Source organism: Podarcis vaucheri, assembly GCF_965113315.1.
Source record: "Podarcis vaucheri genome assembly, chromosome: 3".
Lineage (NCBI taxonomy): Eukaryota > Metazoa > Chordata > Lepidosauria > Squamata > Lacertidae > Podarcis > Podarcis vaucheri.
This window is the reverse complement of record NC_138761.1, coordinates 64,959,374-65,170,573: the sequence shown is the minus strand read 5'-3', so window position 1 is coordinate 65,170,573 and position 211,200 is coordinate 64,959,374. Positions and strand designations below refer to the sequence as shown.

Here is a 211,200-nt window from a genome sequence, read left to right as displayed (position 1 = left end):
CAGGATGAGCTGCCAGCACCCCCCTTTTTTTGCAGTGAGGGGGGAGAGAAACCTTTGTGGCCAAAACGTAGTTTCTCAGTGGACTCTGGACTTAAAAATCACAATTTTGGCAAGGACATACCTATTGCAGTTTACATTACCATGGCTATTTATTTATTTCCCCTCGGCAACAATGACAGTGGCTGAGATAAACTGTTTAATTCCAAATAGAAAACACATCTGCTTTCTTTGCATTGTTTGTGGTTGCTGGAGGGGTGACAGTTTCAACCAAGTAGCGTGCAGGACATTTTAAGTGAGATGTTATACGACAGTTTGCAGCTGCCGAGCTCTTCATTGTTAACCTTCGCAGCAGCTCCTGGTGGCTCTGTAGCATTTGAAGGCAGTGTTGGGGCCCACGGGCCCTTCAGAAGGATGTTTATTGAAGTAGCGTAAGGTTGGAGCTTTGCAACTTCTATGCAGCTGTTCAAGTCTACATGAACAGCTCTGAATGACTGCATGGGCTGCCCCTGCTACTTCCACAGCAAGGAATGCTCTGCGCAGTCAACAGGACAATGCCAGGGTCAAAGGCCAGGGGAAAGAGGTGCACCTTTAGGCTAGAGTCGAAGCTATACAACGATAGCTAGGTGCAGCTCTGTGGAGAGGGAATGTCACAGTTTAGGAGTTGCCACAGATGATGCTCCAGTGCTGGCTGACCCATGAGGCAAGGTGAGACGAGCACCTCAGGCAGCAGGACACACAGAGGCAGCAGATCTGGCCTCCAAGCAACGCATCGCTTGCTGCTGCCATGGTGGCAGCAATGGCTGCAGTCCATTTCTTGGCAGTCCCTTCATGCTGCCTCTACAACAGCTTCTCAGCAAATACAAGGCGCTGCTGGTCTCCCATCACTAGGAAGGAAATATCAAGGGCTGTCCACAATACCTCAAGACCGCCTCTTTCCATATGAACCTCCCCGGACCCAGAGATCATCTTCTGAGGCCCTCCTTCGTGTGCCTCCTCCTCGAGAACGGGCCTTCTCTGCAGTGGCTCTTTGTCTATGGAATGCTCTCCCCAGGGAAGTTCTCCTGGCACCTTCATTATACACCTTTAGGTGCCAGGCAAAAACGTTCCTTTTTAACCAGGCCTTTGGTTGATCCAATTTATATCCTACGCCCTTTTAAAATGTGTTTTTTTGTGGGGAGGGGCTACTAGGTTGTTTTTATTTTTATTATGTATTTTGTGGTTTTATATCTTGATTTTATTCTGTGAACCACCCTGAGACCCCCAGGTATAGGGCGGTATATAAATTCAATAAAAAGAGGGGGGTTTCTCCTGGACTATGCAACCACCCAGTATGATTCAGAGCTGACCTCTTCACCCTCACCCCCCCACCCACCCACCACAGCCTGTTACTCCCACTTCAAATGTTTATTTGGATTCCTGCTCTTGTTCCCAATGTAGATCTTCACTCCCTCCTTGTTCCCTGGTGGGGGAATACCATTTTATAGTTTGCCTCAGGTGCCAAAATGTCTTGGGCCAGCCCTGTGAAGCCCTCGCCTGGGCAATTCTCTGCTCTTCTCTGCCATACACATATCAATCGGTACAGATACAGCACTAAAAATGACACTGGTTTGAGGTCTTTTTAAAAAGATATTTTCATTTTATCTTATTCATCTTATTCTGAAGTATTTTCTGTCGCAAAATATATATTTTTTAAATTCCACTAATAAGGAAGTTTAAAAGAAAATGCCCAATTTTAATCCAATATGTGTGTCATCACTGAAGAGAATATAAACCAGACTTACCAGTGATTAGCAAGCCAGTTGAAAATAGTTTTGGGTGGGGATAACTTTCGTATACACTTTCTAGTCACTGAAAATGACTTTATGCTGCTGATAAATCCACATCGCAATTGAGATGAAGTACATTCAGAAGAAATGTGCACTATGCAAAAAGGAGTGGGTTCTTAGACCTCCATTTAACAGTTTGGCTGAGAAATCTATGCCAATTACATCACCTCATTCCCAACTAGAGCTGGGGATGGCAAACACATATCATCACTTGATCACGTAGCACTTGATGACTCAGTGCCTGATAACTCTCAACCAAATGTCTTAACTGGTCCCCAGTGAAAAGGGAGAAAGAAATGTTAATATGCATACAGTGGTTAATGTGAAAATTCCGTCTCTGGTGCTTCATTCATGAATGCAAGTCATCACTTTCATTTTTTATGTATTATATTTTCAAGGCAGTCCACGTTTGGTTCCTAAGTGGCCACCCATCCAGGCATGGACTAGGCCCAGGTGCTCTTAGCTTCAGCAAAGTGGTGGTGGTTTCATGTGCCTCCAGACCTAACAAGTGTTTAATTTATCCATGCATTAAATAGTCCTTGGGTTTTCTTCCTTGAGCTCCAGAAATTCATACCTGCCTTCTTGGGTACCAAAGACATCAAATTGCATGAAAACCATTTTCTCCCTCCACAGCTGGTATACCATTTGAAGCTATTGTTAATCTTGGTTTTTCAATGCTCCATAGATTTATGAATTGGTTGTTCTATAGGAAAGTCTGTTTCTGGTAGAACATATTGGTGCAGTTTGCCCTCTCTATGTTATCACATCTCTGCCAGATCATTCTTGATCTGAGGGGACCTGGAGTTCATATTAAATACCATTTATTTCCCTTGAGATGCACCCAATTGTAGCAAATATTTTAGCAAGCATTCCCAGGGAGGACACTCTGAGCTAACCCCAGGGTCTCCCTCCGTCCCACACAACCCTCTTCACATTGAAGAGTCTGAACTTTGTGCTACACTATTGAAGTGCTCAGTATATTTTCAGAAACAAAGTATAAACATTTCCATCCAAGTGGAGCTGTAAATGCAATTTTTAGCCTACTTGCCTTCTTATAGTCATGGGAGAACATTTTTATTTCACAGGAAGAAGAGAGGGGTGGGACTCTTCTTGATATTTTGAATCAAGCATTTTTAGTGTTGCCAACAGACTAGATTGCATGTTTGTCTGGTTGTACGGTGGTGTGGAGCCCACAACAGTATCTCAGGCTTGCAAATGTGCCACCAGGTCATAAACCTTAGTGGCCCATGCCATTTGTGATGGAGCCTGATGCATCTCCCTTGGCAAGGCATCCCGCCACGAGAATGTCCTACTCACAGTTGCCATCAGCAGGGCCTTTGAACTGGGCTTCAGATGATGATCAGACCATACAGAGAGCAGCATATGGAAGAATCCTAAAGTACCCAAGCCCTGGGCTTCAAAGGTTAACACCAGCACTTTGAATTGAGCCTGGAGACAAAAGTGACAGTACAGGCCATGCAGAATGAGTTCAATGAAGTAAAAGCACCATCCATCCATCAATAAATTGGCAGCATCTTTTTGTACTACTTGCTGTTTCTGGGCACTTTTCAAGGACAGGTCCAGATATGGTGCATGACGGTAGTCCAATCTGTAAATGGCCACTAGGGTCAAAGTCAATCTTGTATGGAAGGGTTGTGATTGGCATCTCCAAGGTATGATATCCCTTTTTGATACTGAGATATCAAAGCATTATGACACTGGCCATATTATTTTACATACCTTTCCCAATAACCAATATCTCTGAATTTGACTTTTCCATCACCTTCACACACTGACTAGATGGTATAATTTGATCTCTCTTCCACAATGCCAAGATCTCCTTCCTGGTCCATCTCTCCCCTTTCAGGCCCTACTACTGCATATATGTGTTGTGGGAAGGAACCTCCAAAGAGCATCCCTTTAGACTTGCTTGCACTGGACCACATTTACATTTTGTTTCCCATTCTATTCATCCTTTTTGGAGAGGCCCCTTTGGAGCTCTTCCCAGTCTGCTTGTATGTTTACCATCCTCAGTAACTTGGTGTCATCTATGAACTTGGCTGCTTCACTGTTCACCCTTGACTCCGGGTCATTTATAAATGTTAAATAGCATCGGTCCTCCCAGTACAGATCGAGGAAGCCCATTGCTTACTTTCTTCCTCTTTCTCATTTCTTCCTAGCTCCTTCCTCCTGTTCTTTAACCATTTAGGAATCCTAACCAAGACCCTCTTTCCTGTGACTTGATAAATTTGTGCAGAAACCTACAGTGAGGTTCTTCACAAATAGCTTTCTGAATGTCCAAGTATATCACATCTATCTTCTTTTTAAGGAGCACAGTCCATGTAGTTCAGGATTGTTTGCACCAAGGCTGGAAAATCTGTGGCCCTCCAAAGACTGAGACTGATGGACTCCAACAGTAGCCATCCTCATCCCTGCCCCACATTGGCTATTCGTGGCTCTCTGGGGTTTCTTTCCCAATCCTAGCACAAGTAGCCATAGGTTGGACCTGGGGCTGTGCATGTGCTTTAACATTGAACTATGTCCCTTCTTTCTTCATTGCATTCTAAAAATATTCTAACATTTTCATGAAAACATTTGCTAGAGTTGGAAAGGCAAAACTTTACTTAATCATTGCAGCTTAATGTTTTCCACACCTGGTATTAGACATTAAAGTGAAAGATCTATTAAGTCCTAGCTCTGCTGAATCAGGGTCAAGCAGGCAGACATTCCACAGAATCAATGCCCAATCTTAGCAGCTATAAGAAAGTCAGGAAGATGTTGCCTTCTTCGGTTTTGTGTTGAATCAGGTTTTAATTCTGATATCCATATTTGCTGAGAAGCTTTACGAATTCCACCCACATGTGGCTTTGTTGCAGGAGGTTAGAACATTTCCTTCTCTGGGGAAAAACATCAAACATTGCACAGGCTCCTCATAAAGTTTCTATAAGGCATCCATGTGTAGCTTGGTAGAGTTTCTTCCCCCTCCTTATTTTTATTGATCTGGTTCCAAAAGATTAGACCCCGATTACAAAAAATAAATAAGTAAATGTTGAATTATTGGATGCCTACAGAATGAGCTGTTAAGCACATCACACAATTCTGCTGCAAACATTGTTGTGCAATAAAATGAAAATGCCATAAACAGGACATAGGTCCTTGCTATCTTTTTGGAAGAAGCTGCAGCCTACATATTTCAAGTGATTGTTGGTATGTGTGCTACTTTATCTTCATTATAAAAACAACATGGATATGAGCTCTGGAAGAAATTTATAGTTGCTCCATGACACAATTAAATTATAAATGTCCCATTAGAGATTGCCAGTTTACCTCTGATAAAGGCTCTTTAGTCTTTCATTTCAATTTTTGTTTCCAGGCCCTAAAAAAAATCCTGTACTCCTTTAAAATGTATGTTATTTTAGAGGCAAACCATAAATATAAATGGAGGGCATTTTAAAGTAGATAAAATAACTGTAATTAAAACTTGAGGAGCCAGTAATACCTACCAAAATTTAGTTAACAAGGAATACCTTTTCTTAATTCTTGTTGCTGATAGCTTGATAATTGCTGCCCCCACCCCCCTTTCAGTCACCTTCTGTGTTTCAGTCATTGAGATTGTTGGTATCATAGAATCGTAGAGCTGGAAGGGACCCCAAGGGTCATCTAATCCAACCCCCTCCAATGCAGGAATCTCAGCTAAAGCATCCATGACAGGTGGACATCCAACCTCTGCTTCAGAACCTCCAAGGAAGGAGAGTCCACCACCTCCCAAGGGAGATTCTTCCACTGCTGAACAGCTCTTACTGCCAGAAAGTTTTTCTGAATGTTTATTTGGAATCTCCTTTTTTGCATCTTGAAACCATTGGTTCAAATCCTATCCTCCAGAGTAGGAGAAAACAAGCATGCTCTCTCCTCCATGTGACAGCCCTTAAGATATTTGAAGATGTCTCTCGTATGCCCTCTCAGATGCCTCTTTTCCAGGCTAAACATACCCAGTTCCTTCAAGCACTCCTCATAAGACTTAGTTTCCACTTTGATCATCTTGGTTGCCTTCCTCTGCACACGTTCCAGTAGTTTCTTGCCCTTTAGCAGGTTTCTGGAGCACCACCTTGGTTTCCTGAGCATCAATGAAGCTATTATCTCCAGTGCCAGGTGCTCTTTTGTCATTCGTATCATAGTATTTTAATATTCTTTTGGAAGCCGCCCAGAGTGGCTGGGGAAAATTATTATTATTATTATTATTATTATTATTATTATTATTATTATTATTCGTATTGTTTTCTCCCTCCCCCTCAAGATCCAGGTTAAAGCTCTCCTGAACAGATTCTCAAGACTCTTGGCAAACACATTCTTGCCAACTGCTGTGAGGTGCAGCCCATCTCTTGCCAGAAGTCCTAGCTCAAGGAAGTGAAGGCCATCTTCAAAGAAGCCAAATCCTTCCAGACAACGCCACCTGCACAGCCAGTGGTTTACCTCAAATATTTTCCTCTCTTCTTGGGCCACGGCTTTTAAGAGGAAGGAGTGGTGAAAAGGCTACCTGTGCCCCAAGCCTCTTCAGCTCCTTGCCCGGTGTCTCATAGTCCCTTGCTATGTGTTACAGGCTATGTGTGGCAGTATTAATTGTACCCATGTGAATCAGAAAAAGGGGGTAGTGGTCAGTGAGCTTTATAAGACTTGGCAACTTCTCCATCACATCAAGAATCTTTGCACCCAGAAGACACCCTCCCATGACATCCTGTTTCCTCCACACACTACTGCCTCTGTTCCCCTCAGTAGAGCGCCACCTATCACCCACCACTTGTCTCCTCCTCCTCTGGGGAGTAGCAGGACTCATTTTGTGGGGTGTGCCTTCCAAAGGCTGCTTGGAGTGTTCTGAAGTCTGCTTCTGTTGTTCTCAAATCTTCCCCCTCTTGTTTATTGAAGCTTATATTGATATTGTTGGGATAAGTTACAAAGGCCGGAAACATGGCTTGAGTACTTCCTACTCCTTTCTCCCAGCTTTTCATCTCTAGGCTGCAATTCCCTTTCTCTAATGTCATCTCTACTGAAGGTAGCAAGTACCTTCATGTCTTCTGGAGTTGGCAACTGCTGTCCTAGCTCTTCTGGTCCAAGGTGAGAGCATGGAAGTGATTTTGCAACTCTAATGACAATGCAGTAATTCATGTGCAGATGGGCTCATATTTCCTTTTTCATTGGATGGATGCCCTTATTCGTCTATGTGTAGGCTAAAACAAAGTATACATTTGTATGCTGCCATTTCAAAGAGCATACAGTAAGATTTCTACATGTGTCTACTCAGAAGAAAGAGTGTATAGGATTACAGCACTGGGGAATCTTAAGAGAATGTGTGGGGTGGGTGGTTATTCCATTTTATGTTATCCACCATGACAACCATGAAGTAAGTTAAGAAGAGAGATCAGGACTTGCCCAGGTCACACAGCTAGTTGAATGGCTTTGCACCTTGGTAGTCAAGTCTATATACACTTGGTATTCAAGTCTATTGTGTTTATTTATTTACCACCCTTCTAATGATCTGAGTGAACAGGTAAGGCTATATAGGAAATTATGTTCTCTTAAGTAACCTGATTCCAAGTTACTTATGCTACCCACGTTTATAGACTGCCACTCAGCCACACAAAGGCAGTGGGTGACAGATGATGATCCACATAATTCAACTCTTAATGGTTCAAACAAACAAATCCAAGCACCAATAAGGAATAGCTGCAGTCAAAATACAGTGGTACCTCGGGTTAATTACTTAATTCGTTCCGGAGGTCCATACTTAACCTGAAACTGTTCTTAACCTGAAGCACCACTTTAGCTAATTGGGCCTCCTGCTGCCACTGCACCGCCGGAGTACAATTTCTGTTCTCATCCTGAAGCAAAGTTCTTAACCTGAGGTACTATTTCTGGGTTAGCAGAGTTTGTAGCCTGATGCGTATGTAACCTGAAGCATATGTAACCCGAGGTACCACTGTAAAAGCAAAAGCTGGACAATGACAGTACAACATCAGGATAAAGAAACTGATAGGGAGGAATTAAACATCACACTATGGCAGTTGTTCCATCAGGGCAAATATTTATGGCTTGAAATGGAATAATCCTATCTGCTCCCCCTGTGTGCTGTTCTAGAAGTTCTCCCAACACCCCCAGAGCAAATTTTGGGGTGGTGCAGAGGGAAGAGAGGGGTTAAAAGCCCCAATAGGCAAGTGGAAGATCTTGCTCAGGACTTAAACTGATGGGATTTGTTAGTTGACTCCTGCCTATGGATTGGGCTCATTTACCGTATTTTTCGCCCTATAGGATCCACTTTTCCCCCTCCAAAAATGAAGGGGAAATGTGTATGCGTCCTATGGGGCGAATACAGGCTTTCGCTGAAGCCTGGAGAGAGAGGGGGGTCGGTGCGCACCGACCCCTCTCGCTCTCCAGGCTTCAGGAAGCTCTGCGCAACCCTCGGGAGCCCGGCACAGAGCTGCCTGCATTCCCGGGCTTGGCGCAGCTCTGCGCAACCCTCCGGAGCCCTGCGTGAAGCCATGCCGGGCTCCAGAGGGTTGCGCAGAGCTGCCTGCACTCCTGGGCTCCGCGCAGCTCCACGCAACCCTCCGGATCCTGGCACGAAGTCGCGCCGGGCTCCCAAAGGTTGCGCAGAGCTGCCTGCATTCCGAAGCCTGGGGCGTGCTGAAGAGCGCACCCGGGCTTCGCGCAGCTCTCCGCAAGCCTGGGGTGACCGGCGCGGCTCCCTAGGCTTGCGGATAGCAGGCTGTTCTGGGGGCTGGGGTCGAGGGAAGCTCGGGCTTCCCCCGTGCCAGCCCCGTGCCTGGGGGGAAATAGTTTTTTTTTCTTTATTCCCCCCCCAAAAAAAAAGTAGGTGCGTCCTATGGGGCTGTGTGTCCTATGAGGCGAAAAATACAGTATATGCTAACTGTCACCCCCCCCAAATGTAGATGACTCCTTTCTTTCATCCTCTCCTCCTGCCCACTTGCTTTTTGCCCCTGCACCCTCAGAGATCTGCAGAAGTTATCCTCTCTATTCTTAGTTTGGTTGGTGTTTGATTAGCTGCCTGGTAAAGAAAGTTACATTTATGGCCATTTGCTGTTATTGCTGGATATTGTGGCATGACCACACTCTCATCCCTATTTTGACTAGACTTTTTTAAAAGAACCTGATCCCAGAGCAAAATAAATATGTATTTGCTTCATACTTCTTCAAATACCATCCCCATCCCATAAATGATTAAGAACTGATAACCTGCCAGAGCAGCATGAAGTTATTGATTCTGCACATTTTAGTAACTGAGGAGGAATTAATGGTTGAGAGGATATTTGACTGTAAACATAGCTTTTGTTGTTTTCTGTTTTGGACTCCTTTAGGAGGAATGATGGGATAGAAATGTAATTAATAAAATAAAATAAATAATCTCTCTTGAGTTTCTTTAGTCTATGTTAAGGACACCCACAGCAGGCCAAGTGAATATTTTGACACTGCAAGGCATTCAGATCCTACAGCATAGAAAAAGAAAACATTTCCTGCACTTTCTACCTAGATTGATTCAATTGGGATTAGTTAATGGGGAGTATATGAGAATCAGAAATTCCAGACAGTGAAATGCAATAACCTGCAAATTCCTGATGAGCTTTCTAATAAGCCAGATTTTAAGAAAGTCAAGAATTAGGTGCTTATAAGTGGAACCATTTCTCTGGAAAGAGTTAGATCTTCAAGTTTAGAAATCCTTGGCCTGTTCTCTAAACAAAGATGTGGGAAACTATTAATGTTTATATTAAAGATCTCCTTGAGGATTTATTGGTCACTGTGGAATATGAGCAGCAATGTCTTGTAAAACTCTTACAGTCATCTTCAACATTTTTATACGAGGCACCCCAGATATATGGAACGCTGGAACAGGAATATGATCTGATGCGATGCAACTGTTAAAACACCTCACCTAGGTTTTACTAGTTTTAATTCAGGATGGGTCAGGCTGGAGGAGTGGGGAGGGGGACTGAAAAGTTGAGGCTGGGAGCTAAGCCTTCATCTTTTAAGCTTTCAAAGATTGGCAGGTATGCAAGTGGTACCACAGCCAACCATTACTAGGTAAAACACTTATCAAGTTTTGTTTATGGTTATGACTCTTAATCAGAATCAAAGATCCATTTTAAAATGTTATGGTCTCTCTTCCTCTCTCTTTCTGTCGCTGTTTATCATATTTGGAAAGAAAGGAAGATAAAAAGCAGGCCCCTCATTATCTAAACCCAAATAATCTAAAGTCCTTAGGGCTGTTCACACAGGGAAAATAATGGCTTGCCTCCTCATGTAATCCTATTAGGGGAAAACATTTGCTCTGAAATCCACGTGCAGAAGATACTGCTGTATACAAAACCAATGGACTAGAATCAGCAGCGTACACATTCAGCCTAGGGCAATTTCTATGACTCTGAGCCAAGAGGCACCGGGAAATCATAGGAATCATAGAACTGTAGAGTTGGATGGGATCTTAAGGATCATCTAGTCCAACCCCCTGCAATACAGGTAAATACGCAGCTGTCCTACAGGGGGATCGAACTTGCAACCTTGGCATTATCAGCACCACGCTCTAACCAACTGAGCTAGCCAGGCATGAGTGTTCATCTTTGTAGCCATTTTAGATACAGTTGTTGTTTGCATCATCTCAGCCAATACCTTCCATTCATAGCCAGAATGGTAAATGTTCAAAGCCCTGTTCAGGTATGCAATCCCTTCTGTAAAGGGGAGAGTAGGAAAGTGTTCATTGGTCCCCCCCTCCATTACATCCCAGTTGACTGGCCCCACTGCACTTTCTGTGTTTGAAGTGAAGGTCTGAAGAGGGCAGCTTGTTCTGTATGATTTAAGATCCTGATAACACACCCTTAGCACATGTGTTGCTTATGAGTGTGGAACAGGCTCCCAGCTTTTACAATACTCCAGTCTGCAATCCTAGGCACACTTACATGGGAGTAAGCTCCACTGAACACAGCACAACTTACTTCTGATTTCTTAGGGACATACAGGGCTGTGTTGTAAATCCTATCAGGATTAGAAGTTACCACGTTTTGATGCTGTTCACCTGCCTGAGCACAATGGCAGCTGTCAGAGATGAGCCAGGGAGCCACAGCCAGAAAGATCTTGTTCAATTAAGATACCACAAACAAGAAACATTTTAGCACAAGACCAATGGGAAGCTTGGAGAGATGTAATCACTGTAACCAGAGAGTATGGCCACATCTACACTGTACATTTAAGGCTCTATTATACCACTTTAACAGCCATGGTGTCCCTCCTCCTCAAGAATCCTGGGAACTGTAGTTCATTATGAGGAGTTCTCTGTGAGGAGTGTCTCAGCACCCTTAAGAAATTAGAGTTCCCAGGATTCTTTACAGGGGAGGGGCATGGCTATTCAGGTGGTTGAAAACGGCATTGAGTGTATTATGTGGATGCGACATGCTTCGCCGGCAAGATGTCCCAAACTGCAATTCTGATAGCTTGCCACATGGGGCAGCTGCATGCAGAAAGGAAGCTTACTGGTTCGAGCCTTGTCAGCTCCTGACACCTGGTCAACAGAGAAATACCTTCTATGTTCCTGACCACAACTTTAGCATAAAACTCTAATGTCTAATCTAGGTGGAATCTACACACATGTAATAAATGCTGTGAAAATGGTTTGAAAAATACATTGAAATTTGCATAGCTCATCTAGTGTCAGATTTGTATATTGCACCTTACAACACATTTACAATGTTTTATTTGCATCTGTGTAGCTGAGTCCCTAGCCACAGGTAAGGCCACCCATGTCCTCAGTTTGTGATGCTGAAAGACAGCACATCAATTTAACTGTCAAGCCAGACAGCAATTGGGCATGTTTCAAGTTAAAAATCGTTAACATTTAAAATGTGGGATAACCAGCCTCATATAACTAACATTCTCAAGTCTCATAAATGCATGAAGGGGTTAATGCTACAGAATAAACTGTCCTTCCAGGCTTAGCTAGGTCACTCTGCTTCACTTTGGAAGGAAGGTAATCAAGCCAAGCCTTTTGCTCACCTCAGTCTACCCGAGAAGCTCAGTGTGTAAAGAGGTCTGAACCTAAATTATACCAACAATTTAGGAACTAAGCCAAGTTTTACTGTGTGTTTTCTGACTGCTGTATGGAAAAGCACATTAATCTGACCTTTGGAGAGTTGTAAACCATTTTTAACTTGAAAAAATGTGTGGTCTTTTTCTATGCAAGGGGAAGAGGGGAACTTTGGAAGCAACTTAGGGCTTATTTTAAGGCTTAACAGTCTATTATCATGCTTTATTTTGCCGTATATTTTGTGATTTTAAATCTCTGCTGGGGTTCCTTTACCAAAGCATACTTGCCCCAAACCTGGATCTTGTCATCCAGAAAATTCTCCTTTTATACTTATTTTTTACTTTGCCAGCAACAAAAAAATGAATTGTGTTAGACAAAACTGCTTTGCAAAACTGTTCATATTAGGCAAAATTGCAAAGAAACATCTGTCTATTAGAAGAAATTCACTGATTAATTTTCATGACAACTTTAAAAAATAAAATAAAACCAGAAACTTGTGCAGGGAGCTGACCTTAATATTGGGGGGAAATGAGAAACCGAGAAACCAGATTTAATAGATTTGTCCATCACTGTGAAGACTCAACTTTTGCTTCGCCCCCACCATTCTTCCAATGGAAACATATGTGCTGGAATTTAAATTATGCCTGTACAACTTAGAGCCATTGCACACCATCCTTTCCACTGACTTCTCAACTATGTGGTGGAAGCTCATGTGAAAAAGGTTCTATGTTAGTTTCACTTTCACCTTGAGTCGGAATGGTAGAACATTCCTCCTAGGTGGGCCTCCTTATATCTTATCAAAAATATTTGATTGCATTATGTTTGAAATAACATGTAACCTTAGAGACTCCCTTAGCTTTTAGGCTGTCATGATGATTAAGGTCTCATTAAATTTCAGAACTACCTAGAGGCAAAACTTGTTATCTAATGTTAAAGATTTTGGAGAGTCTTTATCAGCATTATGTTACATAATGAATGTGGAAGAACCCTTTTACACACTAATTCTTTCTGACATAGCTTACAAGAATTGTTTGGTGATTTACACACATTTCAGACTCTGCCTACTCAAGCATACCCTAGATGGATAAATCTGTATTTTCCTGTGTCTTGGATTTCTTTGCGCTGTGTTATCTAAAGTTACTTCCAAATTAAATACCCTCTGAATAATATGTATCTTCCCCACCCCTACCGCCTCACTCCAGAAGCATTAGGAAAAGGGGGTTGTGAGATTATGCCATACATTAAAGCGCATGGCTTTCTTCAAAGAATCATGAGAACTGTAGTTTGTTGTGGGTGCTGGGAATTGTAGTTCAGCGAGAGATCACCTACAGTTCTCAGAATTCTTTGGAGAAACTCATGTGCTCCAAATAGGCACTTTTAATTCAAAAGGTCTAACTGGAGAACCCAGCAACTCACTCAAAGAACTTCCCGGTGTCACCTCTTCTGTAAACGCTGACATGGTCTTCCTGTGTCTGTAAAACATCTCAGTTCATTAGGCAGATGTGAGATAGCAAAAGGGCCATGATGCATTGTGTTTGGGAACCCCCAAAGCCTGGTGTGTGTGTGTGTGTGTGTGTGTGTGTGTGTGTGTGTGTGTTGGGGGGGGCACATGCCTTCCTGTAGCAAGCCTGAAGCCTTTAACCCAACAGCAACTTTCGTCTAACGGGGGAGGAACCTATTTATGACTAGTCATGCAAATTAACAAATGAAAAGTATGCTGTAAAGTATGACAAAACGCTTTAAATAATGTTGTCTTCATTAAACTTTCAACTGCATTTCTGTGTTTTATGGCCACGGTCTATGCTCTTTCTCGGATGTTTACTTCAGCAAGAAATCCATCATGTGAGGACCTTGAAAAGAATTAATCCCCCTACCCCTGGCACAGAACTCAGCTCCAACAATTCAGATCTAAATATTTAGTGATGGATGATACATGTTTATAGAACAGAGGGCAGCATGACATTTTAAATGGGATCTGGAGCTGCTATGGTGAACCAACGTTGTTGAAAAGAAATTGGAAGCCGAAGCGACGTAGCTATCGGAAGCTGATAATGCCGACCCCTATTTTCTGTGCATGTTCTCCCTCCTATTGACTCCTCCTGGGTTTTCAAAGCCTTTGCGGAGAAGGTTACAAGCCACTCTCTGAAAAGGAGAGGGGTTCTGCTGACTGTTGAACATTTACTGGTGCATCCCATGCTTAAACTAATAGCCTCCTTGGGTGTCAGCCAAAGGTTACAGGCCTCTCAAAATATTCTTGAAGGGGGAAAAAAAGTTTATCACTGAAACACAGTTTCTCATTAGTAACCCTATGTTGTCTAATCTGTGAAATTACATGATTTAACTCTTTGGCAGAGACAGCTCCGGATGGCATTTGCATTCCCACAGGAAGTTATTAAAAGTATCGCTGCGATAATTTCCCTACTTTGTACTCAGTCCTTGGGGTAAAAAGAAATTCATCACTAGGTGAGCCCTCTGTAATAAAGCTATAGTTCATTCACAATTATTAAATGACTGTCAGGGCTGGTGGTTATTTTTAAAGGACTGCAGTTGGTGGGGGGCAGGATGTCTAGAGGAAGATGGAAGAAATTCGTCTTTGCTTTTGTTTTTCTATTGAAATTGGGAGCATGTTTTCTTTCTTGTTCATCAGGATGTGATGAAATGAATGTAGGTTTTCTCTGCTGACCTGTTGGACTCCATCTCCCATCAGTCTTAGCAAGCATGACCAATGGTCAGGGATGATGGGAGCTGTAGTTCCCCATCCCCATGGTCATTATTCCCCTTTCTAGTTCACAATGGTCTGGAAAGTGAAAATGCCCCCAGTTCTAATATTCAGGAAGAGGGTGTTTTGGCACCAGGGAAAACTTGGCCAGATAATGAAAGATAATGGAATGTAGATTTTCATAGAAAGTCTTTTTGGTCAGTAGAGGTTGAACTCAGAATAGTAGAAAATAGAATTTGCAGCAGAGATTCTCTTTGGATTCTCGCATCTTTTGTAGGCTTAATGTGCAGCCCCCTGAATTGAAATTGTTCTGTCCTAAATATTAAATACCTCCTGTCCTAAATATTAAATATCTCCTGGTGTTGTTGTCGTTTTTAAGATGTCACCAGCAGTAATGGCACTGAAACAAGGGTTGGGGAGAAGAAACTAGCTCCCCCAGTTTAAGAAGTAACAAGTCATTATGATCCCTCTCAAAATTCAGGCCTGCTTTGCAATGGCTTAGCCTGATGCTAAGCCATTACAAACTGGGCTAAGCCAGGGTACACTTCCAGAAAGCCCTTTTTCATGTTTTCCAAATTTAACCTTGAAAGGAAGGGCACAGTGCTGGAGAGGACTATCGTGGCTATTAGTCATGGTGGCTATGCTCTGCCTTCACAGCTGGAAGTCAAAACGCTTCCAAATACCAGTTGCTGGAAGGCACAGGAGGGGAGAGAGCTCTTATGCTTGAATCATGCTTGTGGGTCTAGTTGGCCACTGTGAAAAAAGGATGCTGGACTAGATATGTCATTGACCTGAACCATCATACTTGTCTTGTTTTCCTTGCATTGTCCTCTCTGAGGAGCAGCAGCAGATCTCAAACTCTCAGGTTGGGAGGTGATGCTCATCACCTGCTACTATTCTTTTTTTAAAGTCAAAGTGCCTGAGATTAAATCTGGGACCTTCTGCATGCCAAGCATGCTCTCTCCCACTGAGCTATGCTCCTTTGCCAGTGAGGGGAGGGGAGCCATGTAAGTAAATCACTGTATCCACAATTGGAGAAAGCAAGCGAATCAAGAATTTACCCTGCGAATCATTGCTGGCTTCTACACACAGCAGTAGATGTTCTGGAACAGTAGGAGTATGCAGAACCCACATGCTATACTCATAATGTAAAGTGTGATACGGGCCTTGTGCCTTGAAAGATTCTACAAATCAGCTGTAAGTACTGGGAGGACACATGTCAGGGTAGGTGAGGAAGCTGCACCTATGCAGGTATTTGTTTAGACGCTACAACTTTTGAATAAAACTTGGACCAAACAATCCTGCACAGTTATCTCATCATGCCACTTACTTAACCTGTTGGTGCAACCTTGCAGGATTCCTAGGCAAGGAGTCTACTTTTGCAATGCATGGTATAGCTCACATTTGAATTACAGTGGTGCCTCGCAAGACGAAAAGAATCCGTTCTGTGATTCTCTTCGTCTAGCGGTTTTTTCGTCTTGCGAAGCAAGCCCATTGAAGGATTAGCGGATTAGCGCTATTAGCAGCTATTAGCGCTATTAGCAGCTTTTAGCGGCTTTTAGCAGCTTATCTGCTGATCGGATCAGCTGATAAGCTGCTTAGCGGCTTAGAAAAAGGGGGGGAAGGAAAAAAACCAGCACGAACTCGCAAGACATTGTCGTCTTGCGAAGCAAGCCCATAGGAATTTCGTTTTGCGAAGCACCTCCAAAACGGAAAACTCTTTCGTCAAGCGAGTTTTCTGTCTTGCGAGGCATTCGTCTTGCGGGGCACCACTGTAATATATTTAGACTGGTTGCCTGCACAACATCTACTCCACCACTACCCTGTGCACATCCCCTAGTATGCCTGGCCATTCCCATGCTCTTTCTCCGAAACCTTCTTCTTCTCGCTTTTTAAAACCTCTGCTCAGTGAATGTGTGGGTGTATATAGGCTTGGTGAGCCAGGGAGGGGCCCTTAATTTTCCTCCTGGGAAATCTAGCTTGACCCTCTTCCTGCTTCTACCTTACTTCAAAGGGAAGAAAATGTTTCCTTGTGATCCACTTACCTCTTAATTTGTGTCAGCAAATACAAGATCTGTAGCAAATTCAACTGAGCTCTGAATGGAATTAATTAAGCATCACAAACTCCTGTGTGGATTGTAGCTAAATGTGTTTCTGAATCTGCAGATCTTACTGTAGTTTAAGTACTGTTCCCTTTATTTTATTTTTTTAAAAGTTAAAGTTCAAACATGGTTAATACACGCTGTTGCTATTTCAGACGCTAGCCCCCTATAACACATTACCTTACTTTTCTTTCAGTCTTTTAATCCATATTTCACTTCAAATGTGGAGGATTCCATTATTCATCATGTTATGTTTTCGTTGGTAGAACACCAGACTCGCAGATGATTAGTGATAACTGATGCAGTGAACCTTCGGAGAAAGTTCAGGGGGTCCTGCGTTATATAAAATCCAATTTCTAAAATCACTGCCTTTGATGTCTTACCAGGATAAACATTTTACTCTATTAAGGCACTCATGTTAAGAAGGGCAACTATGCAAGTAAAGGCAAATCTCATTAGCATAGCTTAAAAAACATGTTAATAGCTCCAATCTATTTCCAGCTTATGTGAAATGGTCAGATTCACTGTCAGTTGGGGCAAACCTAACTCTCTTTATGGGGCAGTCCTCTGGGGTCCAGCAGCAGCCACTAAAATGGGTTTGGGTAAACTAGTTGAGATCCTATGCATCCTCAGCAACAAACTATACCATGCAGTATATTCACAGCTGTACAACTCTCATGATCGTGGGTTCAAAACCCAGGTTGAGCAAGAGATTCCTGCATTGCAGGAGGGGTTGGACTAGATGACCCTTCGAGTCCCTTCCAACTCTACAATTCTATGAGTATTAGTTCCATAAAGAAGGAATGTAGCAACTGTCAATGGCATATGGTGCCCAGTCGGCCTGTTGAAGTGGAACGTGCAGCAGATCACTGTAAAACAGAGCCATGGTGTTTGCTAGTGTAACAAATCAGTTTCCACAACCCATTTCACAGAAAAGAAAGTGGTGGCGCACAGAGGTAAACAACTTGCCTATGAAACTGAGTGAAGGCTGAAATTCTATGCATAATTACACAGGAGAAAGTCCCAATTAACTCAGCAGAACTTTCCTCTGAGTTGACATACATAGGATTGTTCAGCATATCCTTTTAATAGCTCTCTTTCTCAGTTTGCCAGATGCCAAAAAGCAAAAAAAAGGGGGGGCAGTGGATGATAATGCACATATGATTCCTTGTGCAGACAATAAATCGCCTGTCTTATCCCACCACCCCACATATAGAAAGTAAATGTTGCAAAGTAAATTTTTATGAATACAAACCCAGAGGCAGAATGCACTGGCAAAGCATTCTAACAAACTGGTGCAATCACACAAAAAATGCTCCTTTCATAGAAGCTGCCAGATGAATTGCATGAATTGCACAGTGAAAAGCACCACTCCAGCCACACTCAATGGGTAGGAACAAATGTATGGAGAAAGGCAACCCTCATGTCTGGCTCAAACATATTTAGTGCTTACTATACTAACAATAGCACTTTACATAAAACAATTTTATAAAACAATGCCTGTACTCACATATGCACACACCAAAGTTTGTGAGGGGAATTTGGAAGCATAACAGATTTCTGTTCCAGTTATATACATCTTATTTTTGGGGCGGGGTAGATAAAATAAAGGAAAGACCCCTTCAGGGTGGTGGTTTCTTTGTTGGTGTATTCTGCAATGTCATTGGCACAATAATAATTCATTGGTGATTGACTTAGATTGGAGCATCCACACACCATTCGTCCCTCTAAGTTGTTCTGTGCTGCTTCCCCGATATTACTAGGCCAGACACAGGAGTCAAGAAGGGTCAGGCAAAAGAAGCAGATTAGAATGGAGCTCAGTTAGCTGCAAGTCCATATGCAACACAGCAGTTTCACAGCATCCATAGCAACGCTGCCATGATCACCAGTCGTGCCATTGTGCACAGGCGATTTCCCCTCATTAGCCACTCAGAACCAAGTCATGCATGACAATGGCAAAGTGACCCCATGTTGCCAGCCTACACATTACACAAATCGCCTTACAGCAGAGGTCGGCAACCTAAGGCCCATGGGCTGAAAGCAGCCCATGAGGGTCGCTTAACCAGCCCATGAGCCACCCCCGAACCAAACCGAGCTACCCGCTTGGTGAGTCCCCGCGTGCTGCGCTAAACCAACACAGCATGGCACGAGGACTCTTCCGCGGCTCCGGAAATCACGTCTGTGCATGACCGCCGTGCCGGAAATTGCTTCTGCACATGCCCAGACGCCAAAAGTCGTTTCTGTGCAGGCATGGTTTTCAGTGTCTGGGCATGTGCAGAAGCAATTTCCGGTATCGCGCTGCGACGGCCCAGCCCACAGAGGATCTCCGCGGGAGTGATCTGACCCATGCCTGGTAAGCCTTGCTGACCCCTGCCTTACAGCATGAATACAAACATCATTTTTGATAAGGGTGTGGGCCAAGTACACAAGAAACAGTGAGACCCACGACAGGAAGCTAAGAAAGGCCAGCACCCCTCTGGTTATCTCCAGAAGGGAGAGCACTCGGACGAGGAACCACAAAGGGGGTTTCAAGTTCTATTCATAGCTTGGTGAGCAACGTTTATGACAGAGTGCAAAGTGGGTGGAAGAAAAAGGGCTAGACTCCGTAACACCCATTCTGCAGCACAACTTGCTAACCACAAACCACAGCAAGAAGAAAGTCTGGAGATATGAGGCCTGGAAAAATAGGAAAACCACCCTCCCAGTTCTCTTTTCTTCAGTTACTTTTAAAAAAAAATCAAGAAAACTAATCACGTCCTCCAAACTTTTCTCAGGCCTTCACGTCTCTAAGAAAGATGCAACTGGGTGCTTGTAATGCCATTGGGACCCAAGCAGGACTGGGGGAGTGTGGAGAGGAGTCCTAGTCCACCGGGACAGCACAGTTTTAGAACACATAAGGTCCCAGGTTCAAACGCTAGATACAACCTCCTGACAGAAAATGCTGGAAGGAGCTACGCAGGCAAACCCACAATACAGTGGTACCTCTGGTTACAAACTTAATTCGTTCCGGAGGTCAGTTCTAATCCTGAAACAGTTCTTAACCTGAGGCACCACTTTAGCTAATGGGGCCTCCTGCTGCTGCCGTGTTGCTGCTGCGCAATTTCTGTTCTCATCCCGAGGTAAAGTTCTTAACCTGAGGTACTACTTCCGGGTTAGCGGGGTCTGTAACCTGAAGTGTTTGTAACCTGAGGTGTTTGTAACCTGAGGTACGACTGTAATGCAGTGCCATAGCCTGTCCAAAAGAGCATTGCACGGACCAGCAGCCCCACAGAGGTACCTGTCTGCTTCTTATATCCCTGCAGCTGCCTGCGATTTTCTAGCTCTTTATCCCATCCACCCATGTCCCATGGTCAATTGTTTCATGGTTTCCCACTGCCTGTTGGTTTCATTTTGAAGTTGTTCCTGTTGATATTAGGAAAAGAAAACGTCCGCCAACCCGGCAATGACTGGGAGGCAGCAAGGCACTTTCAAGAACAGCGGGGAAGACACTTCCCCCAAAACCTGTTCTTCAGCAGCCCTGGAGAAAGTTGGTCACACAGGGATTGGAAAGGTAGAGAGCAGTGCCTTCTGCCAAATGGCTCTGCTTAGAAGCAGTGGCCCTTTTCCAAGCAGAGAGAGCCTCGGCTCTGCTTTATCAGGATCCCTCGTAAGCCGCTATTAAGAAGTATTTCTCAACAATCTCATTTTTATTAGCTGTTTGTGCCCATTATAATTTTCTAGTTGCGAGTTTGTTATGGCTGTAATATAAATAAGGTTTTTAAAATGTCTTATTTGAAGAGTTGCAGGGCTGGCTGTGCCATTTAAACACAGATAAAAACAGGCAAAAAGGGTTTTCTCTGTAATAGGTCTATTTTATATTAAATAGAACTGTCATATAAACCTGCACTCACATTTAAGATGCAGTTTCTAGGCTATAAAATAAACACCATTTCTAATATTACTTATAGAACTCAGTTTGCTAAACTGTCCATAAGGCACTTAATGTTGGAGTGTCGTCTGCACCATATAGAAGTGGACAGCAAGTGTCTAGGGCTAATGGGACCAAGTGGCGCTTTGGATCTTTCTGGCTATTTCCCTGCTTCTTTCCTCTCTCCAATGAGGTCAGCATTTCACCTGTGATCCCCACTGCTATTAACACTGTGCTTGGATAAAAACATAAGGAACAGCCCTGATGGATCATACCAACTGCATACAAAAATGTGTTTACTCGGAGAAATGTGCAGTAAAATGCTGGTGAATTCTCATGAAGATTTTTTTAAAAAAAGAAATACTATTTTTTTGTAGGAACTGAAATTGACATTCATCCCTAGGGGGTGTACCATACATCTGCCCTGAGACTGTGCAGGTGCACTAGCAGGAGTTCCTGCCTGGCTCCGCTCAACCTCTCTCCTCCCAGCAAAGGAGCCAACTCCTAGGGGCCAAGGGGCCTTCGCCCCCCCCCCAGTGCCAGAGGAAGAGGGTGCGGGGGATGCAGTCAACCCCGGGTGTCATCATGGGGGGGGGGGTGAAAAATGATTTTTTAAAAAAATGGGCTCACAAAACTTTTTAGGAGTGACGTGGTGGCTTGGTGCCTGCAGGTTCCGTGCTGCCTGAAATGGCAGCGTGGGACTTGTGTCTGCCTACTGCCTCTCCCTCAGCCGCCTTAAAGCTGAGGGGGAAGCAGCAAAGAGGCTCCAAGCGGCAGTGAGGATTGCCCCACCCCATGGGTGGATCGCCCAACCCCGATGGGCCAATCGCCCCACCCCCAGCGGCAGGACACCCCCCACACCAGGCACCCGAGTAGCTATTTGAGCCCCCCCCCCAAGTTGCCATTCAAATGGCATATGTGCGCTATGTCTTGTGATTGATTATGTGGGGTGGGGCTTACCTGCCACCCCCACCCTCTAAATTTTATTCAAGTTAGCACCCCTGGCTCCCTGCAATCGAATAGGCTATTTTCCCTCCCAGTAAGCAGGACTCTATTGGGGACGCGGGTGGCGCTGTGGGCTAAAGCCTCAACGCCTAGGGCTTGCCGATCGAAAGGTCGGCGGTTCGAATCCCCGCGGCGGGGTGCGCTCCCGCTGCTTGGTCCCAGCGCCTGCCCACCTAGCAGTTCGAAAGCACCCCCGGGGGCAAGTAGATAAATAGGTACCGCTTACCAGCGGGAAGGTAAACGGCGTTCCGTGTGCGGCTCTGGCTCGCCAGAGCAGCGATGTCACGCTGGCCACGTGACCCGGAAGTGTCCCCGGACAGCGCTGGCCCCCGGCCAATAGATGTGAGATGGGCGCACAAACCCCACAGTCTGTCAAGACTGGCCCGTTCGGGCAGGGGTACCTTTACCTTTACCTTTTTAAGCAGGACTCTTGCTGCGACTCTGCCTCCTAATGTTGCTCCTAAGCGACATTCAGTCCTGCAATGCTCCACCAGTAGCTCAAAAGACTGGCTTGAAAGTAGGGGTGCTATATGTACTTCTTGTTTATTTGTTTGTTTTGTAACAAAAGAAAATCTTTAATAAAAACTGATTTTAAAGAAAGCAGATCAGGTACTATTTTCCCATTGGATCAGCTGCTTTTCTAGAAAAGTGCCAAAAATAATCTTACACTGTCCTTGTGCTCAGTTAGAAAGCTGGGGAAGCAAGGAGGTGGTAGAAAGGCTCTTGGTAGGATATGCAGAAAGGTGCCCATGTTAATCCATTGCAGCAGAAGCAACACTCTTTATTGCCTTAGAGGGATAGTTGATCAGGCAGCTGACCAGTTCAAAAAGTTGGTTCTATTCACTCCATGCTAAACTGCTACTCTTAAATAATTGCCTACATTCGTCCAAAGTGAAGGCAAAAGAATGCACATTTGCTTTGAAGCAAATTTCCAACCAACCTTTACAGAGAATGGTTCAAGTGTCTCCTTATAATAAAAGGAAGAATGATTTTGACGCCAAAAAGATTGTAAGGTCAAAACTGGTTTTGTCAGTTTTAATAACTTCTTTGAAAGCGGAGTCTTTCATTTTGGCTGATTTAGACGCACACTCTTGACTTAGCTGCGTAGCTGGTTTTAAATACTTTTGGTAGCAGTCGTCCGCAATATAAATAGCTTCATCTTTCTTGCTCCTTATCAAAGTCTGACATGGGGAAGATAATAAAAAGGATTTTAGGACTATTGATGGAAAACAGTTGCCTCATTTAATCATCTTAAGTCAATAGTCCTTATGAGTTAATATTTCAAAACCAGATGTACTTGGAGGTAGGGGTGAGGAGATGGATCAGTGAGAAGGAGGGGGTCAGTTTCCCTCTGTCCAAACGCGATTCATTGCTCTGCAAAGGTAACACGTTCAAATGCTATTTTTGCAGTCATATATTTCTCTTCGCTTTCTAGCAGCATGAAGTTTTGTGACGAAATGCGCCATGCCCTTTTAAGAGGGCCTTCAGGGTTAAATGCATTCTGCAGGCAGAACGCTGTCAGCACCCTAGCAAGTTAGCAGGAAGATAGGATGGCATTGCAAGGCATATGTCTGTGCAGCTATAAGCTGTGTTTGAAAAGATAATAGTGTTTTAATTTCTTAAGGAGAGGGTTTCCTCTCCCCTCCCCCCAACAAAGTTGAATTTTTGCTTTGTTAGCCTGAGGATATTATGGGCTCCTATGTTTATTCCTCATTGCTCATTTATAAATCTTTTTATTTATTTAATCACTAACGTAAAGTTCAATAGCATGCAAAAAAATAAATGAACAGGAATCAATACCATTGCATGAAAATTGAAATTAAACATGCACACTAAAACAAATTTTGGTTGTTGCATTCACAAACCCTAGGAAAAACTATTATTATTGATATTACTATGTTGATAAATATCAAGTTGTCCCTAAGATCCTTATGACATTTTCACTTGAAACTGAAAAGTTTCTAATAATTCCAAATAGTAGCATATTTCACAGGAGGCATTTGAACATGGTTCTCAACATTTATATATAAAATACTTTTTGCCACATAATTGAAAACGTATCTTGTAAGACCTGTCAGGAGTAAGCATGGACCAATGGTATCAAATAGTATGGGAAACAGCCTTATTAGAAAAACTAACCAATAAACTGAAACTGACATGGGGACAAATGGAGGAAGACGTCTTTACCCTGGTATGGGCTCCCCTTTATCAAACACCCAACCCAACAAGACAACGACAAAAAGCCACCAACAGCATACAAATCAATATGGCTAACCTGATTCAAAAACACCCACCCACCCCACTCACACATGAAAACAAAGTTCAGCACAGCCAATCACAAACAACCACACCCTAGGCCAACCCCAACCTCTCCCACCACCAAAGGAACACAAGCGAAGCTGACACAAAACCCCACACATACATTAAATAAAACAGAATCATTGCCACCCGTCTCTACCCCCACCCACCATGCCCCCTCCACCTCTTTCTCCCTTTTCTTCCTAATGTAACACTGTCTCAACAAATGAAACTGATCTGTAGAAAATGTAACTTGAAAAAAGAGACATTGCACATACTTTTGTAAACCAAAAAATCTTTAATTAAAAATGCTGTTTCTTTAAAAAAAATCCTCTATGATTTGTATTGTACTCGTGACGTTCCATTTCATTATTGCTATTTATTGTTTGCAAGCCGCTTTGCAATTCACGTGAATGAAAAGCAGCATAGAAATATAATAAATCAATAAATGGATTATATTTTTTTAAAAAATGTATCTTGTTATATTTGTCCTCTGGTTTAACAATACCACAAAAACTTATTTAACTTTTCAGGAAAGTTCAATTTTCTTACAACAACCATCCTGGCATCTAACAAAAATTATAAAGTAAATTCTTTACTCAAACAGCCTCCATTTGGCCATCTCCTAAGTAATCCTAACAAAGGGATTGGTATCAGTCCTTGTTTCGTTATTAAATTATGTCTAGGAACACCATCTCCCCAAAAGCTGCCAAATGTATGACACTCCTGCCTTATCAGAAGCTCTCAAAAAATATAGCTGTTACAAATACTTTACTACAAACTTAATTGCTACAAATAGAAAGTTCCTAGTTTTATTTATTTTTACTTGGAGTGCCTCTCTATTAAAGGCCTTTTTTGTTTAGAAAAAAGGGAAGTGGTTGTGGTGGTGGGACACAATTGAGGATTGCAGTGAGAAGAAAGGGGACAGAGATGGTTTTATTTTCTCTGTCCTAGTACTAGATATGCAGGATCATGCTACCACAGTCCACATAGCACTTGTCGTAATTCAGGAGCTACCTGGCGAGAATCTTTCCATATATTTTGGAAAATGGTTTTCCTAGACATGATTTAATAATGAAACAAGGACTGATACCAATCCCACTGATTGGCATACTAAACCCAAAATGCCAACTTTGTTCTCCTCCTCCTCCCTCTCATCCTTTTTTCATTTTGCGTCATGTCTTTTTTTATTGTAATCCTAGGGGCGGGGAAGGTCTTAGTTTTTATTGATCTGTTCCTGCTCTGAGACCCAATTTGGGTGAGGGCAGGATGAAAATGCTTTACAAAAAAAAGTTGAGCCAAACTCACTCTCTGAGCTGCCCAGACATTACATATGACTTGAGCTGCAACCTGCATATGACTATAAATCCTTAGGGAAAGAAAGGGCTTTGCAATAAAAAGTCTGCTTTGACATTCCTGGTAGCAAGAACGAGCAAGGGAGAAGGCACGCCACAGCCTTTTCTTTTCTACCAAGGAGGACACATCACTTGGATTCATATGGTGTAGGATTTTCCCCGTTCCGTGACATTTTTATGAAGGTTACGTATATGACCGTTCATCTTCATTCGGCTGGTGCTAATTGCTGTCTATTGGACTCCTGCTACTGTGTACAGAGAACATATGCTCTCTCCTGACCCTGCCATGCCTGCGGGTGCTCTGGATCGTTCTGCTGTCTACGGACAGGAGCCTGCTGCTGCTGCTGCTCTTCAGTAAGGCCCGGTCGCAACAGCTGGGAAGATTCTGCTTCCAAGACCTTATCTTCCTGATAGCAATTACACATTGGAAGACAAAACGAACAAAGAGAGGACCCTCGGCAAGAAACCCATGGCAAGAGAAGAGAGGGGAGAGGGAGAGGAGCTTTCTTGTAATGCTTGAATGTTTCTTTCATCTTGGAATCGACAGAGATGTGTTTAACATAGGTACTTCCTGTTAAGGAGCTGTGGTGAGTGGACAAAACCAGAAACCAGCAAAAAACAAAATATATAGACAAGTCTGCAACCTCTTAGAGTGTCTACTGGGCTCCTGGGTTCAAATTTACATGCAAGAGTCTAGCAAATCCAGGCAATTTTGTAGCTGGCATCACCTCACAATGTGAAGAGCTTGGCAAACCGCCCTTTGCAACTAGGGAGAAATGTGGAATGAGTATTATGTGGCACCGGTAGTAGTTTTTGGAGTGCCTTATATTGCTTTCTTGGCTCATCGTTTTATTATTATTGGATGTCTCTGAACCTCTGAGAAGACATCAAGTAAACCAGGGATCCAGGAGGGGGCCTTACACAATTCTGTGGGTAGTACAACAAATTAAACTGTGCAAAATAAACTAATATTTTGCACAGTTTTTTCAGCTAGAAAATTTGATTGCCTTTGATGCAACATTTGATTTGGGTGACCTTTTTATTATTAGTAGTATGTATACTTTCCCCAAAACTTTCCCAGCCTTATGAGAATGTACATATTCAAGAATGCCATCCTTACATGACTGAGGGAAGTAGGGCAGTGGAGCATCATTGCCAGCTTTAAAATGCACATTACACTTTTATGTTAAGGGTTTTCCTGTCGTACATGAGCCCTGCCTCCAGTGTCTTTTCAACAGCATTATTACAGACAGGACAGTCATTTATCAGGTGTACTACACTGCATGGCAGAGTGATGTTTAGAAATTCCATTTGCCATGTGTTATTCATGATCCTTGCACATTTCCTTCATTTGTCATGGGATTTAGATCTCAGCTGTGTTTAGCTTTAAGGGCTTGAGAACAAGTCAGCCCATAGGCAGACACCTAATGATATAATTTTGAGTGGTGCAAAAGGTTTGACTGCCCTCTACCAACCTTTATGCAGGCAGCTCCTTTGAATACAGTAATGGATGACAGTATCAGAACCATAAATCTCAGCCAGACTTCAAGGTTTCTTGAAAAACGCTGCTCTTAAGCTTCATGCACATAGATACTTGGCACAAAGTCAGAAACATTTGGGGCTATTCATTTATTCAACACTAGCCAAAAATAATCCGGGTCTCTCATGTGTCTGTTGATTTGTTTTGAAATTCATTCAGAGCAGCAAGGAACTTCAAGAATTAGCAACTGGCAATTGAGAAATGAAACTCCTTGAAAACAATCTTTTTCTTTTCATCTTGCACTATGTGGTGCTAAGCAAGCTGTACTATGTTCCTCCTGTAAAGTATTGCCTTGGCATTCATAAACAATATTTGAGCAGCATAGAAGTAATGGCACAGACTCATTTTTTAAAAAAACAAAAATCCATAGAGTTGAAGGTACATACACCCACAGTTCCCCCATTACTCTTGGACAAATATATATTGCAATTTTTTCAGTTGGCGTTCCTTAAACCAATATGTTTGGCCAGAGACAATGGGACAGAAGCAATCAGTGTGTCAACACCACAGCTAATGATGCATCTTTTGTCTTGATCCAGGTTGGGACGATATATGTGCTGAATTAGGCTTCCATTTCCCAACCTTATCCATCAGCCATGGATATCACTGTATATCATATAATTGGTGGCATGCTCTTTCATCTCAGGGAGGGGGGAGCTGTTGGTGGGGAGCACTGATTCAGGGCCACTGAGAACAATCTCCCATTGCACCAAATTATTTGGCATCACTGTTGTTGCAGGAATTGAAGGTTATATTTCTTTGTGGGGTGTTTTGTTTGTTACGTCATATTTTTAATGAAGGGGTTTATTGTGCAGCAGTACTTTGCTGATTGATAGAAGTCATCTTGATTTAACAACAGAATGGTAAGATCCTAAACAGTAAGAAAGCCTGAATGCTTTATTTAGTTCATAGAATTGCAGACTCTTAGAGTTGGAAAGGACCTCAAGGGTCAACTTCTCCAACCCTCTGCAATGCAGGAATCTAAACTAGAGCATCCAAGATAGATGACCATTCAACTTCTGCTTCAGAACCTCCAAGGAAGGAGAGTCCACCACCTCCCAAGGGAGACTGTTCCACTGTCAAACAGCTCTTACTGCCAGAAAGCTTTTTCGTATGTTTAGTTGGAATCTCCTTTCTTGTAACTTGAAGCCATTGGTTCGAGCCCTACCTTCCAGAGCAGGAGAAAACAAGCTTGCTCCATCTTCCATTTGACAGACCTTTATATATTTGAAGATGGCTATCTTATCCTCTCTCAGTCTCCTCTTTTCCAGGCTAAACATACCTAGCTCCTTCGACCGTTCCTCATAAGGCTTGGCTTGATTCCAATGGGACTTCCAGGTAAATGTGTATAGGATTGCAGCCTTGTTACACTTTATATATCACCTTTCCTCCAAGAAGGTCAAGGTGGAGTATGTAGCTCTCCTTTTCTCCGTTTTATTGCCACAACAATACTGTGTGGTAGATTAGGTAGAGAGAGTCACTGACCAAAGATTACCCAGTTTGCCATATGGGGATTAGATGGATATGTGTAAAATACAATTGAGACAGGAGATTTCTTTTTAAAAAATGAATACAAAATATAACTGTCATGGGACTTCCAGACTTACTATTTTCAACTCCCATTTGCTCCACACCCAGTAGGCTCCCGCCACTGGTTTGGGAAGTGGTGTACACATGATGTTAACCCCAGCCTATATCTACCATGTACAGTGGTACCTCGGGTAAGAACCTAATTCGTTCTGGAGGTCAGTTCTTAACCTGAAACTGTTCTTAACCTGAGGTACCACTTTAGCTAATGGGGCCTCCCGCTGCCAGCGCACTGCCACCGCGTGATTTCTGTTCTCATCCTGAAGCAAAGTTCTTAAACTGAGGTACTATTTCTGGGTTAGCAGAGTCTGTAACCTGAAGCATCTGTAACCCGAGGTACCACCTGTTATTTCGGATGAAATAGAGCATCTTGCTATGTTTTTGCCCCAAGCGACTTTGATCCAAGTTGAGAAAAATAATGACTTAGCCAAATTTTAAGCTGGCAATGTGGACACAGCCCGAATCTAACCTCCCTGTAAACAAATCAAGATGGATGCTCATAAACTGGTCAGCTGGAAGTGCCGTGTATGCATCCTTGTATCAAAAAGCTCATGTGGGAACCTGCAAAGCAAAATGCAGACTCTGAGTTCATGTATCTGACCATCCCATGGGGTAAAGGAATGTTTTGCAGGAAGAGGCTACAAAAGAAGAAAGCAACTGCAAGTCTAGGAGGGGGGTTTCCATTATATCTAGGAAATGCCAGGAAATTTGATAAAACAACACTAAACAAAAAGAAAGGAGAAATATTTTGTCTTTTATAAAGTCCCTCAGAGGAAATAAATCTTTAGAAAAGATGCATAAGGGGAGTATGTCAAAGCTCTAACTTAGAAGTTGGCCATTTGTTGTTGAAGGGTTGGAGGTTAGAAGTGCAACCCGCCCAGCCACAACATTTTTCTTTTGGTCAGTAATCTTGGAGCAGTCAGGTATTTTTAAAAATTTCAGATAGACCTTCTTGTGTGTTCTACCATAAACATAGTTGTGCATGTGTGTTAAGGAAGATGTGTCATTCAAGTATGATATGGGCCTGCTTAGATTATTGTGCCTTTGTTTTGTATTTGCCTTTTAATGGTTTGTTTTTATTTTAAATGAAGAATTTTTGTAAAACCTATAATGTGAAGTTTCCTAACTGTCCAGCAAACCTCCCACAGTTGAAAAAAGAACCACTTCTGAGAACCAGATGTTTAATCTAGGGCTGCCATACGTCCAGATTTTCCCGGACATTGCCTGGATTTCAAAGGCGGAATTGACATCTGGGGGGAATTTACAAAAGGTGGCGCTTTGTCCTGGATCTTAGGCAAGTCAATCGAAAAATCACTCGACAACTTCTGGTGGTTTTCTTTTAAAAAGCTCAACAACTTTCAGGGTGTCTAATCTCTGAAAGTTGTCCTTCTCTTCCAGCTCATCTCCCCTGGACTCTTGCTTCTGTCTCTTCACTGTTGAAACAGACCGTAAGTTTAATAGGGCATATTTGCCTATGTTATTCTGAACAGTTTCTTCAACACTAAGAGTACAGTAATAGGGATGATTAAGAAGAACATTTTCAGATTCCAGGCTTGGCCTACCAGTGGCAGAGTGAAGCGGTTGCCTCAACCAGCTGATTTTGAGGGTTGCCTCCAGGTAGCCTTTTTATTGCATATTCATTATGATTTGTGTTCATGATGGTATTGGAGCATGATGGTATTGTTCTCATGATGGCACTGGAACCATCCTGTTTTCATCACTGTGCCTGCTTAATGTCCAATTACCAGTAGTCCCATAGCTTCCTGCTGTTAACTTTTTGTTAAGAGAGCCATCAAACTGAAGCTCAACTGAAGCTCAATCCAGATTAGAATGAGAACAGATGGATGGGTGGTGGCCTACTCATGATGAGATTAAACTCTCTCTGAAGAAGCAGGTATGTAGCTTGGGGGTACTTCTGGACCCATTGCTATCACGTGAGACTCAAGTGGCCTCAGTGGCACAGAGTCCCTTCCATCAGTTTTGGTGGTGGCCCAGCTGCACCCCTATATGAACAGGGATAACCTAATTCCTGTTGTCTATGCTCTGGTAACCTCTAGGTTAAAGGTAAAGGGACCCCTGACCATTAGGTCCAGTCGTGGCCGACTCTGGGGTTGCGGCGCTCATCTCACTTTATTGGCCGAGGGAGCCAGCATACAGCTTCCAGGTCATGTGGCCAGCATGACTAAGCCACTTCTGGTGAACCAGAGCAGCGTACGGAAACGCCGTTTACCTTCCCGCCAGAGCGGTACCTATTTATCTACTTGCATTTTGACGTGCTTTCGAACTGCTAGGTGGGCAGGAGCAGGGACCGAGCAACGGGAACTCACCCCATTGCGGGGATTCGAACCGCTGACCTTCTGATCAGCAAGTCCTAGGCTCTGTGGTTTAACCCACAGTGCCACCCGTGCCCCTAACCTCTAGGTTGGATCACTGCATATACAAGGGGCTGCCTCTGAAGACGGTTCAGAAACTTCAGCTGGTACAGAATTCAGCGGCCAGGTTGCTCACCGGGGCAAGATGGTTTGAGCATATAACTCCAATCCTGGCCCAGCTACACTAGTCCAGACTCATCACAGGTCCACTGAAAACAACAGAGAGAGAGAATGGCCTGGCGGTTGCTCCGTGCTGTTGACTATGATCTGGCCGTGTTCCACCCTTAAGTGAAGAATGACCTTTTTTAATTCTTGGCGCAGGAGTATGTGAGTGCAGGAAGAAGAGAAGCTGGAAAGGAGGAGCAGCAACTGAGTTCTTTGGAACGTAGAAACGAAGGATCATGAACTGTGAATCATGCACTAACAATACAGCCAAATTTTTGGATCGCCTGAGCTCTTAATAATTAATTAATAGCTGAGTTTTATTGCCTGTGCTGCAGATGGGCCCTTAAAGGCAGTACTATTATACTTCCAGGAAGAATTTCTCCTGCGCATAAAGCATGAATATAAAACCACTGTGCAAATTATAATTTAGGCTTCCTACTGCAGGCACTAGCAGTCTTTTGAGCTGCAGGTTCTACTTTGTTTTCCACTAGGACCCAGAGGTCCACCCACCGGAGCCAGGTACAAAATAGGGTCTTGGGAAAGCAGACATAGAAGAAAGGAAGCTGCCTTGTACTGAACTGGCCTATCTAGTTTGGTATTGTCTACACTGACTGGCAGTGACTCTCCAAGGTTTCAGGCATGGGTCTATCCTAGCCTTACCTGGAGAAGGCAGGGATTGAACCTGGGACATGCTGCGTGCAAGGCCGATGTTCTGCCCCTGAGCTGAAGCCCACAAAAGGAGGTGGTTTGAGCATATGTTGAGCCTAGGAATTTGTTTTCAGTACCAGAACTGGACTTCCCACACATCTCCTTTAAAAGGAAAATCTACTCTTGCTTTTTCAAGCACCCTTGATATCAGTGTCTTAATTTGTAAGGAAAAGGGGGGCTTTTGGTCATTGTTGTTAAGCCATTAAGAGCAAGAACTTCTTGCTAGTCTACAATCAATCAGTCTTCTGCTGCCCCTGCCCTACAGTTTTGAAACCGTGTAAGATTTCCATCAGAAAGAATCTGATATGTCATTTTCATGCTGTCTGGAATCCAGCAATTCCTCTTCCAGTTCCTGCGTACATGTCATTTCCACAAGTTGGATTTAACTCTGTCATTTGTAAATATTTATATCTCTTTTGAAAGAATACATGGGCAGAGTTGCATTTTTCCCTGATTACTTAATGTGCCTTTTACATGTATATATTTGTGCTAGGTTTCACATCTTGTATTTTTTACATGAAGAACTTGAACTTACATAGTTCTATGAACAAAGCTATGTGACAACTCAACAGCTAATGCAGGAAGAAGAAGAAAAATTAAGGGCACAAGGTTTAAAGGGGCTTTTCAATTTACTTAAAGAAGACATGTCCAAGATCATAATCTCACACGTCTTTGAACATGTGTTCAAGTGTGCAGTTCTTTTGTCTAATGGCACATAACTCTATATGTTGAACAGTTGTGTTGAATCCTGGTCATGTCTGTGCTCTGAAGCGGGTTTGAATTCCTCTGCAGGAAAGCAGCCAGGTGCAGTTGGGCTAAAGGAGACAACACTCAGAAGATCTATGCTAAAAATTCCGGGTGTTTTCTTTTAAAAAATAAAACAAAAACCAGCTGCAGGGCCATGGTGCTCGGGGCAGGAAAGTATGGTCAGTGCCATTTTGTTGCAAAGGAATCCCTCCCTCACCCCGCAATGCAAATTGTAAGCATGAGCAATTGCAGGCATTGGTAGCTTTATGCAGATGGTGATTGCAGATGAGGACAAAAGACCTGAATTTAAGAAACCTGACTGGTCAGAAGGTGCATGGCTGAGGGACTATAGGAGACCGAGTCGGAACTTGGGAACATTAAATGTGGTGGACTTGTAAAAGGGTGAAAGAGTATTGGGAAATGATCCATAATGAATTGGAAAAAAATGTTTAAATGTACTTTCCCCCCAAAACCAGAGTTCTTTCTGTTGGGGATAATTCAGACTGAAATTCCCAGGTGTCAAAAAAAAAGTGGGGGTGGGGGTTGTATGCTACTACTGCAGCCCATGTTTTGTTAGCCCAAAAATGGAAAGCGAGCGAGGTCCCAACCAAAGAAGAATGGCAACTTAAGTTGACAGAATATGCACAACTTGCAGAATAAGAGAACAAGAAGAACGTACGTTTAAAGAAGATTGGAAAATGTTTATTGAATATATGGGAAATAATTGTGTACAGCTGAAAACGCTGGCAGCATTAAGATAAATTCAACAGTGTACAGTGGTACCTCGGGTTACAGATGCTTCAGGTTACAGACGCTTCAGGTTACAGACTCTGCTAACCCAGAAATAATACCTTGGGTTAAGAACTTTACCTCAGGATGATAACAGAGATCACGTGGTGGTGGCGTGGCGGCCACAGGGGGCCCCATTAGCTAAAGTGGTACCTCAGGTTAAGAACAGTTTCAGGTTAAGAAGGGACCTCCAAAACGAATTAAGTTCTTAACCCAAGGTAAATAAGTTTTGATGGATGCAGTAATGGACTACTGAATGGTATAGTTTTTGTAAAGTATGCAGGGATTTATGATATGTAAAATGAGCCATGGAAAGAGAAGAAGGGAAGTCATTGATATCCTAAGGATGTACAATGAGTATTTGAAATTGTAAAACAGAAAAATTAATAAAAAATTAAATATATATAAACAGAACTTGGGAAACTTTTTGAGGGAGCACTTGAGGGTTCAGGAGCCAAGCCTTGAGGTCATCAGCTGTGGCATTTCTCTGAGTGTTTCCATCCATTGAGATATGAGATTTCTGTTGTGATCTGCCCTGGCATCTTTGGATGAAAGGCAGTAGACAAATTTAATAAATAATAATAATATCGTCAGTTGATTATTGCCACAATTTTTAAAGTGCTCTGAAATTAAAGTGATCTGTTTTGATTTTGCAGTTATTTTGGACAACCATATTATGTTTTTAAATGAATTGGAATCAGACAGTTTATTGAAATGATGAATTGACATGTATTCTTGCTGTTGTATTGCAAGTCCGCTCACCTCTTTTGGTGCTGTGGCGTTGCAGGATGGTGGAGACCCCTCTAAGATCCCGACTTGGGAATCCCGGGTTCAGCTTCCTCTACGGATAGGTGGTGTGGGCATAATCCCGTGCCACCTACCAGGAGCCGGATGCTAGCCTGCACCCAGAATTGGCAAATGGGGCTGCAGGCTTGGACATGGGCTGGGTTAGGGGCTGGGGCCAGTGGAGCAGGAAGGCTTCCCTTGGGTCCACACACTGGCCATTTAAATGGCCCGCTCCTGGAGCACATTTATGCAAAAAAGCTGTGTGCACACTGAAATCATCACCATCTGCCTTGACATAATACCTCATTAATCCTCCCCACGCCCCAAATGGCTCCTTGTACACGGGAATATATTTATATTCATTGCCTCCTATCTTCACCTCTGTTTCAGATTGTTCATTTGTGAGGACAGTTTTAACATCTAGTAAGGATCTGAATGCTAACGTTAATGATGAAGCAGCAGCAACAACGTGGTACCAAAGTCTAAAAGGCTATAGGTACTGTACAAAAGTCTAGGAACCAAAGTCTTGCCCAAACACAGGCATTCTAATGGTTGGTTTGCTATCACTATAAATGCATATAAAATAACACATTGTTCTACCAATTATCACTGGCTTCTAAACGGTTGAAACTCTCTAATGCTTGTAGGATGTTTGTGATTGTGAAACTCCCCAGGGACTTGCTCTTGGTAAACGAATTGCAGCCTATCTAATCTAGCCGGGCTCTTTGACTATCTGTCCAATCTTTCTGAATTCTTAACCTCATGCTTCCTCCTTCCTCCTACTAGATGTCCATTGGGACAGATATTGGATACTTGGGATGAAACATTTTCACCCCAGTGCCTAGCCTCTTGTCAGCATGTACAACATAGGACCCTGTTTAGTTGTTTGCTTTAGCTGCATTCTCCTGCCTCTTTGCTTGTTCACAAGAAGGCGGGTGGGGACTTCCTCCCTCAAAGAAATTGGAGCCTCTCCCTCATTTCCTCTACCACCTCAGCACTTTCCACACCATCATTTTAGCACAATAAATGTCCAATAGTTGCTTATTTGTTATATCCAAAGAAGAATTCAGGTATCTTTCTTCCAGGTTGCATTTCCATTATAACATTGTATTTTCCTGGAATTCAAAGCATGATGTGCTGCTACTGGGGAAATTTAAATTAAAAAAAAAAATAGAAAAATGTTATTTTACCATCCCCAACTAGCCTGTCTATTGTGGTTTTGCAAATGTCACCCCTGTCTCATCAGTAAGTAACATATCTCTATACAGCCACAGCAGGCGCTGTAACCTTCCAACAGTTTGACTTCACCTCCAAAGGCAAAGCCCTTTTTCCATGGAGAATTTCATGGAGAATTCAGGCAAGGTGCTTGTCACATCATTGTGCACATACCCTGTGCATTTAATTAAATGTTTCCTGTTTAAGAATCCCGTCCATTTTAGTGCTTCCTATGTGACATTAGTGATAAATGCCCCTTGACTGTTGCATTTGTGTAGCAGTGAGAAAATCAATATGTAATTAACTTAGTAAGTAAAGCCTTCCCCTTTGCCCTCTACAAAAGCTGAAATTATGTGAAACTTGTTTGTGAAAGCCATGCACTTTCCCTTTGCAACTCAAATACATATATTCTTCATTAAAAGAAAGAGTAGACAAGAAAGCAACCAGCAGAAGCAGAGCTATTCCCCTGGAGCAAGACTATGGCCACTTCCATTGCATGAATGGGGCAGAATAATGCTGAAGCAGGGTTTGTGCACAGGATGAAGGAAAGTGTTTAGCACGTGAATGGGAAGCATGGCCAGAAGGGCTACACATAGGCTTGAAAACATACGTAGGCTTGAGGGACGCGGGTAGAGCTGTGGTCTAAACCACTGAGCCTCTTGGGCTTGCCGCTCAGAAGGTCAGCAGTTCAAATCCACACGGCAGAGTGAGCTCTGTCCCAGCTTCTGCCAACCTAGCAGTTCCAAAGCTTACCAGTGCAAGTAAATAAATAGGTACCACTGTGGTGGGTAGGTAAATGGGGTTTCCATGCACTCTGGCTTCTGTCACAGTGTCCTGTTGCACCAGGATCTGTTTAGTCATGCTGGCCACATGACACGGAAATGAAAGCTGTCTGTGGACAAACACCAGCTCCCTCAGCCTGAAAGTGAGATGAGTACTGCAACCCCATAGTCACCTTTGACTGGACTTAACTGCCATGGGGTCTTTTACCTTAACTTTATATAGGCTTGATCATACCCACTTAGGGTTTCTTTTAGTCTCTCAGCTTTCAGATGTGGGGGGCACACCTCTTTTTACAGTGCAACCAAAATGGAAGTGCCCTTTCACATTGTGACCACTCTGTGACGTACTTGGTGCTACGAGGACACACTTCCCAGGGGAGCTATGGTTCTGCTTTTTCCGTATCAGTTTCTTAATGTTACTTCTTTTGCTTCCTGCTATGATTCTGAACGTAAGGCTGCAAACATTTCCCTGAAGATGCGTTGTGTACAAGGCATTCATAGAAGGAATAGGAATGACTGAGAAAATGGAAGGGAAAACTCCCCTGCAAACTGCCCCCCCCCGAAAAAACCCCCACACCCTGACATTGCTAGGACACAAATTAGGAAATGATGGAACGCTTCCTTGGATAAACTGCAGATTGCGAGGGGGAAGTAATTCAGCAAGGTTTGCATTTTTGAAATATACTCGGAGTCGAGTGTGGATTTCATGCTCTTTATTCAGCTCAGAGTAGTGAGGAATGGAAGTTCCCCTGAAATGTCTGCTTTATATACATTATTTTACACAATGGCCCCCATGTCATTGGCTAATTCTGGGATTCTCCTGTAGGCCAATCAGGTTGCGGATTCACTTCCACCTGGAGTTGGATTGGGTGGCTCCTGCGGACCAATCAGAATGCGGCATTCTGAATCCTATTGTTCTAGGACCAATCAGACTGCTGCATTTTGGATCCTATTCAACTCAGTACATAACAATTTTCATTGCACAAGTTGAAATGCAGCTGTCCTTCAAATTCCACACTTCTTCAACTTGTGTGATGCAGAAATGAAGCCCTGCAGTTTCTTTCTCAGTGAGGATTCTAGCGAGTCACAGAGCACTCTCAGGAGACAAATGGCTTTAGAAAGCAGTGTGAGTGGGTGGATGCACCAGCAGAGAAAGTGTTCTGCTCTTTCTTCTGCTAGTCCTACTGGGTTTGAATTCTCTCCAGCCCATGCTCACTTGGTAGGGATCTGGAGATGCAGGGGTGTGGGGTGGGCAGGAGGGCCATGGATGCCTGATGGTACATAGGCCTGGATTCTCCAACTGGTTGTCTTCTTCAAAAGAAGACAGTGAAGACATAAGCATGTTTTATTTGATATTTATTTTCCAATATCTAAATCCTATCTGTACATATTATAAAAGTTGGGTTTCCATAAGTAAGACTGGAGTAGGTTGTCGACGAATCCTTCCCTTTTAATCAACTCTCACATGAGCACCAATAGGAACAGAAGCTTACTCTTAGGAAGCACTTTTTTTCTACTACGAAAATAATGGATTAGCAAAGTGACCTCTGGGGCAAAGTTGTTGGAACAAGGTGGAGGGTCAGTTGAGAAGCAATTAGATGGTGCCCCCAAGGGAAATGGCTAAATGTGACCTGAATAAGGTTATAGTACTGCAAAAGTTATTTTTTTAAATAAAAGAAGAGCAAGAACAGGAATCTTCAAGTTTTTCACAAGAAGCTGAGAAGGTAACTCAGAGGTTCATCTCCAGTACATTTCCCTTGCAATTTTGCACATACACTTGGCATTAAAAACATTATGATAGGAGTGTGGTTGTAAGAAACAACCACCCAGGCAGACCTTAAAGGAGGAACAAATCCCAGTAGCTGCTTGTGTGTACTGTAGTATACTTTCTGAACTTTGGATCAAGGTCATTCCTTTCAATGGGAATCATGCTACTGGAAAATATTCTTGCTCAAGTTCATGTATGTTTGCTCTTTTTTTCCTAAGGAAAAGGACACATCCCTTTTTGATTATCACAGATTGCAAGAATAGAGAAATCAGAGTATATTTTCATTAGAACATGCACACAGCTGTCTTAGTCCATGTCTTCTTCTCTTATGAATAGACCTTGCCTAATTCATTCTTAAAAATCAGAAAGTACAACTTTATGTATTCAAATGGCCTGAATGATGATGATGATGAAGAAGAAGAGGAACTCTGTTTTGCTCTGCACATCCCATTTCAAATCCGTTGTACCCTCCAAAAACGTTTTGATCAGGCTATGTTATATTTTTACTCATATTCTTTAGTACTTCAAAACCAAATAAGACAATGGGGACACAACAGCAAATACTCCCAACTTGCCTCTATTTGTCGGGCATTTTCAAAGTCTCTGTGTACATGGGACTTCCAGATTGCATAATAGTTAAAATATTTAACAAATTATACTCCTTGCTTTAGATATCTATCTGAGCCTTTGAGTCTTTAATGTAATTTAAACACAATTGTCCCCGTGGGAAGGCCTGACACTCTGACCAGTTGCCGTGAAGAATGTTTGAACTCCCAAAGAAAACCTCTGGAGGATATATGAACCGAAGGGTAAAACTTCCTTGCACAGTCATTTCTGGAGGCGATAATGGTCCAGAATTTATATTTATTAATATGGCTTTATTTGGGTCAGACTCCCACAGGAAATGCTGAGGCGTGAATGTCTCTCTCTGGCATGTTTTATCTGAGATAGTTCCGTCCTTTTGGTATTGTGGGCTGATAGTGAGACGGATGAATACCTCTGAAAATCTCTGGCCTTTATAGGAGCTGAGGATGACAACAAGCAGGGCCTTCAACACTCTGCACAGACAATCCATCTACTTTCCCTTGTTATCATTAAAATGTCTTTTAGACGTAGGTCATACTGGGAACCTATAAATGATGTCTGTGTATTGGGCACCTCCCACAAAGCTGGATCCTGCTGTGATTACAATTTATCACAGTGTTCTTCTGGTTACAAATTCTCTTGAAATGTGTCATTCCTTGAGAGTATTGCCTGGAATCTTCTTGACGCTGATCCAAACTGCTTTGTATTCTCAGTTTCCCATACAAGTCCCAAGACTTGGTGTTTTGTGCGTTTGTGCATTTAAAATGCTGTTATTTGACAAATCGGCTTTTTATTTGTTTTCGTTTCATACAGGTCAGTTATTTTATCCTCTGGTTAGCCATTTCCTTGCACTGAAGCATTTTGTGATGGGAAGCTTTTCATTTCCCACTTTGCTCAAGGAACAATAAACGGTGCATAAACTTGTATGGCCTGCTAGCTTTACCGTTAGTTTAGCTTCTGGAAAGTCAGGGAGAAGGTTAAGTAGCACACAGAGAGAAATATTAGCAAAGGATATAACATAGGATGGAGGAAGTGAACTTATTCTGTGTGCATCTTATCCTGCGGCATCTCTCCAAGGTCTTTAGGAATCGGTCTTTCACATTTCCTTCTGCCTAATCCTTTTTTGTTGGTTTAATTGGATTTAGCAGGGATTAAACCTGGAATTTTCCCCATTCATGTGTCCTTCCACTGAGATACAGTCCTTTCCTATCTGTGCACAACTGGGATGTGCTGCTGCATCTACATCAAATTTGGGCTTCGTTAAATGTGCAAGATGGAACTCAAATGAAAATGTAGAGATGCATTTCAACATAGGCAATGTACTACAGGTAACAAGTATCTGAAAATGGCTATGGTCTCTTCTAGAAACCAGTGAAGCTCAACAATGTACAGAACGTTGGCTGGATCTTCTTCTGCTGCCTCTTCAACAGTTTATTAAGTCTTTCCATGTCAGAGAAAAAGAAGCAAAGAAGCAATAAAAACTCGGAGCACATACACCTCTTGGTTACAGCAAACACAAGAGCAAAACAAGTAGACAACAGAAAATCTCCCACAAATATACAATCCATAACACACAAACAAACAAACAAACACTTAAATGAAACAATCAGACAAGCATCATGGAAGTAATCAACTAGCCAAGCGTAAAGAGAAGAAGAAATCAACGCAATCAGCCTGTAATATCACTCCATGAGCCGATGTAAGAAACCAGTCATGCTTTTTGACCAAAAAATACTTAATAAAACAAAACCACTTCACATAAAACATACATTTCTCTTTGTGGTGTTCCTTTCCCACAATTGGCAAGTAAGTTTTTCCATAAGGCCCACCAACCAAATCTGAGAATGCCACTTTTCCATCAGATTGGTTGCTACTAATTTCCAGTTGAGGCTACCACCATAGGGTAGTCACAACAGAAAAGGAAACCAATAAGTTTGTAAAGTATTTTTTGCCTCCATAATTAAAACTAGACAATAGTGCATAAATGGATCTGGGGTCACCGGCTGCCATGTAATCAGTTGGAGCTCATGAAAAGCCTTCTTCCAAAAGCCCTCAATCACTAATGCTTGTCAAGGAAAGTGGTGAGCAGGACATTGTGGCAGGACACAACATATGCCTCAGTTCTCAACCCAATGAAGCTAAGAAACCTGATTCAAACATGTTCAGAACTCTGATGTGCTGAACTGACACTTAGATCCCCAAGCAAACTACCATAAATCAGTCTTGTTTCTGATAAAGGTACTGGGAGGGGGGGCGGGATATATAGCAAGGCAAGTCATCCAAGACGGTGCTCAAGTGCTGAGAAGTGGAGAGGAGGGAGGGGATGGGGTGAAGCAGTGCATGAATAAAGTGTTTCACTTGCGTTGTGATGTTTTTAAGTAAACTATATAAGAACGGCCACAGACTTCAAAGTGGTTCCCAGTTTTTGAAATTGTCTGATGTAAAAGGTGCTAGTGCAGGGGGAGGTGAATGGAATAGCTGTTTCTCAAAGGCAGCTCTGTAAGAGGTCAAATGCTGGGCTGGCTTGCAGGGCTGTTTCCTCCAGTTGTGTAGCATATTGTGTAAACTAAATATAATGTAAAGATGCAAATGCTTCCAGAAATGTCATCTTATAGACATTGGCTTGGATTCAATCCACAGCTATGTGAAAACATTTACTTTGGGATCTGAAAAGATTATGTGAGTGTTCTATACATTTTGCTTTAGGAATATATTACTACCCAGACAGAAGCCATGGGAAAGACTTAGGGGGCAACCCTAAGCATCCAGACATGGAAGCTCCTTTGAGATGAATGGCACTTCCTTTGGAGTAAATAAATTTAGGACTGTGTGTTCCAGTTGTGTTCCAAAGTGCAAGAACAGAAGAGTATTTAGAGATGAGGTTTGCCAGGTTGAACCTATGCAGGATAAATTGGCTAGACTCATGGGTTCATTTGAGCCTGAAACATCACACATTTGGAGTTCCAGTAATTCCTTGGACATCAATACTTTAGAAGAAAACAAAGGATTCTGAGGTAGAGTCTGAGCTCCTGTGCAAAGACCTTATCCACTCCTTTCCCCAAACAGAACATCTCAGTACTCTTGAACCAACTCTAAGGGGGTGCAACTTTTTGTGTGAAATAACTAGCAAGCCAGATAAGAATAGACACCCTCATTTAAAGATGCATTGACACAGTAGCCAATTCAGCATCATGATGCAATTGCACACCTCTGTGCATTGCATCTGCTGCTTGAGCAAGAAACTTGATTCCACATGTGGACTTCCTTCTCTGGGTTGCGGCAACAACATCAATCCCTTCCTGCATGTGAAGTTGCGCTCTAGATTGATTGCCTTGTGGACATACGAGCTCCATTATTCTTTTTCACATATCCAAAAGCCAGCTGCACAATGCTGACAAATAAATTGCATCTCCCAAGCCCATCATGGCAATGCTGTAATAGAATACCAATACCAGGTTCTTGCTAGGTGAATCAATAGCACTTGGCTGGTCCACAAGGAGAGCACTGCGGTTGCATTGGAAGTCTGAAAAATTGCCAAAAGCCAAGTCGAGGAGCTCAGCAGGAAAAATACTGGGCTGCAATGGTGCCTCGGTCATATCTTCTGGATTTTTATAATGATGTGAATTTCAGAGAAAACATGACTAATGTAGAAGGGGCCTGAGTTTCTTTGTTTCCCAAGAGAATATCAGTACGGTGATTCTGAGAAATACAAATACAGAAGTAGAACACAAGGATTTATTTATTCGACCTCCAATATTAGAGACAGTTTACCTCTGAATACTAGTTGGGAAGAGTGCTATTGCATACAGATATTTCTTGCAGGCTTCTTAAGGGAATTGTGAACCACTGTGAGAACAAAATGGTGGACTTCATGGGCCTTTTGCCTGCTCCAAGAATGTTCTTCAGCCTCCCTGCTGAAATTAGGTGTGAAGAAGCATTGTGCTGCAGCCAATAGAATAGGTTGCTGTGTGTGATGCCCATGACGGTTTTCTGGCTCTCTGGATCAAAAAGGCTGGTGACCTCTGGCATAGCCTCAGAGCACACAGGATCTGAGCAGTGTTTCTCAAACTTTGGTTCCCCAGCTGTTGTTGGACTACAGCTCCCATCGTCCCTAACCACTGGTTCTGCTAGCTAGGGATGATGGGAGTTGTAGTCCAACAAAAGCTGGGGAACCAAAGTTTGAGAAACACTGCTAGGTTGCCTCTCATCCATTGTAGTGCTGTGGCCTGGCTCAGTCATGTGCAAACAGACACAACTTCAGTGTGTGTTATGCATAATACTGGGTCATGTTCAAATCAGATCTTTCTGACAGGGCAAATCAGACACGTAAGTGGGAGAGCATTACTTAACTTTCAGCATGTTGAACATTACAGCCGGTGTTATCTCTGCGATGTTTTTCTTGGAGCTCAACCGAGAGCAGCTTTCTAAAGTCCAAGGAACTGAAGCACAGGAAGGCTGCGACTGCAGTTTTGGCAGGATCCTTGCTGGCTGCTTTTAAAAAGCAAGAGCAGTTTGCTCTTCAGTTTGTTCTAGTGAGACCTCTAGCTGCCTTTGCAGGTCAGTAACTTCTGGGAATGGAAATAAAATTGCCTTCAGAAGCTGGAAGCTTCAAGGGCTTAAAGAGGGGGCATCGGTAGGCAGGAGCGGATATCAAATAAATAGTACGGTTTTTGTAACCCAAACAAACAGATGTAATCAAGGGGAAGGGAGTAGTACCTTAAATATGATGCCATATAGTGGCTACAACTGTGATCCAATGCACATGTAGCTAGGAATATACGCCCACTGAACACGGTAGGAGTTACTGAAGCCCAACTCTGTCATACTGGTGAACAGTAGACATCACACTGCAGCCACATGAAAAAAAGCCCTAATGCAGAGGGGAGGAACCTTTTCCAGTCAAAAGGCTGCATTCTCTTTTAGACAACCTTGCGCCACTGGTGGGCGAGACCAGAAATAGTTTTTGTCTTTTATGGTACGCTACTTTCTACACCTACACACACCTCTATCCATGTTGTCACGGGAGCTGATATGCACAAGCGTCTTTTGGTTTCATGCTCTCGCACATGTGTGAAGCTCAGGAACAAAAATGGAGTGTCCTGGTTTCAGTGGAAAAAAATGTTGGACGGTATGCTGTAGTGTCAAAATATACTTTCCTAAGAATATAGAGTTCCCTGGGAAGAGGGACTGGCTGTTAATCCACTCTGAGAATTATAGCACTGTGAGGGGAACAGAGGTCTCATAAGAACTCTCACACCCCTAACAAACCACAGTTCCCATAATTCTTTGGAGGAAGCCATACTGCATTAAAGCCTTGGAAGTGACTGTTAGTCCTCTCTTGCAGTATTTGTATGGACATATGAAGATTGTTAAAGCCAGATAGAAATGTAAAGGGAGACATTTTTAAGTTTTAACCATGTCAGAGCAAACAGTTGTTATGTTTGTTTGACACATAAGAGGGTGAAAGAAAGAAAGAAAGAAAGAAAGAAAGAAAGAAAGAAAGAAAGACAGGAAAATATCTCAAATCTCACAGTATATGGTAAAGCTTTGATGACTTCCCCAAAAGATATAAAAAGTGCACTGAATTTGCATTGGTTTTGCATGCATAAACTTCACCTCCCAAAGGACATGTAAAAACATTGTCCTAAATCTTCATTAATAAGATGAATTAAATGTAGGAAGTTGCATGCAATTGAGGCTTGTTATACTCACATGGTTTTGGCAGTTCTGAAATAAACCAGCAAACCTTGATGAATTGTGCCATATTTGCTAATAAGCAGACAGACAGCTCCTGATTAGAAAGCATTAAAAATGGTTGTAAATGGGTGGGGTGGGTGGAAGTCCAGCGAGCAAAAGAAGATGCTGAATCTTTTAAAACTATTTTTGCATCTTAACATTTTATGGGAAGGAATGACAAATAAATATGAATGGCAGTTGTTTACAGACTCTCTCTGCTCCTCCTCAGAAAACATGATAAACTTGTTTATGCTGTTGGCCACATTTGTATTTCTGAACTTCATCAAGTCTGTTATCTTTCTTTCAGTAAGCAAGTCTGGCTCAAGAATAGGTCACATACCCTGAAAAGCAGGACAGGGAATGGCCTTTCTCTAGTTCAAAACCCTGGAAATAAAATACAGTATCAGTAACGTGCTATTCCAGAGCTAAAAATAAGTTTACACAAATGGTTCCATTTGAACAAAACTTTGTCAAAAGAAAGGAAGGCTGTCAATGGCTACTAGTTTGTAATGGCTATATATTACGTCCAGCATCGCAAGCAGTATATGATACTGAATGCTACTTGCCAGGGAGTACAAGTGGGGAGAGTTGCAGTTGGGTCCTGCTTTTGGGCTGCCCATAGGCATCTGGTTGGTCACTGTGGGAATGATATACGTCTTTGGCCCCCAGCAGAGCTCTTCTTATGTTCTTAAAACCCTGACATAACTGTTTCAAGCTATTATGGGTATGTAATCAATCCCCTTTCCCCAGTTTTGCAGTGATGAATTGGGATAGCACAGTCAGTCAACCAGAGGGTTGCAGGAGCTTGAAGCAGGGTCGGATTTAGGTTTGATGAGGCCCTAAGCCAGTGTTTCCCAAACGTTTTTGGGCAACGGCACACCTGTTTACTGAAAAAAAATCTCGCGGCACACCACCATTAAAGCCCCACCCCGTGACGTCAGCGTGCAGCGTCACGCCGGGAGGGACGCACAAAAGTGAAAGTTTTTTCCCTCCCCCTTGCCGGGGAACCTCCAAGCTTTGGGCAGGCAGGCAGGCAGAGCTGGGAAGGGGGTTTCCAGGGGACACGGCAGCTCCTCGAAAGGCTTCTCTCAGCTGCGCTCAATCCTCCTCGGAGAGGATTTCCCCTCCGGTCCCATGCCTTCGTTTGGGGCATCGCTCCGGCTGCTCCCTCTCCCGCCGCGCAGGAGCGATGCCTCTCTCTGGCTCTCCCTCCGCGCAGGCTGAGGGAGGGAGGGAGGGGCGCGTGTGACCCGTCTCTGCTGGGAGACCAAACCCAGCGAGGCAGAGTCGCGCGGAGGCGCCCAGGCAGCGCTGCCGGCTGCGAGGAGAAGCGCCAGGCAGCAGCAGGAGGCGCGGCCTCTCCTCGCCGCCGCCGCCCCGCCTCTCGCCGCCCGACTCGCCCGCCTCCCTCCAGGCATCTCGCGGCACACGAGGCAACGTCTCACGGCACACTCGTGTGCCGCGGAACACCGGTTGGGAAACACTGCCCTAAGCTACTGAAGGTAATGGGACCCTTTATATTCCAGCTGTCCTTTGTCAGCAACAAATTGCCGCTGATTTTTGTGTTGAATATATGCTATATGGTAATTTATGGACCTAATAGGTATCTAAAGCATAGCGGTCAACTTTTCCCTTTTCTTGCGAGCAATCCAGTTTGGAATAAGGGAATTTCCCTTTAAAAAAGGAAAACATTGACAGCTATGATCTAAAGTCATTTGCACATGCATAATGTAGGCACCCTATATATAGAAATGAGCAAACCAGTGGTATCTTAGGGAGCAGGCTAGCAGGCAGGGCCCATTACTTACATCACAGGAACCTACACAACACAAACCACTGTTGCTGTATGTAGGTCTTATTTTTATTTGTTTTTTATCTTATATTTTGGAAATGTACATCCAGGGTTTTTTTTCCTTTAATTTTTTTGGGGGCCCCCAAGATAGTGGGGCCCTAAGCTATAGCTTATTTAGCTTATATGTAAATCCAGCACTGGCTTGAAGAACCATTACTATTTCTGCAGCAGTTTCCTAGCAGGGACCCTGTCTGCAGTGTCTTAGAGCTGTCCAATCAGCATGGAAGGGGAACTTTTTAGCCACTAGTAAGGCATCTTCTTTCCCTTAAAGAATTAAAGAACCTTTTAATGAGGGTGAAAGAGGAGAGTGCAAAATATGGTCTGAAACTCAGCATCAAAAAAACTAATATCATGGCCACTGGTCCCATCACCTCCTGGCAAATAGAAGGGGAAGAAATGGAGGCAGTGAGAGATTTAACTTTCTTGGGCTCCATGATCACTGCAGATGGTTACAGCAGCCACGAAATTAAAAGACGCCTGCTTCTTGAGAGAAAAGCAATGACAAACTTAGACAGCATCTTAAAAAGCAGAGACATCACCTTGTTGACAAAGGTCCGTATAGTAAAAGCTATGGTTTTCCCAGTAGTGATGCATGGAAGTGAGAGCTGGACCATAAAGAAGGCTGATTGCCGAAGAATTGATGCTTTTGAATTATGGTGCTGGAGGAGACTCTTGAGAGTCCCATGGACTGCAAGAAGATCAAACCTCTCCATTCTTAAGGAAGTCAGCCCTGAGTGCTCACTGGAAGGACAGATCATGAAGCTGAGGCTCCAATACTTTGGCCACCTCATGAGAAGAGAAGACTCCCTGAAAAAGACCCTGCTGTTGGGAAAGATTGAGGGCACAAGGAGAAGGGGACGACAGAGGAAGAGATGGTTGGACAGTGTTTTCGAAGCTAAGAACAGGAGTTTGACCAAATTGCGGGAGGCAGTGGAAGACAGAAGTGCCTGGCATGATCTGGTCCATGGGGTCACGAAGAGTCGGGCACGACTAAATGATTAAACAACAATAAGGCATCTTCTCACCCTTTGTGATGATTGGAGCCAATCAGAGTGAAAGAAGGCAGCTCAGCCACTGAGGACTGGCTACTAGGGTCACTCTGGGGAAGGTGTGCAGCAAAAACTTCAAGAAATTGTGGTTCTGTATGCTCCAGTGTACGTATTTTGAAACACTGAAAGCAGAAGTGTGCAATAGAAATGGACCTTCAAGAAAAACACAACTTAAGTCACTCTGAAAGAAGATATTGGACACACATACACCCCAAATCCTTTGCCCATGTATGTATACAGAAAGTAGTAGATCTAGCTGTAAGGCAACACATGAAGATCAGCATTGATCATTACAATGCATCTATTATCATTAATATATCTTAGAAGGGACAGTGACTGTGAGAGGGCATGGGAAGCTGCACTTTGAATTTGCCAATATAGTGCTGCAATCAGCATATTATCGGGCACTTCCAGACTATCACAATTTGTGGGATTTAATATCATACTAGTCAATTCAGGTTGCACAAGTAGAGTTGATTGGGAGGTCTTGTGCAACAAAGCCACCTCCTCAAAAGATCAGACTTTTTGCAATAAGAAAAGTGACCGGAAAATACACTGGAAAGTGTGAGATATTTGACACAACATCATCTAACCCCCACCCCCACCCCCCACAAATAAATCAGAATAAATGCTTATTAGGAAGCCAATGTTGCCTAATCTCCCTGCAAACTAAATCTGAACAAATGTTTAATAAACAGGTCCTAAGTCTTACTAAGGATCTAAATACCCTAAATCTTACTAGAATTGCTGCTTCATAATGTTGAATGGTTTCTTTAAATGTAAAGGTTCATCATTGTTCCACTCCATGTGTATGTCTTTAAGGGGCCGGAGCAAGGGCCAGAGCAAGATAACGAGACCCAGCTTTACAGCTGTGAAACATAGCAGGTGCTGCTGAGTTGTATTTGATTAAGGCGTGTCAGCATTTGGGTAGAGTATATAAGGAGCAGCACCTAGCTCTCCCATTACCCTGGGGGATGGGTCATGTTTGTTTGTTTATGTATTTAGTGTAAATGGAGTTTTTGTTTTTCTTATTAAAACCTTTAAGTACTTTTTGAGTCCTTTCTTTTTAATGCATGATCTCCCCAGCAAGCTCTCTGCAGCGTTACTATACTGCAAAAAGCCAACATCTTTGGTTATGGGCCCAGCTGCTGAGTGGATGACTGCATATTTTTGGACTCTGAGAAAGGTTTGAAAACTCCTTCTCCTGTTAGCGTAGTTTTTGTGGGTCTGGAAGAGTTCCAGAATGGTTGACCGGGTTCCAGAAGTTGAGAAGGCTCTGGTCTTCCCACAGCTAACAGATGAGAACTATAGTTTATGGTCTTTTCGTGTGGAGGCGCTTTTGACCTCTAGAGAAGTATGGACCTATGTAACTGATGACCCTCCTGACCCTGTAACTAATGCTTGGTCGAAAGGAGATGCAAAAGCCAGGGCGATAATTAATTTGGCAGTCAGCGACCAGCAAGTAGTCTATATAAGAAATAAGAAAACTGCCAAAGAAATGTGGGACAGTCTTGCAGCAGTGCATGTTAGAAAAGAGTCAGCGTCTGCATTGACGTTTTTCAAGCAGTTGTACCAGACGAAGTTGCAGCCTGGTGGTGATTTGGCAGCACACTTGAGACGTCTGGAGGCAATACGCGGCGAATTAATTCGAAGGGACATGGAGGTACCTGATATTCAGTATGTTTTTATCATCCTTTGTTCCCTTAATGAGGACTTTGATGGTATAGCTAGCCAGATATCTGCCGTTCCACCAGCACAATTAACTGTGGAAGGGGTAACGGCAAGATTAATGGGCGAGCTGGATAGAAGGGAGGCTTGTGCCATAAGCACTTCTGTTTCCAGAAAGAATGAGGAACGCCATATGCAAACCTGTGGTGATACAACTGCATTTAAAGCTGCAAAGCGTTGTTGGTTCTGCAATAAGCAAGGACATTTTGCAAAGGACTGCAGAGCCAAAAGAAAGCAAAGTACTCCCAAGCCTGTTTCTGTTCGTCAGTCACGGTCGTCAGCCCAGCAGCCGACATCGTATAGTAGAGACAGAAACGAGCCGCGAGCTTTTCACGCTCGAACTAAAGATCGTAAAAGAACTAAAGGTGCCAAGTGGAAGTCTTTTGTTATCGACTCAGGAGCATCGCAGCACGTTTGCAATGATCGAAGCTTGTTTATTTCTTTCGAAGAGGAAATTGGTAATGTACATTTAGCCAATTCACAAGTCTTGCAGTCGCTTGGCAGGGGTACTGTTAAACTTGACTCTTTAAACATTACAATAGCGAACTGCATTTACTGCCCCTCAATGGACAATTTATTATCAGTAAGGTGTTTTGCTCGTCAAGGCATAACTGTGCGTTTCTTAAAGTCAATGTGTGAGTTCTTCGAGGGGAACAAACGTCTATTGTATGCCCGGGAATCTGATGGTTTATATAGACTGTATTTTCACACCTACTCCCAATCGCCTATAAGTTGCAGAGCAGCACAGTCAAGCCAGGGGTTGAGGAATGTAAGACCACATTCTGGGTGTGTCCACATGGCGCACAGAATTCTGGGACACCTGAATTTTGCTGATGTAATTAAGACACAGAATATTGTCAATGGCCTCAACTTAAAACCATGCAAATTCTTTATGCAATGTCTGTCCTGTTGCAAGAATAAGATTAAGGTTGCACGCAAGGGTAGGTGCTCAGATAGGAAAGTAACTGAGCCATTTGAGCGTGTACATTGTGATTTAGTTGGGCCACTCCCACCATCATTAGGAGGTTCTAAGTACTGGCTTACCCTGATAGACCAGTATAGTAGATATTGTTGGACTTATGCAATAGCTGAGAAGTCCCAAGCATTTGAGAAGTACAAGGTTTTTTGCAACTGGGTAAAAACGCACTTTAACAAACCAATTAAGAACCTGTTTTCTGACCGGGGCGGGGAATTTGTTTCTGAGGATTTTGAGAAATTCCTGGAAGCGCAGGGGACTACTCATGAGTTATCTTGCCCCCGAAGTCCCTGGCAAAATGGGCTTGTTGAAGTTGTGCAGCGTGACCTGCAGGCAGGGGTTAAAACTTATCTGCACGATGCTAATCTGCCCAAAGCGTTTTGGGCTGAAGCACTCCATGCCTTTTGTTATGTTAGAAATCGCAGTTATCATTCTGGTTTAGATGTCACCCCCTATGAGAAGTTGTTTAAAAAACGCCCTAATCTGAAATACCTACGTATTTGGGGTTCAGATGTAGTTATGCATTATCCTGCTAAGCAGAAATTGGGTGAACGTAGTGTACAGGGGAAATTAATGGGCTACCAGCAGGGGGCGTACAGAATTTACATACCAGCAACTGGCAAATTTCATATTACCAGAAGCATGATACAAACTGTAAATTGGAATGGAGTTGCTGTTTTCCAAGATACTGATGGTATAAATGATACTGAGGAAGAAGAGGAAGCAGCAGCAGCAGCAGCAGGAGAAAATGGTGATTCTGAATTAATGGGGAAAGACAAAAAGCCTGTTGAATCTGATAATTTGTTTGAGGATTTAAAGTCACAGGCACCCGAGGGGAGGTTAGATTCTCTTGAGTTTTCTGACCGTGAGCTTAGCCTACAGGCACCTCTTCAGTCTGACAGTGATGATTTACAACCTGAAACTAGTCGTCCACTTAGTCCCATTAAGTCTGAGGAGTCTGATTCTCCTTCCGGACTGAGACGTTCAGATAGAAAGAGGCAGAAGCCACAACGTTATGCAGATGAACATTTTAATACTGTGTTTGCCAATAAGGCGGTTTTTGAGCCAAAAAGCTACAATGATGTTCAGAATTTACCTAAGCACCAAGCTGCAAATTGGTATAAAGCTATGAACTCTGAGATAGCTTCTTTAAAAGAGCATAACACTTGGTCTCTTGTACCACAAACCCCAGATATGAGACTTATTGATTCAAAATGGGTTTATAGAGTTAAAATGAATGACAAAAATGAAGTTGTAAGGTACAAGGCAAGACTAGTTGCTAGGGGCTTTCAACAAATTCCAGGAGAAGATTATGATTTGTGTTATTCACCAAGTGTAAAATATGAAACAGTTAAGATTTTGTTAAAAGATGCTTCACAGTGTGGAAAAGCCCACTATGCAATGTTTCTCTGCTCTTAAGAGAGTGGTAATGTACCTTAAACATACCAAACATTATAGGTTGCAGTTTACATTACACATGAAAAACATGTACAAAGTATGCTTTATGTTTTTGTTCCACAATGATGAACCGCAGGGGATATGTTGAATGGTTTCTTTAAATGTAAAGGTTCATCATTGTTCCACTCCATGTGTATGTCTTTAAGGGGCCGGAGCAAGGGCCAGAGCAAGATAACGAGACCCAGCTTTACAGCTGTGAAACATAGCAGGTGCTGCTGAGTTGTATTTGATTAAGGCGTGTCAGCATTTGGGTAGAGTATATAAGGAGCAGCACCTAGCTCTCCCATTACCCTGGGGGATGGGTTGGTGGTTGGGTCATGTTTGTTTGTTTATGTATTTAGTGTAAATGGAGTTTTTGTTTTTCTTATTAAAACCTTTAAGTACTTTTTGAGTCCTTTCTTTTTAATGCATGATCTCCCCAGCAAGCTCTCTGCAGCGTTACTATACTGCAAAAAGCCAACACATAACAGAGCAGCCAAGTATCAATTGCAAAGGATGGAGCACTACAGTCAGCAGAATTAGGAGGATGAAAACCCTTTAAAAGAACGAGAGTTACAGAGATATTTTTGACAAATACTATAAAATTCCTAGGAAATCCAAGGAAGACCAGAACTTCTCTGAGCTTTCTTCTGATATGATGGCTGTAATTATTACCTTTTGGGTCATTCCTGGCTTTCTTCTCCTTTTACCCTATCTAACCTTCCAGGAAGAAAAGGCAGGAAGCTACAGGAAATAGTGCAAGATTTTAATGAGTAAGAACATCCTGAGTGTGCTGCTTGTACAACTCCCTTAAAATATTTCAAGAGAATAATTTTCCCCCATTTCCCAAACGTTTGGAATTTGAACTCGGGGCGGCAGGGTGGTGGCATGTGTACTGAATTTCACTCATTCTGTGGGACACAGCAGCTGTTTTTGTTTGCAGTGTGGAGGATCTTCTGGCTTGGTTGGTGTGTAGCCAAGGTGCAGCTGAACTATACCAATTTGCCACAGTACAGATTGCTTGCTTGCTTGCTTGCTTGCTTGCTTGCTTGCTTGCTTGCATCAGCAGGTGTGGATTGAAGAAATTTCAGACTCGGGACTAAATAGTCTTACATGGGCAGGCCCTCTTTAGATGGTGAGGTGTATTAATCCACTGACTTCAAAGTGTACCGACACTGTTGCATTTGAGAAGCCTACTTTTTCTGCTGGTGTAGGGCTTCTCTTCTGCCCCAACGTTCTGTCCTGGTGGCACAATTGTGCCTCAGACTTTGCACTCAACATTGAGCATATTCTATCTCAGTATTGCCTTCTGACAGTAGCTCCCCAGGGCTTCCGTTTGGAGGCACTTCCAGCCCTACCTGCAGATACCAGGGATTGAATCTGACACCTCCTGCATGCAAAGCCAAGGATCTAACTCTGAGCTACAGTCCTTCCCTCAACCAGCCAAGGAGTCCCACTTGCCCGGCTCAAATACATCCCCTTGGTGCCCACCAGTGGTTATGCCATGACGTAATTTGTACATACCGTATGTGAAATTTCACCTAGGAAGTATTAGAATGGTAAGTGCAGGCTCAAAAGGGAAGCACTCTTGCACACAGCAGCTGGAGCCTGTTTTCACTAATATTTGACATTGCTCCTTTGGATCACAGCCAATTTAAGCAGTGCCCAACACTTCCATGCTTCCTGCCACTCCAGAATCCTTTGTAGCTGCTCCTCAAGATTTAGATTCAGGGCAATCCAAGCCCCTTTCCTCCTCTTAATGTGCAGGCATCCCACCCTAATTAATTAACCCAACAGAGATTTCATCTTGATGCTCTGCAGCTTCCCACACTTTGCCCCCTCGCTTCAGCTCAAGGACATCAGCACATTCCTGACTTCATCACTTGTCAACTCCCTTCTGTCAAAGGCCAGTGTTCCCTTGCTGTGACCTGCGCCTTGGCTTGATCTTAATCAAAACTATCCTATTATTGCAAAATGACAGGGCTCTGCAGAGCTGCACGGTTGTTCCCACCTCCCTAGAGACTCTTGAAAAACATTTACCTGTGTGTTTATATCAACTTATGGACTTTGAAGAAGTTGCATTGGAATTGCCTTCTGTGAAATGGGCGCAGTGGCAATATTACTTATTTATTATTTCAGATTGATAGCCTACCCTTCCTCACCAAGGGGAGCTCAAGGAGGCTTACCAAACACATAAACCCATACAAAACATCGCTACAATCTATTACAGACCAGAGTTAAAATCAGCAGTATAAAAGCTTCATAAAACTACAGTATCAGGCAAAAGCCTGGATTGATTTTTTTTTTAAGTACCGGTATTCACGTTTTCTGAATGCAGAGAAGGAGGGGGACTGTTTGATTCCCTTTGGGATCGAGTTCTGTAACTGAGATGCCACCACTGAGAATGTCATGCCTTTGTATTATTCCTGCTGGGGAAACCATGAGAAGCCTCTCCCTCAGATTGAAGATTTGAGGGTGGCTTGTACTGCAGAATGTGATCTTTCTGGTCCATGGGTCCGAAGTCATTTAAATCCTTTAGGGCTTTGTACACTAGTACTAACACGTTGACTTGTTCTCACAGGTAGCTGGTGCCCAGAGGATGGGGGTAATATGATCTACTCTTGCTACCCCAGGGACTTCAGCCTGCAAAGCCCTGACTGAGCTTAGGCTCAGCCAGAGAAAAAACTATTTGAAACTTTCTCGATCCTGGTAGATTTTGGGTTTGGATTGCTTCCTATCCTAAGCTAGTCAGACTTTCAGGATATGTACTATTTTCCTGTATCTCTACTGTATTTTGCTTTCAAAATTGTTTTTGCGGGTCTTTGGGCTGCAATAAAGAATGTGTATGCACTAGTGGAATGATCAAGCAGCGGTCATATGTCACAATAGTACACACAAATTTTGTAAGTTTGTACTTTTCAAGTTTATACATTTCACTGATTTTATATATTTCACAAATTTTACCATCATTTTGACATTTCAAAACTTGACTTCCTTCCCCCTCTTTCTGCGGTTCCTTAAATTTATTTTTAATATCTTCTGCATATCTAAATTAACCTAATTTGCTCATTTATTAATCCTCTTTAAATACATACGCTTATGAAACTGCAGGTTATTACAAGAATCCTGCCAATGTTTTTATCTGTTTACAATTTATCTGTAAATATTCAATAAACCATTTCCATTCTTTTATAAAAAGTTTGCTATCTTGATTTCTTATTCTTCCGGTAAGTTTTGCCATTTCCTCATATTCCATAAGTTTTTGTATCCATCCTTCCTTTGCTAGGACTTCTGCTCCTTTCCATTTCGGGGCAAATAACATTCTTGCCGCCATAGTAGCATATATGAATAAGTTTCTATACAGTTTAGGTAGTTCTGTCCCTATAATTCCTAAAAGGATTCTCTTTTTTTGCAAAGGAGCTTTGAACAAATTGGGTCCGTGAATGTAGCACTCATATCAGGCTTCCTCAACCTTGGCCCTCCAGATGTTTTGGGCCTACAACTCCCATGATCCCTAGCTAGCAGGACCAGTGGTCAGGGATGCTAGGAACTGTAGTCTCAAAACATCTGGAGGGCCGAGGTTGAGGAAGCCTGATTCATATCATACATTACCTCTTGCACACAGTGGGAAGGGTTCACGTGTGTACTCCTCCATCACACATAGTATATCTTGAGCTGGTTGAGTCTATAAGTTGGCCCATTGGGAATAACAATTCAATGTTCTTTTTTTTAATGTTCCTCCAGTGTTTACTCTGTTGGAAAGCGAGACTGACCCAGTCAACTTGACCCAGGTTGCTGCAGCGTTTCAAAAGTTCAAAGAGCAGACATAAGTTTGTAGGGTGGCGGGAGAGTCCTAAAGAGATAAAACAATGTCCATTTAACTAGTTTAACATTTGAGTGATAGTGCATTGCTCTGCTTTAAATTAAACTATGAGGCAGGTTTTTATATGAACCCTGAGGATAAGAAGGAAATGCAGTGCTGAGCATTAGTTTTCCAAGAGAGCATCCCACAACCAGTGTGCAAATGGCAATATAGCTGTTGACAGAAATCCAGGAGCAGAAGCTCGTACATATCTTCCTAAGCCAAAAAGCTACTTAGCACCTTTCTTTCTAATCACAGCAGAATTAGAAATGAAATCACAAATATAATAGCAATGCAGGAACCATCCAATTACTTTTAATTTTGTATTACAGTGGTACATTGGGTTAAGAACTTAATTCGTTCCGGAGGTCTGTTCTTAACCTGAAACTGTTCTTAACCTGAAGCACCACTTTAGCTAATGGGGCCTCCTGCTGCCGCCACGCCACCAGAGCATGATTTTGGTTCTCATCCTGAAGCAAAGTTCTTAACCTGAGGTGCTATTTCTGGGTTAGCAGAATCTGTAACCTGAAGCGTATGTAACCTGAAGCGTATACAGGTACCACTGTATAAATTAATAATACATAGGGATGTTGCTGTTGATATCATTAATGGTCAGATGTTGGCAACTAGTCCTCTGCAAGCAAGCCTTTGAGCAACACATTCAACAGACAAGCAAGAGGGATTAGACCAGCAAGGGAATACAGTCACTCTGAAATCTAGTTGTGTTTATGCCCAGTTGAAACCAAGTAATGGGATTAAGGTGTTGGTCAATTTCCTAATAGGTCAATTCACATGAAGCATTTATTTCAGTGGGGCTGAGGCATATCCAATTCTCTTGCTTGAGAAAGCTCATACAGGTTATTATTCTGTCACAGTCTCCCACACATTTGCACCTGATTGTAGTAAAATCCTCCTTATTCTTTGGTGGGATTATACAGATCACCAAGCTATCCTAGAATAGCAAAGCTTGTTCTAGAGTAGTTTGGTTATCTCTTTAGGTTCTGTGGTTTGCAAAACTAAACGGCCTCGGCCCAGTATACCTGAAGGAGCGTTTCCACCCCCATGGTTCAACCCGGAACCTGAGGTCCAGTGCTGAGGGCCTTCTGGCGGTTCCCTCATTGTGAAAAACGAAGTTACAGGAGACCAGGCAGAGGGCCTTCTCAGTAGTGGCACCCACCCTGTGGAACGCCCTCCCATCAGATGTCAAGGAAATAAACAACTATCTGACATTTAGAAGACATCTGAAGGCAGCCCTGTTTAGGGAAGTTTTAATGACTGATGTTTTAATGTATTTTTAATCCTTTGTTGGAAGCCGCCCAGAGTGGCTGGGGAAACCCAGCCAGATGGGCAGGGTATTATTATTATTATTATTATTATTATTATTATTATTATTGCAAGTTTTGGAACAAAAAGCATACTTCATGATACTTATGTTACTTGTATGAGGTTAAAGTTTAGACTGATTTTTTGTTTAATGACAACACCTTAAACCCATTGGTTTGGGGCACACAAGTATCTTCTGCCTCTTTGGTTTACTTGAAATATTGAGAATGAAGACCAAGATGGTCTAATTTAACTAAGTAAAACATAGAGTGAAGATTCTCAAGCAACATTTGTGGACTCGTAATCTGGTGAACCGGGTTCGATTCCCCGCTCCTCCACATGCAGCTGCTGGGTGACCTTGGGCTAGTCACACTTCTCTGAAGTCTCTCAGCCCCACTCACCTCACAGAGTGTTTGTTGTGGGGGAGGAAGGGAAAGGAGAATGTTAGCCGCTTTGAGACTCCTTCGGGTAGTGATAAAGCGGGATATCAAATCCAAACTCTTCTTCTTCTTCTTTGCGTTGTATCTTGTCAGTGACCACAGTGGGTAATGATCTGTTTTGTCTTAACGGAACCTACTTGGCAGCAGCAAAAGAAAACAAACAGCTAGCAATCCTGACAACTACAGAGGTCTTGTTTAATGAATAAATGCACATGCATTCTTTCTATCAGAAGGCCAGCTTTAAGATGATCTTACACAGATATAAATTTATAGTTTTCATTTACACATGGATCAAAATTTTCTTTTTTTAGTTTCCATTATCTAATGTTAAGGTTAGGCTAAGATTAGCCTTCTACATGGAAGGCTAAACGCCCATTGTAAAAAGCTGATAAGATTGAGGTCTATGAGGTTTGGATTTCCATTAAATGCTTTGGGTGCTATCCAACTAAGAGTAGACCTATTAAAAGCAATGGAATCATTTAAGTCCATTAATTTCAATCTGAGTAGCGCTGGACACCATCCATCCTTTTTGTGCATTCTCTGGAAACAATTTCTCTTTAAAATGTCAAGAGCAATGGTGTTATTTTTTAACCTAAATAATGAAGCCATCATAATTACTTCCATGAAACCACCCTAGGGGAAATCAGGCCTGGATCCCTGTTTAGGTGTTGCATCACCCTATGTTAGGTGCACCCTATGTTAGGAGCAAAGCCAATGGAATTCAATGAACATTTGTATGTATGTATGTATATGTATGTATGTATGTATGTATGTATGTATGTATTTATTTATTTAAAAATCATCTTCTCTATTTATGCTGAAATTCCTATACCATTACATCAAGGCGAGGGGGGTCCTCTCAAAGTGGGGTGGGGCATGCAAAATAAACCCAAAACCAAAGATAAAAAGAACCACAATTTTTTAAAGGCATTGGTAGTTTAGCTCTCATATACTAATAAAAGTTTGACAGCTATTGTGGATGGATCATTCCAGAGCAAAATTGTGAAATTTAGAAAGATGTAGTGTGAAGGATTGGGGGGAAGCTAAACTATTATTGTACAATCGCACAGATCTGATTGGGGTGGGTTAATTTTATCCTAATATCTATATTTGCTTAGTGACAGACATTGCTAATAGTCACAAATTAAGGCAACACTTTAAAAAAAAAGTGGTTATCAGTGACAATGAGCTCAACAAATTACAGTATCCAAATGCTTGAGGAGAGAGAAAGGGATTGATGAGTTGCTTCTACCCATTCTAAACTGACTGTTTAGTAATTTCCATAGGAAGCCGTATCTCTTTTTTGGTGGAGTTTACAATTACAAGAGTAGCTTATTAGTATAAACCGAGTCCTTTTCTGGGTCGAATTAAGGTTTAAGAACAACAAATATAAATCCACTTGTGCTGCTAACTGGCCAGAGAACAAGTTGAGAGAAGACTTTTGCCTCTTTTATATGTTGGTGGCCTCTGGGCTACAGTCACAATATACCTCCTTCTCACTTGTCAGCGTTAATCTGTGTTCAATTATTTACCCTTTAAGGCTCTCCAGAGTGATTTATTCTCAGGATAACCTAATAATGTCAAACCCAACACACGGCTATGCTCTGTCACCCTCCAGAACGGTCCACAGACAGGGTGGGGGAAGGATCATAGAGAATCACCCTACCCTTCCCCTTTTCACGTGAACCTCTGATGAATGGCTAAACCACCAGTTTGGAAATCTAAGCTGGTTATTATAAACAACTCCCTTACACTTTCAAAAAAATAGGACTATGATAGAACAATTGCAACCTCAATGCCCAGCTCTTATTTCCTGAGCTAATTATTGCCCAAGCTTAATTTCAAGCCCCTTCTCTCTGTGTGTGTCTTGTCCTTACAGAGAGAGAATAATGTTTTATGTTGCTAAAGCAATTAAGGGAAACTTTTAATATCCTCTGGCTGGAGAGATAAGGTGTTTAATTGTTAGCTTTCTGTTAAGAGCAGTGAAGCTTTTTCATTTTTGCTTTGTATATGTAACTGTACCTCTTGAGGAGCTCTTTGAAATAAAGTATACCTTCCCACATCATGGGAGTCTAGAGGGGGATCAGTTTGGTTCACATTTAAAGGCGAACTGACCTGATTTACCCTTCTCCAAATTTTGCAGTGCTGCTCTCCAGCCAAGTAACTTGTACAAAAATGCATATTTTAGGGCCAGGATTTCATAAAAATGCAGATATTAGTGAGAAAAACAAATACAAATGCATTATACTAGACAAAAATGCTTTGAGAACTTGAGTATATTCAGGGCAATTGCATACAAAAATGTGTATACCGTATTGGCCTGAATATACAGTAAGCCTCACTTTTTCCCCAAATTCCGACCATGAAAAGTTAAAGTGAGGCTTATATTTGCAACCTTACGGTATGCAGCCAGGAACATGGGGCAAACAGTGCCAGGAGTGCAGCAAAGCGGTGCCTGCCCCATGTGTAGCCCCCCATCCTCTCCCCCAAGGCCAGAGAGGGATGGAGCAGGAGCAGCAAGGAATGGAGTGGTTTCTATTTGAGTATTTTTTTCTTTTTCTTTCTTTTTTCTCCTCCAGTTTTACAGGTGCTGCTTATATTCGGGTGCAACTTATATTCGGGCCAATACGGTATTAGGAGAAATTCACACTATAATGCTGAGGATTTATTTTTTTTAAGCCTGCTTGTACGGAAATGTGGATAACTGAACTTAACATTGGAAAAAATAAGAAACACAAACTGACCAATTTGCCTCTTGCTACTTGAGTGTCTGCCCGACAAGCAGTGCTTTTTTTCCTGGGGGACGCATAACCCTAAACATTTTGTGAATCTAAGTTTGGCCTCGCTGAGGGGGCAGTATTTCAATATTAGGAAAATGAGAGTACCCTTAAACATTTTTTTAGCACTGCTGACAAGTATATTTAGTGGAATGAGAGACATATAATTGATGGCCGAATGAGTGACAGGCACTCTGGATATTTGCCCTCAGCCCAAAGCACCTTAAATCAAAGACCTTTAATTTACTTGCAGTTTTCTCCAAGGGACAAGATCTCTGCCCGTCTTGTAAGTAAGGCTGCAGTCTTAACCTCCCTTAGCTGGGAGTAAGCCCCACTGAATTTAATAGGATTCACTTCTGAGTAGACCCAGTTAGGATTATACTGTAAGTATATCCCAGTTTTCAACTAGTCCCCTCAAAGTGGCTTACAACATTTCTAAATTACAACAGATACACCAAGAATCATACACTTGAAATAAAATCATCAGCTCCACTGGAGCAGAAGCTGCCTTCTGAGATTCCCTCTCATAGGGCAGGTGATGTTAGATGACAAAACACAAAGCACAATTTTTTGAGCTCCTTGGCCCCATTGTGTGATATACTCTAAGCACTGAGCCTTGTAAGCAGACTGGCTATTGATGTGAAAAAGTGAGGACTGGCTTGGGATCTGTCAGGTTTATGTCTAGAGAGGGGAGATAACCATTTATTTTTGCTGCCTTTGCCCATTTCTTTACTTTTCCCCACCAATACTTGACTCACTGCACCTCTCTGGGATCAGTTACTGCTAATCATGCTTGTCCTCCCCCCCCACACACCCCCAGTCACCACACCCACATACTCACCTAATTGTTTTTAGATGTCTCAGCTAAAGCCATTTCACCTTCTGAATGACTTGCTCCCCTCAGAAGACAGATGTATATAACACTGATGGAAAGTTCTCACAACTACCTGATGACGACTAAATAAAATGGAGAACGCTTGCAGCAGCCTCCATGGGAATTTTCTTCCTTACATTCTGTGAAACGAATGAGAACAGGCGTTCAGTCTCAATTCAGCCTTAAATAACATATCAATATAAGTCTCACCACAATTTTCCTTTCTGATTTATGTTTAGAACATAGGATATTGGGGAGAGGGATTACAATTGGAGAAATATGTGAGTTATAGCACTCACTGAACTCGGCTCTTCGAAACCTCCCCCTATTAGGATTGATAATAACTGGGAATGTTTTGTCTTGGCCAAGGAGTAGGTTGGTGAGGCAGGGCAAACAGGGAGATAACCTTGGAAACAAAATATTGGTTTTACACTGTAGGGTATCTGTTACAAGAGAATTTCCTCTGGCGCCATCAGGTATTTGAGTAGGCATCTGGATGGATCCCAGTGGGGGTAAAACTAAGATGGGATTTTGGGGCTGTGGGGATCAGGACATTAAAGCCACAAATACACCAGTGTAAAGTGCTTCCCTAACCCACCAAAGCCAAAGCTTTTTTGTTAAAATGTCGTTCTAAAACAGATTATAGCTTGCACAAAAACGAGTTCAATTCATTGACTCTGAAGCAACTGCTTGTTCATTTGGAAAGGCACTGCATTAATTAAAAGCTTCCGAAAGGTATTTATGGAGAGTTTTCTGCCCTTTGCTCATTTTGAGCAAGGTATGTGGAATACCCTCCAGACATTGTTGAACTCCAACTTCCATTAGCCGCAGTCAGCATGGCCAATAGGGAGGGATGAAGGACAGAGACTGGTATGAGAGAGACAAGTTTTGTTGCAGCTGGGGAAGATGAAGGTGTCCGGTTTTGCAGTTTTGGAAGCTTTCCCCCTCATGCAAATAAAATACTGAAGGGCCCATATATTGGTCAGTGAGATAAATATTCTGAGCTATAAGAAAGCATTAATTAATTTTTTCAGCCTTGCAAAAATTTAAGGTGTTACAGAATTTAGATTTTTTTCTGGCAAATTTAGGCTGCATTCCAGCCCCAGTTCTGCCAGGGTGTTAGGGTTTGAATTGAACAGAGACATCCCTAGGGTCACTTCTGCCAACTATGCAAGTGGCACTCGGTCAGTCCACATCTCCCCCTTCTGCCCACAAAACAGGCAAGCAGGGGAGCCACCAGCTGTATCCCCACCGGTGGAGCCCAGTGGAAAGCACTGAAATGGGGAGCTCAGAGAGTAGGGCTTTCTCAACTGGCACCAGCTTAGAGCTGGCGCAAGGACTGACCCCACATCTGCCCACAACACCTTCTGGTGTTGCTGACATGAGGGGCCAGGCTGTGGATGAAACAGTGGCTGTGTGGCTTTCCAGAGCCATGGTAGCTGGGTTGCTCTGACCCAAAATGGAAATTCAATATGAAATCTTAATTTTGAACTGGAAATGTTACGGCAAAGTTGGCCATCTGAGTTGTTTTTATTTTGACACTGTCACATAGGAAATCCTATAGGCAATAAGATTGGAATCCAGCAACGCAGTGCAGTCAAATACCAAATGCCCTTGAATGTCAGTTGGCAAATGTCATATCAAATATTAAATACTGACATAAAATATATATAATATAATTTGCTGTCAAATACCAATAGCAAAAATTCACTGAATATTGGGGAAATGTCTAGAATAATTGAATATCCTCCATCAACATTTATTTACAGAGGACAAGTTTGGAGAGCAAATTCATTCCCATTCTACTGAAACATACTAGTAGTAATGGAATATATTACTTAATATAGTACATGTTTCATTATCAAGCAGTAAACAGGTGGTATCAACTTGGTTTCGCTATAAAATGTGTGGTTTTTTTTAGCCAGCCTTTCATCTCTGTAGACTTGATGTGATATAACTTCATTGGAGGTCTGAAGGCCAATTCATTAGGCAGCTGTCTGCTGATGCGCTTAGCGAAAGTGTGTCTCAGATTTATTTGGGTTTGCCACTATAAAGGTCTTGGGAGACAGTTATTTATCTGATAGGATACTTGACTAATTGGTCCTGAGGATCTGGACAGAACCCAGGAAGGGTTATCCCACATAGTACAACTTGAGAAGAAAACCACTTTGAGGAGTTTTTAACAATCAAGCGGTGCATAAATTTTACGAAATACATAAATAATAAACAGGTAGAAACGTATTCTCTACCTGCTCTAAAGAAAAAGAATAAAGCTCATCCACAAAGCCTGCACTCAGTGCTATTTTTCTAGGAAAAACTCACCATGAACACCTCTCTTGTTCTCTTATAATAGCAATGGAGCCCACCTGAGAGGTGCTGGGACTGAGTCTGGGTGAGTTCTAGCTGAAAAAAGCCCTTCCTAAAAATTAGTTACCACCATGTGCAAAGCTCATATTTCACTTAGCTGGCTTCCCCCCACTTTCAACTATTTTTAAAAAAATAGGTTCCAGTAAGCTAGCACTTAAAGCCAAGTTTTAACAATTGTGTTACTATGTGTTTGTTTGTTTGTTTGTTTGTTTGTTTGTTTGTTTGTTTGTTTGTGTAGATGGCAGGTGGCAAGATCCAGATTGGGCTACAGTTATGGGAAATTTAACCCTGTGGCCCTTGCTGCAGTTCCATTGTTACCAATGGAAGCTTTCCCCCTCATGCAAATAACTGGCGTGGGTGTGCTCATTGCCACAAACAAAAGGCAAAGACTGGGAGGATCCCCCCTCATTTGAACTGGGCCCTCTACCTTCCACTATGGGAAATGCCTTCTGCTCTTTGGTCATCAACTTTGTACATGGTATCTATCTATGGTGGCTTCCATACAGGAGCTTACTATTGTAACTGGATTCTCCAGTTTATCATGAAAGAGTCAATCGCTACATTTTTTAAAAAGTTAAAAATTCACACAATTGCACTTAAGTCATCATTGATCTGTTTTATTAAAGTTTATGGATGCAGATGTTTAAAGGAAATGGTGAGGTTAATAGCAGGTGAGAGGAAACCACTTCAGGAAATTATTAATTGAAGAGTCCGGGTCAATAATGGCAGGAGAAGCAGGAGCCACGTTAAACTGCATCAAAGGGGAAGGTGTCTGAAGGCTTCCATCTGTGTACGCTTTCTAGGGCATAGCCCTCATTGAACAGAATGGAACTTGTTCCAGAATAAACATACTGGTACGTACTATCTCATTCTAGGATTGCCAAGCCAGCTAAGCAATGCTCACCCACGTTTGTCTTTGCAGTGGGGACAGAGCAATGGCTCAGGACCACAGTACCTCAAGAACCGCCTCTTTCCATATGAACCTACCTGGACCCAGAGATCATCTTCTGAGGCCCTTCTTTGTGTGCCTCCTCCTCGAGAGGTCCAGAGCATGGCAACACAAGAACGGGGCCTTCTCTGCAGTGGCTCCCTGTCTGTGGAATGCTCTCCCCAGGGAAGTTCGCCTGGCACCTTCATTATACACCTTTAGGCACCAGGCAAAAACATTCCTTTTTAACCAGGCCTTTGGTTGATCTGTTTGACATCCTGTACCCTTTTAAAATGTGGCTCTTTTTTGAGGGGCGTGTTGGTGGGTTGTTGTATTTATTCTGATTATATATGCTGTGATCTTTTCTATGAACCGCACTGAGACCTCTGGGTATAGGGCGGTATAATAATAATAATAATAATAATAATAATAATAATAATAATAATGGGAGGTTAAATCACCCTATAAAGTGTAGTTTAGAACCACAGCAATGGTTCTCTTTCCACCTCATCCTTCTTCAACAGTAATGCTTCAGCACCAATACAAAAAACTCTAGCATGGAAGCACTCTTAGTTCTCAATGGCCATATAGAGCCCAAACTCTATCATCAAATTCATTTGATTTCCATTTCTCAAGAAGAGAATGGATTATTAGGATTTCAGCATATTCTATGTTCCACCCCCATTACAACTGTCAGGAGCGATGCCTCAATGCCTTCCACATGTGCTGCATCAGGAAGATTTTGGGCATCACGTGGCAGGACAGAGGGTCAAAGAAAGATGCATTCTCCCAAGCCCACATTCCCACCATGTTCACATTCTTGTCTCAACAACGTCTACACTGGCTTAGTCATGTCCACAGAATGGAAGATGGCAGGATCCCCGAAGGCATGCTCTACGGGGAGCTAGGTTCAGGCACCAGGCCCATTGGCAGACCAACTCTGCACTGCAAATATGTCTGCAAGCATAACATGAAGGCTGGCGACAATAGCCCCACCGTGTGGGAATCCCTTGCAGATGACAACAGTGCCTAGAGACACAGTCAGGTCGTGTATCCACAGCAGTGACCAGAGGAGGAATGATCACTAGGAGAAGCGATGAAAGAAGAAATGCCATGGTGTTTCTGTAGCAGCAAAATTGGACGCCTTCATCTGCCCCAGCTGCAACAAGACCTGTCTCCCTCTTATCATCCCTTTGCCCATCATACCTCCCTGTTGGCCATGCTGACTGGGGCTAATGGAAGTTGGAGTTCAACAACATCTGAAGGGTGCCTTGTTCAAAATGAGCAAATGGCAGAAAACTGTCCATAAATATCCTCTGGAGGCTTTTAATTAATGCAGTGCCTTTCCAAATGAATAAGCAGTTGCTTCAGAGCCAATGAATTGAACTCGTTTCTGTGAAAGTTATAATGAGTGGTTTCCACAGTGAGCATTTTATTATACCAACTAGATATCTTTAAACGTCTTGCCTTGGGAAACTTCCTACCTTATCTCTATTCCTAAAATAAAGGGGAAACTGAACTGTACCCTGTAACTGATTTAGGAAAAGAAAGAAAACACTCAAATGATGGCTCATCCATCATTGAGCTTCTCTCTCTCCCACCCCCTGACACTTCTATAATGCATCCCAGAGCCATTTTGCTGCTTCTTTTTAAACATTGTGTTTATTCTAGAGGAAAAAACAATGGAGGTATTCCCTCCCCCCTCTCAAACAAAGTAATTTTTTACTGTTTCTTTTTCAGTGGTGGAGAACTCTGCTCTTCTTGAAAGGTAATGTGGACGGCACTGCTTTGTAAAACATTTGGGATTTTCTGAAAACAAAAGTAATGGACCTCTGGAAATAAAAGCTATATTTAAATCTAACCAAAACAGAGTTTGCATATACTTTGCCTGGAAACTCTTGTGCAAATAAATACGTGTGGCTGGACCATTATGGGTGCAGCTAACTATTTCTGATTAATGGCCTCTTTGAAAATCTGATCATGATGAACTCAAACTGGCAATGAATTTAGTGAGAGAACTGCACACAGATTGACCTTAAATTGTATTGGTTAAATGGGTGTGTGGTTTTTTCAAAAAGAAATTAAGGTACACAGATTTTTAAACATATCTTCCTAAATAATGCAGACTTGAAGTAAGCGATTTAACAATTTAGGCTGTAATCCTTATCTCGTTTACCTGGAAGTAAGTATCGTTTAATGCAATGGGACATACTTTTAAGTAATAGGATTGGGAACTGTTAAGCTCTACCTTAAAAACAAGTGGGAAAGGGAGAATAATTAGAATAAAGCCAGTGCAGGACACAACTGAAAATTTAGAACAAGAAAAGCTGACACGAACAAGAAAAGCTTTCACTTGTAAAATTCTGCCCCTTACAAAGGGGAATCATATGGGGAAGAGTAGAGCATTTGCTTTTCATGCAGATGATCCCAGGTTCAGTCCCACCTAGAATACTGTCTCCAGTTCTGGGCACCACAATTTAAGAAGGCTATTGACAAGCTGGAATGTCTGCAGAGGAGGGCAACCAAGATGATTAAGGGTCTGAAAACCAAGCCTAATGAGGAATGGTTGAGCCTGATAAAGAGGAGACTGAGAGGAGATACAAGAGACATCTTCAAATATCTAAAGAGCTGGTAACATGGAAGATGGAGCAAACTTGTTTTCTCCTGCTCTGTAGGTTAGGACCCAAACCAATGGATTCAAGTTACAAGAAAGGAGATTCTGACTAAACACCATGCAGAACTTTCTGACAGTAAAAGCTGTTCAACAGTGGAATGGTCTCCCTCAGGAGGTGGTGGACTCTCTTTCCTTGGAGGTTTATCAACCAAGGTTGGGTGGCCATCTGACATGGATGATTTAGTTGAGATTTCTGCATTACAGGGGCTTCGATTAGATGATCCTCAGGTCCCTTCCAACTCTATCATTCTGGCCCCATAGGGTTGCCAGAACTCCCTGAAAGTTGTTGAGCTTTTTTTTTAGGAAGACCACCTTCGAAACAGTAATCCTATTTCAGTCAGCCAGCAGACTTTTTAAATTCTCCAAGGTTTTAAACCTCTTTATATGTTTTTTGTTCCTGCTGTGACTGCTTTTAGCATTGCCTTTTATTAATTATTGTTTTATTAATTATTGTAAGCCACCCTGGAAACTTTGAATTGAAGTATAGAAATGTTTTAGATAAATGATCATTATTATGATTATTTGCTGCTGCTATAAGTCGTACTGCTTCTTATACACCACCACCAATGCACACAGTGCTTTAAATATTAAAATTGCATTACATCCACATTTAAGAAAAACAATTATACTGAGTCTTTGGTGATGGGACAGATTAAAAATCCTGATGAATCAATAAAGCGAGCAGCCAATTTTGGAAACCAAATGGGCATGTCTTCAAATAGCTGAAGTTCTTTCTTCCCTTGTAAAGTCAACGTTGCTTATATCAATTTCACTCTTGCTTATATCTAGCTAAGTGCCTATCTACTCCATTGTATCAGCTCAGAAACTTTCATTAAATCAGCACAGCCAAAGTAAGCATGTCCATGTAATTGATTCCCAGACATTGCTGAACCAGGTTCAAAACCATTACATTAAGTTTGGCACCATCGAAATACCTGTTTTGCTTCTTTATAGGCAAGAGGGCGAAAGCTTCATGCTGGGGGTTGAGGAACGTGAGCAGTGGTTGTGAGATTGTTTTGAAATTAGATGTGTAGAACCTGAGACAAGTGAGAAGGCTAGAGTGCATCGTCAAACGTGCTGATGGACATCAGTCTTAAATCATCATTTGTAGAGTAACACTTTGATCATTTTCTTGCACGCAGAGGCCCTGTGCATCAGTTGTTCAATTGTTTGTAATGAGTGATTCTCCTTTGAAGTTGTGTACAAATTTGGCCTTGGAACTGCTCTTCTCAATAGTTAACTTCTAGAGGCTTTTATTTCTCTGTGAAACACCGAGGTGCCAAATCATAGAATGTTGCATGCACTATATTTCCTTCCAGCTACAGTGGTACCTCGGGTTAAGTACTTAATTTGTTCCGGAGGTCCGTTCTTAACCTGAAACTGTTCTTAACCTGAAGACCACTTTAGCTAGTGGGGCCTCCTGCTGCTGCTGTGCTGCCAGAGCACGATTTCTGTTCGTATCCTGAAGCAAAGTTCTTAACCTGAAGCACTATTTCTGGGTTAGCGGAGTCTGTAACCTGAAGCATATGTAACCCGAGGTACCACTGTATTATGTTCAAGTTTTCAAGGTTGTTCTGTTTGTTTCGATAAACTGGGCTTTTTAACAAACGTCATAAATGAACAGTCAGCAGAAGTAGATTTAAGGAGGGAATAAAATTAATCTGCTTGGATCTAGCAGTGGGGATATTTATTCATGTAAATAAGCAGGATCTTGCATCCAGTCACCGCCTACCCTGTTGTAAACATGACACATGCACAAATCTAGCACCCTGTGCAAGCAGTTAAAATCAAAGACTTGAAAGGCACTTCAAGGATAATCTAGTCTAGCCTTCTGCCAATGCATGAAATCTACTGTGAGAGCATCTGTTCCAGGTGTCCATCCAGCCTCTGCTTAAAAGCTGCTTGGTTCATAAAGGACAGGTCTATCAATAGCTGGTGGCCATAACAGCCAAATCCATGATTTGGTGGTGACCCTTGGTCAGAGCATCCTCAGTAGATTTTTTAACATGGAAGAGGCACGGCATGCAAAGCAAGCATTTATCTATTTGTTGCCTTTATTTACTAGATGCTTGGTAGCGACTGCTCTCTGGACATCCTACCAAGACATGGGGGCAGGGAGAGATCCATTAAAACATGCTCAGCAATGAAGAGTCAACAACAAATATGAAACCAGCATTAAGCGCGTGTAAAATAGAACTAAAACTATATTAATCAGCGAGGAAACTTGTAGATACCACAGAGTAAAAACACGTTTAACAATGACAGAAGCTGAGTATTGTAACAGGACATGTGAAGGCTACAGATTTTAAAAATTGCATTCCTTAAGAATGTATGCAGACGTGATGTTGGAGCAGCCTGAATATCTGTGAGTAGAGAGAGTGGGATTGTACCCATTGATACCCCCATGTATGATAACAGAGGCTCTTTCAAAAGTTTACAAAAGGTGCATAGTAAGCAGGCGCAGTGCTCCCCCCCCCCCCCAGAAAAATAGGTGTTGGTACTCACCATGAAGTTCTTACAGTAAGTGCCACACTTTTTAACAACAAAAAAGAGGTGCCAGTACTACGTACTCTTGAGTACCCCCGGGGGGGGGAGCACTGGCCAGGCGTGGTGTGCCATCCTACTTACCTCCATCAAGTTTACTCAGAAAATAATATCTACAGCATTCTATCAATAGCTGGTTCCACAAGAACACCAGGAGGACAGCTTAGAAAGTTTCAGCTTCTGGATAAAACCTCTTTTTAAAGAATGCTTACTGTTGTAAAATGTGGGTGGGGAATGCCACAGTTATAAAATATTTAAAAAATTCCCCGATGGACTTTTGAATTGTTTCCTTTAAGCACAATGAACTAAGAATTCCCAGGTCATGAAATAAAAACTTATTGCCATAAGTTCTAATACACTCCCTTTCTGAAATGTTTACTTGCAGAGAATTTACAGCAAAAGCTAATGTTATAAAGGCTCTAATCAGATCCAAACTGTTGAAACCTCTGTCTGTGCCACTGAAAGAACCAGACAGTCACCAGGCTCAAACTTTTACTTCTTTCTCAGGAGAATCATCTTTTCTTTTCTTTTTTCTTTTCTTTTCTTTTCTTGTGACTTTTTCTGATTTCTCGAATGAAGGGAGTAAAGTTTCTGGGAAGTTAGGAAACAGAAGAAACCCCCTTCAAAACTCCATGTAACAGAATCACCTCCAGACTGTCACTATTTTGTGGGAGGGTACAATCACATCCAGGAAATTTAGGTTTGCACAGTGGAGTAAAGCTTTGGGGAGGGTAATGGTAAATGACTATTTGCAGCTAGTAAAGTGATCAGGGAAATGCACTGAAAGATGTGGAATAAATGACTGATGAACAGGAAGACATATAACCACCATCATGGGCATAGCCAAGGGGAGCAGGGGGCAGGGGAACAGCCAGATCAACTAAAACAATAGAAATACTTGATTAACTGACTAATCATGTCGGTTATTCCCCCCCAAACAAAAGTCCTCCCCCTCTAACAAAGTCAATCCCCGCCCCCAACAAAAATCGTGGTTATGCCCATGACTACCATGCAAGCTAATCAGAATAAATGTTTATCACTCCGAATGAAATCTCCTCGCTAAAGAAATTAGAACTAATGCTCAACAAAAATTGGACATCACATAACTTCCACATAAATTTTGCACAAGCAAATTACGATGAATAAAGTGTTGCACACCACCCCAGTCTTCAAGTGATGTGATATTCCAGGGGTTTCAAGTACTTATCCAGGGTTTGGTTTCCTCAGGATGAGGGACAGCAGAGATTGTGGGGGTTTTTATGAGATGTGGTTTATTTACCCATATATACAACCTGAGCCTACGATGGCGAGGTTTACAGCATTAACAGCCCAAGAGGGTATTGCTTCTCTCAAGGCCACAGACTGGGATTCCACGAGAGATCAGGCCTGGCTCTGTTTCCTTGCTGCCCAGCCTGCAGCCTCCTGCTTCTAGCTCAGCTCTGATCTTTGTCTTTCTAACTAACAGACAGTTGAGGGAAGAGGGGGCACTCATTTTTCTTCTGGCACAAAGCCACTTTCTTTGTTCCCTTAACCACCCATAGTTTGGGGCCATTACCAAGAAACTTGTCTGGTTATCCCAGCACTTGTTGGATCCAGGAATTAGAAGGGATTCAGGTATATAGCCTGCCTCCTCGCAAACTCACAACAATGTATTTTGGAGAGTGGTTTGTAGATCTGTCTGCCCATCTATTCTCTGTGAATTCAGACACCTCTCGAGATATTGTTGCAAAACTCAGCATGAGAGGGGAAGCAGTTTTTGTCGACATTTGGATGCCAGCCACCATTTTAAATAAACATTTTGAATAAAATTGGTGGACTGAAAGATTACTTTGGCATGACTTTGCCCATCTTTCTGGCAAAGGTTCAGCCACCTCTCAAGGTACCATCACCAATCTCAGTATCACTCTCTCAAGGTTAAATTAATCTTAGCTTGCAGTTTTTACCAATGCACTATGCTGGAGACTGACTGACTTTCCTTTACCTTCACTTTAAAGAAGCATGTTGAGCAGCCATTGTGTAGAGGAGACTTAAACATAAGCATATAAGTTACCACTAAAAATGAAACATGTACACAAACTCTGAATTGTACTGTAGAATTGCATTAGTTGTTAAAATGCAGGAGAAAGTACCAGAATTAGTCATTTTGTAGGGGAGGTCCAGCTATAACCAAGGTGTAAGAAAACACTCTAACGGTTAGTCTAACCTATGACAGATCTCCTTTGAGACTCCAGTGTCATCCACAAGCGGAAGGATTACAGGAAACTTTTAAATAGTGCTTTATTTTCCTTCCTGGGGAGCCAAGGGACTTCTGAGTACTTTACTAAGGTCATTTGATATTTTCTGCTATAATGTTACCAGCCCTGGCTTTTTTCTTTTCTTTTTGCATTGCCTCAGTTAAAGCCTTTTTAGCTTAAATCTTCCTTAGTATTCTAACTAACCTGGTTCTAACTAACAATGGTGGTTTTTTTTCGTCCTGAGGGTATTTATATTGCTTTGGCATTTTGAAAGTTGCCAGAATGATGCTGGCTTATGATTCAGGCATAGAATGAAGTACTTTTGCAAGTTTAGATAGCCTATGGAAATCCACATAGGGATGCTTCTGAAAATCTCCTGATCCAGTTGTTTGCCCAGTTTTTGGACCTCCAAATTTACCTAGGCAATAATTTAGGTAGAGGGATGTACCCTGATTCACTTGTTTTCATCTGCATATCAGAAGGGTCTTCTGTCTTGTTTCCAACATAATCCCAATCCATTAAGAATCCATCACCTGAATTATGAATCTGAATAGTGTGCAGAAATCTCTGTGCACACAGCTTGCTACCATTTCCTTTAGCTCATTTCTATTTGCATACCCATATCATAAACATTATACATGTATATATTGCTAAATATTCCAAATATAAAAACCACCACATACACAATATCATGTGATCACACATACCGCTGCCTCCGGCTTCTTTGCATCTAGTGCTTTGCTGATGTATAGTTGTGTGAATTGATACAATCCTACAAAAAAAGGCTATAAATAGTTACTAGTTATGATAGCTATATTGTCTCCAGTATGCCTCTGAATACCGGTCACTGGAGATTGTAAGCAGGAGAAGGCAACTGAACACATATCCTGCTTATGGGAGACCAACGGGCATCTTGTGATGTAGGCCATTGTGAAATCCTAACACTGCACTAGGTAGACTGCACTTGTATTCTTATTTTACTAGATTCCAGTAAAAACAGTGTGCAAAAATATATATTAGGAGCATAGAATTGTAGAGTTGGAAGGGAAGTTGGACAGGACCCTCAGGGTCACTGAGTCCAACCCCCTTGCAATGCAGGAATCTCAACTAAAGCCTCCATGACAGATGGCTATGCCTCCTTAAAAGCCTCCAATGACTTCTGAGGGAGTCCGTTCCACTGTCAAACAGGTCTTACTGTCAGAAAGTTCTTCACACAATCACATTGATATGGGGGGGGGGGGGAGGTTGCTGTGTTTTATGAACATTGGCAACGTTTGAGGGCAGTGTGTGTGCAAATATGCCAAAGAAAATGAATCCTGCAAGAAACTGCATGTGTTCTGATTCCAGACTGGATTTGCCTAGCAAGAATTCATGACTTGAAGCAGTGTGTGCAATGCATGCATTATCAGCTAAATACCTGGCTTGTGGCCTCTTTATAAGGAAGAGTTATGACCCAGGAGGCCAGCTCCCAGAGAGCTGACTCAGAGGTGTGGCGTGGCTGGAAGAGTTAGTTACTATTCTGTGCTGGCCCCCAAGCCTCATCAAGAATAAAATTTAATTTCTCATTAACTCAGGTCGTAGCAAGTTCATACATAAGCAGCAGAAGACAAGACCAAGTAGATCTACTGAAAAATAATGGAACAAGTAAAATCCTCTCGCCTCTACGTAATACTAGAATGTAGCAGGTTCACCCAGTAAATTGTTTGGGAGTAGATTCAGAATGGACCAAAAGCAGCATTTCTTCCCACAACACACATACTTAATGTCTGGGATTCCTAACTACAAGATGTGTTGATGGCTACTAGTTTAGATAGTTTTAAAAGGGGATTAACGTATTCATGGAGGCTAGGTGTATCATCAGTGGCTGATAAGGATACTTGCAGGGAAGGAACCGCCATGTTATGTGTTCATTTTGTACATTTCTATCTCTTGCATTTTCCCCTATCTTGGGATTCAAGGCAGTATCCATAGGGTTCCCAGGCAATCTCCCATCTGGATACTGACCAGGCCCAGTTCTGCTTAGCTTCAGCAAGGTGGCTGCTTCATGTGTGAACAGCAGTTACTGGGGAGCAACAGCTGGGAAGAGCTATTGTCTTCAGACCCTGCTTGTGAGTTTCCAGAAGCATCTGTCTGGTCAGTGTGGGAAACAGGATGCTAGATTTTAGGCCTTTGCGCTGAACCAGCAGGTCTCTTGTGTTCTTATGCGCCTCCTGCGAATGTGCTTGGTAGCAGTCCAGCCAGGCCCCAAGTAGTAGTCCTCAACTGATTTAAGGGGAGGCACTCTACCTTAGCTGGTGAGAGAACCAGGGTTTGAAATTTGTAGTTCTATGTCTCTAAGAAGCTGGAATCATCTTTCAGAACTATATCCAAGTCTAATTGCTGGGAAGGAAACCCAACGAATGATTTCTTATCAACGGGTTTCATCATGCTCGTAAACCACAAAAATGTAAAGGATTAGCCAACGTAGAAACAGCAAGTAAAGAGAGATTCGGAATCAAAACATTTTTAATCTTTGGGTTATAAGTCGTCGTGAAACACTGGAGTCGCCCCCCTGCCCCAAACACACTCTAAGGCTTTTCTGAATATTTGGAAGAAGGAATTGCAACATTTAGTGTGGTAAAACATTTTATAAATATTTCATAGAATTGTGGAGTTGGAAGGGACCACAAGGGCCAATTAACCCCCTGCAAGGCAGGCATCTTTTGCCCAACATGGGGTTCAAACCCATGACCCTGAGATTAAGAGTCTCATGCTCTACCGACGAAGCAATACTGATGCATTTCTCGTCACTAAGGCCAGATTCAGCATTACGCTTAAGAAACTCGCAGCCTCTGCTGTGCTCTGATTACATCACTGTGACTCTGTGTGGAAAGCATGTCAAACCTTTTATCTGTACCATGCATTTTTAAGATTGCCTACAGCTCAGTGTGGCTATTCTTTCACATGATATAAGGCCATATTCTTTGTTGTGGAGAAACCTAGTTGTGGCCCAACTGTAAAACCAGGTGTATTATATGGTATGTAATATTGTAATCAATTTCAGATGTGACATTAGCAAGATTGCAGTAGTGTGCAAAGGTCAGGCTATGGAATCACTAATAAATGCAGTTCTGAACTGGACCTGCCAACTCACTGAATCCATGGCTGCTTGGCAAAATGCTGGCATTCTCACTGCAATTTTAAAACATTAGCTTATATCAGTGGCACTTTTACCACATTTGGATTCAAGTCATGTGCACATTGAACTGGACATTTTAAAGCCTATGTACATCTGTACCTTCTTTAACCACACACACACACACACCCTAGCAACCATAGAGTTAAAAACACTGTATTATTATTTTATTTTAAAATGTCATTCAAGATGCATAAACAGAATATTAGCAATTTGTCCAGGCAGACTCTTTCAGAATATTGACCAGTAATGAATCTGGGTTGTTGTGAAATAATGCTAAATTCATGTTTTGATACAGCTCAAGACATTCCATATTTCCTGCTCTTGAATTTTCAATGCTACATCCTCCTCCATTACATGCTACTGATACTTAAAAGGATTTAGGGCATGGGCCCCCAGTGGTAGAAACCTCTGTTGTTAACTTTTACTTCGAATCCAGACTCTTGCAAGCCTTTATCTCAGCTTCAACAGCCATGCATGAAAGTATCCAGGAACTCCATTGTCTCTTAACCCTGCACTGTCCACTAGAGTTCTGGGCAAGAAACTTTCATTTTGTGTGCCATCACTTCAGCCTGCTCATGTTCAATGACATGAGCGACTGTCTACCTGATATTTTGGTCATCCTCAAACTGAGGGAGGTTCCTCGTACAAGTTTCTGGTATCAATCACTTGGATCATAAATCTTGGCTGAGGAAAATGGCCATTTAGAGGTCCACCTGCACAAACAACAATCAGGCACGTAAAATAAGAAAGACCATAAATCTCAGACCTGATGATTAGTAATTTAAAGGGGGGGGTGGCTGGAAGAAGGGATGGTCTAAAGTAACAATTCCTAATAATTAATTAAGCCCGAAATGCTGACAGTCTGTTTAGTTAAAAGTACAGTGAAAACACAAACAGACTGCATCACATGAAGCTAACACTTGTAGACGTGTTGACTCAGAAGAAAGACTCATTAAGTTTAATGGGACTTACTCTCAAGTAAGCCTGCCTAGGGTTGGAGCCTAAGGGGAGCGTGGAGGGTGTTAGCCAGTGCATGGAGCATGTTAGCTTGCATGGAAATGGCAAGAGGTTCAATTTCACTCTTTGCTCTTTGGTGTTTTCCATGGCTGAATGACGCACATGCAGATAAAGAGGTAAGATAGTTTTGTTGCTCATTATTAAGAAGGAGGATCAATATCATGCAACAACCTTTAGCAGATTTTTAAATGCTGAGCTCTCCATGGAACTGGGTCCCCCTATTATCACTTAATCATTATCACGTCTTTCTTGGGGGGGGGGTTAATTCTCTGAATCCAGTTCCACATCTTACAGTTGGCAAGATTCAAATACAGCATGTGATAAGGTTCAGTCCCTGGATCCAATCTTGTGACCAGAAGAGCATAAGCTGAGGGCCAAATAGCATCCAAGAACTTCAGCTTCTGCAGATACAGGACACAGATGCAGGCCAAAATAGAAAGGGGGATGTGGCTGGTACACAAGATTCTTTTAGGTGTACCCTGCCAAAATAAACCTAAAAATGTGGCCTCCTGTTCTGCACAATGGCCTTTTATCACTGGTGTCATGAGAAGGGAATAGACAGGACTAAGATGATGTGCTAAGGTAGGGGTGGCAGGGTGAGGTGGCTGCCTCAGGCAGCAGGATGCACAGGGGCAGCAGATCCAGCCTCCTCAACTAGATCATACATGACAGATGGCCAACCAACCTCAGCTTAAAAACTTCCAGTGAAGGAGAGTTCACAGCCTCCCAAGAGAGTCTGATCCACTGTCAGACAGTTCTCACAATCAGAAAGTTCTTCCTGATGTTAAGCCGGAATCTCCCTTTGTAACTTGATGCCATTGGTTCAGATCCTAACCTCTGGAGCAGGAGAAAACAAGCTTGTTCCATCTTATGTTACCACCACATTTGAAGATGTCTCTCATATCTCCTCTCAGTCTCCTCTTTATCAGGTTAGACATACCAAACCCCCTCAACCATTCCTCATTAAGCTTGGTTTCCAGACCCTTGATCATCTTCTCTGCACACATTCCAGCTTGTCAACATCCTTCTTAAATTGTGTTGCCCAGAACTGGAGACACAACACCAGGTGTGGTCTGACCAAGGCAGAATAGAGTGGAACTATTACCTCCCTTGATCAGGACATTATACTTCTGTCCCATCAGCCCCAGCCAGTATGGTCAGTGGTCAGGAATGATGGGAGCTGTAACCCAGCAACATCTGCAAGGCCACAGATTCCACATTCCTGTGCTGTGAGGATCCCTTTGTGTGTGAGTGCATGCTGCACTCACAGTGAACTGGATTGAGCCCTATTTGTTTATTAAATGCCATCCCCCAGGAAGTGGATCTTATACACATCTTTTCCATGCATATAAAAGAGCCAGATAAATATAACCATAAATCCAGTATATAGATATTGGAAGAAGGAAGTCGTTACTTGACATGACATTTTGGTTTAAAGGCAACTGGTTATGCAATCTTTTAAATGTACCGTAGGTAATCATCTGTTTAGGCTTTTATTTTACCTTTTATTTTAGGATAGGAGAGGGAAGGTTTCTTTGTGTGTTTAAAAAATGTAGCATCAAAGAAAATATTTTTAAAACACTTCATTCTACATTTACGTCAGCAGTACACAGGGGAAGAGCTCTAGATTTCCAGCAAAACATTGATGAATTACATCTCACACCACAGCTGTGAATAAGTGAAACTCTAGTATCTATCATTCCCATTTCACAGATGGGGAAACTCAAACCCTGAGAGGTTAAACTGACTTGCCAAAGGTCGTACAGGAAGTCCATAGCGGAGCTGAACAATATCCAGATCCCTTGGCTCCAAACTGTAGGTCTTAATCACAACTCTAGCCAGCTTCTGGGTTTCAAACTCCTCTTCCCTGCAAATTTACTTGTGAACAAAAAAAGTGGCACCCTCCAATAACCAGACACACAAGACTGGCCCTCTGCGTGTTGACCCAAAATCCCAGGTATGGAGTCTCAGACTGAAGCCACAATTTTCCTTCAGACAATAGCCATGATATTCAACACACGGAAACAGTTCCCATGATGGAACTATTCAGAAGTAAATGAGTTGCACCCTTTTGTAAGGTGTACTAACTTTAGAACTGACTTCACGGACAGAGGTGAGAGTAGGCAGGGTCAGCTGAAAAATAACAATAAACCCTGAAAACGCTAGAATACCACTGTAACATTTCAGCATCATTCACTATTGCGAGGACTACAACTTCCATCATTCTCTATCCTTGGCCATGCTGGCTGGAGCTGATGGGAACTGTAGTTCACCAACCTCTGGAGGACACCCTAACCCTAACCCCTGCACTTCTGAGTATATTATTATTATTATTATTATTATTATTATTATTATTGCCCAATACAGGTTGTAGCCCAACAGAAACTAGGGCAGACATGAATTTAAGTCTACACCATCTTTAGGACAAGTGGCTGGTGCTTTAATGGGTTGTGCTGCTGTGCCTATCTTTGGCCTGAACGCCTGGAAGAAGAAGAAGCTGGTATAATCAGCAGGGCAAATGATGTGCAAGGTCCACATCATCCGTTTCAGCTCCACTGAGACAAGTTCCTCTCTCTGCTTCCCTCACAAGCCTCCTTGCTCCATGGGTCCAGGGGTCGCTGTAATGACAGAAAATGACAGACTGCTTGAATGCTCAAGAGCAAAATATCACAGTTTCTCTCAGTGTGCTGGTAGAAAGAGAGAGAGAAAGCTTGGCATTGGATCCATTTGGCAAAAGGAGAGTCGTGATATTTGAAATAGGAGACCTCCATTCAGTTCTGAAAGCAACAAGGCCTGTTCTTCGAAAGGCTCACCTCTAGGGAGACATCCAAGGAGCTAGACTGGGTGGCAAAGGAGAGAGAGACAAAATCCAAGGGAAGTGAAGAAGGTGGCAGCCCTGCTAAGAAGTTCTGCTGTCCCTGATCTGCTTCGGGAGTCCCTCTTGCTTCACCCAGGAACGAGGGTGGGGAGAGACTGGCGTGAGCAGGCAGGGGCCGTGGCCAGCCCCGGGGAAGCCCCTCCCCTGGGCCGGCCGGCTCCCCATCCATCCCCCCAGGATAAATGACTCCGGCGTCCGCCTCGTCGAACTCCTCGCAGCCTTCCCTCTCACCGTCCGAAGGCGGGCGAGGGAGGGAGGTCCAGGAGGGGATCCGAGGCGCGGCGGGCTCACCCGCCTGCGGCTGCCCACTCCTCCCAGGTGGCATCTGCCGGCCCCCACCATGTCCACGGGCTCCCTGAGCGATGCAGAAGACCTTCCCGAGGGGGAGATGCTGGAATGCGACGGCAGCCTGAAGATGGGCAGCTGCTCCCCGACGCCGCGGCCGCTGCCGGCGCCTCCGGCTCCCCACCGCTGCCACGAGAGCAACGACGAGGGCTCCGGGGGAGGCGGCGGCGACCGGGTCTCCCCTGCCAAGGGCCGAGGCGGCGCCCCCTCGTCGGGCAAGCGGAAGAAGGCGCCGGGCAAGAAGAGCCCGCTGGGCGGCGTGGGCGTGCTGGGCCCCGAGGGCAAGCAGGTCCAGCGGAACGCGGCCAACGCCCGCGAGCGCGCCCGCATGCGGGTGCTGAGCAAAGCCTTCTCCCGCCTCAAGACCACCTTGCCCTGGGTGCCGCCCGACACCAAGCTCTCCAAGCTGGACACGCTGCGCCTGGCCTCCAGCTACATCGCGCACCTCCGGCAGATCCTGGCCAGCGACAAGTACGAGAACGGCTACATCCACCCCGTCAACCTGGTAAGCGGACTGGAAGGGAGGCAGGCGGGCGGGCGGGCAGGGAGGCAGCGCCCGAGACCAGCTCCGAGTCCTGACAGGCCCCTTCGTGCAAAGCAGCCCATATCTCCAGCTCTGCCCTCCTCCCCTTTCCCACCCCCTCCGCTTGGGAGGGAGGGAGGGGGGTCACGTCGGTTGCTGCAGGCTTACAGGCAGCGCGGGGTAGCTGAGGTTTCTTTCTAGACGCAGAAACTTTACCCTCCCCGGCCCTCCCCGTCTGTCGCTTTTTAAGTAACAACGCTACGTTATCGTCCTTGCTTGGAAACGAGGTCCATCAGCCCCGGTTATTCCGCTGAGTGGAAGCTCTGGTCTTCTGCCCCCCCCCCCAGTGTTGCCCCGACGGCACCTCTTTTTTCAAAGCACACACCACCACGGACGTGTTTGACCTAAAGGCGACCCCGATTCCGTGGGAGGAAACGGGAGAGCAGCCCCCGCCCCACTTGGCACAAACCGGGCAGGAGCTGTGGGGCGCCCCAAAGATCCCTCGACGCGCTTGCTCTCGAGGGGTTCTGAGAGTGACACCCCGCCTAGCAAAGCTCGCTTGGCTGCTCTGCTGCTTTGTTTATTGGGAGGAGCTGTCATTCCCTGAGCTCAGTTCTCTGTACCTAAGTTTTTGTTGCTGTTGTCATTCATTAAATTTGTATACCGCCCTTCATCTGAAAATCCCAGAATTTCCTGTTCACAACAGGAAAAATACAAAAAGAGAACACAAAATACGTAACTAAAAAAACAAGGAACCCCAACCCCCCTTGGTGTTGCTGCTTAAGAAATTCCTCGAATACGGCCTGGAACGGTTGGGCTGGGAATTTCCTCCCTTCCTCGTCATTCCAGCCGAGCTGGATCACCCCGGGGTAACTGCAGGGAGGGGAGAGGGATGCTACTTCGCATTAAGTCCTCTCCAGTCGCCTTTGGTGACTAGACCCCGGGTGGCAGCCTGCTTCAGACACAGCGAGGCTCTTTCACAGCCAGTCCTTTCTCGCCTCCCTCTCGCTCAGGAATGAAGTTGGGGGCTTGGGTGGGCGCCACAGAATTAGGTTAGGCACTTGGGCCACCCGCTTCGTTTTATTCAAACGGCGAGATGCGCTTCTCTCGCCGAGGACACTAACTGAACTGCGAGAGACGCCCGATTAATTCACTGAAGGGCGTCGAACGTCGGAATGCGCGACCTCCCGTGTCTATTTCCAACCCTACGTCGTAACTTTTATTATTGGAAGTTCAAGATGAAACAACAACAAACGAATTTTAAAGGTCAGCGTGCAGCTGCCCCATTATTTTCATGTGCTGTCGTCAGGAGTCTCGGTCAGTTCCAGTTGTCCGGGGGTCGCGGGCGATGACACACCTTCACATTTCTGACCACTGGGTCCAGTAAGGGGAGGGCGAGTAGGATTAGGGTGGCTTTGAATGTTTGGGAAGCGTCTGCATCTCACCTCCAGATAACTAAGAGGACAGGGGGAGATTCTAAATGGGACAACCAAAAGGCATAAAAATATATTTAAAACCCCGTTCCACGGGTGGGTGGGCAGCCAGCCCCAGGAATGGAAATATTTATCATCTCTTACAGCGCAATCCAATACCTGTCTAGTGGTTACTTAAATGTAAATCCCATATAGTTCCATGGGGCTTAGTCCAGGGACAGGGTAGGCAGGGACAGGGTAGCAAACTCAATACCTTGCTGCAGCGACTAAAATGGTTTATATTTTTAAAACACAAAAGCAAATCCTTACAGCTCATTGGAACAAACTCTATCCCGCAGGTTTTAAACGTCAGAGACTTTTTATATTAAATGAATGAGAACCATGGAAAAAAATGCATTCCTTTCTCTATTTTCCATAAAAATTGTTGTTCTGGAAAATTTAAAAAGTAGTCATTTTTTATATAAGCAAAAACGATTACAAAAACAGCAACAGCAATTAAATATGTTAATATTAACAGAATTTTTTTGAATTAAAATGTATTCGTTATTGACAAAAATTAACATACTATTGGTGTCCATACTTATATGAGTATAATTATTTTAGCAAAAAGATGCCCCATTAATCAGTAAGCAACGAAGCACAAAAAATGTTTCTAAAATACGTTCTGATTGAAGATAAGATTTTTGTTGTATAATATGTCCCGACTATGTTAATTTGGTCATTGTTATTGTATTATTGTTTAATATTATTCTAAACCATAAGATGGTAGTGCAGCGATTGCTGTAACAAGCATAAAAAGCTGGGCAGATTTTTAAATTATAAGTATTTGCACATTTAAAAAAAATAAAAAGCAACCTCAAGTAATTGTAACGCTTTATGTTTGGAAAAAAATGCAGCGGATATAATGGGCTTTTGCGGTTTTAAAATTTACACACCCACTGCGTTCAACTGAAGGGCTTTTCACCTCAAAGGAACTTTTTGGAAACCAAAAGCCAAGTATATCGTGGAAGAGAAACGAAATCGCCAATTCTGAAACGCTTTTAGAACCAGATAGCGCTGTTATCATTTTCAAAACAAAGCAGCAGCCGTGCCTTGACGTTACCCAGTAGAGAATGGACAGGTTTTAAATCTGTCTACCGCAATCTGCCTGTGTGAGCCGTGTCAGTTAATATGCTTTAGGGAAACATTATCATCTCTAATCGAACGTGGCACATTTTGCTATCGAGGATAAATAAAGCGTGACCCGTCACCCAGAGGATTACAGAGAACTATGGAGACAGGGGGAGAGCGCGCACCCGCGCGCGCAAAGAGAGAGAGAGATGCTTTTATGGACCAAGTGTTTTGTGTTTGCGCTGTGATTCCAGACAATACGGCGGAGCCATCTTAAAGACCTGGTTACGCTCAGTAGCTGAAACTGTCTAGTCTAACCACTTCTTCTCATTGTTTAGAAAGAACACCTGGGTAGTCTATGAAATTCTGACAGTTGGCTTTGCTTTATCGCCGTCCAAGTGCTACACCATTTAAAGCACACTGATCTCTCTCTCTCTCTCTCTCTCTCTCTCTCTCTCTCTCTCTCTCTCTCTCTCATCTCTCCTTTCCCTCTTATTCTGGTTTTTCTGTTCCTCTCTCTCCCCCCCCCCCCTTATGGCTCCAGACATGGCCCTTTATGGTTGCTGGCAAACCGGAGAACGAGCTGAAAGAAACAGGGAGCACCACTCGGTTGTGTGGCCCCACGGCATCCTGACCCAAGATGTCCAAGCCTGGGAACAGCAACCTGGTTTGCATGCAGCGGTTTCTGCCTGTGCATGCAAGTATGTGGGCTTACTCGTGTGCAGGACTGTTGGTGGCGAGAAAGGAAGGAGCCGACCAGATCGCTTCCCCGTGAGGAATAAAAACACACACTAAATCTGAAGAGGAGACCAAATACGCCATGCCAAAGGAGAAGGGGAAAAATCCCACAGTGCACGTATTTAACTTTATTAACTTGTATATATTTGACTATCCTGCAACAACGCCTTGCTGGTTCAAGGGCAGTTTTCTGGATTCCTCCTCCACTGTCTGTTTTTGTGTGCCCCCCCCCCTTTCTTGTGAAAGACTGCGATTCCTAGAATCAATTATTTCGATAGTCACATCTCTCTCAAAGAATTCACATTAAAGATATTCTATGGATATATTTTCTTCAGACAGGCTTTGCTATATTTTGTTTCAATTAAAAAAGAAAAAAACCACTGGTCCTTAGCTGGAAGGGAAAATAGCACATATAGTGGCTTGGGTTTCTTTTAAAAGATACAGTATTTTTAAAAAAAGAAATTGCTGAACAGGACCATATTATCAGTTCATCTGCAAACCTTTAAATGGCGTGATGCATCACAAAGCAAAATTGTTTGACCCTAGATTGCAAAATGTTTATTTTTATAATTAAGAAGAGCTAGACTGTGTCCTTGCGGGGTGGGTGGTTTAGGGGGCTAGAAAAACAGAGCACAGGGGCTGCCAAACTTGTAGAAAGCACACACGCACCTCCAAAATGTAATGAGAGTTTTGATTGGGAAGTGAAGACATTGTGACATTAGTTGTGGAATCAGATGTTTTGTGAGGTTAGCTCAATCCAGTAACTGATCAAGGTGGAGGAACTAGATTCTGAAACATTTTCACTATTAACAACTTTAATAGACTCCTGTGCATAAGTAAGTAAATTCAATGGGTAAATATATATAAGATTATAGCCTAAGACTAGGATTTATCATTTGCAAACATGGCTAATATGGAAATGGATGTGGGAAACACAGTTTTAAATTGTGCGTGTTCTGAAGACACTATAGGGAGCACTTTTACTAAAGATGCAAAATACGGTATGTCTTTTAGTATAGAGTGTGTCCCTTTTGAATGTTGCCAAAGCAAAGACTGAAAGTGGAAGAGAACTGCTTTCAGTGGAGTTGTCTGGAAGCAAGGTGCTTGCAGGATTAAAAAAGTTGTTTCCTATTGGGAAATATGTTCTGTGGTTTCAAAGGGATTTGATGCCCAATGTGTGTCTAGAATTAGGTTGCTGGCTTTGTCTGCTTTCAGTGGGATTGCTCTTAAGCCATTTTATTTGAAAATGTACTCCACTTTCAATGGCACATACACATAACATGTTTAGGATCTGGGTGCAACGTGGAGAAAAGTTATGAGTTTACATTTTAACATCCTCGTTCAGCTGTGGACCTTCCTTTATGTAGAATAGGTTACTTTTTGGGAAACCAAATTATAGGGGGTATCAAATTAAGCTGACGCGGGTGGCGCTGTGGGTTAAACCACAGAGCCTAGGACTTGCCGGTCAGAAGGTCGGCGGTTCGAATCCCCGCAATGGGGTGAGCTCCTGTTGCTCAGTCCCTGCTCCTGCCAACCTAGAAGTCCGAAAGCAAGTCAAAGTGCAAGTAGATAAATAGGTAAATGGCATTTCCGTGCGCTGCTCTGGTTCTCCAGAAGCGGCTTAGTCATGCTGGCCACATGACCCGAAAGCTGTACGCCGGCTCCCTTGGCCAATAAAGTGAGATGACTGGACCTAATGGTCAGGGGTCCCTTTACCTTTACCTTTACCCCTAAATATTTTATGAAGGATCCCCCAACCATCCAGAAACAATGGGGGCACAGTGAGACTCCGGGGGATGCAGTCAATAAAGCCAGTTTCTGCTTCTCAGCCTAACTTACTTCACAAGGTTGTTGTAAGGACTAAATGAGGGAGATCCGTGTACTCCAACTCAAGAGAAAAAGGTGGGATAAAAATGCAAAAAAACCACAACAAAACCCACAAAACCCTTAATCTCCCCACTCCCAAACCTTGAATCCTCCAAGTTCAAGCTTTAGCGCCTTGAGGAAGTGTTGTAAGACCTACCTGGGTGAGATGTTCTTTAAAGCTCAGGAAAGAGATGGAATTTTAATAAATCTGATGAAAACTTGCTGGGATGCTTTCTCTGTTATCCACCTGATGTGGATCAAATTGAATGGGTCGTGCATCTACATTAACACTTATATTTCCTAGCAAGCACTAACACAATCCTGACTGGTTGCCACTCTTCATCCTCCTTATTCCAATCCTAGGCTTACTGAAGTTGGTACAGAGCGTCCCATATGCTTGGTTTCTATCAGAGGTGTGTCTCATTTTGTTGTCTGCCAGACGGATGACCAGAATTAACTAGGAGACATTGCATCACAGCTTGGGGGCAAAAGTGTTGTCAGAATCAGGCTGTCCCCCCCAAAACACATACCAAATCTGTGCCTTCTATGCATTGCAGAAGGTACTTAAACAATGTTGTTCAGTGCTTGATGATTGAATCACTGAAGCCTTGTTATATGCACAGATGTACCTTGATGAGTCAGTGATAATCTCAGTATAAAATATTAGTGATGCTTAATTTCTTAAGAGGCTTGCTGGCTCAGATCTCTTTCAACTTGGTGTAACTTGACATCCTCCATTCCTAATCCATTGGAGAAAAAATGTAATTGCTCTCAAGTGAACACATAGCATTCTGTAGTACAGTGGTTCCCAAAATCCTTTGCCACTAAGCCACTTGGAAATTGCTGGGAGTCCTCATGCTTTTCCTTAATGCTTTTTCTTCTGTTTGTTTTAGCAGTTGCAATGAGTGGTGCTGGTTGCCGTATGCTTTTCAATTATATTTTTACTTTCTTTTTTTATATTTCATTTCATTTTATTACAACCCAAATTCTATGGAATTCAAATTGTAATACATTAAAATACAACAGAAGAAAAGACGCAGTAAAAATACGATTAAAAACCAATACAAAATATTTAATATGGACACTCCACGGACCATATTAATCTTGCCGGTGGACTGCTGGAAATGCACAAACCACAGTTTGGGTGCCCCTGCTGTGGTATATTCTCAAATGAATTCTCATCTTTGTTTTACTTCATATGAGCCTTGACTATCTAAACAGGTTTGGTGCTAATCCCTTTGCGATATGGCTTGAAGGAAACATTGCCCATGAGTGGTAAAAGCCTGATTCAAAGATACCACTGGGAAGCCCCTGGAGAGACATGATCACATTTCGAGGTGGTGGAGCCAGGGGCTTCACCTAAGGAGAATTAAGGAGTACTGATGGAGTAGAGTGATTTGCATTTGGGGGAGGGGTATACCTCTGCTTGGCCCAGCTGTATGGTGCCTTCTGGCTTCTTAACTTAAACAACTTTCTTTCTATTGAATTGAATTGATTTGTTACTCGGTGGGAGATTAAGCCGAGAGATAAACAGAAAGTGCTGGTCTCTTTCCCCTGAACAAGCTCAGTCCAGAGGCAGCTGATGCGCCAGATCCCAGAGAGCTGTTTAATGTTTCAAGGTTATGACCGCACTGTTTACAAGATGTCTTCGGTTATTTATACTGTTTTTCCCAGCAGAGGGGCTTTAAATTTCCGCTTCACTTGCTCTTTCAATATATATATATATATTTCTATATATTTCTGTTCTGTTCAATTCAATAGCCTAGATATTTTATTGCCCTTCTCCTTTAGGGAAGAAAGGGAAATACGTCATAAGATTATCACAGGGGGAAAGCATGATTTGGAAGTGTACAAATGCCCAGTAGAAAGTATGCAAGTAAACAAAAGGAGATTTGGTAGCATGGAGAGATGTACCATTAAGAGCTGTTGCCCACTGGCTGCTTTTGACTACAGCTGCCATCAGCTCCAACCAGTGGACATAGGTCAAAATAACAGTCATGCAGTAGTTGCTTCCCAACTGACACTGTTGATCCATATCTAGATCCATGAGAGATATGATCATACACAAGCAAACTGAGGTTGCACAGTTGAAGGGGATTTGGTGCTCCCATGCAACAAACACACTTTAAAAAAATGTGATCAGAAAAGTGCAAGAAAATGCACTGGAAAGTGGCATGTAATGATGCTGTCAGTGCTGACCTTTAAAGCCCTAAACGGCCTCAGTCCTGTATACCTGAAGGAGCATCTCCACTCCCATCGTTCAGCCCGGACACTGAGATCCAGCACCTAGGGCCTTCTGGTGGTCCCCTCATTGCGAGGTTACAGGGAACCAGACAGAGGGCCTTCTCGGTAGTGGCGCCTGCCCTGTGGAACGCCCTCCCTTCAGATGTGAAGGAAATAAGCAGCTATCTTCTCTTTAAAAGACATCTGAAGGCAGCCCTGTTTAGGGAAGTTTTTAATATTTAATGCTGTATTGTTTTTAACACTTGATTGGAAGCCGCCCAGAGTGTCTAGGGAAACTCAGCCAGATGGGTGGGGTATAAATAATAAATTGTTGTTGTTGTTGTTGTTGTTGTTGTTGTTGTTGTTGTTGTTATATAGTAGCAATGTATGTAGTGGAGCAGAATCGTGAAACTGCCCTGCTTCACTGCTGCTTACCTGAATGGGGCTGGAGCAGGTAAGGCTGTGGCTGTGCGGCTGCACTGAAAGGACCACCATCGGCCAATCCGCTGTCCCATCATTCCCCCCCACCACTGCCCTGACCTTGCCGTTATCCATCCAGGCAAGCAGTGTCGCTGTGAGGAGGGTGGCTCTGTCCACATCATCTCAGCACAAAGGAGAATGAAAGCTTAGCAAACAGTGGCAGTGTACAACCTCCGCACAAACTTTGTGCCAACCAATCAGGAGGAGTGTGCAATTACATGGGTCCAAAGACCTTGCCTGTGGCAGAAGATTTTGTGAACCAGAACCCATTTTTCAAATGCATGAAATGGTCTCATAAGTGGGTTGATTACACATAGAAGACTTTAAAAACACACAACTCATGCCTCTGTGCCTAACCTACCCCATAGGGGTGTTTTGGGGATTAAATGAGGTGAGTCAGAACCCTGCACGCCACCTGAGTTCCTTGGAGAAAAAGGTCTGATACATAGACAGCAAAGAACCAAAAACCCACCATCCAAGTCAAGGCGCACTGCACTAGAAGCCAATATATTTTGGTGCTTGAGGCAGAAAACCCCAAAATTCAGCAAGTATTGTATTTTTACTCCAATTTCTTTTTACTGGAGAAAAATTGGCTAAAAGGCTAGGATTGCAGTGGTTAGAATTAACTGGAAACAAGTAATATTTACAGTAGAGGTTTGCAGCCTTTATCAATTAACCTGGACATGCAGAAGGCACACAGACAATATATAAGGTAGAAATAGTTGACATTGTGAATGAAGTCAGCCCCCAATAGCAAAAGTATGAACAACACATTTCACTGATAGGTGTGATGAAATACCTAACTGCCGGCAGCCCTTGCATATGGCTTGAAACTCAAATTCTTACCCTATACTACTTTAGATCTGGAGTAGCTGATGTGCTGCCCTGCACATGTTGCTGGACAACAATGATTCTCTTCCCTTGACCACATGTCCAATGACATCAGGAAAGTACCAAACGAGCTACCCCAACTTTAGATTGTGATACTTGTGGGGAATGGTGACTGGTCAAATGTTGGCATTGGGATTGCTTGTGTTTATTGAATTTACATCCTGCATTTCCTCCCAAAGGAGCCCAGGGTTTCAAACAGATCCACAATTTAAAAAAAGAGAAGCAAAGCAACAGCATTCTAAAAACAATTACAGTTCTAAAAACATTCTAAAAGCAGTGGCAGTTAGAAAGCATTCTTCCATCTAGCGATCTCGGGTTTGCCAGGAAAAGTATTCTGGGTTTGGAGACCTGACCTTTACATTCGAAAAAAACGAGAAACTGAGAGAAGCAAAATTGACTCATCCTTCCACCCCAGGGTAGCCACTTATGCATTGCCAAAAAAAGAGAAATGCCTCAACACGAAAGAGCATACATATTTACATATAAGTTTAATATGCTAAATTGTATGCATAGATGCAATTTTATAAGGACAATTATTGAAACAGAAATTCATCTGGGCATTGCTATTTCTGGGCATTGCTAAGACCCACCCACCTGCAGATGCTCCCTTCTTGGAGTTCTTTACCTTTTAACCAGATGTGGACTGGAAACCCCTTCAAACAGAGAACTCCTTCAAAGAGAGGGCTGTCCTCCGATAACCTGTCAAGCAGAGAACTGTCCCCTGTAAGAGGACACATGGCCACCCTGACAGCTGAGGCATGCCATTCGTTTCATAAATGGGGAAGAGAGGAGGAGATAACTTCCGCTTTCTGTGGCGCCCACACTTTAGCTGTAGTTACAGTCATAACCCACAGCCTCAGTGTAAACAGTGCACTAGATCAATGGTGATGGGAAACACAAAAGTTGTAAATGAAGAATGCCAGAACTCCCTCTGGTTATTTGACGTATCTCCTGGAAATCACATAAACTGGGACAGCTCAAGCAGGTTAACCAGTCTTTCTTCTGGATTCTATAATCTTTCCTGGGAATTGTTTGTTGAACATCAGCTGAGTTTGCATCACAGCTTTCCTTTCTGATATACAGTGGTACCTCGGGTTACAGACGCTTCGGGTTACAGACTCCGCTAACCCAGAAATAGTACCTCGGGTTAAGAACTATGCTTCAGGATGAGAACAGAAATTGCGCGGTGCGGCAGCAACAGGAGGCCCCATTAGCTAAAGTGCTGTTTCAGGTTAAGAACAGTTTCAGGTTAAGAATGGACCTCCGGAATGAATTACCGTAAGTTCTTAACCCGAGGTACCACCGTAAACATATTGTGGATTATTATGCTTCTTCTAGTTTTTCCCTTTTCTGCCCTCCTCCCTCCAGAGCCTTTTTCCTTATGTGTCATGTGTTTTAGACTGTAAGGATGCAACCAATGCCCTGCAACCAGTGCCCTGGCTTTGGCAGCAGCAAGGTTTAACAAAGCAGTGGGGACACTGCCATATCCACAGCCCTGCTGCTCACACTGGCCAGAAAGTGGGGTGGGGTTGCTAATCCATATTTTGCAGGAAGGCCAGCAGATCCCAGACTAGCTCTGCTCTTCCCCACCACTGCAATTCCCAATTCAGGTCTTTCTCCATGCTGCAGCTGGCAGAGATCCCGCCAGTGGCACTTCCACCGGCCTGCACATTTGGTGTGTGAAATGGACACCTGTGTGCCAGCAGACATCTTCATCCAAACCAACACCACTCCCAAGCTTTGTCCCCACCTGAGAGCAGAGACTATTTTACCATTCACATTTGTAAGCGACTCTAGGAGCCACCTTTTGGCTGAGAAGCGGAATAAAAATGATTTTAATAAACAAATGTACTCTGAACCCACAAATGTAGGTCTGCATGCAGGAGACAGAATCTAGTATGAAGAAGCATGATTGAACAATACAAACAACTTCTTATAAAGAGCTATAATTTCAGGTTACAACTGGGTGCTTATTGAAGTGGAACTAATCAGAATATATTAACAGCCAACTTGGGGCTTTTAAAAGGTTCATTTGAGGAAATGCTCAAAGGAAAAATATTTTTTTAAAAAAAACCTTTGCACCAAGTTGTGGGTTGTGTAGCTCAACATGCCTTCATAACTACTTTAAAACAGACAACTATTTCCTCAACTGTTAGCAATGCTAAAGTGATTACTAACAACTACCATGCTGGAGGATCACTGTGCTTGTTTTTCCTACATTTAAGCTCTAACTGAATTGGCACACACTGTGCCTTCTACATCTCGTTGCTATCTAACTCAGACCTCTACATTTCCTTCCTTATAACCATGTGTATGCATACCTGCCAACTGAGGATTACACTTCATATATTTGATGAACTGGACTCTAACCTAGGAAAGTTCATGTCGTAATAAATATATTAGCCTATAAGGTGCCACAAGATTGTTACTTTTGCTGCAACAGACGGGAACACGGCAACCTTTCTGGAAATTATTTCCATCATTTTTTTATTCATGGGTCAGCAACTTCACTTGCATGTAACTTAATAGTCTACTTTCAGATGCCACAGGGTGGCAGTCATGCTACATACAAAAATAAACAGATAGTATAAAATAGACTCTGGACTTTTCAACTTAACTTTTGCCCCGCTTTTTGCAGGTAGAGGTCTGAGCTTTAATCTCTCCCAGCTTTCCCTGCAAAATCACACTCTTTCAAGCTGAATCAGAGCAAACCTCAACTTGGGATTTTTGCAGATTGATAAAGGGTGGGTTTTCACAAGGAAAGCTTTGAGGCAAACAAAAATAAGAGCGTTCAGACGCAGAGCTTTAATGTGTGGACCACGTGTGAAAAGAGCGGAAGAAAGTTAATTGTAAGCCCTCCATTGTTTACAAAAAGAAGACCTTGGCACAGACCTTGGCTTGCGCTTACCCTTGGCAGAAAGGAACTCCAAAAACTGTATTCAAGAGCTATAGCTCTCTTCTGCCCTTGCACACCTTCTTGTTAAGCCCTTCAGCCTTGCTTCTGCTAAGCTCATATCATGATAATTCTCTGTCAGCCCCCAAATCTTTGTTTGGGGCCTGCAAGTTCCTCATCCTTCCTTCCTCAACCCTTCTCTCAATTTATAGCTGCCACAGCAAAAACTCACAGCCCTCATCACAGCCCCGCCTCCGCCGGTGCTGCTGCAGCTGCTGGGCCATGTTGCATTTTCCTCGCCTCTCTGCCCCCCTCCTCCTCCGGGCAAGCGGCGTCGTTTGGGCGGCAGCGCCAGCGGCAACTTGCAGGTTAGGGGGGTCGCAAGTTACTTGTCTTGCTCCGGGTTAGGGGGCGCAAATTACTTGCGTTGCCCCGGGTGCTGACAACTCACGCTACGCCGCTGGGTGCCCAAACTGGCAATTACCACCACCACCACTTTTTATTTGTATGCCGCCTTTCCAGTTAAAACAAGGCTCAAGGCGGCTTACAGGATGAAAAGATTTTCATAATTATAAACATAACAAAGTAGTCATAAAAATAAAGTGCATTAAAAACTACATAACCAAACTGAACAATTTCCACATAAAGATACAAAAAGTTAGTATCAGTAATCTCAGTAACAAGAGCAAAAACTCCCAACAAAACTTCCCTCAAAATACCCTCATCCTTGCTGGTTAGCAGCCAGTCGCAGTTCTTATAGCCACCCTGGGCCAGGTGGAGATTGGCCGGAACAGGGCCCTCAGGCAGCGAAGTCCTCCTCAAATCCTCAACAGACTGAACTGGGGGGAGGTTGAGGCACCACGTTATCCATTTGGGCCCTAAACCTATTCCCATATTAGCAGGTCTACTAAAATCTCAGCAATATATGCTGACCTACTGGTTGTCTGAAAAATACCTTCCAACGAGACTAATCTACTGATATTTGGCCTCACTATTTATATCTATATGTACATTCCACAACAAAGCAGAAATAAACTCTGCACAAGTTGTTCCTTCAGCCAGGTGGCGCAATAGTCAAAGCAGTCCGACTGGCAGTCGTTCTCCGTGCTGCGATCAGAAGGATGGTCTGCCCAGTTGTCAAGGGCTGCCTGGATGAGGAACAGTGGTGGGAGCCGCCTGCCCAAGAGCCCCCCAGGGAGGACACAAAAGAAGACTCAGATCCGGATCCTGGTGGTGGTACACTAAACAGCAGTCTGCAGAATGGACAACCTGGGAGGTGGTAGAAGCAGGGTCTGAGTAATGGGGAAGGCCAGGAAGAGGGCCTTCCAGAAAAGGGTTAGAGGCTGAGAGTCATGGTGCGAGTGCAGATTCAGAGGTTGGCCCTGCTACACAGCAGCAGGAGAGCCCCAGCCCTACTGGCTCTACTCCCCCCCCCAATCGAAGAGTGTCAGGCCAGGCAGGCACAGAGGAGCTCACCCCCTCGTCGTTTGCATGAGAGTGAAAGGCTCGGGAGGATAAGGGTGGAGCTAGTGGTCAGTTTCAGCAATGTCTCAACTGGATTAAAGCAAACCAGAGAACTCTGCTGTGTTGTTTTCTGCTAATAAAAAGCTAATTGCATTCCATACCTCCCGTGTGTGCCTGCCCTGCAGTTGACCTGGGTCACTTTTCAGCTCCACACCAGTTCCCTCTGCCAGAATATCTTGGGCTACCTGCAGAATCAAACTGCTAATGGAGGTCCCTGCCCCCCCCCCCCAAAAAAAAGGGTTTTAGGATTGTCTGTAGTGTTCTAGGTCATCAGAGCCTACAAGATTCCTGCTTCTCGAGTTTGAGGAAACAGAAATGTAGCTTTCATAAAATTAATGGAACCAGAGCATCTTGGACTAATGTTGAGGTTGCGACCTTTGGTCAGACAAAATAAGGGATGGGGCAGAGGAATTGGGGCGCTAAAAATTGCCACACATGGTGCAGAAATGACTTCAATGTCATTACAATGGCACACATGGTTTACAGTGCTTTATTCAATGGAGAAAAACAAGAGCATTATGATTTGTAATTGGTCTGACACAAACCAACATGAAGCAACTTAACATGGTGTTTAATATCTTTATTTCTGTGGAAAGGGCCATAGAAGTCCCTCTGTTTTGAGAAAATAGTCTCTGTCTCTCTCTCCACTTCACCTTCCATGACTACTGTCACTCCTTGCTGCATTAAGCAGTGCTTTGTCCTTCAAAATAAGAGTGGAATTCGGCACATGGCAGTTCAAAATTCAGAGAAATCAGGCTCTCACTTTTTATCAGTTCCACAGAACACCGGTTCTGAACATTACTCCATTTGTTCAACATCATGGAGGAAATCCACTCCACAGGGCAAATTGGGTAGATCACATGCTGTAAATATAGCCATCCACTTTGCAGCCACATCTTTGATCTTTCACTGAGCATCCTTTAAAAGCTGCTCCAGAATGCAGTTGGCTGTTATGCTTTCATCATACAGCTTATCCATGTCCACTCTGGTAGTGAAGCTGAGATTTTCATAGACCTTTTCAACGTCTCTGTAGATAAACTTGCCATCTTGGAGGGAGAGGGGCTGGAGGTAGAAAAGCCAGTTGCAATTTGAAACAATTTCTCAATGCAATGGCAGTCTCAATGAATAAAATGAATTCTCCCATTGCCCTGTCTGCATCAGCTGGAGAAAAACGCTGCAGCTTCACTTTGGTCAGGTCTCCAAAGAATTGGTCATCATGTCTCTGTGCCAGTTTGGCTCTAAAGGAATACATAATGGCATACAGCTCTATGCAGGTGGTGTTATTGGCCTCAAGCTTCTTAACAGTATCTACAAAGAGGGACAAGATGTTATTGCAAAAAAGGAGATAAACCTCCACAACGTAACTGTCTTCCTCATCCTGCACTCCTGCATTAATGTCTAGCTTCAGCTAGTGAGGAGTCGTCTGGGACAATCCTCAACAAGCCTAATGAAGCAGGAGCAGAGACATGGTTCAACTGAAAGCCATGTTATGCACAATATGGGCCTTGCGGTACCAACAAAGCGTTGCTTCTTCTTCTGTTTCTGTTTCTTCTTCTTCAACAACACTGTGCAGACCAAATTGTGAATACTGAAGTTTACATTCAGCAATCCCAGTTTTCTTAAAGTGTGCAGTATGCAATCCACAATCCCTTGGGATTCTCCATGAAATCAATCATCTTGTTCACGACTCCACTTTCAGGAGTGAAGAACTGCACTGCACGAGGGAACGTTTTCCTGTTTTCCTTGTTGGAGGCATCTGTTTGAATGGAGAAAAAGATTTCAAATTTCAACTTTTTCACCATATCTTCCAACAACTTTTGGCTCAAGAACATCCCTTACTAAGGTCTCATATTTGGTTCTCCTATAGCTCAGCCCTGCAGTATCTTCTGGTTCAGTTTGTATGCACAATTAGCACTGTTATAGTTGAAGTTGTGTTTAACAGTCTGATACGTGTGCACCAACTCCACAGCTGTAACCTGCATAAAAGGAGTCCTAGTAGTAAACAAAATAAGAACTCAGCTATTAAATAGAAAAATATTGCTTGCTTTAATTCTTAGGAAATAAAAGCAATTTTGAAATATGCAGCAAGCTTTTGGACTGCAAAATCTGGTGGTTATTTAGCCGCACTGTATTCTACATTGACATATTTAGATGTATATTATTTAATTATAAAATTAGTATAGGTGAAGACGGTAATAAAATCAAAGAAAGTGTCTCAAATAAGCAGGACCAATTTGAAGATAACCGCCTAGATCCTTGCTGACTGTATCATATAGCCAACATTAAGCTATAATATAGCCAATGTTACATTGGCAACACAAATAATTGAACCATATACCAGGTCTGCTTCGAGGGAGGTCTGAGGACTGAGAAAAGTAGCAATGGAAACCTGTGTATTTTGCTGGAAGATGGGTGGGGTCGGGTGGTGATGTTTCTATTTTGCTTAATGTATGTAGGGTTTGGTGTCAGCGTTACTCGTGCCTGTTCTCTGCTGTTCACTTGTGTTCCTTTGGTGGTAAGAGAGGTTGGGGTTGGCCTAGGGTGTGGTTGTTTGTTTGTGATTGCCTGTGGTGATCTTTGTTTTCCTGTGAGTGGGGTGGGTGGATGTTTTGGATCAGGTTAGCCATATTGATTTGTATGCTGTTGGTGGATTATTGTCATTGTCTTGTTGGGCTGTGTATGTGATAAAGGCGTCTTCTTCTGTTTGTCCCCATGTCAGTTTCAGTTTATTGGTTAATTTTTCTAGTAGGCAACTCCTTGCCAGCTGAGCTCTGGCTGGCCTGCTGCTGCTCCTTTGTTCTCCCAAGAGGATATTTTGAAGGTGACTTCTTTCCTAAAATCCAAGAGAAAAAAGGGTGAGGAGGAGGAGGAAGATGTAAAACAGGGTGTATCAGTCTAAACTGGTGCAATCCAAGGTGTATCAGTCTAAACAACGAAGAGATAGGGAAGCCAGCTGAGAGAGGAGTCGTCACTCCACTCCAGAAATGTTCTCCAGGAACCACTGGGGAATAAAAGTTCTTACTCTGTTTTACAGTAGAGGAATTTCTGCAAAAGCTGCCTTATACCAAGTCACACCACTCACTCACTTAACTCAGCACTGCCTACACTGACTGGCCGCAGCTTTCCAAGGTTTTGGACAGGAAGTCTCTCCTAGCCCAACCTGAGATGCCGAGGACTGGACCTAGGACCGTTTGCATGCAAGGAAGGTGTTCCGTATCTGAGCTACCGTATTTTTCGCTCTATAACACGCACCCGACCATAACACGCACGTAGTTTTTAGAGGAGGAAAATCCGTAGGCATGCCACCCGTAGGCATTCCCTCCATAACACGCACAGACATTTCCCCTTACTTTTTAGGAGGAAAAAAGTGAGTGTTATGGTGCAAAAAATACGGTATATGGCCCTTCCTTCTGCATTTGGGAGATTTAACAGAACAAGAAGAGCCCTGCTGGATCAGACGGGAGGGGTCCATCTAGTTCTGCATCCTGTGCCCTGCTGTGATCCTGCCAGGTACAACAATAAAAGTCAACCTAGCTTGAACAAATGCTTGGTTGTTGCCAAGCCACCACAATGTTCTTCTCACACACTTAACAAAAGAAATGTTTAAGCCTGGCTCCCAAGTAAGTGTGTACTGGGGAGAGTCCCAGTACATGAGAAAGATGCTCCTATACATGCAAAGTAGAACAGAACACATGCATCTGAAGAAGCAGACTGTGCAGTGATGCCATTAGCCAAAATGAACAACAACAATCTAAATTTGATGCATATAATTATACGAAATTTAACTCAATGATAGCATGCTTCAATGAAACCATTAATATTCCTGGAGAATATATTACTATTCTATGGAGTTTTGGGGGCACAGTCAAAATTTAAGGAAGTGATAGATTTAGTAAAAATATTAAACTTGCATATGATTAACAATTTAATCTATTTGCAACTAATTTAAGAGTAATATAAGTAATTTACTAGTGTCAATTTGCATTTGCTTCCCCACTGAGAGGGCCAGCTGCAATTTTACACATGAGGAAGGCCTACTCAGTTCAACTAACTACTTTCCTATCAGTAAGCCACATTAGTAGTAATAACTTTATTATTTATACCCCACCCATCTGGCTGTGTTTCCCCAGCCACTCTGGGCAGCTTAGAGCATATATAAAACCTAATAAAATATCAAACACTAAATAAGAATAATTTTAATTGAATTCAGTAGGGCTTACTTGTGAGTAGACATGAATTTGCTTGCACCGCTTACCAACAAGCACGAAGCATCGCCCCCACCCCCTCAATCTGTCTCACCTCACAACTACCCAATCTCCCATTTCAGCATCAGGCTACCACTGTTAAATCTCCCCTGCCTTCATTTCCCCCTGCTGTGACAGAGAAGGGCCCGGCCCCAAAGCACCCATCCAAAAAAAAAAGGAGGACAAGCAAGCAAAAGCATAATTTATTATATATTTTTTAAAAAAAATAAAAATCACCTTACTCTAATTACTGGGAGGGACTCCATCCCAGCATAAAGCCCTGCGACAGGATCAGACAGGCAGCAAAAAGGCACCAGGGTCGCTCGCAGACCAACCAAGAAAAACCTCGTGGAGTCGCACCTACATGCGCGCTCGGCCTTCCCTCCTTTTATCCCTGGAGCAGGGCGGGCGGCTCCAGCTCCACACCCAATCAGCCAGCTCCAGTGCGAATGGCAACCTAAACAACCAATCGCTGCAGCTTCTCCATGCCGTGCAAACCCCTCGCTGTTTTAAGGCTCGCGATTTGAGACGTGCAGCGCGTGGGGAGGAGGAGCAGCAGCAGCAGCAGCAGCAGCAGCAGCAGCCCCTCCCCCCGCCTTGAACTCGGGCCGGAAGACAGATTCCGCGCCTCCGGGCTAGCCACGCCCTCCTTCCACCGAAGAAATCCCACCGCCTTGCCTTTCGCCCCGCCCCCTCCTCGCCCCGCAAGCCCCGGCGGCCGTTATCCGGAAGTACACCTCCCAGGGAGAACATCCGGCTGCCGCTCTAGGCGGCGGGGATGCGGGCTCTGTCTATGGTGTTCGCGCGCTTTGTGATGTTTTATTGTGTCGCGGGGATTCGGTGGCCTCGAGACCCGGAACAGCTAGAGAAGGAGGCGGCGGCGGCGTCGTGTTGGAACGGCGGCGGGTCGCGCAGCAACTGGGCTGCGCGGGAGCCTATAGGATTTCGGTGAGGAAGAGAAGGGGAGAGGAATCAGCGGCCGTTGCGCGGCAGTAACGGTCCTCGCGTCGCTAAGGCGTCCTCCGCCGGGCCCGGGGGGGGGGAGAGAGGGGGAAGGGCAGATCCGGGGGGCTTCCCTGCTCCCGCCGCCCCTTCTTGCACCTGAGAAGGAACCGAGCACCGAAAAGAAGGCGGGATCCGTGTGTCCTTTAAATACAAAACTAAGCAAAATCGGGCACCTGCTTTTCTACCCGGGGCGGGGGATTCCCTCTCCCTCCTCCGCCCGCCCCGCTTCCCCCGTCTTCCTTCTTCCCCGCGCATACCGCTCCATGTGAAGCGCAGCCCCCCCCTCCTCCGTAGGAAGGGAAGAAGCGCAGGAGGAGGCAGGAGAGCAGGTAACCCAGCATCCCTCCCCCACCCCCGTCCGCAGATTCTGGTTTGTCTCCTGGCAACCCTGGGTGACTCAGATTAGCCAGGAGCCTTTAGGAATAAGGACCCGCTCTGATCACTGCCAACAGGGTTTAGGAGAGAATTGCCTTTTTAAAAAACAAAAAAAAAAACCGAGTTCTCTTCCCCCCACCACCTACCCACCACCTCCATCTCTCCTAATGGCAAACGCTGAACTCCCGTGCCATATTGGTATTGCAGTGAAATTAGCCTATGTGCAGACAAGAAAGAGGTTTCCGTTCTCAATGGGATTTCGGCTCATGTAAAGGACCAGGCTTGCACTCTGGCGTGGTGGACAGAGCCAGGATTGTCACTTGAAGGGGCATGCAGCGCCCTTCGCAAGTTAGGGTTAATGCAACCCCTTCTGGATAAAGCTTGGCCAGAGTTGTTCATCACCTTGGTAATTTCTAGTCTGGATTACTGTAATCACTTGTGTATATAGGACTGCCTTTGAAGATTCTCAAAAATTTGAGTTAGTACAAACCACAGCTACAAGGTTACTAACTTGGGTTGGTTATAGAGAGACCATATCATTTTGCCAGTTCTTAAACAGCTATACTTGTTTTCTGCTCTGTTTCTGGGCACAGTTCCGAGTCCTGGTTTTCTATAATGTCCTAAATGACTTCAAGCCTGCCCGCCTGCCCAAACACTACAGTGCATACCAGAGGCTTTCTTCTGAGTGCCACCACCATCTGAGTTCAGGCAACTGATGACCAGAGACAAGGTTGTCTTGACTGTAAAGCCTTCATATGGAATGCCTTACTAAAGAAGCATCCCTCTAGGAATATATATACCTTTATTATGAGGTATCACATAAGACTGCTGTGGTTCAGTTGCCCTGCAGAGCCAATTGTTAAGGTTAAAGGCTAGAAACTTGTATGTATACAAGTATCAAGGCTTGGGAAATGGATGAATGCCTCTTGAATAGCTAGAAAGTGTAATATCTTTGTATGTACTACAAATACCTGGGTGGGTGAGCTGGGTGGATTGGCTATGACTCAGCTTTACCAGCCCAGGTACTCTGTGAAGCACCAACAAATACGTGTATGCTCATCCATAGAGTTTCAATCTGTCTTACTCGAAAACTTGTTTGGGAGCTGGATTGTGAGGCTTTCTACCTGATGTTTGGCTGGAGAGACAGAAAATGATCTTTGGCTTTCACTACAGGGTATACATTAGGAGTGAGCCAGTGGAAGGGGCGTGTGTATGTTGCCCTATTGTCATAGACAGACTACTCCCTGGTGATATTTGGTGTGATCGTAGCTGACTTCGCCTGAAGGGATAGGGACCTATTAAGATGGCCCTTTTCCAAAGATTTATGGTACCTAAGGGATTCCTGAGCACACTGGATTTTTCAGCGCTTGCTCCAAGGGATTTTCCAGGCAGCACTGCTGGTGCTCCAGTCTCACTGTGGAACAGCAGGATGATCAGGGCTATCAACACAATCATTCCAGAAAGTCATTAGGAGTCCAGAAGGTTCCTTGTTTTTCCGAGGGCCTGGAAAGCAATGAAGCAGGCTGGTAGATGGCCACAGTGACACCAATGCCATCAGTGAACCACCCAGCAGAGCTTTCTCACATGGTGAGCAGGCTGGTCAAGTCCAATTTGGGAGTAGAAACTGCTAACCACTCAGTAGCAAAACACTGAGAGCAAAGTCAGTTGCATCCATTCGTAACTTGACATGGCAGTTGCTGCTGTCTGTGGAGGCTTTTAGAACACCGTCTGGTCAAAATTTGTAAGATAAACATCAGTTGTTACAGCCTGAGGATGCTGGTAGGCTTTTTTTAAAAAAAAAAATCAAAACAGAGTGATATCCATTGTTATATCCATTGAAATCAATGGACATAAGTTAGAAAGGTTGTTGATTTCAGTGGGTCACCTCTGAGTATGACTTACTTGGATATCACCCAATACTAGTAGTAATAATAAATAATATTATTTTTAAAGTGACACGTCTTTGTGACACTATCCATAGAAAAAATTATAGAATTATCTCCTTGGTGCTATCCTGAATTCATCCCTAGTTGTTTTGCAAAGACTTGTCATGCTTTTCAAAGCAGGACTTGTAGGATATTGAGGCATTAAGACTTTTTTTCTAGATAACTGACCTGTATACCTTCTCTCCTTCACCACAATCAAGGATGTGATCTTCATGGTGTCGTGTTGGAATCTTGAGGTTTTAATCTGAGTCACCCCAATGGATGCAGAGAGTGATGTTGCCTTGGACATTTTAATCACAAATGTAGTCTGTGTCTTCCGAACAAGATGTCATTTAAACTTGCGAAAGATTGCGTTAGAGGGAGCAAATGTAATATACAAGCGTGATGTTGGGGTAAGTTACTTCTCAGTTTTAGTTCACTCTTTGACTTCTTCTAATAAGGCATATTCAACACATATACACCAATGTGTTGATTTTCATTCTCTATGCAGCAGTTTTGTTAGTGTTTCAGGGGCATTTTTCTTTTAATAAGAAATTGCAGAATTTAACACCGCCATACCCAATTTCAAAATACTGCCGTTGAAGACTTCTGAAGTCGGGTGATCTGATAAGTTTCATTTCTGTGTTTTGTCATTTTTTCACATACCGTATATATTTTTAAAAGTGACAAAATGCAGCTGTTTATTGAGCAGTACATGATTCAACACATTCTGAATTTTCGTTAACCCCACCTTTTTTAATAAGTATTGTGTCATTTGTGTGAAGGTCATCTCAATATTGCAGATACAGCAGCTTTGAGGAAACATGTGTTGACATATACAGCATATTTGTTTGATCAGAGGTGTGTGTGGTGTTTGAAAACATTTTTTTTAAAAGACCTAAACTTGCTAAGTGTCAGATTGTAGCCTACGTATGTGAAGTTCTTGACAGTGTGCTTTCTTTTTATTAGCTTGAAATTCGGTTATTAAAACCTGTAGCAAAGCAAAATGTGCATTACAGCGGTACCTTGTGTTGCGAACCGTCCCCCTTACGAATGCTTCAGGTTACGCACTCCGCTAACCCGGAAGTAGATGCCCCTTGTTACGAACTTTGCCCTGGGATGTGAGCGGAGATCGCGCTCCAGTGGTGCGCAGGTACCATTAGGGAAAGCGCGCCTCATGTTATGAGCGGTTTACGGTTATGAATGGACCTCCAAAACGGATTAATTAATAATTCACAATTATTATATAACCGGAGGCACCACTGTACTATAACCAGTAATAAGCAGTAGATATTTCAGTGACCAAACATGCAAGAGAATGTTATTTTTGGTAGTGTGACTACCATGTGTGCCATTAGAAGCTGGCTTGGTGTAGTTGTTAGAGCATCAGATTAGTACCTGGGAGACCAGGGTTCAAGTACCCACTCAGCCATGAAGCTCACTGGGTGATGGATGACCTTGGACCAGTTGCCTGACTCTCGGCCTAATCTACCTCACAGGGCTGTTGCGAGGATGAAATGAGGAAAACTATTTACACCACCTTGGAGGAAATGTGGAATATAAATGCAAGAAATAATTGAGTTTACTCCCCTTTCATTAAAATAATGACTATTGGGGAAGTTCAAGGGCTGAAATAGGTTTTTTTTTTAAAAAAAAAAAAACTTTGGAGTTCATTAACGCCTTTAAAAAACAGGAGTGCATACATGAAAAACAATAAAAAAATATTTCTTGTCCTGTTACAACTGCCTGTCTACATGTTAGAAGCAAAGATAGCAAAAGATAGTTGCAAGAAATACTGTATAGTGTGTTAATTAAATAGAATAAATTAATGTCTAAAAGCTTTACCCTTTGGTTAAGGTTAAAGTTATCCAGAAGGAAGCCACGATGAAATTAACAAATAATGGGAATAGTAACATGAACATAACAATAAAAGTGTATGAGCTTTAGCAAAAATGGCAGGATTTGAACCTGTAATTCATTGTTCTCTTTTGCTATATCAGGAAGTTTCTTTGTTTAAAGTATATTTTTTCCTGACTGATTACAGAAAGTATTAATGAAACTTCGGAAACCAAGGATTACAGCAACCATTTGGTCCTCAGGAAAAGTAATTTGCACAGGAGCTACAAGGTATATATTGTTTGTGTTTTTTATCATCCATAAAATCACTTCTGTGTTGCTGTATTTTAACCCTTGCTCCCTTAACTTCTTAACCAATCGCTTGTGTGGTTTTTTTCCAATCTAGTGAAGAAGAAGCTAAATTTGGTGCCAGACGATTAGCTCGTAGTCTGCAGAAACTAGGTTTTCAGGTAATTCTTTCAATCACTGATGAATTGTGGCCTTTTAAAATGTTTTTAATTCAGAGAATTGCTGTTTAAAGAGATCTGTTTCTAGAAAACCAGGTGATTAGGCTTACTGCTGAGCAGATTTCCAGAAATTTGCTTGGCAGTCGTGAGTGCTCTTCCTTTGCATTGCAAGTCCCTGGGTTTTGTGCTTATATAAAAAACCACACACATAGGAGGTAAACCATACCTTTCTACTTGTGGGAAGGAAACAAGGGGTGACGCTCTGTTCTTTTTTGTGCAAAAGTTTTCGCTGCTGGTGCTGCCTTATAAAAAGGGGAAGGGAAAGGAGAAAGCAGGCCTTTTTATTTGTATTTATTCAATTTATATCCTGTCCTTCTTCTCAGAGGAGCCCAGGGCAAACAAGTATAAAACACTAAAAACATCTTAAGACATCGGTTTCTCATTTGCTCTGGCAGGCACAAACCTTTGCCAAGTCGAGGGAGATCACTTGCTGCCACTAAGAGCAAAAGAAGAACTGAACTGTTGCTTTTAAAAGTTAGAGCCCATCAACATTTTCTATAAAAGGGTTTGTTTGAAATGAAGCAGGAACATGATTACAAGAATGATTATGGTTACAATGATTGTATTTCCCAATACTCAGCAGAATTTGTGGTTGTTGACAGCCATTGTAGCAACTAGTATAAACTATGAAAAGCTAACTGAACTGATGTCAATGCACTTCAGTTAACTGGAAGTTGACATCCTTTCTGAAAAGTTGTAAATGGCACACCCTAGCAACAATTGAGCACTTTTAGGTTTAATGTGCTTAATTCTCTCCCATTGAAATCAATAGGACTTATTATCTTAAGGTTTGGAATTATTGTGCATAAATGTAGCCTTTCATAGTTGTCTGTGATCTCCTTCAGGTAATTGAAAGCTATATTAGTACATTGTTAGTAAGCAAGAGAATCCCATTATAAATTACACTAACTTAATTAGGTGTAATGAGACCTGAAAAGAAACTTACCTTGCCCTAGAACTGTCAAAAAATTCTAACTATTATAGAGTTTTAATTGCCCTTTATGCTGTATTTTTGTTCAAAGTTGTATTAAACCACTGCTGGCCTTTTAGTTAAAATGAAGCCAAAATGTGTATAAGTCCTTGGCTTTCAGATTAGTTCCTAATATTTTCATTTGTGTTCTTTTTCTTTCTAAAAGGTGATTTTTACAGATTTTAAAGTTGTCAATGTTTTAGCAGTATGCAATATGCCCTTTGAAATCAGATTGCCGGAATTCACAAAAAGCAACAGACCCCATGCTAGGTATAGTAGATTTTATATCTATTCTCTCTCTCTCTTTTTTTTATTTTGCATTTTCATTTTTTAAAGCGAACTTTGCATTTCTCTTTAGTTATGAACCGGAGCTTCATCCTGCAGTGTGCTACAGAATAAAATCTCTCAGAGCTACTTTACAGATTTTTTCAACAGGAAGTATCACAGTTACAGGTATTCACCTTTTTGTGAATAAGTAACTTTCTCCGTGTTGTAGCTCAGGTAATTAAGTGTTTGATAAGGTCAGCATGTGTATATGACTGCCCACTAATTTCTGTGTACCTGTGCTATCTGATTATTGTTGTAGATCAGGCATGTCCAACAGGTCAGTCGTAGGTGTGTCCCAGGTCAATTGCAGTATACAATTCAGTGATCTCCTTAGTGTTCCTTTTAGGACCCCCTCCCCCGCAAAAAGCTCAACAACTTCTGGCAGTGACAATGGTAGATCACAGCCGGTCTCTTTCTACTGTGAGTAGATTGCACTCTCTTGGGAGTTGGACGTGCCTGCTGTAGATTAAAACGAGAGTTGGATTATGATTTGTTTTGGAGATTTCAGTGGTTGCTTGAGCTAACCCATTAGCAGATAGGATTGCCTCATATTTAAGAAGAGATACTTTGATTTAAGCTGTCTCATCTCAAAGCCAACAGGGCACTCAAAATGTAAATCAAAAGTATAACAACTGGGTTAGGTGTTGGACTGCTGGACTTGCCGATGGCAGGGTCCCAGACAATTTAGAATACTAAGTGCAGGAAGCATTCTTTGAAAAATGAAAGCATCTCTGCTGGGTTTTGTGCTGCCACTTCCTGTGTGGATTTCTGGCCTCTCTGTTTCCTGGTCGTCAGTGTGAGACAATGGAAATCAGACCAGAATGTACACAGATGTGATGTGGGATGTGTGCACATGGATGAGGTGTGGCATGTGCTGAACAAGCATTTTCAGGTTAGTCTGAATTTACTTCCTACTTTGCCATGTAGCAGTTTTAAGTAATGCTAGCAATGTTGATATATATTGAGAATATTGGTCGATTCAGGCTTTGTTAGAGTTAAGTTCAAAATATATTCATGATCAAGGAACTGAAGCCATAGGGTTAGCTTTTGTGTGTATCCTTATTCTAATGTTTTATCTTGTCCTACCCTCAGGGCCAAACGTAAAGGCTGTTGCCACTGCAGTGGAACAAATTTATCCATTTGTGTTTGAAAGCAGGAAAGAAATTTTATAAGTTGCCACTTCACGGTTAGGCGACCTAACCAAGCACCTTTTATAAGACTGCTGCGCATTGGACTAATAGCAAAAAAAAAGAAGGTGGGGAAGAAAAGGACAACTGGACCAACACAGCTGAGGAGGTGCAAACTCTTGGCCGCGGTGATAAACTCCAGTCCCTTTTGGATTTTATTTGGAACAGTGCTGTATTGTAAAAACAAAAGTTTACAAGATACGAAATTGCTGCTTTTTACAAGACATTCTATTTATTTCTGCAGTAATTTCTGTGTGTTCATAAGCAGATTTGTCATGATATGCACTAAATTTGAAAACACTTCTATAGGTTGAGCTTGTGTTTTTATTTGTGAATATTCTTTACATTTTTGTACGCTGACTGTTGGGCACCAAAGAAGCTGTAGACGTTACCCTTTTTCACCTGATAAAACGTGCACAAATAAAAGTCTGCAAAACTTTTCTTTATACCTGTTCTGTTACGTTCCTTCTCCTTTTTCTATTAACAATTGTATATTGGCAAAGTAACTAGAGCAATGTCAGTGTGATCTTCTGCTCTGATTTTATTCCAATTTTTGTGCGCCTGTAAAGTGAATTGTAGCAGACTAGTTTGACATGAATGAGAGATATGTATGTGTTCTAAGGACAGAATTTGGTTTTATTGTAATATATTTGTAACTAAATGCAGAATTTAGGGGATCTCTTTTCAGCCAGTCTAAGCAAGGGTTAAGCATAATAGGCTTGAGTGATGAGAGAAGAAGCTTCTGTTCTGAAGTATTTGGCGTTAGTCAAATCAGCTATCCTATTTCCAGATGCAGGGTTGTTTTTAAAAGGAAACCTGCCTTGAACTACTGCTAGTGACTGATTTTAATTTTCAGGAAAAAGTGTATTTTTTCATGGATGCAGTTCTATGCTACTTCTAAAGAACTCTGCACATATTTGCCAAATGTTGCTATAGCACTGTTAGAATTATTTTTTAAAAAATGCTAACAAAACAAGAAAGCTTGGCTTTGGCATGTAATCTTGGACTTGAAAAGCCAATATTGAAACTGCATATGGAACAGATGAGTGGTAAATCATAAGGCAAATGAAAATGGTACCCTTGCCAACTACAATAAATATGTCAAAATGCATCTATGTCTCTTTCCCGTATCTAAGTCTCGAGGTGAACAGAATGTGGGCATGACTGCTGCAGGTGCTAAGCATTCATTGTCCAGATTTGTACTTCACATTGAAACAAACTCACTGGAGTACTGTAAATAAAATCTTAATGAAAGCCTGCCCTTTTTTATTTTTGCAAAATACTGTGAAATATAATGAGAATCTTGGAGGGGGAAATGAATACAGAAGAATCAACTTGTTCGTGAAAGGCAGAGGAGATGTTTGTAAAAAAAAGGGGGGGGACAATGCCAGCCAACCCTAAAAAGTTCTCTAAAAATGTATTCTCCAAGCAAGTGCCATGCACTCAAATAAATAGAGACACATGAACCAGGTAATCAGGAGAAATATAGCCATAATTCTAATGGAAGGTGAGAAAGGGCTGCCACAATCAGAAACTGCCACTATGGACTGGATTCAACAAAGTACAGTGGTACCTTGGTTTTCAAACGCCTTGGAACCCAAACACTGCAAACCCGGAAGTAAATGTTCTGGTTTGCGAACTTTTTTCGGAAGCCAAATGTGCTCTGTTTTGAGTGTTACACTTCCGATTTGAGTGTTATGCTGAGGTCTGTCTATTTTTGCTATGTCCAGAACAGCATGCAAGGGAAGGTTGTTTCATTGTGCAAAAAAATCTTGTGCTGATGGAACATTTGTTTTGGTGTAGCATTGAATTCCTTTAAATTTGACTGCCAGTTTTAGTTACACACCATAAGTGCATGCCTGAGAACTTTTGGGACCATTTGCATTTTTTAAAGTGTGTGAAATAGGAGGGGAGACAATTTGGCAAGTCTGATAAGGGGAGATAGTTTAATTAATTACTTGATATGTGTTCACTTTCATGACAGTGGGCCAACCACTTACGTAAGAGTTTGATACGTGGCACAAAGGCCAAATCACACAAAGTCAGGAATCCCAGAAACTCCTCCCACCCAAGAAGCAGAGGGCCACTTACCAGGGTCTGGGAAGGCAGCAGGGAAACCCTGAGAACTCTCACACCACCTTCCTAGAGGCTGGAGAGGAAGCTGCCACCATACTTACTAGGCTTTGGGGAGGCAGTGCAAGGGCTCTGGGATGCTGTCCCAGAGCCCTCTTGCTCCCTTCCTTAAGCAAGGAAAGCCCAGATAAATGGAGAGCAGAGAATGGTGGGTTTTCCAGGCTTTCCATTTATTTAGTCCCCCCACCCCCATGTAAAGTTGCGATCTCATAAGCAAAGCGAGTGCAACTTGCAGCCTTACGGTATGTGTTTTGCTAATCAGACTTAAATAAAAGTACCAAAATTTATAAAAAGAACGTTTCTGCCGATGAGCAGCCTGCTTGGGAGGCGAGTTGAGGAGCTGTAGAATAGAGTGGTTGCCACCCTCTCATCTGCTCCAAGCTTAGGAGGAAGGCTGGAGGTATTCTGCCACTGCGTTTTCAAGACAACTGAACTCAGAACTTTATTAGCAAAGCCAACAGGCCACAGCTATACAAGAATTAGAAATAAAATAAAATAAACATAAAGAGGGGATAAAAACAAACAAAAGAAGGTCCGTCAGGTGAACACGTCTGTCACTCAGATGGTGGCCCTTAATTTCACAGCTCTCTCGAAGTACCTTGCGACCTTCTCTGTTGTCTGACTGTCCGTATCAGATAAGAGAAAGAACAGTATAATGTCTTGTGGACGGCCGGGGTTGGGGAGGATGAGTGGAGTAATAATCTCATTCCTTAGGTCTTTATAAAGGGGGCAGGATAGAAGGACGTGGGACACTGTTTCCGTGTTACCATCTCTGCATGGGCAGAGTCGTTTTTCAAATGGAGTCTTTTGGTAACGACCTTCGAGTACGGCAGAGGGAAGAACATCCCATCTAGCCAATGTAAAGGCGCGTCTGTATTTTGGGATGGTTAATTTAGACAAATATGAAGCTGGGAAGTCAAAGTGGGCAGGGGGAGAGTAAGTATACCATGGACACATTTTCTTTAGGATAGTCAGGTTGTTTTGCCGTTCAATGTCTTTCAGGCGCTGGCCTATTAGGCTCTTTGCTTTAGTAAGGCCCATTGATAGTAAGGATTGCGAATGCAGACCGCATGTAAGGAGTTTTTGATGCACAGTTTTGAACCACATGCTTTTATGAGGGTCTTGCATTACTAGAGACAGTAGACCGAGTGGATTTAGATTAAGGAAGACAACTGAATAACCAAGGCATTACAAGCCAACCACATTAGTTCCTGTTGCCCTTTTCTGCACACAACTGTTAAGAAAACAAAACACTGGGAAACCAAACTTGTCATGAAAATAGAGGGTCTTTCTTGCGTTTTTTAAAATGTATTCTTGTTTCAAAGAACCCACATGTGGCAGGTGAAGATGCTTCTGAATCAAATTATGCTTACCGTATTAACTTTCATGGACTAGCAGACTGGTAGGGGGCACAAGGATGGTGAGCAACAGCAATCAATTACAGGCTGATCCATACATTTTACTGAGCCATGTTGTATATCTGCTATACATGTGGTGTTTCAAGTACACTTGAACAGCTGTGATAGCTCAGTCAGTACAGCATGAGACTCTTAATCTCAGGGTCATGGACAAAATATCCCTGCACTCTACAATACTGCAGTTCTATCTGTTTTGGCTACTTCCTACTTAAGATAGAAGGGAATCAGGTCTTTCAAGGCTGCTAGGCCATAGATGTTGCTTCCCTACTGAAGTTTTTAAAATAGTTTGAAAATACAGCTTAATGGTTGACGCAGCAGTCATTGAACACAACAGTAGTTGTTAAACTATAATGCTTTTATGAGTAATCACAAATAATTAAGAGTGATCTGCCTATGCCATCATGGAAGTATACTTTATCATTCTTGATATTTGCTGGAGAAGTTGTAGCCCAGGGGTAAGTAATCTGTGACCTTCCAGATCATTTTGGATTAATCACTTCCATAAGCCCCAGGCAGAATTGCCCAATGGTCAGGGATGGTGGGAGCTGCAAGGCCACAGGCCAGCCATTCCTGCTGTAACCCCCTATGCCTGAGACTTGCTAAAATTCAAGTGTGCATAGTCTTTCAAGAAACAGCAGAAAGGCCTGTTGAGGACCTCCTACTTTAGTGCTTATGTATTTCCTCCCCTCCTACGCTATGGAAACTTCTGCTTTCTCCTTTAAACTAATCAGAGTTTCCTGTTGCAAACTAACAGGGCCACACTGGTTAGTTTGTGGTGCATTCAAACTAGAAAGCAGGTGCTTCCCGCTTCACTGATGTGCTGGAGGAGAGAGAAGTGGTCGAGCAGGCTCATTCATTTAACACTAAACCATGGTTTGGCTGCTGTGCTTTAGTTTGGTCATTATGCTAAACCAGGCTTCCTCGGCCTCGGCCCTCTGGATGTTTTTGGCCTACAACTCCCATGATCCCTAGCTAGCAGGACCAGTGGTCAGGGATGATGGGTATTGTAGTCTCAAAACATCTGGAGGGCTGAGTTTGCCCATGCCTGGTATATTACTATCATGATCATTACTATTCTTGCCTATCCTTCATCATAAGGTTCCTGGGCGAGTTGTAGCATAAAAAAAACAATAAAAACAACCCATCCCATAATAATAACAACAAATACCCACATTTTGGTCAGATTCACAAGCTCTAAACCACTGGTGGAAGATTCTCTCTGGTATATCCCGTTCACCTAGCATAATGTGATATTTGAGAGATTTGTGCGTTACATCGTGAAAAACCTTTTACAGAGTCCACTGAACCAAAAAATACAGAAAAGCTTATTTGTAGTAGGAGAATATGCATATGGAAGTACTGCCAGCATTTCTGAGTATTCTACCATTTTGTCAACCTTTAAAAAATATATTGATGTGGGTTTTGTGCACCATCCTGCCTTAGTAGAATTGTTCATGGGTCTGTTTGCTGGGAAGTTCTATAGGCATCAGTTGATCCTGGCGTCGGCCCCTCCAGCATTGAGTACTTGTTGCATACTTTCTGGAAGAAAAAGGAGGCGGGATCAAGGCAATATATTTTTACTATAAGAATTTCTATCCCTTACAGGCAACATTGGCAGTTGTGCTTTTGGAGCTAATTGAGTTGTGGTTGGCATGGGTCTTTGCCACCTTAGACCAGTGTGATTTAGATTTTTTAGTTTGTATTTTTAAAAAAGTTTTAACATTAAATGGAATTTAGTCAACTTCACACTTGTCATCAGATATGGTCTGACAACCATCATGTGACAGACAACTGCTTGTTAAAAGATGAAACGCGAAGCTTGTCTTGAAGTGTATAAATCATGCAAATAGTACAAATCCGCATTTTCTTTGCATACATAACATCAATTTATATGCATTGTTCCAAATTTTACAGAATTTGGATTTCTCCTAGTTTTTGCAAAGAACACACTGATGAAGAGACAGATACCATTTACAAAGAGCAGGTGAAAATATTTTTAAAGGCAATTTCTCAAACTCCTACAGTGGTACCTCGAGTTAAGAACTTAATTTGTTCCGGAGGTCCGTTCTTAACCCGAAACTGTTCTTAACCTGAGGTACCACTTTAGCTAATGGAGCCTCCTGCTGCTGCCGTGCCGCCGCTGTGCGATTTCTGTTCTCATCCTGAAGCAAAGTTCTTAACCCGAGGTACTATTTCTGGGTTAGCGGAGTCTGTAACCTGAAGCATCTGTAACCAGAGGTACCACTGCATTCTGAACAGGGAATTTAGACAAATAATAGTATTTTTAATGTAAAAAAAAAAGTAAAAGAAACAAGGCTGCAAGAGTGTTTTTCAATGCTAACTTCCCACCCCAGCTATTAAATTACTATGGACATATTACCTGGCTGACCTTACAAGTGAGTTAGGAATAAAAAATACTATATATCAGCATTAGCTGAGGTGTGAATTCTGCTATTAAAACAACACATTGATTCACAAAGATCTTCAAAGGCCATGGACATAGCCAGGATTTTTGTCAGGAGGGGCAGAACCTCAGTTTGCTATGCATTTTTATTTATTTTTATTGATGAGGGGGGCAGCTGCCCCCCCCCCGGCTATGTAACAATACCTTACCTGGCATTGTTAAAGCTCACAGAATTGGGCTCAGTGTGGCCTCTCCATGTAGGATTTATTAATAATGAAGCCACAGTATAGACTGCCCTGCTCTATGGAAAGCTTGCATATAGGTACTGAGCCCACACAGAAAACAAACCATCGGGAATGGTGTTAGTGAGCTCTGGGTTCCCTTCAGCCAGTGTGGTGTAGTGGTTAAGAGCAGTAGATTCGTAATCTGGTGAACCGGGTTTGATTCCCCGCTCCTCCACATGCAGCTGCTGGGTGACCTTGGGCTAGTCACACTAGTCTCTCAGCCCCACTCACCTCACAGAGTGTTGTTGGGGGGGGGAGGAAGGGAAAGGAGAATGTTAGCCGCTTTGAGACTCCTTAGGGCAGTGATAAAGCGGGATATCAAATCCAAACTCTTCTTCTTCTTCAGCTGCTGCCAAGTGTGACACAATACAAGCCCACTAGATGGCAGCTTTTACTTCCAAGAGCATTTGTAACCTCATGAGGAAGGATGTGCTGTTTTTCACACTGCCATTTACTAGAATTCTGTTTAAAACACCGTAACTTCCATACTTACTGTTTTGCCAGTTTCATAGATATCTGCTCTAGGGAACATCCTTTTGTCTCGGGAATGAAGAAGACGACAAACGCCAATGCTGCCAGACTCATCATGGCATAAACAAAATAGACCCATGGTAAACCAATGAGATCTAAGAATTTTTTAAAAAATAAATAATTAGTTATTTTAGGGACCTTGTTCTCAGTCCAGGTCAGCAGAGCGGGGGGGGGATCTATGTCTTTCCAGATGTTGCTGAACATCAGCTCCAGCCTATTTATTATGGGCAATGGCCAGAAAGGACAGGGGCCATCGGCCATTGCTCAGTCCCGTCTGTCCTGCCAAAATGTCACAGGTGCAGGAATAAATAGCAGCAGCAACAAAATCGTTCATTAAATGAGTTTTGTTTCCCAGACATGCTGTGTGCATGAATGCGTTGTCTCTCATGCAAGGGTTGAGTCACAACAACCTTAGAGAAATGGGCCAAAGGGTGGGATTTTGAAATTCTCCCAACAGTTTTCCCTCAGGAAAATTGTCAGCTAAGAAATGTTGGTTCACTGAGTGCAGAAGCAGCAATGTTATAGTGGTGGTTGAAGGAAGCAAGCAAGGGATTAGAGGTCAGGAAGGAGCCAAACCCATTGCTTCCATCAACATTAAGAGAACTAGGTTCACAGTTGCACCCGGACAGTGAAAATGGGGTGCCATTTTGTAAAATAGTCTTCAGGGGAGAGTTGAAATATTTATCAATGGTTTGTGAGGAGATTTTAAAAGAACATTTCAGATATGACTTTTAGAAGACATCTGAAGGCAACCCTGTTTAGGGCAGCTTTTAATGTTTGATGTTTTATTGATGTTTTATCTGTTGGGAGCCGCCCAGAGTGGCTGGGGAAACCCAGCCAGATGTGTGGGGTATAAATATTATTATTATTTATTTATGTAAGTATAGTCAGCTAAAGCCTAACCAGGCATGGGGGAGAAACTAGATTCAGTTTGTATCGAAGGTGAATCTACCTAATTCATGCTTTCTGAAATAATAAGTGAACCAGGAGAAACTGCCATTCTACAAAATTTGCGTTTTCTAAATGTTGCAGTGCAGTTCTCCAGCCAAGTAATATATGCATAAAATGTGCCTTTAAATGCATGTATGTGAAAATAAGATATAAAAACACATTATATTAGGGAAAATATACTTTGCGTGTATATTGGGCAAACTTGCACAACCCCTGGTCTTACACACATGCAAAATTTGAAGCCAACCTTATTCTTGTGATTTAAACACTCTTCTTAATGCTGCATTTTAAGTTGTGGTGACCCATTACGCTCACCCTTACCCATACCAGCCTTACCTGTTGTAGTCAAAAAGGTTGAGGAGATCAGAAGATTAACACCCCAGTTCATGCTGGAGGTTAGAGCCATCGCTCTTCCTCTGATCCCACCAGGAAATATTTCACTCAGTACCAGCCAGGACACTGAAATTAAAAATACAAATGTAACAGTGTGCAGTGTTATTTAAGGGCCATCTAGTCTACCTTCACAAACCTCTGTCCTGATCCTATGCTCCCTCGTTCCACTAAATTGGGCAACGGTGGGGGGGGGGCACAGGTGCCAGAAGCAGCAAAGCCAGTGGGAGTTTTGGGTATTCCTTGATATAAGCTGTAGGGCACACAATACAGAATCAGGCCTACACTCCTGTTTGTCTCTCCCCAGTACTGTACTGAGCTTCTTGCTGCACCTAGTTCAGCATACTAAAGTAAAACCACCTCAAAAGTATTGGGCCGGGGGCAGCATGTGACCATGGATGGAGACGTCTGGATAGCTCAGTTGGTTAGAGCATGGTGCTGATAACGTCAAGGCTGCAGGTTCGATCCCCGTATGGGACAGCTGCGTATTCCTGCACTGCAAAGGTTTGGACTAGATTATCCTCAGAGTCCCTTCCAACTCTACAATTCTGTGATTCTAAGTCATGGGAAGAACACATTATTTACATTCCAAGGGTCACAGGTGCTTCCAGACTGTCAATATGTTCTGGGTGGGATACAAGTGGCAAACTATAGTTGCACAATTATGGCAGATTTGGTGCTCTTCCAAACTGGACTTTTTGCGGTAAGGAAAGTGATGGCAAAATGTACTGGGAAGAGTGGGAGAACAGTCATTTTACCTGCTGTTGTATAACCTCATCACAAATCACTGCTCAATAAAATAAACAGCCAGAGAAGTATAATCTCCATGCAGATTTCATGCAAATAGGAGAGATGCTCAATAAACAAATCGGAAAGCAACCACAGCTTCCATTTCTAATGTCTCTAATTAAAAGGCCTCAGGTAGCTGGGAAATATACTTAAGACATGTGTATGCTGTCCTTGATGGCAAAGCCCTCCCAAGGAAGCAGCAAAGCAGAATGAAAACATTTTTTATTTTTTTATTAATCTACCGCAATCCAACTTCACAACGGAAAAATAGCATCAATTTAAAAGCCCAACATAACTGTTTTGTGAAAATGCGGTTTGAAATACAAATGTTTCATATGTCTGGCCCAAGTGGGGATATGTACTTAGCATTGTAGAACTGTAGAGTTGGAAGAGACTCATAGGGTCATCTAGTCCTGCAACGCCAAAATCATTTGCCCGACATGGGGCTCAAACCCACAACCCTGAGACTGAGTCTCATGCTCTACCAACTGAGCTATCCACCACCTCCCCGCTTCTCTGGGAGACCATTCCAAAGATAGGCCTGCTTCCTAGAACAACACATCAGATGAACCAATGGTGGACCTGTGTAGAGGCCCCTGAAGCTGATCTATAAATGACAGCCAGGTTTGTAAGGGAGGCAGCAGTCTTTCAGATAACATAATCCCAAAGTTTCAGTTCTTCTGTTTCAGCATCTCCTTGCATTGTTATAAAACTATTTTCCTTCTGCCAAGAAGCACCAAGAACCCAAAGGGATATTTCCACTTGGGCAATACCAGTACCCAGATGGCAGCTTTTTAAATTGGCAGCTGAAAATCTCAAAATCTCCATCTATCTTTTCTCCACTGAAGAATCTGAAGCACTCTATCTGGCACAGTGCTTGGCTTCCCATGCCCATTCATTGAAGAAGCTACATTTCAAAATAGGATTAGACTGATGCACCCACTGCCTTTTACGGACAACATTCCAATATTTTGTTGAAGTTCCTCGCTGATAATGATTGATAAGTTTGGGTTTAAGGGTTAAACTGTACAGTTGTCATAATAGTACTCTGGCAGATTAAATGTGGATGGAATGCAGGAAATAACCTCTTTGGGAGGCGAGTTATGGAAGGCTTTCGTTGTGGCTGATGATATGAAAATAAAGTAGCTTAGAGTCTTTGGTCTGATGAACAAAACTTGCTCTGTTTCAGCTCTTATGTGAAACCCTCTGGCTTCTTACTGTGGGCATCCAAGCTATATTCCCAACAGGCCTATGCAGAGTGTGCTTCTGACCTTGGAGGAGAGGACTACCTCTGAAACAGGCACTGAGCCAGAGCTAAAGACTCCAGACTTCCCAGCTCCATTAACTTCACTGAGTTATGCATGTTTGCAGATAAGGGACAATACATACTGTTTTCTCCTGAGCACATATACCTGAGAAATTCATTTAAGAACTTTCCTTTTTGACCTTAACCCTTGCCACTGTAACAGGTGCAGCTATGTGGCTGTAATCTAAACAATATAGCAAAGAATTAACTTGATTTTCTGACTTTTCTTCTTCTCTGTCTAGCAGCTTAAAGACTATTAAAGGAAAGTGTGTGTGTGTGTGTGTGTGTGTGTGTGTGTGTGTGTGTGTGTTTCTTTAAAAAGTAGAGTTCAAAGTACTTGAAATGGTTTATTGGGTTACAAAGGTACGCATTGGGGGGGGTGGAGATCAGACAGATTTACAGCTTAGAAATGAATGAGGCATGGGATATGAAAGCCTCTGAAAGAAATGCATGATTAAGAAGTGGTGCAAGCTGAGGAATGCCAAGTAAAAGGGATTATTCCCCAAGCAATAGGGGTGGAGAAAAGAGAGCCAAACACAGGCATAGGCAAACTCGGCCCTCCAGATGTTTTGGGACTACAATTCCCATCATCCCTAGCTAACAGGTGGTCAGGGAGGATGGGAGTTGTAGTCCCAAAGCCAGTGTGGTATAGTGGTTAAGAGTGGTGGACTCGTAATCTGGGGAACTGGGTTCGCGTCTCCGCTCTTCCACATGCAGCTGCTGGGTGACCTTGGGCCAGTCATACTTCTCTGAAGTCTCTCAGCCCCACTCACCTCACAGAGTGTTTGTTGTGGGGGAGGAAGGGAAAGGAGAATGTTAGTTGCTTGGAGACTCCTTCGGATAGTGATAAAGCGGGATATCAAATCCAAACATCTGGAGGGCCGAGTTTGCCTATGCCTGGCTGAATACATACAGCACACTTCCAAAGGCAAAAGCAACAGATGGACTAATGAATGCAAAAAACCCTGCTCTGTGAAGAAGGGACTCAGAAGGTACAGCTGATGACTTAGATGATGTTAGGAAGAAGCCCAGTGTGGCTTATGCACAGTCCTGTGGAACTTCTATTTATACATGCATATGATTGGGCTGTCTGAATGATTTGATGAGTTTTCTCAACAGAGATACAAGCCCTGAGGGAAATCTGATATTTGGGAGAGCTGATACTCACAGGGACATATTTTCTCTGCCTTCTCACCTGAAGTAACCAATAAATAAATAAATATAGGATTGTCCAAGCAAACCCAAAGCTTGTGCCTACAAGGCACTGAAAAGTAAAACTCAGAATAGGCAATCTTTATTTCTTAAACTTCAGGCATCACACAGATGCTGGATACGAAAATCCCATACACAGAAGGGGCTTGACTGACTTGCTCCTCTGCTGTGCTTGTAGCATGCTGGCCCTTTCCCCTCTCCCTCCCAGTAAGCAAGAGCAACTCACCTGCCAGGAAGCTAGCAGGGTGGGCTCGCCCACACTTCCACTTGCCCTGTGCCTAGGAAACCTTGGTCTGAGAGGTTTTCTGCTTGCTCCATCCCATTTGCCCTGCCATTTCCCCCCATTAAAACCTGCTCTCTACCACTGAATGGGAGCAAACCTCAATCCGCTGTAAACCCAAATGACATTTGCTCCAATTCAGCAGTAAAGAGCGGGTTTTCCCAGGGGAAAGTGGTATGGCAAGGAGACATGTGGATGAGCCTGTCTAACAGAGCCCATGTCCCACCCAGCAAGCCACTCCTGCCCATAGACACGGTGGTCTCTTCTTACTTATCAGTCAAAACAACTTGCAATTAATAAATTGAAAAACACTTACTTGGTCCAAGTCCTATGGAGAAAGCAGCAATGTAAACAAGCAAGGAGGCCAGAGAGAGCCATTTCAGAGCTGATCGAACTTCCATTGCTTCTGCTGCTACCTGAGACTCTGTGTGGCTTGTGTCGGGGGCTCTGCCCCCCACTGACAAGGTCTTGTTCCACCTTTCTGTATTAGAAATGTCAGCCTTCCATTGTGAAACTGTGCTGGACGAAGCCAGGCTAGCAAATTGCTCCTCAAGAGTTTCATTTGTGGAGGTCAATTGTCCCACTCTGTGGAATGTGGCATCTTCCCAGGACTGGTTTCTACAGACAGCAGTGGCATTCACATGTATATTAAGCGTGATCAATCCCATGGTGAACAATGACACAGACATGAGGGATGAGCCAATGATAAGAAACGTCTTGCTTCCTATTTGGTCGACAAAAAGGGTGGCTGGGATTGTACTGACCACTTTGACCACTCCAACACCAGTAGAGGCCAAACTAGCTGCCTGATTGCTCTGAAACCCAACTGCTTTCAAAACAGTGGAGGCATAAAACAAGATGTTAGGCTGTCCTGTTGTTTGTACAAAAAACACTAGAGTGATTCCGATCAGCATCCGAGTCCTCATATTGTCTTTTGAATGGAACAGATCCCAGAAACGGTACTGGTGCTCATCTTTCAAGGAAGATTTGATCATAGCAAGTTCTTTGGTGGTGTCTGTGGTTGTCCTGAGTTTTCCAAGCACTTGGCTGGCAGCTTCGTCAAAGCCTTTCATAACGAGAAAACGAGGACTTGGCAGAAGGAAATACAAAGCAATGGCTTGTAGAATCCCCAGTGGAATGACCAGGCCAAACATGTACTTCCAGCCATGGGAAACACTGGCAAAGGCATAATTTGAAACATAGGCAAAAAGTATGCCCACTACAATCATGAGTTCATTCAAAGACACAAGCAAGCCTCTTCTGTGCTGCGGGGCAATCTCTGCGATATACACACAAGTTGCAGTTGAGGAGAGTGAAATGGAAACCCCTATCACAATCCGCCCTATTATGAGGAGTCCGTATGAGGCGAAGAGTATCAGCACTAGACTTCCCAGTACAAGTAACGCAGATGCCAGCATAATGGCAACTCGCCTCCCATATTTGTCGATCAGGATCCCACCAGTCAATGAAGCAAGAAAGGCACCAATGAGAAGAGCACTTACAACTATCTCCTGTTGCCGGCATGAAAGGACTAGGATGCTAGTTAGCTGAAGAAGAGCTCCAGAGATAACTCCAAATTCATAACCCATCAGAAGGCCACTGATAGCAGCAATGCCAGATGATAGAAGAGTGAGCATTCCGAATCCTGGAAATAAAGGTTATAGAAATATTCAGTTTTAGTTTAGTATTTTCAGAAAGTACATCTTTGCCCAAGATTCTTAAGCCAACAGAGATGAAATTTCCATTGAAGATGATGAAAAAACAACAGTCCAGATCTTTGTTTCTGATACTTCCAGCTATTAGAATTGTATAGTTTACTAATAATAACTACTTAAGCTTCATATTTTAAAAAGAGGGTATATGTCTGAGTGTCCCTAAATATTTGCATGCTTGCTTTTGTAGTTATTCCCCGTGTTCTGTGCCCATCTGATCATGAAATCCTTGACTTATTTAAATTTTCACTCATACTGTAATTTTAAGATCAGCTCGGCCAGCTCGTTTTCTCAATGGTTTTTTAATTACTGCTTTTATGGTTTTGTTTTTGTACTTTGCACACATGTGTTTTAATTTTTATTGTAAACCAGGCTTGAGGCCAAACTGAAGAAGGCAAGATATAAATGCTTAAATAATAAATAAATAAAATTAAAAATGCATTGTGGGCCATAGCATGGCCCATTTAGAACTACATTCAGTTTCAAGTCAGGTGGCTCTGGAAAATCATGGATCTCATGTTGTTTCTTCCTAAAAGCCAGGTTTAGTTCAGTTATTATGATTAATAGTTCTGAATCACGTGCCTAAATCCTGTTGGTTGCCATGGTCGTGTCTTGGGCTGGATAATTCCACAGGTTAATTAAACAGCACTCCCTCTGTTTGCAACATTCAGGCTGTGAGTGCCATAACTAACGCAGCCAAAAAGGCACCAGACGCATACAATAAGAAGACTACTGACAGACTGGGGGGGGGACCCAAGGTTTGCAGAAGTGTACAACTTTATATATAAAGCTTCAGGGAAAATCCTCTGGGGAAGGGGGGGTGTTGCTGTGAGAACTGAGCATGCTCTGGTCGTGGAATGTAGGCTGACTACTAGATAGGATAACGGGGGTGGGGTGGGGGTGGAGATGCTGGGGCAATTGCCTCAGGAGCATTTTCTGGGGAGAGATGCTCATATCCCCCTCTTTGAGCCAGCCCTGCACCACTTTGCGAGGTTGGGATCTGATCAAATCCTAGCCTCACAAAGTGGCTTGAGGAGAGTGGCATGAGAGGACGCCGTGCGCCCTTTGATCACAGCCACCCCAAGGGCTTTGGACCAAAGGGCACATGGTTGTTGCATCTTTCTCATGTCACCCTGCCCGGATCCCAACCTCACAAAGTGGGACCCTGCAGACACATTGTGGCCTATCAGGCGTACAACAGTGCATTGTGGCCTGACAACCTCCTTACACTCCTTGTTTTGGCAATCTTAGACAGGCAACAAGAAGAGATTTACCGAATATCTGGTGGGCTGTTTCTCGTGGCAGATGGGCTGCATTTGGATCGGTGGGTCAGAAGTTGGGAAAGGGGAAGGAGGTGGGGGTGGGGGGGTAGGGGCAGCACCAATCACAAGAAAGCAGAAAAGATAAAAGAAAGAGGCAAAGCCTCAAAGTGGTAGTGAAAAGGAGAAGGGAAGAGAAAGCAATTTAACAGTAACCTATTTATTTATTAGATTTATAGACCACCCTTCATTATAAGATCCCAGAACAGTTCACAGAATAAAATGCAGGATAAAAATAAGTAAATAACTGAAACTAAAAAGCAAAGCCAAACAGCAAAGAACTTACTCTGATAATATACACATAATCACTAATTATAATGAAACAACCCATTTTTAAAAACAAGTAAAGGACTTACCTTAATGCAACAAACCTAAACCTCTGCTAGCCATCATACAAAACATCACACCTGAGCTTTTCAATGGAACATTAAAACTCTCAAGATTCCTCCTTACAAAACCACAATGTTATAATTAAAATGCATCTTGATGCATAAACCCCTACAAGAATTATAACTGACAAGTAGGAGCCGCAACAGACTGGGAGCGTTGCTGTTCCGTGTTCAAGTTAGCCAGCGAGCCGTGTTTTTGCTCTACTCTATTCCAACGACAATGGATTTGTTCAAAGTAACATAGGTCTCCTTCAGGTAAAGGGCTGTAACTCAGCCAGAGAACACATGTATTTCATGCAGTAGATCCCAGAGCAGATACCTTGCATTTCCAGGTTGGAAACAGGAAAAGACCCATGTCTGAAATCCTGGTGTCACTACCAGTCAACATAGACAGTACTGAACCTGATCTACCAACTGTCTGACTTGGTGAAAGGCAGCACCCAGTGTTCTTACTGCATAAAGTATTTTACAGGCTGACTGCCATTCAGCCATGTTCCTATTAGCAATTGTGTGCATTGTAAAATGTCTTTTAAGAGAGTGCACTTTATAAATCCACGGCTAATTTTGTTTTAAAACTACTTTCTGCATGTATAAGAAACACACAAAAGCTTGAGCAGACACTGAAAAAGTTTAACGCTTAAAATTCACTTTCAGTTGTCAAATGAAAAGGCCCCAAGATCAGTATAATCTTTTCCTTATTCAGCACCAGTACATTCTGTGTGAATATATTTACCCCATGTAGCTGTTTTGTGTTACTTTTGGAACTCAAAAGCTTGGAAGTCAGTGAAAGACCAAGAATGAACAACATGTGGGATAAACAAACTGAAGTAACACTGACGCTGAGGTTCTTTTTTAAAAAATTAAAATAAATAAAAAATCTAGAAATAGCCACACTGCTCTTGGTGTGCTTAGAAACCAAAGCCAAAATCACTGGTGAAACATGGAAGAGAAGCATATTCTATAAAGTCTAGAGCAGGGTTTCCCAAACCTGGGTCTGTAGCTGTTGGACTACAGTTCCCATCATCCCTGACCACTGGTCATGCTAGCTAGGGATGATGGGAGCTGTCGTCCAAAAACAGCTGGAGACCTAAGTTTGGGAAACGTTGGTCTATAGACTTGTTTTCACAGCACAACCCAACCAGCCAGCAGCCATCATAGGCAACAGTGGTGCTCCAATGATTAATGCGACGGAGCTGCAAAATCAGGGTATAGAAATTTATAAATAAACAAATAAAAATTGCAAGCCCCATAAGAAAAGCCAGAAGCCAAAAGGCTTTTCAAAGTCCCAACTAGCCACCATCTCTTAAGTACACCTCAGTGATGCTGAGAAAATAAATGAGATTACTGGGGTCCTGTGTGTTTACTTCCCCTAGTTCCCTGAAAGCAGAGGTATAAATGTGATGAATATCTAACATATTATAAAACTGTTAGTTCAAAAATAGCTCTTCCTTGTATATCAATACAGTGGTACCTCAGGTTACAGACACCTTGGGTTAGACACTTCAGGTTACAGACTCCGCTAACCCAGAAGTAGTACCTCAGGTTGAAAACTTTACCTCATGATGAGAACAGAAATTGCACGGCGGCGGCGTGGGGGTAGCGGGAGGCCCCATTAGCTAAAGCGGTACCTCAGGTTAAGAACAGTTTCAGGTCAAGAACGGACCTCCAGAACGAATTAAGTTCTTAACCTGAGGTACCACTGTAATTAGAAAGCCTAAAGACTGAAGGATTATTTTAGAAAGAAAGAAAGAAAGAAAGAAAGAAAGAAAGAAAGAAAGAAAGAAAGAAAGAAAGAAAAGACTGTCCCTTTGGCTCTTGTGTTTATTGTTGCTGGGACTTAGTCACATTCTATCACCATCTGTTGCCCTGTAGGCACAATTGTCACTCAGACTATGTGGCTGTACCTGTTTGAGCAGGAAGCTTGTGCAGGCTGCATTTGCTGCATTCCTCTCCTATATTCTGACATTGGTGGCTGAGGTCCTCTGTGTCCTGCGCAGGTACCATGGCTGTAGAAAAACAGCTCGCCAACTTGGTTCCTTCCCAGCGATGACGAGAGGCTCTACAGCGAGAGCGTTTCACCCTTGCTGTCAAATCTGGTGCCTCTGGCTCTTCTGTCCATGGCAGCGTGGGACAGGAGCAAAGTGAAATCTGGAAGTTACTGAGGGATCCGGGAGCAACTTTTTCTTTCTCTTCCAGCAGGTTTTGCCCTTTTTGGTGACACAGGCTGTTGCTATTTTGGGTAAGCCTATCATGAGCAAGTGGGAGGGCTTTTGCTCAGAGGTATTGTTTTTGCCTTTGAACAAATAGCTGGAGACCTTAGAGGGTTGTGCAGAGAGCTCAGCAGGAGTTTCAGAGGTTTTGCTTACAGCTTTCCGCTCCTCCAAGCTGCATATTCTCCCTTCTCCTTTTTTTTGAATCTGTGAAAAAGAAAAAGAAAGAGTTAAAAGAGGCTGCTGTGTCAGCAAGAAGTGGTGCACTGAGCAAACACACAAAAGATGGTATTCATTACTGTGCCATTATGAGCAATTAAGAAATAAAGTAAGAAAAATGATCACTTTCAGCGTACGAATTAGGTTTTAATAACAACAATAACAATCATCATCATCTGTGCCACAATAAAGAGAAAACAGAACCGCCACCTGAGAGGAAAATAGGTATACTCATAGACTGGAGAAGCTCAAAAGCTTCAAAAAATAAATGTCTGCCGCAAAAAGATGGCCAAGTTGTAGCCAGGCAAGCCTTTCTGTGGAAGGAGATCCATGTGTGGAGAGCCCTAATGTGGCTGCTCATCACCTCACAACAGCAGTGGCCATGGCATGGGAGCAAGAAGGGGAGGGTGTGGGAATGGGGCTGACCCTGAAAGCCGGGGATGGTGGCTTCATAATTGGGCGGAAGGTGAAAAGGGTACTTGGTAGTTGCAGTGTGTAAGAGAAGGCAGCTGCCCAAGGTTATCATGTGGGTGGTTTGTGTGCAAGGAGGGTTGCATGGAAGGAGGGCAAGGAGGTGGGGAGCTAGGCATGAAGGTGTAGACAGGTTCAAAGAGGGCTGCAGAAGAGAAGACCAGACGTGGCTCCCAGAAAAGGGCCTGGGAAGGTAAAAAGCAAGCTTAGTAGTTGCATGGGGTGGGGTGGGGAAGCTCTAGGGAGTTAACAGGGGGTGGTAGGGGGTGTTGGGGTGACCAATAGCACAGCCCCTAGTATGTGCACACACACACACAGATCCAGGTTCAAATTTCCATCACTCCTCCACAGTTGTGACTGATGCCTTTCACTTACAGTTACAGAAACATGGGAACACAGAACATGCTCAGTGTCCCTTACACTGAATGCCAATGCCCCAGACCTTATTGACAGGGATCTTAGGTATGTTCACATGATGCATGTGTCAATTTATTTACTGAATTTATATACCACTCTATACCCAGAGGTCTCAGGGCAGTTCACAGTAATGTCAGTTAATGTAATGTACTCCATCTATGTACTTACTTTAAAAACAGCCTTTACATCATTTCTACAATATTGTGTCCTCTATTAGTCTTTAATGACCTCTGTGCAGTAAGAATCCATTGTAAACAGTGCGAGTGAGAAACAAATGTTTGGCTTTAGAGAAAGAACACTGCTACGGGGGAAGCAGCAAAAAGAGGCAATATTAAACTTATCCAAGACGCTTGGTATTTCAACACTTCAAAACAAAACTGGACAAAGACACACATCAAAAACCGAGGTGCTTCACTTCCTTGGAACTAAAAGGAATAACATGCAGCCAGCCCACGCTCCCTGCCACTGCCAAAGAGCAGCTCAAGATCACTAGTATTGCAGGACTAAAGTATCTCTGACCATGTGTTGACTGACAGAGTGTGAAAGAAGGAGGCTTGAGCAACTAATCCCCAGATAGTGAAGCAATGAAGATCTAAGAGTCTGGACCAAAGATGGCACATTTTCGCAAGATGGGCAAGAACTCTGCACCCACTTGGAACATCCCAAAGTATCTGATACAACAGCTCTGCTCCTTCCTCTTCCTTAGTTTGCTGAAATAGAATGTGGCATTCTTATGCCCCCCCCCCAAAGTGTCTCTCTATTTCCTTGAGGTTGGGCTTTATGCAAAACATTATGCATAACACCACACACAGAAATTCATTTCCTACCCCTCCTATACCAGGGGTGCTGCAATATACAGGTCCTCTCTCCACACTCATCTGCCAATCATAATGATGAGCATTCTGCCATCCAGTATAAAATAGCACCATCTCTTTTGCATTGAAAGAAATGGGGATATGCTTTTCTACCAGCCCGCTTGCAAATCCAACAAAAAGCATGAAGCCATACTCACATCAAACAACAGTAATGGGGTACTAGAGGTCTATTCTCACAACCATTCAAGAAAATGTAAATGACAACGGCCGCAAGAGTTTTAATAACACAAGGATTGAAGACTGAAGAAACCCCAGCTAAAGAATCATGGCAAGAAAAATTGACGGATTATGCAGAACTGGCAAAACTGACATACAAGCTACGGGACAAGGATAACTGTGACTTTAAAGATGAATGGGAACCCTTTACAAAGTATTTGAAGACACAACAAAGCGAACTGGACTCCTTGGCTAGTTTTGAATAAACATTCACAAACTTGTTACTGATAATAATCAGGTAATTAGTTTGAGGATCTATACAACTGCGTAACATGCAGAAAACAGCATTTTTAGAGAAATCAAAGACTGGAACTGAGGGAAGTCGGGGGGTAGGGGGTGGGTTCTGCGGGGGATAGGAGGGGGAGGGAGAAAAAATGGGGGGAAATAAGGATGATATGTTTCTGGATAATGTGTTCTCTTTTAATTTTGAATAAAAAGTTATTAAAAAAAGAAAAAAGAAAATTTCACTTGTGAGGAAAGCTGAGCAGGTCCTGTGCATGCCTGTCATCTGCTGAATATTGATTATGGTATGCTATTACTGCTACCTTCAATCTGAGTTAGTAATGACCAAGTTCAGAATGCGGCGCTGCATGCACACAATGCTAGCTAGGGACAGGTCGAAGCAGCTGGGAATCATCAAGGGTTAGGATTTTCCCAAAGTTGCACTTAAACACAGTAGATTCTGGTTCCAGCAGCTATCCAGCACCAGCTGTTGAAGTGAATGTGGGAGTTGACAGCAGCACTCTCCTGGTAAAATGAAGCAGTGGATGAGGAGAGTGATGAAATTACCAGTCAAGTCAACAGACCCCAAAATAAATCAGGAGCAGCTGTTGAAGAAGAACTTAATTCTGCTTCTTTCTGGTCTTGTTGTTTTTTATGGCTTCTCAAAGTCTGACTCAAATGAATTTTCACAGCTATTAGGATGTGTTCTTTTGTATAAATTGGGGACAAGTCACATTGAATGGATTTCTATCTACTATGCTGCAACTGGAACTGCTCATTTGTCTTAAAATTGATGAATTCATGCTCACCAAAAGAAAAGAATTGTGTTTGTGACCTTATTACTAGTATTGCACACAACAGCAGATAATCTGTAACTCAGAGGGAAGCCATTCGTGCCATGTTGGGTGAAAAGCTGAGACATCAATATTATTCATGCGCAGTTGTCGATCTACTGTAGGAAGGAACTGGAAAGGGCTCTGGCTGCAGTGAATGCATACAAACAAAGAGAGGAAGCACAGGCAAGTCCACACTGTTCAGTAAAGAAAATCCTTTGGAGAGAATGTATCATAAACCCAGAATGCACACTGTACATGCACTCAGTCAACAAAAGGCAGGTCACATCGTTTCAGATTTTTTCTCTGTGGGAGGGAATCGTAAGTACAATTAGCTATGTTCAGAATTCAACAGAAATATGACCTTATGAGCAATGCACTCCCCACAGAGCAAAATGTCTTGTTAACAAACATTAGTACCGTCCAATATCCCAGAACTGACGTCTATAAAGCAGTAGGCTATGTACATCATCTCTACAAGTTACAGTTACTGCAGAAAACCCACTGCTTTTATTCTGGTATTTTGAGAGGAAACCTGTCTCTTTAAACACTGACATAAATATGCCTAGAAGCCTGAACCCAATTAGGAAGTTTAAAGAAGTGCAAGCATGCATTAGCCACACTTCAGGTTTTGCTGAAGAAACTGCCGGTGCACAACACTAGTGTCTCTACAATCATAAGGTGCAGAGCTGACTTTAGTAAATTAAGTGTACACCTTTGACCTTTGAATTTAACAGTCCAGAAGGGTAACTGTGTAGTGAAAACAGCAAAGATGCAGACCATTCAAATAGGTTAAACCTATCAGCACCAGCCTGCAAAGAAGATGCATGCCTGAGACAATTTTTATTGATGCCTAGTGATTGAGTTAGATAATTAATGTACCCAAGCTTTGGGGATATTTCCTTTTTCTCTTCTTGTGTAGCGGTGGCCTCTCTGCTTCCTCAAATCTGTGTTCATAAACATCTAACACGTTCTCTGTCCGCAGATGAAGGACTCTCTTGCCCATGATAGCTCACACAACAACGCATTTATTGGCCTTCAAAATGCCACTGGCCTATTTGCTATTTCATATATGCCTGCTTAAGGCACTTCTGAATATGTCTCATAAACCCTGAGGTTGTTACAGCAATAAAACAGACTTTGCAATGCAAATCTCTCCCCTTCTTCATAACTATATATGGTACCGAATTGACAAGCAACAGAACAGCACCAACTGGCTCCCGCAGGCACCTACAAGGAGGAGGCGGGGCCCTGCAGTTATCCTGCCATTGGCCACCAGCACAATCCCTTCATGGGTACTTCACTCTTGGATTTAGCTGCACGGTTGCAGCTTCCATCTGAAATTGAAGTGTAAAAATAAACAAAACAGCAACTTATTTATCACCTCATGCTAAGCAGCCATGCAAATTATGCCATAGGCTGCATGGCTCTGCACTCCAACAGGATTGTAACAGATGCCAAGTGCTGAAAGACTGGCTAAGCTGGACACCTGCAGCATCTAGGTTTGTTTTCTTTCCCTCCCTCCCTCCCAATTTCTTTTCCTTTTGTGCCATGCCTTGTAAGCCTAAGGCAGGGACTGTTGTCAATGATATAGAATCATAGAGTTGAAAGGACCCCAAGAGTCATCTAGCTCAATTCCCTGCAATGCATAAATTTCAACTAGAGCATCCATGACAGATGGCCATCCAATCTCTGCTTAAAAACCTCCCATGAAGGCGAGTCCACAGTCTCCTGAGGAAGTTCGTTCCACTGTCAAACAGCTCTTACTGTCAGAAAGTTCTTCCTGATGTTTAGTCAGAATCTCCTTTCTTGTAACTTGAACACATTGGTTTGAGTCCTACCCTCTGGAGCAGGAGAAAAGAAGCTTGCTCCCTCTTCCATGTGACAGCCCTTAAGATGCTTTGGGAGATGCTCTGCGAGCCTTTTGTCAGCTGCAGAGTGGGATAAATATGCTTTCCATAAATAAATATAAATATATTTGGCAGAACTCTGAAATACAAATTGACCTAGTAATCCTGTATTTCGATGCCAGACATGTGAAGATTGGCTTTTGTGGTTACAAAATGAATTACTCTGTGCATGCATGCTGGGTGCTCAATTCCACTCAGCCTGATAAAATACCCTCAATACCATTTCTGGCCCTGACAATGACTTCTAAAACAAATTTCCTACCTGAAATTAGGGAGCCATAGCATGTATGTATGTATCATCTATCTATCTATCTCTATCTATAGCGCTCTCTCTCTCTCTCTCTCTCTCTCTATATATATATATATATATATCAGGGTGGTGGTGGTGGTTGTAAAAGTGACTACCTCAGCACCTAGTCTATCTAAGGCTTATGCTATATTTACAGGATGTGGTCATTCCCAGTTGTAGATCCCCACAAAAAATAACATCATATAGCAGGGCCAGAGGACCTGTGGCCCTCCAAGAGGTTGCTGGATGAGAGTTCCAACTCTCCAACTCAAACATCCTCTTGAGGGACACAGGCTCACCTGTTATATCACATGTCAGGTGTCCAAAGGACTTTGCGTACATAACATTATTTGTTCCATCCCCTTAGTCTTCCCATATGTAGCAAATACCAGCATCAGCTTCAGTAGACAGGTGGTTATCACTGGCAAACAGCATGGAAGAAAAGGGTTAGCCCTCCCCCTTATCTCAGCATTGCAGTCCTGATCACATTCAGGGGCCCATGTGATGGCTACTGAGATTACAAAAAAACAAGTAGGGCAAACCAGTCAAAGGTTTTCTGGTGTCATATCTAGGCTGCAAACACACTCCCATTTGCTCTGCATCTGATGCACTCCCACTGCTTGTTTGAGAAGCAGCATACACACAAAGTTCACTACAGTCCATAGGTATTGTGTCATTTTTAAAAATGAAATACTGTCCCTGCCCCCCCCCCAAACCCAGCTTCAGCCCAAGCTGAGAAAAACAACCTCATTGAATTTTAAGCCAGTGATGTGTACACAGCCCTAGTTTGGTCTTGTGAGGCGTTGTCAAACCCCCCCCCCCCCATTTTGACAGGGGGTGCTAACACAGGAACATAAAGGAAAGCACAGCTTTGGTCTGCCAAAGATCCATCTAGTCAAGGATCCTTTTCTCAAAGTTGCCAACCAGATGCCTGTGAGAAGTCCAAAACCAGGAACTGAGGGCAGCAGTGCTCTCCACATTTGTGATTCACAGCAACTGGTGTTTAGAGGCATACAGCCTCCAACAGTGGAGGGAAAACACAGCCATGGTGGAGGAGCCTGGGGCGGGAGGAAAAATAGCTCATTTGGTTAGAGAGTGGTGCTGATAATGCCAAGGTTGCAGGTTCTATCCACGAATGGGACAGCTGCATTGCAGGGGTTGGACTAGATAATCAGGGTCCCTTCCAACTCTACAGTTCTATGAAGAGTGGTCCAAGGATGTGGCCACAGCAGGAGCTTCCTCACTCACACTCTAGTCTTAGTCACTACGTTTTACCACCTTCTTAGTGGTACAAAACGACCTGGAAACTGGAAACTGGAAAATATCCTTTCTCCTTTCTTTTTAACAAAAGATACCACTGCATATGCTTTTACAGCTTCCTTTAAATTCCGGCAGGACTGAGCTGTGGCATTAAAAACAAGCTCAGCGTTGAAGTGGCCCCTCTTCTGATAAAGCCCTGGTGAAAGATGCTTTCTCATATTTGGGCTCTACATAATCATGGTTTCTTTTTAAAAAAGAATGTCAACCACAAGGGTTTTTGGAAGCCAACACTGAATGACAACCTGTCCTCTCAGTTGCCCGAGACCCTCCAGCCCAGCCTTCCCTTTCCCCCTGCCCTTTGCTCGCCCAGGTGTATGAGCTTACCTGCTGTTGCCAGGCAGCAGGGCTGCAATCTCTTCTGCAGGGTTTCCTTTCTCTCCCTGACCTGAGGCTGTGAGACGGGAGGAAGGCGGAGAAGCAGGGAGACGCCAGCCGACCTTCCTATAGCTGCCTCTTTTCAGCTGCTAGAGTGGCCCCTGCTGACAGGAGGGGAAACTGCGGGACTCTCTCCCAAGTTAAAAAGAGGCCTGCTGGAAAAATGAGGTTCAAGGGAATGACTCGGGTGTTTGGCCTCCATTAGAATGTGCCAAAAATGCAATTTGCAAATAAGAGAAACACAAGCTTGTGTCAAGGGAGAAACGTGCTAAGAGGAAGGCACGCTTGGCAAATCCACACTGTGATCAACTCCCGCCCAGAAACCAATATCCCCACTGTGGAAGGACGTATGGATCCACAATTGGCCTCCACAGTCACTTACGGACTCATTGTTAAAATCATGTTTATGCAAGACAATCTTACTCGGCTACGAGTGATCGCCAAAGAAGAAGACATTAAAAGCACACCACTTCCCTCAAAGAAGCCCAAGAACTGTAGTTTACCCCATTACACAGCTGCAGTTCCCAGGATCCTTTAAATGTACAGTATGGTATGTATGCAGCAGGAAGAAGAAGAAGAAGAAGAAGAAGAAGAAGAAGAAGAAGAAGAAGCCCAGACTAGCTCTTTCCTAGGTCCTGGTCTGACATCATCCATAGACTTTTGGGTCAGGAATCTGAGACCCTCGTTCCAACAGAGGATTTTTCCTCTGTCTCTGTGTTTCTGATTTTAGAGTCCTTTAGACATGATATAGGAATTTGCCAGCTGAGTTTCCTGGACTGGAACCCTGCTTCTCCCTCCAAGCGAGTTTGCAACTGTAAGAACTATGTCTATCCTGCAAGACGGCAGAAAATCCCAAATAACCATAGTGCCTCATCCAATAAAGAAAGAAGCAACTGCATGTGCTGTGTAACAAATGAAAACTTTATTCTGGGTGTCAAAACATTGTATGTAGTTATGAAACATTTTCTGAAGGTCTCAGGAGGTTTCAAATTGTATGTGTTACTTTATGCTTGTTACTTTGTGTTCAATGAATATCTAAATGGAAATTGCAACCTTTCTCTGTAATTGTCACTTCCTTATGTAAACTATGTTTCTTGGGAGGATGAAGGCCTACTCTGTATCCAATCATCCATGGACTATCTGCTGCAACTGTGAAATCTTGAAATTCTATGGTTAAATATCAGCCACCAGTCATCCTTTCTTCTGTGCACTTGGGAAAAGAAAGGGTCGGCGTGTTCACTCAGTCACCTAGACTATACTTACCTTTTGACATGCCCAGAGGGAACAATCTCCCCACACTCCACCTAACCCCACCACCCATCCGCAAAGCCCCAGGTAACCCATGGCATACTTTCTTACATGTACATGATGAAGGCCTGGCAGAAACGGGATGGACATGGGAAATGCAAGATCACCACTGAAGGATATACGTAAAAGCAGGGCCTATCTTTTGTTCTGGGTTCTCTCACCTGCCTCTCACAGACGTGGTGCTCGCTTCGGCAGCACATATACTTCACCTGCCTCTCACAGACGTGGAAGGGGAGGGGAAATGCTGTTGCAACAGTACTTCAATAAAGATTGGGTCTACTAACCGCCTTGCTTCAAATACTTTGGCCTCAGGCTCCTTCCATCCCGACTGACAAAGGGCTCTTTGAGCTTCTTTGAGTGCAGGGAGGGTTCTGTTGAGTTCCATCTCTCTCCCGTTCATTGCATTCATCAGACGCAAGGTATAATCTGCAGAGGAGAAGGCAGGTAGGTAGATGGTTACATTGCTCAGTGACATCTGTTAATGATTGCTAAACATAAGAGGCTTTGACATTGAAACAGACCTTTCGGAGAGCATGAAGTTATCTGGAGATTGTGCATTGACTGGCATTCAGAAGGCGTTGAATACTCTTTTGGATACCAGAACTGTCATCTTTTCTGTTATAAAGCACCTCACAAATGGTCTCATGCCATTGAAAAAGTGACTAGATGTACTGAGAAGATAAGCAGAGCAGTTAAACCTGCAGTGCAGGCTGTATTTAGGAAGGATAGCTGAAAGCATTGTACCAAGAGGGCATAACAGGCACCGGTTAGTGTCAGGCATTCTCCTTCTATAGGAGGCTGTGCCAATAGACGCAAAGGTTGCATTTTACTCTCACCTTCCAGTGGAATGTCTAGACCTATGTGGAAGTAAGTTCCTTTTAACCCAATGAGGTTTCTGGGTGGGCAGGAATTATCTGGACACACGTTAATTGTGATTAAGTGATTTCCTTTTTCACCAGGTTTTAAAGATTTTGAATTGGGTAAAAGAAATTGCTGTCAATGTCAGTTTTTCTAATAGCCAAATAAGCCATCACGTGAGTATGCTGAGATTATCTCACAGCCTTTTGCTTTCTTAGAAATGAACAACACCTCACTTTCTGTATCTGCATAGATTTTGTACCTTTATGGACTTATTTCAAAGCTTTGTATTATTAGTTTAGCTTTCACAATATTTAGCCATATGGACTGACCCAGACCCTGCAATCATCGTCTGAAGCCCTTCGTTGTGTGTCAACTCAAGAACAGGGCTTTTCCTGTGGTGGCTCCCTGTGTGTGGAATGCTCTCCCCAGGGAGGTTGGCCTGGCACCTTCATTACATATCTTTAGGCGCCAAGTGAAATTGTTTCTCTTCAATTAGGCACATTCAGCCGATTAACATTCTATGGCTTTTAAAATGTGTTTGTGGGAGGGGGGGTTATTGATTTGTTTTTGCTTTATTGTGTATTTTGTGTTCTCATTCTATATTTTCCTGTTGTGAACCACCCTGGGATCTTTGGATGAAGGCCGGTATACAAATCAAGTAAGTAAGTAAATATTATTAATAATAACTATTTGAATTATTGCTGTAATTAAAATATGCAAACTGATTTATTCTTACTGAGCAAGAACCTGGACCGCATGTCTTTTTCAGCCCACATGGTGGCATCGTTCATCTAAATTTCACTCTAAAAACAAAATAGTTCAGTAGAAAATTCTGCTAGTAGTCCAAAGTTTTCCATAGAGAGCATGACTCTAATAAAACTCTGGCAAGTGTTAACTGGGTGTTCTGAGCCTTCTTTGGTCTCTCGGCACTTATGCTAACAGGTAACGTTGTCCTATCACTTGCTACTGTTTGCTATAGAGGCCAAAAGTATAGTCAATGTACTGATGGAAAAAATCCAGAAAGATAAGTGTGCTAGTTCTCTTGCAGCAAAAACAAGGAGCCTTGTGACAACTTAAAGGCTGACAAATTTAATGTGGGATAAAGCTTTAGTGCATTAAGACCCGCTTCATCAAATGCATGAAGTGTAAGCTGCAGTTGGCAGGCATATATACACATGGGTGTAAGGAGGGGGGGAGTAAACACTGGAGTTAAAGGGCAGTGGGATGCAAAAAGTACAGTCTGTGATCATTCAACTGGAGCTTGAATGTACGCAAAAGAAGCAGAGTGATAAATATATGTGCACGGCAATCTTCAGACCATAAAAGCTATGGAATGCAGTTTGTGATTCCTAGAACATTTCTACTTGGTGAATGCAGGGCTTGCCAATGTGGCACTGTGGGCACCATGGCACTCTCAAGACTTCCTCTGATGCCCATGAAGCCTCTAAGTTTCCTTGGTCATGAAGTGGGGAGGGTGATTACCTTTTTCTCCCTTTAAAAGTAAATAGAGCTGAGGGAGGAAACTGGAAGAGTCACACTCTTTCCCACTTCCTCTTTCAGCTCTGTGTGCTTTTCCAGGCTCTGAAATTCTGCTTTATCAATTCCCCTCGGAAGGCCAACCCAGGGGGATTGGGGAACTATGTTTTCGGCAAGCACAGACAAGCCCTCTTCCAGTAAATGAGACAGAGCCTGGATGGTTTGTTTATCCATGCTGGCAATTAGCACAGCTGCTTGTGCATGTACTTTTCACCCTAGTGTAAAACTGTATTGCACCTATACTGCAGTGATAAAACAAGGCTTTTATTGCCGGTATGGTCAACAGAATCATTGCATATAACAAGTCCACTACATTCCTCTTACATCAGGCATGCAGGTGCAAAACAAGGCCATTTGCTGCTATGGAAATAATTCGGCTTCAAAGCAAGACCTTAAATTGGCTATCAGCCACCTCTCACAGCTGAGCTGACTGAACTCGGCTGCGAGACATGGCTGATGGCCACATTAGCTCTTCCCTCTGTGGCAAATTAATTTCACTTCATATAAGCATTTGCAAGTCATGAATATATACAAGAGAAGCAGAGCTGTGTGTATTCTGAATTCCTGCAGTCACAACATCATATACCACATTTGGTGCCAGGTAAGGAATCTGGTGTGGTTCAGTTTGTGGAAAAAAACAAAATAAACGGGGGGGGGGGGGAGCAAGTTTCTAGATCTTCTGGCTGAAAAATAAGGTTGAAAAGATGCTCAGTGAGATGTTCACAGGATGAGGGGGTTGGTGATCTGAGAGAAAATAGAAGCTGCCTTCCTATAAGGACAAAGGAGGCAGTTGCTGTTTACTAACACCATAACTCAGGCTTGCTTTCAGAGAGTGGTAGCATCTTTTCTGGATTCCAGTTGTTGTTCTCCCCCCACCCCTGCTCTGTCTTTTTAACTGAGGATGCTGGGAACTGAATTTGGGAACTTGTGCAAAGCACATGTTCTGTCATTGAGCTATAATCCCTTCCCAAAGGGGAGTGGGGACCTGGCTCGCTCCCATCTCCCATGTCGTATGTGGTGATACTTTTGGAGCCTCCCAAGAGCCAGGAGTGGGGACTGAATATTCTGCACATCTGCTGGTCATTTCATGCCCAGATAATAGAGGATGCACATCTGACCAACCACTCTGCACTGGGGTGAAATATGCCTTTTGTGAAAGAGCAAAGAAAAAGGAATGAAAGATTTGGCATTTTCCACATCTGCTCTGCAAATCATCCCAGCCCCCCAGTCTCTTTAGACAGTTTTTTAAAAAGCAGAGATTGCCCTTAAATATTAGGTGGTGCTCAGCTATGAGTCAAACTTAGTAGGCACATTAAAATTAATAGGCCGAGCTTAGTCACATCCATGAATTTCAGGGGGTCTACTTGGAGTTGGGTACCACCCATTGAAGAAGCACAGGCACACATTCAAAGCAAGGTTCCTTGCTATAGGGTGTGCATTTTCTCTCAGATCAGGTTGGTTAACAGTGGGTGGAAGGTGAGCAGGGAGCTGTGCACGCCATCCCCTCTAGCAGAGATGTGAGATGACTCACTTGTTTGAATCGCCAGGTCCTTTTGCTAATCTAAATACACAATGCAACAGGCGTGTTTAGCACTATGTGCAGTGTGACAGGTGAGGAGCAAACTGCTTTAGACCCAGGCGGCCCTGTGGTTCATGATTCCAGCTCCAACTTCCAGATTCGTAGTAAGAATACTGTTACTGCAGTAACATGAACAAGTGAGTTCAACCACCAGGGAACACACTAGTGGGGTTTTGATTTTGCACAGCATCTACACAAGTTTCTAGATACTTCTCTGGAAAATCACTCCTTTAGTCTGCTGGCCCCAGCACGCATGTGCTACTGGCAGCCTGAGAATGCCTATCCACTAAGTTGATTTGACAGCTGGCAATCAGAAAAAGTGCCAGGCCAAAGGAGGTCGGATGGCTGTGATAGTGTCAACAAATTCTGCGCAAGGCAGGTTTCTGCAATAGGAGTTTTCACTAGCCTATTACCAAGGCTTAGCTGGGTTGGTGGACATGCTGGGCTGCTTGAGGGGTTTCTCACCAACCAGTTGGCCACTGTGAGAACAGGACACTGAACTACATGAGCCTTTGGCCTGATCCAGTAGGACTTAATTCATTGATCTTCTCACTGGCGAGCATTTTATCAAATAGCCCAACTGTACAATATTGAAGACTACTCTTTCTATAGTAGTTTTTGACCCTTGGATGTTTAAAAACATATGCATTTGTCTTGTGAAGGAAAATGCTAATGAAAAGGTGGTTCAGAAGAAAAGATGTCTTGATCTTATAAAAGGAAGAACTGACAGCATTTATAGAAATATTGTCCAAGATTTTACTGCAAACCAATGGGTTTGGTCACAAAAATTATACATATTGTATAATAACCATGTAAAGTACATTATAATAGTGGTATACATTATAAGCCTTTAAAGGTTTTTTTTCCTTTTTAAATATACATCTACTATTGCAACCAACTGTACAAGTCTTTTTACAAATACTTACAACCAGGAATGAAAAAAAATACAAACCATAAATAATGCCCAGTTTTACAGATGAACAAAAAATGATAATGAAATAAACCAACAGCTTTGATAGATTGCAGTTGGGGCATTTTGGTCCCTAGAAACCCATTCTAAAAATAGAAATATTTATATATATATATATATATATATATATTTATATTTATATATATTTTTCCATAGCAGCAATGCTTTCTTCAAGCATTATGGGTACTAAGTCATTGAAGCCCATCATCATTAATTTTTACATTTTTTTCTTTAAAAAAATCATCTATCTACACATATTAATTTATTGTCTTCCAAATATGGAAGGAACAAGCAATGCCCCCCATTGTAGAGTCCTGCAAGTGTCGCACTGATGCTTCTGAACAAAGTCCATCTGAAAAATGTGCATACCACACTGACACCATTGTCCTCATAGCAAACTCGCACATACACACAAAAGAAACACACGTGTGAATCAGGAAACACTCTTGTGACAGGAAAAGCTTTGGAGCTCACAAGATCTCAGGGGGGGGGGGGGAAAGGCACGTTTTCGTAAAATCATCCCCATCGTATCCAGAAAGATCTTCAAGCTAGGCTTTTCAGAACAAACTCTCTCAAAAAAAAGGGGGAAAGGGGGGATGCACACAGGATGTTGTTCTTAAGCTTACAATCTATGGCAGTCTATGGCAGCAGTAGCTTCTTCCTTCTTTCCTTCTAAAGGCGATAGCACCACTTTGGTGGGTGGGAAGAACTGGAAGTTGAAATGTTTTTGCAAGTTCATTTAAAAGTAGTTAGAATGTGCTCTTCCAAATGAACGGCAGGAACGACGACAACAAAAGCTTCCAGAAAAATAAAATAAAAACGCAGTTGAAATTAAGGCTGCAAAGCTGCCACACAGTGAGAAGATGTGCAAAAAAAAAAATTCCCTCTCCTTTTTGAAGGTGACCAGACAAACTGGCAGCTCACACAGAAGGCCAACAGAAGGGTCATTATTAAATGAAAAAAAAAAAGAAAAAGTACAAACAGATCACTATAATAGAAATTCACAAGAAAGAATCCATGGGAGGGGCATAGGAGAAGCCCAGAAATGCTTCAGCAGCTTCCTTGACGCTGGCAGTGATGAGGATGCTGTCTGAAGACTGGCCAATGGAGTTCGGGACAGGCTCATCTGTAAACTCAGGGTCAAAGTGCCGCAGGTCATTGGGGCCACTCTGAGAAAACAAAAGAAGGTTCTGTTGTTAATGTCGGACTGGGAAGAAATGTTCAGATCTTTCCTTAACTGGGAGTGGGGCCTATGTGTTTTCTTGTGTGTGTGTTTTTAAAGTAAAACCAATCTAGGCACTTCATGGGAAGGCAATTACAAAAAACCAACAACTGGATCACCCCCCTGAACTCATTCCAAACAAAAATAGAAATCTAATGGGGTGGGTGGGTGTTGGACTGGAGACTGATCTGGATTGGCTGCAGCGGTCTCACAGGTCAACATGCACCTCCAAGCTCATAGAGTTCACCTGACCCAATTGCCTCACCTCATACCTGAACTGCATGAGGCAATTCCATCCACTTATGCATAAACTCAAGGCGGCATTTAAAAATTAAGACACCTGCCCGATTGCTTCACATTGAGAACACACTAGAACCTGCTAAAAACTAGCCTGTCATTATTTTTATCTTCAACCCCTGGGTACCCCAGTATAAATAGAAAAGTCTCTCCCATAATTAGAAGACAACACTTACCACATTTGGGTTGAAAGGGGGTGTAATCTTCTTATTAATGAGATCATCCCAGTTAATTAGGGAGAAGAAGATGTGGTTCTTAATCTCCATCTGTTGAGGAAATGGAAATCAGATCAGTTCAGGCAAGAGTAATTGGAAAAGACTGTTATCGTCTAGCCAACTTCCGAAACTCCCCCACCCACCCCTCACAACTCGCAGGATTATACTTACAAAGTCCTCCTTTGCACCCAGCCTCTTGGTCCTGTCCTTTTGCAGAAGACCTTCCAAAAGGTGTCTCGCAGAGTTGGTAATATTTGGCTTCAGCTGCAGAGGTTTGTTCAAGATGTTGTCATACATTTCTGCTGTGTTTCTGCTATAGAAAGGGGGCTGGAGAGAGAAAAGGGGAAACAGATTTTTAGTCCCAAGAATCTAACTTACTGTACTACCTGTATCACAATACACTTAGTTTGATACCCATCTTGAGGCACTGGAATGGCTCTTCTCATGTCCCACCCACCCAAGGAGCATAAGGCAACTGCTTATATCGGGTCAGACCAACGGTCCATCTAAGTCAGTATTGGCTAAATGGCTCTCCAGGGTTTCTCAAGTAGGGAATAATTCCCAGGCAGGGATTGAACCCAAGACCTTCTGCATGCAAAGCAGATGATCCATCACTGACCTATGGCCACAAATATGTGCACCGTGTAAGAGATCCACATGCAAAATATTGGCTCCAACTGAAGTTCGTAACATTTATAAATTCAGTGGAACCAAGATTCAGCTCTTTCTTATGCTGGTAACTACTGCAGATGGAATCATGACTGGTCTGTGTTTGCAATTAGCCAGTTGCTCACTATTTTTGCTTACCAGTCCATAAAGCATCTCGTACAAAACAGCCCCAAGGCACCACCAGTCAACAGTCCGGTCATAGGGTTGCTTGTGAAGGACTTCGGGGGCAAGGTACTATCGAAAACAAAAAGATAGGAAACATTAGAATAAAGTAGCCAGTCTGCATTCTTTTAAATGCTCCACTTAAAAATAACCTTAGTGACCTGATTGAGTGGGGACTGCACTTGTGGATAGATGACCACACCAATCTTTACATCTGTAGAACTTTGTTCTGCAGGAGTCCCTAGATAACTTTTTCTGTTTGCCCTTAAAGGCTTGCATTTGTAACCTCTGGCCTTTCTCTCCCTCCCCCACCCGCTGCAGCTTTGTCAGCAGGGCTCATCAATCAAAGCCTGTCTGACTACTTCACCTAAACAACACAACATGTCCTTTTGTCCCATCTGGGAAATTCCTCTTCTCTCTGCACACTTTGGGCACATACATCACTGCCATGTGGATAAAGAAAGCAGAACCCAGACCTACCTCAGGAGTGCCACAAAATGTGGAAGTTGTGCCATTGTGTTCTATGTTCTCTTTGCAGAGTCCAAAGTCAGTCAAGACAATGTGGCCTTGAGAATCCAGCAAAATGTTCTCTGGCTTCAAGTCCCTAGGGCAAAGGAAGGAAAATACACAGGTGAGCCAATGGCTCTCAACTCTTATGTTTATTATAAGCAATGGGATTTTATCAGGTTTATTTTTTTTTTGAAGGGGGGTTTGTCCCTTTGAAAACAAACGGGTTTGATGGATAGCCCCCAAGCACTTTCTAAAGGTCATTTACCAACAGGATTTAGTCTGTGTGCATGAGAAGCATCTATTTACTGGTTCTAACCCATAACCTGGAAGCGAATCTAAAAAATTTGCGCTGCACTGATCCCAGTGCCCAGGGTCAGTGTCTTGGTTCCACAAGGTTCCTGACCTCCCCTTATTACATGTTACAGCCTACTTCCCACAGTTTTCACAGAAACCATGCACGTGTGCAAACCATCTGCTCTGCTTACCGGTAAACAATATTCAATGAATGCAGGTAACCCAGTGCACTGGCGATTTCAGCAGCATAAAAACGAGCTCTTGGCTCCAGGAAGCAACGTTCCCTCTGGAGATGGTAGAACAACTGCAGGAGACAAGGAAGGAGGGGGAGAAATCTGTTAGCGATCCCAAAACCACTAAAAACAATGCATTTAATTAAGCTCTCTCTCTCTCTATATATATATATATAGCTAGATAGAACAATGGTAGGAAATGGCCTAGTAATCCGCTGGCTGCTTCCTGCTGTGAGAGGCTGGCAAGCCAGAGACCCTGAATCTAGTAACTCCTCCCCAAAACTCCTCTTCATACTTAATAGGAATAAAGCACTGCCTTATTTGTACACATGGCAAGGCTGGCTTTGTTTTCAGCAAGAAGGAGTTTGAATAATCTTTGGATCAAGCCCTGTGTATCTTTGGACACACACCCCTTATGGTTCTGTGCATTCTTTCTGCTTACCTCTCCACCATTGATGTAGTCTAGGACAAAATACAGCTTGTCTGCAGTCTGGAAGGAGAAGTGGAGTCCCACCAGGAAAGGGTGCTTCACGTTCTTCAGTAGGACGTTGCGTTCAGACATTATGTGTTTCTCCTAAGAGGAAGGGAAGTAGGAAATCATCATTGACTGAGCAGCAGAACAGTAGGACTATTATAATTCGTTTGCTGATTGGCATTTCTCGTGAAATGGGTATAATTCAGTTACGTACCTCCTTCTTTTTCAGGATTGCTTTCTTCTGGAGGACTTTTACTGCATAGAAGTGCTCTTCTGCCTTGTGCCTTGCAAGAAGAACCTGAAATAAACCAAGGCACCCCCTTTGTTTAGGTGTGATCATGATGCAAGGGAACTATCAAGTCGCAACTCAGTTACGTCCTTTCTGCTATCATGAGGCCCATCTACAGAGCAACCCTGCACAACTCAATGGGCTGACAGTAAAATACCACATATCAACATAATGGGTGGGTGCCACTGCCTTAAGGCAGGGAATGGGACAATACAGCCTTCATTTCCCCTTTGTGCCGTATGATCCATATAGCAAATTTTCTTACATAAATTTTAATGGAACCTTGCTTTTCAAGAATACTCCACCTCACATCCCTTCATAGTCACCAGTTTGCTTCTTATTAAATCCCCCTGGCACTCCCAAGTATTTTGATACCCTTAATATTACAGGCCCATTGACCAAATGAATATGTATGCTTACCTTCCCAAAGCTGCCTTTTCCAATGACCTTCAGGAAATGGAAATCTGATGGTTTAGCATGTGGGTTAGAAGAAGGGCCAAGGTTGATCTGCTGGGATGGACTGGGCTGCAGTGAACAAAGAAGAAAAAAAGGGGGGATCAAACATTTGTACTGAAATACTTGGGTGCAGATTATTTCTTTTTTAAAAACACAGTAAATTGCATTGCATTCTTCTATGGGGGAAAATAATATGCTTGAAAGAGTATGTCAAGTTAAAAATAAGAGTTTTATCTGCTCTAGAGGGAAATGCTAAATCTTTATTGCAAAACACTTCTTTCCAAGTTGCATCACTACAATGTGTCCTGAATGGAAAAACCCATGCCAGATTACCAACGGACAGAACATCTATCTTTAAAACCTGTTGCTATTACTGTCACATTAAAGTCTCAGGATAGGCTGTGCATAACAGAAGCTACTTACTGGAGGAGAAGGATTGGCATTCATAAGTTCAGGCTCTTGAGGCTGGGAGATCTTCAAAATAGATTGAACTTCAGGGCTGAAAGAGATTAAAGCCAGGATAATTAGTACAGCTGAACAAGGTACAGAACATTAAAAACATTTCACCACTAGGGGGCATGGTAACATTCTAGCTGGAAAGTTTCAAGTTGGCAGGCTGCTAAAAACAACTGGCTTACTAGGTTTCAGGGCTAAGATGAAACCGGAGACAAGAACAAACCATTCTGAGCAAAGAGACTTAAGTTTCCTCTGTAATTAAAGGTCAGAGGAGGGAATGAGGGATCAGGAAATCTAAACTAGGTGCCTTTCTCCAGTTTTCTATTCTTCAGCCAAACAGTAAAACTTAGCTGAATGCAATTAATTCAGAACTTGTGATATTTTAAAATCTAGAAAATTTTATTCGGTTTCCTACTAATTTTTTACAGCATCTACTCTACCGCTGGTCTTTTTCTTTTTTGGCATAAGGTGTATCTACTCAAAAGTGAGTCCAAGAAGATTTATTCTCAAGTGCAGCTTTAATGACACCCGCTTCTACCACACAGGTGTCACTAAAGTTACTTTCTAGTAAGTATACTTAGGAGTATAAGTCCCACTGAAATTTCTGAAATTTACATCTGCGTAAGCATGCATGATACTGTAAAAAAAAAAAACTGCAAAAAAATTATAATTTCAACAATCTCTCACTGAAAGGAGTTATATAATTTCTCATTCTCTGTTAAATTTTACGAATTTCCACGCATTTCCCAGGCAATTTCTGCAGAAGAGAGTAAGAAAAAAACACAGCCCACAAAAAATACTTACTGTTTGCATGCGTAGGAGTTGGTGGCTATCTTCTGAATGAAGTCATTCAGCCCCATTCGTCTCTGTTTCATGAAAGCTGCAAACAATCACAAGAGAGAAGGGGGTTGTTACAGAATAATTCCCCATCTTCTTTCCTTTCCTTTCCTTTATTTAATTAACGCACACACACGCCCTCTCCATCCCTTGAATGCAACAAGAGAGCCTCGCTTCTACAACACGGTTACAATCAGGAGGGCGCACGCTGTTTTATGCTCTTTTTCTCTATCGCTATCTCCTCCTCGTCGTTCCCACTCACCGATCAGTATTGCCACCATCCCTCTCATCTTGGAATAAGTTAGCGTGGATCCCGAAGCTTCGGCTTTGACCGTCATTGCAGACTTTCTAGGTTTCTCAGTGTTGGAAAGAATAATAATCCAAGCAGATGCGCGAGGTATAAGAGTGGATGCGCGAGCGCCCTTCCAGGCAGCTAGCTGTGGCTTGTTGCTCGCTCTGCTTCCGAGTTAGAGAATTAGGAGCGGGGGTAAAGCGCGCAGTGTCAAGATCGTTCACCCTATTGAGTCAGCTCGCTTCTGCCGCTCCGCCGCTCGCCCCGGGGCTTTATATAGGCGCGGCCTCGGCGACAGCCCAGGCGGAGAGGAAGGAGGGGCGGAGCCAGAGGGGAACAATGAGGAAGAGTCTCGCTCTCCCCCCGCCCCAGGCGCCCGGAGCTGCCGGGAGACAGGCAGGCCTGGCGCCCGGCCCTTCCCTTCCCCATGACATGTTCCCCTCCCTTGACGTTAGAAAGGAGTCTCGCAAGCCGGCTGGAGAGGAAGAAGCCCGCCAGCTACCACGCACCAGCCCCCCCTTTTTTATCCTTTTTCACCCTCAGCAAATTGCAGTGGGATTAATTGGCAGCAGTTCTAGAGAGGGAAAGACAATGCAACAAAGCTCTGGGGTTGCAAACAAACCTTGGAGAGAGATGCCAGCCTTATTTTTATGTACTGGTTTATTGCACGGCAGAATTAGAACTCCGCTCTTTGCCTTGCCAAGGCGCTCAGGGCACTTGCTGCGTCCTCGTGGGGGCCCCTCCCGTGGGGGCCCCTCCCCGCCCTCCTCCACCCGTGTGAGTTAAAGAGATGTGCCCAGGAGGTCGCTGCCCCTCGAAAGTTAGCACCAATTAGGCTTGGCCAGCAGCCTTTTTGTGTGTGTGTCCTTTAAATGTACCTGCCTTGTTCCTCAAGGCCAGCATAACGCGCAAAGGAAGTCCCATTTTTGCCACTCTTTACACTTCCACAGAGAGACCCGCCGCGGGATAGGATAGCCTTGGTTTTTTTCAGACACCCCCAGGTCCGAGATGGACCTCATCCAAGGATCGATTTGTTCCAGAGATAAGAACAAAGGCATTTCCGTTGCGACACTCAGCCCTGTCTCCCACAAGAGGCGCCGAGGGCGGGGGGGGGGATTGGGAGAGCCATCTCCAGGTCGTTCCCCCCTCCCAACCTGATAATCGGAAGGTACAGCCCCTGGACGTGGAATTTCCATTTTTAATCTATTATGGTTAAATCCACACCGAGAGGGATGTCCTTCGCGACCTTACTTAGACCCCGGAAACTTACTTTTTTATATAAAAAGTATCCGTACAGTTATTATATAAAGCAGTAACCGAGGGTGTCCTTGAACATATTTAGAATGATCTGTGAATCAGTGGACAACCACAGCTAATCCGCACACACACACACACACACACACGGAATTAGACATCGGGGTTTCCCGAGAGCTGTGACTCCCAGGCAGGCCGGGGCATCCTTAGACGTTCAGCCCTGCCCTCCTCCTTAACATTAATCCGGCGGCATTCCCTCCAACATTAGCTATTTATGGCACACCTACATAGGAAGAAATCTCCTTAATCTAAGGCAATGAGAGCAAAGCAGGAATCCCATTGGGTCGGAAGGTCCTGTGCCTCTGGAATCCTCCATCAAGGCAGGCAGAAACTTTTCCTACTCTTGAGAAAATACGCCTTACGGATCTGAATCTCAAGAGCAGACAGGGCTGCTTTTGAGGAGTCTTTGAACGTCTTCTGTCTGTTTCCACCCTCCCTTCCCTCCTTTGCCCTTTTCTTTATAAAACCACCTCAAAGCAACTCCACTGTCGTTCAGACTGCGAAACAGAAACCGCTGGAGTCACACGGTTCCTACTTTTACCAGATGGTATTTATTAATCGCCAGAGCGCGTCGCGGCGGGACGGGGCTGTCCAGGGGCTGCCTTGGCTGGCAAGCGCCGGGAGGCTCCAACCACGCGGCTCCAAAGGAATCCTGGGCCGAAGGGAGGCGTCCGGGGGCGGCTGTCAGTCAAGCAGGAGCTCATAGCAGGGAGGAGAGAGAGTCTCTCTCCCTTCACCCTGCAAGCAGCCCGAATGCAAGGAAGGGAGAGAGACGCAAGCAGAGCTGTGCTGCGCAGGACTTTCTTACCCAGATCCCGGCCAGAAGCCCCGGTCTTTTGCGTTCCCTGCAACACCGGCGGTTCCTTCTCCGTCTCACATCTGCAGATGTTAAGTTTATGGCAGCCTCCCCACCCCCAGCTCCAAGTATGTGAAGCAAAGGGAACCGGAGAGAGCCCCCCAGAGAGGATCGCTCCGCTCGATCTAAAGGAGAACCTCTGACGTCTGGGGTGAAGGCCGATAAGCAATGGCCTTTCCGTAGGGAGGCAGGGAGTGACTGGGGGGGGGGCTCTTGTTTCCTGCCGCTGCTTCCTCAGTCTCACAAACAAGCGCCCCTTCCAGGCGAGACCCCAGAAACCGATTGGCCGGGAAAGCGCCTTAAAAATATTGGGCGTGTGTAATAATAATGTTTAAAAACGAAAGAGAAATGCTATCTCATGGAATGAGATGATGGAAATCTCCACATTTGCAAAAGCAACAGGGAGAGAAAGAGGAAGGTGGGAGGGGGGGAGCTGACTCAGGCTGCAACGATTTCTTTTTCTTTTTCTTCATTTGCACAATTGTTTGAGAACACTCTGTGCCCGGATGGCGCGTTTATTTATTTATGCCTGTCTCCGCAGCAGCGTTGGGAAACACGTGAGGCGTGTTTATGAATGGAGTTGGCCGGGACGCCGCCCACCGGTGACCTGAAGCACCGGCGGCGGCACGCAACGGACGGCAGTCATAACATATTGCGGGGAGGGGAACGGGGCGCGGAGAGCGAACGGCGAGCTTGGGGCTGAGACCACCTCCCACGTCGCGGCGAGAGGGGGGCACTGCCTTCCGACCCGATTGTTGTTACATTCCACCCCACTGATAAATGCAACACGAATCAATTCAAGACCCCCCCCCCGCAAAATAATAATAATAATAATAATAATAATAATAATAATAATAATAAGAGAGGCAAGCTTCTGATCAAGAGCTCGCCTGCTTATTTAGCTCATTATTATTTTTTAAGTAGAAGCCTTCCCATCGTTCCCCTGCAATTTATTAAAAAGTCACCACCTTCTCCTTTCTCTTTTCCTATCACTTAAATGTAATATCTGCGATGCAAGAGCCTCAGCGGACGGACAGGCCTGCAAGTGCAATCCAGGCAGGATGACTCGGGAGGAAGCCAGCCAACCCACCAGTCCAAGGGGACTTTGGTGCAGCGATAAAACTGCAAGCACATTTGCTAAAGCTAAGCAGGGTTCGATACTATTTCAAACTGGATGAGGAACCACGTGTTGAGATTGCTGCACTGCAGGGGGTTTGACTAGATTACTCTCGGGGATCGAACACACTAAATTGATTGATACCAACTGGATCCCTGGAATCCACTACAGTATTTTTTGGTCCCCGAACGCCGCTCAGTTTTCAGCGGATTTAATTTTTATTGGACTTTCTGCATAAGCCCCGCCTCCGTCCTTCCTCCTTCTTAGCTCCTCCGGCTCGCGCACGATTTCCTGCGCGCGCCTGTGCGCGCCCACGACAACATGGTTTCCCCCGACTGTCCTGTTTCAAAGCTGGGGCGGATGGTTTGCAGACCCCAAAAATCCTAAGCAGAAAGCACGAGTTGGAAACGGGGTAGGCGGGTAGGGCTCTTCCACGCCGGATCTAGAATTAACACCCCAACAAAAGGGCTGGGCGGAAGCGCCTCGGGCCTGTGCGACTCCCACGGGCTGCCAGTTGACTTTGCTGACGCAAGATTGCAGAAGTTGCATTTTGCCTAATCCGTTGATTTTATTTTTTAAAAACACATACAAAACCTTTCGACTCGAATCCTTCCAGAATTCGGGACTGTAGGAAAAAGCCGGGCGGGGGGGGGGGACACCAGTCCTGCTTTAGCCTCCTTTATAACACCGCAGCTTTGATTATTAACAATAACAATAACAATAAAGAGATCCCCCCGGGGAACTCAACCCTGATCTACAACTTCCTCTGCTCCTTTCCATCACACATATGTCCCCGCGGCCTTTTCCTCCGCCAGTAGCGGCAGGGCACCTCCCGGGAGCCCCCCCCCCCCACAGCTTCTCTCGCAAACTTTACAAGCCTCGCATAGCCAGCAGCTCGAAGAGGTGGCGGCGCCTCGGGACCTCCCGCAACGCGCATGCGCTCAAGTCCCCGCTTTGGCTCCTCCTTGCCTGAACCCGGCGAAACTGCTCCTCCGCAGCCGCTTCAAGACACAGCCTTGGAGCCCCATTCATTCGCGGCTTCATTCACTTATGCTGCTCTAGCGATCGGGTGGCACATGATGCCGAAGAGTCTCCTCTGTGTGCCCCCCCCGCCTTGGCCACTTTTGTGTGTGTGTGTGTGTGTGTGTGTGTGTGTATATGTGCATATATATATATATATATATATATATGCTTTTGTAGATTTTCACGGGTACAGGAATGCAGGTTTTGGTGTCTTCGGGTGTCTTCCCGTGTAAGAGTCGGGGTGTCTGGGCGACGTTTCGACGAGGTCTCACTCGTCATCTTCAGGCTGGTGCTTTCGGCTTCTTGTTACTGGAACAGAGCAGAGTCTGGTGTTTGAGTTCCTATAAATACTGTTGAGGGGTGTGGTGTATAGCCTCCAACGTTCTGGGCAGAGAGGAAGTTCCTAGATTAGTGTGCCTTTTCTTCTTTTGTTCCTTAATTACTTGAGGGATATCTTGAGTGATTTCATGAGTGATATTCTGAATACCACTGGGTGGGTCATTAAGTGTAGATTAGTTGCTAAAGCTTTCGTGTCTTGACCTCTTGAGCTTGTGAAGAGTTTTTCTGAGAAGATGGCTGTGCTGCATTTAGTTGTGCTCTGGCTTGGCTTCGTGTATAGGGGCGAGCTGTGGTTACACGAAGCCAAGCCAGAGCACAACTAAATGCAGCACAGCCATCTTCTCAGAAAAACTCTTCACAAGCTCAAGAGGTCAAGACACGAAAGCTTTAGCAACTAATCTACACTTAATGACCCACCCAGTGGTATTCAGAATATCACTCATGAAATCACTCAAGATATCCCTCAAGTAATTAAGGAACAAAAGAAGAAAAGGCACACTAATCTAGGAACTTCCTCTCTGCCCAGAACGTTGGAGGCTATACACCACACCCCTCAACAGTATTTATAGGAACTCAAACACCAGATTCTGCTCTGTTCCAGTAACAAGAAGCCGAAAGCACCAGCCTGAAGATGACGAGTGAGACCTCGTCGAAACGTCGCCCAGACACCCCGACTCTTACACGGGAAGACACCCGAAGACACCAAAACCTGCATATATATATATATATATATATATAGGGTCAAACTCATGGTCTCCGCTTGGGACCCCCAGTCAATCTGCCCATGTGATCTGCTTAACCAGAAATATCTGCCAACTGGGATGGTGTTTTGGCCATTTCACTAGCGGTTGTTAGCCACGGTGGCTGAGCTCTTCTGCCTCCCCCGTTGGAGGCAGCTCGCCTCCGGATACCAGTTGCTGGGAATCGCTGCTGTCCTCCTCAGGCCCTGCTTGCTTTGCATAGGCGTCTGCTCCCCCAGTCTGGGAACAGGATGGCGGGCTAGATCTAGTCCAGTGACCGGACGTGGAAGGGCGCTTCTTACATTTGCAGGAAATGCCAGGAATCGAACCCGGAGCCAGATTCTGCATCCCCAGCATGAACCACGATGCTTCTCATCTAATGTCACTGAGCCAGCCAAGGCACCACATCGCCTTCTTCAGCATCATTTGTGCTCCCACAACATCAGTCCTGTGGCAGGTGGCTGGGTGAAGCAAGCCAGCTGCCCTGGTGAGCCTTCAGAAGGTCCCAGATTCAGTCCCCGCAGCATCTCTCGGTAGGGTTGGGTTTGGGGGAGGAATTGTCAGAATCCCTGGAGAGCTTCTGCGGTCTGCCAGCCAATACCGAGGTTTGATGCACCAACGGCCATGGGAGAACACATCCTATGGTATTCACTACATCCTTGAAAGGATGCACTTGGAAAGAAGCCCTGCTGTAATACCTGTCCCCACTCCGCAAAAACCCCCTCCCCCAAACATTTAAGTTGCACTGAGACATCCAAGCCATTGTTCCACTCCTTCGTCCTCTTTGACAAGCCACCTTTCAGGGAAGCCCGCACAAGCAAAGCGAGTTCAAGGCAACATTCCTATGGATTTGCCAAGGAATGACCTACAGGCAGTTTTCCCGTAAGACTTAAGCCTCTAGCATACAAAACCATGGTTTTTACACAGCTCTGTCCATCCACTCCCCCTCCTCCTGCTCTTTCAGATGAGATTGCCTCGGAGCTAATCTTATCAGCGCACCCAAAAAACAATTGAGCCTCCAGCCCTTATCTCCAGCCGCATCTAATGGGACTATTTTATAGAGAGGGACAATCTAAGAGTGTCCATTTCAACTCGAGATTCAAGCGTTCTCTTCCTTCCCTAGGTCAGAAGTTGTTGTGAAAGTTTCCCACCGCGGGAAAAAAGAATATATAATGTTAATTCGACCAACCTTTCAGCGAAGACTTTTCTTCTTTCCCTCTCATGGTGTTTGTCTCTTCCTCTCTGCCTCCTCCTCAAGATCCCACCACAAGTGCCAGGAGCCGCCGTTTCGGCAACCCTGTTCTAAATCCTCGGGCTTTGTTGTATTGTAATTCCCAACCAAAAAGCCTCTCCTTCTTTGGGCCGTCCGGCTCTCCGCCAGCTTGCAGGGAGGCGGGCGATGAAATAAAGGAAACGAGCTGATCTGGCTGCCCAGTTTATGAACCTCGTATTAAAGGTGATTTACATACCAGAGAACTAAAGTTCAACAAGAGCCACGTTGTTGCAACATAAACCCTGAGATTGACTGAAGTCAACACTTGCTTATTATATATATACCGTATGTGTACGTACACACACACAGAAACATGCCCACACACAAACACACACCCAGCGCGGCAACTAGAAATGCCGGTCTCTTTTAATTGATGCAGCAGGAGACTTGAATCAAAACACAATTTGGGAAGGAAGGAGGGAAGAAAACACAGAGGGAGGAGGAGCCTGCGTCGGCGATCCCGAAATGCCCGCGTGACTTCTTTAATGTCCCTGTCTGTGCCCTCCAGGTATGGTTGGACATCAGTTCTTTCCAGCCCTAGCCAGTGGCCATAAGATTATGGGAAGAAGAAAGGAGAAGAATAGGACGAGGAGTAAAGGCAGCCGGGCTCCTGAACATTTGCCATTCTTGTTATCATTAAGATCTTTTGCCAGCCCTTCACAGCAAACTATTCACATGCGATGTTAAAAACCATCAAGACAGATTTGCAGCCCAGCAACATCCCAGTTTGCAGGGTTCCCCACTGGTATCTGGTTGGCCACTGTGAGGACAGAAACACTGGACTAGATGGGCCATTGGCCATTCTCTTGCTTGTTTAATCGCATTTATATACCCCGCCTCTGCTCCAAAGGTGGTACATGGTTCTGTCTTGGCCCGCTCTACAACAACCCTGCGAGGCCGGTTAGGCGGAGAGGCAGTGACCGGCCCGAAGGTCACTCAGTGACCTCCACGGCCCAGTGGGGATTTGAACCCAAGTCCGGCACTCGAACCACTTCCCCACGCTGGCTTTCTTGTGTTCCCCACCTCTGATGTGGTCTGGGAACGCTGGCTAAGGGTTCAAGGATGGGATGGGGGATGTGGAGGCAATCTGGTCTTTTGTTTTGCTTTTTTAACCGTCGTGGATCATTGTAGGAAGAATCAGGCAGGCGATCCCACAGATGCATGGGCCACTTGAGCTGAAATGGGTTGAGGAGTTGGGTAGGTGGGTGGTTGGTATCGTCTTACTGGAAGCTTGAAGGCTTGAGGAGGGGGCAGGCCAAAGGCAAAGGGGAGACATCGCCCTCCTGCCCGCCTGCCTCTTCTGCTTTATCCCCGCGTCAGATTTGCGCTGGACGGCGACGGCAGCATCAGGCGGCGTCCGGCCGAGTTCCTCTCCGCTTCCCTTCCCGCCCGCCCAGCCGTCCGCTCCACTTCCCCCCTTTTCCTCTATATAGCAGCGGCGGGAGACAGCCGGGCTCCTGCTGCACACATGTCGCTTGCGCAGGAAAGGAGGCAAGCTGCGCGGAGACTGGCAGCCTTTTCCTCCCAGCCCGGCCAACGGAGGGGCGTGTGGAGGCTGGAGCCGGCGCCCCCACCCCCCTCCCGCAGATCCTGGCACCTAAGCGCTTCCGAAAAGGAAAGCGACAGCTATTGCAGGGAGGGCTTTCCCCGCCGCCTGCGCCTCGCCTGCATCCCTCTGACGTCTCTTCTCCACAAACTCACAGGAGAGAGAGCGAGAGAGAGAAAGCAAAGGGTTAATAGGCTCCGACGGGGCGGTCGTCCCTAAACTCCTGTAGTTTAAGTGTGGAATCGGCGACTAGGGGGCGCTCGAGCTCACTTCCCTTTTTCGTGGTGGAGGAGGGGGAAGGGCGCTTTAATGAGCTCCCACCGTGGACTCCCTGCAGCGAGGAAACCACGCCGTGTCCCCATTTGGAAGGGACGGACGCGCCCCTCGTTTTAAAGCCCCTGCCCCCTTACGATTCGAGAACGCGGCAGCCTTGCTGTTATCTGAACGAAGGCTACGGCCGGCAGATCAAAGGCACTTTGAAACTCTTGGCACCTGCAGTTGGCAGGCTGTGTCCCTGAGATGAGGGGTGGTTCAGGTCCTCGTTTTGCACGACGGCCTGCTGCACAGTTAGGGCATGTCTGCGTCCGGAAGCTTCCCAGGCTGCTGCTGGGACTAACTGACCCAGAAGCACAGGAAGTTCTCCTCCCTCCGTCCCCAAATAAAGCTACAAAGGAAGGAGGCGCACAGCAATTTATTCCCGAGACTTCAGCATCCATCTCACTGGCCTTGCAATACGGCGCGTGGATCAGCGTAGCGACACCTGGCTTGAGAGCAGTACATGTGAAAAGGATCTAGGAGTCTTGGTTGACCACAAACTTGACATGAGCCAACAGTGTGACGCGGCAGCTAAAAAAGCCAATGCAATTCTGGGCTGCATCAATAGGAGTATAGCATCTAGATCAAGGGAAGTAATAGTGCCACTGTATTCTGCTCTGGTCAGACCACACCTGGAGTACTGTGTCCAGTTCTGGGCACCACAATTCAAGAAGGACACTGACAAACTGGAACGTGTCCAGAGGAGGGCAACCAAAATGGTCAAAGGCCTGGAAACAATGCCTTATGAGGAACGGCTAAGGGAGCTGGGCATGTTTAGCCTGGAGAAGAGGAGGTTAAGGGGTGATATGATAGCCATGTTCAAATATATAAAAGGATGTCACATAGAGGAGGGAGAAAGGTTGTTTTCCGCTGCTCCGGAGAAGCGGACACGGAGCAATGGATCCAAACTACAAGAAAGAAGATTCCACCTAAACATTAGGAAGAACTTCCTGACAGTAAGAGCTGTTCGACAGTGGAATTTGCTGCCAAGGAGTGTGGTGTCTCCTACTTTGGAGGTCTTTAAGCAGAGGCTTGACAACCATATGTCAGGAGTGCTCTGATGGTGTTTCCTGCTTGGCAGGGGGTTGGACTCAATGGCCCTTGTGGTCTCTTCCAACTCTCTGATTCTATGATTCTATAGTTTGCATTAGCTGCGTGCCTTCCTCGGGGTAACCGCATGAACCCAAGTCATGCTGAGTTTTACCACTGGCCCATCACGGACCAGCAGGGGCTCGCTAATGTTTCTCCCAGCCCCACTATTATTTCGTAGAAATGTCTGGGGTTGAAACCAGTGGTGCCTACCTAACACCGTGTTGCATTGAACCTCTGTGCTGACCAAATAGGCCAGCAGGATCAGTGCTGTACAGTGATAGTAGAAGTAGCCCCCTCTGCAAGGTTCATGGTTACCATAGGAGGATTAGACTAACAGCTTTTGCATGCAAGACCACATTTCCAGGTTATTTTTGATGGCTTGATTTTCTGTAATGTTCCAGTTCTAACCACACTTATTGGGGGATAAGCTCTGTAAAATACAGCAAGACTTACTTCTGAGTAAAATAGGCTTAGGATTGCATAGATCGATGGGTGGTAACAATGGCAGGTGCTTATAGGAGACAATGTAGTAATCAAGGACGTCTTAACTGGTAATGGTGATTTGCCAGTATTGTGGTTAGACTCAGTAACCCCCCCAAGTAGATGCAAAGACAGGTACATAAATGTACCACTGGCAGAGGTGCAAGCTCTTGCTAGCCCCAGCAAATCACTCTGAGATGTGTCTGTGGTGGTGGTGGTGGTTTTTGTTGTTACAAAGCACCTAGAATAGATGTATCTATACATAGCTTCATCCAACTGGTCACAAATCATGTCACACATCGGGCTTCATATGCAACAGCTCTTTTCAAAGGCCTGAGGACTGATGCTCCTGCAAGCCAAATATCCATTTAAGCCAAAGCACAGAGTTTACACCAGTAGATCCCCAATCTGAAAATGTTTACATAGAAGTAAGACCCATTAATTCCAGAAGAATGTATTGCTTCCAGATAAGTATGCCAGGACACCAGCGGTCCAAACCAGCAACTTAAAGAGAGTCATGACTAATGTCCGAAACATTTGCTCTCAAGAGATCTTAGTTATGATTTTGTTCTTGTTTCTGTTGGATCAGACCCCGTTACATGTAAACAAGTCCCACTGATCAGAAAGCAATTTGTTTCCACATTAAGTGCCCTTTGGCTTAGGCTATGTTTGTGTGTGTGTGTCTGTGTCTGTGTGTGTGTGTGTCTGACCACACTGTGGGAGGCAGTGGAAGACAGGAGTGCCTGGCGTGCTCTGGTCCATGGGGTCACGAAGAGTTGGACACAACTAAACAACAACAAGTGTGTGTGTGTAAACCCCCCCCCCCCGGAATCAGTGGGCCTACTTGCAAGTAATGGCCTCAAACTAACAAGGCTTGGATGCAGAATAATTTAGCTGTGCTTTGGCCCCATTGAAATAAATGTGACAAATCAGTCACACAGCTAAGTGAAGTTCCATTGATTTCAATGGGAAGAATTAATCTCAACTAACTCAGTCTGGGTGATTTGTGGTTCCTAGTCCTGTTTAGCGTACTGAGACTGTTGGCCTCATTTTCACTGCTTTTCCTAAGCTGCAGAATGGATCTGGCAGTGTTCATGTAAGCTGTTGACAATAAATAGGACACATTTAATAGATTTAATAATAATCAATTTAATTATTGCAATAGCAGGAGGCTGCTGAAAGACTGCTGGACACTTCTCCAGCAAGGAGATTGATATTGGCTGGGAAAGCTTCTATGGATTTGATTTGAGTGCCATATTTTGCCAGAGATAAATTTGCTACCTATTTTACAGTATTTCAGTTTGCTGCTGGCCATATCGTGGGTTTATGGCACTGTCAATAAGAAGCTTTAATGCCAGGGGATTGGAAGTGCAGGATCATAAAGTGATGAGCCCTGAACTAGGAGAAAGTAATTCCCCAACACGGAAAATTACAGCATCTCTTAGCTGGTGTGACCTGTAGTTAAAAAGTATCTGATACAGTACTTTCAGTATTGCTCCAATATTCCCTTATTGTTGGTTGTTAAACTAGCTGCAGTTATCAGAGAATTGTGACCTGGTGGTGACCTGGTGCACTCCCAGAGGTGATGGTCTGTTTGCTGCCTGCATGACCCAGCCCTTAGGGGGCTTCCAAGTGGAGAATTTTGTAAATCATTGGATTGCAGAGTTGGAAGGGACCATAAGGGATCATCTAGCCCAACCCCCCTGAAATGCAGGAATCTTTTGCCGAACAATGGAAGACTCAGAAGGGAAATGGGGATCAGTGCCAGTCTCAACTGGACCTGCATTTGAAAACCCACACTTGCAAGCTTCTCTCCTTGTCAAAAGTTATTAATGGACATGAGGAAACAATGGTCTGGAATGCCCATGTGGTTTGCAATTGGCTCTAGCAAAGAGGTTTTCTCTGTGTTACATTGGACTTTCTGATTCATTGCCGATTAGTGATTGCCGATCAGGGTATTGTGAACAGTCTCATGAACGATATATAAGAAGTGTCTATAGACTCTGAAATGTGTGGTGCTTGTAATTGAGAACGGAGCATAATGGAAGTCTAGGTATATGGGCCTGTTCCTCCCCTCCCCCAGAAAATAAAGGCGAGAGATAGGGACTGTCTGCCTTGTAGGACTTGACATCTTTCCGCAGGGCCTGCAAGACAGAGCTGTTCCACCAGGCCTTTGGTTAGGGCACAGCCTGACTCCCTCCTTTGGCAATCTTTACAATACTTTAGTTTATGGTTGCCATCAATTTTGATTTTAATTAATTCTTATGATGTTTTTATAATGTTACACTATTTTAGTGTTGTTAGCTGCCCTGAGCCCGGCTTCGGCTGGGGAGGGCGGGAGATAAATAAAATTTATTATTATTATTATTATTATTATTATTAGTTGATTAGATCAAGACAGGGAGTCCCCATTGCTAGGCTTCATTGGAATAGCATGGAGAAGGAATATTGCCCCACCTTAATTTACATTGTATAGGAAACTCCACATTCAAACACCAAAGTAGCCCTTATGTCATACTTGGTGCAACATACGGGGTGTACTATAGCATTTTCTGCTGTGCTGTATTGCAGTTTTAATACTTTCTGAATTCTAGTTTTTTACTCTCTCTTTTTGTTTCCTGATTTTTGTGGATCTATGGCTCAAAAGGTAGGATATGAACGTTTAATAAATGACATAAATACAATACGCATAATGACATACGCTAGAACATTCAACCTATTCCATTACTCAAGCAGGATGCTCTAATGATGTGCAACTGGACGCTAATCTCATCTATCCATCTGCCTGACAGAGAGTTGTTCCATTACCACCTCTGTCTCAGAGCCTTTTAAGTGGGACCAAAAGCCCAGCCAAAACGAAGGCCTGGGAGCTGTGCAGGCACACAGACCCTCATGATTCTGCTGAGCATCAGGAGCCAAGGGAATCTGTGGGGACCCAAAGGGGAAAATAGATTAGATGACAGAAGACATGTGCCCTTAGGTACATGTCCCCTGAGTGAATGCACAACCTATAGTAGGACCCTTTCAGCCAGAGGTGGAGAAATTCATCAGCCTCAACAACAACAACAACAACAACAATAATAATAATGTTGTTGTTTATTCATTTAGTTGTGTCCGACTCTTCGTGACCCCATGGACCAGAGCACGCCAGGCACTCCTGTCTTCCACTGTCTCCCACAGTTTGGTCAAACTCATGCTGGTAGCTAATTATTTATTATTTATACCCCGCCCATCTGGCTGGGCCTCCCCAGCCACTCTGAGTGGCTTCCAACAAAGTATTAAAATACAGTAGTCTGTTAAACATTAAAAGCTTCCGTAAAGAGGGCTGCCCACAGATGTCTTCTAAAAGTTGTTCTTCTCTTTGACATCTGATGGGAGGGCATTCCACAGGGCGGGCGCCACTACCGAAAAGGCCATGGCCAATGCTCAGGGTTGATAGGACATGTAGTTTAGCCACAGTTTAGCAGTGTGGGTGTTTAAAGATGGTTGTAGCCTATCTCTAAATTCATCACTGAATTCATCCTGAAAGTTGTTATTACTGGTGTAAGTATCTGTGAAAAGTGGATAGCTGTTTCTGAGATGGGGCCCCAGGTTTAAAATGCAAGAAATACGTCATAGCTTCAAAGGAGTTAATTTGTTTATGTAGCCAGACTTGAAGCCATGCTTCTGCTGCTTGCAAGAGGGTTGTAAAGCAAACACAGAAAAACGTGTTGAGCCTTATCTGAAAGCGAGATTGCTTAAGTCCCTTTCTAAAGCACTCAGATCTCATCTGAAATTACCCCCATAAGCATTCACATAAGCCTTTGTAACTACTGTGGTGATCCCCACTTTGTTGTTAACAAACGCTTATTATGTATGTGTATGTCAAACCATGCTCCCACTTGAAAAGTATGCGTAGGCCCACTGTGCTTCAGCGGGTCTGAGGTCATCCTGACGAAAGATTTGCAGTCAGGCAATGCCTGAAGTGTTGACCCAGTTATTTGAGGAATGTTTGCCTTTGGATGTTGCAACAACACAGTCACAGTTCTCTGGGCCAATTACCTTGGCTGCACCTGGAGCAATCCCCCCCCATCAATTGCTTCCATTCATACCTTAGTCAGTGTTTATTAAGAAGGATCAACACACACGCATAATAGCTGTGCACACATCAATTAGCACAGATCCGTTGAAGACAAGCTGGTTGGTGGAAAAATGTAACCGCAGCAGTACTACAGCCATAGGACAAGGATAGGATAAGTGCCGTTATTAAATCACTGGCAATGTTATCGCCACACATCTTTAATTCTTGTAACTGAAGAAGGCAATGCATATTCCATGTGCTGCTGCAACAGTGTAGCCTGCACTGAAAGAAGCTCCACAGAAAATAGAAAGAACCAAATTAAGGAAAGTCTCAAATGTTCCATCAGTAGCCAAGTGGAGAACCTGTGACCCTCCAAATGTTGCTGGATCACAACTACTATAATTCCTGACCACTGGCCTGCTGGAAGGTGCTGAGAGCAGCTGGAATCGGACATTACTGGAATGTCTGTGATCAAGCTGTGGTGCTCTAGGCCAAACATATTTCTGCTAAGAGTATTTACTGTGTTTTGGTGGAATGAAGAATTTGATAAAGATGGACACCTGGTTTCAAACAGGAGTGGCTTTTCTGTGACTCTCCAGATGTTGCTGGATTCCAGCTTGGCTTAGTCCAGGCATCCCCAAACCTGGCCCTCCAGATGTTTTGTGACTACAACTCCCATCATCCCTAGCTAACAGGACCAGTGGTCAGGGATGATGGGAGTTGTAATCCCAAAACATCTGGAGGTCCGAGTCTGGGGATGCCTGGCTTAGTCAATGGACAGGGATGGTGGGAACTGGAATCCAGCAACATCTGGAAGTCTACTAGTTAGCCATTTTGCTTTAAGCAATGCTGACGAGCATTGTAAAGTTTCCTTTCCTTCCTGTCCTTTCCTTCCTTATCTCAAAAGGTCCCACATTTGGAAATCTGCATGTTTAATTATATTTAATGATTACTTGAGTACACGGCACCTCGTTAATCAACACAGGGCCAAACTGCATGAGATGCTAAATGCGTCAGTAGAAGTTGCTTATCTCTTTCTTTAACTCAAGCAGGGACCATGATAAGTTATAAGGCAGGAGGCAAAGCTTTCCTCCTATGCCACAATCCCAACAAAACTCATTTGTCCAACTGTATAGGAGAATCCTCACCACCGCATATGGAGTCTTTACTCTCCAACAGAAAGCAGCTCTGGGACAGGGTCTGCCCTTTGTTGGGCATCAGCACCTCCTCCACATGTGCCATGGTCCCAACCCCGATTACACAGCTGACACAGTGAAGGGGCAGAGTTAAAAGAGAGAGAGAAAGAGAAGGAGGGGAAATTTCCAGTGACATTGCCATTTTAAACAAGGCAACACAAATCTTGTCTTTTTGGACAAAGAGATGTATGCCAGAAAAACATCCTGTACTTGTCGTTACCATTATAGCCTAGTAGCCATGCTTTTGGTATGCTGTTGTTAAGTCTTAGATTATTATTCACTGCATCATTCACGCTGCTATTTAATTCTCAGCAAGTAATTACATGCTCCTATGTTCTATGCACATAAGGGCCTGGCTTCCTACAGCAATTATCTCCCTGCAATCATATTTCTCAGGATGTGATATTCAAAATGAAAAGGATGGCAAATTGATTTCCACTATCAGTTAGCTAAATTGATTTCCACTATTTGAGGATCTCATTATTACCGTGCCGTTTGATTTTCATTTGCCTAAGTACTACACTGATCATCCTGCAACCTGGCACAAAAACAAACATTTACTGCTGAGTGGTATTTAGAATCTCAGGATTGCAAGGTGGAAGAGTAACCCAACACACCCACACCCACCCAGATGGATAACCTAATGTCATCAAGATTACACCGTATGGCACAAACTGAATGCAGAAGCAAAAAAAGAAAAAGAAAAGAAAAAGAAGAGGCACCATTGGAGGATTCCCTTAAAATGCAAAAAAGCAGCTTTGGAGAAGCAATCTTGACAAGATTGTGAAAGAAAGATAAAGAGTTGAACTTCTCCTCTGCACTTTCCATGGACCTGAGGCTGCTTAAGTTTCCTCTCTGGAAGAGTAATGAAATCCCCTCTATACAAGATTGGATCCAAAAGCTGACAGAATATGCCAAATTAGATGGTTTATCAGAAAAGATAAAGAATAAATCAAAACAGGAATCTGTTTCTAAATGGGAGGTTTTTAAAGAATATCTGAAAAATAAATATAGTAGTTTAAATTCTGTTGCAGCATTCGAGGAACTTCAGTAATAGTTGCTAGGTAGATAGAAGAAATTAGATTTATTGAGAATAAGTTTAATTATGAAAATGTGTATTGGCAATAAGTAATATGAATTTGAAATATGGAATAGACGGGAAGTTGGGTCTTTAGTGTTAAAACCAATAGATGTTTTATTGTTTGCCAAGAAAATTATGTGTCTATGGTTATTTTTGTAATTTGTGTGTAATTTTGTATTTGTGTTTCTTTGTGTGTGTTTTTGTTGTTGTATAAATAAAGATTTTTTTAAAAAAAGTTTCCTCTCTGCTACTCTTTACATAACAACAACAAAAATCCTGATTCCTGACCATTGATGGCATTCACACATTTTTGCATTTGCACTATTAATGTCATGCCTAGTTTGGCCTTCAATCAGTAACGGCGGTTGTTAAATCCACCAGATGTCAAGGAAACTATCTCTTGCATGGCACAACTATATTTTTTCCTTGTTCCTCCCCGGGCTTTGGACAAGTTCCTATTCAAAGGAGTTCCTTTGAGCCTCATGGTTATATTATTCTATGCATCTATGATCATTTGTCTCTGCCTAAAAATATAATGGCTCTCGATGAAGCCAAGAGTTTTGTGTACTGGAAATAATCCTGCCTATGAAGCATCTTTCCAGTTGATTTGCCAACTAAAATGCAGAGTCCTGCAGAGGCAGCAGGACAAGCCTTCAGTGAAAATAGCTCTGGAGTTTAGATATTGTCTGGGGGTGGGGCTGGATATTGGGATTGCCAAAGACAATTCTGACCATCACGTAGAAACAGAGGAAATTGCCTTGCAGTAAGCCGGATCACTGGCCTAGTTAGTGCAGTGTCATCTTGTCTACACTGCCTGGCACAACTTCCCCTAACTGGAGACACAAGGGATTGATTCTGGGATCATCTGCATTCTAAGTATATGACCTACCACCAAACTATGGCCATTTCTGGTGCAACTTTTCAGATGTGGCGGGGAATGCATCAATGCTATAAAATAAAAACTTTCAACAGCAGTCAGTCATGGGGAACTTGCAGACAATGTCAGGGACTCTGCCAGTTCATGTGACAGATGCATGCAGAATACAGAACATGCCTGTGGAAAATTACAAGTACTAGACTGACAGCAAATCCTCCCAGGACCATTCTCCAGCTATTTGCTGCTTTACACAGAAATCCAAACACTCTCCACCTGAAAGTTGCATTCCAGCCATTCCAGTGGAAAAGACACCCTGAGGAGTGAAACTGTCTGCCAAAGGTTCAGGGACAAGCGCGTCCCCTGGATGATTCAGCGGACAGGTTAACTTCAAAGTCAAGCTGGAAGCACTAAAATGGAAATATTATCAAGGAGCCTAAGGGAGCAAACACTCAACTGGAGCCATGGAGCAGCCAGAAAAAACAGAAGCTGAAGCTGATAATCCAAGGCTATCTGGCAACCTATACAATCACAGATGCAGTATGACCTGACTTACTGAGGTTGAATAGGATATTAAACACACACACACACACACACACACACACACACACACGACCAGTGGTTCAGTCTGAATCCTGAACCCTCCAAATCCTGGTGTTTGACCTTAGTCAAACAACTGCATCCCAGGAGTAAAGGTGAAGACACATATATCCAAATCTGTGCATATTTTGTTACGTCATAGACATGGTGCCATGAAGATCCCTGTAATCTCTCTAGGTTAGGCATCTCCAAACTCGACCCTCCAGATGTTTTGGGACCACAACTCCCATTATCACTAGCTAACAGGACCAGTGGTCAGGGATGATGGGAATTGTAGTTCCAAAACAGCAGGAGGGCCGAGTTTGGGGATGCCTGCTCTAGGTGATTGCCTAGGCCTCTTTGTCTGGTCCTCAGGACCAGGCCTCACACCTCCTCTCTTCACAGCCCCTCGCTGGTCCTGCCATGCACCCCCCTTGAGCATTTTTTCCTGGATGGAACATGCCATTGCCTGGATATAGATTAGAGAGTGGTGTGTGAAAGTACAGTCATACCTCATGTTACATTTGGTTCATGTTACGTTCTTTCAGGTTACGTCCCGTGGCGATCTGGAAGTACCGGAAAGGGTTACTTCCAGGTTTCGCCAATCACGTTTCGCGCATGTGCACAAGTACCAAATCACGCCACGCACCTGCACAGATAGGGCGCTTCAGGTTGCTCTCTTTTCATGTTGCGAACGGGCCTCCAGAACGGATCCCATTCACAACCAGAGGTACCACTGTATGTAGAAACATGCCTATTGTGCCAATTAAAATGAACATTAGTTGCTTCACTGACTTGTTTCTGGCCTTGCCAACCACCACTGGTATGTGGCCCCAGAAGGTTGCACAGAAAGAAATATAGTCCTCGAGTTGGAAAAAAAAATCCCCTCCCCTGATCTGGGGAAAGTCATCATACAGCTAGGGAAGAAGACCTTAGCGTCAACCCTTTTTCACATGAATATATTGCTCTGCTGTGATCCAATCCATTCCCCCCCCCCTAGGAATTACTCTACCACCACCACCAATCAGGTGCCCTATGTAAAGCAATCTACCTGGGGGACAGACTAAAGAGGGAGAAAAAGGACTGAAGTTATCTCATGTGAACAAAGCCTTAATGACTTAAAGTGAACTTGACCATTTCAATTAGATACAGTTCATTTAGAACTGACCCACTTTGGCGCCTATCAGCTGAACAGTAACAAATGCTGGAGCCCTCAAGTCGATTACTGCACTTTTGTAAAAATGCCATAATAGGGTTAGAACATGATAAACTAAATGGGCAATTAAACAGCGACTCTTCTCGGATTGCTTAAGTTAGCAGTAGCCTTATTGTGCCTTATCAGTCCGAGAGATTCCCTTTAAGCAGTGTTCCCAGTCACTCTCCTATGCAGATTTCAGTTTCAGATTTCCTTAAATATTATTGGCTTGGGTTGAGCACCCTGCCATTGGTTGCATAACCACCAGACCATTCATCCAGCCAACTGTTCTGCTAAATATCTAAGTGAGACCCAGATCCTGGGCCCAAAACCTAATGGGTTCATGGGGCTGGACAGAATATAGGTGATACAAATGGTCATAGTGCATGTTAAGGTATGAAATTTTCTTCCACAAAATGCACGGCCACCAACTTAAAAGGAGGCTAGACAAATTTACAGAGAATAAAGCTATCAATGGCTCATAGTCATGGTGGCTGGGCACTGCTTCCAATATTAAAGCAGTCTGCCTCTGAATATCAATTACTGGGGAGCACGTGGAAAGAGGCCTCAGATTGGCAGAGTTTGCCGTAGGCATTTGGTTGGCCACTGTGGGAAACTGGATCCTGCACTAGAGACACCCTTTCTTTGATCCAGTAGGGATTTTCTTCCATCATTATTCTGAAGTAGTGTAACCCTCAATGCAAACCCTCTTTTGCAGGCTCAAACCTTCCACCACACTTAAAAAGAAGAAGAAAATATGTTAGTTTGGGATGCAGTGTATGCATATTACTGCACAGGTTTCAAAACAGTGCAATATTAATACTGACTGCAGCATCCTGAAGAATATGCCTTTACTTGTTAAATCCTTACCTGAGTCATCATTAGTCCAGAAAGTTCTCTGATCAGGTTGAGCCAACAGATCTTCTTTACTGTAAAGTTCTTTCACCTATAAAGCAGAAGGAACAAAACGTATCTTGAAACATCTGAAACATTTTTCTACTCCAAAGAAACCTTTTAAATACACAGGTGTATTGTATACAGCTGTGCATTGAAGTGTGGACTCTCTATTTTGTGATATAGTTTCTATGTAAAGTTTATGAGATTTCTTTACACAGTGTTGAGGGAGAATCTTATCTCAGCCCTGTCAGTCAGACTGCCTGCCCATACCCAGCTGGTCTCCTTCTGGCAAAGGAAAATTCTCGTTAGTTGTTCAGGGAGGAAAAGTGTAAATGAAAGACTTAGTTGTGGTCATTATAAAAAAAGGTAAAGGTACCCCTGCCCGTACGGGCCAGTCTTGACAGACTCTAGGGTTGTGCGCTCATCTCACTCTAGAGGCCGGGAGCCAGCGCTGTCTGCAGACACTTCCGGGTCACGTGGCCAGCGTGACGAAGCTGCTCTGGCAAGCCAGAGCCACACACAGAAATGCCGTTTACCTTCCCGCTAGTAAGCGGTCCCTATTTATCTACTTGCACCCAGGGGTGCTTTCGAACTGCTAGGTTGGCAGGTGCTGGGACCGAGCAATGGGAGCGCACCCCGCCGTGGGGATTCAAACTGCCGACCATGCGATCGGTGAGTCCTAGGCGCTGAGGTTTTACGCGTCCTGGTCATTATACACATCACCAAAAATAGGATCATAACAGGGACACAGATTTGCATTAAGTGTGCATATGCTCCTTCTATGTATAAATGCAAATGTAGAAATGATTTATACAATTTAAATAGCAATCTGGTAAATCTTGCCATGGCAGGGAAGGCTAGGAAAATGTGTGCCTGCTTAATCTGCAACCCAGGTGCTAACAACTGGTGGGCAACCTCAAGGCCTCTGCTCTCACTTCTTGTGGCTCCTTATCATTAAGTCAGACTTGGACCAAACAGCTATTCAAACAAAAGGACTAGCTTTGGATGGTCTTCAAATAGAGGAGTATAAAGTAGGTCACATCCCCCACCCCACCACAGTGATGACTGAGGGCAGAGAAGCCCCTTCTTTCCCCACGAGTATTGCTGCTGTGTGGTGGTGAAGTAGCGTTTATCAGACACCCTCAGAAGGTGTACCTGCACTCTGCTCTGAAGAGTTGGGACAGTGTAGTCTGGTTCCCAGAGACAAGTGTATACACACACAAAACTTAAGAGTTTTTTGGGAGGGGGACCTAAACCTATTTACCTGCATCTGGAAATTCCCTGTGTCAGATTATATGCAAATTTGTGGAAGATAGATCTAGATCTAGATATACTGACATCTTCTAAATACCAAGGCTAGGAAAGCACATGGACGAAAAGTACTGTTAAATTACAATAGTGTAAAATTGGACATAAATATTGTTTATATCAATATAAATATTGATATCAATATATATCAATCAACCTCCAGATGGGAAGCATATTTATGTGCTTTCAAGACATGAAACCAAACACTCTCAGCATCACCACTCTTTCTGTGGACAGTACATGAATTTCATAAATAGTGAGGAAATATTTTGTCCTGTGGTCTACTTATGACTAGGTTGAAAAAAAGGCATTGATTCACGAATGCTAACTCTTCCCCCACCACATTCTGCCCCCAAACAAGAAAATGACCAGGGAATGCTTTTCTTCCATCCCAATAACTGAAGACCATATGAACTGGCTGGAAGTCTTGTCCTCTTGAACTTGCCCATTAGTTGCATTTATTGCTCTTTCGATTTTTGTTCCTTGAAAAGTTTTGCTCCAGAAAACATGAGCTTTCTGCATGCCTTCTTCGTGCACTCAAATGGCATTTCCCAATGTACCTGCTTAGATTTCTCTTGATATTGCTTAGACTAAGTCAATTTGGACAATCAGACAAATTGCTTAATAGGAATGGCTGGGTCTTTTCGTCTCTTTGATTGTTTGGCACACTTAAGCGTTCGCAGATAACTACTGAAAGTAGTCAAATATTTTAAAACACCAGTTAAGACAATGGGCGATCAGGAGACAAAAGCCCTGTGCAGTCTATCGTATCATTACACACTGAACTCGGAGTCTCCAGTTTCCCAGGTATGTTGCACTTTGACCCACAAAAATAGAACACAGGAGCTTAAGCATTCATTTGATCGGCCTTAATGATTCTTACCTAAGGAATAAGAAATGTTTGGCAGAATACAGTGACTCATGGAAAATTCTTACCAGTTCCATACCAGTACTTATATTTTATATTGGATTTAAAATTATAGGGCATTTTGCTGCCAGAAGCTTCCCCAAAGAAGCTTACAACCAGTGTCTTTGAGACAGGAGTGTGACTCTGTCCTGCCATGTGATGCCCTAAACCTTTCTGACACAGGGCATGTGGAAGGCATTGAGGCATTGCTCCTGGTGGTTGTAAGTTGCCCACATCACGCTACCATAAAGCAGCATGCTCAACACACCAGCCTGGTAGACCTTCATCTTGGTATTGGTCATTAGCATCACATTCTCCCATAGCCTTTCAGAGAGGTGAGTCATTGCCATAGCTGCCTTGCCAATACTATTGTACAACTCAACATCAATGGAGAGGTTATGAGTTATGGTGGAGCTCAGGGAGACAAAATCATGTACATCTCAAGCATGTGGTCATCATCAGTGCAGATGTGTGGGGTGCTAGCAGTGTCGTGACCCAGGATGTCGGGCTTTGTCAGGGTGACTTTAAGAACAGAAGGAAAATGTGCTCTGGCCCAATCCATCAACTGGAAGCAGGACTGGCCCTACCTTTAGGCAGTGTGAACAGGGCACCTTGGGCAACAGATGCTGAGGGATAGGGAGCAGTTGTGAGGTGCTGGAGGACAGATCTGCTCTGTGGCATCAAAGTTAGCCTGCTGCCTTCAGATGTCCCATCCTTAGGGCCAGATTGAACTAACTGGTCCTGCTCACATAAGGACTTCCACTAGTGCAATGGGCTTCCCCCTTTCCCCCACCCCATGCTCCCCTAATTGGCTTATGAAGCCCTCAGAAGATCATGTGGGGGAAATAGTTCTGCAATATTTGCTCTGATAGAACATTTGTAACAGCACAGCATTGAATTCTAACCCCCACTGAATCTGAAGTAAGATTCAGTTGCCAGTTTGGTTGGTTTCTGTATGTAGAATGGTGAGTACTGTCCTGTCATTTGCCTCAGGTAAAAAAAAAAAGGTGGGGGGAATTGGGTAATCCCAGACTGGAAGACCAAGGGCTGCTGAGTTTCCGTGTCTCTGTGCGTATATTTTTTCTGGGTTTGGGGATAATGGTACTATTATCTGTTGCTTGTAAATCACCTTGATAATAATTTGAAAGGCTGAATATCAATCTTCTAAATAAACAAACAAATGAATACCACAGCTGGTGACATAATAATAAATCTTTGATAGATAATGAAAAGCCAGTAGAAAACCTTAACATCTTCAGCCTCTTTCAGACAGCTGCAGCTGAGAGCTGCTTCATGGATGATGTTGCTGCAGAGATAACAGGAAGTGCAGCTGTCTCACACTTCCTGTTTCTCCTATCTCACACAAGTTTCCACATCTCCTGGGTAGAAAAGCAGAGGCATTCTCAGTTCTCTGGGCCTCAAAGAACCACTCTTTGAAGAAGACTTGGAAATTATGCACCATCACTTCCGATCTCATGCTTCAACCCACATACTTAACCAGGAGGGCCAGTGCTAACCATGTAATGGCTGAACACTGACCAAGGGAGTGAGGGACATGGGTATGTGAGAGTGTGTGCCACAACACCACCCAATGTCTGAAATCTTTTCCACAGCATGTCTACCAAAACCTGATTTTACTCTACCTGCATTGTGTGTGACCGTAGTGGTACTTTCTCGGGGGAAGAAACCCCCACCCTGATATTATTAGAATCCAGCACCACATTTCTACATGGCTGCAGCCTATTCAGGGATGCCAACATGTTTAGCCATCAGCATCAGATGCTGCCAGGAACATTTTCAGCCCTGCTTCCAAATGTGCATCCTTAATAGATGGAAGAGTTGTTGTTGTTGCTGCTGTTGTGAAATGGGGATCCTGTGGCTCTTTGGATGTTGTTGGGTTCCAGCTCCCATGCTGGCTGGGACTGATGGAAATTGGGAGTCTAGCAACAACGGGAAGGCCACAGGTTCCCCACCCCTACACTACAGACTGAGGAATAGACATCTGAAGGACAATTTTTGGTCAACCATGTAGATACAAGCCCTGGGCCCTGACTGGAGGGGGAAATGTTTTTGTAGGGATTTCTGCTTGGTTAAGTAGCATGCTTCTGAATGTCAGTCGCTGGGAATCATAGGTGGGGAAAATGCTATTGTATTCAGATCCTGCCTGCAGCCTTCCCATAGGCTAGAATCATAGAATTGTAGAGTTGGATTGGACCCTGAGGATTTGGAAAGCTCTGATCTAATTCAACCCCTTGCAGTGCAGGAATATGCAGCTGTCCCATATGGGGCTCAAACCTGCAAAACTTAGCGTTATCAGCACCAAGCTGTAACCAACTGAGCTACATCTGGTTGACTACTGTCAGCACAGGATGCTGGTCTAGATGGGTGTTTGGCCTGGTCCAGCAGGGCTCTCTTGATGTTCTTAGTGACCAAGTAATACTGGTTACGGAGTCTCTGAATGAGTTGAAATGACCTATCATATTGAGTCAGCGCTAGATCTTGTATAGATAAGTCTTTAATCACTCCCTGAGTACTATCATAAAGCTAACTGTTCAGATTGTTTGTACATAATGTTTGCATTAAGGTCATCCGATGAGCCATTCTCTGAGTTCCGTCTGTAGAAAATATGTTTTATGGATTCACTGAGGGCATTTGCAGTGATTGTTGCCCAGTTTTGGAATGGCCTCCCAAAGGTAAAAGACTGGTGCTGACACGGGACTCTTTTTGGCAACACATTAAGATGTTTTTATTTGCCCAGGCGTTTCATTTTGAGTACAGTGGGGCAATCACTGATGGGTAAACTATGTTATCTTTTCAAAAATCCTGGCAAAGATGAGACTATTGCAAAGTGGGAGTCTCCTTAGCGAGTTCACATGCACTGGGATTTTCCACTGAGATAACTTCCTTGAGTTAAATGACTTCCATTTGAAAAGGACAATGTCCACGCAAGTGTATAGGCAGCAGGCCCCAGGCAGGTGTACAGATAAAACAGCACAGGAGCTTTTGCACAGCTGTTGCATGTGCTAATCAAACCTGTGGAAAAGTTTCTAAAAGTTACTTGTTAGGGCTGAAAAAGTTAAGGTCACATTCAAAGGTCATTCTGAGCTGCAGGTCTCGCTAAGCCCAATTAAGCCCATATAGACGAAGCTGTGTGCTGACTGCACCACGCCAGGGCTGGCATAATTTAGGAACTACTTTGGACAGGAGTCAAGGATCCTGCAAAGCCTTGGCTGCCCCAACGTACCCCATTTTGGAACCCCACCAGAGAGCATTCTGCTGCAGAACGTTCTGCGGGTGTACAGGGGGTGGGGTCCAGCAATGAAAGTGCTGCTCTGCTGGTAGACCTCCCTTTCTGCCAGTTGAGTAGCACACACCTTGTTTCCTGCAGGCTCTCTGATGGCCTTGGGCTAGCTTTAGCATCGCTCCACAATTTGCATAGTGATTGACGAATGACAGAAGTACTTAATGATCGGAGGCATGATATCACTCAGTTTTCCACCATATTACATAGAAGCACTCCATTGTCAGTTGCTTTCCCAAAACGTAACACTTTAGTCTTCAAAAAATCCAGGAGTGTGAAAAAGTTTGAATGGAGTTAAGAGAATCTACATCTCATGAGTCAGAAGAACAATGTGGAGCCTTATTCTAGCCATATATTTGCAGAGTGGCATTGTTCAACATTTCTCTGGCTAATGAGATGTAAGCATGCGGTGGCCAGGAAATGCTTTTGAACAATCTTTCTGTTAGGCTTAGGATATTTGGTTTCTGTAAATGATGCTCTGTATTGTTGCAGGCCACCCCAATATCTGTGAAGTGGTAGCAAGATTCCAGGGGTTCCAGGTGCTCACCCAGGGTTGCGTTTCTGCTGGGAAAATCGAGGCACAGTGGAAAGTAGTGTCTTTAAGAAATATGGTTTATTTTACACATATCTACACCTAAAACCTTCAGTGGAGGGGGTGAAGAACATTACACCCCAAGAGTATCCCTCATTACTCCTTTCATAGCTTCAGCAAGCTTGGGTCCAAAGAAACAGCCAGTCTTGGTCCCTGCTCTCTCTTTGCATTTGATGGCTATCAACACCTTTGTCATGCTTAATGACAACCCAGGCTATACCCTGAAAAACAAGCTTAGCCTGCATTTTTACACTGCTAAACTGTCCCCGTCCCCCCCCCCGGAAGACCCCAAGCATTTAGTAATTTGTAGCATTCAGTAATTTCTAACATTCACAAACTTTTTAGAATTATGGGCGCTTTTGTACCCCCAAATTCTAGTATCCCAAATCTGTAATAGTACTAGTATGGGTATAACTCCTTACAGCCTCCAGAATTCCACAGATGAATGCAGGGACACTTCTAGGATGCTTATTCTTACACCAAGGTCCAAGGATCATTGCCTGAGGGCCCTGGCACTTTGTTACACACTACCGAAAGTTCTTGTCTGCATTCTGTATTTATTTACTCTGCAATGACTGGTCCTATAATATGCTGATCAGCTCAAATTGATCCTCAGCAGCAGCAGCACCATGTGAAATGTCATGGAGTGGAATCCAGTGTTGCACCCTTCCAGTCCTTGCACAACTTAACTAGAATGCCATACCAGTGACTCTTCATTTCTGAAAACCTCTCGACAGAAAACAGATCACAATCTCATGTAACTTTGGCATGTTGACATTTTGACATTAAATGTCAAAAAGAATTGCCTTGTGCAACTCAGAAACACATTTCTGATACAATAAGAGGCACACGAAAAGCACTCCCTCCTTCAAACTAATGCTTCCTAACATGTTTCTTTTGTTCATGCTTAATAATTAAATTATTAAGAACCTGGCCAAGGGCACAATTTTGTGAACAGAGAATGGTCATTTAAATTGCTGTGTGTTGAGCATAACATAGACCTCTTTTCAAATCATGAATGTGTCACTAGTGGCAGAGCATATACCCGCTCTGCCCAGGGCGGGTGCGCTCCCGAGGGGGGTGTAGCGCAGAGGGTGCCCTTCCAGAGCAGCATGCAGGCCCTGCAGCTGGGGGCAGAGCGAGCCACCCATGACGGACATTCGGTGCGCCGCCCACCCGCGACTCCCAAGCCTCCCCCAAGCTGTCAAAACTAAGAGGGAAGGGGGGAATGCTGATGGCAAAGTGGCGCAGCTCCTCCCTTACCCCGACGGCTTGGGAGTCATGCTGAATGTTACCCCCCTCAGTGAGATCACCCGGGGCGGGTCTGCCCCCACCGCCCCCTTTCCTACTCCCCTGTGTGTCACAAACACTGGGTTTCTTGGATAGATCTGTTTCTGCTGGAAGAAAAGCAGCAGCTGAAGAATGTCAGCCCCCTTCTCCTGAGACCCTGGTCAGGAATTGTCGTTTGAGTCAAACATAGGCAATAGGAACAATAGTGCTATACTATCTCTTAGTTTCTGTCCTGATGGCCAACAACTTTCATTATAATGTTTAAAAGGTAAAGGGACCCCTGACTATTAGGTCCAGTTGTGACCGACTCTGGGGTTGCGGTGCTCATCTCACTTTATTGGCCGAAGGAGCCAGCGTACAGCTTCCGGGTCATGTGGCCAGCATGACTAAGCCGCTTCTGGCGAACCAGAGCAGCGCACGGAAACACCGTTTACCTTCCTGCTGGAGCAGTACCTATTTATCTACTTGCACTTTGACGTGCTTTCGAACTGCTAGGTTGGCAGGAGCAGGGACTGAGCTCACCCCGTCACGGGGATTCGAACTGCCAACCTTCTGATTGGCAAGTCCTAGGCTCTGTGGTTTAACCCACAGCGCCACCCGCGTCCCTTATTATAATGTTTAGCTAGATGTAAATCCAAATCAGCAAAGGTCCCTTGTAACTTTAATTAGAAGCTTTCTCCTTCATTAGTTTCAAACTCTCTCTCTCTCTCTCTCTCTCTCTCTCTCTCTCTCTCTCTCTGTGTGTGTGTGTGTGTGTTGGGTGATGCCAAACTACAGTAAGTCTCACACAGAGATGACCCACTGATATTACTGCACTTCTCCAACTCCAGTAATTTCAATGGGTTTGCTTTTACTATGACTAACACTGGGTACCACCCTGGGATATTAAACAATCACTCATCAAGGGCCCCATACAAATTCAGATTTAGAGTTTAGGAATGGATTTCCCTTAATTCCCACGTGCTTAAATTCGCCTTTCCGGATTAGTGCTGCCCTCTTTACTTTTCCACTTGGGAAGAGGCAGCAATCCAACCCATACCAGTGGTATTTGCTTTTGACTATGATGCCTCAAAACCCTTGAACAGATTCAAGTGGGATTTAATAATGCTTGAGTGCAGTCACTGCTGATTTGCATAGCAGGCGCCTGACCTATCATGTCTCAGATCTGAGTCATACTAAAGATTTGCCAGCTTTCCTTGGAATGACATTTGTTCTGTCATCAAGCATTGGGGAAGGGGAGGAGAGGGGGGAAGAGGAGGAGCACCAGCTGCGTGCCGCACAGTTTGATGGTGTTCATTGGAATTACATATAATTTTAGCCTGCCCATTTGCTGGCTCTCCTTCCCCATGCCTCATTTTAAAACTCTTTGTGTTCAGTTCTTCTGACGCATCTAAATATCTTTCGTAATAACCCTATATCAAACCATTACGAAACCATGGAAGCAGATATGGTATTTCAATTTAATAATCAGAACAAACATCCTGCTCTCACAGAAGATCCTCTCTCTAAACTACTCAGATTTTGCAATAAAAACTCCTTATCTTCTTCTTAAGAATGATAAGGCACTAGAATGGCAGAAAGACTGGGCATAGTAATATACCTGCTATCTCTGTACTGTATTTGCTGCTCTGTCCAAGTAGGTACTTAGCTTGGGCAGCCTAATGGATCCACTGATGCTCTTGGAGAAGCAATGGCCAAAAACTCGTTTTAAAAATCAGTTATATCTGATATCTCAGATATGTCACTTTCTGGATAGCCAAGACCTCTTAACAGTTATCTGTGCTTTGTTACACCAAGGACTGACTACTGTCATGCATTCTGCATGGGGCAGCCCTTGAAGATGAATCACATGTTGCAACTAACGCAGGTTGCCACATTAGCAGCCAATATTCTTGTGTTCTTGTGCCAGCTGGGCATTGGGCCTCTGGGTTAAATTTAAAATGCTGGTTCTTAGTTTTTCAGAACATTTGTCAGAACATGTGTGTACTCGGAAGTGGTATACATATGTTCAGAGGAAGTGCCTCAATAAAATTTAAAGAGCCTAAGACCTTGCAGACTGCACATGCTCATAAAATGTAGGCCAGAGCTTTCCAAGCTGTGTGTTGAGACACGTTAGTGTGTTGGCTGCATGTGTCGTGCGAATGTTCCCTGCACTCCTCCAGGGCTGGAAAGGGGTTAGTTCAATCTCTGGTTTGCTAGGAAAACTTAATTACAGTGGTACCTCAGGTTACATACGCTTCAGGTTACAGACTCCACTAACCCAGAAATAGTGCTTCAGGTTAAGAACTTTGCCTCAGGATGAGAACAGAAATCACATGGTGGTGGCGTGGCGGCAGCAGCTAAAGTGGTTCTTCAGGTTAAGAACAGTTTCAGGTTAAGAACGGACCTCTGGAACGAATTAAGTTCTTAACCTGAGGTACCACTGTAATACAATATTTATATTGCCAGTCAACCTAGTCATTGCGAAGTGACTGTTTAGGAAATGGGCCAAAGCTATGGCTTCCATTTCAGAATTTTGGCTCACAATTTGAGGGATGATTTTGGTTTTTGCTAACTCACATAAACCAAACACTTTGCAAACCAGCTGCTGTTGGATTTTAAAATGAGGGATGCTGAAATACCCATGCTCTAATTGCTCCCAAATGCAGATTTAGTTATTTTTAAAAACTGATTTTGGGTTTTAAGACTGGATGACATGTGTATAAATAGTCAAATTTTTTATTAGCCTCCATAAGCTCTACCTGGTCACTCATCATGCCAACCGTATGAAGATAAAGTGGACAAAGATCAGACGATGGCTTCAGAAGCTGCTGCTTTTGTGCTTCTGAGCTACATTTGTCCATCCACTGTGAGGTTTCATGTGAATGCTTACATAATGCAGTCCCCCCCATTATCCTTTCTTAGAGCCACTTTGAGAGGGGGCAACCGAGAGCAGGAGAAACAGTAGATGGCCTCACGACTCCTCCCTCGCTCTCAGTGGCCTCTGCCTGAAGCAGCTTTTCAACCTCACAAAAGGGCAATCAGGCCACAGTTAGAAGCATCTGTAGGCAGGGCCAGTTCAAGATCTCTTGGTGCCTGAAGCAAAGGGCAAGATGCCATCTCCTCCATTCCTGATACAGAAGCTGATCAGATGGGCACTTGGAGCTGACTTCAATGCTGGTTGAAGGGCCAGTATCATTCACTGCTCCTGCACAGCAGCAGATACTGGTGTGGGGCACTGCTGCCTGCTCACCTGGCTCACCTGGCCTCTGCTCAGAGGGGGAGAGGTGAGGCTGGCATGCTGCAAATGCACACCAGCAGAGCCAATCCAGTATTGCCTCTGACCTACCCATGAGTTGGAGTGAGGCAGCCACCTCAGGCATGGGGAAGTATCCCCACAGGTGCCCCACCCGCCCCTACCACTGCTGGAAAAGTGAGGAAAAGTGGCAGCTTCTGGCTAGATCTCTCAGAACTGTTATGAGGTCTCACTGGAAGCCTCCACAGCTGCTTGACCCCAGTAAGCAAGGCTTTGGTGGAATAGCAGTAGCGGGGATGGTGCCTCATGTCACCTCAGGCAGCAAAAAGGGATGTGCTGCTCCGGTCCGCCAATGCATTAGCACAGGGATAGGCAACCTAAGGCCTGTGGGCTGGATGCAGCCCAGTCGCCTTCTCAATCCAACCCAGGAATCAGCCTGTTTTTACATGAGTAGAATGCGTGCTTTTAATTAAAATGCATCTCTGGGTTATTTGTGGGACATAGAAACGAGTTCATTCCCTCCCAAAAAATATAGTCCAGCCCCGCACATGGTCTGAGGGATGGTGGACCGGCCCATGGCTGAAAAAGGTTGCTGACCACACCACCTGCACCACTGCCTCCCGCCTTCCCCTCTGCCTCTGGGTTGGCAGCAGTGATGCAACCAAATGAAGGCCAGGTGAGAAGTGTCTCCACGCCATGTCATCCATTACTGTTCCCGAGGGCCCCAAGTCTAGCTTACGAGGTGCAGGGCAGGCTGCATGTCCAGTCCCCAACCCTCAGTACCTGAAATGCTGTTTGTATGTAAGGTCATCAGCTATGTCAATCTCCACTGGACCCCCAAGAGGCCCCGTGATATCACAGCAGACCTTTGTTTCTCTTGAAAGTGACTGAGTTGCCCAACAGACATAGGCTCAACTTTTCGGAACCCCCAGCCTGAGACACCACAGATAGCTTTGGACCACATAGCTGACAGATCTGGGGCAACAAGGAAGCATTTGGTCCAACATTCATCTATAGGCAACTTTGGGCTAAGTCCAAAAATATGACTGGGTACTTACAAATGCTGCTTTTAAACGACACCTTACCAAACAGTGGCACATGAGTAGAGGGTTGGAGCAGCAGCGATACCCTTTCCAAAGCAGTCATGCTACATTCACTGGGGCAGGGAAGGGGTGAGGGCATTAGCAAGATCACCCAACATGGCATTTTTGGCCTTACCCCCCACATCTCTGCCCCAATATTGGCAGCACTGCCACTGAGAGGGCACTACTGCTGCACTGACTCCTCACCTGCTGCTGCACCTTACAGGTGTTAATAAGTTGCACCAATTAAAGTTGCAATCCTAATCATCCTTACTAGGGAACAAATGAACGTAGTGGGACTTATACTTTCTAGCAAACATGAACAGGGTTGTACTATTAGAGTCTTTTTGACAGACGATAACAGATTTATCTTGTTTATTGGGTAAGAGAAATGTTTGATGTATCAGAAAAATATTTGGAATTAATTATTTTGGAAGTCTTTAGGTCAAATAATCTAAAAACAGAACTAAAACACAACACACTTGATTTTCTTTTTTCTCCTGCCAACATCATTTAAAACTGCTCTACTTTTACTAATATTTCTGTGGTGGGCGACAAAGCAAATCAATAAATCAATACAGCACAACTATGCCAGAGAAAATCTTATTGAAGGGCTTATGTGTTTTCCATGTTAATCCAAGAGTTGCACAGCCAGTTTTGAGAGAGAGAGGGGGGGCGGGCGGGGGGATATTCATCTAAAAGCAAAACTGGTATTCAAACTTGTTGTGCCAGCTCTTTTAAAGCTAGGTTATTTTCAGTTGCCCTTGTTATGTAATGTGTGCTTGGCTTTGTTTTGAAAGTTAAGGTTACAAGCGTCGAATGAGGCAGCACATGCTTTAATTGGCAATGTTCACATGGAATAAAATAGTCTGTTTGAGCACCTCCCACATTCCCAGTTCAGCGCTTGAGGGTTAAAAACTGCACATGAGAGCAAAAGCAAGGATGATGTATCAGAGAAGGCAAAGCAATTTTAATTCAGGGAGGTGAATTATCTGTGCCAGAAATGCTGGTCTTGTGGCCATTCCTATCCAACAATGCACTCCAGATGGGCTGGACTTGAAACACAATTGTTCTGTAGCCGATGGCAAGAGATCAGAGTCATTGAAGCTGCAAGTTTGATCCATGCAATGCTGCCTATTCAAACACAGCTCCAACACTTGCATTTATTTCGAATTTATACTCTGTCTTACAAGTAAGGTTGCCATATTTCGAAAAGCAAAAAAGAGGACGCTATGACAGCCATTCATAGCAAATAAACTCAATTTGTCTCAAATTTTACCCCTGAAAAAGAGGGTGTGTCCTGGAAAAAGAGGACACATGGCAACCCTACTTACAAGACAACCAGGAACCTCAGGACAATTTAACATGCACTTAGTGTACACTTACATGGACACTAATGTATGCCAATATTCAGAGTAAGTGATGAAAACTACAGAGGACCAATCCTACAGGGCCCTGACTGAATGCTCTGTTATGATCTCATTCGGCCATCCTTCATGTCCCCCACTTCTCAAGAATGGATTTGCCAGCACAGCAGATCTCAGGGAGGCCCTCCTCACAAACACACCCAGAAGTATGGGAGCCACTTTCCCTGTGATGCAATCCTACACCACTGGGTAGTGTCTGTGAATTTCCAAACATATGGGCAAGGCTGATTGTTTAACTTTCCCATCCAGTTGTGCCTTTCCCTTGCCCCTTCACACACACTGTGGTTTTGGTGATCAATGCCATCCCTCCCGCCCTGAAAGGTGCCCATTTGGTGCAGAAGTGCCACAACATTAGTTGCACCGACACGCTTGCTTTTCTTGAGTCTGCACTTGCCGCTTTGGTGCAGGATTGTGCTTCGATGGCAGCAGCTGACATGCCTCTGGATGAGTGTGCAAATCCTTAATGTTGAAATACTAGTCCTTGGATGTCAAAGGCTACCTGCCTGCTAATCTTTCATGAGCAAATCCTCTGGGTTGTCCTATGTGCATATCGTGCTATGTGCGCATGGTGCGCTTTTAAGTGACCTTTTCAAACTGTGTCAAGATTGTGGAATGGCATCTCCTCTTTGTGCTTTTTTCCTGCTGAGGAAACATCTCTACATCTCTACGCTGCCTTTAGCAAAAGTAAAGAGGGGTGAAGAAAATCTCCATTCAGCTAAATCTTTTCCATATGAATGTGCAAATGTAATGGAAATCAGCTATTGAGGCCTTTTTTGTGCAGCAGGCTCCGACAGGCCTGAGTCTTAGAGCTAGCATAATAATTTACACAAGTGTCTTTTATTTCTTTAATTATTTGGTCCAAACTTCATATTTTAGGGGGAAGTCATCACTGGAACTCAGCTTCTGAAGAATAATTAGATTTTTATTATTATTATGGCCAAAATTTTTATTCACCTATTGCTGTTTCTTTTTTAATGTGGAGTTATTACTGTTTTCAAGTACCTTTTTAAAAACTCCTATCATAACAAAACCAGGAGATTTGTAACCCTTCCGTGGCTTGAATGGTCCACAATGTGAATTTTGCTTTCTGAGAAACCTGGATTTGTTTGGCTGCCAAAATCCACAATGCAGAAGGAGATGCAATTTTAATAATCTGGCTAGGATTGCTATATTGGAATCCTCTTTTTGCTGGGTCTGCTTCTGCTGCAGCATATTGCCTGCTAGCTTCTTATTAAACAGGGATTTGTTAAGGTTATTATACTGAATGCTACATTTCCTTTTATTAAAAAACCTCAGAGCCATTTATGTGGTGCTGTGGTTAGAATGTTGGACTAAGACTGCTGAGAGCCAGGTTCAAATTCCCACTCAGCTATGAAACTGACTGGGCAAAGTTGGGCCAGTCCACTCTCTCTCATCCTAACCTTCCTTCCTTCCTTTCTTCCTGGGTGGTTGTGAGGATAAATGGGGTATGTGTGTCACTATGTGGATTGCCTTTTGCTCCTTGGAGGAAAGGCAATATATAAATATAATAAATAAGCACATGGGAAAGTGGGTCTTCCAATGGCCTCCAGAAGGTCTTTACTATCAATCAAGCACTCCCAGTCAGTTCACCAAGTCAGTGTTAACAATTAATGGTGCTGTGAGGGCTGCCCGCGCCATATGCTTTTTCTGAATATTTAGACCAGTTTTCTGATGGAAACCATTTGGCTGGCTCTGCCAAACACAGGGAGCACAACTGTCTATGATGGAGGATTGCCATAAGGCCCCATGACATACTACAAAATTGCCAGGAAAATGACCCCGTGGAATAATAATAATATCTTTTTTGTCATTGCCCCCTCTCGGGGTCAACGAAATTACAAAATAAGCAACAAAATAAGAGTGGGTGATAGGTATCTTCAGTTCTCTCCATTAGAAACACTGGAAGCTGCCTTAAACCAGGTCCTAATATTTGTCGATCCAGTCCAGTATTGTCTACTCTGTCTGCAGCAGCTCTCCTGGACCTCAGACACCATTCGCATCAGCCAATGACAATGGCACTGCTGTGTCAGAGGAGCCCTGACCTTACCACTGCCCTGCCCAGTCCAGTATGGACGCTGGCTTCAAGAGGGCTCAGCTCCACTGCACTGGCTGCTACTGATGTTAGGGATTGAACACAAGGTCTTCTCTATGACAGATAAGTACTCTACCACTGAAGTATGATCCCTTCCAAACTAATCCAACAAATGGAGAGTGTTCCACATTTATTATTTTGATAATGGATGGTGACACAGGGGGCATTGCAAGGAGTTCAGCACCATAGGTTGTATAGCCAATGTTCTTATTAGACAAATCCATGGAATATCCATGGAATCCATGGAATATGGATATCAATAGCTACTAGTCATGGTGTTCTCCCTCCACTCTCAAGTCATATGCCTCTGTATACTAGTTGCTGAAAGTCATAAGTGAGGAGAGCTCTGGACCACTCAGGTCCTGCTTGTGGATTTCCAGTTGACCTGACTCAGTAGGGCCCTTAGGTTCTTACATTGTGCAGATGGAAGGCAACTTGCTCAACCAATCTTCCTGTTCCTCATTCTCCTGAAGACTCAAGCCTCCCCCCAAAAACCCTCCCCAGAGGACCAGAGGAAGGCTCCAAACACTGAGGGCTCTGTCATATGGGTTTTCAGTGGAAAGAGGGAACTGTCAAACATTGAGCGGAGGGATCTTGCACAAGTGGAGCTGCTACTGGAGCAAGATCCTTTGGCCTGATTCCAAGTGATTTCCTTCTTGTCACTGCAGCTCCACACGGCACAGCCTCCACTGTTCAGGTGGGCTCCCAACCCCTTTGAATCAAATCAGGGGTGATACAAAGGAGGGAGGAGGGAAGGGCAAGATGGGTTGCACTAGCTGTTTTCCACTCACCTAACCATTGGATACAGCCCCCTGCCTTTGTGCAAAGTCAACACATGCACAAAAGCTAGATGGGGCTTTTAGCTCACATCTCCTCTAGCTTATATCACTTCAGAGGGGCCCCCATTTCACCCTTGAATGTATGAATTGCAGCCCTTTCCCCATAGAAAGCTAGGTGTAATATGTTCTTATCACAGCGGAGAACTGCACGTGGCGTGAGAAGCGAGGAAGGATCTTGCTTACTTTGCAGCTTCTGTGGTCTTCCCAGGAACACGACTCTGTGTCCTGTGGGACAATCCCTCTTGGAAAAGCGTGATCACTGAAGCACATCTGACATAACGGAGCCTCAATGTCAGGCTCCCCTTGAGGTATATGCATCACAGTGGACCCCGGGTATTTGAGGCTGCTGGCCTGATGTTTTTCCATGCTCACCATAGGGCTCTTAATCCATCTTCGTACCTGTAAACATAAAACAAATCCTCCGTTTAACATCTGCCCTGCGGATTTTCTGACACAGGCTGTTTAATGCAAAGCACATGTGGATAATCAGATGGCGATGACTAACATTTGGACTGGGCTCAAAAGAAAATATATATATTAAAAAAACAGTCTGAAAGTCTGTTTGAGGGAGAATGCAAAAATCCACCCTACCCAGAACACTACAGAAACTTCATGCATTAAGAATAGACATACTGCAAGTGTTAAACAAGTTCAACACATTTTAGTCTCACTCTGCTCACAGAGTAACAACTTTTATGTTCAACTGCTATCTTAAATGGTCTCATTACTTCCCATTCTGTTGATAGCGCACCCCTGGCAGCAGTGATGGTCAGATTAGGAAGTGCCTGTTCTGCATCCTTGGTCTCCTCTCTGCCTTTTTGCTGTAGCTTTTTGTTCTGAGATCCCACACACAGGGTGTTCCAGTTTAAAAACTATATTGCATTTTCAAGACATCTCATCTCATTCACATTCTAATTTTGCAACCTGCAGGCCCTTGAACCAATGTTACCTTCACTCCAAATCTGCTTTATCCCTACCAAATGAATCAAAAGTTGCAGTGCTTCATTTTCCCCAGAGGAACAAATGGCAGTCACAAACTTACAAGGGAAGTTCAGGCTGAATGAGCACAGCAACTCTTCTCAGTAGACCTTGCCCCAATGAGGCACTTGAGAAGACTGAAGGTTCTCACCTTCCCACAGTTCCCTAAGTCATTTTCTCCCCAGATTCTTCCCAAGCAGGAACCAGGGAACCAGGCAGAGGGCCTTCTCGGTAGTGGCACCTGCCCTGTGGAACTCCCTCCTATCAGATGTCAAGGAAATAAAAAACTACCTGACTTTTAGAAGGCAGCCCTGTTTAGGGAAGTTTTTAATATTATGTTGGGAGATGCCCAGAGTGGCTGGGGAAACCCAGCCAGACGGGTGGGGTATAAATATAACTACTACTATTAACTTCATCTTGTCTTTCTTTGCTCTGCCCTCTTCACTAATCTTTGTGTTCTGGGAGACCAGGGGGGAGGCGAGCTGGTCACAGCAGGAGGGGGAGACTCCCTGGCTTCTTCAGCAGTTTGCCTCTTGACCACACTCCTGTCCAGCCTCTGCTTCTGCCTCTGATTTTGGACTACTCCCTGCCACAGACTCTTCCTGCTCACTAAACCCTTTTACCTCTTCAGCTTTCAACACCTCCTCCTCCCAGTCTTGTCCCTCTGTCCACTCATTGCTGTCCCACCACCAATCCCCTGGCTCTGTGTCTTCTTCCCCTGGGGAATATCTGAGGGGGTTCCCTGGATGGTGCCTCCCACCATTCCTGTGCACCCAGTCAGTCCATTATATCCTTGGAGGAAAAGGTGGGATATTAATGCAATAAGAGAAACACTTTGTTTCTCATAAAACAACTGTGGGTCTTTTGGGGAAGTGGGTTTGTTGTGCAAGATCTATATCTATGCAAGCTGAATTTGCCCATATGTGACTGAACCTGCTTCCAAAATAGCAACAGTCAGGTTTCTGTTATCTTTCTGATTCAGAAGACCCTCTCCATTCAACTATTTAAAAAGCCCCTGAACTAAAAACAAAACAGAACATAGCGCACCATCGACTGTATCTGTCAAGTGGGAGTAACTTTACCCTCTCTGACAGGGTTGCTCGGCTGATGAATGAGAAACGCATTGAATGATTGCAGTCACAGTAACACAGGATGGCTCAAAGATCTGTTGCTGCTTCCTGTGTTGTGTGTGGTGTAACCCAGCATAGAATTTGGGGTGGTTTGTTTGCATGTTCTGTATTAGATCCAGGCTCGTGCTCTGAATGGGGAAATTAACCGTTTCATGAATCATCATTCCTGCCATAGCAGTGAAAGTGCAGCCTGGCATCTGGTAACCAAGGACACAGGTAAACAAACACAATGACTCTGATGAGTTGCTAAGTCTGAATTTTGTGCTGTTGTGTTGGTTTGTGGGGAAATCACACAAACATACCTCTCTATGGACACAAAAACAAATAAATAGACTCATCTTCTGGGGAAGTGGGAATATGCCTGTCATTTTCCTATGTTTCCTCTGCCTGTGTCTTTCACCCTCTCCAGGACTACTAGTTTCTGTTGATTAGTTTAAATTGTAACTCCTTTGATGTTTCTTTGAGGTCTCCATCCTTTTGTGTCCTTCAACAGTCCAGAACCCCTGCAGATGGGTCCATGATTCATATAATGTCTGTGCTTTTCCAACAAAGCACAAGATTTAAAACACAAACACACACACATACACACACGGCAAAATGCCGAGTGAAATCATTTTTCCATGATGCAAAAACCAAATGTGTTTTTGATCTGTCTTCTTCTGGTTTTATAATTCCCACATTCCTTAATAGGGTACATGGTCTGTTCTTTTTAGTCTTGGTTTTTTGCCAGACTGTTTTTTTAAAATATATATATTAAAAAAAGCTTTTCGTTTCAAGATTTTTAAATTTAATTCACTTATTTTAGTTTGGCAGGTCTTCATGGCATTCATTTTGCCAAAGATCATATAGCCTGAGATTATTTAGCACATCATAGATGTGAAATCATCAGTGTGTGTTTTGACCTATTTACCAGGGCTTGGTATCGTGACAAGAAACATTATATTTTCTTGGACAAACAGACAGTTTCTTTTTCAGCTCAGTCATGCTATCAAAGACACTGCATTAGGTGTATCTACGTCTATTTGGTTTTGCATGGATGGAGTGGATCTAAACTTTATTACATCTGCATCAAAAGCCGATGGAAACTTTCTCCTGGAAACATTTACTAGCCATACTCTTAATATGTTTTCACTATGGGTTTTGGCATCGGTAGAAAGATGTGAATTATTTAGAATGAGAACTTCTCAAATTTGACCATCAGAAGTCAAGCCAAGTCAAGAAAAAGTATGTGAATTATTTAGAATTAGAGCTTCTCAAATTTGACCATCAGAAGTTAAGCCAAGTCAGGACAATGTACATTTGAGCTCCTCACTTCAGTATAACTGCTTCCCTAAGCCCAGCAGCTATACACCCTTTGTTCCTGGCTTACTACAAAACCATGAGGAAACTATGATGAGATGAGTCAGAGAATAACTCCTGACTTCCTTAGCTAAGTGGGATAAGCTGGGATGCGATGAGTGATCCAGTGGGCAATGGAAGCAGTCATGGAGGCCCTTCAGAGAGCTGAAAAGAGGGATATAAATAACTCTTATAAATAAATACAGTGCTTTTGTCAGGCCCAGCATCCTTGGACAGCATACAGGGCACATGTTTCCAGGCAAGGGCCACCAGAACAGGCATTTACTGTAGGGCCACCAGGGATAGTCAAAGACATCTTGGCACCTGAGGCGAACCACAAAATGGTGCCTCCCCCAGCCAGAGAAGAAGGGGTGAGGGAACATCAGGAACAAGGGGGCAATAAAGATCTACATCAGGAGCAGGAGAGGGAGAGATTCGCAGTGCCTTCTATTCATCAAGAAGACACTGTAGAAGTGAAATGGGGGAAGAGGCAGATTGGCCTCCAAGGAGAATGCTGCAGTGAGGGATACATTCCTTGGAGGTCAGATCTGCTGCCCCTGTGGATCCTGCCACCTGCTTCACCTTGCCTCACTAGTGGCCCTCACTGCCACCACTTGATTCAGTTCCTCCATTCCAGCAGTGCAGCAGCCTGTCACTCACATCTAACTGACACCAGGAATTGTATTTTTGGGAAATATAAGATGGCACCTCTCTGACTCCAGTGGGGCGGAGGGAGCCTACCACATCCAGGTAGGCACATCCAGGAGAGTGAGTTGTGGTTGTAATACCACTAGGATGTCAAATGGCTGTGGACAGTGGCAGATTCAATGGCAATGGCTGGGTTTAGTGGTTAACTAGTATGTGGGTGGAAGCATTATTGCAATCTCTAGGGACCAGCTTGGATTTGCGTTTCTGTGTTTACTGTTGCAATTGAGCCACTGGATCCAAGAGAGATTTCAACCACCTGGTCTCCCAAGCAATAGCCTAGCAACTTACAAGAGGTGCTGGCTGCTGCCTTGCAGCCACAACGCTTCCTGTTGAGTGCTGCTGCTGAATTTTATTTTATTTTTAAAGCGCAGATCTGATACCAAAAGCTGAAGATGATTTAAGTACTGCAGGGGAGCAGAGTGAAAACAATGGATCCAGTTGTACTTCTGACAAGATGTGGACAGAGACATCTGCCACGGAGGAGGCTTAAGCCGTTCCACACCTGACAAGTACCCCCTACAAATATTTCCTGTGTCCAACTGACTCCCCTATAGTTTTATAGCCAAACCTAGGGGCGGAAATGACTTGCCTTATACCAAGTGATACTATTGGTCCATCTAGCTCGGTATTGTCTACCTTGACTGGCTGGAGCTTTCTAGGGTTTCTGATGGGAGTGGAATTGTTAACTAGTTTTAGCAGGTGTGTTGAGTCCTTGAAGCAACGAAGGGCCATAGCTCAATGGCAAAGCATCTGCTTTCCACGCAGAAGGTCCCAGGTTTGATGCCTTGCATGTCCCAGTAGGTCTGAGAATGTCACCTTGTCTGAAAACTGAGAGTCCCACTGTCAGTGTAAACAATACTGAGCTGGATGGACCATTGGCCTGACTCACTGTAAGGCAACTTCCTGTGTTCCTAATAAAATGACCAAGAACATCTTTATTGCAGCTGGGCAGATTAAAGGAGGCCAAGGAAAGCTTGGTGACTTTAGAAAATAAGCACAAACACTTACTGTTGCTCTTAAGACTCTGCAGAAATGTCCATCACATCCAGCCCATGTTAATTCATCTACTCTACGGCTGGAACCAGCTAAACCCCATTTGATCATGTTTGGTTAGGCAAGGTTCAGGTTCACATGTGTCCAGCCAAGCCCGATGTGGTTTGTTAGCTTAATAGAAGCAGTTTAGGTTTCAGTCCTGTGTGCTGCTCCAAATGAACCCCATAACCCACAGAAAAAAAGTTCTTGAGGTCAATCAACTGAAGGCTGGATTTGGCAGAAAGTTCCTGGAAGCTGAGCAGGCTTTTAAAGCTCTTGCATTTTAGACAGCAGAGATAATGAGCGCTTGGTATCCTTGTTAGCAGCCCCGTCAGCTTTTAGAAATGAACCCTACCTTGTGCTATAGTTATTTTAAACAATTCAGCAAAATAAGCACCTATTATTACTGGAACACACAGTGGAAAAAGTGGATAATTTAATATTGAGATTGGTCCCAAAGCATTTCAAATGTTGAAGAAGAAGAAGAAAGCTCAAAAGACAAATAACTGACTGGCTTTTTACTCTGTTGCATCAATGCCAAGAGCTGATTTTGCTTGTGGGTCACATGGGAGAATACTGTTACTTTGCTCCTGAAACAGCGACTGGAAGTCCTCTGATGTAGGGTTGCCATGTTTTGAACAGCAAAAAAGAGGGCACATTTGCCGACTTCTACTTTTAACTATGGATCGCTCTACCCATGAAAAAGAGGACACATGGCAACTGGAAAATAATGGGTTGGTTCTTATGAGAGTCATAACGGTGGTGGCAATAAGCTACCCATTTCCCTCTAAGGAAGTCCTAGCAACATCTGATTTCATTGACGTAGAACCAGTATGCCATATTGAAAACATAAGTTAAGTGGGTCTGTGAAAAGTTCAGCCAGTAGTGACTGGTGCTAGTTGGAGCTCGTGGAGAGCAGGACAACTAATTGTAGGTGGAACCAGAGGTAGCAATGGACAGAGCCAACTACTTCTGGTTTCCTCCCCATCCTCCTCCTTTGCAGTTTGTATTCAGGGTGGCCAGATTCTTTTTAGAGACCAGAGCTCCTGTACCTTTAGCAGTAGGATTGAAAATTCCCTCCTCTACACAACTATGCAGTGGCGTAGCGTGGGGGGTGCCAGGGGTGCCGGCGGCACCGGGCGCAACATTTGGGGGGGGCGCGTTTGGCCGGCCCTCCTCGAGGAAGCAGGAACCCCACTGTCCTCGGACCTCCTCCGAAAGCTGGCGGTGGGGCAGAGAGACCTTCTCCCCGCGCCAGCCTTCGGATGGCTGTCCTGAAGACTTGTGGTGGGAGCATGGGGGGTGTAGGGGGGGCCTGCCGCACCTGGCACAACATCTGTGGGGGGCGCGGAAGAGACTCGAGTGCTAAAATCCACGGGTTAGGGGGTGCAAATTACTTGCCTTGCCCCGGGTGCTGAGAACCCACACTACGCCACTGCAACTATGTAGGAGTCCTGTCCTCTTTTGCATCTGGTCAATACATACAACAGAAAGGTCTCTCACCTTCTTTCAGGTGTAGGGAACCTTTGGCCCGTCAGATGTTGCTGAACTGCAACTCCCATCAGCAAGCACAACCAATGACTAAGGACAATGGCAGTTGTAGTTCAGCAACATCTGGAGGGCCAGAACGTTCCCCATACCTGGTGTAATCATCCCCACTTGGTTTGCCATTCTTAATCCATTTGGAAGAGTTTTCTCTTTCCTTCTCCCTCCTTCCCCATCTTCCCATTTTTAATGAGTCTGGAAAGAAGTGCTTCCATCTCTCTTTTTAGACAGAGAAGACAACATACACCTCTAATTGATTGATGACTATATACGGGTGTCGGGAGTGGAGAAAGAGTGGACTCCGGTTCTGGGTTTTCTTTCAGGAAGCTACAGCCCCAGTTTGCCAAGCTGAAAAACTATCCCTGGAATTACTTTGTAGTTCTTGTGTTTGATGGAAATGCCATCCTGCCATGCCAAAATTTGTTTTTGAAGCATTACTGTTCGGGCAGAGATCCAGAAGCAATATATATATATTTCTTTAAAAGAGCAAGGCCAGAACTATGCCAAGTGATCCAAGTACAGATAGTTCAGATATGGTTCAGGTGAGGAGTGCTTATAAGGTAAATATCTGATCTGGAACCTGGCTGGGTTGGAGAGAAGCTGGTTATTAATCCTAATCCACATTGGAATTGTGACAAGCACAGACACTCATTTGCCCCCAAGGCAGCTGTTCCATTGACACCTTTCGCAAATAGGCCTTTTATTTTGCTAAAAGGTATTAATGTATTTGTAGAATGTTGGGCTATTTTCTCAGGCTTCTTGGAGCTTTTTACTAAACAAAAACATGATATCCCATCCCGTTAATTCCTTAGAAAATTGCCAAATGTGCAATTGGGCAAGATTTGGTGAGTCATTACAGGATTATTATTTTCCACCGTTCACAGCTTTTCCTGTTATATAACAGTATACAGATATAGCTTTTCAGGCATTTGCAGTGGCATCTGTCAGTTCAGCACACTTGGGAACTCAGTCAGCCTTAATTCATAAATCCACCTCATTCATAGTAACCACAAGCAATGTTTCCCATGAGAGAACAATATTGCAATGTTTCAGCTGCTGTCAGTGAAAACAATTGTTCAGCCAGTCAAAGCGATTGCTATGCGTATGTTCTGAAGGCTGCACACTGACTTTGCATTTATGCATGCTTACTTTAGAGTAAGCTCTACTGGACTCTGTAGGACCTATTTCCAAGCAAACATGCATAGGATTGCTAAGCAAGTCCCTTTCAGAAGATTAACTGGACGTCTGGATTCTATATATTTATTAGCAGTATCCGAAGGCTTAAGCATTATGATGGAGTCCCTGAGATATTTTTAATGGTATTCTGACTTTCCAGGAGTCTGTCTCATCCTTTTTGAAACTCAGTTACACTACTGGGCAATCCTATTATGGGTGGCAGTGAGTTCCAAAGGTCAACCAATGCAGTTTCCCCGTCTCAAAGCACTTGAGGAATCCTCATATACAACTACTGAGTGCTATGTAAAGGTGTAAAAAATAATGTTATGCACAACACATCTTGGAGAAAGGAGCATAAGATTGTATTTGAGGGCAGGGGCAGTCAACAGCACTGTTCAGACATTTGTCAGAACATGTGTGTACTCGGAAGTGGGATACATATTTTCAGAGGAAGTGCCTCAATAAAATTTAAAGAGCCTAAGACGTTGCAGACTGCACATGCTCATAAAATGTAGGCCAGAGCTTTCCAAGCTGTGTGTTGAGACACATTAGTGTGTTGGTTGCATGTGTCGTGCAAATGTTCCCTGCACTCCTCCAGGGCTGGAAAGGGGTTAGTTCAATCTCTGGTTTGCTAGGAAGACTTAATTACAGTGGTACCTCAGGTTACATACACTTCAGGTTACATACGCTTCAGGTTACAGACTCCACTAACCCAGAAATAGTGCTTCAGGTTAATAACTTTGCTTCAGGATGAGAACATAAATTTTGTTCCAGCGGCGCGGCAGCAGCAGGAGGCCCCATTAGCTAAACTGGTGCTTCAGGTTAAGAACAGTTTCAGGTTAAGTATGGACCTCTGGAACGAATTAAGTACTTAACCTGAGGTACCACTGTACGGTGTCATGAAATGATGCATGTCTAAAAAGTGTGTCACCAATATGAGAAGTTTGGAAAGTTCTGCTATAGACTCTTGCCTATGAGCTAGGGGAGGGGTAGCTAATGTGGGACCCTCCAGATTGGGACATCAGCCCCAGCCAGCATGGCTAATGGTGAGGAGTGTTAGGAGTATAATAGAAGGACAGCTGGAGTGCAGCTTTTTGGCTACTCCCGGGTAAGGCCTGGGCATGGCCTGTTCCCCCCCCTTTTCTACAAGGCATCCTGAGAACATCTGGACAGGGCTTTGAAGAAAGCAGAATTTTCCCATGGCGTGCTCACATCTCTCTCTCTTCTATGGTTGCCTCCAGTTAAAGATGTCTTGACTCCAGGCTTAGGGCTTATCCACACTTTCTCTTGTCCCGCTGCCTCCTCCCTGGAGAAAACAGCTATTTAGCCTTCAGTCAGAGAAAACGGCAATTCAAGCTCCCCCCCCCCTGTCACTTGTTCTGATCTATCACTAAATAACAAGTTTTAGCTCGGAAAGAAGCGGTGCAAGGGATAAACCACTTGGATCCAAGCTTTCTAGGCATGGCATGTGGAAGTGTGGACGAGATCCTAGTCATAAAATGTGCAACAAAGCCTGAATATTATGTCAGGGATCCAGCAGGCGGCTGGGACTTTGAGGATCAGAGCTCTTCTGTTCCAGGGAACACAGTCTTGGTGCCCGGGCTGAGCAAGATTCCAAAGTCCCATCCCTTGACCGCAGAAGAACTCCCTCCAGCTCAGATATTTGTGCTCTTTTTGCACCATTGAAACAAAATGTACTTTGGCCGGCCTCGACCGACTCTCAAAACAGATTATTTTTGAAATGAAAGCGAAAGCTCAGCTTTCACTTTAGAAAGTCAGATTAGGGTGAATCTTGGCACATTCCCAGACATGCAAATCCTGCTGGATGCTTTGACACCCAGTTCATAGCCACTTAACAATTTGTTTTCTTGGTCAATCAAGGATGGAGATCCTGCTTTCTTGATGTCCCCGGAATGCTAGTGTCAAATTGAATTGCAGGCTGACAAAGTCTCACCACTGCTTCATGTTTCTTTGTCTCAACCCATTTGTTTTCCGAAGCTCTCAATCATCCACTTCTTACTCTGCAGCCACTGTTCCCTGAATGAATATTCATTTCCCCCTCCAGACAGTAACTTATACTGTGTTTGAGATCTAGGCCTGCTGATGTGTTTGCATGTATTCTGTGTCTCAGCAATATCAAATGTTTCCTCGTCCCCTCCTGGTCTAGCTGCAGTCCATCTGATCTGCTCTCTCCTTCCTGCAGCATTATCTCATTGCACCTTGGACCACTTTTGCAAATGTAAGGTGCACATTGTATGCAGAGCCCATGGAAATAATCTCCCAGGAACCTTAGGGGCAACGTTCAGGAAATCCACTTTATATGGCCCTGGAACAGATTGTCTGCATGAAAGATACATTGTCCGAGCTGTGTACAGTTGGTTAATTAAGCAGGCTGATTAATGCCAGAATGGCAGTTTATATTGCTGCTCCCTGGTTTGACTTCGGTATTTAGTTCTGTTTTGCCTCACTGGAAAAGTAATACGGTGAGAAAACAAGGTTGCCAGATAACAACCAGCTACTGTTTCATTCCAAACTGCGCAGTGTGTCATTTTGCTTAATGCACCTATTATTTCAGGTGGGAAATGAGTCACCTACATATTTTGTTCACTCTTCGAAATGATCTAAGAGTGTGCAAATGGCATGAAGCTAAATGACAGAGGTCACTGTGGCAGTTTTGGTCTTGAGACAGAATTATTTCAACATTTCTCAAAACTATTTTGACCCCCTTTCCTGTTCCACAGTCCAGCACAGCCTATTTCTTTCACTGGTGAAAGTGCTGAATGGGAGGTTCAGTGTACAGGGCCAGTAATCCAACACTGGTTTTAGCAGAGGAAAGGTAAGTGTGGTGTAGTGGTTTAGTCAGGGATAGCCAAAGTGGTACCCTCCAGATGCTGTTGGACTGCAACATCCATCACCCCTACTGTTGACTGTGATGACTAGGGATTATTGGAGCTGTAGCCCAACATCTGGAGGTACTGCAGTGGGTACCACATTTGCTGCCTCTTGGTTAGGCTGTCAGGCTAGAAGTGGGGAGACCCAGCTTCACATCCTGAAAACACATTGGGTGACCTTGGGCCACTCTCTCTCTCTCTCTCTCTCTCTCTCTCAGCCCAATCTACTTCACAGGATTGTTCTGATAAAAGGGAAAGGGCAGAGAAGAACCATGTGTGCTGCCATGAGCACACTGGAGAAAGGTGAGATATAAATGTAAGAAGTACATCTTTGAATCTTTCCTAAAGTTACACCCAGGAGAATGCCAAAGGGACAAAGCAGCAGCAGTGATCTCTTCTTAAATCAAGATAGGATGCCATGTTAGATCAGAGGGAAAGCAGCCACTTCCACCAACCCAGCGTTGAAGAACATTGGTCTTCTGCCAAAGGCTATTTAACCACCCTTGGCTGGTGGGAGGTGTAAGACTCCACAGCTGTAGGGTTCCCCCTCCCCCTAAAATACAGACTGTTCTTCCTGTGCCATGTCCACACTCTTTTTTAAGCCACTGCACTCATGCACATTGGGGCCATAGGCCTCATATGCAGAGACATCAGCTTATACAACCAGCACAATGCCAGAAACACCATATGCATGAAAACATTGAAGGGGGGGGGAAATGGAGTGTCAGAATTATATCCAAGGTATCATGCACCTCTAAGCATATGGAGGAGATTAAGCATATAGTCATACCTTGGGTTACAGACCCTTCAGGTTGCCTGTTTTCGGGTTGCGCACCACTCCGAACTCGGAAGTACTGGAACAGGTTACTTCCGGGTTTCAGCACTCGTTCCTGTGCAGAAGCACTAAATTGTGCTTTGCGCATGCGCAGAAGCGCCGAATTGTGACCCGCGTGTGCGCACACGCAGCACTGTGGGTTGCGAATGCTGCGGGTTTCGAACGTGCCTCCCTAACAGATCATGTTTACAACCCAAGCGTTCGCTGTATTATACTTAGTTACTTTAAAGAGGGAAGTTTCTAGGTTGAAGTGCATTTGGGGTACACTCATGTGTTTTGTTGTGCTGGGAAGTCCCTCTTCAGTAAAAGAAAGAGTTGCATAGTGTTTCACTGGCCTAGGGGAAGCTTGGATTCTGGTCCCCACTCTGCCAGGAAGTGCAGCTGATGACCTTGGGTCAGTAATTCTCTTCCAGCCTAATCTACTTTACAGGGTTGTTGTGAAGATAAGGTTGAGGAGGGAAGAATCATGTGTATCACTGTAGAGCATATAGAGCTGCATCCTTTAAGTACCAGGGAAATTATAAAGCTCCCTACTGGTCTGCTTATTTGCCACAAGTGCCTTCACATTGTTCCCCAAATGGTTCTTGTCTAAACAAATGAATAAATAAACTAAGAAATCAAGCACAAGTGGTGGTTGTGGTGGGGCTGTTGACTCAATCTTAGGCAACGGAATGCTTGCTTTTCAATAGAATCACTGTCTGTTTTGATGCGCTGCACATGCTCTCAGTGTGCATTACGGGTATCGGATGCCAAACGCTGTATTGTACATGACACAAGCAAAATATCCTCCTGATAGAAGCTTTTTTCTTTCTTTTTTAATGCTTTTCTGCTAGACACAATGCAGGCACAATGAATGGATCCTGTGTCACCCAAATCATTCTGCTTATAGCTTATTTCATAGAATGGCAGTAGAGACAGGCCAGAAGCCGGACTTGCACAACTCATGGCCCACCAAGCCGAATGCAACCATGCAGGGCTCACAAAGGGCTCAAGAAGCCACCTGTTTTTGCAGCCTGCAAGGGACCAACAAAGCATTGAGATGGCTTGGGAGGCCATGGTGCAGGACTGACTTCACCTTGGAGGATGAGAAATTGTGCAGGCCTGCCATGAGCTTGGCTCAGGGGTCTTTCAGACTGTGATCCTACCTTGGAGTAAGTTCCAATGCAGGGGGTTACTTCTGAGAAGAAATGTATGGGGTTGTGCTGCAAGTCTAATTTTTTTATTATTATTACAAACATAATCACCATGGTCCATCACTGTGTTTCACATTGACAGCTCAAGAACACAGGCTTGGGATCCCTTAACAGTAAAGGGATTACTAATCGAAACAGATGCTAAGCATGCACAATTGCTTAAGGCAGTGGTTTTCAACCAGTGTGCCGTGGCCTTGAATGATGGTCAGGGGTACCGCAAGCAACACTGGCCTCTGTCCCTCTTTCCTTTCCTCCCTTTTCTGATGCCCTCTCGCGTCTCTGCCTCCTAAAGGCTTGCACAGCTGTTAGTTGCAGCGGCCCTGGCTACAAGCTCAGCAGGAGAATGGTGCCTCTGGGGCTGGCCAGGGGTGCTGGTTGCCAGTAACTGAGGCAGCATCAGAGTAAGCAAGCAATTGGGCGAGGGAGCCCAGCCAGCCAGTCCACCATCCCTTGCTGTTGGGAATGGACAGACAAGTGGGAGGTCAGGAAGGTGGGCAGGCAGGCACTGCGGTGGCCTTTCTTGTGCTTGCTGTGTGCAAAGCCTGCCTGGGAGCTGAATGCCCAGTGCTAAAGGGGAGCCTTTCCACCATGCAGGCCCAGCAGCACCTGCTGCCTCCCAAGGTTAGGCAGTAGCCTCACGTTCGCCTTTGGCCAGTCTCCATTGGGCCACATAGACTGGGGGCATTCTCTTCCCAGGACCTTGTGGGGCATTGTGAGGAGGCACTTCTCTTTGGGGCAGGGAGGCAGCTCAGAGACCGAGGCAGCGGAAGAGGCTGCCTGGAGGACTCCCAAGGAGAGGGGAGGGGAGAGGAGAGGAGGTTGAGGGACACTCCACAAGAGAGGGTATTCAGAAAAGGGTGAGAGGCTGCCAGCTCTGCAGGCAAGGGGTGATGTAACTGGGCTCCTGAGCCCCACAGGGGTGCCACAGAAAGAATGTAGCTGGTGGAGCCGTGGACTTGAAATGGTTGAAAACCTCTGGCTAAAGGTCATAAGAACATGGCAAACTCAGATTGATCGCAAGCCCAATATTCTCTGCAAATAAAGCGAGACAAGTGCTGCAACCCCAGAGTCGGCCACGACTGGACCTAACGGTCAGGGGTCCCTTTACCTTTTGGACTATAGTCGATCCAGCACTGAACAAGACAAGTCCAGGTCTGAATTGCTATGCTGTAGAGCACATGCTTTGCATTCCAAGGTTTGTTCCCTGGCTTCTGCAGGCAGAGCTGGGAAAACTGACACCGTGGAGAACTGTTGCTAATTAGTGTAGAGAATACTAATCTAGATGGACCAATGGTCTGGCTCAGTCTAAGGAAGGTTCTTCTGCTCCCCAGGGTCAGAGAGAGACAGATGGAGACAACAAGGCTTGACTGGGCAAGGCTGAATTCTACACAAGCTCTCCATCCTTTGCTAGCACAAGAGCACATGATTCCACAGTAGCATAATGGACAAGAGTATCATGTCATCATCCATAAACATCAAACAGGCAGTGACAACAACAAAAATATTTCAGACATTTATACTGCATTGTATCTTTTCTCAGCCTGCTATTCTTCCAAGCACATGGTTACAAACTGCAAGAAACATATTGCCTGCCTTAGGGTGTTTTTTTTAAAAAAAATAATAATTCTAATAGATTTGCAAAACTTCTTTGCTAGGACCACTGCAACACAAATCCTTGTTTTGGAAACAGATGATGAAGTGAAGCCAGCAACAGTGATTCACCAGTTGGAGTCTCAGGGCTGGAGCCTTCCTCATAGCTGCTTGAGCACTAGGAAATCTATGTCTGAGGTGGCTTGCTTTCATTTCCTTATTCCACATGCCCAGTTGTTTGTATATGAATATATGTGAGAGGATTCCAAAGACCTTTCCTGGTAAACAACTTCCCCTGGCATGCAGACAGGGTACAGCTTTAATAAGACTAAAAATATGCATTACATAAGGGAGGGTTATCATCTAAAGCGAAAAGCCCTCCAGGTAGGAGAGCATCTGGGATTTCATTTTGGCGTCCATACAGCTTCATTTGAAAGCATCAGAGTTTGGGTCAATGTGACCCAGACTGAACAGAAGTGGCTCAGATTTCCTTAAAAACTAAGTGATTCACAGACAGGAGAGAGACAAGAAGGCAGGCAATGCATAAAGGCTAATAACAGATGCTAGATAACATATAATTTTGCAAGTGGGTACATGAAAAACACACATACCAGGATGGACTTGTCTTTATCAACACACCATCAAGCCCTGTCTGAGGTCTGTTTTTCCTGTTACGATTGCTCATCCTGATGAGAGTGCACTTCCCCTTAGAAGTACATTTTTTACCTGTGGCAATCGTACAAAGCGCAACCAGGGATTTGTAAGCAAGCTGCATTGCTGCTGTTGTTTAGTTACTTATTTATCTGATGGATTTATAGCCTGGTCTTCCTCCACTATGGAGCACAGGGTGGTTCACAACAATGATGATAACAAAATGCCATGATCATAATAAAACAATTTCTGAAACCAAGAATTAATATAAAATAACATTGAACAGCGGTGCTAAAACTCTCTGCAGAATTGCATCACAGGGGCTGAGAAAACATAAAGAGAGCCCTTCTGGATCAGACCAAAGGCCCAAGTAGAACAGGATTCTAGAGTCACCCCAGGAGGACACTGGAGGGAAGCACTATCTCTGTCATTCTTTGAAAGACGATCATCAAACAGTGTGACCAAGTTTGTTTAAGTGCTGTAAAGAGATCTGAAGCCAGACTGAAATCAGTCAAGAAAGCCTGTTTCCTTCAGGGTATACCCTCCAATATTTCTCTGATGAAAATAGGGATAAATAATAATAATTAACAACAACAACAACAACAACAACAACAACAACAACAACAACAACAACTTTACTATTTATACCCCACCCATCTGACAGGGGTCGGAAAACTCCATACCCTCCAACATTTCTCCATAGGGACATGCTAAAGAAAAGCAGGACATTCTTGGATCAAACCAGAAACCGGGATGGCTTCTGTAAATCTGGGACGTCCCTGGAAAATAGGGAGACTTGGAGGGTCTGTCAGGGTTGATTGCAGCTGGCTTGCCAACATCCTCTCAATCAACTTGGCCAACCACTCTGTCAGTCACTTTGGTGGTGGCAGTGAAATATACAAATGAAGTCTGTGACCGTGTACCCCTGTACCTCAGAGTAAACCCTATTGAACTCAATAGGACTTGCTTCTTAGTAGATATGAGTAGGATTGCGCTGCTAATGACTTGACTTAGGGATAGGGAATATGTGACGCTCCAGATCTTGTTGGACTCGCACTCCCATCAGCCTGAGCCAGCATGGACAGTTTACATGTATGATGAGTGTTGTAATCCAACAACATCTGCAGGGCCAGCTATCTCCCAACCTAAAACACAGTTAGAATGGTGTTACATTGTTTCCTCGAACATTGCAAATTAACTTAAACTTCCAAAATGGCTGTCATTTAACATTGTTAAATCACCACAGACCATTGCCTCTGACCACCTCAGGCAGGCAGTCCAAAACTGGAAGCCAGGCCGAGAGATGATAGCAGCCAATAATCCACAGGCAGCTCAGAAGTTAATTTCAATAAATGGTATCCTTGAGGCCATTTTTGCTGCTTCAGTAATCTGGTTGCAAGCCAAAGTAAATGGTGGACAAGATGAGCAAATCCACCTGCCAGAGAGAAAGCCAACATAGAGAAATATTTCTCCCCTGAGAGGATTAGAGGAAGGATGGAGTGTATAAACTAGAGACTCAAGGAGGAACCAGCACTAAAAGCATTAAAGGAATTATTCAACAACACAATAAATCAAAGCTGCAAACCTAGTTATTAAAAGTGCAGCCATCCAACTTGGACCCCAGGGGGAACATAACCAGTGACATTACTCACAGATGAGCCACTGTCAAGACAAAACGTACAAACTATGAGATAAACAGCAGGTTCAAAATAATAATAATGAGCTGAGATACCTATGTTCCTCCTGAGGACTCTGCCGCTTCTTTTCTGCAAGGTTTTAGACAGGCACTGTCTAAATTATAGTGCCCCTACTCTTGAGGGATGCATTTAGGCTGACAGAATATTGCTCTTCAAACACTTCAGTGGCTGTGGAGAGACTTTTCATGCATGCTTACAGCTCCACTTCCTACACTGGATCCTAAAGCTTGGAAGAGCGGAAACTGAAATCATAGACGATGCATGATCTAGAGCAGTGTTTTTCAACCTTTTTTGGGCAAAGGCACACTTGTTTCATGAAAAAAATCACGAGGCACACCACTACTGTGTGTGGAGAGGGAGATGTCAGAGCCCCGCTGCTCTCTATGGGGAATCGGATGAGAGCGGACCGCCTGTCCGCTCTCATCCGATCCCATCCGATCTGATCCCCACCCAGGACGGATGGAAAATAGGGTGGACACAGTCCGGCGCCTGCCTAGTGGGCGAAAATTTGACCTTTTTTTTTAATCTTTTGAATTTTTCAATTTTTCCCATGGCACACCAGGCAACATCTCGTGGCACACTAGTGTGCCGCGGAACAGTGGTTGAAAAACACTGATCTAGAGTGCAATCCTGCACACAGGTAGGCTACTTAAATCCCACCAATGTCAAAGGGCTCATTTAATCACCTTCCTCTGTTTGCAGCCACTCAGCTCCATCCTATTCATACCCTCCAACTTTTCTCTGATGAAAATAGGGATGCCCTGTCAAATTAATAATAATAATAATAATAATAATAATAATAATAATAATAATAATAATAATAATTTTACTATTTATACCCCACCCATCTGACAGGGTTACCACTGTGGGTGGCTTCTAACACATATAAAAACATAATAAAACATTAAACATAAAAAACTCCTTCCCTATACAGGCCTGCTCAGATGGCGCAGGGGTTGGAAAACTCCATACCCTCCAACATTTCTCCACAGGGATGTCCTAAGGAAAAGTGGGACATTCTGGGATCTAATCAGAAACTGGGATGGCTTCTGTAAATCTGGGACATCCTGGGAAAATAGGGACACTTGGAGGGTCTGACTATGTATGCCTTAATGGACAATTCATATGAGGCCTATTTCAAGGAAGGGTGCATAGGGATTATTGCAGCACTGAATCAGATTTGTAGAGGTGTAGAGGAAGCTCCTGTTGGATTTCAGTCACTTCTAATAGCTCTCAGTGTTTTGCAAGAGGACTATAGGGGATCTGTTTTGGGGAATCTCCCCATCTTGTACTTCTCTGCTATCTGCTATGGTTTGTATTGAGTCGGGGCTTCATTCTGGACTGGAGAAGCCACTCCTCTATGGTGTGTATTTCTATTAGAATGATAGCAATTCTTTCCAACATGCATCTATACAAATAAATGGGCACAGGGGTGCCAACTTGAATAAAATATTGTGGGGGGTGTGTGTAAGCCCCACCCTGCATAATTGATCACATGACACAGTGCATGCACACCATTTGAATGGCAATGTCCATTCACTTTGGGGGGCCCAGCCCCCTCAAATATTTTTTTGGGGGAGCCCAAAGGGACCTCAGCCCCTAGGAGTTGGCTCCTTTGAATGCCATATGCCAACTTTATGCAAATCTGTGTCCTCCTCTTTTGGGCCTCTCTTTTTTTGGCATTTTCAATCTGAAGGCCCTCTGCCTGAGTCCTTGAAGCCCCTGCTGGCCAGAGGCATGGCTCTGTGCCAGGCAACTTCGTATGTGTACAAACAGGAGCATTGCCATAGCAAATACTGCACCACTGTGTAAATACAGCAATAAGGGAAGTGGAGTAAGATTTTGCTGAGAAAAAGTCGGAATAATAAACCAGACTAGAGTGCAGACTGGGGAAGTATATAAACAGTGGACAGACTGAACCCCTTACGTTGAGGGAAAGAATGTAAACATCAGGATCCCAAGTTTCTTTAAAATTACCATGAAACTAAATATCCTTGTAGCAATAAATCTGAGCTCTTGCCTGGGGATGAGCACCAAAGGGAACAATGTTATCCTTGCAGCGGCCCTGAGGGAGAACTATGCATTCGCTTCACATTCCTGTGGGGACAAGATTGCTGAACAAACATGCGAACCTACTGATTAGTGGCCATCTCTGCTTAAAGAATAAATCTTTAGAAAAACACACCTGGAGAGATGCTTGACACCAAAGAAAGTGAACATGGAGCAGTCCTAAAAGTGAAATCTAATGCTATACATATTTAGTAGGCTTCCCAGCCAGGGAAAGCCGGGGGGGGGGGTAGTTACATAAGCTGCTTTCCGTTTCCCTTTGAATTGGGCTTGGGTGCGATTGAAAATGACTTGATCCAGATGAAAGCAGGCACCTGAGCCAATTTATTCAGGCAAGCGTCATTAGGGAGGTTTATGTTTATAGGAAGAAATAGCGAGGACTTTCAAACATATTGATAGCTTTAGAAACAGTGTCACTGCCAGAGATCAAGTGAAGGAAAGGGAGGGAAGAGAGACTCCTTGTGGGATCTCATGTTTATTTGCATATTTACAGCAAGGTGGAAGAGCAGCAATCAGATATTTCTGCATTCAGACTCAAAGATGCTCATAACTTCCTGAAAAGATTCATTAGGGAATCCTTGCCTCGGAGCTCGTCTGGCTCCTACTTCTCTCCAACACACTCACCCTCCAGATACTCGTTGGCATTCATGAGATGCTCTTTATGGATTCCCTTTGATCTGAGGCATCATCAAAGGCGAGCCGATATCTCTGAGTATTTATTCATGAATGTCTCCAGTAGAAGTAAATGCGATCTGTCTCACTCTGAAACTCTGTCCTAACACCAACAAACCGATCCGGCCCAAATCAAAGCACTTTGAGGTCTGGCAGATTTCAATGGCAGTGTTGAGCACGGCCTTCAGTCTCTCCTGTTGAAATCAATGGACCTTAGACATGCTTCATGTCAGTCAGAAGGTGTCTGAGCTGATGAATTAGCTATGAGGAGAGGGAAGAATGCTGCACTCCTAATCCAAATATATGCTTATGCAACAGCCATGGCTACTTATGTGCTGCCCTGGTAAGGTGGTGCAAACAGAACCAACCAAGGGGAGGACAGGAGAAACTAAATATAGCATCCCATTTCCCTTTCAACCTGTTTGCTGACTGAAGGGTGAAGCAAGGTTAACGGGAAAGGCTATCAAGCCTGAGGGTAGTTCTGCTGGTCTCTTGCAGCAGGAACAATAACTTTAAAGTTTTAGGGCACTTTAAAAGCAAGCAATAATGCATTATGCCGGAGTATCCTTGTTCATCAAATGCATGAAGGTTACCTTCAGTTGGTAGGGGAGGGATATATAGTGTTTCAGTCACGTACTTAGGGCTTAATTGCATCTGGGAGTGAGGACAATTCAAATTCTTGAATGTCTTCCTTTGGGCAGAATTGCCAGATGGAGGGGATATGTGAGCTGCCCTGTGGATAGAGCTTTGGAAATGTTGGTCATTCTGCATTCCACAAGGGGAAGGCAAATGTCTAATCTCCCAGTCTGATAGGGGAAAGGTATATCAGTGGGAGGGGAAAGTGGTACCCTGCAGAATGCGAAAGCCAGTGTCCAGGCAGTATCTTTGAAGAAGTGAAAGGCTATCAATGGCTCCTCATCATGATGGCTATGCACCACCTCCAATAACAGAGGCAATATGCCTCTAGATACCGGTAGCTGGGGATCATGAACGGGAGACAGCTATGCGTTCATGTGCGGCTTGCACATGAATCTAGTTAGTTACTGTGAGAACAGAATGCGGGACTAGATGGGCCTTTGGTCTGATCCAGAAGGGCTCTCTAAGCCCCTGAGGAAACTGTGCAGTTTCAGTATCATGGTTTTAATAGGCACTGACACTCACTCCCTGCAGATGACATTCGTCGATTTCACAGTGTGACAAAACTATGGCATTCATTTCATTTTCCCAGGGGCTATTATGCAGCTTCTTTGCCTGCCAAAGCAATGCAATGGCCTATTTGGCAACCTGCTGCATCAGCTACCGAGGAGATCAAGACTTCTGTATTGTTCTCTTCTCGCCAGACGTGCTCATAGTTTCTGACTTTGCACTGGTCTAGCGCCAGCTGGGATCGTCTAAGGAGGGCAGCCTACAGTTAGTGATGTTACGGCTGTTGAGATGAGTTATGATAGCAGAACTCCCATCATACTCAGCAGATGAGCAGCTTCCAAGAACTGCATTCCAAATTCCCTGTCCTTCCCTGAGCACAGATATAGACATGTTCAGAGAGGCACATCCAACACGCACAGGAGAGGGATGGGAATATCATACCATTCCTCTTGTCTGCAGTCATTCAAATGGCATGAATGTTATGAAGAGCAAAGTAATGTTAAAATGTCCAAAGGTATCTAATGCCAATCAGATCTTCTTTTCTGGATGAAGCCTCCTTTCACACTTTTGCTGTATGTTCCAAAAACAGAGTGAGAGGCATCTATAGATGTTGTGTTTAGAGGCCAGAGACAGCAATAAGGCTATACTTATTAGATGAAGTGGTTTATTTTACAGTACTTTCCTTGCTCACATTTAACATGCAGACTCATGCTTTCCCTTCCAGAATTTTCTGTGAGTCCTGAAGTGGACTAATTTATCCTTAGCTCAGAGCACTTTGGAATCCTGGTCTGGATCAAGCAACAGATCATAGACATTACAGGAGAGGGACTGAAAAATGTGGAGAGTTGGCATGTCCGACACTGCAAGTCTCCTCTATGTATGATGTTAGAAAGGAGATCCCATAGATTTTATTCTCTGCCTTTCTCCTCTCAGTATTGCACCACATCTACTACACACGGATACATATGGATACAGAGGTACCACACTGTAGAAGAGATCCAGCAGAGGCAAAGGGTTGAATAACAGAATCATAGAATTGTAGAGCTGGAAGGGACCAAGGGTCATCTAGTCTAACCTGCTGAAATGGAAGAATCTTAACTAAAGCATTCGTGACAGATGGCCATCCAACATCTGCTTAAAAACCTCCAAGGAAGGAGAGCCCACCACCTCTTGTGGGAGTCTGTTCCACTGTCAAGCTCTTACTGTCAGAAAGTTCATCCTGATGTTTAGTCAGAGAAGTGATATGGAGGAGATATGGAGATCTCTTCATCCTCACAATTCCCCTTTTCCCTTTGCCTGATTCCCTTTGTCCTTTTCATGCTTATATTGCTACCTCACAAATGTTTCAAGACCATCTCCCGCGTGGTTTTAGTTTGTGAGAGCACCAAAAGATATCTTTGTGGCCACAAATAATTTATGTACTTCGTGATCAAGGATGTTTTCTTGGATTGCTGTTGCAGTGGTAATTTTAAAAAAAGGTGCTGGTTGGGCTCATCCTTCTTAAATTTACACGTGGATTATGAGAGTTCATAAACTTGTATATACCCTACTTAGCCCCTACCAAACTGAGGTTTCACCTGAGAGTCTGCGAAGCACTGGACATTCTCTTTCCTTCTTTTGATTTGCTCGAGCAAACCATTGCATGGCCTTAGGAGCAGCCTTTTTTATAATAATAATAAAAAAACTTTCATGAAAATGTCCAATTTTGTGCATTGTCATCTTCTCAGAAGTATTTCTCTCATTTCACCTTGTCCTCTCCCCCATCTGCTTAGCACATGGGATGCTCAGAGGGGGTCTGCTCTGCTGAAGGCACGAGATAAAAACATTCTAAGTCTGTTCCAAAGAGAAGCTGAGCACCTGTATTTTTTTTACTAGATGCAATTAAACTTCAATGATTCAGTTGCCCAGTATCAAGGGAAGAAAAGTATGATGGGAAAGACATTTGCTTCTTATTTGGGTTGCAGCCCACCAGAGTCTTATTTTGTTGAAATCTGTTTTAAATGCTACTTACTAACAGTTGAAGAAAGGGAAAAAAAGAATGCCTCCACCTTTTTTTTTTAAAGCATTAGACAGTTTTAAAAAATAGGCAACTGTCCCAGATCTAGCTGGCATTTTCAAGATTTCCCCTTCCGTCTCCCGAGGGAAAAGCCATTATCATCCTAAAGAGTCTAGTTTGCAGTGGTTTCTTGGATCTATTCCTGGCTCTGCAAAAGTAATGTTGCAAGAAGCAGCGCATAAAGCATATTTCCCATGAATTATACCACAAATGCTACTTAACCACATACAGTCAGCTCTAAATGTTTCTTTTTAAGGGACTTAAATACTGTTATAGGGCTCTTAATATGCAATTAGAAAACAGGCAAATAATTATGCACTCTCCTCCTCAGCAGCTTACCCCCCTTGAGCAAGCAAAGCATTTTACCCCATCTCACTTGCATGCTAATTACATAAATTGTTTTCAGTGCAGGAGATCAGACCTAAAATGTGCCGATCAGTACCCTAATAGATATTGCTGCCCTCTCCCCTTCCCCAATGTCCCTGACCATTGGCCATGCTGGCCAAGGTTAATGGGAGCTGGCACTCGACAACATCGAGTGGGCCAGAAGTTAGCCAACCATGGGTTAGACAAATGAAGGATGTGTCTATCAGCAAATAGTAGCCAGGAAAGCTAAACAGATCCTCTATGTAGCAGTAGACCTCTGAATTCCTGCTTCTCAGCCCTTGGCAGTCCAGTCTGTCTGGCCCCCTGCCAGGCTAGGTGTGATCCTGTCAGTCAGTGCATTTGTATTTTATGATAATGCAACTGTAATAAGGAAGTGCCTTTGAGCACGTGCAGAGTCTACCACCTCACCACAACGAACCTTACCTGTGCTGGATTAGGACAAAGAACATATATAGGAGTGCATGGCCCAAGGAGGCTTGAAGCCCAGGGCATATTCACTTCAGAAACTGGTCACTCTTGATTCTGATGTGAGTGCATTTGCCAAAACACAGAATATCACTTTTTACATGTTTTGAGAAATGGATGAAAGCATGAAGCAGAAAATGTCTCTTTTGTCCTTACAAGTCCAGCCCTACCATTAGCCAGAGTGAGTGAGGTGGCAGCCTAACTCCTAAGCAGTTAGGAACATAGGAAGGTGCCTTAAAGCAAGACAAACCATTGTTCCATCTGGCTCAGTAGTGTCTGCATTGACTGGCAGCAGCTCCCCACAGTTTAAGGACAATTCCTCCACCTGGCCCTTCCCAGAGATGCTGGGCATTGAATTTGGGACCATCTACATGCAAGATAGATGCTCTTCTGTGGAGCTACAGCCCTTCCCAAAGGTTGGGGGGGCAGCCATTGTTCCTGAGCTTACTAGCTATTATCCTCTGTTGGAAGACAGAGCTGTGTGTGCCACATAGCCTCTCTGTGCCTCCTAAACTAATCCTGCTTTTCTCCAGTGTGATGGAAGTGGTGGCCCTATTGCCAGCATTGATTCAGTTGCCAGTCCAGTCAGCTTCTGAACATGGAGTGAGCAGGCGACAGGCGCCATCTTGTCTTGGGCTGACTTGTCTTCATAGCTTGGCCCAAGTTGCTAATTACTGAACATTTCCTAGGATAAGCCAGATGACAAGACTTTAATCTTTTTCTCAGGCTTTTGATTAATGAACCCTAAATCCACCCGAGTATAAGTAAACAAAGAAGAGTCATTCCTTGGATTCTCTCGCTGCCTTTTGGAGAGTGTTACATTCTTGTTCCCATTCATCATTTATTTATCTTTTTGGCCTTTCTCAACGGACAAATAGCTTCCCCTTAATAAAATTGGGAAAAGCCAAGGTTGCTGCTTTATCTGCCACTGTGCTTAGTAAGACGGACATTTTGGTGCTTGCAAAATGTTTATTTCTCCCTGCTCTCTTTCCTTCATCCCATTTGATCAGATGTCACACCATGTTATTTCATGAAAGCTGAAGATGATCTCTCTTAAGAAGCTGAGCAATAAACTTTTTTTTTTAAAAGGGAATGAGCATCAAAGAGAGAGTGGGGAGAATAAAACGGTGCACTTTGAAACAGCTCTTATTAAAGCCATCTGGCAGCAATTTCGGCATATATAAATATGCAGGCATAGGAAGAAGTGTAACCTCTACATCCCAGGAGACATAGAAAATGCATTTCAATATTCGCCACCCCATGGTTTACTGATCAGATCCTCTTAGGATATTGCCAGCAGGGTTGCCATACATCTGGATTGTCCCAGACATATACAGAATACTGCTGTCGGCAGCAGTGTCCAGGAGGAAATCGGGAAAATGTCCAGGAAAATCTGGACGCATGGCAGCCCACATCAGCAATGCCATTTTGGCTGTTTTTCCATAAAAATGGCATTTCTTTTTGTGATTTTGCCCCAAAAGCTCAACAACTTTGGGCAAAACTTTAAAAATATGGCAATCCAATCCTAATTGCCAGTCCAGTCTACAAAGTACTATGTTTTGTTTTTGAAAATTATATTACTAATATGAGGAAAAATGGAATGTGCATTGCCTGCCACTTCAGACCTTCTACTGAATGCACAGAGGGCAGGGTGGTGGAGCAAGCATGCATGTCAACATTAGGGCAGCCCTTGGAACAGTATCTGGACTTACAATCTTGTCCTTTGGTGGTGTTATGAGGGTGGTTTTTCCCCAGGGTAGGCTGTATGCCTGAGCCCCCTTCTAATTCTGGGATCCAGCAAATGCTAAAATCTAAGCAAAGATTCAAATTGTTGAAATAGCCAGACAAGTATCTCTAAGTATGGGCCATTAAGGTAACAAAAAAATTGGCAGTGTGCGGTCATGTTGTTTGGATGCAACTACTCTATTCCCAAAGCAGAGACATCACCTTGCCAACAAAGGTCCGTATAGTTAAAGCCATGGTTTTCCCAGTAGTGATGTATGGAAGTGAGAGCTGGACCATAAAGAAGGCTGATCGCTGAAGAATTGATGCTTTTGAATTATGGTGCTGGAGGAGACTCTTGAGAGTCCCATGGACTGCAAGAAGATCAAACGCATCCATTCTTAAGGAAATTAGCCCTGAGTGCTTACTGGAAAGACAGATCGTGAAGCTGAGGCTCCAATACTTTGGCCACCTCATGAGAAGAGAAGACTCCCTGAAAAAGACCCTGATGTTGGGAAAGATGGAGGGCACAAGGAGAAGGGGACGACAGAGGACGAGATGGTTGGACAGTGTTCTCGAAGCCACAAACATGAGTCTGAGCAAACTGCGGGAGGCAGTGGAAGACAGGAGTGCCTGGCGTGCTCTATCCATGGGGTCATGAAGAGTCGGACACGACTAAACGACTAAACAACAACAACTCTATTCCAAACTTAAAAATGGAAAGTTTAATGCTGGTGATCAACAAAAGAGGTTTAAAGAGTCTCTCAAAGCAAATCTTAAAAAATGTTGTGTAAGACAACTAGGAAACATTGGCCTGTGAGCACTCCAATTGGTGAACAGTCTTTACCAACGGTTTCATTGACTTTGAAGACAATCAAACTCAGGATGAAAGGGAAACATGTGCTAAGAGGAAAGCACCTTTGACAAACCCTCACCGTGATCGACTCCTGCCTGGAAACCTATGTCCCTACTGTGGAAGGATGTGTGGATCCAGAATTGGCCTCCACAGTCACTTACGGACTCACTGTTAAGACCGTGTTCATGGAAGGCAAGCTTGCTTGGCTATGAGTGATCGAAGAAGAAGAAGAAGGAGAGGAAGAAGGGTGCTCCCATCCTCAGCTCACTGATAATTAGAAAGACAAAGGCCAGAACAGGAAGTTGTGTGTGTGAGCTAGAAGTTGGCAAGCTGCAACCTGGGCTTCTGGGAGACAGAACCATGCCTGATGTCTGCTGAAACCCAAGGCTGGGCTATGGGAGAAGCAAGACTCTCTTGGGTGTTAATGCTATGAACCCCTCCATCATAGGCTCAGGTGCTATATATATGTAAATAAACCATACATCATAAAGACACCACAGATCTCTAGGTAAGTGACTGGAACCCCTGAAATCTATCCCTGCCTGGTGATTGGGGTGGCGTGCAATGTAAGATCAAGCTTTCCTCCCAGGCACAATTGCTGTGGTGATGTCAAAGAAGGCATGTAGATTTAAATGGGGATGACATCTGATTTCTCATTGAGCGGGACCAATGTTTCTAATAACTATCACTTAAAAGTTTCTAAGCATGAATCATCGCGCCTCTGACCTCCATCTAGCAAACTCAAATATTTCTATTCTGATGACCCCAAAATGTTCTGAAATGTCAAGAGACAGCGTGAAGCCAACCAAGGGGGAATTATACCTCAGCAAGGAGAAACACACACGGCCAGGAGCAGTTTAAGAAGTTATTTCCTTGGTCTTTGTAGATTAGGCTACTGATGCACCAGAATGATGCCACTCTGTATCAAATAGTAATTATTTTCTCCTCTACTGAAAACAGCTAGGAAATGAAGGAATACACACACTACCAGTCTAAGCTCTAAACGCATGTGTGATTTTTCTCAAAAACTTAAGAAATTATATCTGCAAGAAATTATAGGAAAATCCCTACCTTACTATAATAAAATAGAAACAAAAATAGCTTGTTTCAAACACCCACTTCCTGGCATTGCATAATTGTCCAGACCTTCAGAAGGGGGCCCATTTGCATGCTGAAACAGGTAACTCCTATAGGAAACCCCCCTCATGCCTCTGTTTGCACCATGTTTTAAGACACACACTTGAAAGAGAGGGCAACCCCACAATGCTGGAAAGATACGGAATGCATTCCAGGTTATTGCTTCAGGGCGCATATAAATTATGAATTGTGTGTTATTGCTTTTGTTCTCTTATGAATACGGTTTCAAGAGACAAGAACAAGCACAACGTTTTTCTCCTTAAGAAACAAGAATTCCGGTCTGCTTACTGAGGACACTTTTGCTGTCTTAGTCCGTTTCTTCTATGACTGAAAAATTAAATGCTTGATTTCGGTCAGGAATTGGCAGGCTGTGTTCCCTCAGGAGTTGTGAGGTGCCAAGTGCTGTCAGCTTCAGCCAGCATGTTCAGTGGTGAGGAACCAGGGGAGAAGGAGTCCAACATCTGAAGAGCCACAGACCCCACACCCCTGATTTAAATGAATGCAGAGTGCTGGTAATAAACATTAGACTGCAGCCAACCAGGTCCTACTCTAAGCAGACCCACTGGGAATTAATGGTGTTAAATCATGACCATTGATTTCAATGGGTTAATTCTGAGTAGGGTATAATCCTTAACAGTGTGAAGTTTCATACAATCACTATAACATTTAAAACCGGTTACTGCCTCCTATATGTGCAGCATTAGAATGACTACACTGGTGGGCTACTGCAGCAGTGCATGTAACATCAGAAGAATCTCAAGTCATAAGCAAAGTACTCCCAGTTTGGGATTTTGTGGCTGAAAATAACAATATTTGGTTTTTTTGTGGTTTCAGGATCCAGTTCATCAAAATAACATTTCCTTAATTATAGCCAGTGCTTTTTTGGGGGGGCGCAGGGGTACGCATACCCCTAAACATCTAAGTTTGGCCTCATTGAGGGGCAGTATTTCAATATGAGTAGGAAAATGAGAGTACCTCTAAACATTATTTTTAGAAAAAAGCACTGGTTATAAAGTTCATTGGCAGGCACTTTTACAGAGTACAGTGGTACCTCGGGTTAAGTACTTAATTCGTTCTGGAGGTCCGTTCTTAACCTGAAACTATTCTTACCCTGAAGACCACTTTAGTTAATGGGGCTTCCCGCTACTGCCACGACGCCAGAGCACAATTTCTGTTCTCATCCCGAAGCAAAGTTTTTAACCCGAGGTACTATTTCTGGGTTAGCGGAGTCTGTAACCTGAAGCATATGTAACCTGAAGCATATGTAACCCGAGGTACCACTGTATTGTTGTGGGTCTGCTTAGATCACCAAGGAAGCAGGCAACAAATTTTAGAAAGGTTCTCATGTTGCCTGGAATCACAGAATTGTAGATTTGGAAGGGACCCCGAGGGTCATCTAGTCCAACCCCCTGCAATGCAGGAATCTCAATTAAAGCATCCATGACAGATGGCAGTCCAACCTGCTCAATTCATACAAGTTCATTCAGCATGATAGCCAAATCTTCAGCAACTTTAAAGATAATTTCCCCCCCATATTTCCCAAATATGTTGGCTTATGTATTATGCCAATGGCTAAGGGCCAAACTGAACATGCCCATTTTTCCTTCTTTTTAAAAAATATAAATAGCCACAACATCCTCTTGACCAATATTGAGACTTTGGTGGGTGAGCCGTGGATTTTGCCCTTTCACTCACTGCCATGTTTCCAATGAAAATCACCCTCCAACTCCTGAGATGCTATAATCAAGGGTAGGGTAAAGTCTTTTTCAGCAGATCCTTGAAATCTGGACATCCAAAAGGGGCTCTGGATTTCATGAGTCTGTTGGTGAGTCTTACCTATTCACACACACTTTTAAGTAGAACACACATAAATGAGTTCAACATGGGGAAAGCATAGCAGGCAAATAATCATAATGTGATTTTCCTGTCTGATTTTTGGCAGAGGCTGAAGCTAGAAAAATTCCTTGGTGATGGTTAAATTCTATTTGGAGAAAATTCTGCAATGAATTTAGAATGAATGTAACACAAGGTACGGTTGTACAAATAAAACACAAGAGCTGAGTAACCTTTCCAAGTTGACATCAATCAGATATTGATTAGAAATAGTCACTCAAGGTCTAAAACATCAGGGATTCTGTGGCAAATAGTTCACAGTAGCTTTGGATCACAGGAAGAACTCAGGATATTGAGGGATCAAAATGTCTCAAAGCAATTTGTCAAAAATATACCACTTGCATTAGGTTTTCTGCCTGCAATCTCTATCCTGAAGCCCAATCCTATGCACAGTTACTCAAAGGTAAAGCCCAGTTTCAGTGGGACTTTACTCTCAACCAGGGCTTCAATTCTATCATCTTTTACCTGGGAGTAAGAGATCATAGGCCTGAAACACCATTGAACTTAATGGGACTTACAGCACCATCCTGTATATGAATCCAGAAGTAAGTGAATTTAAGATTGCATCCTTAGGGACAGATTGCAGACCTAGTCTGTGTTCATAATGTGGCTTAAATGAACATGTGAGGAGCTCAAGGCATGTGCAAGTGCATTAGCTCCACCCCCATCCTCATCGCCCTCCACCAATTCAAGTCCACAGAAGGTTACTATGAATTTAAGAACCTTGGAAAACCCAGATTACAGAATGTGCAGAAGCTTGGGAGGCTTCCCCAATGCAGACAGCCATCCTTGAATGTGCAGGGAGCAATGCAGATGGGGCAGAGCTGGCATGCTCATAGATGCTCACCCCTCCTTGTGTGTTAAGCCATATTATGAACGCCTGAACAGGGCTCATGGCCGCAGTGAGGACAAGTACTGCCATACAGCTTTATAGGAAGCTGTCTTCTAAGTTGGACCTTTGGGCCATCTAACTCATTGGCAGTGACTCTTTGAGGTTCAGGCTGGGGTTTGTCTCAGCCCTACATGGATATGCTGGAAACTGAACCTGGGACCTTCTGCATGCAGATGCTCTAGCAATGAGTTATGGTCCTTCCTTGCTGGGGAGATGTCTTCAGTTTTCTATCTGATGCATGGAGGCTGTTGCTCTTGACATCATTCAGAGGTCCTAATTTATGCCACGGAAATGAAGAGGAGCTGGGCACGGGTGTCTGAGCAGAGGTTCTCCGAGTTTGACTGGTGGGCTAAATGAAGTGACAGCTTCCTCCATATAAGGCAGGCGGGAGGTGAATGGGAATGGGTGAATGAATGAACGGAACTGTCTGCCTTGTTTTACTACTCCGGCTCATTAAAGAGAATCCCCAGCCCTAATCATTCAGAAAAACAAAAGAAATCCTTACAAGAAGGAGCTAGGTAGAAGCTTATCCACCTGTGTTGGCTTGAAAAACACAGTCTTGCTTTTGTCTTGTTTGTTCAGAATTCCTGTGTTGCCACCATAAGGGGAAAATGATCCTGCTGTATTAGCAAAATTCGGTGGAATATCGGATCCCTGAATGATGGTGGGTGCTGTTAACGTACTACTAAGGAACTATATGGGAACATAACTGCATGTATACACACAGAGATTTCCACAAGCATTGCAAAATTCAGCCTTTCATCTCATGAAACACTAATTGCAATTATTTGGACACACAGAATCAAGCAAGCAGGCTAAGATGAACCCAAGAATTTTAGTGGAGCTAGGGATGTTGTCATTGTCTTATACAGCAAGTGCCTGCCTGATGCTTCTTCTCTGCCTCTGCTCTTATTGCTATTTGGTCGGCTGTGGGTTACTGGGTAGATTATAGGCGGTGCCATAGTTTTGCTGAACCTGCAAACATCTTAGCACAAAGCAATGAATGGAGGTGATATAATGCAGCACTTTGCTAGGTGTGAATGAATGGGCTGGAGCCAGCAGGTGAAGTGGACAAGAGAGAGGGAGACACTGAGTGGGAGAACTGGAGAACTCGGATCCTACTGGCACTCAGTTCTCATCGTTATAGCCATATATTATTGTATTATATTAATGTGCATAATGCTTTCCTATATTTTCACCTGTCAGATCTCACCTTTATAATTCGACATTTCAGGGCATATGCCCCCATTTTTCAGAAAGAGGAATTAAAGTAGGTCACAGAGCATTTCCACCACCCCACCACCCCAAGATGGGAAATTGAGAGGGAGGAGAAAAAAACAAACAGATTTGCCAAAGAGAGTTAATAGTTAATTAGACAACTTCAGAATATCAGAAAAGTCCCTCTAGGTTAGCTCAATGGTTTATCTAGCCTAGTGCTTTGTTTCCATCAATGGACAGCTAGATACCCCTGGGAAGAGCACAACAGTTCTCTCCTGTTGTTGGTCCCCAGCATTTGGTATTCAGAGATATACTGCTCCTGTACATGGAAGTTCCTTTTAGCTATTGTGGCCAATAACCTTTGAAACAAGAATCAAAACCCCTTGGCTCTCTCACTATACCTCTGGTCCTTCATTGCTAATGCACACACCTCTTTCTTTAGGTATCTTCCTCCAGATAGTGCCTTGTTCTGGGTGCTAGACAGAGGTCTGTGAGTAGTAGCAACACATTCCTCACCAAACAGCATTTATGTAATGCACAATCATCGCCCCAAATGCACTTTCTGTTTGAAATTGGTACAATTACGCCACTGCTTTAAAAAATGACCATAGTTTTGCATGCTATCCATACTGGCGGGTCGCTCTTAAACACACACACAAACACACTCCTAATGCTCCCGCGTCTCTCTCTCTTTTGGCAGCACAGTAAATGATCACATCAATTAAAAAAAAACAAAAAACCTCAACGTGTGCTCAGAGAGCATCCTTACCCTCTTTTTAAAGAACTGAAAAGCGGAACACTTCTTGACTGGGAATCCATTCATGTCTTTGTTGACCATTTTCCTCGAGGGAGGCGGACACACAGCAATAGATCCAGGGCAGGACTCCCTTTCGCTAGCAGCGCATCTGTTTCGCTCAGCGTCCCTCCTGGAGCCGGTGAATGAAGACAGAGCAGGGCAGGAGAAGCACAGCCTGGGCTCAGGCGACTTATCCCCTCTCACACATTCATTCTGCTGCACTGGCTACTGCAGCCTCGGCAGCAGCTGTTGCTGACTAGCTCTCCCCCCTCCCCAGTTGTGCTTAAAAAGAACGTTCCATATACATGCACATCAAAGGAGCCGCTATAGAATCCAGAGACAGTTAGCCAATCAGCTGGGGATGAGATGCAGGGGAGGGGGGGAGGTGGACCTGGCTTCGCTTTACGCGGTATGGTTCCTGAAAGCCTCCTAAGCAAAAGCAGACAGGCAGGCAGGCAGGCGATTGCTCTTCTTCAGGTGATGGTGTGATTCACTGCTGTTTGGGAGGAGAGAGATGGTTTGTGCAAGTTCCAGAGGGAGATGCAGTTCAACAGCAGCAGCGGGGTGGAGTGGGGGGAGAGAGAGATGCACAGGAAGCGGCAGCGGAGCAGAAATAAGTGCAAAGGATGGGGGGGGGAGAGCTCAGGGCACAGAAGGAGCACAAGGCAATCTGTTTCCCCCAGGGGAAAATGATACTGGCAGCTCTCGCATTACAACAGAGCCGTCTCAATACAGACAGGCGAAGGAGACTATCTTCGACGAGAACATGCCAGCCTTGTAAGCACAATAGACGACATTAATTTGAAACAACAACAAAACCGTATCTACATTTTCAAAGGATGGTAGAGTGGTGGTGTTTTGCTCTTGCTTGCTTGATTTTTGGTGGCAAGATAAAATGCAGGGGAGCAAACTACTAGGGGTATGATCATATTTTTCTATAGGATGCTCTAAGAAAAATATGATCATGCACCGCCCCCTCCACATTTTCTGCAGGGATAGGAACCAGGAGAGACATGCTTAATGTGTTTCTGATGTGTTTCTGCTGGGCTTAATTTCTCACCAGCCCGCAAGTTCCTTTTCAACATTAAGGTAGTCCTGGAATATGTTATTTATTTCAGAAAAATATATATACCGCTTGATTGTAAACATCCACCCACCCCTACCTCAAAGCAGAGTATATACGAAATGATCAATGATCAAATAATTTCGCAAATAATTTTGGGAACTGTGGTTAACAGTTCTAGGAACTGTAGGTGTGTGATGGGTAAACTACAATTCCCATAATTATT

General features: G+C 43.8%; 4 protein-coding genes and 1 long non-coding RNA gene across 11 annotated transcripts; 2 read left to right on the top strand and 3 right to left on the bottom strand.

Moving 5' to 3' along the window:
• The first annotated feature begins 77,964 nt into the window (after positions 1-77,964).
• Positions 77,965-82,694, top strand: TCF21 (transcription factor 21). The gene is made up of 2 exons (XM_082216004.1): positions 77,965-79,061; positions 82,167-82,694. The coding sequence occupies exons 1-2, from the start codon at positions 78,552-78,554 to the stop codon at positions 82,254-82,256; spliced, it is 600 nt and encodes a 199-aa protein (XP_082072130.1). The 5' UTR covers positions 77,965-78,551; the 3' UTR covers positions 82,257-82,694.
• Positions 82,695-92,711: 10,017 nt separating this feature from the next.
• LOC309528457 lies at positions 92,712-94,641 on the bottom strand. The gene is made up of 2 exons (XR_014217752.1): positions 94,576-94,641; positions 92,712-93,993 (listed from the first exon to the last, which is right to left on the bottom strand). It is a non-coding gene; the product is annotated as an uncharacterized lncRNA (long non-coding RNA).
• Positions 94,642-97,288: 2,647 nt separating this feature from the next.
• TBPL1 (TATA-box binding protein like 1) lies at positions 97,289-105,744 on the top strand. Of its 3 annotated transcripts, none has more exons than XM_082215856.1 (7): positions 97,289-97,429; positions 100,008-100,199; positions 101,831-101,913; positions 102,029-102,092; positions 103,286-103,389; positions 103,478-103,620; positions 104,539-105,744. In XM_082215856.1, the coding sequence occupies exons 2-6, from the start codon at positions 100,065-100,067 to the stop codon at positions 103,596-103,598; spliced, it is 507 nt and encodes a 168-aa protein (XP_082071982.1). In that variant the 5' UTR covers positions 97,289-97,429; positions 100,008-100,064; the 3' UTR covers positions 103,599-103,620; positions 104,539-105,744. The 3 variants fall into 3 exon arrangements, with proteins under 3 accessions (XP_082071982.1, XP_082071980.1, XP_082071981.1); XM_082215854.1 differs by having other exon boundaries at positions 97,291-97,429; positions 103,478-103,572; XM_082215855.1 differs by lacking the exon at positions 97,289-97,429 and adding an exon at positions 97,532-97,815 and having other exon boundaries at positions 103,478-103,572.
• A 2,289-nt stretch (positions 105,745-108,033) lies between these two features.
• On the bottom strand, positions 108,034-122,020 carry SLC2A12 (solute carrier family 2 member 12). 2 transcript variants are annotated; one of them, XM_082217130.1, is made up of 5 exons: positions 121,656-122,020; positions 116,648-117,976; positions 112,691-112,813; positions 111,366-111,498; positions 108,034-109,723 (listed from the first exon to the last, which is right to left on the bottom strand). In XM_082217130.1, exons 1-5 carry the CDS (start codon positions 121,753-121,755, stop codon positions 109,624-109,626), a joined length of 1,785 nt encoding a protein of 594 aa, XP_082073256.1. In that variant the 5' UTR covers positions 121,756-122,020; the 3' UTR covers positions 108,034-109,623. The 2 variants fall into 2 exon arrangements, with proteins under 2 accessions (XP_082073256.1, XP_082073255.1); XM_082217129.1 differs by having other exon boundaries at positions 108,034-109,719; positions 121,656-121,887.
• A 13,104-nt stretch (positions 122,021-135,124) lies between these two features.
• Positions 135,125-210,066, bottom strand: SGK1 (serum/glucocorticoid regulated kinase 1). 4 transcript variants are annotated; one of them, XM_082215977.1, is made up of 14 exons: positions 209,885-210,066; positions 178,024-178,239; positions 161,720-161,795; positions 141,445-141,520; positions 140,608-140,683; positions 140,149-140,253; positions 139,654-139,737; positions 139,407-139,538; positions 138,923-139,035; positions 138,408-138,531; positions 137,904-137,999; positions 137,268-137,423; positions 137,058-137,147; positions 135,125-136,531 (listed from the first exon to the last, which is right to left on the bottom strand). In XM_082215977.1, the coding sequence occupies exons 1-14, from the start codon at positions 209,951-209,953 to the stop codon at positions 136,364-136,366; spliced, it is 1,581 nt and encodes a 526-aa protein (XP_082072103.1). In that variant the 5' UTR covers positions 209,954-210,066; the 3' UTR covers positions 135,125-136,363. The 4 variants fall into 4 exon arrangements, with proteins under 4 accessions (XP_082072103.1, XP_082072101.1, XP_082072102.1 ...); XM_082215975.1 differs by lacking the exons at positions 161,720-161,795; positions 178,024-178,239; positions 209,885-210,066 and adding an exon at positions 148,348-148,549; XM_082215976.1 differs by lacking the exons at positions 161,720-161,795; positions 178,024-178,239; positions 209,885-210,066 and adding an exon at positions 143,892-144,022.
• Positions 210,067-211,200: the final 1,134 nt, after the last annotated feature.

What these genes read in the sequence shown, in the direction of transcription:
- TCF21 (XM_082216004.1), top strand. Translation starts at nt 78,552, where the DNA reads ATGTCCACGGGCTCCCTGAGCGATGCAGAAGACCTTCCCGAGGGGGAG. An exon ending in ACATCCACCCCGTCAACCTG is followed by an intron (nt 79,062 to 82,166) that starts GTAAGCGGACTG and finishes TTATGGCTCCAG; the next exon opens with ACATGGCCCTTTATGGTTGC.
- TBPL1 (XM_082215854.1), top strand. Translation starts at nt 100,065, where the DNA reads ATGGATGCAGAGAGTGATGTTGCCTTGGACATTTTAATCACAAATGTA. An exon ending in ATTTGCACAGGAGCTACAAG is followed by an intron (nt 101,914 to 102,028) that starts GTATATATTGTT and finishes TTTCCAATCTAG; the next exon opens with TGAAGAAGAAGCTAAATTTG. An exon ending in AGCAACAGACCCCATGCTAG is followed by an intron (nt 103,390 to 103,477) that starts GTATAGTAGATT and finishes ATTTCTCTTTAG; the next exon opens with TTATGAACCGGAGCTTCATC.
- SLC2A12 (XM_082217130.1), bottom strand. Translation starts at nt 121,755, where the DNA reads ATGGTACCTGCGCAGGACACAGAGGACCTCAGCCACCAATGTCAGAAT. An exon ending in CAAGCTTCCTGCTCAAACAG is followed by an intron (nt 117,977 to 121,655) that starts GTACAGCCACAT and finishes CTTTATTTCCAG; the next exon opens with GATTCGGAATGCTCACTCTT. An exon ending in TCTATGAAACTGGCAAAACA is followed by an intron (nt 109,724 to 111,365) that starts GTAAGTATGGAA and finishes TTTTTCTTCCAG; the next exon opens with AAAGTATGCAACAAGTACTC.
- SGK1 (XM_082215977.1), bottom strand. Translation starts at nt 209,953, where the DNA reads ATGGTCAACAAAGACATGAATGGATTCCCAGTCAAGAAGTGTTCCGCT. An exon ending in GAAAAGGCAGCTTTGGGAAG is followed by an intron (nt 139,738 to 140,148) that starts GTAAGCATACAT and finishes GGTTTATTTCAG; the next exon opens with GTTCTTCTTGCAAGGCACAA. An exon ending in CATTTTGTGGCACTCCTGAG is followed by an intron (nt 138,000 to 138,407) that starts GTAGGTCTGGGT and finishes TGTTTTCGATAG; the next exon opens with TACCTTGCCCCCGAAGTCCT.